Source organism: Leiobunum rupestre, chromosome 6 (genome assembly GCF_980474605.1).
Source record: "Leiobunum rupestre chromosome 6, qqLeiRupe1.1.hap1, whole genome shotgun sequence".
NCBI classification, from domain to species: Eukaryota; Metazoa; Arthropoda; class Arachnida; order Opiliones; family Sclerosomatidae; genus Leiobunum; species Leiobunum rupestre.
In genome coordinates, this window is record NC_143389.1 from 44,553,757 (window position 1) to 44,842,114 (window position 288,358).

General features: G+C 37.0%; 8 protein-coding genes and 1 long non-coding RNA gene across 19 annotated transcripts in view; 6 read left to right on the forward strand and 3 right to left on the reverse strand.

The window, feature by feature from the left end:
- The window catches only part of mei-9 (DNA repair endonuclease XPF mei-9), a 4,891-nt gene extending 361 nt beyond the window's left edge, over positions 1 to 4,530 (reverse strand). The window contains exons 1-15 of one of the 2 annotated variants that reach the window (XM_090177958.1): positions 4,353 to 4,530; positions 4,116 to 4,295; positions 3,924 to 4,046; positions 3,651 to 3,861; positions 3,481 to 3,594; positions 3,272 to 3,420; positions 3,092 to 3,215; positions 2,827 to 3,024; positions 2,582 to 2,767; positions 1,840 to 2,049; positions 1,631 to 1,768; positions 1,152 to 1,379; positions 919 to 1,092; positions 249 to 488; positions 1 to 171 (exon numbers count right to left, since the gene is read on the reverse strand). The exon at positions 1 to 171 is cut by the window's left edge and continues 361 nt beyond it. In XM_090177958.1, coding sequence (XP_090034084.1) covers positions 1 to 171; positions 249 to 488; positions 919 to 1,092; positions 1,152 to 1,379; positions 1,631 to 1,768; positions 1,840 to 2,049; positions 2,582 to 2,767; positions 2,827 to 3,024; positions 3,092 to 3,215; positions 3,272 to 3,420; positions 3,481 to 3,594; positions 3,651 to 3,861; positions 3,924 to 4,046; positions 4,116 to 4,295; positions 4,353 to 4,426 — 2,520 coding nt within the window. In that variant the 5' untranslated portion in view covers positions 4,427 to 4,530. Of the gene's footprint in view, positions 172 to 248; positions 489 to 918; positions 1,093 to 1,151; positions 1,380 to 1,630; positions 1,769 to 1,839; positions 2,050 to 2,581; positions 2,768 to 2,826; positions 3,025 to 3,091; positions 3,216 to 3,271; positions 3,421 to 3,480; positions 3,595 to 3,650; positions 3,862 to 3,923; positions 4,047 to 4,115; positions 4,296 to 4,352 lie in introns of those variants that run through there. The other variant, XM_090177959.1, reaches the window with a different exon arrangement.
- Positions 4,531 to 25,651: 21,121 nt separating this feature from the next.
- Positions 25,652 to 28,094, forward strand: LOC149941116 (uncharacterized). The gene is made up of 4 exons (XM_090179418.1): positions 25,652 to 25,733; positions 26,126 to 26,400; positions 26,480 to 27,368; positions 28,072 to 28,094. The coding sequence occupies exons 1-4, from the start codon at positions 25,652 to 25,654 to the stop codon at positions 28,092 to 28,094; spliced, it is 1,269 nt and encodes a 422-aa protein (XP_090035544.1).
- A 5,239-nt stretch (positions 28,095 to 33,333) lies between these two features.
- Positions 33,334 to 36,135, reverse strand: LOC149941117 (uncharacterized). Of its 4 annotated transcripts, none has more exons than XR_016481250.1 (10): positions 36,089 to 36,135; positions 35,923 to 35,984; positions 35,617 to 35,830; positions 35,279 to 35,555; positions 34,782 to 35,208; positions 34,527 to 34,689; positions 34,330 to 34,451; positions 34,138 to 34,240; positions 33,957 to 34,064; positions 33,334 to 33,896 (listed from the first exon to the last, which is right to left on the reverse strand). It is a non-coding gene; the product is annotated as an uncharacterized LOC149941117 (long non-coding RNA). The 4 variants fall into 4 exon arrangements; XR_016481251.1 differs by having other exon boundaries at positions 34,527 to 34,704; XR_016481249.1 differs by having other exon boundaries at positions 34,527 to 34,596; positions 34,671 to 35,208.
- A 19,986-nt stretch (positions 36,136 to 56,121) lies between these two features.
- On the forward strand, positions 56,122 to 56,679 carry LOC149941118 (uncharacterized). Its single transcript, XM_090179419.1, has one exon. The coding sequence runs from the start codon at positions 56,122 to 56,124 to the stop codon at positions 56,677 to 56,679; it is 558 nt and encodes a 185-aa protein (XP_090035545.1).
- A 13,892-nt stretch (positions 56,680 to 70,571) lies between these two features.
- Stacl (SH3 and cysteine-rich domain-containing protein) lies at positions 70,572 to 222,614 on the forward strand. Of its 6 annotated transcripts, none has more exons than XM_090180018.1 (20): positions 70,572 to 71,014; positions 156,732 to 156,840; positions 162,732 to 162,801; positions 182,582 to 182,734; positions 187,343 to 187,507; positions 188,815 to 188,895; positions 192,420 to 192,593; positions 198,456 to 198,616; positions 199,931 to 200,042; positions 201,358 to 201,524; positions 202,516 to 202,661; positions 204,160 to 204,242; positions 206,276 to 206,357; positions 207,556 to 207,828; positions 211,904 to 212,044; positions 213,768 to 213,901; positions 217,281 to 217,363; positions 217,487 to 217,538; positions 218,373 to 218,510; positions 219,241 to 222,614. In XM_090180018.1, the coding sequence occupies exons 1-20, from the start codon at positions 70,696 to 70,698 to the stop codon at positions 219,343 to 219,345; spliced, it is 2,748 nt and encodes a 915-aa protein (XP_090036144.1). In that variant the 5' UTR covers positions 70,572 to 70,695; the 3' UTR covers positions 219,346 to 222,614. The 6 variants fall into 6 exon arrangements, with proteins under 6 accessions (XP_090036144.1, XP_090036145.1, XP_090036146.1 ...); XM_090180019.1 differs by having other exon boundaries at positions 217,284 to 217,363; XM_090180020.1 differs by lacking the exon at positions 211,904 to 212,044.
- A 10,428-nt stretch (positions 222,615 to 233,042) lies between these two features.
- Positions 233,043 to 251,690, forward strand: Kif19A (Kinesin family member 19A). The gene is made up of 20 exons (XM_090179421.1): positions 233,043 to 233,100; positions 234,926 to 235,003; positions 246,030 to 246,143; positions 246,307 to 246,531; positions 246,589 to 246,984; positions 247,043 to 247,121; positions 247,180 to 247,361; positions 247,563 to 247,595; positions 247,705 to 247,873; positions 247,948 to 248,032; positions 248,101 to 248,178; positions 248,259 to 248,299; positions 248,363 to 248,502; positions 249,817 to 249,898; positions 249,961 to 250,092; positions 250,164 to 250,387; positions 250,457 to 250,560; positions 250,619 to 250,813; positions 250,881 to 251,032; positions 251,244 to 251,690. The coding sequence occupies exons 1-20, from the start codon at positions 233,050 to 233,052 to the stop codon at positions 251,273 to 251,275; spliced, it is 2,592 nt and encodes an 863-aa protein (XP_090035547.1). The 5' UTR covers positions 233,043 to 233,049; the 3' UTR covers positions 251,276 to 251,690.
- Positions 251,691 to 262,423: 10,733 nt separating this feature from the next.
- On the forward strand, positions 262,424 to 264,800 carry eIF2D (eukaryotic translation initiation factor 2D). The gene is made up of 7 exons (XM_090179674.1): positions 262,424 to 262,586; positions 262,740 to 263,873; positions 263,942 to 264,031; positions 264,090 to 264,179; positions 264,245 to 264,365; positions 264,436 to 264,607; positions 264,674 to 264,800. Exons 1-7 carry the CDS (start codon positions 262,531 to 262,533, stop codon positions 264,739 to 264,741), a joined length of 1,731 nt encoding a protein of 576 aa, XP_090035800.1. The 5' UTR covers positions 262,424 to 262,530; the 3' UTR covers positions 264,742 to 264,800.
- Positions 264,801 to 265,889: 1,089 nt separating this feature from the next.
- Positions 265,890 to 271,466, forward strand: jumu (Forkhead box protein N4 jumeau). Of its 2 annotated transcripts, none has more exons than XM_090179676.1 (5): positions 265,890 to 266,853; positions 268,049 to 268,091; positions 268,165 to 268,360; positions 268,424 to 268,671; positions 268,784 to 271,466. In XM_090179676.1, exons 1-5 carry the CDS (start codon positions 265,994 to 265,996, stop codon positions 269,021 to 269,023), a joined length of 1,587 nt encoding a protein of 528 aa, XP_090035802.1. In that variant the 5' UTR covers positions 265,890 to 265,993; the 3' UTR covers positions 269,024 to 271,466. The 2 variants fall into 2 exon arrangements, with proteins under 2 accessions (XP_090035802.1, XP_090035801.1); XM_090179675.1 differs by having other exon boundaries at positions 265,894 to 266,853; positions 268,781 to 271,464.
- Positions 271,213 to 274,440, reverse strand: gwl (serine/threonine-protein kinase greatwall). The gene is made up of 11 exons (XM_090179673.1): positions 274,259 to 274,440; positions 274,145 to 274,200; positions 273,978 to 274,078; positions 273,822 to 273,913; positions 273,524 to 273,752; positions 273,341 to 273,453; positions 272,363 to 273,280; positions 272,142 to 272,298; positions 271,948 to 272,061; positions 271,784 to 271,885; positions 271,213 to 271,713 (listed from the first exon to the last, which is right to left on the reverse strand). The coding sequence occupies exons 1-11, from the start codon at positions 274,349 to 274,351 to the stop codon at positions 271,556 to 271,558; spliced, it is 2,133 nt and encodes a 710-aa protein (XP_090035799.1). The 5' UTR covers positions 274,352 to 274,440; the 3' UTR covers positions 271,213 to 271,555.
- Positions 274,441 to 288,358: the final 13,918 nt, after the last annotated feature.

A 288,358-nucleotide genomic window follows, 5' to 3' on the forward strand; every position in this document is an offset into this window, starting at 1 on the left:
AACAGATTTTTTGTGTAATGCTTCCCATAAAATGTTAGCATTTTTGGAATTTTCCAAAATTTCCGCTAGAGATTCTTCGGACAATGTCAGTAATTCATACAGACTTTTCACACTGTTCATAATCCTTCTTATGTTTTTGGTATTTACCCCAGGTAATTTAGACAAAAAATCCTGAAAAATAATTTTATATGCTTTAAACTATTCAAATTAGTAATTACCTTAAGAAGCGCTCCAAGTAATATTCATACTTGGGGGCCTGGATTGTATTTGTCTGTCACAAGGGCGCCTTGCGTGGCTTGGGCAGTCACTTTTAGCGCTTGCTCCGCAGTTGGCTGTTCTTTGTTCATCTTGAGCATTTCAAACATTTCAGCTGTAGCATAAGGTGAAGGGCTCCAGAGCATCCGTAGTCTTGAGAAATGCAAAAACAACAAAATAAGCTTTGACATCAGTGAGGTGGATGATTCTTTGGTAGATGAGAAATATTTCCCCTGAAATACGAAATTTTTGTATTTCAAAATTTAGTGTTATAGAAGTAGAGACAGTCGATATATCGGCCGATATTAAGAAAGTTATCTATCATAACAGTAGTATATATGCTAAAATCATTGTAAAAGATGGTTCAGTACACTGTCATACCATTTTATCCTAATTTTTCAAGAAAAAAAGTTGGCAAGAGCATATCCGAATACGTTTCTTTTCATTTTAAGTGTTACATATTTTCTATCACAAATCAAATATCGTTGTTTTTTATTTGTTTATCATTACTCTGATAATTACTTAGTTAATCGATAATTTTCTTATTTTCTAATATCAGTATCGGTCAATATCAGCTTCCCTTAAGCCAAAAATGGCCGATACCGATATTAGAAAAATAGGCCGATATATCGGTGCATCCCTATATAGAAGTAGATTACTAACTTGCAATGAAAATGACTTGTTTTGATCAAATTCTATAAGCAAAACTGGCCGTTTATAATATCTACACATGGAAGTGGCTTGATTATACAATCTCCCATTATTGAGAGAGCCAATCAAATCACTCAAACTCTTTCTTTCAACACACAAATCAGGAGTAAGAATGTAATCTCCAACCTAAAAAAAGCAATGTATTAAAAACAAGGTATCTTTAAGGCAATGAAAAAACAGAATACTTCTATGGTAACGGGTTCAATATCGATCCCTCTCCTATGAATTAAAGCCGGCAGTTCACTACGAAATTCACGAGCATCCACAATAACTAACTGCCGGGTATTCGAATTTTCACTGTTTGAACCACCAGCTTTACGGGTACTAATAGTTTCATTGGCTTTTGAAGAACCTCTTTCTAAATCTGGATGATCTCCAGTTTTGCCATCTCCACCTTCAGGAATGACCATGCTCTATTCAATATTAATTTAAGATATAAAATTTTAGTATCGTATTAATGTAAGGTATAAAATTTAAGTATCGTATTAATGTAAGGTATATAATTTTAGTATCGTATTAATGTAAGGTATAAAATTTTAGTATTGTATTAATGTAAGGTATAAAATTTTAGCATCATATAAGCCACACCTACAATTTAAAATTTTAGTATCATAAAAGTCAGAGCGCATCTACCAGAATTTAGAGTAAAAAAAAATATTCTTACTGATTTTTCTCTGATTAGATATTCAAATGCTTCTTTTTCTTTTCTTAGAGATGTCAAATATCGTTGCTCTTCAGTAGATCCACCATAGACAATAAAGTAGATTTTTAATTGGCACTCAAGATTTAAAGATTGATAAACCTTAGCAAAAATAATTACCAAATCTATACAAAATTACACAAACCCACCAGTCTAAACCAATCGCTACATACTTCTAATTGTCTGACAACTCCAATATCTACATCGTACACAATGAAGTACTTGGGTTTCAAATCATCTAGCTTTTCTTTGAAACCAAATGGACGATTTGTACCTCTCAAAACAAAGAAGTTTATTTTTAGTAGCTCTTCATTGTACGTTTTGTTTAATATTTCTTCTTCTTCAAAATCATCTTCATCTAATTCTTGGGTTGAGCCATCTTTCTGGAAATGCATTAATACTATTTAAATTATTAACAATCCATGGATTATATTTGCTAGGGCTGTGCGAGTCCTCTTTTTTGGATTTCAAGTCGAGTCAGAGTCCCAAAAAATTGGATTCACCAATTCTTGAGTCTTCGAGTCTTTAAGAATTAGCCACAAGTCCTATACGAGTCTTAAATTTTCATTCAGTTCCCGAAATTTTCCGAGTCCAATTCGAGTTTAAATTAATTCAGAGTCTAATCTGAGCGTTTTATTGGTAATGAATATTTAAAATTAGTACCAATCACTGCAGCGCCAATACGAGACTTTTAATAAAAAAAAATAAACAAATAAAATAAAAAAATATTAAAAAAAAAAGAAGTCTGTGGACTCCTTGGAAAATAATGAACTTGTCAAAAAAAATTGGACTCCTGAGTAATGTTTAGGCCCTCGCAAGTCCATTCCAGCAATAAAATAACAATATTAGAGTCAGAGTACTCACAATTTTCGAGTACTCACACAGCCCTGATATTTGCATGGTTTATTGACTTACACTATCTTTATCAGAGTCATCAGCTTCTTCAGTTTTCCTTTTACGACTAAGTTTCCCTCTCTTTGGAGGCTCTGGATTTTGAGGTTTCTTATCATACTTTTTACCCAAAATTGGTAAGAAACCAGCCCCTCTGGCATTTCTATTGAACAGCTTGCGTAGCAATGGACCTGGTCCCATAGCTAAAAGCTAAAAAATTTAAACAATTTAAGTATAAACTCACAAATTGCTAAAAAGAAAACCCTAACTTCTTGAAGCTGCGAAGAGGTTCTTTCATCCTCAACAATTATCAAAACAGTCTGGGGTGTCAGGAATTCTTTTTCCAGATCAGAGATTACTTCAGTTAGAGCTATCCATTTTGGATTCACTTCAACATCAGCAGCTTTGGGCCTCATTTTGGCTTTACTGCTTTTCGTTTCCGGCCCAAAAATTCTTTCTTTAGCACACTAAAGAAGACTTAAACTTAATATAGAGAATTAAATTAAATTGATATCCTTGTAGAAAAAAACCTACAATGAACACTATATCGGCAGCATTTAAAAAAAGCCAGTCTGAAATTTGAGTATTAACTTCAACATTGTCTCTAATGGATTTCACCAGAAAGTAGAAAGTAACGGCATCATACTGAGTTAGGTAGCTACGGAAAGGAACCTTTGATTTTCAAGCCATTAATAATATATCTATTAATATAACCTTAAAAGAACCCGGAGTGTTTTTAAATCTGAGATCAAGCGTTTAGTTTTATTTCCCAATTGATGCCAAACTGGGTCCAATTGATATTTAATAACTTTATCAAATGACTTTGAAATAGAATTTTCAACTGTTATTTCTTCCGTATCAATCTATTGACCAATAAAATTATTAAAATCAACTACTTCCATAATCAAATAAATACATTTTACACTTGGGTTAATCTTCTTTATTTCTTTAACAGTCACTCCCATTATGTCAAGGATAGCTAGTTGTATTTTTTGCATTGTCGGAGTCAGTGACACATGAATTTCAACTACATTTGACTAAAATTAAATTAAGATCAAATTTTATTTTGTCAAGGATGCGGGTAATATACTACCTGATGTTTTTCCAGACTGGCAGTAACTACAGCATGAAATCTTGGCCAAAGATAAAGTTTCTTTACAAATAAGTTTCGCATAATCCTCTGAACTTGGCAGAAGCCTTGAGTGAATGAATATGGGCTGCCTGATAAGGCCTTCACAAACCCTTTCTTATTTTTCTGCCTAAAGAGGCGCAAAATGAATGCCTCTTGACATGATTCAATTATTCTGAAAATAAAACTCAAATTTAAATCACATTTGAAGTTTTTTTCTTATTTTAGGATACATACTTATGCGCTTTGTACACAATAATTCCAGTAACCAATTCAAAGGGAACCCGATCCATAAGCATGTCAACAACAAGAATTCGTGATGTAACAAACAAAACGCCTCCTTCCATATACACAGAATGCCTTTATAGGTGTAAAGGACAGTTTCATAAAGATTGTCAACGTTATTTTATAAATCGAAAGCCACCATACCGCTCGTTAGTTCCATATTCATTTGTAACAACCTTAGGTAGAGGTGAAATTTCATCCAGTGTAAGCTGTTCCAGAAAATATTCCTCTTCTTGAGTATAGGTTCCTATTATTAGTACCAAATTACCTGGATCATTGTAAATTTTAATTAAACTCAGTAGTAGTCTTTCTATTCCCAGACCTCTACAACATAAAAAACTAAATGAGTTTTAAACTTTTTTTTAAAGAATTGAAAATTACTTTGCTAAAATAACAAGACCATCTTCATGAAAAAGATCTAAAAACAATTGATTTTCGTACTCCAAAAGTTGCATGGTTATTTTATTTTGTTCAGTACGACTTTACCTCCTTCCCTTCACAGTAATAGAACCAGAGATACTGGCAATTTGATGAAACTGCCAGGAGTAGTGGGGTACTCCTGTAATCCCAAGCGTCTGGGAGTGCTGGGAGGCAGAGATTGTGGATGGCCGTGTGAGAACGACGACCAATCCCCCAAACGGGTGGTCGGAATACTTAATATAATTTATAAATATTTAATTACATATAAGATTAATATAATTTATAAATATTTAATTACATATAAGATTAATATAATTTATAAATATTTAATTACATATAAGATTAATATAATTTATAAATATTTAATTACATATAAGATTAATATAATTTATAAATATTTAATTACATATAAGATTAATATAATTTATAAATATTTAATTACATATAAGATTAATATAATTTATAAATATTTAATTACATATAAGATTAATATAATTTATAAATATTTAATTACATATAAGATTAATATAATTTATAAATATTTAATTACATATAAGATTAATATAATTTATAAATATTTAATTACATATAAGATTAATATAATTTATAAATATTTAATTACATATAAGATTAATATAATTTATAAATATTTAATTACATATAAGATTAATATAATATATAAATATTTAATTACATATAAGATTAATATAATTTATAAATATTTAATTAAATATAAGATTAATATAATTTATAAATATTTAATTAAATATAAGATTAATATAATTTATAAATATTTAATTAAATATAAGATTAATATAATTTATAAATATTTAATTAAATATGATATTAATATAATTTATAAATATTTAATTAAATGTAAGATTAATATAATTTATAAATATTTAATTACATATAAGATTAATATAATTTATAAATATTTATTTAAATATAAGATTAATATAATTTATAAATATTTATTTAAATATAAAATTAATATAATTTATAAATATTTAATTAAATATAAGATTAATATAATTTATAAATATTTAATTAAATATAAGATTAATATAATTTATAAATATTTAATTAAATATAAGATTAATATAATTTATAAATATTTAATTAAATATAAGATTAATATAATTTATAAATATTTAATTAAATATAAGATTAATATAATTTATAAATATTTAATTAAATATAAGATTAATATAATTTATAAATATTTAATTAAATATAAGATTAATATAATTTATAAATATTTAATTAAATATAAGATTAATATAATTTATAAATATTTAATTAAATATAAGATTAATATAATTTATAAATATTTAATTAAATATAAGATTAATATAATTTATAAATATTTAATTAAATATAAGATTAATATAATTTATACATATTTAATTAAATATAAGATTAATATAATTTATAAATTTTTAATTAAATATAAGATTAATATAATTTATAAATATTTAATTAAATATAAGATTAATATATTATATATAAATATTTAATTACATATAAGATTAATATAATTTATAAATATTTAATTAAATATAAGATTAATATAATTTATAAATATTTAATTAAATATAAGATTAATATAATTTATAAATATTTAATTAAATATAAGATTAATATAATTTATAAATATTTAATTAAATATAAGATTAATATAATTTATAAATATTTAATTAAATATAAGATTAATATAATTTATAAATATTTAATTAAATATAAGATTAATATAATTTATAAATATTTAATTAAATATAAGATTAATATAATTTATAAATATTTAATTAAATATAAGATTAATATAATTTATAAATATTTAATTAAATATAAGATTAATATAATTTATAAATATTTAATTAAATATAAGATTAATATATTATATATAAATATTTAATTACATATAAGATTAATATAATTTATAAATATTTAATTAAATATAAGATTAATATAATTTATAAATATTTAATTAAATATAAGATTAATATAATTTATAAATATTTAATTAAATATAAGATTAATATAATTTATAAATATTTAATTAAATATAAGATTAATATAATTTATAAATATTTAATTAAATATAAGATTAATATAATTTATAAATATTTAATTAAATATAAGATTAATATAATTTATAAATATTTAATTAAATATAAGATTAATATAATTTATAAATATTTAATTAAATATAAGATTAATATAATTTATAAATATTTAATTAAATATAAGATTAATGTAATTTATAAATATTTAAAATGATGTAGAATAAATCATAGTACCTAACGTTATAACTTCGTAAAGGACAGACACGGTGATTGTATAACCCCTCCTAGGGAACTTTGTCCCCTCAGAGAGGTAAAAAGGGTGGGGAGAGTAGAGCCTTTTGCTCAAAATCCTTTCACTTAACTTTCTCACACATGATCTCATCATCCTGCCCCCACCCGCTTACGCCTTCTTCATATCGACCCTGTCCACCACTCCAACTTCGTCATCGCGTTCACAACCTCCGCTTACTCTACGATTTTTGCCATAACAATTTAACCCTTACCTTTTCCGATTTTTTCTCCATCAATAACTCCTCTACTCGTGGTCACTCCCTAAAATTAGCTAAACCTAGAGTCTCATCTGCCCAGCGCCAAAACCACTTTACTTCCGGCCTTCCGGCCCACAGTACATAGTTTCAATTCCCAATCACCACACATTTCGCCGTCATATATCGAATTATCTACGTAGAAAATGTCCCCCTTAATTTGCTTTTCACTTATTTTTTCTCTCTCCCCAAGTCATAAGATTTATTTCCTCAAATTATTCTTAATCATAATACTCGCATTCTATTCTTTATTCTCTCATTGTATTAAAAACATAACCAATCGCTCACACATATATAGGGCACTCTAAATGTTTATTAGTTTTACTGATATCGGCAGATTTCCGAGGATAGCCAGAGTTCCTACACAATACTGATTGGAATCTCTGGCCTAAATTTTGACTTTTGATAACCAATCGCCACACACCTCACCGTCATGTCTCGGAATATTTACCATTTATTTTATCATTGTCATTAAAACAGATCTCTTTCTCCCAGTATTTTAGAATTTTTTTTATACTGCTCTGTTTTTTACGCATTTCCTCGATGCTCCAAGAGAAGCCCATTATGTGGCTTAGGGAGCCTTTTGTATAAATAAATAACTTACAAAAAAAGACGTAACAGACCAAATATTCACCACCGTTCTACATTCGTTAGAAAAACTACTTTCGATTTTTAAACTGCGGTCATGCTGCGCTAACAAGACGATAACTCGCCATCAACCATCACTGAACCCAGTATCAGAACACCTTGCCGTCACCGCCAGCAACTTTTCCGAGCCTCAAAGAATAGTTTCGTACATGATAGGCGAAGCGCTAGACATACCTTCGGTGTGTACCTCCGGGTACCCGCGGCGATGCCACGTTAGAGTCGCGAATGAAAGTCAGAAAAAAATGCGACGAAAGGGGCTTAGAGTACATTGCATGTCGGACTTGGTGATATAAATTTAAATTTTTAGAGACTTTCAGGCGGACCCACTTGGGCCGTTTTCTAGTTGAATTGTTAATTGCTTAAATGATTATTATCCTCGTTACGAATGTGGATCGGTTGATGCCCTTAAAGTATATTGATACTTGTTTTCATTAGTGTGCACACCACCGAGTGTGGTTAAAATTAATTTCCATTTAGGTTTAAGTATAATTTTATGTCGGAATTATTTCTAAATTTATATTCTTATTAAATGTTTCATTTCTTGGCAACCCTATAAAATTGGTTTTCATAATTATTATCTCTATATTAAAATCCCATAGACAACTTTTTACTTTAACTACCGCTAACTCCGAAACGTTTAAATTTATGAAAAAGTAAATCAAACACTTTTCCGAAATATGTTCACTTGTAGAACGAGTGTGTTTGTCAATCACAGCCTCATTCAACATTTAAACCTGTATTTCTGCAGCGACAGAACTACTAAAAATAGTGGAAGAAAGAAAATTAAGAAAACCGATTCGGTTCTTATGTTCCATATTAAAAACCGTTGCTCCGGAGTACAAAAAACCGATTCTCTGTTTAACCGGAAGGTTTTTCACATCGCTATCTCAAATGGAGAAACCCCCTAACTTGGAAGCTCCAGATTATAATTTTATTGTAAATAGAATTAGTTTATTATATTTCATTTAATCAATTAGTCTCATTTTCTATCGATAATTAATCAAGTAAAAAGACTCACTAGTTTTTCAGTCGGCTAATGGTGTTCTTAGCTGCTCTCCTAAACTAACATAGTTCAACCGGACCCTTCTAAGTGAAGTACACATTATTCTACAGCTGTAACTCCTCTTCCGCATCCTACACTTGCCGATATTAAGAGTGTATGCGGTCGGGAGATCAGATCGGCTTGAACTAGGTCATGGCAGTCGTTACCTAACTACTGACCTTTACGGCATGCTGCTTTCTCGAATTGGGTGCGACAGGCTGCCCACTAACTCACGTCGTCAGTGTTACATGGGCTTCGCCGGTGCACCACTGACTCCTGTTCTCTTCCCCGCTTATCTCGGGCCTCGGCGACTACTAACCAGTTCTTTGCGGAAGCGAGCTTTGCCGTACAATATAGTTGGATACATTCGGAACTCCAGGACGTAATAACCGCAACTTGTGGTATTTTGGAAACTGCTATTAGGAATTGACTTCCTTGTTTTTGGTGTCTTCTCATCCCTTGCTCCATAGCGAACATTTAACGACAAAATGGGAAACACACAAAAAACACGCTTGGTACTCCGACATCTTTTCCCCTTATTATAACCCCCTGACTCGAAGTATTGGTGAAATTAGTGTGATGGCCATGTTGCCATAGGTACCAACAAAAGCGACGTAAGACCCAAAAGAGTGTCAGCATGGTATAATGTTAAGTGAGAGCTTGTCGCGAAGTAAAAAGAGGGAGTGATAGAGAGGGTTAAAATACGTCATAAAAATTATAAATTTTCACCACTTCAGCGCTGCCTACATTGCCGAGTGAGGCGTTGTAGTACGTATATGTCTATGAGCGAGTAAATCAAAGAGAGAAAATCGCACCAGACTATAGACTAAATATAGCGTTGCTAGTACTATTCCTACTAGTAGGTTATGTAGTCTATTGTGAGACTAGCTCTTAGTAAATATTTTTAAGGACGCAAAGGTAGGGTGGACAGACTTTTTGTTTTTGAAAAAAAAAAACATATCCCTCATTATGGATGATGAACGGGTGGGCGAAGAAGGTATACGTATATCTTCGAACCGGACTAAATGGACGAATACACACGAGTACTTTGAACAGAGGAATCTAAAACTAGTTTTCAAGTGTTGGTTGCCTGGATACTGTATTATTAATATTGAAAGGGGTGGAAAACCGTGCACTTCGACCTTAGGTCCATTGTGCAAACCCCAGCCTGTGACTTTAGTTAAAAACTCCTTTTTCCGACACAAAGTTAATAATCTGTTTGGCTGGGATGTTGAAGAAGTCATGCATCTCCAACCGGTACATACCAAGATGCTCAAACCCTTGAGCCGCATAATAGTCACAGCTACAAAGAATGCGAGAGGCAGTTTCCTCCTCGGTTAGACAAGCCCTACAAATTGGGTCATCACTGACACCAATAAGGTTTAGGTGTCTGTTAAGTTGGCAATGGCCTGTAAGTAGGCCAGTTACCAAACTTATATTCGTCTTAGAGAGCGAGAGTAGCTCTTTTGCTCTCTGCCTAGAAGGGCCAGGGATAAACTCCTTGGCCTGCCCTTGACCATCCATCTCAAGCCAAAGCTTGAGTTGACGATCCGACATATAGTTGGAAACCAGGCTGCGTACCAGACCACGGGGGATGGGTAGAGCAGGTTCAGGCCCACTAAACCCAGCTCTTGCACCCTCCCGGGCCAAGGCGTCAGCCTTTTCGTTCCCGTGATGCCCTTTATGACCAGGAATCCAATAAAGTTGAACTTCATAATTATGTGTCCCAAGATCAGAAAGAAGACCTAAGCAGCTAGAAACAGGTTTAGAAGTGATACTATACTGGTTAAGAGCGTTAAGAACGGCCTGACTATCCGTGTAGATTTGGATAACCGTCCCACGATGCTTATTTTCCAGACAATAGTCAGCACCGAAGCAGATAGCAGAAATTTCTGCTTGGAAAACGGTAGCGTATTCCCCCAGGCTTTCGTAAAAGCCATAGTTATTATTAAAGCAGTACATCCCCGCGCCTGTACCAGAATTGGTCTTAGACCCGTTGGTAAACCAGACCACCTCACCTCTGTTACCGGGTTTAGTATTAGCCCAATCCGTGCGGCTTGGGAAGCTAGGCTAACTAAAGTGTAATTTAGCAGCCGAGATGTCGGAACACATCTTAAGTAAATGACTAGAAATATCATGATAGAGTTTGGTGTGACTGTTTACTCAATTATTAGCCTTCCACCATCCACTTTGGTTAAGCCTATAGGCACCAAAAGTAGCAGCTTCTTCTATAAGAAGATGCAGAGGAAGAATGTTCAGGAGAACTTCTAGAGAAGCACTTGGGGCTGTTCTCATAGCTCCAGTAATGCCAATACAGGCTAACCTTTGCAGGGTGTGCAGTTCAGACTGCACTGTTTTTAAACTAACCCTTGGCCACCAGACCACAGCTGCGTAAGACAGAATGGGTCTGATGATCATAGTATACAGCCAGTATACAACTCTGGGACTAAGTTCCCAGGATTTACTGACTGTACTCCTAATCCTCCCAAATAACATATTGCCTTTCTTGATAATATAATCCAGATGTGGTTTCCATGTTCATTTTCTGTCAAGGATGACACCTCGGTACTTCACCTCGGTGCTTCCCACTAGGTTAGTTCCAAATAAGGAAATACCATTGAACGATCCCTGGATCCTTTTACGAGTAAATGGGACCAGGACCGTCTTGCTAGGATTAACTGTGAGGTTGACCTCCTTACACCAGCACTCGACTGATGCCAGAGCCCTACTCATTACATATCCTTCTGGATACTGTAAATTGGGCTTAGCCTGGTGGGGAATTTGTCGTGCGTCTGTCCAGGTGCGCCGTTCCCCGTTTGACCATGGTGCTCTCCGAGTTAAACTCGCTTTCTCTAATTTCTTAGTTGTCCCATTATTTGTTTTAGAATTAACCCAAATGTTTTCCAACACCAGTCTGGCCCTGTAATCGGTTGCTATATAGAGCTGTGCAAAGTATTCGTCCCTATTTAATTATTTGACAATGTTTGATTAAAAATCTGTTTAACTTTACAAACCGACGAATGACATTCATATTTTCATCCCCAAAGTTCCAGCCTACGTCAATATATAATTAAACAAAAATCGAAGCCATTATCACATTTATACTTATAATTTACGCTGCTAGCGCTTCATTTGTTGTGTGGATTTCTATGCTTAGTGAAACCACTGGTAAATAGAGGGAGTTGGCATATGTGTCATTTTTGGGTGGCGGCACTTTTCAAGAATTTCTCCCGGAAACATAACGATTTAATTTAGGCCGGCGGCGGCGTGTGGTGAAAAACACCCGGCGGCGCTGGCGTGAAGGGGAAAAAATATCTCCCCTCTTTTGAAAATTTCCAAAAAATAATTAAAATTGTTTTTGAAAGAAGATAATAAAGTTACGTAGGAAAACTCAAAAAATTTCGGCGGCGGGAACAAAATTTATCGGCGGCCGAAAAGTTAATCACTCAGCGGTGGCGGTTCGGCGCCAGAGAAAATATCGGCGACGGCAGCATTGAATCGGCGACGCTAAGCTCTATGTATAGAGACGTCTCTCTTTCAAAAAGCCGTAATAATGTTTTTGGTGGGAAAGTGCCCATAGGATCCGGATAAGAGATGGCGCCACCGGTATCGCCAGCTAGTAGCGCACGTTTCAACACAGGACGACGCAAAAACTAACCAGTTTGCATTTCATATTGACAATTTGGTTAATTTGTAAAATTGTTTAAATATGCTTGGATCGTTTTGTTCAGCCAGATATGGTTCTGCATATAAAAAACAAATATATCGGTTTTTTTTTTCAAGTTTTATTATTGAGACCTATATTAACTTTCTTACTAAACATTTTTATTCCCATTTTGTGGCTGGAAATCGACAAACTTGAAAATAAATCAACAGAATACTTACATGTCAATCATAGAATTTACTCTATTTATTTCACCAATGAATGTATTATGAAACTTAAAACTAAAAATAAGCTAACAACATATTCAGCTATGCCAACAATTTTTTACGTTAATGAAGTTGAAAAAAAAAACACTTAAAATTCCTTGTTAATATTTACTGGAAATTTATAAATACAAAATATAGTTATCAGGATATCTAATCCAGAAGCTCTTTTTAAACAATAAATGTTATTTTATTAGTCAAATCAAATAGGAAAAATCACTTATTGACCCTACGAACGTGCTTAATTACTTTAAAGGTCTAAAACAGCGATTCTTTCTTGAAATTCATAACATTAATGAATCAGGTTTTTGACACAAGTTTTAGTTTGTTCTCTTATTGATGAATTGTTGCAATTCCCTTTAATGTTTGTCACAAACATTAAAGGGAATTGCAACAATTCATCTATCGGCTAATTGATAAGGGCTCTGGTTTCATGATTCTGAAACTGTCTTTGAAAACATGATACATTTCTTTACTGGGTTTTGCATACAAAGTTGCCGTCAAAAATCAAGATAGAGACCACGATTCTACATTAAATCACAGAAAAGATTAGACAGAAAACTGTTAAAAATACAAATACAATTGATCTGAAACTTTTTTTTTTTAATATTCATACATTTGATATTTATATTGCGTAATTAAATGTATTCCCCTCCAAATTGAATTTTTAATTAACCTTCTCTAAGTCTACATCTGGTCTCTTGGGCTTTTAGGCTGTTCTCCATAAATTTCTTGAATTAATGAAAAAAATATTTTAAATATTGAAATATTAAACTTTGCTGTACTTACTTCTTATATTCCCAATGAAATTTTACGTTTAATTATTATATTAACAAAATAATTCAACATCCTAAAATGATAGGAAAAAATTTCCAGACGTTCAATACTATAAAAAGCTACTACTAGCGACATCGCGTATAGAGATCCTGATTTTCCCTTCAATTCGCGTCAACGGCGAATTTTCAGCCATTCTCCCAGTCCGGAGAGGATTTCCTCAGGGCAGCACCATTAGCCCTATTCTATTCAGTGTTATGGGATTCCTCCGCTCTGCCCCATGGCGGTCGATCACGGGAGCACGTGGATGTCATTGGCGCCTGGATCAGCGGCTTTGACTGGGCGAGTCTTTTCAGGACTATGCAAGTCACTCTTTCAACCTCTCAAGTGCAATTTTATGACCTTCTCTCGAGACACCGACTTTCCAGCGCCCCTCACTCTCACACTGGGACATCAGCCACTCATTAAGGTATCCACCTACAGGTGTCCACCTACAGGTGTCCACCTACAGGTATCCACCTACAGGTATCTAGGTAGTCTTTTCGATGGCCGTCTCTCTTCGCTTCCCCATATCGAGGTCCTTTCCTCCTTTTCGATTAAAAACTAAAGCTCCTGCTATAGCGGCTTCGGGTACCCAGTGAATGAATGAATGAATGAATGAATTTTATTTACCCATAAGATCCCTTTTAAATCAGGGAGGAGCAAAGGCTCTCATGTACATAGTAATACAGAAACAACAATAAGACACTTTGATATAATAGGTTTCGAGTTAATATAAAAAAAGGAATAAAAAAGTTAAATTAAGTTAAATGAACAAGTGCTATATACAAATATATACAAATTGGTGAAATGATAAAATGAAATGATACGTATAACACGTATAACACGGTCAGAGGGGGCAGACACTAGGGCGTAGGCTTTCGTTTTTCACCGCGGACGGTCCACCAAAGCTTCAGAAGCGTTTTAGTATCTTCAATCAGCCGGATATCGGGCTCATTATCAAACGCGAGGAGATATTTAAGCGTTTACCGTCGATGGGCTTCCACTCTGGCGCGATCCAATTCTGGGCAATCTCGGATAATGTGGAGGAGATCTTCATTTGGCGCCCCACAAAGAAGGCAAGCCGGGTCTTCTTGGAATATTTCCTGAAATCGTCGGCCAGTGGTGAGGGCTCCACAGCGGGCCTGGAAAAAACAGACGACCTCCTAGGCCATTGGAATAGAACGCTTCAGTGGCCGGAGATTCTTTGCAATAATACAGGGCTAGGCTGGGGTGTTTCTTCACCTCGGACACCCAGTTAGCTTGGGCCTTCTCTAGTACACCCTTGCCAACTTTGGCGCGCCACTCTCTCTCATTCGTCGCCGCTCCTCTGTTAGTGCCCTGTCCGTATAACTGATCAAGATACGTTATTCTCTTGAGCCATTTGGTGTGGGTGCCGGTGAGGCGAATGTAGTCGAAGACTTGTTTTGCCAGTCGATCTTGCGACATGTAACGAAGGCGGCCCAAATAGTTCAATTTACTCTTTTCCTCACGTTCCTGAAACGAGGACCAGGACAGTTCGCCTTTTACGCAAGCCTTCGGTGTTATAAAGTTACCACCAACGGCAGTTAGACCAACTCGATGTTGGGTCCGGTCAAGGTGTTTTTGGACCTCGGGGTCAATCTTGATAACTTCATTCTCATATGTCAGGGCTGGTACGCCAACGGCCTTCCAAATTGTTCAAGTAGTGGAGTGAATATGATACGAGTGATAACCCACATGGCGCAATACTCCTGATAACTTGCTCGCTTTCTTCAGGAGCGAATGTTCGTGAAACTTGAGATATTGAGAGCCGGTAGAGAAATTGATCCCTAGGTAGGTTGCGCTGTCTTGATACTCGATCTTGAAGTTCTGAATGACCAGGTCTGGATAGGTAAATGGTATGTTCGGGTTCATGACTAGAACGCAGCATTTAGACGGGCTAAACGTCAAACCATAGTCCGTCGCGTAGTCGCCACAGGTGTTTAATATTTCTTGCAATATAGCCGCTGAACTCGCAACCCCCGCGATATCGTCCGCGAAGAATAGTACCCAGTGGGGTACAGGTCGTAAGGTTCTGCGGCTTCTTTATACCCAACTGGTACGCTCTAGACTGGATTACTCTAGTCCCCTTTACGCGTCAGCACCAGCTCGTACCCTCAACAAACTGGATAAAGTTCAAAATGTGGCCCTTAAAGTCCAGGAGCTTTGCAATAAGTACCCGTATTTGGTTTCTCTAATCTGGTGTCCAGCACACGTGTGAGTTCCAGAAAACGAGACGGCCGATCGTCTCGCCTCGGTCACTGTGTTCCAGCGCCCCTCTAGAGTGGACTTCCTCCTCCCGCCTACTTTTGCAGAAATAAAGAGTGAGTGTCGTCGGGAGTCGAGTACGGAATGACAGGTCAGTACGGGAGTGCGGCCTCTTCGTGAGGCAAAACCTTTTCCCGGCTCTAGTGCTATGCTCCATTTGAAACTCTCGCGCAAGGATGATACTCTTCTATCGCGATTAGGTGGTGGTCGGCTTCCCACAAATTCGACCCTACACCGGTTCATCCACAGTGTGATGGCCGCTTGCACTCGCTGTGGTGATATCGGCGATGCGCACCACGTCTTATTCTCCTGCCCCTATCACACTGGGCGTCGACCAGCACTCGTTTCAGCGCTCCAGAAGCGAAATCTTCCGAACACTCGTGGGGGTACATGATGGTCATATGGCCACATCATTAAAGCCCCCCCTCCGAAATTCGCAGCTGCAAGAGAGAAAATTTTCGGGTGTATTGCGTGTTGGGACAAACACGGCCCAACTCTCAGGGGCGACAAATTTTGAGCAACCAACAGCTTTTTACACACAATCCTTAGGGATTTGTGTGTATTACGATCACCTACTGTGTAGCCGCCGCCGCCGCTGCCGTACACACGATTGCTCGCGGTACGTTAGTGGTACAAAGGCGATTGATATCTCAATCGATAGGCACTATTATAGCCTCGACGGGATTTTCGTAATTTTGGGATCGGAGCCCGAGAATATGGGCAAATGCCCAATTTACTATTTTTTGTGGTTTCGCTTTGTGTGGTTGATATTTTATTTAAAATTAAGTCCGATAACGTTAAAAAAAATATTTTTGGTTAGGTTAGGATTCAGCGGATATACAACTTCAGTTATATCAGTAAATATTAAATTTAAGTATAGTTTCCTGGTTAATTTACGGGACCCCAATTTTCGCGGTTTTATATTTTCGCCTAAAAGTCTACATAACGTTCTTTAATTTAAGTCCGATTTTCATGAGAGTTATATTTTTGAATAGCTGTGGTTTCCCTTAAACCTAGATTTGCAATTACGTTGCTTAATTTTAATTCTAAGTGAGGTTTTTTGGACAGCGTATACGGACCCCCGCAACTTCCGACATGGTAAATCCGCGTGTCTATAGAGTTCTAAACGCCAGTTTCCCTCTCGCATTTTTCAAGGCCGTTCGCGCCGAGCTTTCAACGTGTTCCCAGAAGTAACAATAAGTGTGACCCCCAACGTTTTACGCACGTTTAACGCCCTTTTTACGCACGTCGTACGACAGGAAGTAGGTAAGTAAGATTTGATCAAAAATCACCAGTTTTGTTACTTCTAGGCCTATTCCAGCTTAGGTTGCAGCCGCGTTGGAAAAAGTTAATTTTAAGTGAGTTAATTAGCCATTTCGCGTCATACCTGAATTCTTTACGCGCTGAAGCTATATTCGCATTCCATTGAAAGCCTGCCTGCAATAAGAATAACGTATGAACAGGCGCGTAAAAATAAGTGTGACCCTAAATATTTGTTATCCCCAGAAGTTAAGCATAAGTGTGCTACTAAATATTTTTTTGACCAGCTGCCGTACACACGATTGCTCGCGGTACGTTAGTGGTACAAAGGCGATTGATATCTCAATCGGTAGGCACTATTATAGCCTCGACGGGATTTTCGTAATTTTTGGGGTCGGAGCCCAAGAAGTGGGGCATTTGCCCACTTTAGTGTTTTTGGTCGATTGTCATATTTGAATTTCGTGCCAATTGATACAGGTGCCATCTAACTCGTTCGCGTTTCGCTACCTTATTTCCAAAACCAGGTAACTCGAAAAACTAGGTTTTTATAAAAATGAATTTAAATGAACGTGTTCGCGTTTCGCCACCTTATTTCCAAAACCAGGTAACTCGAAAAACTTGTTTTTTATAAAAATTAATTTAAATGAACGTGTTCGCGTTTCGCCACCTTATTTCCAAAACCAGGTAATTCGAAAAACTTGTTCGCTACCTTATTCCCAAAACCAGGTAACTCGAAAAACTTGGTTTTTTTTTAAAATAAATATACATTAAAGTGTTCGCGTTTCGCCACCTTATTTTCAAAACCAGGTAACTCGAATAATTCTTTTCCGATAACAATCCTCTTGGGTTTATTAAGTTAATACATCAGTAAGATTGTGTGTACTTAAATGTCCGTGACATCTTGTTATTATATAGAATATAATGACGTTCTCTCGCTGTCGCGTCATGGATGATGGCTCGGATAAATTAGACCAATTCCTAACTTATTTAAATTATCTAGATAAGGCCATTCAATTTACTTATGAAATTGAATCTAACAATTCAATCCCATTCTTAGATGTTCTTAAGCCCAGTTCACACTATACAATTAATTGGGCCACTTAATTGAAACCAACTAATTGTAAGCAAGAAAATTGTACAGTGTGAACAGAAAAAGTTGGAACAATGGTTACAATTTTTCTATTCACACTATTCAATTTTCTTGCTTAAAATTATTTGGTTTCAATTAAGTGGTCCATTTAATTGTATAGTGTGAACGGGGCTTTATAAAAAAAAAGAACTCAATAATTCCATAAGCACTCAAATTTATTGAAAAACTTTATCGGTAGCCATGCCGCCACACACGAAATCACAACACCCTAGTAATAAAAATTCATTTCTTTATTGCAGTGCATTGTTGTCTCCAGGATTTCAAAATTGGTACTTAAGCCATAAGCCCTGGTCAGGGGCGTTCCATTGAGGGAGAAGGGGGAGAGTCACCCTCCAAAAAAGGTTTGAAAAGTTGTAACATCGAGGCCGACTAGGAAAAATGAACTTTTTGATGCCCTTTTTTATAAAGCATTTTTAATAAAAAAAATCGAAGAAACTTTTCTTCAAATGAATCGGAAAAATTCAGAAATTTTAGGTGGTGCTTCAGAAATGTTTCAGGTGCCTCAAACGCCGCCTAAAACACCCTAGTGACGCCACGGCTTAACTGATCTGACCAATAAATTAGGTTCTAACGAAAATATGTAACAGGTGAGTGGTTCTCGCCCGGGGTTTGACTAGTTTGAGGGAGTGACCCCTGGTTCGAGAACCGGAGTCAAGGGAATAATAGTCCGAAAAGCCCACAACCAGATTCTTATGAAAAAATTTGTGAAGTAAGCATAAATTGTTGAATTTATGTCGAATCATGACTGGTTGAATATTTTGAGCCTTTGCTCGAGCGGGGGCGGAGCGGGCCGAGACTTTGTTGGTTCTGGGCTTTTTGGAGCGAATGTTGGTCAATCTCCAAGTATGGAGACCATACTGGAGAACAATAATCGAAAATGGGAAGTGCTAGGGAGTTGTAAAGGGATTTGACCAACACAGGAGAGCGGAAGCACAAATTACGGCGGACCAGCCCTGCCACAGCTCGGACACGTTTGGCAACCTTGTTAGTGTGTATGAAAAATTTCAATGAGGGGTCAACTTGAATACCTAGGTCCCGTTCAGACAGAGTGGTATTGAGGGGTGTGCCATTGATATGGTAAACAAAGTGGGGGTTCTCATGCCCTAGGTGGAGGACAGAGCATTTAGTCTCATTGAAGGCAAGTCCACGTGATTTTTCTCAGTGGTAAGCCCTGTCCAAATCAGCCTGGAGCTCCTGACAGTGGGACACGTCCCGAAGTTTATGGAAGAGTTTGGAGTCGTCCGCAAAAAGGAGTATGAGAGCAATGGTAATTGCATCAGGCAGAGAATTAAGGAAGACATTGAAGGGTAGGGGACCCTGGACTGACCCTTGGGGAAACCCTTTTCCCACATCACGCCATGCAGATGAGACCCCATTAAGGACGACCCGTTGCCGCCGGCCACTTAAGTAATCCGCTAACCAAGCCAGGGCATCATCAGTAATTCCCGCAGCATGAAGGGATTCAAGGAGACGCGCATGAGGAATCGAGTCAAAGGCTTTTGAAAAGTCCAAGTAGATAACATCTACGCTATAACCCTCATCGAGCCACATAGACCACTAGTTAGTGGCCTCCAGGAGATTGGTAAGACATGACCGCTTGGGCAGAAAACCGTGCTGGCGCCGAGAGAAGAAGTTGATTTTAGCCAAGTGGCTAGCAACCTGATCGTACACAAGTCGTTCACTCAATTTGGGGGTATGATTAAGGTTGCTAATCGGACGGTTTTTAGTACGGTCCATACGGGAGCCGGCCTTGTGAATTGGCGTGATGTTCGTTTCCTTCCAGGAGGTTGGTAGTTTACAATGGGAGAAAGAGCGAGAAATTATTAGGTAAAAGGGAAAGGCAAGAACATCCACAAGCGATTTTATTAAGAAAGGGTGAAAGCCATTCGGACCAGGTGACTTAGTAACTTTTGAAGTAGTGAGGAGTTTGTATAAGTCCCAAGGTTCACAGGAGAATCGAGTTAGTCTCGCTTGAGAAGCAGGGAGGGGTGGAAGTTCAGCTGTAGTGATACGGCATGCGGGTAAAATACCAGAGCCCGGGGTAGTGATGGTAGTTTTAAAGTTAGTAATAATAGCATCTTTGTCTTCAAGATCCATCTTGAGTTTGGCAATGCACTCACCCTTTTCTGTCTGTAATTTGGTAAGATCAGAGACTTGGGTTCTGAGCAGTTTAACAGTGGCAGGTACATCCATGCCAGGTCGTGTAGAGGCCCCTGAAGGAGTGAGTGGTTTTCCGGAGGTTGCTGTTTTAGGGGTTTTGGTCATCACTGGAGAGTTGGATTGGGGAAGAGAAGTGATGGGAGAAGCCACACTCTGGGAGGGAATTGAACAAAGCTGACAATACCAGCTCAGTTTAAGTTTATGCAGATCTGGTAGTGGGATTCCAACACAGTCAATGTGAAACCACCGTTCTGGTTTGCAAAAAGTACAGGAGATCTAGTGAGTTAATTTTCCAGATGCTATAGATTTAGGTGGATCACGATGGAAGCAGTGTACACACTTTCCCTCATCACGGCCAGCGGGCATCACATAGAGTAGAAGGGCAATGCATCTATCGCCTAAAACGTGAAGGCTTGGTTATAGGGAGGAGTTCACGCCGTTCGAAACACGTGGACGAAAGGCTAAGCAAGAATGTGGCAGAACAGGACTCACAAATATTCGATTTAAACTGTAGCAAGAATACTTAAACGCTAGAGAAACTGACAAATTTGAAAATAGTTACTAAATAATCCTTGAAAGTATTAGAAAAGGTCCAAATCAGACGGAGCAAAAAAAAACAGACGTCCACTTACAGGGCTATCAACTTCTAATATCAAAAATTAGCGCTTGTACTTTTAAATTAACGCGCAATCTGGGCTGATAATTGATAATGTATTGCGGACGTCGTACCTAGTGTCTTTCCCTTATACGACTATATTAAAATTGTTAAAAAATGTCGACCCACCACGAAATTTGAATTTATATGGAGATGAATTTCCTGTCTTGCGTAGTTCCTGTTTTTGGTTTAAAATCGTCTGCGTTTCAGACGATTTGTAACGAAATAGTAGTTTCTTATTGGTCTTTCATATAAATAAAAATTTTGCTGGGTGGGTCGCCATTTTTACCCACCTTTTAATATGGCCGTATTGAAATACTTCTAAGTGACTTCAAGTTTATTTCTAGTTCAACCAGGTATGTTTCAGATTGAAGGGTGAGGCTAAGTCAGAAAGCGACTTATTCCCCAGGAGTATAAATGAAAAAACAGAGTAACGAAAATAAACATTTACATAAACAAAATTAAATAAAAACCAAGTATACAATAGAGGTAAAATTTGTAAAGCACGCATTTGCACCATTAATTAAGTATTTTCATGACGATGCGCTTGCCGGCCACCAGGGGGTTTACAAGACGTTTAAACGTTTGAAAATCAGAGTGACGTGGTCGGGGACGAAGCGGGACGTTATTAAGTATGTGAGGGGTTGCGGGGTGTGCCAGAAAAGTAAGCCATCCCAGCAGTTAAAACCCCGGGTTACTCTCTGGCGTCCCCAGTGAAAGGCCTTTTGAATTGGTAAACGCTGATTTAATGGGTCCCTACACTCGAAGCGCCAAGGGAAATTAGTGCCTACTCGTCATAGTAGATCATTTTGCAAAGTGGGCAGAACTCTACCCGCTTAGGAAAATGACTACTGAGAAAATATGGGAGAAAATGTACGAAGTTTTCTGTCGATAAGGATTCCCACGACAGGTTATAACTGATAATGCATCCAGTAGCGGCGCTAAGGGTGGGCTGAAGTGGGCTTTAGCCCCCCCTGCATTTCTGAGAGGGGCCACATATTTATATTAAAAGGGCCACATATTCATAATTAAGAGGCCACATATTTTAATTTATGAATTTTCATTATCTCTAGAAATTTGTTTTATTGCCAAGAAACCTTTTTTCTGGAAAAAATCTTTCCAAATCAATTTGTTTACTCAAAAAGGTAGTAGACCATAAACATATGGATTCGGGAGGAAGGTAGCGGAAATTGAGATAAAGTTGAAAAGAAAGGGGCTTATGGGAATTTAGGGAAATATCCCAGGCATGCACGTGTCCCCTCCAGGTCAGATACAAGGTCAGTAGGGGGTCCACAAAACGCGACGAGAGCCGCAACAATAAAACGACCTTGCTCTTCTCGCTTCCTGGAAAATTTTGGGTTTTTTTCGATTTCACCACTTTTCCGAAATATGGTCAATCCAAGGTTCCCGCTAAGGGCCACAAAATTCTTAGGGGCCACAAAATAATTAGCCCACCTGTGAAAAAACCTTAGCGCCGCTACTGAATGCATCCGTATTTTCTAGTAAAAAGTTCAAAAGGGCCTGTTCGGATTTCGGCATACGCCCTAAGACGACGGCCCCTTATCACGCTCAGGCAAATCTGACTGAGCGGATGAATAGGGACGCCCGTCTCCCAGAATTAGGCTTTGCTTTGCGTTCAGGCGAGATATTCGCCCGCTGCTTTGAACTTCGCGCACCCCTGGATTGGGAGTTGATACCAGGAAATACTTCCGGTAATCGAAGCGCAGGCACGTACGCCGAGAAATTGAAAATTAGGCTGCATGATGCAATCGACCATGCACGCTTGAATTTACAGGATTTTAAGCTCACGCAAAAACTGCACTACGACAAGCGTCATCGAGCTGTTTTCTACAAACGTGGAGACCTCGTATTGCGCAAAACTCATCTTCTTTCCGACGTGAGTCGTGGTATCATGGCTTCGTTGGGAGATAAGTTTGAGGGGCCGTTTGTAGTGCAGGAAAGGACGACTCCTTTGACATATCGGCTGGGGGACCCGAACTCCGGTGATTTCATCGGAGTAACGCACGTGTCCCAGCTGAAGACTTTCACCCCGCCGTGGCAAGGAGATGACCCTCCGTGTGACGAAACCGGGAGGGGGCGGAAACGCCGGACGAGAAGAAGGAAACCCTCTCTCGTCCCAAGAGGAAGAGACGGCGTAGAAGGGGTGAGAGCGCTGTAGACCCCCCTAAGCATCACTACAATCTGCGTTCAAAGGCAAACGCCTAGTAACACTTTTTGGGTGGGGTCTAACTTATTGCGAGGAATTTGAGATACCTTGAATTGTACGTAATTTTGGCGGAAGATTGTTGCGCATTCGCACCATCTTTTAGCAATTGTAACCAGGATCGGGGAGGTCGATCCCGATCTCGCCGGTCGGTACGGGGAGCAGCCGCCTCCACCAGAGGCCTTGCTACCCGGGGACGCCAGAATGGGCAGACGGCCCAAGGAACACCGGGACAGACCGCCCTGTCGAGAGGAGGGCAACCAGCCCAAACCACAAGGCAGACGGCCTTAGGAGGACCCTTAAGGCATACCGCCCAAGGATCAAGGGGGCAGGCCGCCCACTCCGCCCACTCCGCAACAGCATCACCGGCGTCCACTGAGGCCAGACATACGCCCCCTCAACGGATGTCGAGGACCGTGGCTACTTGGGTGGCACCGATGGACGTTGGCCTGTTGACCTATTTCAGTGCCGCCCGGTGGCCCAAGCAGCAGATGCTTGGGGTAGTGGGAAGCCCCACTCCCAATGTATTCCAGGGATGTACTGTGGGGAAAGTAGCTCCGAGGGTGTATCCTTCGGTAGCTGTCCCTATGGTGCAGGGGGCTCCCGCTGCCAAGTCAGTCGAGCCGATTCCGGTCGCTGAGCTTGGCGCCACCCCTGCCCCAGTCTTACCCCCCCGAGTGTCAGGATCCGTCGTCACGATGGATCTGGACACTTTGTTTTTGGGAGATAACGACGTCTCTTCCCTCGATAGCGGCGACTAGCACTTTCTCGACGCTATGGACCGCCTTGAACTCACACCCAACGCCTAATTTTTGGGTGGGGGTGTGTAAAGCCCGCATTTGCATCCGCAAATGCGGGCTTTGTCCCTAACAGCCTTTCCCTTTACTTCAGAGAGTTATCTCGTTGTTTTGGGCCATCGCTGCTGGGGAAGGTAGGGATGACTCATCCTAACTCGCGTCGTCCACCTTCGGAATTCTCCGAAAGTGGCGACCCCTGACCCGAAGGGTTAAGAGCGGGGTAAAGTTACAGGTGACGCTTACTATTGCAACACAGTGAGTCCGCAACGATTTCTTGGCGGGCTTTCTTCTCCAGCCAATTAGGCTGGAGACCGGTAGCGTCATCCGAGGGACCCGCTATATAAGGGAAGTCGGGACACTGGACTAACTCCCTCGGTTACGGACACCGACCTAACCAGTCGAATCTTCTCTATTCTCTCTTCTAGAGAAAGTTTAGTTGCCATGATTTGTTATCGTTGGTAAATATATATTATTATTAATAAAGGGTATTTTACAGTTTGACTCTCGTACATGGTTTAGACATAAGCCGACAATTTCCAGGCTTCACAAATTTTAAAAACACGAGGTATAAGATCAAATAATTTGAGAAATAATTATAAATATCTCATTAAGGAAATTTTAAACGTAGCGTTTATAGGGGCCGAGATTGCCCGAAACTGGCATATTAGCGTCTATATAATTTCGCCAGCTAGTAGAAAATGTAGGTTATTTTTTTGTGTTTTTTTTTTGGCAAAACCGGACTACGATAAAAATTTTCTGGCGAGTTGCAGATATCAGAGCTCATAAAATATAACCATTTAACAATCAAAATCAATCATTTTAAAAATAGACAAAATACAGTTTTTAGAAAAATAATCCTTGGTTGGGGTCAAATAATGCAAGTTGAAAATATATTTTTGAAGGAGGTGAAAGATTATAGTTAGCGGTATTGAGCTAAACCGCGATTCCATATTGTTAAGAAATTACGAGACTGGTTCTAACAGCCTTTCCCTTTACTTCAAAGATTTATCTCGTTGTTTTGGGCCATCGCTGCTGGGGAAGGTTGAGATGACTCATCCTCGCTCGCGTCGTCCACCTTCGGAATTCCGAATAAGAGATAAAGAATTCCAAATACTCTGGCTAATTTTTGAAGACTATTTTGGAATGTTTATTGAACGTTAGTTGGCTATCGAGCCAGACCCCAAGGGACTTATAATTATTGACTCTATTAAGCTCTATATTATGGATAATTATCTTGGATGAAGAAAAGTCAATGAACTTACCACGATTAGAAAAAAACTAAATACTCCGATTTTTTCGATATTAAGGGTGAGCCAATTTAGAGTGAACCAATTAGCGATATTTTTAAGATAATTATTGATTTTCGAGATCATACCTAGTAACACCCCCCTTAGTGAAATTTTACCTAGGATGTACCGAGTGACACCGCTCTTACAAGGAGACGACCCGAGGTGATAATCACTGATTTTGTTCAAACTCGGGTATAGTTTACACCTCCATGAACCTTAAAAAACTTGCAAGGGAAAAATTGCAACGTTCTTTCGTTTTGCCATGGCAACCGAAAACGTTTTTGACATCATGATTTGGGATTTTTCCATTGAAAATAACATGGGAACCTTTCAACCTCATAATCATTAACCCTATGGTGGCGCAATCTAGTGGCGACATTTTCACATTAGAGATGACTAATGCTCCTTTTATTAAGTGCGGGACTTGTCAAGCAGAATTTCAGCTGACAGGGTGTGATGAATTAGCTTCCCCAAGTAAATTACCCAGAACATAGGCCTTAGTGGTCACTAAATGAAACTTGTAAATATGTATAGTATTTTTAAACTTTAACCTTAATTAAATACAATAATAAACCAGTTTAAGTAAATCATGTTTGATTTATCCACCTACTTTCCAACATGGTAGCAGAGCGTGGTTAAAAGCAAAGAAGATTAAAGGAAAGTACATAGAATATTTTGTTTTTGGAATTTTGACATTAAGGCCAAGGCTTAAAAAATAGACGAAAAATCTAATATGGTGGAGGGCAGACATTAGTCATCTTTGGCAACTAGTTTCACTTTTGACAAGCTTAATGATGAGAATTATAGTCAATGGAAGGCAGATATGAAGATGGTGTTATGTGAATATAGTCTATGGGGAATTATAGATGGATCAGACATTGAACCAACTGGTGAAGGAGTTAAACCCGAAGAGAAGGCAAGATCCATAGATAGGAAACAGAAAGCCCTTTCTAGAATTTATTTAGCTGTTGATAATCAACATAAGAAAATTATTGGAAATTGTGACACTGCCAAAGAAGCTTGGGATATCTTATCTGATACCCACGAACCCAAGTCAAGCGCACGCATTGCGGCATTGCGGTCAGAATTTCTTAGTTTGAAATATAGCCCTCCAGAATCAATGTCTGCGTACCTAGCCAGAGTCATTAGTACTGCCGACCAATTGGAAAAGGCTGGAAAAAATTAGGCAATGATGAAATTGCATATCAACTAATTCACAGGTTACCACCACAGTACGAAAATACTGTAGTACGAGCATATGCATTGCACCATTGGACGATAAAGAATTCACACCAAAGAATGTTAAACTACTATTAATCTCAGAATATGAGCGACATAAACAGGTTTCTTTGGAAGAGTCTGTTGAGTTACATAATCATTCTAGTTTCTCATCAAGAGCAAGATCTAACAAAAGAAATTTTAAAAGAGGTCCATCCCAACCGAGGGGACCTGAATGTTTTACTTGCCATAGGATGGGTCATATTTCTCGTGAATGCCCAGTTAACCGTGAGGGAGTAACTTGCTCAAATTGTAATGGACGGGGACATAAGGCACAAGATTGCCGACTTGATCAAAGAAGTAATTCTAACCGTAGAGTTTATACCCAACAGACTAAAGGTCGTGATACCCGGAATAGAAGAAGCGTAGCCCAATCCTTTTTTGCGTCTGCAACATGTATGGTGGCAATCAGCGAGAGAGACACGTTTGCATATGATTCTGCAGCAACGCACCATTTCTGCAACCGAAAAGAATGGTTTTATAACTATACTGAAATGGATTCACCGATTGACATTGCGCAGGGAACTGCAAAAGCTTTCGGAACAGGAGATATTGCAATAATGGTGAAATGTCTCGGCACTGAGAATCTAGTTTACCTGAGGAATGTTATATATGTACCAAAGTATACCAGAAATCTACTGTCTGCAAGGAAAGTAGATGAGTCGGGTTTTTCAACAGTCATTGAGAAAAAGCGTATAACCGTATATGATAAACAAGATAAAGAATATATGTCAGCACACTTATCTAATAGTAACCCGTATATCCGGGATGGCTACGTGGTAACTGACCTAGAAGAAATCCCACCACTGGAAGAAAAGATAAGTTTCATAAGTAATGCAGGGGAGACAGAGTTGTGGGTATCAACAAACGACATTCTTGACAACACGGTAGATTTCGGACGAACAGGTGTCAGGTGCGGGGCCTCCTTTCTCGATTTGCTTTTTTTGGGGGGAGGGTGGCATTTTGCTCTTTGAACTTGCCACGAGGTGGAGGGGTGCTAAGGTCCGAGGTAATTTTTATGTTTTACGATACCGTGTGCGGCTTATGGAAGCAGCTGTTTTTCCCCCGAATTACAATGATTCCCCTTTACAAATAAACTAGGAATGTTAACACCGCTTTACCTACCCTTTTTAGGCTAGAGGGTGCCCCTGAGGGGGCTTGTTTTCTAAAGTGGAAAGCAAAGATTACCGGCCGTTCAGGAATAAAAAAAACTGGTAGTCAACTATAGTCATCTTTCAATGAATTTTAGGGCCCAAGAAGGCACCTTTTTCGTAAATTGGAGGCCTAAAGTAGGCCTATAGTTCTTAAAATGGAAGCCCCCTAAGTAGGCCCAAAATTTTTCAACGTAGGCACTAAGGCACGTGCCTACTTGTGCCTACCGCTGGCGGCGCCACTGTGCGTATGACTGCGAGAAGGGGCTTATGATCAGTATGTACAATGATTGATGTTCCCCTGATGTAATATTTTAAATGTTCTAACACATGAACAATTTCGAGTAGTTCCTTTTCTATTTGTGCATATTGTTGTTGTGTAGCATTCAGTGATGTTGATATGTAATGTACAGGATGGCCATCTTGCAATAACACAACACCCAATCCTTTCTGGCTTGCATCAGCTGTCACGACATTGATATGTTGATCATAAAATGATTATACTGCAGCTTTGTTAATTTCTTGTTTCAATGTTTGGAAACAGCGTTGAGCATTATCGTCCGAAACAAATTCTAGTGTCTTCTTCAAGATACTTCTTAAATTTGACGTTTTATCTGAATGTTGCGGTATGAATTTGCTTAAGTAATTTACGACTCCAAGAAAACTTTGTAATTCCTTCTTAGTAGATGGCGGTAGCATTGCTTGTATTGCTTTTATTCTAGTTTCATTAATTTTGATAACCTTCTCTGATACATGATGTCCCAGAAATTTAACGTTAGTTTGGGCTAGTTGCATTTTCTTCTTTCCAAAAGTGATGCCCTTTTGTCTTGGTCTTGTTAAAAATGCTCGTAAAAGGGCATTATGATTAATTTTACTTTCAGTTGACATGAGCATGTCATCAGTGGATATGTCTAAGTTGGGTATGCCTTCAAAGGCTTGTTGCATATGTGTCTTTGAAATATTTCAGAGGCAATCCCATATGGCAAACGTAGGAAGCAATAGCGTCCATATGGTGTAGAGAAAGTGCATAATTTAGAGCTTGCTTCATTTAATTTGATTTGCCAAAATGCAGATGTAACATCAAGTACAGTAAATATTTTACGTCCATGTAAAATACTGAAGATTTCTTGACACGTGGGAATTTTGGTATGTTCTCTTTTCAATGCTTGATTCAACTTTCTAGGATCCAAACAGAGTCGGATGGACCCATCAGGTTTAGGAACAATTACTATGGGATGAACCCATTCCGTTGGTTCTGTGATGGGTTTAATTATATTTAACTTTACCATCCTTTCCAGTTCGTGTTTTAATGGTTGTCTAAAGGCCTGAGGGATAGATCTTGGTGCCGCTATTTTCGGGATTGAATAAGCTTTCAATTTTAATTCATGATAACCTGGAAGGCATCCAGCCGCTCCAAAGCAGTCTTTGAATTCCTCTATTAAAGTACTTGGTGTGTTAGTTGACTTGTAAAATCCCTTCAACTCTTTGAGTTCCATACTGTGAACTGTATGTGCCATATTCGGCTGCTTACAGGTATTTAGTCTAGGTATTTCTTCCGAGATATCAAGATTTAGTCGAACAGAATATTTCGCACTAATGATAGCAACTGTCTTGAGCGTTGTCACGTAGAATTGTAAAACCATCGACACTTTTGTAGACTTACATAAGATGTTGTCAATGCCCAACATTGGCACTTGAATCTGGTTATAAGCCATCACTCGACGTTGTGGTCGTATTAATTTAGGTGGGTTTTTCAGTTGTCGATACGTGGATGCTGGGATGACATTGATCTGTGACCCTGTGTCGATCTTGAAAGTGGTACGCAGTTGTCGTAGATGCAATGGGGTCAGCCATACATCCTGTGTTGTACCTTTATTGGCTTGAAGTGTTAATAGAATTATGTAAAATGGGTCCATATCGTAATGGTTGTCAGCACCATGTTCATCATATTGTTCCTCTTGCAAGTTATACAATGGCTGATCTTCATCACTGGTATTAACATCTTGATGCATTAAGTCTTCCTCTTCGTACATCATATAAACGGATTGGCAACGCTGTGTAAAATGATTACGTCCTTTGCATCTTGGATAGGTAGCTGGACAAGTGCGATAAGGATGTGTAGTACCGCATCGATTACATACTGGAGTCTAGTCGTTATTCCGTTGTCCGTATCTTGTAGCGTTAAAAATATTCAGGGAATAGTTAATTACTGCTACAATTAAATTAATTTGCCCGGGTACTCGCGTAATTTCTATGATGGGGTTAGCGAGGGTCCTGAAAATATTAATAAGGTGTCTAGGGGTTTGTTTATAATAAATTATCATTAAATTGTCTAGGGGTTTTATTCAAAGGGTGTAAGAAATAACCAAACGGATTAGAGATTACTAAAGACACTAAATTATTTATTAATATGATTAAACAACTGAATCCTAACCAACATACTGTTAAGCTAACTTAAAATTAATCCTGAAAAAAACAGAGAAGCTAACTTAAAATTAAAATAATACAATCTTGCATTCTGGCCAGTGCATTCTAAAACTTTTGCGCAATAAAGAAATTAATTAGCCTGAAGGGCCGACACGAAGTTAAGCACCACAAGGTGTGTTTAGGGCACATTTACGGTTGCCGTATTGGCGAAGTTTGAAACGATACTTAGGATTTTATCAATAGGTCCATCTGATCTCGGCGTTCGTCCATACGTGGCTGCGTTGAACATCAAGACGTGGGTCGTACGCGTACACTCATTGATACGGAGACCGTGGCGCGTGGAAAGCGAATTAACTGCGACATTATCACTTCGTCCTTTTACCGCGTTAACCCTTTTCGGTGCCGAAACTAACGTGTATAAATAAAACTTTTCTCGTTCACTTGGAGAATGGTGGTCACGAACTATCCCATATCTCGCTATGTCGATATCTCTCTGAGTCTGTTTTTTTTTGGCGGGAACCAGGTCTTTTTATCACCTTCCCTTGGACCTCGTGACGTCCTTCGCGCCCAAAACGTTTCAAAAAGTTTCCCAAGTATCTACGACTCGCGCCCGTGTTTCTCGTGTTGGGGAAAACCCCGGGCCACAAACATTTTAACATTTACAATAACGGAATGGAAAATTACACTTTTTAAATCCCTATACAACTGCGCCTATCAACCTCTCACCCGTTTGGACACTTCGGAGTTAAGAGTAAAAAGGGGGGGGGATAATTGTAAGCGACAGGACTACTGGCTAAACCCATCGCAGGAAACGAAAGAAACGGAAACTATAGAAAACCCGCGATGAAGGGACGGGCCCTTCCCCTCATCGGGAAATTCCTGGAAGCAAACTAACAATACTGTAGGCCTAATACTCGACCAGCGAATATTTCCAAAGAAAAGGCTTTAATTTGGTTAAAGTTTAAATTGGGTGTTTTGTCTAAATTTGAATTAAGTTAATTTTGTCTGAATTTGAATTAAGTTAATTTTGTCTGAATTTAAATTAAGTTAATTTTGTCTGAATTTGAATTAAGTTAATTTTGTCTGCTATTGAATTATTTTAATGTTCAGCTAAATTGAAATAACTAATATATTTCGCATTACAATCTTGAAGCTGACGCTGATCATGTATGTTGTTGATGATGTTGATATTGTCTATTATTGTTACGTATTGGTGATGCCGAATGATGAGTCCTCCATTGGCTGCCTCTTCCAGTGGTATTTCTTTGTTGTAGTCTCCTGGATTTTTTACGTAATACATCAACTGAAATAGGTTCTTGCCTTTCAGTATAGTAGCATTAGTAGTCGTATGTGTACTTGTGTGATTACTTGTATGGTTCCATCTGGTTCTGGCACTGTTACTAAAGCATGAAACAACTGGTTAGGTTCAATTACTGGCTTAATGATCTACAAAAATAAATTTTGTCCGTGATTCAATTCGAGGACAGTTTTTAAAGTCGTGATGTAGAATGAGCAACGGTGAGTTCTACTAACAATTTGTAAGTTATTGGCACAACAATTTCGTTATTATCAACCTGCTCTCCTGTGTATGCCAGAACACGGTTTTGTGTTCGCATGGGTGGGGGTGGTTGCTAAATTGTTGATAAAAGGATGCTGGATTAAAAACATCAATTTTTAAGGAAATGTGATTTTTTTTATTATAATCGGTGTGATCCATTCTCCCCGGGGGTGTAGTTGTTATTGAATTGACCGTCAATTATGCGGTGAAAAGAGTCCATGTCGTGATAAGGATCGTTTGAAACTGGAGATTCCGTAGACCAGCAGGTAAATTCTTGAGGTAATTTTTATTGATGATAGTCTTTAGGCGAGTAAAGAAAGCGCTGAGACGAGTCACCGTTAAAGGGGAATTTTCACCAAAACCAAAATTTACGAGGTTTTTAGAAAATATATTAATGATTATGTCCCTGAAATTTTATAGTTATTGGAAAAGTATTTAAAAAGTTACGCTACTTTTTCCGCAACCTATATCAAACGGCTCCAAAAATTTCAGAAATCGCGGTTGAATCTACGTACAGCGCCAAAAGAATGAAGCGGCAAAAATTTGAGAAAGGGCGGCGTGTAAGGCATTTTAAAAAACACGATAAACTACAATCTACGAATATAACTCGGTTAAAAAGCCAAGGAGAAAGGAGAATGTCGTGGCAGACGACAGTTCCGACCGAAAAATGATAAAACCGGGGAAAATAATATTTCGTTCACGAGATGGCGCTGCAGTTAGGTTTGACCAAGCGGTTCTGAGATTCTCGAGTCGGGGGGATAAAACACGAAATTTGATTGCTAATAATAAATCAAATACTGGAAATATTAACATGAAATTTTTTGTATAACCCCTAATGGTTTTTAACCAATTTTAGGGTGGTGACAATTCCCCTTTAAGAATACATATCACCAGATGTGTATTAATAATGAAAGAGGTGGTGAAGAGTGTAATGGGCATAAGTGTCCGAACCATAGACATAATAAATAGGATAGACCCACGGCGAATAGTCTAAGCCTAACGAAAATAACTGGATTGACACCTAGCAGAAGCTCGATTTTTTTCTGCAGTTCAGTTCAGTTCACTTTTCCACTCCGAATTTGGTCCCTTTTAAATCAGGGAGGCTCACTTAAACTTTCGGATAAGGCGCCCTCTGTCGGTGAGTTATTGCATTTTTATCCAAAAAAACCGCTCGATATTCAAGTTAGGGCTAAAGATGCGTTTTTGAAAAAATGTTTTAAACCTTCAAAATGTTATATTATTAGTATAATTTTGATAATTTTCATTTAAAAGGGTGGGAGTTTACTGTGTTATTAAACATTGCAAAAACAATGTAAAAAATGCAAAAAATGTTTCGTCTCATAGGTATAAGCAAATTATTTTTTTTTGGTATAAGCCTGTAATTCTACAACCTTTATCTAACTTTTTATAGGTTTCCGTTTTCAAAACCAAAAACCCTTTCGAAGTGGATAAATGCCATTAACCGCGAAAACTGGAACCCATCTAAATCTGATTATGTTTGTAGTGACCATTTCTTGGCAAGTAACATACAAATTCAAAATGGCAAACGGTGCCTTTTAAAAGACAGCATTCCAACTGAGGTTTATAAAGAATAATAAAAAAAATTGGTATCAAAGTAACAATTTTTATTTTACCTAAAGAAATTATTTGAAACACCAAGTACGAATTTTGATCACACTGCTTTACGCGTAAGTTCGAATAGTACCGAAAAGTCTAATTATCTACATGTTTATTGCAGAAATGTTTCGGTAGTATCGATTGTGTAATGAACGATGATCAAAACAGAGATTCAGTTGAGTTACACTTCACTGGCGCATCGGTTTCGGAGTCTTGCGGTACAATTAACGTACAGTTTTACCAAGAACACCACGGAATGACAGAATAGCCTCCTAGTTTTAGTGACCAACTGGTTAATCTAAACTTCCACAGTTTAGAAGATTCATTTTCTGACCCTTCTTCGGTTTATAAAGACTCTTCTATTGACTTGGATGACGAACAGAACTCGGTTTCGATATATTTTGTGTAAATTTTTTTAATAACAAAACTAGCGGAGAAAAATAAAGGTGTTATTAGGTTTCCGTACACAATGATGAACTGCTTCACTCCTCTGGCTTGACATCAGACTCAAGTCTTGAAAAGAGTACAATTACCAATACTTCAGGTGAAATTGAGGACATTTTGGTAAGTTCTATATTACATTGATGAAAGTTTTCTTTTACTGATCTACGGATAGAGTGATACTTTAATATTTATAATTTATTACTTTAGTTGAATCATAATTACCATAGTGAGGACCCTGAAACGTTGATTAGATCAATGAAAAGGAAGATTGAAGAGTTGGAAGAAAAACAAGACACTATGTCAAAAAAGCTCAGAAGTGCCACAGAAAAGCTTGCCAGAAGAGATGAAAAAATCACAAATTTACAAGAGTTACTTAAAGGTCTTGAAGATAATAATTTATTACTAAAAGAACATCTTGTAGTCATCAATGACAACTTTTCCTCAACATCGAAAGCCTTGTTGAAAGAGCTTAGCGAACTTGGTTCAAATAAACAGAAAAAGAAACCCTACTCTGATGAAATTAGGCAATTTGCATTAACCTTACATTTTTATTATCCGAAAGCTTACGTATTTTTACGTAAACATTTTTGTTTACCCCATGAAAATACCATCAGAGAGTGGTCAAATCAGGTTGATGGTGGAGCACGGTTCACTTGTCAGAGTTTTGAGTTTTTGAGACAAGAGGCTCAGAAACATGATTATCCAGTATTTGCAGCACTAGATATAGACGAAATGTCTATTAGGAAGCATGTTGCCTGGAGTGGGGATAAATTTACTGGTTTCGTAAATTACGGAAAAGTATCCGATAATGCCCAAGAGGAAAAAACCATAGCTTCTTCTGCACTTGTTTTTATGTTGGTAGCTGTCAATGGAAGTTGGAAAATATCATTAGGCTATTTCTTCGTACATGGTACTCCAGGCTGGTTATTGACAAACTTAGTCTAGGAATGTTTTTCTAGAATTCATGAAACTGGTGTGAAATGCATTGCTTTAGTGTGCGATGGTTTAAGCAGCAACTTGACTATGGCAAAAATGTTAGGTGCAAACCTGGATCCTGAAGCTCTTGAAGTTTTCCTAACCCTGGAAATCCCGATGATATAGTTTTCCTTATCCTCGACGTATGTCACATGATAAAACTTCTCCGTAACCTTTTCTCAGATTTCATAAGGATATACGATGGCTTGAGAGACGAGGTAAAGTTGATCTGTTTAAATAATTAAAATTAATTTATGATAAAATTTCTATTTCCACTTATTATTATAGGAAATGGACTGGAAGTTTGTCAAATCTCTTGAAAGAATTCAAACCAAGGAAGGTTTAACTCTTGGAAACAAATTAACAAAATTTCTCATCTATTGGAAAACCCAAAAGATGAAAGTAAAGCTGGCTGTACAAGTGCTCAGTAGTTCTGTCGCCAAAGCATTGACATTTTTGTTGGATACTGGTGAACCAGCTTTCCAAGGTTGCCTTCCAACTGTCAAATTCATAGAATCAATTGATAGGTACTCTGATAACTTGTGTTATTTCTCTGAATTGTTACTTACTTTTATTTTCCTTAGGTGTTTTGACATCCTAAATTCCAGATCTCCTTTTCCTAAAGGATATAAATCTCCAATTAGAAAGGACAAATTTCGACTTACATCCATGTCTTTGGAAAAAACAAAAGAGATGCTTTTAAACTTGAAGGACATAGAAGGGAATCTTCTAGTGAAAGGTAAACGAAAAACGGGTCCCTTAGGGTTGGCAATTTCTATCACCAGTATATTGGAGATTTCTAAGAAATATATTATGTCACCAAACCTTCAACTGAAGTAATATTTCCTGAAAAAAAAAGATAAATACTAACTCTAATTTTAAATTCCTTCCATAGTTATTTACTTACCTACAAATTATCCCAAGACCACTTGGAATTATTTTTAATACCATGCGTGGAAAAGGGGGTTGGAATAATAACCCAACAACAAAGCAGTTTGAGGGTGCTTACAAAAGATCTTTAGCAACCTGCCTTACTCCAACTCTGACTGGAAATGGCACAACCCTTGACGAAACTGAAATTCCCAATCTTTGTAGTACGCAGCGTTATGTAGAAGATATTTCTGAAATACAATTAACATCAGTGAAAGAGGTCCAAGATCAAGAAGAAGAAATAAACGAATTTCATATAAATCGGGAGAATTCCAATATTTACAGAGATAATGCAGTTTTTTAAATGGCTGGCTTCGTTGTTTCTCGTCTTATGAAAACCATTAGCTGTATAATTTGTTTACAAGCTCTTGAAGATACACCAAACAAACACAATTACGCCTACAATAGGCATTCAAGATTTACACAAATGAAAGACAATGGCGGCTTACATTCTCCTTCAAGAAGCGTACATGAAATATGCCGTTTAACAGAATCTTGCATTCGTCAAAACGTCACAGCAACAATGGCATGCAATAAAATATCTCTAGCCATTGAGCTTTCTGATCTGTGAAAGATTGTAGGTATGGATATTTTTCCAGACCTCCATGAACATATGTTTGATGCTGAAGTAAGCATCGAACATCATAGAATAAGTCTAATCTAGAAAGTTGTTAACTTGTATACTAAAGTCAGACTTCACAAATTAGCAAAAAATAAGAATTTGGAATTGAAGGGGAAAGCGATTAGGCACAAGTTTTCAAAACTCATCTTATTTCAAGGCCAGTAATAACCGAATTTTTTACTGCAGTGCTACTAGAATTATTTCTTTAAAACTTAAAAAACAAAGTTTACTATACCTTGGCTTAATTAATTTGCATATATTAAAACCTCATATATTTACCTTTCAAATTTCTGTTCTTTCTTTAAATATTCGAAAAACTTTAAATTTATATTAAACTTACAGAGAAAAAACTTGTGATAAACAAATATCCTAGCCTAGGAATTATTAATCGCAATACCATCATTTTTATTTTTTAACTTTACACTTCACCGACCGAAGGCGCCTTAGTATATCGACACGCAGAAATTGAGGTTTTCTGCTAGGTGTCACCTCCGTATTCACCTCAGTTCAAATTTTTTATTTAGACCTTTATATACATTTCTTATATCTATAGTCCGAACTGGTATTGTCATTGAAGTAATCCAGATTTATATATAAACTGCAAGCAACATATCTTGTTATGCGCGGGGCAAGTGCGAAAGGGATGACATCTACCACAAACAAAAGGTACAGCGGGGGAGAGCTTCTACCACGAGAAAAATGTGATAGTCGATGTGGTAGAGATGAGTAGGCATTGTGAGGTGGAGGCAGTGACGTTTATGTAGGGGAATATCGACGAGTCAGTGGCAATGATGGACGAGCTCGACAGCCAGATAATAATAATAATAATAATAAAAAGCTTTAATACAGGATATTCTCGATCAGTCATAATGACTGTTTAAAAAAAAATAAATTACAGGTGTAAAACCACATTGAATATAAATACTTTAAATAAAATAATTTATAAAGTTAAAATATATTTTTTTGGGTCAGCTTTAAAGATATTAAATGACTTCTGGGTTTTTAATCTAATGTCCATAGCATTCCATAAGTTAGTAGCGACAGTTTTTATACTTTTATCGCTCAGAGAGGTAGTCCTTTTATGACTGTTGAAGTTTGTTTCACTTCCTCTGGTTCCATAAGAATGTTTTGGATTTATTAATGGTTCAAATAGTTCCCAGATATATTCCGGGCATTTTTTGTTATATATGTTAAACATTAGTATTAGCGTGTGATACTTCGCCCTTTGTTGGAGGTTCATCCACCCTAATTCCTTTCTTGCTACAGTTGCTGAGGAATGCATTGGTTTTCCGAGGATTGATCTCACACTATTGTTTTGTAGAGTTTGAAGTTTTTTCAGTGAGGTGATGGAGGCGTTATTATAAAATATGTCACCATAGTCGAAGACGGATTGGACAAGAGCGTCGTATAAAATATTTAGTGTATGTTTATTCAAACTATTTAGAAATGCTTTATAGATCCATTGTTTTTGTTTCACTTTGGTGAATGTATATTCAATATGATTAATCCAGTTAAATCGGTCATCAAGGTATATACCCAAGTATTTAAAAGTGGCGACTCTTTTAATTCCTATATTCGGTAACTGTTATATTGATTGCTGCTTCTCTTTTCTTTTTATTTGGGGAAAATATCATAAGGGCAGATTTCTTTGTATTAAGCATTAATCCTTTAGATTCCAAAATATCCTTTAATTTTATAATGTCCATCTCTAAATCGTTCATAGCTTGATAAAGGTGCTCATTGGCATTTATTAGTGCGTCATCATCTGCATATTCAATTAGCGTGGATGTATTGAGAACTTTAGGATTGTCGCCGTTCTTCTCTAATAATTAGAGCAGTAGATCGTGATTGACGCTGTCAAAAGCTTTAGACATGTCTAGAAAAGCAACCGCAACATATTTTCCGGTCTCCAGAAATTGTATTATCCTATAGTGTAGATTTAATATGCTTCATTGCGTTGAATGTCCTGGTAGGAACCCAGATTGCATTTTATAGAACATGTTATTCACAATACCATAATCCATGAGTTGCTCATAGGCGCTTCTCTCTAGGGTTTTGGATAGTGATTGAAGGATCGAGATTCCTCTATAGTTGCTTAGATTGTTATGGTCACCTGCTTTGTATATTGGTATAACTTTGGCATCTTTCCATCTTGATGGAAAATGTCCAGTTTGGAGTGAGTTGTTTATAATACGAGTCAGTGCTGGGGTAATTATGATTGCTATGCCTTTAATAAGTGAAACTGGTAGCCCATCTGTGCCTGTGGCTTTACTTGATGGTAGAGTTTTGAGCATTTTAAATACTGTATCTTCACTGACGTCTTTAAATGAGAATTTATTGTTATTATTCGCAGTTAGGATTAATGGATTAATATTAGAAGTTTGTGGGTTAGTTGCTTGATTATTTATAAAATGTTCATTAAAGTGCATTGCTATATCCTTTGGATTGCTAATTATAGTGCTGTTGATTTGCAGTGAGGTTACTTGGGAGATTCTTGGTTTGAGATAAGGTTTGAGTACTTTTCAGATTTTTGTGGTACTTCCGGTATTCTTTAGTTGCTTTTTGAAGTAATTATTTTTATCCTGTTCTATCAAATTATTTATTCGGTTGCGTAGTGATTTGTATTGCTCATAGAGTCCTGAGTTCCTATGGCATTTTCTTTTTAAAACATCCCATGTGCATCAGGTGTTTGATTGCATTTGTCAGCCATGGGGGTGTTTTTGCGGTTTTCCAAATATTTTTCATTGGTGCAAAAATATCAAGCTGTTTTCGTATGTTCACTTCCAGTTCTTCGACTCCATGGTCGGTATTTTCCACTTCAAACTTGTCCAGTGAGTTTCTTAGAGATTCTACAAACTGATCTATGTTCATGCCTCTTATTTTTTCCTTAGGCAATATATTATATCGTGATCTGAGCCTCCACAGGGTATAATACCACTTTCTATTATTCTATGTGGGTGTGATATATATATATGATCTATTAATGTTTCTGTTTGAAATTCAACTGTTAACACCTCAGAAAGATGAATATGTAGCTCGAATAGAATCAACTGGTAATGGTGGTTCTACTAGTGTAGTTAAAGATAAAATTCCATTAGAGGGTAAGGTCAAGGCAGAGGCATGCATATCAAAGCTTTCTTCCGCTCGGCTTATATATATGGCAACAATGATCGTTAGATTACTCTTGTAAAAGACTTTCTAGCGAAGACCGTTCTTTTTAATTCCCACCGTCGCTATGGTGCATTATAAAGTTGCGTGGTAATGTAAGAGCCATGGATCGGTCATAATATAAATACGATGTTTATTATTGTTGCAAAATATATAGTACAGAAAATAACAGCGCGTGATGTAGTCGGGTGGATAGACGGATAACTGTGGTGAGCGGCTTGGTCACCGTCTGGGGAAAAGGAGGCTTTTCACACAGGGCCGGACTTTTGCAGTCTCGGTCCACGGGCATATCACCTAGACGACCGACTCGAGCTTTTGCAGACGGACTCCGATTTTATAGGGTTGAACGACCTTTTGTTCTAGCTCCCTCCATCTTATTTGGTTGTTGGGTGGTCCGTCTGTACATCCTCTAGCGCGACCATATCAACGAGCCACGAAGCTTTCCAAAATCACAAAGATTAGCTTTTGTCTTGATTTCCTGTAGAAAAAGAATCAGGGACGTCATTTTAGGATTTTTCAAGAAGGGGTAGAACTTGACTGTCCGGGGAAAACAGGTTTTTTTTAAAGGGCAAAAGCGCGTCAAATTTAATATTTTTTTTGCATTTTTAATCGAAATAGTTAATTGCTAGTGATTTTCGGGATAATAGATAGAACAAAACCAATCACTAGCAATTGTCACATATCCTTTGAGCGTGCTTTCAACAGTAGTGTCCTAAAAAGGGTTAACACTCGTGGTGAGATGTTAATCGACAGGTCCAAGCCCCATTTTGGTTAATATATCAGTTTAAGTTTAATTAAACTATCGAGGGAACACCAAAGATTTCGGTCATAAATCCACACAAAGGTTTTCAATTAAATTAATATAAATTATAAATTAAGTGTTGAAAAGATTAACTATTTATTTACACAATAAACATAAAATTTTCAAAGCTAAAACATATGGCCAAAATCACTAATTACTGCGTCAATGTTAACATTTTTGGCGTCTTCTTGGAGGCATGCAATGACCAGCCGATCAATGAGACGTTGCTCTCCACATCGGTTTTGGAGGTAAGTTTATGCTCGTTTCATGCTACTAAAAAATCGCTCGTTCTCAACTGAGGTTACCGGGAATTTCAGAACTAGGTCAATTGCTTTTAAAAGCTCCCTGAAACCAAGTGGATTATGACTCAAGCATGTTCGAACTTCGTAAATGGTCAACGACGTATCTTTATCTTTATACAATGATTGGATAAAAGACTATGCTGAAATCAGTTGTGTGTGAAGCACTATTGTATCGATACCGCAAGTGGGATATAGTTTCACAAGTTCGTTGAAAAATTATTTGCACTTGGATTGAACGCCGAAACACTCTTTAGAACTGTGGTATCGTAGTCTTCCACCCTAGCCAAGGCAGCTTCTTTAATAGCGTATCATTGCCGAGATAAATAATGAACACGACTCAGTGATTGTGAGTAAACGAGTGCTTAGTTTATGTAATAAAAACAGGTTATACATGAATAGGTATAGATAAAAACAATCTATGTATAAAAACCATAATTGATAACAGATTACATCAAGAACACTACAGTTAATTATGAATCGTGCCTCGATTTCAGATAGAAAAATGTCTACACACTCCAAAAGGACTCAGGCACGCTTTGAATTTGCATCATCGGTATATTGGGCCTTCCCTGCAACCTTCAAGTTCTTCTTACCAATTACTGACATAAAATAATAATCAGATAATTTCTTCGACACCAATTGAGCCCGCTGTGGCCTATAGTGGGAGTCGTTCAGTGAAATTATAAATTGGAGCTCCAATTTCATTAGTTTCTTTTACAATTGCATTCCAAGAGTAATTGTTTCAAAATGCCATCAGATCGTTTTTGGTGGATTGTAGGAGATGAATGGCAGATAAGTAATCAACAAATGAATTTTGTAATTCTTGCGATAGTGAATAGCCTGCCCAAAGTAACTTTTCAGTGAGCAGTAAAACGAAGGAATGAGATTGAATGCATTCGTTTTCACAAACCTTGAGCTTCTGCAGCTGCTAACCTCTCCACATTCTGTTTAGCAATGGTTTCAATTCGAAGCCAAACTTTGCCGAGCTAGATATGAAGCCGCTAAAATTATATACTTGAGATGGTTCCTATTTTCCAAAACATCCGACTTTCTCCGAACTTTTATGAGATTAGCTACAGATTGGGTCCTTCCAGCTGACACAATCTTTGTATTCGTCCACAGGACTGTGCTATTTTTGTGCTTGCTACTGGATACATGCTGTATCAGCCATTTTTTCACGTCTTTCCATTTTTACCTCTCCGAGGGGACAAAGTCCCCTAGGAGGGGTTATACAACGACCGTGTCTGTCTGTGGGTGGGTCTGTGGGTGGGTCTGTGGGTGTGTCTGTCTGTCAGGACTGCGAACGCGTTCGCATTTTCGGTGCAAAGTGTAATCACTGCGTACGCAGTTTCTCAAAGGGTTGGCAAAACCACCGTGTGACGGTGAGCGTTAACGGATGCATTTGCGGTTTGGTTTGGATGGTGTTTTTTCGCTCACCGTCGTGACGGTTTGGTGTATTACGGTTTTTGTAATGTTTATGCGTAGGTTGTGAGTGTTGAATTTGTTGTGTTTGTGTTCTGATGGATGTGCATGTTGAGTCTGTTGTGTTTATATGGGCGTTTTCTCTCCAACTTCTTCTTAATGACTTTGGGACGGACCGAGTGCTGAGTGTAATGCTACCTCTCAACGTCCAATGGCAGGGTTTCCACCAGTTGTACACGGTATTCGTCTTAGTATCAATTTGCGATCGCATCGGGCGGGATTTGAACCCGAGACCTCCTGATTGACAGGCGGACGTTCTACCACAGAACCACCGACACTTGTTACGCCTTATTGAAAATTAGACCTTCAGCTTTATCGGAAGCGTATTTAATAGAGTACGAAATTTTGGTTTAATTGAAATAGAATTGAAATTGAAATTATTGCATCGAAGAAATTCTAATTTAGCGTTTCTCTATTGATTAAAAACAAATGCGCCACCCAGGTTTCGAACCCAGACCATTCGGCTTGGCAGTCAAGCGCTCTACCACAGAACCACCGATAGCTGCTTAGATTCACTGAAATTAAGACAGGCATCGAAAGCATAATAGGTAATAAAGTCTTTTTTTATTAATGAATTTATGAAGGCCTAATCTGGTATTTTTTAAAGGTTAAATCTTGTTTTAGCGCAGTCAGCCGAGATTAGAGGGTTAAAGGGTAGACCCTGTGGGTGGTCCACTTTCTTAACGACCTATATATAGTTCTGTTAATTCAAAGGAGATAATTTAACGTTAATTGCTTTAAAAGCTGGCGGTTAGTCAAGTGGCTCTCTGTGCTTTGTTGATGGTAAGGTTTTTGCTTCTTGTAAATACATTTGGTGTGGATATTTGGATATCTACGATTTCTAACGCAGTCAATGATTTCTTGGGTGTGCGAGTCATTATATGATATTGGAAATTGGACGGCATTGGTCTTTTTCATGTGGTATGCGTCACAACGTCAACAGGAAGTGAACGAGTCGTCCACTACCAGATATCTACGGTATCTTCATCAAGGGCGAGTGTTGAAATAAAATGAGCGTTAAAGATGCGGCAAGTATTTCGTAAGCGAGTAATTCCAAAAAGCCTCTGTAGATATTTCATTAAAATTTGCTTCGTATTATATTTAACTGATAAACTTGTTCTGTAAAAGGGTTTAATTCAATTGTGCATTGTTATAGTCTAACTTACTGTTGTAACTACTTAACTTATGATATTCTGAATAAATTAAAATTGGTCGTTTCGTCTCAATTATTTTAATTATAATTAAAATTTTATACCGGGCGGGATAGAAATGGGTTAATATTTTTAACAAATAACTCTAAATTGCGGAGATATATCTTTAAGGGTTATCTCGAGAAATTAATACCACTAGGGACAATTCTTCCGAGGAGAGGTATATTTTGGCTTGCCAACTTGTTACCTCTCCGAGGGTACTATGTAACCTAGGAGGGGTTTTACAATCACCGTGTCTGTGTGTCTGTGTGTGTTTCCTGCGAACGCGTACGCATTTGTGAAGCAAAGTGTAATCATTGCGTACGCATTATCTCAAAATAATGTGTTTGTGGTGTTTGTGTTTTGTACGTATGTATGTATGCGCGTTTTTTCTCCAACTTCTTCTTATTCTTGACTTTTGGGACGGATCGAGTGCTGAGTGTTATGGCAACCTCTCAACATCCAATTGCAGGGTTTCCACCAGCTGTGCACGATATTCGTCTTCGTGTCAATTTGCGATCATATCGAGCTGGATTTGAACCCGAGACCTCCTGCTTGACAGGCGGACGCTCTACCACAGAACCACCGATACTTGTTACGCTTCATTGAGAATTAGACCTTCAGCTCTATCGGAAGCGTATTTAATAGAGTACGAAATTTTGGTTTAATTGAAATAGAATTGAAATTGAAATTATTGCATCGAAGAAATTCTAATTTAGCGTTTTCTCTAAACAAAAGCGCCATCCAGGTTCCGAACCCAGGTCATTCGGCTTGGCAGTCGAGCGCTCTATCACAGAACCACCGATAGCTGCTTAGCTTCACTGAAAATAAGACACTCATCGTAAGCATAATAGGTAATAAAGTCTTGAATTTTTTTATGAATGAATTTATGAAGGCCTAATCTGGTTTTTTTTACGAATTAAATTATGTTGATTTAATCTTGTTTGTCCAATCTATGGTATTGTTGGTTTTTTCTGTCTTATATTTGTATCTACTATTTTTTAAGTTTATTTCCTTTTACCCGCAAAATCGTCCAGTCTTAGAGGAACCTTTCAGAGCGTAAGTCATGCCCAAAAGCTTATCCGGTTTCATTATAATAACGTGAAAAATCGTATTTGTGAATGGTAAGGTGTTGCGCTTTTTGATATTATATTTTCTATTGCTTGATTTCTAAGTATTTGAACTAATTTATTGCTTGACTGCGTTATAATATATCTATTTTTATCGAGTTGTATACATCGTGCGCTTACACTTATGTTGGTCTGGTCGTCATTACTTCGTAATTTATTTTAAACGTTTTCTCGACTGATTAAGATGTTTAATTTGAAATAAAATTAGCGTTAAAGATGCGGCAAGTATTTCGTAAGCGCGAAAAATACCAATACCCGCTGTAGATATTTCTTTCATTAAAATTGGCTTCGTATTATATTTAACTGATAAACGTGTACCGTAAATAGGGTTAAATTCAATTTTGCATTGTTTTAGTGCATCTAACTCACTGTTGTAACTACTTAATTTATAATATTCTGAATAAATTATACTCGGTTGTTTCGTCTCAATTTTTTTAATTATAATTAAAATTTTATACCGGGCGGGATTGAACCTGGATTACGTTTTTAGTAAATAACTCTGAATTGCGGAGATCTATCTTTAAGGGTCATCTCGAGAAATTAATACCGCTAGGGACAATTCTTCCGAGGAGAGGTATATTTTGGCTTGCCAACTTGTTTAAATTCCTGGTCGACAAGCGTTATATTCCCACAAGTTTCACCACGACGGACAATATTGGAAATAAAATGTGGACAACTGAAACAAAAGTCAGGATCCTCATTAATGGAGTCCATGGAAATTGTTTGAAATATCCGGAGTTGAAACGACACTTGGACGTTTGAGGATATTCTTGTAATATTGGTTGAACTGGAACGTCGGGGTGAGAACGTGATAAATCGAAAATAAACACTTTGTTTTCTGTCAATGCTGATAATTCCAGTAAATCTACTGTTTCTCCACTGAGTCAACTTGTAGAGGTTACTAGATGATCAACTGATTGGTGAGATACGAGTTTCTGGTTTTTACTCGTTGTATTTGTAGACTCTGTAACCGACTCAAAATCCCGCGTTGCTTTCTTGGCCATTATGATTCTGAATTGAATCGTGTTTTACTGAATATTCTTCAACAGTCAACGAAATAAATAAAGAAAGACACGTTTCTTTTTGGGTATCGCCCGACTACTTAAGAACGAAATAAATAATATCATTCAAGACAAAACAATGAGTACATGAAAATAAACATAATGTTTCTAATGTAGTTAAATGCAACTTTATTCGTGAATTTTTTTTACTCATAAAAATTTAGGGGGGGGGGGTTAATTTTCCCCGTCCCCGCTTGCCCCACCCAAATGATATCCCTGAAAAGAATCAAAGGTTTAAACAGGTAGCGAAATATTTAACATTAAACTCACCTATTTTTGACGGTATATGGGAATCAAGATGAGCTTCACGCTGTGGGGAAAAAGTCGACTATCATTCTATAGAAAGGTTCGTTTGATAATCTTTAAATCTTCTTTGAAAGTTATTTAATCGCTTTTGTTAATTTAATGCATTAAAAATCAAATTTAAGGGTGTAAAATTAATTTGAAAAATCATTATTGTACAAAAATTGCGCCAGTTGTCGATGGCTGCCGCTCTACCTTATCCAAAAGGTATCGTGAACTTGCCTTTTATTTCACTTTTTCCATAACAAGCTTTCAGGTTTATTTAGGCGTAGAGATACTACATTCTTTTGTAACAGAGCGGCTCCTCGCGGAGCTCAGCATACATTAAAAATAAACTAATCATGATAATAACCCCAGGCGGTTGTGGTTTGGGTGGCTAGTTATAGTTATACGCACTATGCTTCATTTATACGTTATTCGGACGTTGTTATAACCAAGGAAGAGTCCTGGTCTCTTTAGTTTTACATTTATAACTAATTAAGTTACATAAAAACCCTAAATCAACTGTAGGTATAGTTGATTTAGGGTTTTTATGTAACTTAATTAGTTATAAATGTAAAACTAAACAGACGTTCAGCATTTAATTTTACTTGTCAGTTAATTTTGTAATTAACAGTCTATATAGCTAATTAAACTTTTAACATTGAAACCGAGGTAATAAAGCTATTTACCGGCCTTTTATATGGTTTTTTTTTCATCGAGACATAACATAATCTTGAAATTTTACAGGTATTTACTTTATGGAATTATCTAACCTGTAAGTACATTTCTAATTATTTGGATTTTCATTAAAATTAAGAGTTGTATGTAAAATGAATTTTGAAGATTATTATTGGGCATAAATGGCACATCTATGGCTAGAGTTGGTTCTTTAGTCTGTTCCCGATTTACAGCCAATGCAATGCGTTAAGCCACTCCCATTTTGTTTTATTTTGAAATTAACATAATCATAAAATTTAAGTTAGGTGATTTCGCGGTTTGGTCTAAATGGCACTATAGGTACGATGTCACTAACACTTGTAAGAGCGGTGTCTAAAAGGGGGTTGTGACATCCTAGGTAAAATTTCAATAAGAGGGTTGTCACTAGGTACGATCACGAAAATCAATAATCATCTTAAAAATCTCGCTAATTGGTTCACTCTAAATTGGCTCACCCTTAATATCGAAAAAAACGGAGTATTTAGTTTTTCTAATCGTGGTAAGTTCATTGACTTTTCTTCATCGAAGATAATTATAAATAATAGAGAACTTAATAGAGTCCATAATTATAAGTACCTTGGGGTCTGCCTCGATAGCCAACTAACGTTCAATAAACATTCCAAAATAGTCTGCAAAAATTAGCCAGAGTATGCGGAATTCTTTATTTCTTATAGAACTGATATCCTGTGCCATATTTCCATAGAAATTTATAACGTTTTATTTCATTCGAACCCTTTTATATGGAATCGCGGTTTAGCTCAACACCGCCAACTATAATCTTACTCGTATTCACCTCCTTTAAAAATATATTTTCAACTTTCATTATTTGACCCCAACCAAGGATTATTATTCTAAAAGCTGTATTTAGTCTATTTATAAAATGTTTGATTTTGATTGTTTAATGGTTATATTTAAAGAGCTGTGATATCTGCAACTATTACTAGGTCTTTACTATTTCAAAAACTCGACAGAAATTTTTTATCGTAGTCCCGTTTGCAAAACCTTCAAAAAAATAACATATATTTTTTACTAGCGGGCGAAATTATTTAATTATATAGACGCTAATATGCAGGTTTCGGGTAATCTTGGCTCCTTTAACGCCAAGTTAAAAATTTTCACAAGTCTTCAATAAAATATTGAATCTTGATATCTCTTAATGAGATTCGTAATGAATTATATTTATATTTATTTATCAAATGTATTTTGATCTTATACTTCTTGTTTTTAAAATTTTATCTCTATTGTATACTTGGTTTTTATTTAATTTGTTTATGTAAATGTTTATTTTCCTTACTCTGTTTTTTCATCTATACTCCTGGAGCAGAAATCGCTTGCTGACTTGGCCTCAGCCTTCAATATGTAACATATTGAACTACAAATAAACTTGAACTTGATGCCACTTAGAAGTATTTAAAAAGGTATTTATTAAAAGGTGGATAAAAATTAGAACATTGTTTACTAGACCATGTTTTTAAATTACAATTTTATAATTTTTACATTGTTTTACCCATTTATGCGCTATGTAACCCCCGGGGCCGTTCTCTCTAGTCAATGCGTTATTAGGGTTATTATTGCGTTTTAATTTCAATTGACTGTCAAATTTACTTATGGTTCTTACGTCATCGATACGTATTTTTTGTTTCACGTGTTCGGCTAAGGCTGATAAATGAATTTTATTATTTCTAACAGATCCTTTGTGGTTATTAAGTCTATAGTTTTAACGGTACGTTTAGTTTGACCTATATATACTCTATCACAGCTGCATGGAATTTGATACACACGGCAATTTTGTAATTAATTAATTAATTAATTAAGGGATTTCCAAATGATTGGATGCATTGCGGAGATTAAACGATTTTAAATTAACCTTTCTGGATAGAAAAGAATGGGTAGGATACCCATAGGAAATGAACTAGAAACAAACTGGATTACTGGACGCTAATGAACGTCTTCGAATGAGAACGAAGACTGCAAGGATAGATTGCAAAAATATGTCCGGCAATTTTTGTCTTAACAATTCTTGGAAATATTTCAGGGGAGCGGCTAATAACGACGAATTTTATAAATAATGAAAACTATAGAAAACTTGAAATAAAATGCATCAAATGGTTTATTTATCACTTAATTATTTGGGAGCGAAACGTCCACCCCAGCGAAAGCGCCGGTTTCGAAATATATAATTAAATAGCTTATAGCGGTAGCTAGGGAGATTGATTTGATGAAAACATTCACGACTTCAGATCAATGTTTTCAATCGGGCGATAAAATAACTTGGCTTTCTTGTTTAAATGTTTCTTTTGCGCCACTGTCACTTACTTTTACAACTCTATAAGGAGCGCGTGATAGTGTCGCGAGGAATTTCCAGCGCGCGTGCAAATCGTTCGCGCTCAGATTATACTACGGGGGAAGGGGGTGCAGTCTCCCGACTTTTAAGTAAAAACAATTATCAGGGTTTTACATATTTTGGAGTCGTTGCAAGTTGGGCTAATTGGGCTAATTTTTTAAGCACTACGCGGGAATAAATGGCTTGGGTGGGAGGCGGATGTTTGGTCTTGTTTTCATGGTTTCGACCCTTTCCACGAAATAGCGGCAGCGCAGCGGTCCAGGGGGTAATTATATCAAAGAATGTTTAAAATGACGGGAAATTTGAATCGAAAACGAAGCGAAAGCGGCATCACAGAAGTGATAGAAGTCTAGGCCCTTCAGGGGATAAAAATCATGTGTGACTAAAACCAGGGAGTAGTAGGGGAGTAGAAATGTGGGGGAACTCGACGTTCTAGCCCATGGTCAGAGAAAGGCGCGCTCCAGGCTTGGAAAAATACGGGCCAGTATGACTATTTTATCGCCATCTATTGGGGAAAAAAAGGTTTTGAAACAGAGCGGTTCTATACAACGCTCACGATACCACGTGGTCTGTTCAGCGCGACAAACAAAACCAGTTAAAGATGGAACATCATAACTATGCTAAGGTATCGATCAAAACTAAAAGAAAGAAGAAAAATAATGGTAATTAGTGTATTTTGTAAATATTATCACATGTTGACGCGAGTTTATTTTGTTAGAAATGGTTTTCGACCGTGAAACTTAACAAAAGAAAATAAAGGAGATTTTACTAAAAGCTTCAGATTTAAATTCTTTAATGATGACTGGAAGAACTGTAAACGTTAAAGTAAGAGTTTATTTTATAATAATAAGTATATTTATATATCTCTCATATGTTACCATTTAATACTAGAATTGCTTCGAAGATATTAAAAAAATAAAAATTTTCACCATATCAGAAGTTACATTTAATTTTCTCGGCCAATTCTGCGAAGTAGATCAACCTTGTTTTGACAGAAATAACTTTTTAAGAAACAAGATAGAACTTAGCTATAACACAGATTTTCTGGATTCATTGAGTGGATCATTTAATTTGTTAGATTCATTTGTGAGTCTTAACACTCAAGAGAAAAACACTGTTCTTCAAGTATTTATTACAAGAATGTTCACTGAGATTTTTAAGGAATTAATATTGAAAGAAAGAGAAATTCAGCCTGATTATAAAATTTTAAAGCAAGACACGAAAATTATCCATCAAGTGGCTGGCTACACAATAAATCAGCTAGTTAGGTTTTATGGTCCCCACGCTTAACATTTTTAGAACAAAAAAAAGAACAAAGAAAAAATTTCAAAAATGGTCTGAGAAAAAAGATCGAGGTGGTTTAATATTTTTAAATGAAAAGGGAATGGAATTTTTCCTCCAAATAGACAAGACATTAGCACCCCATTACCGAGTGGGAAAAATTTTAGCTGAAAACAACAACAGAAATGAGGTAATTTTAAAGGAACTGTATTCTAATATTGAAATTATTACGAAGTGGAGAGAATTGTGGAGTAATGAAATTCATTCAAAAGAAGCATTAGCTAACTGAGCTTTTCTTTTCTTTTTGGTATCACTTATACAGTTTCCGTTCTTTGCACTTAGAGCTACTGAACCCATAAGTTCTATTCGTTTTTCATTGTGGTGATATTTCTCAATCGTAGGATTTTCTCCAGAGCCTGATGCAGCTCTTTGCTTACCGAAATAATGCTCTAGAGGCTCTTGATTGACCTTGTACGTGAATACCGATGGAGCCCCTTTGGATATCAAAAACTTAATAGCTGATATGGTTGAATACACTAAAAATTAAACCCATTTTAGATTCAAGGAAATTATATTTTTGCACTGGTCAATCTCGGGTGCTCCTGAATCGCTAGATTTTTGTATTTTAAACTATGATGTTGCAGAATTAGGAAAAGAAACCCTTTTGGAAGTTCCGAGATTGACCAGTTTGATGCGATATAGCATTCTATTTACCAGTGATGTGAATTCCACCTAGAGTGCCTTTACTGAGGAGCCTTTTAGATTTTTCCAAATCATCTTTCTCCTCCATTGAATTCACCTCTTGTGTAACGAATTGTTGACTGCCTATGGTCAAGACCCCTATTGCACCCAACTCTCTCAAACTCGTTGACGAAACAATTAAATCAATTATGAAAACTCTGGTTATGGTTATGCTTACTTGGTAAAAATTAGGACGAAGGATTTCGAATTTGAATTTAACAATGGTTTACTCATCGGAATTAAAATTAAAACATACAACGCGACACTCAAATAAAATAAACGCGAACACTAGAACGATAACAATCATGGTACCATGTTAATAAAGAAAATAAACAAAGTCTAGCTAGTGCACTGCTTTACAATTAAAGTTACCCTAATGGCGATCTGACACTAATATTAACCATTAACGGATTTTCCGCATTTAAACTCTAACTACCACAATTGATATTTTCGAATATTAGAGTTTACACAGCTAAAACCAAGGAATTGGAATTATATAACTTTAATATTTTCGACGGATCGAATTTATTTATACTGGCGGATAGTTAAGCTGATTGAACTGACATAAACTGATTTTAGTGCTTAGTGGAACGACTAACACAGAACGACTCTGCGGCAAACTTAGTGGGACGAACCCTTTTGCTCGTTCCGTACTGCTACGATTGTTTTTGAGTTTAGTACTTAGCTCATTATCCCGCTCCGTCGTCTGGGCTTCTGCGGTGATCGGATCGGTGGCTTACGGCATTAGTAAATAACTGGCGTCACATTGTCTCAATCACTTTTAGTCCGTACTGAACCCGACATAAAGCCGAAAAGCGTTATTTACACCATAAACTAAATTAACATCCAAAAGTTGGTGACTGAACACCTTCTTGTTAAAAGCTCCACTGCCTGACCTCCTCGTTGTTTCTTTCGGTGTTCTCGTCCCTATTTTCCCGCGCACAGCACTCACGTGACACGCGCTTGCACCATTCTTTGTATTTGGGTAAAACCCCACTTAGTTAACGGTACAACGGAAAAATACACGCGGACCCGCGAATACCAATATACACATATAAAAGGAATCAGAGATATAGGCTTATATTTAACAATACACTTATGTTTCGAAATCCTCAGTTGCCATGTCACTCAATTGAGTTTTTAACAAAAGGGGAATGAGTATGAGTGAGCAGGAATGCAAGGCAGGGCCCTTCCCGCAATACCCTATTCGGCGAAATAGGCCTAAACCCTCGCAACGACTTTATAATTTTGAAGAAACTTTTGGTAACAAAGTAAATTAACATAAGTACCAAAATGTTGGTTACACTTGTTCCCATTCATCTAAGTATTTAAGAAATTCTTTTTCCAGCCACTACAAGAAAAATATAAATTAGATAATTACCCTTCGTTTACCTTGTTTACTACATACTTCAAATCTTATATCACTGCTACTTTGAAAAGGTTCTAATGCAGGCTTCCGTAATCTAACTCTGTCAGTTGAATTTGAAATGTTCAGGATGTCAAAGAATTTATCAAAAAATCTTATAAATTTTACAGTTTCTTCAGCACGTTCCCCAACTATATCTTCCATGGCATTGGCCACGGAGGAACTTAATGCTTGAGTGGCAAGCTTTACTCTCATGAGAGAGAATGGAGTTAAATGAATGTGGTTATAGGAAAGTTTTGGTACCTTTCGTAAAATTGCCTTATTGTCTGCTTGGAAAGTTTTGTTAAAATGATCCCATAAAATAAGTTAACAATTTTTTTTCAATTGTCTTATTAATTTAAAAGAACCATCTTTCTGCTTACATAACGTTCAACTATTTTCCAAGCAATTACGAGCCGTTTTGATCAAATGGCATATATCAGATGTTAACTGTTCGGTAACCAATTTCATCACCATAAAGTTCCTTGTGATATGCTGTGCTGTCTCGAATTAGTTTTTGATTGACAGAGGCCTTATCGCATACTACTACTAATATTTTGAAACCCGCTCCAGATAGATGCTCTATTGCTTCCCATATGATGGAACAAATGTTATCGGAATTCAATTTTGAACATGGAAAAAAGGCGTACGGAAACTTTAAATCTGTTGTAATTCCACGTACCATTAGCTGTAGGACATGGTCAGCTAATGGTAAGCCTGGTAAAGCATCGTTTTTTCACTAAATTCTGCTTCAGCTGCTTTAATGTGGTTACTGAAATCATTAAGATTTACGAAACCAACTAATTCACCTGTGTGACTATGAAACACTATGTCATCCTTAATCATAATTTCATCAATTATCAACGTGAAATACTACTCCCTGCTAAAACCTCAACTCCGTCAAAAACAGAGTAAGAGTTAAAAGGGTGACTAGGGGATGAAGTTGAAAACGGAAAATTTCTCGGAAAGCCCAGGAATGCCTTTATCGTCGAGCTATCATTTCCGCTTTCTCTTTAGTGCCATAAACCCTAATAAGTAACAATCCATTGACCACTTAAGGGGAAAACAGTTTCTTTGAAAAATATGGAGTTTTGAGTCAAAATATTATAAGTCTACAATATAAAAATATTAAATAACTTATGAAAATACTTGTTCCGGTGTTGTTATTATTTATATACGGGGATTATTTGAACAAACTTCGCGCTACTAGATCAAATTTGTCTATAAATTATTGGCGAGAAGTTGGGCTCTATTTTGAAAAACATTTTCAACGGTGGGCGGTTTTTTGGGCTTGTTTTATTTCCATTTCCAAAGCAGTCGAACTTAGGGCGTGTTGCGAAAGTCTGCTTTGCTAGAATCACACATTTTAAATTCAATGGGCTAGCACTTTGGCTAGGGCTTTTGCAACAGGCCCTTAAGCTGCAAAGTATGGGACCATGGGGACAGAATCTCCGTCTTGCCATATTCTTAGTTCATAAATACATTCTTGCAATAATATTATTCATGCAGTTGTTAATAATCCATGTTAAATATCTGCTCTAAGAAAATACCAATTTAATCACCGAAATAATATAAAATCACATGGCCTCAACAGCTTTTTTATTGGTTTGCCCACCCGGGTATCCTGAGGGTGGGCGGTGGCCACTCTTTAACTCAGGGTGGCAATTTATGTATCAAACGATAAGAAATCACGTAGCCTCAACAGCTTTTGTATTAGTTTGCCGACCTGTGTCTACTAAGGGTGTATGGGTTTGCCCACCCGAATACACCGATGTGGAACTAATATTACGGCGTGGGCCGACTTGTTCCTTAATATAGTACCGTTGTTTTCGTTGTAATTCGATACTGCTGTTTTTCCTGGCATTGCTGTCCTCTTTGAATTCTTAAAAGAGTTTAAAGTGGTTAAGAAGTGCAATGTCGAAATACGATAGAAAAAAACGCAAAGTGCAACTACTATAGACATCTCATCGCAGAGACCGTCGAAGCGATTGAAACAGTTCTCAGCAGCGATCCGATAAATATCAGTACATTAGAGGAGCTTATTAACCAAATCGAGCCAAGAGAAAACGTTCTTAAGAAACTGGACGATACGATAGAAGACATTGTGAATTTGGACCAATTAGGAGCCGAACTTCAAGAAGTAGAGAAAATGCGTGAAGAAATTATTACTGTGAAGACAAAAGCTCAGATAGCGATCGAAAACTTTAAAGCATCGACACAGCGAAAGGCAAGGTCAAACCTAATTGCCATTAAACTCCCTACAATACAAATAAAGACGTTTGAAGGAGACGAATGCCATTGGCTAAAGTTTTGGAGCATTATGAAGCTACCGTTAACCAAGATTTAAACGATTTGGACCGTTTTTATTACTTATTATCGCATTTAGGCGGCAAAGCAGCTAACATAATCGATGGCCTACCAGTTAACGCAGTTAATTACAAGGTAGTGATAAAACTATTACATGATCGATACGAAGGTGAAAAAACCTTGATAGACGCTCACACTGAAAATATGTTAGAATTACAAGCAATTACTGAAGTGAACGATTTGGTAGGTTTAAGAAAACTTTATGATAGCTGTATGGTTTACATTCGAAGCTTAGAATCAATAGGGACCTCACCAGAAAGCTTTGCAAGTTTTCTTTGTCCTATGCTAGTAAGATTAATTCCACAAGAGATAGCGCTTGCCTTCAATAAAACTCTACAATCAAAGGGAAAATGGAAAGTCAAAGAATTTGTGGAATACGTAAAGGAAGGCTTAGAAAGCTTAGAGCTCCTAAAGGGGAACGGCGAGCACACAGCAGTCCACATAACCCGGCACAGCTGGCACCGGAGATCCCGGTGGGAGTCCAAAAGGCCAGGAAACAGGACCGCCGTACCCTCATACGGAGGACCGCAGCCCCACAGCAGGCTACCCAATCCGCCGAGGCGGCCAGTTTGCACGGACCCTCTCCGTTAGCCTGGGCCGAAACCCAGTTTCCAGCCCCTACCTGACCGAAGTCGGAGGTGGAGATAGGACCATTTGACCAGAGCTAACATCTCCCAGTGCGCCACCGCCCGTATGGGTTACAAGAGCCGGACCCCGACTCCCCGGTAAAGCCACCAGTTATTGCACACCCTGACCCATTAAGGGCCATTTGCCACGAAGACAGTCGCCAGGTGTTTGCTGGACGGAGGAAGTCAAAGGACATTCGTGTCATCGAATGTTTCTCGAGAATTAGGTTTAAAATTGATTGGCGAAGAGACCTTAAAGGTTTGCACTTTCGGTTCTTCAAACCCGAGCGTCACGACTTTTAGAAGAGTAGAATCGGAACTTAACAGCGTCGTAGATGATAAGCGTATAACGATTCAGGCTCTAGAAACACCACGAATAAGTACAGCCTTGATCTCAGTTCCCAATGACGACATTAAAGAACATCTTAAATATAAAAGACTAAAATTAGCCGATGATTGCAGCCACAGCTACAACGGAAAAGAGGCCATAGATATCCTAATAGGAGCTGAATACTATTGGCAAATTGTCAACATTGATATCGTTAGATTAACTCCATCGCTAGTAGCTATGAAGACTATATTTGGAGGGGTAGTACAGGGTCCTTCGCGGATAACCTCTTCTAATTGTGTCACTGAAAACGGATTGCCGAGACCAGTTTTGGCTATGAAAATTATAACTCATGAACAGGTCATATACGACACGGAATCGCTACGTATTTTGCAAAATGAGCCCACAGCGAAATCTCAAGCCGACGTAACTGCTATTAAAATGTTTAAAGATTCAGTACAGTTCGGTGATGGAAGATATGAAGTTAACCTTCCTTTCGTCAGTGAAAATCCGAATTTGTCGGATAATTACAAAACGGCTTTGAATCGATTTTTGAGTCTTAACAGAAGGTTCTCGCGGGATATGGCTTTATTCTTAATTGAAGTACAAGGATTACGAAGATAGAGGAATAATGCAGCGTGTAACCCCTGAACATGAAAATGAAGGAACATTGGTCTACTACCTTCCACACAGTCCTGTTATAAAGGAAGATCGCTCGACAACTAAAGTTAGAATTGTCTTTGACGCGTCCTCGCACGAACGAAATGAAAAGTCTCTAAATGACAATCTTCTTGCGGGACCTAATTTAAACCCGGACGTATTTGTCGTACTTTTAAGATTTCGGATGAAACCCGTAGCGCTAGTAGCAGACATAGAACAAGCGTTTCTTCAAATTCGTATAGCTAAAGAAAATAGAAACGCAATAAGATTTCTGTGGTTAGAATATCTATCAAAGATGGAAGCGTCACAAAATATAGCCAAATTTCGGTTTAATAGAGTACCTTTTGGAGTCACTTCCAGCCCATTTCTATTGTCAGCTACAATCAAACATCACGTAGAGAAATATCAGGATACTTATCCACAAACATGTCAAATTCTATCAGAGGACTTATATGTGGAAGACTTAATATCTGGTTCCAAAAATGAAGATTCTGCCTATAAAAGGGCCAGGGAAGTAAAGTCCATTTGAGAAAATGGGAAACAAATTCCGCTAGTTTGAGAGCGAAATTTATACACGAAGGTTTTACAGAGGGAGACTCGCATTCATTGGAGTTAAACGAAAAAACTCTTCCGTTGTTAAGCTCAATTTACTCGACGAAGGTTTTGGGAATGACATGGAAACCAACAACAGATAACTTTCGGTATGAAGTGGATTCTTTAATTCAACAAATGTGGGACATTTCTAACACCAAACGAAGTGTTCTCAAGTTTTCAGCTAGAATTTTCGATCCAATTGGCTTTATAACTCCATACACAATTCAAGCCAAAATAATATTTAAGAAAACTTGGGTAGCAAATTTAGATTGGGACGATGACTTACCCACAGATATCGCGAAGGAATGGAAAAACTGGTATACGGAACTCGCAGATCTGCGATTGTTTTCTATTCCACGTCTCGCTTTTCCAATTAATTAAATAAAATTCTCAATTTGTGGGTAGTTTGTTGCTCTAACAAATAATGGTTCTTCCACATTATCCATATTTGGTTTAGAAGGTGCGGTTGGTAGTTCCATCTAGATATTGCTGGTTTTCTGGAAGCCAGCTGTGATTGTTCAAGTTTTCCGTTTGGTGGTAAAGCGGGTAACCTCTTTCCGCTAAGAAAATGTGCTGGGGTCAAAGCTTCAGGTTCTCCTGCTACGTCGCTTTGATAAGTTAATGGTCAAGAGTTTATAACTGCTTCTACTTCACAAAGAACGGTGTTCATTTCTTCAAATTTCAAGAATGCATTCTTCAGATTTTTCTTTAGAGTTGTTTTAATAGTTTTTACGATTCTCTTATAAAAGCCGCCAAATCATGGGGCCCTTTCGACTATAAATTTCCATTTGATACCGGTTCGACCGAAGTAATTCAACACTTCTTCAGTTTTTACGCTATTCCAAATAGCGGTCAAGTCTCTATCGGCTCGTAGAAAACTCTTTGCGTTATCAGAATAAATTGTTGCGCAAAAATCTCGTCTAGAGATAAATCGTCTTAGAGCCAATAAAAAATATTCTGTGCTCATATCTGTTACAAGTTCCAAGTAGACCGTTCTTGTAACGGCACACGTAAACAAACAGATGTACGACTTCTTCGCTTTGTTGTTTTCATCTCTTACGTAGATCGGTGCTGCAAAATCTAGACCTGTTACTTGGAATGGAAGCGTCTCGGAAATTCTGTCTCTAGGCAACGGGCCGTCATTTCTTCTGAATGTTTAACTCGCCATTTTCTACAGATCAAGCACACATTTATTCGCTTTTTGACCAATTGTCTGGCTTTTATAATCCAATAAGTTTCTCTAAGTTTTGCTAACGTACTAATCACGCCCATATGGCAGACTTTAAAATGGTCGTCGTCTACTACGAGCTCAGAAAATCGGTGATTATTCGGTAATATAATTGGATGCTTTACATTAAAAGTCAAGTTGGCTTCTTGTAAACGTCCACCCACTCTTAATAAACCGTTCTCGTCGAGGAATGGGTGAAGTTGTTTTATTACGGAAGTTGTAGAAATTTCTCTTCTGAATTTCAAGTCAGTTTCTTCGGACTGGAACGCTTCTCTTTGAACTTGTCGTATCCAAGTTATTTTTGCCTCTTCTAATTCATCTGTAGTTATAGTAGAATTTGGCTGTTTGATGAGCCTTCTACTGAGTTTGATAAATCTCATTACCAGCGCTGTAATGCGATAAACCGTGTATATTGAACTGTAGTTTGATAAGTTTAAAACGATTCGTTTGGTTCATTCGCGTGACATATCGCCGTCTTCCAAGAAAAGCCAGCTTGGACCGTAATTTAATTCGCGCAACGATTTTCCGCGGGCTGGTAAGTCAGCTGGGTTTTCTTTGCCTGGACAGTGGTACCAAGGCGAAGGCTGTGTTAAACGTTGAATCTCATCAACTCAATTTGCTACGAATGGGAGCAATTCTCTCGGATGTTCACGTCGAGTCCATTCGTTGGTGATGCGAGAGTCAGACCACAAGAAGATGTTGGTCTTAAGTATATTGACACTTTGACTGATCCGACTTGTTAAACGTCCACCAATCAGGGCACCCATGAGTTCCAACCGTGAGAGGGTCAATTTTTTTCTCATATGGCGCTACTCTGGATTTTGATGAGAGTAAGCGACTTGTAATTTCTCCACTTTCAAATTGTGTTCGAAGGTAAATGACGGCGCTGTATGCTAGTTCACTCGCGTCGCAAAAGCCGTGAAGTTATTGATTTAAGATTGAGTCTTCAATTTTAATTGGAAAAGCGAGACGTGGAATAGAAAACAATCGCAGATCTGCGAGATCCGTATACCAGTTTTTCCATTCCTTCGCGATATCTGTGGGTAAGTCATCGTCCAACTCTAAATATGCTACCCAAGTTTTCAGAAATATTCTTCCGTCTCGACCTTCAAAGACATCTACTATTCTTGCTATCCTCCAAAGTTGACGTTGTTGGTTGTCGCCTTGTAATAGTACAATGTCTCCCTGTTTGATCGGTGACTTTGGCGTGATGGACTTCAATTTGTTTGCAGTTTGTAGCTCTAACAAATAATGGTTCTTCCACATCTTCTGGGATAATCTTGTATTTAAGAATTAAATCGCATTTTAATTACGTAACAAAGCGTATCTTTACTTCAAATTCGAAGGTGAAATCTTGTTTTCATTTCGTCTTGAGAAAACACTGAATAGTAAAGCCAGTGAAATGTTCTTCGCGGATCTACCAGCCATGGTTGATACAAGATTGCAGAAATTAACGAGTATTTTAAATTTGTAGATAAAAGAGTATCATTATCGTTTCAAGGCATCGACTTACTCACTCCAATGATTATAAGGACACCCCCGTATGATTAAATCACGATTAATATAGATTGAAATTAAATCTGTAGCTTTGGCTGTACAAAGATTTAAAATGATAAAATTTTTAATCGTGACACCCTGTAACAAAGTGGAGGTTCAGTTCGGGACTCGTCTTTATTGAAGAAACCCGATGACGGACTATGTACCTTCATTATTCACCGTTGTATTATCGCACGCAGCTTTGTTTTTTTAATAATATGTATATAAACCCTCGGAATACCCTTATTATTGGTTCAGTTCTCAATTGTAAACTTTAATGTTTGTATCTCTTAGTTCTAATACGTCTGGTTCTTGTCATCTCATTCGTCCACGCTTGCTGCTGATGTTGGAAAAACTTCAACACTCCTCCATTTTTTATTTTAGCACTTTGTGTTCTTATCTTGAAAGTACCGTGCCGATGGTTAAGTCGTTAAAAGGTCGTAAAAAGACCTGGATTGCTATTTTAGAGATATTTCGTTTATTGTTTAATAGAATATGTGACCTTGTTTCAAACTTTTTAGTGGGGAATATTTTTGGGGCATCATTGTATTTTGGTGGGTTAGGGAATAATTAGGGTATAGTCGCAAAGTCAAGTGTCAAGCCATGAAATATAAGCCATAAAAGCCATAAAGCTATTTCCATGAGAGACTTTCAAAAAATTCCAGTAATATTTGGATTTGCTTATGCATAAAAATAAGCAAGCAGAGGTTAAATTAACGCTAAGCCAAAACACGGAGCCTATGTTGTACATTACCAAACCATACCACTGAAACTCCAATTTCACAACCGTTTGGTAAAATAAAAATCTTAGTCCAAAAAGGAGAATTAAATGAATGATTAAGTCGTTCCTATAGTAAAAGTGTGCAATTGAAAGTTTATTTTAGCTTGAACAGCTTGTCAGTTTTTCTAGTCGTTTTTTATAGTTAAAAATTGTCCTTTTTTCATCGGACCAACGATATTCTTAAGTTTTCGATGATTCTCCACAACTTTATCCTTAACATTATTGATCTAGCACCTAGTGGTGAAAAATGGGTTTTACAGATTTCAACGAAATTTAACGGAGAAGTGTCTCCAAATATTAAATTTTTAAATAAATTCTAAAGTATTGTAAATTAACGTCTTACGTCTCAGTACTAATTTTGTTTAATTCTCACTTGATCTGAAAAATTAACATGGGGAAACGTTAGTTATTTTCTATTAAAATTTCCTGAAGTATTATATTCAACGATTAATTTGAAATAATTTATGTTAGACCTACTGTAAATTATAGTGAAGATGCCGCTTTAGGTTTGATGCTTAAATGTGGATCAATCAATCAATAAATCCAGCAGGTGCGCAAAACGTTTAGTTTGTTTAAAAGAAGTGGAAAGTGGGTGTCTATGGTCAAACGAGTAAATCGATGCCTTAAACCGATAATGGTACTCTTTCATCTACAAATTTAAAATACTCGTTAATTTCTGCAATCTTGTATCAACCATGGCTGGTAGATCTGCGAAGAACATTTCACTGGCTTTACTATTCAGTGTTTTCTCAAGACGAAATGAAAACAAGATTTCACCTTAGAAATTGAAGTAAAGATACGCTTTGTTACGTAATTAAAATGCGATTTAAATCTTAAATACAAGATTAATCCAGAAGAAGAGTAATGGCTTACGAACTAGGAAACGTTAAAAAAAGAATTCAAAGAGGACAGCAATGCCAGGAAAAACAGCAGTATCGAATTAAAACGAAAACAACGGTACTATATTAAGGAAAAACCGAAAGCGGCAGGTTAAAGGGCTACGACTCCAAAATATGTAAAACCTTGATAATATTTTTCTACTTTATTAAAGTCGGGAGACTGCGCCCCCTCCCCCCGTAGTATAATCTTAAGCTTGTTTTCCACTGGCGCGCGCAACGACGCGTTTCTCAGCTTTGAAACGTTCAAACGTTTTTACGCGCGTAAAGAAAATAACATTATGACGCGCGCTAGTGGAAAACAAGCTTTAGGGCGAACGATTTGCACGCGCGCTGGAAATTCCTCGCGACACTATCACGCGCTCCTTGAGTTGTAAAAATAAGTGACAGTGGCGCAAAAGAAACATTTAAACATGAAAGCCAAGTTATTTTACCGCCCGATTGAAAACATTGATCTGAAGTCGTGAATGGTTTCATCGACAGATTTAGCTTCAAATCAATCTCCCTAGTTACCGCTATAAGCTATTTATTATATTTAATTATATATTTCGAAACCGGCGCTTTCGCTGGGGTGGACGTTTCTCTCCCAAATAATTATGTGATAAATAAACCATTTGATGCATTTAATTTCCAGTTTTCTATAGTTTTCATTTTTTATAAAATTCGTCGTTATTAGCCGCTCCCCTGAAATATTTTCAAGAATTGTTAAGACAAAAATTGCCGGACATATTTTGGCAATCTATCCTTGCAGTCTTCTTTTTACATTTAGAGACGATCATTAGCGTGCAGTAATCCAGTTTGTTTCTAATTCATTTCCTATGGGTATCCTACCCATTCTTTTCTATGCAGAAGGGTTAATTTAAAATCGTTTAATCTCCGCATCCAATCATTTGGAAATCCCTTAAGGTATTACAGCAAGAAGAGATCTTTGTGCCAATGAAAATAGAGAAACCAAATGATGGTGAAAATACTTCCACGTATTGTTTCAGAGAATTATTCTCTCATTTATTTCACTTAAAAGATTCGCCACCACAGCGCCTAATCGTCCAGTAGCAAAAGGTCCACACCGAAAGTACCACTATCAAAATGTCCTAGACCCGAGTAACGTTAATTTGGAAAATTAAACGTAATTCATATTTTGGGTTAAAGACAGTATTCCGTACATTTTAGTCTTTATTTATAACTTGAGCATCGTGGTAGATCAGTTATTCAGATCTTAATTCTCAGATATCTGAAAACAATTCCTCTCAGCCAGCCATCTGATTCATAATCCCAAATAACCGATCTGATTTGATCTGCTATAATTCTGCTAATCGGATTCAGTAATCCGAACAGATATCTGAAATATACGTTTCCATATATAATATTGTGGAAAGCAAATCAAAATAAATAGTTATTAAAATTTCGAAAAGAAACAACCGGGTGATATGTAAATTCGATAACTGCGAAGTATCTGAAATCTTGTAACCGCCTGTCTTTCGGTTTACAGTGAATTCAGATTAGTTTCGTGTTTAAACTATTTGGTTTGTAGTTCGACCGTATCTTATAATATCTGAACGTAAATGCGGATAATCTGATATCATCTGATTTATGATAATTTGGAAGCCCTAGGTGGAAAGAACCAAGGTACGGCATGTTTTCATAGAGAAACGATAATAAAACATTATCTTTACAATTTGTTTGATATCCAGATGTATCTCAACTGTACGCTACAACTGTACATTTTAGCGTTTACATTAATCTTAAGTATCACGTTATCAAGGCCCAACGAAGAAAGTGTCAAACAAGGTATTCAACGAACATCATCAATAGATATCAACTATGACGCCAATAAAATAGGCATCACCAGTCACACTAGGACGTCATCAGAGGGATCAATAACCTTGGAAAAAGAGCTGCGGAACATGGACTTTCAAGGTCGCGTTTATCAGGTAGGTTGTAAGTTCAATTCCTGGCCGAGGTGATATGATTTTTCTCAGGCACTCTGGTATGGAAACTTGCGCGGAAGTATTTCTTGGTAAAAAGAAACTTATAAAAATGTAAGTTTTATCAATCTGACAGGATCCACCTCTATGCCCCAGCTTTCAGACCGGATGAAATAAGGGGAAACCCATAGACATAATAAAGATCAAAGATTCTCCGGGTGGTTAATACGGAGGCGACGCCAAGCAGACAACCGGTAGTTGTTCCCTATTCCGGTGGTACTACGTTTAAGCGACGCCTGTCGATTAGGTGAGAAAATAAAAATCATCAAGTGCTCGTGTTTGTAATCTTTTAGGTACTCTGACGTGATTCGCGAATATTTCGGCTGTGATAATTTAATTTTAATTTATAATTTGTAAATAAGTCAATTAATTCTTTCAAAACCCAAATAAAAAGCAGCAGATGATCTTTTAATTGAAAATAAAAAAATCTAATTGACGAAATGATATTTTGTCAAAGGCTTAAGTACTATACAGGTGTTGTGGTTTTGGCTTGTTATGGGAATATTCTGAGATTCTAAATTGTAAACAAAAGTAAATGGAATTTTGATGAAATGGATGATTCTTCAAAAGGTACGTACCTATTTTCCTTGAAATAAAATGAGCTTTTGACAATTTAAGTCTGATGGCTTGACCCTTCTTTTCTAGATTTTGGTCCTTCGCTAATTTGTGGAGTCTGAGCTTGCAATATAAATTAATAACTTTCTTAATCAAACTGATGCGATGATGTTCGATTCCAACTTCAGCATCAAACATGATCGTGGAGATCTGGGAAGATGTCCATGCCAACAATATTTCGTAATACAGCAAGTTCTAGTTCTTAAACTAAATTTTTTTTATAGAGAGAGGAATATCTCTTCATAACAACTTAACAAAATTGGCTAAAAACCAAGGAGATATCGCTCAAATTATAATAACATAATTAAACCTACACGAAATGATCGTTGGTCAAAATTTAAAGGTGAGAGGTTAGCATCACCGGTTTTTTCTATTTCACTTTCAAGGGGATGTAATTTTTTTACAAAAAATAATTTAGACTATTTTTACTTGTTTTAATTCTATTGAAACAAAACGGGAGTAGAAATGGCTTTTGGCGTGAGCCACCTTTTGCCATTTACAATTTGTACATCCCGTTCTAAAAAGTGATCATTACAAATTTAATAATGATTTGAAGGTGTCCAATTGTCGCGATTTACAGCAATTATCCATTGAGAAAGTATTGTAGGTTCAGATAAGGGAACCCTATATTTAAATAAAGATTTTAAACAAGAATTAATATTTATCTAAATAATATTATAATTTAATCCCACTTATGGAATGAAACCTTTTCCGGTATTTTTTTACTTGTTGAAAAGTTATTGCAATGCACAAATATTAACCATATTTACGAAATAACAACAGATTTTCAGTAGAAAACACTTTTACTACTTCGTTTTTAATAAAAAAATCACAAAAACTTGGGTATTTAATTATACAACATGTTAGCTAACATAAACGTACTACCCGTTTTTCAAATTCACCGCTTAAGTTTTTGCGTCTGATTTTAAACCTGATAAATATTATTAAGCGTTAGGTACTACGTGTAAGGCCAGGCGCTCACTGCTCTTCATAACGTCTCCATCCTACCTTTCACAAGCCTTTGCTTCGTAATGGAGGCAATGCCTCGTGGAAGGCCGGACGGATACGAAACGGAGAGCCAGTGGGCGCCTAGCCTAAAACGCCACCCAGCTTAAGTGGCGCTTTACACGTAGTACCCCAGGAATACGGAACAACTGCCGGTTGCCTGCTAGTTATCGCTCCCGTATATTTTGGCAGATCAAACTCCGCGTAAGTTGTCTATTTCTTTATTATGTCTATGGGGAAACGGGGAAACCCGTTGAAATTACCGGGGCCAGTATATCCTGGGGGAGGGACAAATTTGCACCCTTTTCAAGAAAAACTGATTGTTAACTCCAGTAATAACGGCACACTTGGGGCCTGAAATTATTGGCCCAGGCTCGCTCTCGGCGGCCCTGGACACTATTTTCATCTATGCGCTTTACCTTCCTCTATTTACACATTAGTCTATATCCGCCACTATCTCCCTATTTGACTGCAGTGACTGCTACCTAATTATTGCTATAACTGCACCTGTTTGCGTATCAATTTTTTAAAGCCATGTTTTAGCAAATACTGTAACGAATTTTTATATTGAATTTGAATAGTAGCGCAATTTTCAATATCAATCTTACAATTTAGGCCTAAAATAGCCACATAGTTGGAAATTAAACCTTTTCCTTGTTTCGCCGTAGAAAATAGCTATTGTCCCAGAATCGGACGGGGAGGTTAATAGGTCCCTAAGTCCCAGCAGGCTGCACTCTGACCCATTTTTAAACCCTTATTTCCACGTTCCCACGTTTGAGTTTTGTTTGAAGCGCCGCTATTTTTGTTGTATTTCTGTCATTCGGTATTTTTACGCGTGTGTGATTTATGTACGTGGTATTGGGAAAAGCCAATTTAGGGATGCCAGAGTATAGTTAATAGCCAGAAGTCAGATTTATAGATGCCATCTCTGCTAAACCCCATTCGTAAAAAATGTCATAAACCCATTTTGGGATCTTGCCACCCTGACAGTGATATATAGCTTTTAGGGCCCCCATTTTGGGGTAAACCCAATTAAACTGATATTTTACCATTGGGCGGATTAACTACACCCCTGGTCACTCATTGGGGCGACGGAAAGTACCGGGATTGAACTCTTGGTTAAAACGAGGAACTTTTCGAGAAAATAAAGAAGAACTTAGCCGATGACCGGCTCAGTAGTTGATTCTAATGCTGCCTAAAAATTAACTTTAAAGTTGAAATAAAAAAACATAGCAATCGTACCGGTACCTCATCGAAATCTTCACCATGCCAACACGGAACCACTCATCTCACCTCTAATTCTTCCTCTTTGGCGCCAATCAACTATTCATCAACTCTACGTTCATCCTTCTTCACCGAGACGTGTGTCGTGAGTCATGTGCGGAATAAACGATAAGTACTTAAACTATAAGGGTGGCAAATGGCATCATATTTTAAAATAGTAAAATAGTAATGTTATTGACTCTTAGTAGTAATCTACTCTGGCATCCAATCTGGCTTTATCTCATTTAATTATTTAATTTAGTCGTAGCATATTCATTCTGTTATAGTAGCGCGTGTGCATGTCTATTTTGTGGGTTGTTGTTTTATGTTGTATAAGTGTCGGGGTTATTATTCAAATATTGTTTTATAGTGTCGGGGTTATTAGAGGGTCCTGATTTTTAAATAAACGTAGAACTCAAACATGGAAACCTAGGTTTTATTCACTCCACCTGATTTACAGTAGAAATAAGTCGTAGTTAGTAGTAATAGTAGTAGTCACCATAGTGGTAGTCCGTAATGATAGCAATTGGCATAGATAGTAGGCCCACCAGGGTATAGTAGTCGTCCTGGTGTCTTAGGAAAAATTGTTACAATACCTTCATAAACTTAATATTTAATATCAGTTATGTAATAGCTGTCTTTACATCTTTTATCATCAAGATTGCTACGATCCGCCTCTATCTGCTTACCTGCCTATTTTCTTACCGTCTAGCTAGCATCCATTATCAGCTAGAATCCGATATCAGCTAGTATTCGATATCAACTACATGCGTGTTTGCATCTTAGTCTATTTGAATATCTTTCTCTATTTACCCATCTTTCTCTATTGGCCGTTTTTCTTTATTTTCCCATCTTTATGTATTTACCTAGCCCATATTTCTAAATTGCCCATTTCCCTATATAGGACTATTTGTCTCTATTTGCCCATTATCCGCTATTGAATCTATGCCTATCAAACGCAATTAGGGTAAAATGATTTTTTTACAATATATTTTCGTTCATCTTTATTACCATGTATTTTTAGTAGCCTTGTCGGTAATTTAACTGTAAATGACTCTTTTTCCTAATCAATTACAAATTTATACCTGGAATTTTAATAGTATTTGTTTAATGTTTGTATTTGAAAATTCTTTGTGTTTCTCTTTTTTGCGAAACAAGTATAATATAAATCCACCTATATATTTGGGGTTTTTGCTGGCTTTTGTCCACTGGGAGCTTTACTCGTAAGAGCGAGGGGCTACCCACTTCCCGTAATCGGTGTACACCCTAACTGTAATGATTACGTAATCTTCTGTAATTTTTTCTACTCATTCGTAATGCCGTAATCATTTGTAATCTTCGTACTCATCTGTAATCACGTGTAATAATTTGTAATAGCGCGTAATCATCTGTAATCACGCGTATTCATTTTAATTATCCCGCACTCAATTACTCATCTTTAACAATTTTTGGGTTGCCTGAGTACTCATCGTTATCATTCTGTACTCATCGTTATCATTCTGTACTCATCGTAATCATTCTGTACTCATCGTAATCATTCTGTACTCATCGTAATCATTCAGTACTCATCGTAATCATCTGTACTCATTGCGTAATCATGTGTACTCATCTGTACTTATTATTGATTACGTAATCGGTGTACAGGCAAATTCTTACTGGTTAGCCCCTCGCGTAAGAGTCACTTCGTTGGTATGCTGACTTCCAACTAGCCCATTTCCTCAACATGGTTCAGCTCTATCTTCTCCACTCTCTCGCGGTTATTAAAAATCACGTTATGACCTGGACAAAAGGGCAGTAAAAACCTCTAACCCCAAAAACCTCCGTGCTCTTCGAACTCGAGGGCATTAACAAATTTTCCTTTCCGCGTTCGGGAAGCTTCTCCATCCTTTCCTCGGGACCCATTCAGGTAGACGAACAAAGTTGGATTTTGGTTTTTCATCTTTCATAATTGTCGCTTTAATGTATCAGTTTTTTGTTCTTATTTAAATTTAGTATTAAATTAACTGAGCTTTCTAACGTTTCTAATCGAACTTTACTCTTTTATTAATTCGCGCTCGAATTAATTAGCCCCAAAATCTTTTTCAGTAGGTGTTTTAGTAACACTATAGTTCTCCCACTGTGAGCAAAGACTACCCAAAATTTCCCACCACAATTAGTGTTCTCGCTTATTTAATGTCAAAATTCGGAGTTGAAAATGATTTCAACCATTCGCGGAACTGTTCTATAACCCTAATTCTGAAAATACACTTTAATAATAAGATACACTCTTAAAAATATTGGGTTGTTTTTGACCCTAATTGGGTTGTTGGTTGTACCCATTGTTGGGTCAGTATTTAACCAAACAAAATATTGGGTTGTTTTAGTTTTCACCCGAAACGGGTTATTTTCATAACGCTATTTTGGGTTAAATTTATAAGTTACTCAAAATATGGTTAATATATGACTCAATTTTGGGTTATAAATTAACAATTAATTTGGTTTATAAATTTTATCACACTGGAAAGAATATCGTAGGGCCTTGGCAATTTGCAATAAATTTAAACAAGGGAGCTCATAACGTTCTTCCGCTGAAATATCAACACAACGTAATAAATAGTAAATTAAATTAAAAATATTCTATACCTTTAGAATCAAAAATTAAGAATCCTTTCAAGCAGTCATGGAAACGATGCAAGAATGGCGCAAAATTTTTAATTTCCAGTCTTCCAAAGACTACAAGTTCGATGGACACATTTCCGATGCTAATATCGTCTTTGGCAGGTGGGAACTTTAAATTTGATAGTATGACCCAATTTTGGGTTGCTATTATATTATCTTAAAAACAACCTAATCGTGTTTAACCCAAATTTTGCGTTTCAAGATTTTCAACTACATTTGGGTTACTTTTGACTCAAAAAGTAGTTAAAAATGAAATAACCAAAATCATTTAACCCAACGTTTTTAGGAGTGTACACTCCACCGCTTCCTTCATTAGACCAATAGTGTGACTTTGGTTCCTCTTTTACTTCGTACTTTCCCACTATCTTTTGGTCTAAGCCTTCATTGTGGCCTATAAATTTCCAGGTCGAAGCAATTGAAGTGTGAAAAGTAGCTTTAACGAGCGGAACGCGGCCGCTTGATCCGACAGGTGCAGAGTGCTACTAACCAGAGACGGAAAATACTGGGTCGGTCGAGCTGTCCATTTCGGAAGCATTTCGCATCGAAGAACCGACCGAGAGAGACACCTCATCGCGATGATCACGAAAGAAAGTTAAACGTGGACAGTTAAGTCTGCACATTGTAGGACGTTCGAAAGGAGGGGAGGGGGGGGGGAACAATTTATCAATCCCCATAGGCTTTTCTATAAAATAAGCTACGCTTGCTGATCTTGTTTTTATGTAGCTCATTCCTCGCGAAATACGTAGAAGTTCAGTTCAGTTTATGCCTAAAAACAGGGTGCCTCGTCGAATTTACTCTTTTGTCCAGGGTTTTTCATAGTAAAACGTCATCGATACGTCACCCGTGACGCAGCAGCAACATCAAAACCAGAAAGCCAATGTTACTTTATAGAAAGACCTATTCCGAATATGAACGGAGTGATTTTCCACTTTTAACGATATTTCATATTTCGTCATAAACATGCCAAACGATTCCTAGCGTAATGTTTATTTTGTTGGGTCGTTGAACTTTTCGAACTTAAATCACGATTGTGAAAGAAGTCAAAAATTTCGATTAAAGTAGTAGGTGAAAATTAGACCTTCGCCTGTAGAAGTGTTAAAACACGCCAACACCCGAGTTCAGAGAGAAGTTAACATCTAGGAGAGCGCAATTTCGGATAGAGGCGTAAATCGTATTGACGGGGAAAGCGTATTTAAACGAACCACTTAATCAATACGAATGTACGACATAATTTAGTTTCTCGTGAGCGCGGTTTGGTCATTCTCCGAGGACAAATAGTATTTTTCTCTTTTTGAAATCGATGAAAGGGGTTCGTCAACAGGTGCGGCTATGAAAGGGAGAGTCAGTTTGCGTCGGAGAGGGTGGAGTTTGAAAATGGAGAGATGAATCGAAGATCCTTTCCAAACTGGTTAATTGCGTTCAAATCCCTTTGTCTTTTATTACCAATGGAAAAGGTCAAAGATGGACTCCATTATCATCTATTCCTTTCTCGTGTTAAATGTAAAAAAAAAAACGCAAACGTTTGGTTATGCCGGAAAACTGTCACGAATTTGGAAACCCATTAAGGTTTCGTAATGTTCTTAAGAAACGAGCGAAATTGTCCCTTCTTAACTGTACCTTTTCCTCGCAATATGACGTCAGTGAACACGTCGCGTGTTTAGCGTGTTACAGGTTGGTCGACGCATGCTCCCTGCCGCTAGAATTTCACTCCTTTAGGCCATTTTTCCGCTCTCCCGCTCTTGGCGCGGTTTTGATTTGGAAGTAAAGAACAGGAGGGGGCTCGCATGGGGGGGCGAGAGAGCGGGGAAGCCTTGTGAAGAGAGAGAGAGAGAGAGAGGCGCTGTGTCGGGCGCGTGCGAGCTTGGAGCGCCAGAAGAGAACGAAAGTTCAGTCGAGCGCGTGGTAGCGCGAAAGACGCATCGTGAAAACACCAATTTGGGAGTAGAAGCAGCGTGGACCCGAGGATGGTCTGGCCGTTCAGGAAATGTTTGTGGTTTACCCGGCGGACAGTGTAGTTGACGCTTTGTGGGAGGTGCAGGCACCCCGTCAACACCCTCCAAGTGCCCTTGCCAACCAGATCTTGCCCCATTCTTCGGCGGTCGTGGCCGCTTCTTCGAGTCCCCGCGCCTCTCCGTCAACATCGGCGGCAAAGAGGTCCTTAACTCCCGTAGGAACCAAGGGAGCTTCGGCTAAAGGCTACGCCATGGCCGCCGGTGACCTTAACTTCCGGGACCTAGGGTCACCGCATATCAACCAATACCTGCAGGACCATAACTCCCTCACATTCAAACTCATCAAAACCGGTGAGTACCCGTAATGTCTTTCGGGCTAACCACGACAGCTAAATTCGACTTAATAACGTATAACGATAACATCCTGTCTCGAAAAGTGAGCTTGAATTAGAAATCGTGGGGCTGTTGGGAACTATCTTAAAGTCGTTTCATAAGTAAAAGTATTTATTCATATTCCAGTTAGTTTTGACCTGAGCCTCAACTTAAGACCGCCTAAGCTGAATATTTTATCATCGGTGAGAGATTCCTATAACTTTTAACGCCGTAGCGATTAGTGACTAATTATTTGTGAGCGAATTCGTAATTTTCAAAAACACGCGGGCTCAAACCATTCTCATCGTATTGTATGAAATGAGTTGGCCGTAGCGAGCGTGTTCCATACACCGTTAGTGAATAGAAAATAGCAGTGCCGTAAAATGGAGCAAAAAAAACCCCGCGAAAGATAGGTATAAACGTTTTACAGGCTAAAGTTTTTTTCGCGTCTATTAGGACTAAATGCTCCGTAGACAAAAAAAACCCGTCTTTTATCTTCCATTTGAAAGGAAAAACAAGGAGAATCTGGGAGAGTTATTCGGATAATAGCGACAGTCTTTTTCTCGGCTGAAATATAAAAGGACGTCGTTCTAGCGTGAGTAATAAAGGCGGAAGGTTAAGCGATTTTCCCTGTTCAATTTAACCCTACAATGGGCGCGAGTTTGGCTGTCCCTTTATTTTACATCGCTTCAAAGGGTTCTTTGTAGATAGCACCCATACCTACGAGCCCCCGCTCCTTTATAACCCAGCGGACGAAACGGGGTTTATTCCGTTAGAGGTTACGATCCGCTACCTTTTCTCTTCATTATCCGAGCTCTTTTACAAATTTTTCGGGGATCCTAACGGATAATAATAATAATAACAAAAGTAATAACAAAAATAGCGGTTTGGATTTGTGCCAAAGAGCGAGAAACGTCTCGTCCTATCAAAAAGTGGGAACGTTTAATTCCCGGAGGGTACGAGTCGGGCTCGATGTTACTTGATAGTAAGTAAGAAAGCGCGCGGTAATGGTTGAAAGTGAAAAGGGAATTTAGTTCCCTTTGCGCCTTCGACTCCGAAGTACGCGATGAGTTTCGCGGACGAGACCATAGTTGCCAAACACATTCCAAACATACTTTCTTTCGAATTTCGAAGACGCGCTTCTCGAGAAACGTTTGGTAAAGAAAAAATCGAGGTGCGATCCGGAGAAAATAGAAAACACGGATAGAACACGAAGAGAAAACGATCGAAAGACACATTTTACAATTTATTAGGTATATATAGCCAAACATTTTTCAACTTTCAACCGTACAAAGTTTAAGATTTAACCACTAAAAATTACAAGCCTTTGACGTTTTACCAGTAGAAAATATAAAGTTTTATACTTCAACTTTTAAAATCTCAAGTGTATGGCAACAGGAAACGTTTTACCAGTACAAAAGTATATCGATTGACATTTCAAACTCAAAATCTCAAGTGTACGGCAGCTGGAAAAGTTTTACCAGTTCAAAAGTATATGGTTTGAAATTTCAACATCAAAATCTCAAGTGTATGGCAGCGGAAAACGTTTTACCAGTACAAAACTTTAACGTTTGAGACTTCAACCTTTAAAATATTAATTCTATGACTGAGAAAAACGTTTTACCAGCACAAAAGTATATGGTTTGACATTTCAAGCTTTAAAATCTCAAGTCTATGACACTGAGAAACGTTTTTACCGTATGATTTCAACCGCCGCGCCGGAATTAACATTATCAGACTATGACAAAATAAGACTGAGTAAATCTTGTTTTAAGCCTATCGCGAGTTAATTTTTTTAATTACCTAAAATCCAGTTCCCAGACTAAAGAAATCCCTCGGTCTAATTAGCGAAAGATTATTACGGAGAGAAGAAAGTCCACATCGCTACACTACTTAAGATCTTGATTAAGGGGTGCTTCATTTGTAAGCGAGTTCTACTACTGCCGGTAGGAAGGAAGTAGGAAAAATTGTCGCCGTACAGTTCGACAAAGATCGCGTGCGCTTTCATTTTCCCAGCGGAAGAGATTATACTGTTCTAACATTTAATAACGATACGTCATTTATGGAGATCTAAACAATCAGATTTGTGATAATTTCCTCGAGAGAAACCAGATTGAACCCTCCAAAATCATTCTCTATTCCGCGTTCCACGAATGTTCGTGTTCGCGCAGGTTCGGAGTATGTTGAAGGCAGATAAGGTCCGTCGTGAAAACGAAATAATAATATAATTATACATCGACAGTTGATAAATACCTTCAAAATATCTGACAAATAAGCCCCGTTGAATAATCATATCTATTCCAACAGAAGCATCGGGCTAAGGAAGCAATTTCGACGGCCGCTACCCCACGGAAAATTAGCAGAAAGCTTCGAAACAAAGCTGATTAACCAAAAAGGCTTAACGAGCCGGGTTGGAGATTAATAGGCTAGTGCCGAGGTGGCACTAGGGGCCCTATACATTTCTACCAAATTACTCTGTATTGGAGCGAATATTCGCGATTGAGGCCATCCACTATAATAAGGGCTTTTGAAAATATGATCTTCCAAGTTAATGAAGCTCCGTGGATTCGTACAAAAGGTTAATTTTAATTGAGTAGCAGCGGGTATCATCCCTATCATCCGCGCGATATGCCAGTTAGCTTACCTTAGAATACAAATAACTATTAGAATTTAGAGGGAGTTGTTCAAGGCGCCTCGCCGTATCGTCATTAACATAAGTTCAGCGGGGAATATTCGACCAAGCATTTCCGGAACAAATATTTCTCTTCTCTCGAATCGTTTGTTCACTCGCTGGTCGTCAAATACGTTATTACCGCGGTAAATAAAATGGAATTGTTATTTGGGAAATAGTGCCTCGTATATAGTTGTACTAAAGTTTTATCGATGGTTGGAATTAATGGTAAAAGATCCTAAAATATCACGGTGAACGTGGTCGAAAATCGAAATGCCGTACAACGAGGGACTATGTAATGTTCCCAAGAAACGTATCTTTTTACAGTTCAATAGTCCGTATCGGGTAAACATCCTCCCCGCTTAAAAGGCTTTTCAGTTTTGTATCATTTTCTTTCTTCGGGAAACGTACATTTCGCTCCGCCCTCTATTGGTCAATCTGTAAAAATGCAACGAAACCCGCGAAAACAACGGCCCCTTTCTTCATCAATATTTACAAATTCGAGTCTGCACTATGTCGAAATAAACCGCGAACACGCCCCGACTACCGGTAAGTAATACCATTCGCGTGAATAAATAATTTAAGACCGTAAAAGTATTCGAGTACGTATAAGCTTTTTCCTCAACTTCGGGAAACAATAAAACTAGCGAGAAAATAATTTCATTTTCCGAGTCTCGGATTTTCGTACCTTTACCCGGATTTTCCGACTAATTTTCGGAATTGATCAAACCGATACTCGAGAAAGAGCGAATTTAATCAAAAAGTAGGAGCGGCGTTTTTCAAAGAAGCTAGTAGGCGTGGTGGGCCCATATCCTAGAGTATCGGAGCGTGTAGTAAAGAGCTAAAGAAAGGCGAAACCATTTTTGATTGCGTTTCTAATTAATATTCGTGAAATGGTTCGAGCTCTGGGCGTGGATGGTTTTATTAGTGGCGTCGTTGCTGGATGAAAATGGTAGGCCTCGGCTGCTTATGTCTATAAATTGGGGGATTACACCGTTACAGTTCGCGGAAGCGCCTTCGGGGTTTCAACAGTGCCACGAGGGGACACTGCATGCGCTTCGATAATAATCATTGTAGTGGAGAGGGTCGCTATGGAAACCGCGGCGTCAGAGTATACGCCGATTGCTTTCCGAGTTTTAGCTAAAACTTCCGCGACTCTAATACTATAGTAAAAGAAAAGCTGATATCGAAGCTTCGGCGAAAGACGAGGGAGAGGTAAAGTCGGCGTCCGCTTAAATTACCAGTAACTGTCCGTAGTTAACTCTATCACCGCGCTCTATAATAAAAATCTGATAAATAATTCGAACGTGAAAAGTCTGTTGCTCTCCGCGGGTCGTGTACGCTTGAGGAGATTTCATATTTCGAAAACCATTATTTAATTGTGGGTGCCCACGTCTACGGAATCATATATCACTTCAATGTAGCGGAATAGACCATTGTTTCCTCGACAACGTCCCCGCCCAAATATTTATGTTACGCGCATAGCTCAGGATATAATCAATCTTTGTAATTTCCTATAATAAATTTCCATATATTTCCATTGTCTTAAGGTTATTTTGCATTATTTAACGTTAATAAATAGTTGATTGTACATGTGTAAGAAAGCTCTTATTTAACACACCGAAAAACAATAGGCAGTTCTATAAAGTAACATGTTGCTGTGTCGATGACGTTTTACTACGAAAAGCCTGGGACATGAGAATAAATTCGACGAGTAACCCTGTTTTTAAGCGTAAACTGAACTGAACTTCTACGTATTTCGTGACGAATGAGCAACATTATTTCAAGGGTCAGAATTTGACGCTTTATCCATGATTAAGTATATATATTACCATGGGAACGAAATCCTTATTTTATAGAAAGGTCTATTACTCCGAGTAACATGTCCACCTAAACTTAGAAAGAGAAATATCTCAGTATTTGAGGGCTTCTATTTCGTAAATATTTCAACTATATTAAAAATGTAAATATGCAGAAGCTTTTGTATAATAAGAATAAGCCTCATTTTGGCTGCACGCGTACCCGATTCCATTACCATCGTGTTATTTCAAGTCCGTATCTTAAGGCTAGTCTTCACTGCCGAAAAATACGAAAATCGCCTCGTGGTTGCGATATACGTTGCGGAATCATCGGGGACGGTTTCCATTTTTTCCGCGTCATGAACACGCAGACATTCCTATTTTTCCGCATCTCTCTACGGAATTTTGAAGTTCTCGAAAAATGGATCCGGCAACATAGGCGCCAATGAAAACTTCACTTCGCGCGTACCATTTTTTCGAAGTAGGCGTTAAAAAAAGCGTTACCTCATTTTTCACAAAATGAAAAAATGTTCTCGCGCCTCGGTATAAAATTTCGTGTTAAAATTTAATTAAGTATCGCGCGAGTTAATATTAATGTTCGTAGAAGGCAATCGCTCTTCGCATTGCTCAAAGGCCCGCCTCGGTTGCGGCAAGGGTATTCCATCCCATCCACAGTGTATAGAAAGAAAATGTAAACTAGCATACATTTCGTACGGGGCGTGTGAAGACAAAGATTAGGTTTTGTTCCAAAGGAGAAAACTAGAGACCGAGACAGAGAGAGAAAGAAGTAATAGAAGTGTTTTGGGGAAGGAGAGAGAGAGAGCGCTGCGGGGAATAAAGAGAGCCAGCTGCGACTTTATTTCATACACTCGCAGTGTACCCCGCCACCATCCTAGGATCCCCGTGGTTCTGGATACTGGATGGGGTCTATAGGTTTGCTTTTTCGAAGCTCTCTAAAGTCTTTCCCTCGAAACTCTCTCGCAGCTTTATCCACTGGCATCCTCCTCCCTATTTATTCAATAAAGCGTCTATCCCTTCTTCGAGTCATCGTAGAGAAACTTCGCAGGACGTGGATTGAGAGCCAGCCACAAATATTATAAACACCCCAACACAGATATGATGGGTGTCATTGAAAAGCAAAAGGTGCGAACAATCAAGAATAGTGTCATCTTTAAACTAGCCTAAGAAGGAATTTATCACTCACGCTATATTTGTCGAAGAATTTCCAAAACAATAATATCTTTATTTCTTTGTTTTGTATTGGTAAAAAGAGCGCTAATTTCCTTGTCCCTGCCTTATCTACTTCGCCCTCTGTCATCTCCTTTGTTCGGTTCGCTCTTGGACGACCTCAAACCTTTTTTTATGCCGTAGTCGATGTGACGTGTATTTGTTGAAAAGTTACACGCAGGACGTGCTTTATGCCGATACTAGTTTTGGTCTTGCCTGGCCACCCAAGAAATGTGAACACTTCAAAAATTTTGTATACGGGGTTCTATTTCTGAAATATTTCGCTGGTTCTGAGATTTTAGAAAAAGACTTTCGTGTTTATTCCCGGATTTGTAATTACTGATTTCCAGAATCTTTCTCCTACGAATGTGAAGTGATGAATAGGGCTCCTTCAAGCTTAAAACCCCATTCGGTTTCGCTATTGAACGCTAGTTTCTTGGTCTTGCCAAGCAGAAGCGGAAAATATCTGTGTGAAACAGTTTGTTTCAGAAAATAACAATTCTGCCAATGGAAGCGAATTTAAGTATCTTTACGCGCTTGTTCAAAAGATGTAAACTAAAATTACGCGTTAACGTGAATTTACTCTGCAAACCAATTAATTAATTTAATAACAACCTTATCAATTATAATCAGCTTTGCTAATACCCAAGGCACCACCCTAAACTCAAGTCATCTAGCGACTTTTATTGCCATTAATTCGGGTGGCCGGGTTATAATAAATCTAGAGCTGGATGATTCCTCAAAACACACCAATTAGCTAGAGCAGGGAATGTTGTTGAATTTAAATAAATTGTTGTTAAGAATTCTCGAATTTTTTTCCACCAACCACCTATACCAATTCCCAAGAGCCATAACTTATCTCTTGTTTCAGTCCAAAATTAGCTTTCCCAAAGTACAATACCGCTATAAAGCCCCATTTTCATGCTCGCTGGTAGCGGGTAAAAATCGACAAAATCCGCTTCCGCTATACACTTTTTCACTTTCCGCGTTGATCTGATTCAAACAGATATTTTAGCTTTATTTTCACGCTTGCGAGTGGCGGAAGCGAATTTTGACGATTTTTATCCGCTACCAGCGAGCATGAAAATTGGGCTTAAAAAAATAACTTGATGACGCTCGCTAGTGGAAACTAACTTTAATAATTAATTTACTTCTGGTTGAAGTGTATTTGCCACCGAAATCTTTCGGCGTGCCTTTGACAGGTGACACTTTGGCAGAATTTAAGGCAGAAGGTTGAGCATTGTGGCCCAAATCTGACTCGTTTCGGTGTCGAATAACAAGGGCTAAAACCGAGACGACAAAAATGCTAAGAGCATTTCTCGGACCCACCAAATAGCAAAATCCTCGATGTCTAATTCGAGCTAAGTCGACAACATCAGCCTAGGGAATTTTAACCGGGAGCCGAAAATATATAAGTATTCCTCGCGCCAGGCTGTTATTCGAGAAGAGATCGCTTTCAAACAGGTGTTTCGCTGTAATTTGCTTCCAAACCTTTTTGGATTTAGGCGCTACCCCCTCCCCCCGTAAAGCGAATTTTTTAGGTAGAAAGAAAACTAACGGGAAGTACCCCTTCCGAATCATTTAGGAACTAGGAGTGTAGTTTTTCCTCCCAAAAGTACTAGCCCAAAATGGATCTAGCGAGCAAAAGTTCAACAGGAGGCAACGCTCGAAAAAGAGCGGCAAAGAAATCAATAAGGAAGCCGGGATCTGGCGAAATTGCTCCATTATGTTCGCTTATTTCTCGTCTACGGTTGTTAGTCTGGTTTTCTCGGTAGACGGATTATTTAGACGAAATTTTACCCGGATTCCAAATGAAGCGTCGAAAAACGTTGGTGGTTTGAACCTAGTATATAAAGCGGTGCCCCGACACGCGTCATTGGCTCGTTTTCGCGGCTGTATTTCGTCAATCTCTCATCACACTCTTTACTTCCGAATGGCCCGAGATTTTCTAAATTTAGGCGCCACTCACTGGAAAAATCACTGACGCTTTCTACTTCCTCTTACCCTTAATTCTTTATTTACACAAATATTCGAAACCCGGCGCTCCTAATCTCCACGCGTAAACTTTATTTTGAATGAAGGTTACACCTTTAGATTCGTATACATTCGCGAATTCCGTCATATTTGAGACCACACATCGATCCGACTAGCTTTGAAATTGCCGAAACTAAACGCTAGAAAAATAAGTTGACAGGTGGGAAACAAGTGACGTTGAACACCGGGAGACGAATGGTCTCGCTTATAGAGCTTAACGGACTTTAGCCTATAAACGGGTCGCTTTTAAAGCAATGTGTTGTTTACCAAATCCACCAATACACCTTTAATTTAATTAAAACCGACGTGTAAACTAATACGCAACGCCCGTACGAACTGTCCGTCTAATCGAGCAGAAATTTACAAAGAGTCTTATTTACCTTACTCATATCACGCCGTTATATCAATAACGTACGATTCCAGAATATTCGGCTTCGCGATCTTCTTCCGTTGACAGCGTGGCATCTTCGCGAAATACCACTCAATGCGGAATATGGAGAAAGGGTGCCATGGACAACGAAAAGCGCTCGCTTCTCGGTGTGTTTAAGCTTCGCGTTAGAACGTTGCGTCAATAAAGAGGCACTCCCCCCCCCTCTGGCATTAGATCTTAAGCGCCGACCAATAGACACGTTTCAGAGTGTAGGATTACGCGATATCGGGGAATCGGGCTTCTGCTGGCCGACGTACGACCTCATAGATAACATAACTTCGTATATAGATAGGAAACTTCATGTTGTAGAAGTGACGCCAGAATTCTGGCCGACATCTGGTGGCGGCACCCGAATAATATTATTTGGTGAAGTTCGCACTACTCGAAGTACGTACTAGAACCTTGGTGTAACACAATGCCAATTGCAAAGGCTTAAGCGAGCTATATGTATTAAAAGTACTTTTTCTTGAACTGAGAGCAAATTTAAAAAATAGCACTAAAGAAATAGCATTCAGTAAAGATTTCAAGTTTGTTTTAAACACTATTTCTGGTATATTTGAAGACATTTACCTTGCAAAATACGTTTATTCCCAAAACTCCGACCTGAAATTTCTCAATACGTTCTACGCTCTTGAGAACATATCCAACTGGCGCAGTCACTAGATGTCAGGGCAATCTCGTGAGAGTCAGTTTCCCCCATTGACGTTTTCTATCTATATACGAAGTTATTTTATCTATGTACGACCTTTAACGCCCAAGGGCAACTACTTTAAGCCCTCCCTCCCGTCAGGTCTTCTTCTAAAGTGATTGTAAATTGACACTACCACTCGGTAATTTGAACCTAAAACAATCGACCACTTTCATTTTTATTTTATATCGATTTTTTTTATAAAGCAGGTAATTTAATACCAAGTAGAACGAGGAGCTGATCACTTACGTTTTGCCAGTACACCAGTTACGTAATCAGGGAGTACACCAATAATACGCGCAGTTCTCTTAGATTACTTGGAGTACGCCAAGAACACGCGCAGCTCTCTTAGATTACTTGAAATACGCCCAGCTTCCTTAGATTACTTGGAGTACACCATGAATACGGGCTGTACGCCAAGTACACGCGCAGCTCTCTTAGATTACTTGAAATACGCCCAGCTCTCTTAGATTACTTGAAATACGCCCAGCTCTCTAAGATTACTTGGAGTACGCCAAGAATACGCGCAGCTCTCCTCTCTTAGATTACTGAAATACGCCCAGCTTTCTTAGATTACTTGGAGTACGCCAAGAATACGCGCAGCTCTCTTAGATTACTTGAAAAACGCCCAGCTTTCTTAGATTATTTGGAGTACGCCAAGAATACGCGCAGCTCTCTTAGATTACTTGAAATACGCCCAGCTCTCTAAGATTACTTGGAGTACGCCATGACTACGGGATGTACGTCAAGAATACGCGCAATTCGCTTAGAATACTTAGAGTACGCCATGACTACGGGCTGTACGCCAAGAATACTCTCAGTATACTCTAATATTACGTAAAGTACGTCAAGAATACGCGCAGTACTCTAAAATTACGTTAAATATGTCAAGAATTCACGAAGTATTCCAAGAATAATAGCAATACTCTAAGATTACGTGGAGTACGCCAAGAGTACGCGTAGTTCTCTAAAATTACACGGAGTATGCCACAATACGTGTAGCTCTCTAAGATTACGTGAAGTACGGCAAGATCAAGCGAAGATTTCGTGGAGTACGATGACATTACTTGAAGAGAACGCCGGGTTATGCGGAATATTTCGAGAGTACCTAAGTAAATCCGAGTACAGATTATGTGGATAATGCTCATTTATTCCATATAGATTCTACTTTTAGACATATATACTCGGCAAATTAATTTTCCCGCGTAAATTACACTCTTATCCAGTTCATCTTAAAATAGTTTTAAAACTGGAGAGTTCCAACCTTGGTTTTATATCGTTTAAAATAGTTTCGGTATTTTTAAATCACCAAAAATTAAATTTTATTTTGTTTAAATTTTTTCAATACGAACATAATTATATTATACACAATTTTTCGAGTGTGGCTCCTCCTAACCCGGAGGGGGGGGGGATTTTATTAAAGATTATAAATTTTTTGGAAGGGATGCAACGTAGAACGGTCGAATATTTATCAACACTTAATTTTCCAGTTCAGTTTCACCAGCTAATTTAAAAAAAATAATTGATTTACTTATGGAATGTTTTAAATGGTTTAACTGTTCTATATGAACATTTAGATTAGTATATAATTTAGTACCGATGTATTTTGCGTTTTTTTTTTTGATTCGCAGATTTTTTACAAAGAGGTAATATCATTTTCTGGTCTATTTTTTCACCTATTCCCGACCGAAAACTATCGCTACGTCCCCTTTGGTTCGCCATTGAAACCTTGATAGATAGCGGTTAAAAGAGACGCTATTAGTTTTTCCTCATCGTTATTGGAAATTTGACTTTGTAAATAATGATACTTGCATTTTAGTTTATTAAGAAAAAACGTTCTTAAAGGGGAACGGCCAAGCTTTTCCAAATATGGCCTTATTTCCGTATCAAAAGATTAACAAGACGTTCAATATACTAACGCGTACCTTTTTTTGTCTTGAAAAAATAGCTTTTGGCCCAAAAAAGTTGAAACGAAAAATAACGCCAGGTGTTTGGGTTTGAATTTTCGCCGCCATCTTAGGGGCTGCCGCCAGCCCCCCTAACCCCGTACGAGCGATTTGCGAACTATAATAATAATAATCAGCTAGGCTAATACCCAAGGCACCACCGAAACGAGTCTAGGTGGCGTAACGGCACTAGTTTCTCAGAGGTAGCGCCTATGATCTAGCGTCTGCTACAGATAAATTAAAAAGTCGTAAGAACGTTTTTTCTTAAATAAACTTATCAAAATATAAGCAAACGATGCAAAAAAATCATATTAAAATGCAAGTATCATTTTTTGTGAACTAAAAATTACGAATAACGATGAGGAAAAACTAATATCGTCTGCTTTAGCCGCTACCTATCTAGGTTTCAATGGCGAACCAAAGGGGGCGTAGCGATAGTTTTCGGTCGCGAATCCTATTCTTTTAAAATCGCGCAATTTAGGCTTAAGTCTCTTATAACTGGAACGCGCCGCGCGTGCGAAACAAATTTTTTGCGTCTTCAGCACGCCCTTTTACGTTGTTTTTCTGTCTCACCTACTTCTCACCAGGTGTCGCGGCGGACGCGCACTTTTCGATTTCCCGAAATTTCTTTATTTTATTAAAAATTAACCACTCAATATTGTTTGACGCGGTTTTCGCCATAAATTTTAGTTTTTAATGGGCTATAGCGCTATCTAACTGGTTAAAGCTTGACCGTTCACCTTTAAGACTTTTTTATTTGTTTGTAGCCGTTACGCCACCTAGACTCGTTTCGGTCGCGAATAGTTATCATGTATAGTATGTGTGTTATTTATATGAAGTTTATCCCCCGTACTTTTTATTTTTTTCCATTTCAAAGACCAAACACGCAATTTGGTAAAACACGGAACCTTTTACCCCTTTAGTTGTGGAAATATATGAATCGCGATCCGACAGTTATAATTGAATTGGTTTTCTTCCGGATCTGACAGTGACGCTCGACCCTCCGTCGATTTATTCTCTCGGCCATACGTAATCAAGGCCTTAAAGCGGTTCGCTGACTATTGGAATGGGTCGCTGTGACGGCTTAATAGTCGTATTTTGTACCGAGGATAAACACGAAAAATATAATAAAGCTGGCAAAGGTGGGCTTTACTGGCCACCAGCCAGTCCGAATCGATCGCTATACACGGCCCGAGGTCCCGGGATTTTGGCTGACTCCGACTACGCGGGATTGAATGTTTTCGGGAAGGATAACGCCTCGTCGCGTTCCACGCTATTTAACGACTTCCCGGTTCCCCCAACCTTCGCGTTAACCAACTGCCCAGTCAAAAGGTTGTACCGAACTCGAGGCTTAGGTGAGACAACCAAGTGGCGCGGGGCGACGAGGCCGTAAAGTTCGCCGAAGCTTTATGCAAATTGCAGGATGGAAATTCGGAGGAAAAGGTATATAGAAATAATGGACAAATCGAAAGAGGTGTACGAGAAACTGTTGCTCGATAGATCCGCTGTCCAAGAATGCCTATTTTCCGGTGCTCTAGTCCAACCAACTCATTTGTCCGACGTTGTAGGCCTAACTAGAAAGGAACGCTTTGAAAGGTGAGATCGTATACGGCGTGAATTAATATAGGAAAGTAAGGTACAGGGCGGATCAATGAAATTTTTAAATAAAAAAGTAGTTTTCGCGGAAATTTATGAAACGGATTTAGGAGAATCAACGGGGGAAATGTTACCCGTTTCTTTCAAAGAAATACCCCAGTCCCTCGGACACTTTGAACGACGATTTCCCTTTCGGGTTTGAAAATGTATTCGTCGAAACCGATAAGGAGCGCGCTTTTCATTCGGGCTATCGATGGACGAAAGCGCGCAAATGGGAAAGAAAGGGAAAAATGACGAAAGTGTGTCATACAAACGGTAAATCATTTCGCGTTCATTCTAGCGAAAGTAAAGAAAAAAATGTCGTCATCTGATTCAATTGAAAATAAAAAAATTCAAGGTGAAAGGAAAATGAGTGTTTTTTTATTTATTGAAATAAAGGGAAACTAAGTTTAGAAAGAGAAGGATACATTTAAACGAACAGTAGCGAGAGTTTTGGTAAGTCAGTCTCGTTCCAAGTTTATTTTAATGGCTTCGGAATGGAGGCTAATGAAGCGGGAAAAAAACCCAGCCTGGCTCATAATACCCGAGGGAATATAAAATGCGAAGGGTGAGGAAGGCAATATATTTATAACACGTTTTCTTATTCACGGGTGAATCTCCGTCTAAAATTAGAGCGCTTCGTGGGTTTCCGTTCGCTCTGAGTAATAAGTAGCCAACACGACTGGATGACACTTGTAAACCGGAAGCGTTTCCTTCCGGTGACTATTTACGGTTACGTTACTTAGCCGTCGCTTTCAATTTACTTTATTAATAATTTAACCCTAAAAATATTGGTAGATCAAAAGTAGACCATCTACCTCGAGTAATTTCGCTTAATGGGAATAGATCTATATTTTACGAGGAGATCTTGACAAATGGCAAAGAGTTGAGGGACCGGCCACTCGACGGGTCAGCCGACTCGAACCGCGTCTCGAGATCTGAAGGCATTAAAGACTTAATATACCGTCCGTTCCAAACATTCTAGGCTAGCTTGTAAATATTGATCGCCATTTTCCGTCCGGTACGAGCTCGTCCCTAACTCCCTACACGTCGCGGGCGGCGAAAAAGGGACCAAATGTAGACGTAAAAGCTACGAAAACGCTCCAATCTCGGGGCCCGTCAAAAAAACAAGAGCGATACTGTTATTAAGGTAAATTCTATTCATTAGCGAACTATAGCTAGGAAAAATTCCGACCTCTATCCTAGCGTTCTTCCCCCGCAGCGAGGACGTGGCTCTTGGCGTTCTTATCGGGCGCGCGAGGCCGGGATGGAGAAACCGCCAGATATACTCCCATTCAAAGCGCTGGTGGTCACGCTACGCTGAACGCGGATGGGAAGAGAACGAACTCGCTTACGCTTATTACCGGAGATTCCGCCCAAATTCGAAGACGGGCCATCCCGCCCTTAAACTATAAAGTCAGGTAACGCGCGGCCAATTGCGCCGTGAGAGGATGAAAGCCAGTTTCGGATGGGAGGACGAAGAGGAACGCTAAGAGTCGCGGAGGCTAACTTCGCGCCGAAAAAATTAGACAGAAAAAAAGGAAATTCCAAGACAGCAGCGAAAGACATTTTTTCATCTTGCGGCGCGTCCCCCCCCCCCCCCCTCTATCTCTATTTTTTCGCTATGTGACCTTCTACAAAAGATATTCCAAAGCCGCATTGTCGTTACTTTTATGTCGTTTCCTAAGACTTTAAGTCGTTAAGACACAATTTTTTTTCTCATCTCTTTCCTCTCATTTGGGCCTTAAAACCGTACGCTATCACTCTTTCGACCCTGTATTTTTAAAGAGCGAAAAATAACATTTTAATACCGACCCTCGATTTAAAACGTTAAGGCAGTATTAACCGGAAACCCGTAACGAGTTACTTTCCCTTTAAGGACAAATCAAAGAAGCGGACAATTTTCCAGCGTACGCGATCCTTAGGTCAAATTATTTAACGCGAAGAATTTATTCTTTAACGGTACAGTTTAAAGCTCATAAAATGTAAAGAGTTCTGGCAGTCATATTATTGGTGGAGAACTGTGGTATAGAAAAAAAAAATGTTTTTATCGGTTGGCATGACAACGTTTCTTATAAAACTGACGGTTTTAATCGCTTTCCGTCGAGGTATGAAGGGAGGAGTGAACGGGGTGGAGATAGAGGAAACTTCGATGCTATTTTATACATTATATATTTTTTTCTCCGTCGTCACGAAAGAAACCAGAATTTTTTTATCGGTTTTTTCGTCGGCCGAAAATTTTATATAAGAAAGATATTACGCTCCGTCGGTAAAGAGAAAATGGTACAAAGGCTAAAACCCCAAAATGACGGCTAAATGAAAAAAGGAAGAGCGTTTTTCTTCACTCAATAAGGTATTATCCATTCTTTGGCAGAGGAAATATAATTAATTTTCCCTCTATTTATCGCCCTCCCGTTTCAAACATAAGCTGGCAATTACAGTAAAAAAGGAAGGAACACTATCGAGGCAGTTGACGTGTGCAACTGAGGAAATGAGGAAAAAAGTTTCAATAGAAAATGGACGCTTAGGAGTAGTTAATTAAATACAATTGAATTTATAAGATAATTAACGTATTTCTTTTAAACAAGAATGTATTGAGATTAAAGCCTAGTTCCCAATCAGAAAACGCGTTCCCTCGATCTATTCCGCTCCCGTCCGTCACTTATTAAGCCTAGGTCTATAGAAAAGCAGCTCGGCCAACTTGACCAAGATACTGAAGTAAAGGTAATTATCTCACGAATAGAATCGTTTATTTATTGAAATTATCAACAGGAACTGATGTTTTATGTTAGGCCTAAAACAATACTAAAAACCCGCACGAGTTGTTTTCAGCGTTTTTAAATTTTCGCGCTAAAGTGAGAACCGCTTCCCCAGCGACCGAAAAACGCGTCTATTTTCGTTGTGCGAAACTTTTATTCGTCTCGAAAATTCGCCAAGTGGGAACTAGCCTTTACAGAGTATATTTTTTCATGACTTTTGGAGGATATTCAATCTCCGCCTACACGAAGATTTAGATTAACAGATAATATGTTTTCATGACTTTCGGAAGATATTCTCCGCCTACACGAAGATTTAGATTAACATATAATATGTTTTCATGACTATCGGTAGATATTCTCCGCCTACACGAAGAGAGAGTCTACGGTCGTACCGGATTGTATTCCCCCCAGGGTTGGCCAAAAACCGGCTTTTTTTTAAATTGAAAAATCCAGTATGGTTAAATCCGGCTGTAACCGGTGGTTTAAACCGGTTAAATCATTAATAAAAATGATAATAATAATAAGCTAGGCTAATACCCAAGACACCACCTTAGGCCTAAGTCATCAAGCGACTTTTGAAGCCATTAGTTCAGGTGGCCGGGTCAAATTGCTTATATCAAGCCCTCATTGCTCAAATTTCTCGATTTAAAAATTACGTTTTTGAGCGTGACAGTACCTTTACATTGTGAGGTATAGCAGACTTATTTACCCGCTTTTATACCCTAACATGGCAGCGTATTTTCACGCGCAAAATTAATTTTAAGATACCCTAATTGCTTATATGTTAGCACTCATTACTCGCGACAAAAAGTGAAGGTTAAGTTTTGTCAATGTTTCTAATTAATTTCTCAATATTTTTTTAATAAAAAAAAGTGGTTTTAACCATGGATTTTATTTGGTGGTTAAATCCGGCTTAAACCAGGGTGGTTTAATCCAGTCTGGCTGGCTCTTGCCAACCCTGATTCCCCCTTTTCCAGAGAAAGAGGGAAAGACGAAGGGGTGTAGTTTTTCTTCCGGAAATGATGAGCCGAACAAGAATATATTATGGTTTTAAAGGGTACTTAAATCCATTCAAATTTGGTGGGACTTTAGAGTTGACGAACGTGGAAATCCGCTTAAAAAATTTGGAAATGAAGAATTTTTTTCAATACAGTATAAAAAACGTACATTATAGAAATAAATTTGGAGCCAGAAGCTAAATCAAATTTGTTCAAGCGTGCGCGCAACAAATACATTACAATTTGACAAAGACTTGTTCGGGAAAAAAATTTACCGCGAAATTCGTTATAGAGTAGACGGTTTACACTTTGGACAATGGCGCGAGCGAGAAGAGCGCAACAAGAACGAACGTCCTCGGGGGAAACGTGGCCGGGTTGACTCCGCACTTTTCCCTATATCGAAAACCAACAAGGAGCCGTTCCACCTTATTAAACTAACGGTATAAGCTTAAGGGTCGAACTGGTACGCGCGCTCGTCCCTTCCAAGACGGAAAGGGGGGGGGGGGGACACACGCGAAGGAAGCGTCCAATCAAACGGCAAAGCTCTCGAGAAATTCCTCCTTCGACGGTCTATTTCCGAATCGAATAGACTGGGATAACAAGACTGGCGCGCTCAGAATTCGCCGCTATAGAGACCGAAATAGGCTAAATATCTTCACGGGCGCTGCTAGAGAGATTCCATCAAAGGAAGCGGAGGGAAAAAATATCACCTTTAAAAAGAGAGTCTCGAAAACGAACGATGAGCCGCGCTCCCGCCCGACTTAAGGAAGCTAAACAGACTCGACGAGATGGAGAGAGGGACGGGGAGCTTTTTATATTAAGATCCAGTGGGAGGGCAGAGCGGGAGCCACCCGGTGGGCGCGCCGTCTTTGATATATTGCGGATAAAAGCTAGATGGAAAGTTCCATCTTGCCGCTCGCACTCTCGACCCAAAAATAAACTTTTCAGCCGTTACTCCGAAGCTTGAGAGGCTACCCGCGTGACGTCCCTGTTTCAACCAAGCCGGTAAAACGCGACTTGTTGGCAAACCGAAAAGTTTTGTTTCGCATAATGGCGAAGATCGTAAATACCGGCGGCGTATACAGTTATAACTTCCTCGTTTTTTTCCCTCGTCATCTTTTCACGAGTGAAAAAAAATACCCACCCTCGAAAATTTTCCACTTTCACGACGATAGTTCGCCGGCCGCTATGTTCCGATATTTTAAAAAACCTACACAGAGGCGATATAACCAGATATATAACGTCAAAACCGTCGGAGAGAAAAATGCGCGGGCCTCTTAAAAATTGATTGAAACAGATCGATTCGAGCGCGAGGAGAGTCCACCTCCCAGTTGGTTTCAAAATGTTTACGTTGCTATTTGACAGCGTCGGGAATCTACAACGTACGTTTGTTTACCAACTCTCGTTTTGGTCGATTTTATCAAGTCCGAAAAAGACGCCGCGCTTGTAAACTACTGTTTTCGTACGTTGCTCGAACGGGTGTTCCTGATTTTAATTGAACTGTCATGTTATACGCGTAAAGCTGGTTTCACACTCGACGGAAAATATGCCGGAAAGACGATAATAAACGCCGAGCTGAAAATTTATTCTTATTCGATATACCGCTAACGTTCAACTTTACGCTGCTAATTTTCCGTCGAGTGTGAAACCAGCTTAACGCTTCAACTGGTTTGAAGTTGGTAAAAATGTAGCTTTTGGTCAGCTACAAGCGTAAATAATTCCGAATAAAAAATCAAAAATATAGCTAAAAGGGTCATTTTGAAATCATTGTTATTGGAGATTAAGTAAGGCGACGTAATTCGTACAAATATTTAGGTAACCTAAATTCCGCAAATTCCGACTACGCCACGCCAAATATGTAAACATAAACGAGGTTACATCAACGGTTATAAATTAGAGTATACATCATCTTTGAACGTGTTTTTCAACGACCGAACCGAAGCAAATTAGTCGCCGAAAACGTCTGTTCCAAAATTTCTCTTATTTATCATCTCGTGGAGTTTAAAACCTCCGCGATGAAAGATTCTCGAAAAACGGTACCTGTCATAACAGATCTCGGTGCCTTTTTTCGTCATTTATCCTTTTAACAACTCTGTACCGTACGGCATCGCCGCCTTCCATTGTAGCGAGCCTTCGACAGATCCGAAACGAAAGGGAATCGCGAAAAAGGACGAGCTCATAAAACGAGACGTTTACGAGGCAAAAAGTTAAATGTTAGAAGCGTCGTTTCTCAAAAAAAAAATCTCTTTACAGTAGTGCCATCATTCAGAAGGATTGCGAAGGATAAAGAGAACTTAAATAAGATTTCCGTCAAACCATTCTTTCTGGGTTACGGAGAATATTTTAAGGGTTATGGCGGCGCGAAAATATTTACACTTCAAAAGTGGGTAGATAAGAGGATAAATTTCGAAGTTAACGATGCTGATTTCGGCCCGCAAAGTCCTACGCCTTTCCGTCCCGGCCATAATAAAACAATTTAAAATAGTTTTTGTTTACTTTGCAATTTAAAAGGCCATTTCATTGAAAGAATAAACAAAAGGACTATTTGTAGGCAACACGGTAGCTTCTCTGTTTATCTTATACGAGTTTTAAATTAAAATACTCACCCCCAATCAATCCCCCCCCCCCCAGCGTACTTTTAAAATCTCCAGGGCTTTGGCTTTTTATCTTCCGACCAGGTACTTTTTTTGGTATTTAGTTTTAAATTGAAACGAGAGTTTCCGCTTTAAGGCAAGGTCATCGAGGTGAAATTTTAGATCAAAGTCGGTCCTCATTTTGCTTATAAGCCAGAAGCAAAGCGGTTTCGAGTGGCTGGGGGCGCTTTAGGTACTACGAGCCTTTATCGTAAATTAGAAATTCTCGAAAGTTCTCATCGTTAAAACTTTGAAAGGATTTAGGGACGTCACGCGGAACGTTATTGACAATATATTCTCGGAAGATATTGAACATTAAGATTTACTTTACAGACTAAGATTGCTAATTCCTTACGCTTCCACAAACGTAATATTTTTGTGGGCGATTAAATTTGAGATTAACGTTTTATTGAACGCGCGTGACCTAAATGAAATGGAATTTACGACAGGGACCTCGCGAATCCAACGTTAACAAAGATACTTTTTTTATGAACCGTATCAAACCACGCATTTCGATATAAAAACTTTATTGGAAATTTAAAATTGTTTTTATGGGTGGTAAAATAACGCTTTTATTATACTAATAAAATTGCGCGGTTTATTAAGAGAAAATAACTTCGCTTGGTCAAAGAAGATACCCCGAGACTTTAAGAGATTCGGTATATTAAATATAAACATCAATAGAAACGTAAAAGAAATTAAGATTTTTCTTAAAAGTTTAGGGAAGTTTGCGCGCGGAGTTGGTTAGAACACGTTTCCTTCAAAGTTCGTCTGAGAGCGTTGATCACGTAATGTAGTTCGCTAACAAATTGAAAAGGAACGAAAACGAGACCAGAGATTCTGTACACTGTATAATATAGGGGGTAGTGATAAAAGGGGGGCTGCTGGTGGGGAACGAGATTTCCGTATTATCGTCTAACATTTCTAGCGGGGAGAAAATAAGTCTGGAAAAGCCCAGCGTATAATCTTCGGCTCGAAGGAAAGAAGAGAAATATTTCGCGTGCTGGAAGATGATGGAGGGGCTGGAGAGCGGAGACAGCGGCGGAGGAACGAGACTCGGATCTGTTTCTGGGATGCTCGCGCTGGGTGCGCCGATTATTTTTAGAAATCCGAGCTGGCGAAATAAACGGTTGGTCTCTCTCTCTCTTTCGCATTGTTTGGCGTTGTCTCCTAGAGGTTCTCGCTTAGCTCCCATTCTCATTCTCGAATCCCTCAACGGGAAATTTTCGTTAGCCCAGAATGAGAGCTCAAACTCAGCCAAGGCTAGATTCACAATTAATCACCGGGTTTCTTTTTCGTTCACTCATAGTCGCGGCCATACGCTCTTTTCTTGAAGTTTTGTACCGCTGTAAGAGTTCTTTCTTACATTCTTACAATTTAATGATCTAGATTACTACAACGTAATGGAAGAAACGAATAATTCACTAATTTACTCGTTATTTATACGTACAGTCGTCAAAGTCCGTACACTTTCCAGAAAATATTTTTACTAAACCTTGAAATCAAAGTAAATATACTGAAATTGATACAAAATCTGTACACGTTTCGTTGTAAAATGCGATGAGAGTCGACGGCACAATCCTTTAAAGAATAATAAACCAAAGTATGAAATAAACCAGCCTGTCTGCCTCTTTTTATTTATGTTTGGAATCTTTGTCGTATCTCTTTCGAGTCCAATTCCGAAATCAAAAGACGGGCTGGGCTGGCTCTCGAATGTTTGGGCAGCCTTCTTATTTGTGTAAGCGCGTATATCTCGGATTGTTTCGATATAGTTACGATCTCAACGCCAGAAAAGGAAACCGGCTTTAAAAGAGGCCTCTGAGGTAGAAACTCCTCCTAGAAAAGGTCCCGAATAACAGACGACCTTTCCAATTCTTTCAATCGATCTTTTCAAACGTTTTTTGGAGTGCTTATTGTCTTATTTACGCGCGTGCTGTTTCTCCAGCCCGGAGACGGTTACTTTATTTTCTTGACAGATCGCGATTTGTTCAGAAATAAGGGTCTTTCCACTTTTCCAATATTGAGACTATTGTAAGACGGAAGAACCTTTCCCAAGCCCACCCACCCCGGCTGCGGCCATTGCAATCTGAATAGTATTTGACGAACTATATGTTATACGTTTGGAAATCAATAGGAACTGCTATCACGGTTGTGCAGTTTTTTTACTACGGCATTTGATCACCAGATTCCGCCAGCCAAAAATTCCAGGATTTTCGATAATAAAATGATCAGCAAGGCATCTAGCGACTTTTAATGCCTATAATTGAGATGGCCAGGTTATAATGCGTAGGAGGGTGGTGTTAAGCTCTTCATGCCACGTGAGCCAACAGCTCCCTACACTAACTGTTACCGTTAACCTCAACAAGTTTTTATAGAAAAGGAATCCGTAGAACTCGGGGGAAAACCTCTTAATTAGAGATTGCAAACTCAAAGCGAAAGAAGTTGTTGATAGTGGGCGGTAGCCTCGTAAGTAGCGTATAGACTCAACTTTTTGAAAACCAGAATTTTTTCTTAGAAGGAATAATGTGATGCACTTTTTTAAACAGAGGGAAAGTAAAACTTCACCTAGTTCTATTGAGGTTTCAGGTTCCAAAGGATCCGGGTTCAATCCCAGCTTGTGGCACTGGGTGAAAACTCGGAACAGCTCCTTCTGCGTTAAGTTTCACCCCGGAGCTCTTTGGTTTCCCCTTCCATAAAAACTTGTTGAGGCTATGTAATAGTTAGTGTAGGGAGCTGTTGGCTTGAGTGGCATGAAAGGCTTGCCACCACCCTCCTACGCATTGTAACCCGGCCACCTGAATTAATGGCTTTAAAAGTCGCTTGATGACTTAGGCTGAAGGTGGTGCCTTGGATATTAGTCTAGCTGATGACTATTATTATTATTAACTAAAGCTTAGCCTAGGGGTTCGGTTTTTAGGACGGGGAGGAGCAAAACACAGCGAAGGAAGTGTGTCTTTTCCTGGAAGAACAGTTAGCAGACAGAAGATGGCGGCTGGTGGTGGAAAAATGGGGGTACACACTATGGCTGCAACCGGCAAATTTTTATCAAAATAATCTATAAGTGTGACGAAAAATGACGTGGATAGGCTAAGAGGGAGGCGGGAATACGATATCCAATATACACTTGAATTATCAGGTATCGCTAAGAATAGATCCTTTTGAGCCTTGAAGGGAAAGAGAGAACAAATTTAAGTATTAGGAAGATAATAAAAAACTAGATAAAAATAACGCTATGGAAAGTAAAGTCCCGTTGCTATGACAACGGTGAATACAAAATCCGGAGATAAAATCCCATTTTCCGGCAGACACAGTCAAAGGAATAACTTAAATTGATCCAGTTCTAAATCCGAGGCCAAGTTTCAGAGCTTTTGCCAGTGAATAGTTTAACACTTTCTTTTTTATTCGTTCGCTTTTAATAAGTAGGACCCAAGATAATTAAAGAAGGCCTCGTAAAGACTAATCGGTGACGAAAAAACAAACAAAAAACAGGGCCGAGTGGTTGGCCGTTGACGAGATTAGTTCCGAAGAACCCTTAATTCGGTTACTTTTCAGGAAATCCTTTGATGAGATTATCAAATTAAAACAGCGGGTTGTTAAATCAGGGGGTATGTATTAATTAAATTAAATTAATTCATTCTAAATAGGAATCAATCAGCAAAGAATCGTTTATTCTGTTAGATTTATTTCGGTGAAAAATATCTGGACTAAGGTAGCTATTAAAGATCGGGTAAACATTGTTAATGGGAGCCCCATTTCATCTATTTACGAAGCTTGTAAAGCGCGGAAAATAAACAAAGATGCTCGTATAAATATATCGACAAGCTTTAATTAATTTTAATAGGAGTTTATCTGGATACTGAAACGGGAGTCTCTTTATCGCTTTGAGGTATCTAAAAGCTTCTGTTGCAATATTCATATTATATCGCTAATATAATTCGTTGATGAAATAAGTCGTTCTTTGGGTCGGAATAAATATATATCTCACGTTTGTTCGTACTTAGATCGTATTTTTATTTCGGACAGTAACGAAGATTATATAAATATTTAATGAAAACGAATGAACGTATTTCTTTCGTAATACGTTCGAAACCACCACGAAAGAGAGCAAATATCCGATATTAAAAGAACGTCCGTTCTCGCTAATGATATCCGAATGTAAATTTCATAAAAATCCAATATACGAATTCATTCGTAGCTCCTCCTTTTTCAGTCAAATCATTAATGATAGAAGCGTTTCTATGGAAACTAAGACATAAACCGGTAACCAAAGCGGATCTTCCTTTATTTTTCAAATAAAATCGCGAAATAAAATGTCAAATAAATTTAAAAACAAGTGAGAGAGAACGAGCGCGGTTTGCCAATAAATACAGCGTGTGGGCAGTGCCGTTTATCAATGTAGGTCAATCTCTTTTCACTAACCGAGGCTTAAGTAAATTTAACAAATTTTGAGGTTCTGGTTCAAATCATCTAGCTGCTTTTGCGCCTAAGGGCAAGATGGGGAATTCGCTCAGCTTGCCAGTCATCTCCCATTAAAGATACGCTTGACGAGACCGGTTCTGGCGTTAAAGAGATGGGAGGGTGGAAATGTCTGGATTGACAGCCCTAATTCGTTTACTATCATGGCCCCGAAATTTAATGACTGAGAAGTCGAGGGAGAGCCGTTCCTTCAAACGAGTGGGGTCTTGTCACAGTCGGAAGCCCGATTGACGACGCAAACTTGACCTTCTCTTTGGCCCGGAATTGTAGTGTTCTTCACGATATCCCGGAATATAGTTATTTACGAGGAGATGGCGCTTTCGCGATATTAGGCAGCGCGCGAAATCCCTGAGGCTGCTGAATAAGATGAGGCTCATTGGATTAGAAATGGGCAGGTAGAGAGAAATCGATTACGCGGTGGGAGTTACCGTCAGGTTCTCGGAGCCAAAGACAAAGCCACTTAACCGGTAACTATCAACTTCGCAATGTCTGAGATGGTACGACACCGCTACACTAACCCCTTCTTCGGCTTTTAACGGATCTTCTATTTGGCCTCCCAAACCTAGTGATCCTCTTTTTCTCTCGGATCCAAGATAAAAGGGATTATCGCTAAGGTGGATCTTCCCAGATGGGAAATAATGGCTCTCGTTGTCTATTTTTAGACCAAATCCTTTCCATCTCTCTCTCGTCTTCCAAGATATAACGTATCGCTGGTAGAGAAACATCCATATTTCGTTAACGATAATCAGAATTTTTTAATTGACAACGACTCTTCGTCTTCTTATCGGCTTAAACGTTCGCGAAATAAAACACGAAGTAGAATCTGCTCAACTTCAATTTTCTTTAGAATATGAACTAAGCGAAGGAAGCTTTGGTTTTAATACGCATTTGACCTATAAAGAAAAGTTTCGGTCGATGTCAGAGACAGAGAAATCGAATCGATAACCAATCTCCAAATAATATCTCCCGTGAAATGATAAAAAATGAAACTAGCTAAAGAGAGAGAGAGAGAGAGAGAGAGAGAGATAAGTAAAAACTTCGTGACTTATGCTAATTAATCAAAACGGGTAAAAGATCCGGTTCGCCGATAAAAGCTAGAGTCTTCGTGGTTACGAGTCTTTAGAAATACGGTAGCCGAGAAACTTGCAGCCGAGATCCAAAAAGCAGAAGAGGTCCTCTCACTTATCCGCTGAAAGTCTGAAACTCGGAAACGCCTGACTGGAGCTGATTTCCGAGCCAGATGAAAAAGTTCGTGGACGCCAAGAGATGAGTAGAAAGTTAAGCGCGGATGGGGCGTGATACCGTGAAAAGAAAAGACGCGTTCGCTATTAAAAGGAAATCCAGCGGGAGGGTGCACGCTTCCGTTTTACGCCACCCCCCCCCCCCTTAGAGCAAGTTCGTGCCCAACTCAAAAACGTCGCCCAGTCAGTTCATTATATCGAGTGCTTATAAGTACAAGTGCCATTTTTCGTATATCGAAAGTGGTGGCTCAGGGTTAGACCAATGCGAAAATAAAGACGATGGCTTCAATCGCATTCAATTGCAGTTTACTAAGCCAAAGACGGGGATGTTCTAAATTCACTAACTAGTTTAACTGACTCCAAGAATTCTACTTTCATCCACTCGGCAAAAATTACGAACCAAATAGACTTGACAATTTCGAATTAAAGTTACTATGTGCCATCTAGGAGCAACAAACACAAGGAGAACGCAGCTAGCCTTTAAACACGCTAACGAAGGGTTGTGTATGAATTTCATTGGACGAGCGTCACGAGCCTTTACGATGAACGTTTTACGGGCGGGGGGGAGACAATTTCCGAATTTTCCCCTTCCGACGGCAGCAGGCGCTAAAGCGTCTAGCCAATGAAAAACGTACACAAGAAAATCCACGACTTTTGACGGGTTGCGTTCTCCTTGTGTGGGGTGTTGTGTTTGTTGCTCCTAGGTGCCATCACGAAACTATATACGTATACACTTGCAATGTCTAAAGCTTGTTTTCCACTGGCGCGCGCAACGACGCGTTTCTCAGCTTTGAAACGTTCAAACGTTTTTACGCGCGTAAAGAAAATAACATTATGACGCGCGCTAGTGGAAAACAAGCTTAAGGATCCATTGACACCGTTCTGCGAAAGATGTTCGAAACACGCGTGGGTCTTAAACTTCGTCGAATGGAAGACGTTTTGCTTATTTTCAAATTAATTGGCTGGATGCCGTCGCTAAGAAGCCGCGAGAAAGAAAATGAGACGTACTCACTGGGAGAATAGATTTAACAGAAATTGAATTTAAGAAACCACGATTAGTTCGCACACTGAAGATCTTGGAAAATTTGTCCAGAATTTAGATGTTTAAAAAAGAGCAAAGGAGACAAGTGAACTTCAAATCGAGACAAGGTGTAATGTCGACTAGAAGCAGAGTCTAGCTTAGCACACCGTGTTAAATTTTGAAAATATTGTATATGTATATTTAGATTTCATAATTACTATAAATAATTTTGTGTATTTTGTCTTGTTGTACTTTTTGTATTGAGCTTTCGCGCGTGATAGAAATCGAGAAATGTTGTGAAATATGGAAAAGCCCAAACTGGGGCTAGCAAAGAAAATTTCCTTTCTCTACCCAACAATGAGCGGGAATCTGGCCTACCCTATAATGGCCAAATAGTGGTCAGGCGCGGAATGTTAGGAGGGGGTAGAGAGACGAGAGGGCAATCATGGAAAGTTTTGGGCTTAGAAGAAAGAGAGGTCACTAGTTAGACTTCAGTTGAAGAAAGCAGCTTTAACTGAGAGGAGTGATAATTTATAAATGTGCCGAGTAAAAATAATTTTAAGTTGCGCTTTTGTAAATAAAATTGAGCTGGTGCTAGTTGTACTAAGGAAAATTATGGTTGTCCATTTTTTCATGAGAAGACACGTACCCAAATCATAAGCAAATAAAAAAAGCGCAAAACTTCGGTGTTTCAGTCCGCTGGAAGTTTTTAGAAGGTGAGTTCTCCCAGAGGTTATTATCCGCATCACACCGAGAGGGAAAATCTCGGCTGTAAACAGCGAATATTTCCACGAGAATCATCAGGTCCACCATCCTTAGATATATATATAGTTTTCTAGCCAGACATATTTCATTTACTGGTTTAACGTGAACTTTTATTGCTTTTTTCTGCGCACTTAAGAGTTGTGGCTCGGTTAAATATGGCAACCCAGCCTTCAGCGCCTCCTCGAACGTGGAAAATTCTTCGTTTATTTTTCTCGATATAAAAGAGTCTCCAAAAAGTCGGGACAAAAGGATGGTGGTAGGTCGAAGAGGGGGTTGTTGCGAAGAATGAGGGGGAAACGGAGGAGAGCTAATTAACCTTCGAAACCTGGGAAATTTCAATTAAAAGTTGCCACGAACAATCAGCCACTTCACTCTCAACAATATTTAATGTCCGCTGTTGCCATGTATTAGAGTGGTTCCTTGGTTTGCTCTTTTTAAACTGCGCGGGAAAACTTCTCAGTCTAATCCATTAACTTAATTTTCTAACGACACGCCCCGAAAGGGAATTGGCTTTTTCATTTAACTCTTTCTACGCCTTTTAAAAGATTCTCAAATTAAAATAAATGAAAAGTAACTTTTACAGTGCGCGCGACTTTAGTATATAGATTACCGTTAAAATGTCTTTAGACCGCAGGGACCACTAAGGCACGGGGAAAGAGAGAAAATAAATATTACCAATGCTAATCAGTTAATATTAGCGATTAGGTAACAAGTGATATAAATTGCGAAGGAAAGATAGTTTATTGGCTTCTGGAATCGTATAATTAAATAGAGAAGCTCCATTTTATCTGCATTTCGACTTTCTAATCTATGTACGAAATTTAATTCAAATTGGTTATCATTTATCGCGAGTCACAAATCAAAGTTTAAAAAAAGGAAAATTTGAAATTTATCAAATATTAGGGTTAACATAGACAACCATAATCTGGGGAGAGTTACAATTTATAAATATCTGGGTATATGGTTCGATGAACTTTTAACCTGATCTAAACATGTATTTCGCCAAAATCTGAAGTAGCATATATGCCATCTCACGAAATCGATTAATACTTCATAAGAAACATATGCTAAACTTGTACTTCACCCAAATCTATCCACATTACTGCACCTTTATATGGGGAAATACGACTCAGAAACATATCAATCGATTGCTGTACGAATTATTGATAATAAGAGCTATTACGAGCAAATTGTAAATTTTAGCTCCTTAGTATTGATATCTAAATCTACCAACAACGAACTACATAATGAATTTAAAATAAATGAAGACAACACCTATGATCTACGAAATAAAAATAAAGTTACAATTATACAATCCAAAACCAGTCGCAGACTAAACTCTGTTTTCCACAAAGGGCAGGGACCCTCGAGTGACCTTAAGTACCGTTAACGAAGGTATCAATCTTAATTAAAAATTTAGAAATTGCTAGGTTGAACTGCGTTGAAGATTTTATTTTACAATTACCAAAATTTACTATATTTCTAAAAAGGGGCACTGACAAAGGGCCAAATTTGTTCAACTCTCTTAAGATAGATGATATTAAAACCTATACGGCCATGAAGAAACGCGCACGTGAATATTTTCTCAATTTCACATAATCATTGTACATAACTAAATAACAAATAGGTAACCTACTGATCTTTTTGTTTGCATGTTAGTCCTAGTTTTAATTTTTCGTTGCTGTAAAGTGTAAACCTTGTTTTTGGTAGAATTGCTTAATACGGGCTTAAAAGTCTAAGAAGACTTAGCCCACTCTATCTTGTAATGTACAGATTTCCAGTTGAAATAAATTATTATTTTTATTATTATTTTTATTATTAGTTAAAGTAACGATTTATTTTTGGTTGATATATTTGTTTGATTTCTTCTTTCTTTAGTAATGTAATCTAATTGGTTTTCTTTTTAACTTGGTAACGCTATGTCTGAGCTTGCGGCAAAAGTCACAAATGACTTAGCCGAAATGTTTCAATGGAATTATATTATTATTATATTATTACAAATAACAGTTCAAAATTTCAGTTAAATAGTTAGTTAAAAATTTCTTTTGAAGCGATTAAGAATTTCCGGTTCTTAACAGCACCTCGTTTGTGACCTCAAATATTGCGGGTAACGGGTGAAATTTAGGCTAAGCTATAAAACTTAATTTTTACCTCTCCGAGGGTACTTTGTACCCTGGAGGGGTTATACAATCACCGTGTCTGTGGGTGTGTGTGTCCTGCGAACGCGTTCGCATTTTCCGTGCAAAGGTTAATCTCTGCGTTCGCAGTTTTTCGAAGTGTTGGCAAAACCACCGTGTGACGGTGAGCGTTAACGGATTATTTTGCGGATGGATTTGGTTTGGGTGGTGTTTTTTCGTTAACGCGAATGTCATTTACAAAGTTATAACGTTAGGTACTATAATTTATTCTACATCATTTTAAATATTTATAAATTATATTAATCTTATATTTAATTAAATATTTATAAATTATATTAATCTTATATTTAATTAAATATTTATAAATTATATTAATCTTATATTTAATTAAATATTTATAAATTATATTAATCTTATATTTAATTAAATATTTATAAATTATATTAATCTTATATTTAATTAAATATCTGAGTATTTCTATTTATTTGGTCGTGTTCAGGAATTGAACTCAGTTCGCATCGTTACAATGCAGATAGTTTACCGCCGAGCCATTGACTTTCTTTAAGAAAATAGAAAGAAAAGAAACCATTATGATAAGGCGGGTTTTTTAGCTTTTAATAACGCTTAGAAAAAGGATAATTATTCAAAACTCCCGCGGAAACTATATCAAAGTAATAATATAGCGGGTAAAAAATATAACCTTTTCAATTTTTCGAACTTTAGTCAAATCTTGACAGGTCTAAAAAACACCAAATAGAAGTATATAAAGCCGTTGCCGTCAATTTAGAAGATTTAGTCTTTCTTAGTTCTTGGCTGTCAGACGAACTACTACAGGACGGGGTCCTGGTGCCGATCAAAAGTTATGAGGTAACTTTGTTGTTTTAATTAGTATGTTCGGTCTTCGGTCAAGAAAAGAGTTAAATTGTGTTTCGCGTTTGGAACGTGAGTGAATGGACTTAAGTGTATGAACAGTGCGTGTTTAAGACTGAAAGTGTTAAAGTAATTTATTTTTTTAATTGGAATAACCTAATTATACCCTTCAAATTATCAACTCAACCTGTGAGGCTAATTAAGTAGATTGGAAGTAATTAGTAGCGAACAGCTCTCAGCTGTTAATTAAGACAAGAGTTTATAGTAAGGTAGTTTGAATTTAGTTCAAATTACTCAGTATAATTTATGATATTTACTTAAGTGTAAGTGTGTTTTGGTTTATTTTTCAATCACGATGAACTAAGACACATCTAGTCTTAGACACTTGAGTACCAGTTCTGTACAATTACGTAGGAGGGATATATATTGTTGGGTTATTGATGAAAGTTAAATCTAGAACGTTCCATAGACTGTTCTGAATAAAAATAAACATTTATAATTTGGCATAATTCTGGTTGCCATTTTATTTTCTAATCACTCGCCCACAACATTAAAGTTCTGGCAATCCCGAATCAACTAAATTTTCGATATAACGGCGACGGGAAATTAGGGAATATTCTTTTAACAAAATTTCGATAAACTATCCTTTAATTCGAATCGGCGCGATTCCGTTAAAATTATAAACCAAAAAGCGAACGGTCGTTATAATACCCTCTGTAGATATTTCTTTCATTAAAATTTGCTTTGTATTATATTCAACTGACAAACTTGTACAGTAAAAAGGGTTTAATTCAATTGTACATTGTTATACTACGTCTAACTCACTGTTGTAACTACTTAATTTATGATATTCTGAATAAATTAAAATTGGTCGTTTCGTCTCAATTATTTTAATTATAATTAAAATTTTATACCGGGCGTGATAGAACTGGGATAACATTTTTAACAAATAACTCTAAATTGCGGAGATATATCTTAATAATTTTAAATTTAGAATTTTCCATTTCTCATTTTGTTGCTTTGTTAATTATACTCCGCTGCCGGAGTATATTTAGAGCTCATCTTTTTCCCCCATTTCCACCTCTGCTGCGCGTATATTGGCAATTTACCGGTTTGGTCGTGGAAGACGTCAACTCAGCTTGAGTGACTTTTAGGCCTTTTTGGGTCGCGCTCTAGCCTCAACCACTTCTCATATTTAAATTCTGTAAACGGATTTAAAATCAGCGTGTTTCACTTCATAGGCCCGTCTTTTCACGATTTATAATTTAATCAATAACGCCGAGAAAATGTAAGTTTTTGAAGCCAGGAAATTACGGTTTCGAGGCATCCATTTTCCCTATTAAGTTTCAGATTGGCGCGCATGCGCACCGGGAACGGGTGGAAGTCGGAAAAAAGTTGCCAACTTGCCGACACGGCTTCGTTTTCACGGCGGGTTTCAGGGCTGCCAGTTGGGCGGTTTTCCAGCCCAATTGGGCTACTTTCGACAGTCATTCACGAGAAATTTATCGTTGGGCTATTGGGCGATTTTTTGGGCTAGTCGATAGACTCCTCACTTTGACCTTCGGGATAGAATTTATTTTTAGCAATTGATGGAACTTATTCTTCTTTATTATTTCTTTCTGAAAAACTATCGTCTGCAATTATGTTTTTACTCTAGCTAGACGGCTCTCCATGGGGTCTATACATATAATACATTTTTTATAGTGCCATTTTTCTGTGCAGGTGCGTGTTTAGTTTTACCCTTAACTGCCTTCCTTATTGCTTATTTCTACATACAAAGACCCTAATATAGTTATATAGCCTAGGGTGCTGGTAAATAGGGGAGGGGATAAAGAAAGACCCGAATACGGTTTTAGGTCATTTTCATATTTGCGATTGGAACTTAAGAGTCATCATCTCTTCGGTATTCGACTTACCTCGTTTTTATTTTTAGTTTAGGAATTAGAAAGCATTTTATACGTCGGGTTTGGATTATCAAGACTTGTTATAAAAAATTCGCAATTTATCCCTCCACCAAGTCTATTAAAATTTAATAGTTCCATTTACGAATGATGAATCTGGTATTTTCGTCCATCAATAACAGGGTTGCCCCGAAATTTTTAGATTCGTATTCCCTGACCATTTTAAGAGATTTTTCCTGACTTTTTAAGGCAAAAATTTTTCAGTGAAAAGGTTATTACAATGTTTAAAAATTAGCCAAACTTTCAAGAAAATAAATGATAATCATAAAATTTGTCATAGATCTAGAGTAAAATTACTTTAAAAAATGCCAAGATAAAATTGAATTCCCTGATTTTTCCTCGATTTTTTATAAATTCTTAAAATTCCGTGACTTTTCTCTGATTTCTCTAACGTGTGGCAAACCTGAATAAACAAAACTCCCTAAAATAGTTACTTCGTAATTGAACGAAGCTCTCACTGTGGATGGAGAGTTACGTTTGGCCGACCACAAAATACACGTTACGCCGACTGTCCATTTGGCCGACTACTCATTTTGCCGACTTCTCATTTGGCCGACCTCTCATTTGGCCGAATGCTCATTTGGCATTTGGACGATACTAGGTGCGTTTGGCTAGGTACTGTGCTCTAGGTCGCGTTTTAGAAGGCCCAGATTGGTTATGAAGAACGGGGCTCGAGCGAAGTAAGTGCGTGGCGCCGTCAGGCGCCAATACTTAGAATACATTGCTCGTTCTATAAGTCAACCTAACACTAAAGACATATATAATGACAGGCTAGAGTATAAGAGTCGTTGAAATGAGCAGTCGGCCAAACGAGTAGTTGGTCAAATGGGCTGCTCATTTGGCCGACCAGAATTTCGGCTAAAAGAATAGTCGGCCATATGGTCTGCTCATTTGGCCGACCGAAAACTCAACCAAATGAGTTGTTGGCCATATGGGCTTTCGGACATATGAGCAGTCGGCCAAATGAAAAGTCGGTCAACTGAGGAGTCGGCCAAATGCACCCCACCCACTGTGGAAACTTGCCAGGAAAGTTACTGTTGGCTGTCCATCGCGCATTGGGGGAAAGGAAAAAGGGAGCTTCGGAAAGCGACTCTAGAGAAAATATTGCTGTCCGTCGGAAGCCAAAGGAGTTGGGGGAAAAGGGGAGCTTGCCCTTGGAATGACGTATGTGGCCGTGTCACGAGTTAAATCATTAGATGGTATAATATTTGACCCGGGTTTAAATATTGCGCGCCTTTTAAAAATTAACAATAAGAGTGGATTATCTGCTAAAAAACAGAACTTAAAAGGCTTAAGATCCATTGCGGTATTACCACATAGGGCAAGTTTCAAAAAAGATAAGCATTAGCTGTATATTTTATCTTTACCAAATAAACAGTAATCTTTGGTAAACTAAATTATTTATCTCGCTTTTCTTTCTCTACTTGGGTATAATTAATCTAAGCCTAATTAACCACTGGATTTGTAGCTCGCTCTGCTCAAGTCTTTGTTGAAAATGAATGTTTTATAATATTTTCTATTAAATCTAAATATTCATTAAATTTTAAACGAAAATTTTAAACTTTAGCTTTTTCTTAAAATATTTACGTTTTTGGGCGGTAAATTGGGCTACTTCCCAAAATTATTTGGGCTGAATTTTGGGCTAGTTTGAAACTCGTTGTTTTATAGTTGGGCTAGAAATTGGGCGATTTTTTGAACAATTTGGGCGTCATACCAAAAAGATTTTCTGGCAGCCCTGGCGGGTTTAATGCCGCCGCTGCCGCATGCCCGCGTGCCGTGAAATGTTAATTTTCATATTCTAACATGTTTAAACATAATGATTTAAAACGAACAAATCTTCGATGATAAAAGGTAAATAATATAGTTGGCTTTCATTTCAACCTACGTTTTGTCACTTTACGGTATTTGGTAATTCTAAATCGATTTAAATAAAAGTTAGGTTAAAATTTTGGGCCTTGGGTATTATCACTGCCATAATTCAGCAGCCCGACTTTTCGGAATTTCGCTTGGAATTCGGTAACAGCTTCATGGCGTATAGTCAATGTAAAAGCACCGAGATATCGAATACAGGATACGTATTATCTTTTGAACTAAACTATCAGTATTTTTGAATGTTTAATTTTTTGACGGCTGTTAAGTTTGACAACTAATAATTTTCGAGCTTTAAAATTAGAAATGCCAAGGAGGCAAAACGACGGGCTGAGTATTTGCGCAGCAAAGGTAATAAGGTTTATGTGGTTGAACTAATATAACAATATTTTCTGAGTTTTTAATTATTTTTCTATGCAGGCCTTAGTTCGGCACTTTTATTAGAGACACTACAAACATTTAATTTTTAATTTTAGAAAGCACTAATTTTTTAACAAATTATAAAATTGGGATGTAATTCTTGTAAAGCACCACGTCTCATAAATGGGCATATATTATAACAAAAACAGTTCTTCGAACTGAAAAAACAGTTTAGAGCTCGTTAAATGTGCAGCCTTAAAGGGACATATATTATTTTTATTGTTGATTAATATGTCAAATTAATTTAAAGTATTAAAAAATATTCCTGTGAACAACAGAATGACGTCATTCCGCCTTTCAAATCACAGTCCACTGCTCCTCCAATTTTTAACACAAAATCTTTGATCCAATTTTGCCCACAAAGGTATCCCTATTTATATTTATTTTCTTCCCTACACATTTAACATAAAAATTTTAAAATTTATTATTATTTATTATTTATTTATTGCAATAATCTGCAACAAAAATAAAATAATAATAAGAATAAATTTTTAAATTTTTATGTTAAATGTGTAGGGAAGAAAATAAATATAAATAGGGATACCTTTGTGGGCAAAATTGGATCAAAGATTTTGTGTTAAAAATTGGAGGAGCAGTGGACTGTGATTTGAAAGGCGGAATGACGTCATTCTGTTGTTCACAGGAATACTTTTTAATACTTTAAATGAATTTGACATATTAATCAACAATAAAAATAATATATGTCCCTTTAAGGCTGCACATTTAACGTGCTCTAAACTGTTTTTTCAGTTCGAAGAACTGTTTTTGTTCTAATTTAATAACGTTTTGAGTGTAAAGTTGGTTTTTTGTTCTACGATATTGGAAATTTGTAAAAGGCAATAATATTTGTAATATTTATTATAATTATAATAAAAAATATTCTACTGGTTCGGATAGAACCGGGTCTACGTTTTTAGGCGGATGCCTTGAATATTGCGAAATATCGTTGAGTGCCGAGTCCAGTAGTTAATACGCCCAAGGACAAATTCTTCCTAGGAGAGGTATATTTTGGCAAGCTTGCCAACTTTGTTTTTTAATAAATTCGATCAATACACCAAATTTCAAATAAAACAATCAAGAAATAAATATCGTACACAACACGAACTCCAGCGAGATTTTCCGAGTTCACTCGAAGGAACAAAAATTCATTCAATCATGGATTTTTGCACACGCTATCATATTTGAAACGCTTGATATGTTTCCGTCGCGTGCCTAACTAAAATTAAATTAAATTGAACTAAGACGTGCTCATTTTTTAGTTTCATTTCACTGTTAAAATTCAAATTGAACTTAAGGACTATTGTCACTAGACAATGTTTTCGTAAACCATTGTTGACCAACACGAGTTGCCATGGAAACACATTTCACGATGTGTTTGGAACATAATCGCTTCGGTTGGAAACTTTTTGATTGAACAAAACTCATTAAAAATATTAATACCTCCCCTTCTTTATGAATTTAAATATTTTGTAGTAGTAATGGAATTTGTATTAGAATTACGTGTAATAGTTGATTTTATAAAATGTCTTTACGCTTGCCCAACTTGTTGAAATGTTGCCCGGGAATAGTTCAGCCAATGCCTAAGAATGAGTTCATAAACTCTTTAGTGGGAGAGAAAACGAATCCACAACTGAAGCGGGGAGGCAACATTTCAACAAGATGGCCAAGGTTATTTTATAAAAAGAACTATTGTTTTCGCCGGTTAACGCGACAAAAATGTTGGCTCGTGGGAATATAGTTGAGTCTCCCGGTTGTACGTAAACTCTAGTTAGCAATAACCATCAAGCTAATATATTTACAAACTACGTCTAACTAAATCGATTTTCAGTAAATATATCGTGTTTCTCATTAATTGACTTATTTACATTGGTGCAAAAGAGCTGGTTCAGTACATAAACTCAATATTTAAATCAGATGGTCTCTGCGAGCGAGTCGAGTTCCCGTTGACAAATTTTAGTTACCTCAGTGGTCGACTTGTGGCGTTGTTCCGCCAAAAAGCGCCCCCAGTTATATATTTCAAAGTAGCCTATGATTGGCTAAATCCAAATATTATCGGTTTTTCTCGTCTTGAGGAAGTGGGTCACATCTGTAAAAGTAACAAATGGCCCTATATTTTCTCCTGGTAATAGATAACAGAGTAAACGAAACATGAGTGGGTTGGAGTGCCTTCACTATATATATTTATCAATCGCGTGGTATTTTTAGGAAAGGATTAATGTTTGCATCTTGGCGTTACTTCTGTCCAAAATTAATTATACAGACAATTCAGTTGGTTATGATTAAATTATTTAAATGTCAAGAAATTTAATATGTTAATATTAACGACGGCTTTCGTAATATTTTACAACCACTTCGCGTATCGTAGCGGTCGTTAATTAGGGTAATTTAAATATACACCTCCTAAACGGTCCTAAGCTCAATCAATCTTCTAATCAGTTACACCCTCTTTAAAAGTGAAAGGTAGAGCCTGTTTTAACGCCACACGAATAACGTGCTTCTAAAGCCGATAAGAACGTATTCGAAAATGATGACATTTTTAGAGTTCTCTGGATTTCAGGAGTAGAAAATGTCGGCGCTTAAAATACTTTTAGCAACGCTACCACTCTCTTTTAATAGTCAATCAAAAGCTAGATTGTCATGGGTTTTTAGGATATTAATAGGCCGAGGCACGAGGCTTCATAAATAATATAAAATAAATAATAAATTTAATTTATAAATTAAATAAGTACACGGAGGTCTATGTTTAATAACGTTAATTCGAAGCGAAGAAGGCGATCAAGCCCCCCTAAACGAGCCTGGGAAATTTTAATTTAAATCGTAAAAGAGGGGTGTGGGAGAACATTTAAATTACAAAAAGCGACGTTTTCCAGTATGATTCTATGGCTTCAAAGAAAGCAGCCTCGAGGCACGTTTATTTCTAAAAATACCAAAACTTTTAGCGTATAAAATGGGGAGAATATACCTTTACCAGGGTTTCCTTTCACGCGTACAAACGCGAAGCTTACACCTTTTTTTTTCTCCTCGCAGCTTTATATATTGGCCCTTAGAGGCGTATATTCCGGAGATGCCTTATAGATTCACAACCCCCAAAAATTCATTTCTATTTCTACGCGCGATAGTCCGGGGAATTGGGGATATATATTTTTTCTCTTCTTGGAAACTTCGAGCGTAGGCTGTTTGCGAGAGACTTATCTCGTAGTGTTGTAATGGTACGTTGGGGCGTAACGCACCGATGTCCGTACTGTCAGGTGGATTAAAATTTTATACAAACCTATTTCTAGAGTTCTTTGCGTGGTCCATTTTTATTCTATACTAAAAAAAAATAAATCCTACTAGACTTTCCCATTGTCGGTACATCTCAAAACGTCTACTTAGCGAAAGTGAATTTTGAGGTATATAGTTAAATACTATTTTTGTCCGTTTTAAATATTTTTTAGTTCTTTTTATACGACCAGTAAATAAAAATCTATTAAATTTTGAATAAATGTAACGTTTAACTTTTACAATGCCATTACATTCGAAAATAAATTTGCCCTTCGCTTTATAATCTGACCAATTTTTGATCTAAAACGCCTGTAGAAGTGTTCAAGTAGCGGCACACCGATGTCCAGCTGCAAGTCAACATTTAGGCGTATAGATATAAAACTTAGAAAAAAACGTCAAGTTCAAGGGACTTACTGATGCCATTTTTTTAGACACGGTAGTCGTGATTTAAATAAGTGAACACGCTTTATGAATTTCGTTCAAGCATTCAATAACCCGCGGCGACCAAAAATCGACTGCTAAATCACCGTGCTTTTTTGAGCTAAAGAAGCGAGTCCCTCTAGATTCTTGGTCCCCGGAACAGGGCTGTCCTTGAAGCGCTTGGGTAAAACCGCAAAGTACTATTTATGTTTAGTGTGTATACAATGTAAGACCATTAAAACGGCTGGGGTAATTACAAACGAGGAAATAATAAGCCCTCGGACGCGGCAAAATGTGTAATTTTCCAGATTTATTACATTCCGGTCATTGACGCGCGAGGGTAAGGAAAAGTGTTTGGATGTAATAAGGGAAAATTCGCTTCTTTTAAAGGCAAACGGGCCTAAACGATCGTGGCGCCACATAGTGGTGAAAAAGCTCTTTTTTTATAAACTCCGAGATAAAAAGGTTCTTAGCTCGGGTAATAACGCGTGGCGCATTAAGCTCGCGAGTTAAATGAATTTTTTGAGCTACCGTCTCGCTAGAATCACTATGGCATACGAACTTTTACTACCGCTTCTATGGCAGCAGAAGTCATTTTTATCACTTTACTCTTCGCGGCCTAGTTCAAATCGAAATTGATTCCTGCAAAATTGTATCCTTTAAAATGCCGAAAGAACAGCTAATACCCTGTACTGTATATTTTCGTAATACTACGAAGTTAATTTAGTTTGTGGATCGATACGACTAATTTTCGCTCATACTTTCTTTATTAAAATAGGTTTCCTTTTATAAGTCACTAATGCCTGAAAAGTTTTTGGTTAAATTTTGAACGTAAATAATGTAAAGAAGGGTTATTAGTGTCACAAAATGAGACAAGATAATTCGTGACTTTAGTTATTTTAATGGAAATGGCCAATTCTTATTTTAATTAGTTAATTAATTTATATTAATATTCAAACCATGTCAAATAACTACACTGAGATTTTTGTATGAATCACAGAGTAGTTATTAGGCGTGGCTTGAAAAGGTTCTTAGGTACGAAAGCTCGCAAAAAGTAGTAAAAGTATTATAAATATTACTCGTTTTAATTTAAATGTCTACAGTCATGAAGTATCTTGTCTCTCCTTAAAATATATGATATGTTCTAGTGAAACAATGACTTTTAAATTTCTTAATGAGAGTTAATTGAATTATAAAATTAATATTAATTTTTAGTACTAGGTATAATATAAATATACGCAATAAACCTATGGACGTACCTTTTCTTTAACAGAAAACCAGAAAAAAGTTTTCCGAGAAAGGGAGTCCGTTCTTAACTCCCGATCCTAAAATAGACGCGATATCAGCGTAAGCATTATCAGGTTCTTTACGACGAGTCATTCTTACTTTTATGTCCACCTTTTCTTTTACCTATATATATATATATATATATATATTCCCGTTCGTATAAGGCTGTCACCAGTTTCTCGGAATTATTAACGCCGGAAGCTATAGCGCGCCATACACACACACACACACACACACACAAAACAGATAAGCTGACGTAGTTCCATTAACTTTGACCCCACACTCTGTATTTATGGCCGCCTTCGAGCGAGCTGTCAAAGATACATACCGGTATGGAGAGGAGAAGGCTCAGGGAAGAAAAAGGGGAAGGAATAGTTGGTTACCAAGCAACAGTTTCGAGTTGTAATTGCGGTGTCTAGGAAGTCTATATTTCTTTTTACGTTTTTACTTTGTGTTAGAGGGCAGCGCTTTTGTTTCCGGGCCTTAACTCAGGCCGTATGGAAGAAGCAGAAACGTAATTGAAGCGGATGAGACCATTTGTCAAAAGGGCGAGAGAGAAGCGGCCTTTTCCCCTAAACTACTAGGTACCTATGTCGCACCCTCATTCCGAAAATATCGCGGGTTTCGTATCAACGTTTATTCCGAGTAGATATCCCACCTCCCTCCCACGGTAGCTTTGTACACATGTGCACGCGCTACAACAGAGAAAAGATTACTCGAGCTAACATTTTCAAATTTAGATTTACGACCGTGGTTCTTTTCGTTTGGGTCCTTTTACGCGCGTCAGGGAATTTTATTGCGAAAGACGATTGGTCGGGCTCGTTGCTATACTACTGTACTGGTAGCGAGTACTTTTGTAGGCTTTTTTAATTACATATTTACGGAACTATATTTTAAACCGTATTCAATTACACGCAATTCCTAAGGGATTTGTGTGTACTAAGATCACGTACAGTGTAGCCGCCGCCGCAGAATCTTACATAACTGCTCAACGATTAGGTTTAGAATGGTCAGTGATACGTCAATCGAAAGCATTTATCATGCCTTCGGTAGCCCATTAAAAAAATTTGAAATTGGGGCCGAAGAAGTTAGTAATTTTACCAGGGAGTACAGAACGGGAGTCGTTTTGACAGATCTTTTAGGGTTCTCAACCAAGAAGCCAGAGAATCGAGGTGGGGTGGGTTGAAAGTGGGTGGAAAGGTTGGCAAAATACGGGACAAATTACGGCTTTTTGCGCCTTCTACCTAATTTTTGTGGCTTTGTTGTTTATGGAGGAAGTCGATGCTGCCGTTTTTCATTAGATAACGTAGATCCTAATTGTAAATATTTAAATTATCTTACGACCGGCAATATTTCAAGTTTCTTGAGTAAAGCGTATCATTTTTAGGATATAATACACCTGAAATCATAGTACTAAATCAATGTAAATATAATTTTGTATCATATTTCAAACCTTAAGCCTTTGCAATGATTGGCTAATATATTTCCCATTTTTGCCTTTAACATGTCCTTTTTAAACACATTCCCTAAAATAGAAAAATAAATTGTATAAAATTATATAAAATAATTATAAGATCTGTTAAAATAATTACAATTTTTTTTCTTTTGACTTTTGAAAGTCCATTTATGTAACAATGGTCCATGCTTATGTTCACCACGTGTGTAAAATTTGAATTTCTTAACAAAAACCACATGGCCGCTGATAATAGATGGCGTTATTTAGTCGAGGTGTCCCGTATTTTGCAGAGGCGCCGGCTGAAGTGTAGCTCATTGCAGCAGAACCAAAAAAACCCCCTCTTTTCATCTCCCGTTCTGTACTCCCTGATTTTACCATTTTAGTGGTTTTTCGCAATTTTCTCCTTAAAATCTACATACTTTTTTTTAAATGAAGACCGATTTGGTTGATAATTATATTTTTAGTCAGTGCTGATCATTTCTGAACTACGTTTTCAGTTGCATTAAGAAATTTTAATTGAAAGTCATAATTCTGGCTAATTCGGGGGATCACACAACACGCGTATGCACTATTGTCATATTTGAATTTCGTACCAATTCAAGATTTAGAATACAAGCGCCATCTGTCTCTAAATATTTGATCTTCGACCTTGGAAACGTCCACGAACTGTGTCCATTGTCTTTTACAGAGCGTTGCATATTTTCGGCGTTATTTTAGGGCATCCAAAACGAGGTAACTCGAAAACAGTAACTCGGAAAATTCGGTTTGTCTAAAAATTAATGTCTAAATTTAATTGAAATTATCGTGGTCGCATTTCGCTTCTTTATTTTCAAAACCAGGTTACTTGAGAAATTAAGTTTCGTTCATATTCCTCTTGGGTTTATTAAGTTAATGTACAAGATGATTGCCAATTTGTTAAAATTTTAATTTAATAATTAAAATATAGTAATATATAATAATAAACATCGGGGGGATTGTGTGTACTTAAATTTCCGTGACATCTTGTTATAGTTTACAAAGAATCAAGTTTGAAATGAGAAAAAGGATACCTATTACACCGAATCACTGATTCTACCGAACACTTATCCTTTCTAAATATTACCTCAATCATTGATTGATTCACATTTGTCGACAGCGAAAATTCATTTACAGGGTTAACGCATTTATATTTCGATTTTTTAATACCTGAATTTTTCGCAGATGGCGCCAACACATTGAAACGTAGACATGTTAAATTATCTAGGAAACTCCTAAAAATATTACTTTTTTTCGTTTCTTGCATGTACTTCGAATTTTTCTCGTGTTGAACTTTTGTCTACAGTTACCCAATATAATATTAAAAGTTTTACTTTTGCAATAAATCTGTAAGTATTTATTACATTATCATAAAAAAATTAAATCAGCAAATCAGCGCCATCTATTGTAAATAAAAGCACATTACCTAAATATATGTATTGATTAACGTATCGACAAACGTGTGAAAACCGTGCTACACATGTCTGTTACACGTATCCCTATTCCCTAACTATTAATTAAAGGGTTTTCCCCCGAGTTCTTCGGTTTCCAATTCCATAAAAACTTGTTGAGGTTAATGTTAATAGTTAGTGTATTGAGCTGTTGGCTCGCATGGTATGAAGGGCTTGCCACCACCCTCCTACGCATTGTAAGCCGGCCACCTGAACTAATGGCTTTAAAAGTCGCTCAATGACTTTTAATGACACCATATGTAACATAATTCCTCATAAGTATGCCCCTGTATAACATTTCCATTGAAAAAAATTCAATGAGACCTTGTTTCACGCGGAACATACATTAAGCGGACCCAAAAATGCAAAAATGCTTATAATCCTTGCGCTATTGAAAAGGTTACCAAGGAAACAAAATCTCGTGATCGTGAGACACGAGCTAAACTTGACATGGGCAAAGCCAGAAACGCGCGAGGAATTCTCACTAATTTCCGTTTCCAATCAGTAAAGTTGATGACACGTATTTCGTCACGGAATTGTAAGTGACGTAATTTACGTCATATCCCGTGAACAAGGTTTCATTAACGAAAATACTTTTATGGCATACTTATGAGTGATTATGTTACATATGATGACACCTAAAGGACCTTTAGGAACATTTGAATATAGAAAACGTACATATATATAGTTGGAATAATTTTGGGACTTTTGGCGCCCCCGCAGAAGTTCTCTAGAGCGGCGCCCGGTTCAACCTGCCCCCTCTGGCCCCCTATCGGTACGCCTCTGCTCCACCGTATCCCCATACATTATTTACTGTATATAATTATATATACGGATAAAAACGTCAATTAATTAAGTTCTTTCGTAACAAATACAAAATCGAAACTTATACGAGACTTAACTGTCGAATTTTCCGGAGTTTCCATATATCTCTAAATTCCTATGTAGAGTCTGATTTTAAATGAGCGCTTTGCATATGGAAAGCAATATCGAACCAGGATGTAGTCTCCTGTTTACAATAGAGACTAAATTGGGCTGAATATATCAGGAAATCAATGCAAAGCTATTTTTTAAATTGTAAATTTAAACACTTAGCTCTGACCTATCTGGATACTTCTCTCATATGAGGTATTTTATAAACTTATGACGCCCAAAAAAAGCTACGCGTAGTGCAATTTCTATTATGACATTATTCGTATTTTGTCCTTCCGCTATTGTTTTCGTTTCGGGACCCTCATATAAGATTATTTCTTTCTATATTTCCGACTGACTGTGACATTCGTGACGGGCCCTCATACCCACGACGATCCAATAACGCCGTCCTCGAATGCCATATTGCCAACCGATTGTTAAATAAGGGCACTGTATATGAAGACCATTTCCAACGCGAAACTACCGGGTGAGCCCGGTTATAAGAATGATTAAAATAAGAACGAACCCGAAAGGATGAATCCTCGGGAGGAATGGTTGTCAAAGTTCTCAGTTAGATAGGGATCTAATAATAAGATGAAAGACTGGCGACAAATATCAGTTTCGAAGCGCTTAGAAATCCCAAAAAGGAGCGTGCACCAGGATCTGATTCCATTGTGTTCCGAACTTTTCTCGATTTACGGCGTATTTGCTTTGGATAGATTCGAGAGCACGCGAAACCCCACTTGGCCTGACGAAGAGAAGGAAAATTGGACCCTAGAACTAAAAATGCATTCATTGAAACTAAAGCCCGCGGTGAAATATTCACTCCGATATAGGACTGATACTTTAGCCACGGCCGCATTAGACCTTAAAACCCAGATTAGGTCGGTTTGATAGCCAATTTTGAGCAATAAATTTGAGAAAAGCTCTTCGTGGAAACTGGTTTCAAGCGATAGTGTGACCGTGGCTTTTGACCTTTCTCTAAGTCTTTGTTTGCTAAGGATGGAACTTTGGCGGAAAAATTATTTTCACCGAGCAGTGTCTAATTAAAAAGTCTTAAATGGGGATGGTATCGCCCCCCCCTCCAACGGCACTCTCGCTTCCGGCTCGTTTTAAGCTGCTGCCCTGTACTTCCTCGCCTCTCCTTAGCCACTCGGGCACGGTGGCTCGAAAGGCGCGAGGTATAAGCGCTCAGGAAGTGCCTAGAGAGGATACGAGGAAGTCGCCACTTCCTTCTCTTCCGCGTGACGACCCCTTTCACATCGATTTCTGATTGGAACCGAGTACTTTTATGAATAAGGAATTCCCTCTTAAAGACGTTAATTACGTTCTTCAAAAACCTAAGCGGCAAAATGCAATGTTCTTGAATTTTTGTATTAAGCAAGTTGAAAATAAAATTAATAATTTCGAGTTTCTAATAGCTCTAGTTTCAGATATATTTTTCATTTACAATGTATTTCTTTTGTGCCTTTTTCTCTCCTACAGTTTTTGTTGTTGCCATTCATACGATTACAATATTTTGTAATTACGTTCTTCAAAAACCTAAGCGGCAAAATGCAATGTTCTTGAATTTTTGTATAAAGCAAGTTGAAAATAAAATTATTTTTAATAAAATCTTTTTTACTTTCTTGAAAAGATAATTTCGAGTTTCTAATAGCTCTAGTTTCAGATATATCTTTCATTTACAATGTATTTCTTTTATGACTTTTTATCTCTTACAGTTTTTGTTGTTGCCATTCATACGATTACAATATTTTGTATTTTATCGGTATTTTTTCCTCTTGATTGGCTCGAGGAGGAATAGCATAATGCTCTAGTTTTGCCCATTTAGACCATTATTACACGAGGATATTATGTATGTATACACTTGGAATGTCTAAGAAATACTAATAATAATAATAATAACAATAATCAGCTAGGCTAAAACCCAAGGCACCACCTTAGGCCCAAGTCATCAAGCGACTTTTGAAGCCATTAATTCAGGTGGCCGGGTTACAATGCGTTGGAGGGTGGTGGCAAGCCCTTCATGCCACGTGAGCCAACAGCTCCCTACACTAACTATTACCGTTAACCTCTATGATTCTCATAGAAATGGGTGTGGATTATAGTTACATTAAAATTTGTGCCGATTGGATATTATAGGTGTTAGGTCTAATAGCATTCACAATACCTAATTGTCTTTTTTAAACTAACTAAAACGTGAATGTATAGTCATTTTTCGCATCGAAACGTGGACATTCAAAAATTGATCTTTTGAATGGCCATTTAGAAAATGCCAAATTAAAATAGTACTTTTCATGCTGAAAATACAAGCAAAGAAAATGTACTGCCTACCTAAAAAACCCCATGATAGTTGAACGCTAGACAAAGTCTAAAAGGAAATAGACTAATTTTGCGAAGAGCATTATAAATTTTCCAAGATCTTCCGAGTGAGAACGAATGGGGTATCTTAAATCCATTTTCTGGTAAGTCTATTTTCCGAGTATCTTCTATTACCGACAATGGCCAGCCAATAAATTTGAAAATAAGCTCTTAGACATTCCTAGTACACATAAATAATTTCCTGACTACCCTAATAAAAATAGCTTTGTACAACAATTGTAAAACGTAATTTTTTCTGTGTTAATTTTGTAACTTAATTACGGTCACGAATATGTCCATTTATAATGTATAAGTCGCAGTAGCAGAGTAGCTAACTGGGTCTGACATAATTATTGAATTTATGAATAGTTAAAAATTATACGTCATGACGGATTCCATTTTAGGGCCGACACGAGCCATCACACGCAACGAAATCGCGCCGAGGATCCCCACCCAGCCACCCTTCGACGAAAAGAATAAAGGATCCACCCAGATTCCCGTTGATTTTGAACACGAAACATGTTGACTGTGACTAATATACCTATTTAAAAATACATAATAAAAGAAATATACAAAGGAAATATTTGAAAGCTAATATATAAAATTCAGTTGTAAGACATTGTAAAAGAATTACTATATTTTTAAGCTGTAATGAATAGTTTTATACATGTATCGCGTGCTAATATATTTTGTATCGTATATTTTTGATTAGGAATGTATTTAGAAAATTGCCCGAGTTTGTGCGTAAAACATTTAACTTGACGCGCAAAAAAGGGTTTTTAAAAAAAGGTTTTGTCAGATGAGAATTGTTTTCGAAGGAGTGAGACGGTCGATAAAATTGAGTTGATTTAATGTATTGAGAGTGAAATTTTGAAGTTCATTAGACGAGATTAAACTGACAAGGAGACTACCCGAGGTGATTATCACGGATTTTCTTAAAACTCGAGGGTTCGGTAGACTTTATGGTAGTATGAAAATTGCCAAAGGGAAAAGTTGCAATGGGCTTTAGTTTTCCTATGACAACCGAAAATGTTTTTGACCTCTCCATTTAAAAAAGATTGATAATAATAATAGTAGATAATAATATTATAGATTGATATTTTCTCGGTTACCCATATTTTGTTAAAATTTAACCAAAATTTATCAATTTTACCCAAAATAGGTCAAATACATCTTTTTGGGTAATTTTGAAAATTTAATTTTTTCAAATTTTTTAAGTAAGTAAATACCCTGTGAAACCGAGAAAATTCCATGCTTTTTTTAATGGAGATTTTTCGTTTTGAGAGATCAAAAACATTTTCGATTGCTATGGGAAAATTAAAGCCCATTGCAACTTTTCCCTTTGGTAATTTTCATACTATAGGGTCTACTTAACAACTTAGTTTCAACAAAATCGGTGATAATCACCTCGGGTAGTCTCCTTGTGAGTGCCATTTATTAAATTAAAACTAGGAAACGCGGTTTTTCAGTCGGCCGCGATTCACAAAAATAAAAAGACTCTTTCAAACACCGAAACATAGAGTTGTTACATTTTTGTATACGTAATATATTTTTAATATATCTCTTAGAGAAAAGTTTTCATCTTGCTACACTGCTAATGCTGTTCGCTTGAACCCTCTCAAGCTCTCACTGATTTTTCGCAAGACCTTTCGCAGCTCTCGCTTTACGTTACGACTTTTTTCAGCTAAGGTAACGATACAATGATTTTAAAAATGCTTTATAAATAAGTTACCATCCACCCATGCATTTTACGTCATCAGGCGGAATTATACGCAGAATTTGTTCATTTAACATACTCAGGCAGAGCAGTATGCTTCCGTGGTTGAGCGAGAAAATCGCATCCTTTAAAAATTGTCTCAGATCTGTGAAGGTACGTGTTTAATTTTTACATCCATTATGGATACTTCTCCCGTAAGACACGCATTATATACTTCTGATAGTACCTCAATTCAAGGTTACATTGACCGGCCTTAAAAATTACGACGTCTGGAATCTAAAGGTAATATACACATTTCTAAACGTAGCGTAGAAATTTCAACAGAATAAATTCACTGGCCTACTCCCAACTCCAATTAAATTAAGAGTCGGTCTAAAACTTTCAAAGGAAGTAATGTACCAGTACTCTAAACCGTAAGTCGAGGAATATTTTATCCAGTTTGGAAAGGTTACCTGGTAGTGAAGGTAATTACTGACGAGCGAGTGAAGTATACGGCGAAGTAAGGCGAAACCCGCATCCAGATTCAGTTATATTCTCCGGTCAGTAATATTTGACGCGTAAAGGACGCGCAATCGAAACGTGTGGGTGGGCACGAAGTTTAGATACCTATACGATTTCGCTTAAAGCGGAAGATTTGGGGGGGAGGGAAGGGGAGAGGTATCAACTCGGAGGCAAAATTAATCCTCGTAATCCCCCTTCAAATGGCCGGCGAGTGATGGCTGTTTTATTCGGACGAATTTAATTCGTAGGCTGGCGGCTCTTATCCGGTTTCACTTCGAGTTCTTCGCCCTTTTACAGCCTAATTATTACGTTGGGAGAGGAAATAGGCGTTTGGCGCTAGATCGCTAGTTGAACTTGGCAGCTTCGAAATTCTCCCCTTTCGGCCCGTTCGCTTATTACGAGAGGCGTCTTAAACCTAATGAACGCTCCAGGACAGACTTAAGGCTGGCGGACCCTTTAGATTTTCACGCCATCTAACGGGTTAATTTATATCCTATAGCTATACGGCTCGCGAATGCCCTATAGGATAATATTATTTCATTAAAATGTGACACGAAATGTTACTTACAAGTCGCCTACCTTATCATTGGTAGGCCGAAGTGTAGTCGGATCATAGCAGGCCTTCAAATGCTTAAAATTAAATTCATTTCATTATTTTTGTATCGAAGGAATAGCCTCGAGTGACTACGAGAAAATGAAGGGGAAATCTTTGGATGGTAACTTCATTTTCGCGGGAAAATATAGAAGATTCGTTCCGAATAGTTTTGCCCCGCACTCCAGCTTCCGCATTTTAAATTAAGGCCAATTTCAAAATGGGCTTTTGGTGGAACTGACAAGGAGACGACCCGAGGTGATAATCCCCGATTTTGTTCAAACTCAGGTATAGTGTACACCTCCATGTACCTTAAAAAACCTGCAAGGGAAAAGTTGCGACGGGCTTTCGTTTTGCCATGGCAACCGAAAACGTTTCTGACAACATGATTTGGAATTATTTCCATTGAAAATAACATAGGAATCTGAAGGATTTTAAGGGTCCCCCAATTGACGAAATTGCATTTAAACTTGATTAAATTAAATTTTTAAAATCATTTAAAATTTTTTTTAACGTTTGTTGCGCTGTTGCTCTGAGCAGCTTAGCGATACAGAATAGTTTTCACTTACAAATTAGTGAGAGTAGACTAACTTTGGAAAGCGGACAAATTTTCTGCACACCAGAGAATCTTCTAACTTTTTCCGGCAAAACACCGCCACCTTGCAAATTATCGATCAGGTCAACCTATCATTGCCGTTCCTCTTATAGTATACTTCAAAAGAATTTCTTACCTTGTCGACCTCAATTTGGGTGGCGGATTTATCTACATATAGTTCCCCTACAGTCATATAACTCAAAACAGTGGCGTTGCCATATTTACGACGTCTACTTTCCTAGAAAAGGTTAATCGTTGCATCTATTTTTCCCCTTTCGCGCGTATAGGGGAGACAAATCGTATATGGTACAGGTCACCGGTGTTTCTATATACTTATTTCCATAAAATTCTCCCAGACTGCCGAACATTGCTGCCAGAACAGCTTTGGCAGTATAATGAAAAATCGGTCTTATGGAAACATCTCTATTGAAAATTCGTTATTATAAATACCTCTGGAATCATTCAGGTGATAAATGTAAATGTACCTAAATACCAAGGGTTGTTCAAAATGTATTTTGAGTTAGAAAAAGTAATTTGCATTTTACATTTGGCATTTTGAGTTTCTAGGAAACTATTTGGCATTTTACATTTTGCATTTTGTGGGTTTTGATATGTGGAAAAACATTTTCAAAATGCCATCATTGTTCGTCTGCTATTTATTCCCAAGTAATCATAGATGGCGATACTCAGTTACTCACTTACTCAGAAGCAGACGAACATTGTAAATGTATGCGACTAATAAAAAGCTAGCAGATTGCACTTGTAAAAACATTTTGCATTTAGAAAAACCATTTTCAAAATACATTTTGTATTTTTATTTTGAGCTGCAAAAACCATTTTACATTTAACATTTTGCATTTAGAAAAACCAATTATCAAAATGCATTTTGTATTTTGCATTGTATTTTACATTTTGCATTAAAAAAACCAAACATTTTGAATAACCCTGTAAATACATCGGGTTAATTCGGGTTATTGATGAGTCTGAACCAATTGCTAAAAAGATTCGATGTGAAACTCATATTTCAACTGGCCCGCCTTGTTTAGTTGCTCTACAGTTTAATCCTTTTGGGTTATATTAGAAGTTATAAATTTTCTATAATTATAAATTAAACTTTCGAACTGACGTAACCAAAAAAGAACATAATAAATTTTATGCATTTTCAAATTGGAAATAATTGTTTTAGAAATTTTGATAATTTTAATTGTGGTTTTTGTATCTAAGAAATAATTTTTTTTACATGATGTTTTAAATTACAATCATTTATTAATGTAACTGATGTAATAATGTTTGTCATTGATGTAACCCCAACGATTTGAATTCATTGTTATTTATAAAAGTTGGTGGTTCTGAAGTTTTTAATTATCGTCTGCTAAGCTGAAGATTTCCTTTTTTTTATAGTAACAAATCGTCTAGTTAGTAGACCACAATGCAGCTGTTTGCGTAGTTCTCACGTTGGCCGCAACGTGGTTCTATGTAAACATAAAGGGTTAATTAATTTTAAAATATATCATCTACCGAGCGGTTTTGGCCAGAGCCAAGCCCTTCAGAATGTGATAATTGGCACATTCTGCTGCTGAAGATAAGGTCTTTAAAAATGTCTAATTTTAGATGAAAATGTTTGCGGAAAATATATTAGTTGAAATTGCCACCACTGATATCAACACAACAAACCCGGGTTGTTTGATTTAAATCAGATTTAAATCGCAATTTTAATCAAATAATTTTTTTTTAAATCGTTGATTTAAATCTGTTCCTATAAAAGATGGTTTAAAAGGTATTAAATTTCCATAAATGAGAGATTTACTATTGAATTATTATATTTTACACCAATTTTGTCATTATATTACACTATTACCTATCACACCGATAATACTCTTCTACCACGATCCCTTCCCCACCTCATTTTTGGTTTTTTGAAAATAATGGACTCTCCCAGGCTGAGAAATAAAGAATTGTTTTAAACTGGACCTGTGGCCAGTAGAGCCTAGGTAGTTTAATTAAAAAACTGGCCACTGGCCACTTACCATTTTTAACCTTCAAAATCAGGCTTCCATAATTTATGGTCAAATTATCTACTCTTGACAATATGTGCTAGGGCATAGGCTTAGTAGGTTAGTTATTATGGGTATTTCAAAATTTTGGAGTGTTAAATAAAGAACTATAAATCTCGGAAGGGAAAAACTTTGAATTAATTAAGTGGTCACCAGGGCCACTAACACCCCAGGCATTTAATTTTTAAACTGGCCCAGCTAATTTTTAAACTGGCGATTGGCCTGTGATAGTGCCTTATTTTTCACAAGTGCTGTTTAGTTTTACTTTTTAAGGTTACTCCTGTGATACAAATATACTTATTTCTTGGAATAAATATTTTTTGACATGATAAAACTGTCTACTATTGAATATTATTTATACAAAAATAATAATTATATCAATAAGCTTATATACTGCTTTTAAAAAGTGACCAAAACCTAAAAATTAATAAAAAATAAAAAAAAACGATTAAAATAAAAATAATCAGATTTTAATTTAAAAAAAATCAATAACCCTGCAACAAACTAGAGTGCACAGGCAGCATTCTGTTGCCGCATTGATGTGTGTCATCTGTTGGAAGTGGCGAATACTTTTCAAGCGTACTACCTTATATAACATAATCATCAACAAGTATGTCATAAAGATATTTTTCAATGGAACCTTGTTCCAGATTTGTGACGTCAGTTCCAATGAGTCATCAACCTTTTATATTGGAAACGAAAGTTACGAAAGGGCCACATCAGAGCTGCATCTGAATGCACGCATACTTCCATAGTGGCTTTGACTAAACATGTTCATCTCGCGATAGTGAGATTCCGTTAACCTTTGACGTTTTTAATTTGATTTTTTTAATGGTTGATTGATTATTATTTTTATACAAAAACAGTTATCCGAACTGAAAAAACCGTGTTTATTCTTGTTAATACTACGGCTAAGAAGGGACAGATATTAAAGGTCCACAACAGCGAGTGACGTGGTTTTCGCTCTAAATATCGAGTAACGGGGTCTAGTAGTAATTTAATCGCACGTTCTTACGTGGGTTTCGCTCTAACTGAAGGAGTTACGTGGGTTTCGCTCTAAATATCGAGTGACGTGGGTTTCGCTCTAAATCTCGAGTTACGTGGTTTTCGCTCTAAATATCGAGTTACGTGGTCTAGTAGTAACTTTTGCATTTTCCAATGCCCTTCATCAGTTTTCAAAATCGACCGCTTGGAGGAGACAGGAATAGCTTTCATTAAGGGAAATGCATGTTATTTTCAAAATTAAAAAAAAAATACTTAGACGGAAGCAAGTGTTTATTGGGGGTACGCCAAAGCGCAATCCTATTTACACTATTTAATATACCTGAATTTATGTAGCCCAACTGATACCAACCGTTAATTTGTATTGTTGTATCAGGGTGTGTGACACACCGACCAAAGGTTTTCAATGGCGCCCTTTTTGTCTGTAAAATGATAACTCACATTAGTAATTTTTTTCCGTCGACAAAAAGGTCGCCAAACAGATTTGGCGGCCCTACCTCCTGTCGGTACGCCACAGTTTTGAATAACTCCCGAATTTGGAACGAAGTGTTGGTTTGTTAACCCTGCCGCCGTTCGCAAAGTGTTAACAAACCAACATTTTGTTCCCCACATAACTGCAAATACGATCGTATCAAAACTGCCCCTCTAAATTAAGAAACTATAGCTAAATTTACTTTGTGTTAAAACGTAAAACAGATCTGCCGCTACTCTTGTAAAGTTTGTTTAGATAAATAAATGTACTTACCAAAAACACAGGCCTAGAATTCGCGTCTAACAACAAAACGCGGGTCACGTGGGTTCAAAGGTCACATGACTCGCATCAATCCAATAGAATTTGGTTCAGTCATTTTCCTCTCTCTGGATTTACACTACCCCGGCTGTCTTTCCCCCAAACGGCCTTCCCGAGATTCGCTTAGAGCTTTTTCATCGACGTAAAAATTACGTAGCCCATTTAAAACAATGATTTGGCAACAGGGCCGTAGCTAGAGAAAATGGCGCCAGGGGCGAGCTGCAATTTTGGCGCCCCTTAATATAATAATATGGACCAATTTTGGAGCCCCTATACCCTATCGCGCGCACGGCGCCCGGGGCGGCCGCCCCGCCCGCCCAGCCCTAGCTACGGCCCTGTATTGGCAATTAAAATTAATGGGAGTTAACTTAAAACGTTTCGAAGGGAGTAGTTTGAAACGTCAGGAACCCAGTGGTCGTCTCAGAATTAGTCTGCGACGACTGGTTTTCTTGCTGCAACTGCGCAATTGATTTCTCGGTTCTCGGGCAAAAAACATCCCATTTTCGGTTTAATATAATTATGATTCGCAAAGCCACCAGACATGCGCGGTTCTAGGGGTTGGCCCAATGGGCCCGTGCCCACCCAAAAATGTATGATTTATATGAACTTCCATACTATTTTCTCCCCACCCCTATTATTTCCTGAAGTATGGGCCCACCTTAGCCACCTAAGAACGTCACTTTTGCTAAGAATCATTTTCTAGAACCCCGCCTGCCACCAGATGAGGCACGGCCTGCTCTCGAAAGCCATAAAAAACAGTTTAGAGCTCGTTATAGGTGCAGCCTTAAAGGGACATATATTATTTTTATTGTTGATTAATATGTCAAATTCATTGAAAGTATTAAAAAATATTCCTGTGAACAACAGAATGACGTCATTCAGACTTTCAAATCACAGTAAACTGCTCCTCCAATTTTTAACACAAAATCTTTGATCCAATTTTGCCCACAAAGGTATTCATAATTATTTTTATTTTCTTCCCTACACATTGAAGATTAAAATTTTAAAATTTATTATTATTATTATGTACTATTTATTTATTGCAGTAATCTGCAACAAAAAATAAAATAATAACTAAGAAAATACAAAACACACACTCAAAATCTAAGAAAATACAATACTACTCTCAAATGTGTTTTAAAGAAATAAATACAATTTTTAAGAATAATACCAACGTAAAAAAAATTAATTCCGAAACCCCTAGTAGAGGGCGCATTAACCGTCAATTTTCGAAATTGTACTGCACCGTGTCGAAGCGAAGGTCAAAACTATATGAAAAATGTTTTCTAAAAGAAATACATACTTTCAATTGTGTTTTAAATAAATATATAACATTTAAAGGTTAGTGCTATCGCAAAAAAAAGTAAAACAACCTTCTCGGTCAAGCGGTCAAGGGTGCCTACCTTTTCAACCCGTGCCCGAAGAGACGGAGAGAAACGCGGCCGCTAGCCGGTTACCTAGCGGCTCCCGCTCTCTTCGTAATTTTCGATGTTTCAAATATTTCATTTATTGGCGGTATTAACTAATTAATTAGTAAAAAGTGTATACCAAAGGAGATGCTCCGAAATGCAAGGAATCCAAATCTTGTCTCAAAAGTAAAATCGGGCGAGTGGTTGATTTTATAATCACCGGCAAAAATAAAAGAGTTTCAATTCGAGAATCCGTCCCGATTGTCCTCACGTTAAGTTGACGTGTCGCGGATTCCCCCGATTCGGGCAGCATAGAAGAGCATCCTCTACAATTCAACGGGTTTTTCAGGCGGAGGGAAAAGTGAGCTCTAAAAAGCGCTTAATCGTTTCCTGTTCATTTATTATATGTTTTTGCCTGTGGAGATGTTATCCAGTGGTTATGTTACTGTATAAATTCCCTATGAATTATTAGTTTGAATTTCAAAGTAATTGCCATTTCATTTGGAAAACCCATTTCTTTTACATTTTGATTTCGTATTTGATTTCCTGATTTCTATTTTATAATTTTTCGGCTTGGAGCCCAGTATCGCCGGAACCACAATACTTGTTGTTAACGCCTGTTGCGCTAAAATAGAATGGTTCGAGATCGTCGACCAGTCTCCCACTATCCTCGCCATTCTTCACTATCAAATATAGACAAAATCGTAATTTTTTGTTTCGTAAGCGTTTAATCTTCTAATCCGTAGCCTTTTCGCGAAGCATTTCCGATCGGCCTCCCGCCTGATCCGACGGATGAATGCCTTTCGAAGTGAGCCCTCCATTCTAGCCTATCACGGGGGCTTTTAAGAGAAAAATGGAGAGACGTTTCTTCCTGGCTATAGTGTTAGAACGATAGTGGATCTCTGGCCGCTCGATAGACTATGTCAGAGGCCTAGAAATTACGTGCCTGGTCGTGGCCACCCGCTGGAAGGAATATAAGGGTTAAAAGGAACTGAACCCTTTTTTCCCGCTGATGTTGACTGATGGAGTCCACTCAACGGGAGTCCTCCACCCACTGCCGTTATAAACGCCTGCCGGCTCGGTTACCATTCCTGGGAGGATACTTTATACGTCCCAAATAGCTCAATTTCTCCGGGCTTTCAACGCCATATTGACCTCTGTTTCTCCCTTTGGAAAAGAGACGAGCGAAAGATGGGTTAGGGGCCAGAAGAAAGGAAGCGGATAATTATTTTTCCTTTGTCCTTTCTAGCAGCGCTGTCATTTCGTACTATTTTCTTTCTCGGTATTCTTTTCATAACGTTCGCGTGTTTCCTTCATATTGCGAATTGATGTTGAACTTTATTCGTGATCGTAGTGAAATAATAGACCTAATAGTGGTGATGGAGAATGACCGCTCTTTTCGTTACGAGGCGAGTTTATTTTGAAGTTCTGTTCTATTGATGAATACCACTTCGTGTTTTCGTGGATCCTGCTAATGCCACGGGCTCACCTCTCAAGGACTGACTGATCATCCACGCGGCGAGAATCGCTGCTTTGTCCCGTACAGGTGTAATATAGAAAATTGAAAAATGTTCTTCTCTAACTCTAAGAATATATATATTTTAAATTCAATAATACGTGCCCTGCGGGAAAATGCCACGTTGGAAACGCGCCTTTGGAATGGTAAGCGTGAATTCCATAATGAAATTTCAAACTTTCTTTTCCGCCCATTTTAAAAGGAAGAAGGAATTTCGGCTATAGGTATAGCTAAAAATATTTCGTTGACGTATAATAACGTTTTAAGAAAGCGAGACGGAGAAGATATTCTTCGAAAGTATTGGAACCCCAGCGTGGTATTTTGAAAAGGAGCGAGGCGGAAAACGAAACGGAGAGACATTTTATAATTGCTTTCTTAAAACTCTTTACGCCCAACATCCCGAGTGAGGAGCCAGTTTCGTGTATAAAACACAAGTCTGATTTCATTTTCTTATTTTTTATAAAATCAATTTAAAATAGAGACCGAGAAGGTGCAAATTTCCAACTTATAATACCATCATTTAGAAGGTAGATAACACCATTTTCAAGATCGAAATCGTCCAGTTTATAGTAGTTATTTTTATTAAAAGTTTTTAATATTCTTTCGAGATAAACATTTTGAAGGAATAAATCACCTTCATCGCCCAGTTGAACAAAACTAATATAGACGAATTGTAATTTTATATAATATTTAATGAATCGTAAGGTTTTTAAACGTATTCTATCTGTTATAATTCTGGGGGGGGGGGGGAATTACATTATAGTTTAACGCTTACACTTTCGAATTGCATTTATTTTAAAGTCGGATTGAAACAAGAGAAGAAGACCAGTTACCGTTTTTACACACAATCCATGGGATTTGTGTGTATTGGTTTCACGTACAGTGTAGCCGATGCCACCGGTTAAAATTTTCTAAAAATTAATTTAAATTAAAGTGTTTGCGTTACGTTAGCTTATTTCCAAACCCAGGTAACTCAAAACATTCTTTTTCGATAAAATTCCTCCTGGTTTTTTTACCAAAAAAGTTGATGTACAAGATGATTGGAAATTTAAATTTAATATTTAAAATATAGTTAGTACATCGGGAGGATTGTGTGTATACTTAGATGTCCATGACATATTGTTAATATTTTATTTTATTTTGTATTTATTTTAAAAGTTATCTTTAATCAACTCCACGAACGCGTTGAAGTGTTTGGCTTACCAATTTGTTTTTCAATCTTTAACAAAAAATATGTATATATTATTCCAAATGACCATATCCAAGAAAATGGCCATTACAATAGAAAGGAGTTGGGGGAGCGATGGTCAATATTCGTTTCCGGTGTTGACTAAGATGAGACCCCAGTGATGGAAAATGTTGTAAGGTACCAAAGTCTTTCGATGATATTCAGATTCGTGACAAATCAGTTTCAAGTTTTTAGTCAATTAGTTACCAAATTTCGAAGACTATTCAAGTTCACAATATAATAAAATTTACCTTTCGAGGGGCGTTTATCAAGTCAACGTAAGGGAGTGTGACAAACCTACGACCACCTTCGTCTGTCATCGGGGGCTTTTTCAATTCAAAAAGATGCCTTTTGGAATGAAAAACGCACCGAGCACGTTCATGCGTCTGGTGGATACCGTTTTAGCTCCTTACAAATGGAAATTTTCTTTGGGATTATACGACGATTTCGTCGTCGAATCGTTTGAGGATCATTTGATTCACATTCGAAACGTTTTAGAACGTATAGCCGAAGCGGGATTAACAGTTAACCCGGACAAGGTGGAACTCTGCGCCCACGAGGTGTCGCTTCTGAGCTTTAAGGTCGGACCGGGGTACCGAAAGCCAAATCCCAAGAATGTAACGGAGTTGCAACGATTCCTCAAAATGATCGGGTATTATCGTCAGCTCATCCCGAATATGGCGGGAACTGCCAGGCCGTTGTATAACTTGCTACTACTAATGCTATGCAGGAACTAAGTAGGTAGGTTAAAAACACGGCGGATTTGGCGCTCCCGGACTTGGATGGGAATTTTCTCATTAAATGCGATGCGTGTTTAAATGGCTTAGGCGCTGTGTTAGAGCAGAAAGGCGAGAAGGGGATGACCCCTATAGCCTTTGTAAACCGGAGACTCACACCGGCGGAGTGCAACTACTCGACGACGGAATTGGAGTGTCTTGCTGTGGTATACGCCCAAAAGAAATTCCGAATGTACGTCGGGGGTACTGACTTTGTGATCGAAACCGGTCACAAAGTGTTGAAGTATTTACGAAACCTAATTATAAGGAGCCAGTGGGTCCTTGGAGCTACAGCCGTATAATTTCGAGGTGCGATACCACACCGGCCAGGGGCGGATTAACACTTTCAGCGCCTCTAGGCACATAAACATTTGCCGCCCCTGGGCATTATCTAACGGGTTGGTTAGCTAAGTAGGGGCAAGCCAAGTACTTCGACAGTGGGGCTTTATCAGAGTTTTGGCACCCCTAGAAAAATGGCGCCCTAGGCACGTGCCTACTCTGCCTAATGGTTAATACGCCCTGACCCCGGAAAATTAAATGTCGTAGCGGACGCTTTATCCAGGGCCCCTCTCGATTCCGAGAATGTCCAGGTAGAAGCGGTGGTGATGTTAGCGGTTTTAGAGGAAAACTCTTCTGACCCCGCGGAGGGAGAAAACTCTTCCAAGGAGTGGGGGCTTCCTTTCGACAGGAAAGCCATCATAAGTTCGCAAGTTACTGATATAGGGCTAGCGAGGATCTTCGTTGAGTTAGAGAGGGTTATAAGTTCTGTAAGTCCGAATACGGGGTTGGAAGCCGGGACAGTACTAGATCAGTATATAATGGACAAAGATGGCCTATTGTTTAGGTACTTTGCTCCTTGGGACGAGGAGAATGAAGACGGGCTTGAAAATGCTTGGAAAGTGGTGGTATACCTAAGAGACTTAGAGTACCATTCATTAAGTATTTTCATAACGATGCGCTTGCCGGCCACCAGGGGGTTTAAACGTTTAAAAATCTGAGTCATGTGGTCGGGGGTGACGCGAGATGTTATCAGTATGTGAGGGGTTGCGGGGTGTGCTAGAAAAGTAAGCCATCCCAGCTGTTAACACCCGGGTTACTTTCTAGCGTCCCCAGTGAAAGGCCTTTTGAATTGGTAACCGCTGATTTAATGGGTCCCTACACTCGAAGCGCCAAGGGAAATTAGTGCCTACTCGTCATAGTAGATCATTTTGCAAAGTGGGCAGAACTCTATCCGCTTAGGAAAATGACTACCGAGATAATGTACGAAGTTTTCTGTCGGTATCGATTTCCACGACTGGTGATAACTGATGCGTATTTTTTAGTAAAAAGTTCTAACTTTAGGGCCTGTTCGGATTTCGGCATACGCTCTAAGATAACGGCCCCTTATTACGCTTAGGCAAATCGGACTGAGCGGATGAATCGAACTAATAAGCCGATGATAATTTTTTGAACTTAGGCCGAGAGCTTCGCGCACCCCTGGATTGGGATTTGAGACCAGGAAATACTTCCGGTAATATAAGCACAGGCACGTACGCCGAGAAACTGAAAATTAGGCTGCATGATGCAATCGATCATGCAGGCTTGAATTTACAGAATTAAAAGCTCACGTAAAAACTGCACTACGACCAGCGTAATCGAGCTGTTATCTACAAACGAGCTAGAGACCTCGTATTGCGCCAAACTCATCTTCTTTCCGCCAACGAATCGTGGTATCACGGCTTCGTTGGCAGATAAGTTTGAGGGGCCGTTTGTAGTGCAGGAAAGGACGACTCCTTCGACATATCTGCTGGGGGACCCGAATTCCGGTGATTACATAGGAGTAACGCACGTGTCCCAGCTGAAATCATTCACCCCGCCGTTTCAAGGAGATGACCCTCCTTGTGCCGAAACCGGTAGGGGTGGAAACTCGGGAAAATAAAAAGAAGCCCTCTGTCATCCCAAGTGGAAGAGACGACATAGACCCCCCCTAAGCATAACCACAATTGGCGTTCAAAGTCCAATGCCTAGTAACACTTTTTGGGTGGGGGTCTAACTTATTGCGTAGAGCTTGAGATACCTTGAATTTTACGTAATTTTGACTGAAGATTGTTGCGCATTCACGCCATCTTTCAGCACTTTTAACCGAGATCGCTTTTTTGCGCGTAGGGCAACTAGTTCGAAAACGTTAGGGTAGACCGCCCCAGTGATGACAAAGAGAAGTGGTCAGACGGTCCAAGGCTCGTGTCGCCAAGCGAGCCACCGAGATAAGGCGCGGGCCGCCCACTCAGCTGAGTCGTTCCCATCGGCCTATGGATCAGCTCAAGAAACCACTTAGGCGAGGCATACTCCCCCTCAACGGGTGTCCCATTCAGTGGCTACTTGGGTGGCACCGATGGACCGCGGCCTGCTGACATATTTCAGCGCCACCAGGTGGCCCAAGTGGCGGATTCTTGGGGTAGTCGGACACCCTACTCCCCGTGTCTTCCATGGGTGGGAACAGTGGTGCCGAGAGAGTCTCCTTCGGTAGTTGTCGTTATGATGCAACTTGCAAGGGGTTTCCGATGCCAAGTCAGTCAAGCCGATTCCAGTCTTCCGACCAGGAGTGTCAGGAACCGTCGTTACGATGGATCTGGAAGCTCTGTTATTGGGGGATAACGACGTTTCTCCCCTCGATAGCGGCGACGAGCACTTTCTCGACGCTATGGACCACCTTGACCTCGCAACTCCTAATTTTGGGGAGTGGGGTGTGTAAAGCCCGCATTTGCACGCGCAACTGAAGCCTTTGACCTTAACAGCTTTTCCCTTTAATTCAGAGAGTTATCGCGTTGTTTTGGGCCATCGCTGCTGGGGAAGGTAGGGATGACTCATTCTCGCTTGCGTCGTTCACCTTCGGAATTCTCCGAATTTTTAGGAGCGGAGTAAAGTCACCGGTGACGCTTACTATTTCACCACAGTGAGTCCGCTAAGATTACTTGGCGAGTAAATATTAATTGTTAGAAAAAAAATGAAAGTAAATATTAATTATAAGAAAAAATATGAAGGTAAATATTAATTGTAAGAAAAAATATTAAGGTAAATATTAATTGTAAGAAAAAATATGAAGGTAAATATTAATTGTAAGAAAAATTACGAAGGTAAATATTAATTGTAACAAAAATATGAAGGTAAATATTAATTGTAAGAAAAAATATTAAGGTAAATATTAATTGTAAGAAAAATATTAATGTAAATATTAATTGTAAGAAAAATATTAATGTAAATATTAATTGTAAGAAAAAGTATTGGGGTATATATTAATTGTAAGAAAAAATATTAAGGTAAATATTAATTGTAAGAAAAATATGAAGGTAAATATTAATTGTAAGAAAAAGTATTTAGGTAAATATTAATTGTAAGAAAAAGTATTAAGGTATATATTAATTGTAAGAAAAAATATTAAGGTAAATATTAATTGTAAGAAAAATATGAAGGTAAATATTAATTGTAAGAAAAAATATTAAGGTAAATATTAATTGTAAGAAAAATATTAATGTAAATATTAATTGTAAGAAAAAGTATTAAGGTAAATATTAATTGTAAGAAAAAGTATTAAGGTAAATATTAATTGTAAGAAAAATATTAAAGTTAATATTATTTTTTAAAGAAATATTTAAGTAAATATTATTTTTGAGGAAAAATATTTAGGAAAATATTATTTTTGAGAAAAAACATTTAGGAAAATATTATTTTTTAGAAAACTTCTTTAGGAAAATAATATTTTTTAGAAAACTTATTTAGGAAAAAATTACTTTAGAAAAAAAATTAGGAAAATATTATTTATTATTTTAAAAGGGTATTTTAGACAATCCGGCTCCATACGCCGGATTACAGTTTGCTTATTTCCGTTGCTATATGCAACGCGTTTTGAAATTTTTATGGTTTAGGCTTAGTTTCTCCTTTAGATTTAACAGTAAGAGTATGGTTGGGACAAGGAGATAGTTTTGGTTCTATTTCTAAAGAGTTATAATAAATAAAAATATGATTCCTTATAAATCAATTTGAAGCTTAGAAATAAAAGATGGGGTTCCCCAAAGGAGCATAAACGGATGAATATGCATTAAGAAATTTAAATAAAAATAAAAATAAAAATAAAAATAAAAATAATGAATAAATTAAACTTTACGATCCTCATCAGCTATGCGGAAGTAGTTTTGACTGTACAAAAATTTTACCCTCTTTTACAACCACTTATGTAATATCAAACAGTTTGAATCCTTTTTAAGACGAAATTCATCCAAGAATGGGAGAAAATACAACGTTGACTTTATTTTGAGGTATTAAATTTATACGCATTTTGAAAGCGGTCCATCCTATAATTTTCTGTTACATCTGTAAGAGATTCGCTCGCAAATTTCTTAAATCTTTATTTTAATACATAATTAATAAATTTTAATATTATATATTCTACGTTAAACTGAATAAATACTTGCTATGAGGATTCAGGGCTACGGGTGGGCATATTAGGGGATCTTTAATGCAAACCCCCTGGATGGTTTTACGTATTACACCAAAAAGACCCAGCGAAAATTATTCTAATATTATCACCCATCGAGCAGCTCCCACGATTTCTTAGTCATTTTTTAAAGGGGAACGGTCAAGCTTTAACCAGTTAGATAGCCCTATAGCCCGTTAAAAACTAAAATTTATGGTGAAAACCGCATAAAAAATATTAAGTGGTTAATTTTTAATAAAATAAAGAAATTTCGGGAAATTGAAAAGCGCGCGTCCGCCGCGACACTTGGTGAGAAATCTGTGAGACCGAAAAACAACATAAAAGCGCGTGCTGCTGAAGACGCGAAAAATTTGCTCCAGATATACGAGACCTAAGCCTAAATTGCGCGTTTTTAAAAGCTAGGATAGTTTGCAAATCGCTCACTAAGGTGCTGCTGGCACTGGCAATACACTTTAAGAAGGCGGCGAAAATTCAAACCCAAATACTTGGCGTTATTTTGCATTTCAACTTTTTAGGCCAAAAACTATTTTTTCAAGACAAAATAAGGTACGTGTAAGTATATTGAACGTCTTGTTGATCTTTTGATATGCAAATCAGGCGATATTTGGAAAAGCTTGGCCGTTCCCCTTTAAAATAAACTTAATTTATTACAAATAATGTTAATAAACGTAATAGGGGAGTAAAATAGATCATACTATACCTTCATTTTGTTAAATCGAATAGATGTTTATTAAAATTTACGAAATAACATTTGGCGCTAAGCCCAGGTCATAAGACGACGAAAGTGTTAAATACGAGAGCTAAACACTAGAATAGCACATCCCCCATGCAAATATACCGCAGTTACGTAAGCTTTGTTAATTAAGTCGGACTCACCCGCCGACAAAGCCATCTATTGAGCCATAGAGGTACTACACCATAGAGCCGCCATTTTCTTTAATATAACATTGATTACGTCCTAGGCGGTCTTTCAATTTTATTTTAAAAGAATCTATTTGAATATTTCATTCGTCTTATTACAGTTCCGGTATTAGAGTCGGTAGAAAAATCGTAAAGGTTTAAATTCCAAATCCCCAGAACGGGCGAAGTTTCAATTTCATATAAATCGTGCACGAGCGGTATAAATTAGGTCTGCTGAAACTTGCGAGGCTTCGAAGCCGCCCGGTTCCGCAACCGCCCTTTTAAACATACTCAATATTATAGTATCGGGTTTATTAAATACCCAGAAGTATTATTTTCCCGATACAACGTCGATTCGACCTTTACAACCAGCCCGCCTACAATCGACGAGAGCTAGTGTTACGGTCCTACGCAACTTTGATGAATTTATCCAGAGCGCCCAGTGCCAATATCGGTTGTCAGGGGACTTGGAAGGAGACAATATACGATTCTTCTCTCGGGAGCGCGTGCGGATTGGCGGATAAAACGTGCTGTTTTGAAAAGAGCGCCAAAAGGATATAAATGAAGAAAGGAGATCCTGCTAGAATTAGAGGCGCGCGTAGGATTGGGAAAGTGTATACAAAACGGGTATTTTTTTAACATCTAGTAGTGGCAAAACGCGAAAAGTCCCTCCCGTCTGTCCCTGTCCTCCGTCCCTTGGCGCTGGTTTCCATCAGCTTCCATTCGGGTCTCTCGTATTCATTAATCAAAGAAGCCAGAAAATCTCCGCGCTTACTCGCCAGCTCCCTCTGGCGTGACTCGACCGAAAAATCCTCCCCGAACGAAATAAACGCGAGCGGCATCATTCTCCGCTTTCGATGATAGAGGGCACCACCAGCCGCGTTTATTTCGTCCCCAGATTCTACCAAATCCCATTAGCCAAGAAGAGGACCTCTCGCGGATTGTGATTCTCGATATTTGGCCCTCTTTGATGGGGTTATTACTATTTAGGGAAAACGAAAGATACCGGGCATTTACTTAGAAGGCGAAGAGAAAGGTAAAGTTTGCGTTCCACGATTCACTCTAGAGTATATCCGACGTTGTACCGTACGCGAAGAAAAATAGATTTTCTCCACTTCGTTTGACGCTAATTTGAAAAGCGAGCTACTATACTTGTTCGGGGGGTTTCTCGGCTCGACTCTAATACGACGGGATTTCCCCATTTTTTATTATCTCCTTCGCTATTATTAATCCCGCCCGCGCGATTCTTCTCATTATGAATGAAAAAAACGACGAAAGGGCCGTCCTAATTGGAACAAAATTGCTCCGACGAAGAAAGTTCAAATAATTAGGGAAAGAAAATGTTTACTCGGAAAAAAAGGAGTAACGACTTGCCTCGAAGTTCATTTTCCTGTTTTTTTTCCAAGACCCTCAACAAATTGGTCAAAATTATGATTTTTCGGTGGAGGATTTGTACCGCTTTAGCATTGGCCTTCACGGTTTTACGCCACAGGTTAAATAACAAAACCAAAATGTGATTTGACGATATTACAGCGAATGTTAAAAGCCTACTAACATTGAAATTTTTTCAAAAGTTTACAAATTCAGAATTAAAACATTTTAGACTGTCATGTACCCTAGACCTCACTGACAAGTGACTACACATTGATTCCCCACTGAGGACACACTGTCTACACATTGAGTTCACATTGATTCCCCACTGAGGACACGCTGTCTACACATTGAGTTCACATTGATTCCCAACTGAGGACACATTGTCTACACATTGAGTTCACATTGATTCCTCACTGAGGACACACTGTCTACACCATAGATATAAGAAATGTATATAAAGGTCTAGATAAATTTCGGGGCGTCTAAGCCTAACATAAAATACGGAATTGACACCTAGCAGACACCGAGGAAGGCACGTGACCTAGAGCGCGAGCTCTCTTAGCATTTTAGTACTAAGTGCTTGACCTTTCCGTAGGCCGTAGTCTTTAGACACCATCTGATGGTGACTTTTAGTATAATTTTTAAGCAGGAGACAATGGCTCTCGCGACGATAGCACGAGCTTTCTTACCGATAGATAGCGTCTTATAAGGATAGCCTGCAGAAATTACGCGTTTCTGCTAGCTGTCACCTCCGTATTCACTCCCTTTGAAATATTTTATCTAGACCTTTATATACGTTTCCTATATCTATGGTCTACACATTGAGTTCACATTAATTCCCCATTGAGGACGCACTGTCTACACATTGATTACACATTGATTCCCCACTGAGAACGCACTGTCTACACATTGATTCCAAATTGACTCACCATCAAGTATTGGACTACACTGGAAACTACTATAAGGAGTGATTTTGAACCTTTCAAAATACAAGATCGTAATTTAAGTCAAACTAACAAATGTAAGTGAACTAGTTTCATATAAATCATTGCAAAAACTATAGAAAATTGTCTCATTATCTAAACAACAGCTGGAAAATTTTCTAGACTCTTAACTCCAAAAAAACTTAAGCGAAACTAATTTACTTCAGAGAAAAAACAAAAGAAATAAATCGAAATAAGCAAGTGCCACGGGACACGCCACATTCACCGACAAAACCTTCAAATCGCCACTGCTTGCTAAACACCTACTTCGGAAGCGAGGGCAAAAAGAAACCGTCCTTTTTTACGAGCGATGGGACATGGGTCTTTTTACTTTCCAAACTGTCAAGTAGGGGCGCTCCATTCTAAAACGTCTTGATCGGAAATACGCCGTGACAGTCACTCTCTTATCTTAAGTATTTAGTATTCTTCTCCTGTCCCGTCTCATTTTTTCTCGCAACTTCCGCTTTGCTGGAACATCAAATATTCATCGAGTTTCCCCCGAAAAGCTCGAAGCCATTAGAAGGTTTTTTTCTTTTTCTATAGTGGTACCTTCCAAAACAGTTACTAGTAGAGAATAACTAAATATGAACATGTAAATCCAAGATGGCCGCCAAGATGGCCGACAAAACAACCCCCCCACCCCCCAAAAATATTTTCCAAAAAATTTTTGTCCTTGGAAAAATCGAAAATATTTTTGTTTTCAAATTTCACCTTGAAGATAATCTTTGACCTCGACGCCTGACACCTGTCCACAACCACTAAGCCTCGGTCTATCAAATCAACAAGTTTGGTCACGATCGGACAAGGTCGAACCGAGATATCGGCGGTAATATGTAACCCCACCAAATACTTATGTTAATTTACTTTTGGTGTTACTTTTTTATTTTTTTCGTTTTTTCGCCGTTTAAAATGCTAATTAGTTATTTGCGAGATGGGGAAACGAATTCGCGACCTTCGCTTTATACCCTTGGCAACTTTTGGCCACAGCCAATCACGTGATATCCTACTTACCCCTGTTGAAAATTAAACTTTATTTACTTTTTGGAAATAAATAAATAAACAATACATAGTTTGCATCCCTACGTCATCAATGACGCAGTTCCAAGTATAGATATAAGAACCAAGAATAAATATTTAATTTGAGCTAGAATGAACTATGCCTCCATTTTGCCGGTGTAGATTTCTTAGTAAAACGGGAGGGTTAACAGTTTCAATCGTCTGTTTGCGGATTTTAATTATTTTCAAATGATTAAGAAATTAGTTTCACGTTAAAAATAGTTATCTGCCTGGTTAAAAATTGTTCGAGTAGTTCAATTACCAAGGGAGAGCGAAAATTGTTTATTCGATAGCGAAGGTAATTGTAAAAAGGATGACCGCAAAGGCCTAACTTTGATAAGCTTTGTCAACTTCTTTTCGTAGATATTTCTGTCGTAATTTGATATTTTATTTAAATAACCCGGCCTTAGAATCTTATCTGACTTTGTTTAGGGCCCATTTAAAATTTGAAAGCATAAATCTAATTAGTTTTGTCGCTTTGACGAGATTACCAACAAAATGGCTACCTATTTAGTAGCTACGCGCGAAATGGTTTGAATTTTTGATCGCCCTCCCAGTTTCCTTGGAGACCATAGGCCCCTCCCTTCGGTGCAAACTATGTATACACATTTTAAAACAAATTACAATGGAGCTGGTCAATATCCGCCCAATAACTTATGTATAACCCCGGTCGAAATAAAATACAATTTAGCTTACCCCTGTCGAAATAAAATACATATTTTAAAACACAACAAATAGGTCTGATTGGTCAATATCCAACCAATAACTTTTACCCCTGTTGAAATGAAACTTTATTTACTTTTGGAGATAAATAAATAATACAATAACGACATAATAAACAATCAATACATATTTTAAAAACACAACAAATTACAATGAATAAAAGCGGTATTTATTTAAGTAATTGTTTGTTTTTATTTAAATAATAGGCTTATTCACTTTCAATTATTTAAACATTTTGCAATTTTTATTAAACTATTAGTTATTTAAATAAATATTGAAATATAGCCGAGCTTATTTTATTCATGGATTAATCTACTGCCGAGCACTAACTTTTGCAACTCGAAAGGCTATAATTTTACCCAAATAGATGTCTGGTTAATTTTTAATAGTAAAATAATATATTCTAAAGTTGGAAAAACATTTTTAAGTTACATAATCAATAAAAATTCCAAAACCATTTATTGAAAATAAATAAAAAATAATTAACTTTTTAAATTAAAAATAGCAACATTGTAGATAGAATTTTCTCTGACTATACACAGTAAACGAACGGCTGATTATTGGTGACTATATTAAAACAAAATTAAATTTATTAATTTGAATTATTTTCAAAATGAAACATTACTTACTTTGATTTATAAGTTTATTTTTCTGCTGAACAGCGTTACCAGAAACATGCTCTATGAAACTCTGCCGCATTGTGAACTATAAAAAATATCTATATATCTTTAAATTCATAAATTAAAAAATTACCTCTAGGATAGAACAGGTAATTTGATACCCACCCTTAATTATCGTCACGTGTAAACGTTATCAACTACAGTTACAGCCTTGGAAAACTAGTTTGGATTTTTCAACAATTGACTAATTATATCAATTAAACGCAAAAATGTTTATTAACATCTGGTATTATTGATCCTACTCTATTTTTTCTCAACTTTCGCATTTCCGCGCCAGATTGAATTAATCAATAAAATTATAAACGCAGATCACGTTTTGCCAGGAGACATTCAACAGAGCCAGTGAGAAGAAAAAACTGGTTTTTACAAACAACCGCTAGATATTAATAAAATATCAATTAATAAATCCTCTAATTTGAAAAAAATTGTAAATAAAAATGAATGTTTTTAAAACAAAGCTTATTGACAATTTACTTTTTGAAGATAATTGTTTATAATACTTAACAACTATTAATAATAATAGTAATAATAATAATAATACTTCTTTCGCCAAACACTAAATGTATTGGCTACCCGGATATTGCAATAAATAAGATAAAAAAATTTACACCAATAAAATTATTTTTTAAACAATTGCAAATTAAATTATATAAACAATAAAGATTAACAAAACAATCTCAAAATATGTACAAAATAGCCTATTTACTTAAGAGATAATTAGTAATATGAAAAAATTAAAGGTTGTAAAAATAGAACATTAAAGAAATTATATATATTATAAGGATACAATTAATAATAGTTATATTTACCTTAATTCGTAGAAGATATTTCTTTACTACGAAATTAGGTATCAGGTTTGAAATTCGAGCTAAATCTTGTAATTGTTAATTAGTATAATTAAATAAATATAATGATAAATATTAACTAACAAATTATTTGATATTATGATGTTGTAATGTGTTTACGTTGTTAAAAGAGCGGTTTTTATGCTGAATTTCCCTACACATTTGAACAACAGCATCATTGCTAATAATGGAATGGATTTGGTTTTGAATATAAAAATGTTTTTAAATTTAATTGTTTTCTTAATTTTACATTAACTGTGGAATTCAAAATAGAAATATTAATTGCAGAAGCATGTTCCTTAAAAAAGAGGATATTTAAATCTATTTTTTTAATTTTAAACCTTAATTAACGTGTCATTATTAATTCTGTTTAATTCACAATGCGCTTCTGATTTGATCTGTCTGTTTTAAAATTTAAATATTCAGTTTTTCATGTTTGCAGATTGAATTTCGTCAAATAAAATTAAAAAAATACTGGTAGAGATAAAAATATTAAATTAAAATTGATAAAAAGTAAATTAAATCTTATAAAGAATCTGGAGACTTTAGTTGATTGAAGAGTAGGTTGGTTTCTTCGTAGTACACCTCTGACAGGTGGCTCAAAAGTTCTTCCTCTTCTAGCAAAACGTATTCAATTAATATTTCACACATGTTTTCAATATTAATATAAAATTACTCTTTCGTGTTTATAATTTCAATTCTTAAATTACACAACTTAACAATAAAGAACCGATATCATATTAGTGTTCTTTTCGGAAATGTGGTACTGTAGAACTCAGGATTAAACTTTTTAAAGGCTTAGACTACACTACAGTAAAACCCAAAATTTATTAATAGGGCGTGAATCACCAGATATTACCTATCACACAGATAACACTTCTATTTTTTCGAGTTAAAAGTATAAGAAATAAAAGGTAATTGCCATGGTACATACATACGTCTTATTTTATTTATTATTTATTTATTTATGGTTATTTACTGTTTATTGCTTTGAAAAGCAAGTTTTCTAAAACCACCTCAATTTGTCAACCATTGGATAAAATATTTATTTGAACCGTGTTGTATTTAATAACATTTTTACATAATTTCACCGCTAGGTTTAATTATGGATTCATATTGTACCCGATTAATGTTTTTATTGCATTTATCAGAATTACGTTAACATAACATGAAATATTTGACTTGATTTCATATTGTCTCGGATATATTTTAGAATAAAATGTTTTAATTTTTATTAATTTTGTGTAAAACATTATGGATTCATATTTTACCCGATTAATGTTTTATTGCATTTATAACATGAAATATTTGACTTTATTCCATATTGTCTTCACGCGTACGGATATTTTTTTAGTATAACAAATTTGTATTTGTATTATTTTTGTTTAAAACATTTGCAGTTAAGGATATAAAAACAGATATAATTGGATTGAAAATATTGCAAGATAGTTGGAAGAGAGCAGAAAACTAGAAAGCGTGTTTACAAAAGGTTCTTTTAAACGTAACTTAGTGCATTAATTAAGTATTTTTTTAAATTTGAATATCAGAATTTTTTTATTTTAAAGTGTAATACCTAGAAGGATGTAAGACAATTTTTCCGAAAAAATAATAACAATTTTACAAGTATATTTAATTTCAGCTTCCGAGTTGAAAATTATCTTATAACATTGTATTATTCATTTTGAATTTTTGTTTAAAAACAAAATTTGGAAAAAAGTTATGTTATCAATTTTATTCAAATAAGCAACACTCGTTAGTTGTAAACTAGATTAAGTGTTAAAAACTAAAACCCAAAATTTGTTAGTAAACCATGATTTCCAAAAATTTACATATCAACCTCACAGAATGCTAAGCTTATCAGACAGTAAAGAGAGTCATAAAATCGATTGATTTAAAAGTTATTATAAATCCTACAAAATAAAGGTGTTTCGGATAGTTAAATTGTTCTCTTGGTAATTTGTATGATCGCTTACATGTATCGACTCCATTTTTTAAATTTCAATTAATTTAGTTTTTCATGATATTTATTATAAAGAAAAAATATCCAAAATAATGCAATAAAACCTTTAAATAATATTTTACCTCCGCTAATCTCGTAATGAGATTTTATCAAACCGCAAAATCTTCGTCACGAAATTTAAAAAAATATATAAAATATTAAGAAATGAAACATCTACATTTTAAGCAAAAAAATAAAATATTGTATCTATCTTCGGGGCAAACGTTTCTAATATTACGCAAACATTTAAAAAATTTCTTGTGGTTTCGGGCTACTATTTTTTGCATTGTAACACATTTTTCGTATACAGTACCTGTTTATTTATTTGATCTGCTTTAAAATACTAATTGTCTGATTATTATAGGACAAGAAAATTTACACTTATACGAAATGTTTATTATATTTTCTACAAAAGCATGTTTGGATGTATTATGTAATAATCGTATGATTAAATCTTATAAGAATTATCGCGATGTTTAGTGTTATTTAAAACTTTGAATGCTTGAATTAGTAAAATATTTCAAACCAGGCAAGAATAAGTTCCACTTAACCGAGCGAAGAGTATATGAATCGCAAAACACATTCTAGCCGGGGGCCACACTATTAATGGATAGGTAATTAACTTCTAGTAGTTTTACCTGTGGGTAAAAGTGATGAAAATGTAGTCAATCGAACCTGTGGTAAAACTGGGGTGTTATCATGTTGCCGAGCTTGTTCACCTTGGTATTAGGTATTATTTTTACGGTCTGTTATTGAACGTTCACAATTCACTTCTCTGTGATTCAATAGGATTTATTGACCATCACCTTGATTAATGTGTTACAATTATTACAATCAGTTTAATTTATTCCGATAGTTGGATTTACCACATACTATACAAATAATCCTTTAAAGTTGATCATAGCAAATTTAACATATTAATAATGGTGTCCTAGGTAAAATATTTACATGCCAAAAGAACATTATTAGATAAATAGACCGAGCTTAAAGACCATTTTCAATATAATAATATATCAAATGGGCTTTGAATTTTAAAATGTAAAATATATTATAACAGATTTGACATACTATGAATTACATTATTTTTGCGGTATTTATGAAGATTATAGTAGAATATCGCATTAGGAAACATTTCCATAATTTTAGTTTTAATGTAGTATGCAATTGTCAATTTAAAAGTAACAGTCCATCAGTTTGATATTTAAGAACATTTTGCAAATTATGTGATTATTAAATTTTAGAATCATTCCAGGTGAGATAATATTAAATTATTTTAGAATAAAGTCTTTATCTTTCAAGATTTACTGGTTCTATTAAATAACATGGAACAATGACAACATTTTTATCATCAGAGTAAATGAATCCTATTTCTTTTGAACGAAATTGTGCACCGTTTTTGCAAAATAGCGCAAATTAATGTATCTTTTGTTGCGATAAATTCTATATTATTAGTGATTTGAAGAAAAAACCCATGGACAATTTCATATAAAATGGGTAAATTTGAATACATTTCGGCTAAATCATATTAAATTGGGTAAGTTCTTATATTATTGGATTAACTTAATTTATTATGATTGACTTGATAATAAATTGAAAACATACATTTTGGTAAATGCTTGTATCTTGGGTTAATTGAAATAAATAAATTTAGTAGAAACAACATTGTCTACATTTATATAAATTTTAAGAAATTCAAATGTTATTTTTTATTTGAATAATTTTTGGTAAATTCCAATGATATTGCGTAATTAATATCATTTTGTTTAGTTTTTTAATTTTGACTAAGTTCAATTTACTAAGTGTAAGTTCATTTATCATTGGGTGGTGCCTCAGGTATTAACTTAGGTGATTATTATTATTAATGGGAATAATATCGATACATTTATTATCTAATTAAAATAAATATTGGGTAAATTTATGTAATGTTTTTGTAAATAGATGATTGCTTGCAACGAACAAATAGACCGAATTATTGAAGAATAACTACGGATTTTATCGGAACATGAGGTATTTGGTGGCAGGTGTTTTGAAAACAAATGGCATTAACTAGCTCAAAAACAGGTAGCTGATTTAAACAGCCCTATAATATTACAAATCTTTGTAAAACTTTAGTTTTGGGAAATACCGCTAGAAGACGCCAGTCACATTTAACCATCATGTGACTACAGCAACTTTTTCTTGATTTTTATAATCATCCAGCATTCATCAACGAATCTTTTCCGATGACTGACAGTCAGTAAAATACGTAAAAAATACATTTTGAAAGTAAAAGGATAAAGAGTTTCAACTCAAATTTTAAGGCAACCCTTTTTAAATGTAAACGAGTTGGCAGTTGTAGAAAGGGTGATCATCCTTTACTAATTCATATACAGCGGTATCCGAATTGCAAATTTGTTCAGGATGAATCTACAGAAAATGTTCCCGTGCTACGCATAACGAACAATCCTTGGGAATTTAAGCCCAATGCGATCTGAATTCGTACGAATACAATCGTTTAAAAATTTCCCGCAAAATATTACCCGAGATGTAAATTTGTTTTAAAGCAGAACTGTGGTAATATACCGGGCGAGTATCGTTCAAATCAAAAACCCTATTCTAGCTTAAACGAGAAGGTTTTGGTCTATTGTTTAATTAATAATTTAATTAACAGTCTAGATCGAAGGAAATCTAAACCATTTTGTAGCATTTTATAATGAATTTTTTAGCAAAATATCGGTCGATCGAGTACTATAAAAAATATTATTTAGTTAACATTTAAATTAAAACAAAAGATAAAATAAATATTAAATTGTTTGTAATTTAGACTAAAAATATTACGTTGAATAATAAAAAAAAGGTAGTATGAGTTTGAAAGACTTTTATTTTTGAACATGTTTTCAATACTTATAATTGTTTCTAAAACACTTTTTAAATATTGTACGTCATTTAAACAATGATCCATTAATTCCCTTACGTCAAATGGGCAATAACCTATAAATTGATCCAAAAAATCTTCTTCCTCTTGATAATCCTGTGAAATACGAAAGGCAGCGTAGATTTCTACGAAATCACAGAGTGCTTCTCGCTAATATAAATCAAAACAAATTAACGATGTTTCGTGTAATGAAATTGATTTCTTACTATTTTGTATGATCGCTTAAATGTATCGGCTCTTTCCGAAAAAATTGATACTGTTACAACTAGTCGACTGTCCGACCTAAATTTTAAAGATACTACAACAACAAAAAAAACAATTTTAAAACAATATAAGTTATTTTAAAAATACACAATTTTTGCCGAGTTAATTAGCAATTCAACGTAACGGCTATAAAACACAGTAAATTTAGTTCTAGCTAGATCGAATAAAACGTGTAGGAATGTTTTAATAGAGAGCGTTTCTCACCGTTCTTCCTTATCGTAAGGTTTTTTCTCCCGGTATACCCTGGAGTTGGTGCGCGTAACGTTTTCCCTCACGCTAAGATAGCCCGCCGGCTAAGACAGTTTGGGGAAACTCCGCCTTGATGAGGGTTGTTTTATCTGATTGTTTAGTATGTAATAGTATTATGTAAATTTATAACATAAAACTCAAAAATGAATAATACAATGTTATAAAATAATTTTCAACTCTGAACCTGAAATTAAATATGTTTGTAAAAAATTGTTATAATTTGTTTTTAAATTATCTTACATCCTTCTAGCTGTCACACTCTAAAATAAAAACTCTGATTTAAAATTAAAAACTTTTATTAATATTTTACAACATTTTTTGTTGACACAAAGGAACTATCGTTAACAACATTTAACACGCTATCTATAAAAACCACTAAATCGTCTATCACCTTTAAGAACCCAGTTTTTGGGGCTCCTTCCAAAAGCATTTCGTGAGAATTATGCTCTTTTTGAAAATATATCATTCTTTGTGCAATTAAATCCATTTCAAGATTTCGATTTAGATTTTTCAATTCTTTATTTAAATGTTTAATCAGTTCATAATCCTTAAACGGTTCCTTATTTTCTTTATAAGTCATTATTCGCCAACAAAAATCAAAGCGAAACTAGTTTGTATAGAAAGCGATGTGGTTTGTTTTTTCTAACAGACCACGTAATATAAACTACATTAACAACCCCGATTTTAAACAGGTTACACAAAAATATTTTATCGTTACACCTTGAAATAAAAATTATAAATAAAAAATTTTTTAACTTTTTTTTGTGATATTATTTTACATTTCCAATTTGGCAAGAATAAATGGACACAAATGAATCTGATTACCGCGAACTATTAACGGTACATCACAATCTTTCCGTCTTTCAACAATTAAACCGTAGAAAGGGCGAAAAAGCTCCAGGTGGATAATTCATCTTAACTCAATAATCTTTTTCTTCCGAAATCCTTTGCAAATATTCGTTAGGTTCCTTTCGTATGAAAGGTAACAAACTTTCAAGGAGTATTCTCTCTGCTATATATTCCGCTTGAAGTTTTCGTTTCTGTTTTTTCAATTCTATAATTGTATGCTGTAGTGACAACAATTCATTCTCCTTACACAATTCCTTATTTTGTTCAGCACTCATTTTTTTCGACTGTCGTCAACAGATTTTATTCTGTTATGTGTCAAAAGTAATGAAATAGGCAAAATCCATAAAAATCAAAATTCTTGGTATTTGTTCATAGAGTGCCGGTTTTAAATAAAATTCTTTTTTTAATCATCACACTAACATCATTATGGAAAGCACGTGCCAGTTCTATTATTCCCGCCCATTATTTCGTTTTCCATGAAACCTAACGATCGTTTTGTCGTTATAAAATACCAACGAGCTTGTGAAAATGATAATTTGACTAATCTAAGTTATATATATATTATATTTGCTGTTGCCAATAACTAAATCTTTAAACCGATCTTGTGACGTATACGCTAAAATATAAAATAATAATAGATGTCTGTATGTATTAAAAATGCAATATACATACATGTTTGTAACGAAATTTTCCATTATTTAATATTTGTACCCAATTAAATTAATTATAAATATAATTAAAATGAAGCATAAGCAAGCGACAATAAAAACCATTGACTGTACGCTTAATAAAGAAACCATTCAAATTAAAAATACAGCCCTCTAGAAATTATAATAGTGGTAATAATAAATGTAATTATAAATGTATTTCATAGTTTACACATAATATAGGTTGTTTACATTAAAAGACGGGAGATAAATAACTCCATATGTCATCTTCAAAACTTATTGTAGCCTATTGAACCAGAAAACGTACAAATACAATAAACAGACTAAGATACGATAAGAACGATTTATTCTTAATTTGTTACGTTTATTCAATACACGAAGATAAACGTTCACGAATGCAAATTTTTTCACGCGGACAAATACATGAAATTAAGTTTTAATACGCTTATAGTAGTTAAGATACCTAAAAATTCCAGATAATAAGACGTACGTAAATTCTGGTACCTTTTAATATTCATTTACCTAATTTTAAGTTTAATTTACGCTTAGATTTATCTTTGTTGTCAACTTATTTCAGAAAATTCAAACTGATCCCAGTTTTTTACAAACTCAGTTAAATATTTCATGCTTCACATTTATAATTTTTAAAGCTTTTAAATAATTTTGTGTGGCAATATAAATTTAGTTTGAGGTCGATGCTATCAATTGTTAATAAAAATTATACGTTATTGAGTTTTTATTACTAAACTTGGAGATACTTATTTTATCAATAATTATATTCATCAAACAATCATAGTAGGGATGATCTGATTTAGAAAGAATTGGTCATATATACCCAGTTAATTTTTTAATCGGAATTGTATTTATACATTGTTGTTTTCTTGTAATAAAATTATATTAACTCTATCTTAACAAATTCTATATATAATCATATATACCAATATTTGTTTATATAAAAAATTAAATAAAACATTTTTTAACTGTTGGTTAAATATTTATTTAATTATTTTACATAAATTAAATTATAAACATTAAGTTGTGTTAGTTGGTTGAACCGAACCCATGACATCCTCTTTCCGTTTCTTTAAATTTCTGTTTAATAACAAGAAATAGTATATTATGTCTAAACTTTAGGTAAAGTCTTGGTTAAACATACTTCACACTCTACTACTGATGGATAAAATATTCTCTCACAAATCAATTGCGCTATTTTATCACCTCTTAAAATTTTATAATCAACTTTCCCATGATTGATTAAAACAATACCAATTGGTCCAGTATAGTCTATGTCAATAACTCCGGCTAAAACATCAATTCCGTAATGAAGGGCCAAACCACTGCGAGGAGCTTTTTAAACATGGTAAATTAAGAACTCATTTCTTAAATTTTTACAACATTTTGAAAAATTTTACCAATACGACCATAGGTGTTTTCGGGAAGTAAAATTTTTAAATCTGTTTCTATTAACATCCTGTTTCCAGAAACCAATATATAATCATATGCAGATTTTAAATCTAAGCCTGCTGAAAATTTGGTTGCGCGAACTGGATCGAAAGCATTCTTTGATATTTTTACAAATTTTATTTCCATTTAAATCTAGTTCACTTTTATGTAAGAAAAATGTTCAAACACTTGTCTTATTTGAACTACGTCCCCGGAACGAAACAAATTTGTCAGTCAGTGTGCTTTCCTACCATGGAAAATGTCACCTTTTTATACAGAATGTGACTGTATGTGTAATACTATTAACCGTAATTTTTTTAATCTGACAACGCCCTATTTTTATAGAAAAGAATACGCATATCTAAAAAAGATAATTAACATTTAACTATACTTAATGTATAATATATCCAAGGTAAGTTTTATAATTTAAAAAATAAGTATAGTTCATTTTTGTTTTAAATTTGAAATCACCCTTTTAATATGTTTAAAGGATATGTATTTACGAGAATGATGAATTATAATTTACGTTTGATATTAAGTTAGAAGGTTACACCTATTATTTATAATTACAATTAATTATTTTTGAGACATAGATATTTGATTAATCATTTCTAGAAATGTTTTTTAAATATGTTACAGTATTAAAAAACTGCACCTTGACACAAATTAGATCAATATTTTTATCTCTCAGCATTCTAATTTAAATTCTTTACTAATTTATATATTTATATTTATCTCACAAAATAAATAAAAACTTGAGAATTTATCTTCAATTAGTTAATAGCAAGATATTTTTGGTTAAAACAGTTATAAGTAAATAGATATATTACCTCATTTTTTAGTTAAGAAGAAAAACTTCTACGAAATAATGTAATTATAAATATTTTTAATTATATCGTTTTTTCTAGTTTTTTACAACCATTATTTTTTTCATATTCCTAATAATTGGATGGTTTATTTTGTACAGATTTTTGGAATTGAATTATTATTAAAATCTTTATAAATTGTATAATTTATTTTGTAATTCTTCGCAAAAAATGATTTTATTCGAGTAAAATTTTATTTATTTTAATCTAATTAAGTGGTTTGTACTAGGATGGTATTCGTTACATATAGACTTTCTGTGGTCGCCTACAAATTTTGTCTTTGGCAAAATAAATATTATTAAATATTATAAAAAATTGTATCTTCAAAAGTAAATTGTTATTGAATTTTGTTTGAAAGAAATCTTACGTAGGAAAATAATAACAGTGGATTTTATAGAAAACGATTTATTTACATGTTTTAAATCATTTTACAAGTTTTTCAAGATTTTGCAATATTTCAATAGAAGTTTCCGCATTGTTGGGAATTAAAATTTGATTATTTTTACAATATTCTTCAAAATAAATAAGTGCTTCCAACTGATTATCGCTCGGCATTTTCAAATCGTTTGTAAGTACAGGATTAGACTCCATTAAAGAATCCAATGTTTCTTCAGCCATGTTAAGAATATTAGAATCTATACTTTCTTCTTTACTAGTTGGTTCAACATTTGAGTTCAAAGGTTGAATCTTACCGTAGATTACTAATTCATCGTACCATTCTTGATTTTTTACGTTAAACTCGTTCAAATAATCAATAATTTGGTCGTCTAATATTTCTTCTTCGCTTGTGTATTTCGGTTGATTTGAATGAAGACAATCGCAAACATCAATATTAAGAAGTGTTTTATTAGAATAACTAGATGTCAAATGGTTCATCAGATGCATCTTAAAAACTCTTCGTTCCAGAAATAAAGCTTGACAAACCCAGCATTTAACACTAAATTTAAAACTATCTATAAAATCAAACGCGTGTTTTCGACATGGCTGGTCAAAATAACATTCATTATCAACTAGTGAATCGCATTTAAATTCTGGTTTCCCCATAAATAACTTCATTTTTTTAACTTTTAAAGAGGGCGATTTTTGAGACATCTCGCGTTTTCCCATTTCAACTGTGATATAATAAAAAAAATTTACTCGCAATTAGGTTTTACATTGATATTATACAACTCAACAAATAACTTATATTTTGAAAAATATTAAATTCCTCAAGGTTAGCAGGTTTGTGTATTGATGTGGGGAAAGCACATTCCAACGATACAAACACCCTTTTAATATATAAAAAGTACATGTATTTACGATAAATTTGTATTATAATTATCGTTTAATAAGGTTGAAAATAATTACAAAATATAAATTATTTTTGAAACATAATTATTTGATTAATTATTTCTAAAGGTGATTTTAAATATACTATATTATGAAAAAAGATTTTACCTTGACTTATTTTTATATAACCTGAAATCTTCGGGGTTTTTAATTTATGATAATATTAATATCTACACATACATAATTTGTATAAAAACTTGAATTATACCTTTAATCATTAGAAATATATTCGCCGTGTAAACGAGAGAGTTGAATATTAAGAAATACAGTTTTTCTTCAATTTTGGAAATAAAAGTATGTTATTTAGTAATTTTAATATTCTTTAATTATATTTTTTAATTATTTCTTCATTTTATATAGTGGACGAGAGTTCTTGCAAAAATTTGTTAGAAAGAGGTTCTGTTAAAGTACAAAAAGATGGTTTTATTTGTTGTCCTTATTGTTTTGGATATACTGAGTCGTTAGAAACATATGGTGGACTCCTGTATTATTGTTGTAGTAAACAATGTCGATTTTACTACCAACCTGTTGTTTTTAGACAAGGCAATTGTTTATCAATGAGAATTCCATCGGATGCATTATTAATCTTTCCTCAACATTTAATTTGTATAATATGTGGTGTAAGAGGAAATAGAAGACGTTCGAGAGATACAGATTGTATAGAATCCGAATATAGTTCGGTATGTATTTATCCTCGATCTAAAAAAAACACTGTGTATAAAATGAAATAAATCTTTTTTTTATAAATATTTCTTGTATTATATAGAGAAAAGTTATATAAACAACAGAGCAATACAAAATAAAATTTAATTTTTTGAAAAAAACCGTTTTTTAATTCACATTAAATATATACAACGTTTGTTAGAGCAACCAGTTTTTTTTTCTCACTGGCTCTGTGGAATGTCTCCTGGCAAAACGTGATCTGCGTTTATAATTTTATTGATTAATTCAATCTGGCGCGGAAATGCGAAAGTTGGGAAAAAATAGAGTAGGATCAATAATACCAGATGTTAATAAACATTTTTGCGTTTAATTGATATAATTAGTCAATTGTTGAAAAATCCAAACTAGTTTTAGAAGGCTGTAACTGTAGTTGATAACGTTTACACGTGACGATAATTAAGGGTGGGTATCAAATCAGTTTTACAAGGTTACATTAGAATGTTGAACCAGTTATAGCTCGCAATCCGGCAGAATTTCATATACCGTGTCTTGTACGATGGCTTTGCGTGTTTCTGGTAACTTTGTTCATCAGAAAAATAAACTTATAAATCAAAGTAAGTAATGTTTCATTTTGAAAATAATTAAAATTATTAAACTTAATGTTGTTTTAATTTAGCCACCGTTAAACACCCGTTCGTTTACTGTGTATAGTCAGAGAAAATTCTATTTACAATGTTGCTATTTTTAATTTAATTATTATTATTTTTTATTTATTTTCAATAAATGGTTTTTGGAATTCTTATTGATTATGTAACTTAAAAATGTTTTTCCAACTTTAGAATATATTATTTTACTATTAAAAATTAACCAGCCATCCATTTGTGTAAAATTATAGCCTTTCGAGTTGCAAAAGTTAGTGCTCGGCAGTAGATTAATCCATGAATAAAATAAGCTCGGCTATATTTCAATATTTATTTAAATAACTAATAGTTTAATAAAAATTGCAAAATGTTTAAATAATTGAAAGTGAATAAGACTATTATTTAAATAAAAACAAACAATTACTTAAAAAAATACCGCTTTTATTCATTGTAATTTGTTGTGTTTTTAAAATATGTATTGATTGTTTATTATGTCGTTATTGTATTATTTATTTATCTCCAAAAGTAAATAAAGTTTCATTTCAACAGGGGTAAAAGTTATTGGGTGGATATTGACCAATCAGACCTATTTGTTGTGTTTTAAAATATGTATTTTATTTCGACAGGGGTAAGCTAAATTGTATTTTATTTCGACCGGGGTTATACATAAGTTATTGGGCGGATATTGACCAGCTCCATTGTAATTTGTTTTAAAATGTGTATACATAGTTTGCACCGAAGGGAGGGGCCTATGGTCTCCAAGGAAACTGGGAGGGTGATCAAAAATTCAAACCATTTCGCGCGTAGCTACTAAATAGGTAGCCATTTTGTTGGTAATCTCGTCAAAGCGACAAAACTAATTAGATTTATGCTTTAAAATTTTAAATGGGCCCTAAACAAAGTCAGATAAGATTCTAAGGCCGGGTTATTTAAATAAAATATCAAATTACGACAGAAATATCTACGAAAAGAAGTTGACAAAGCTTATCAAAGTTAGGCCTTTGCGGTCATCCTTTTTACAATTACCTTCGCTATCGAATAAACAATTTTCGCTCTCCCTTGGTAATTGAACTACTCGAACAATTTTTAACCAGGCAGATAACTATTTTTAACGTGAAACTAATTTCTTAATCATTTGAAAATAATTAAAATCCGCAAACAGACGATTGAAACTGTTAACCCTCCCGTTTTACTAAGAAATCTACACCGGCAAAATGGAGGCATAGTTCATTCTAGCTCAAATTAAATATTTATTCTTGGTTCTTATATCTATACTTGGAACTGCGTCATTGATGACGTAGGGATGCAAACTATGTATTGATTGTTTATTTATTTATTTCCAAAAAGTAAATAAAGTTTAATTTTCAACAGGGGTAAGTAGGATATCACGTGATTGGCTGTGGCCAAAAGTTGCCAAGGGTATAAAGCGAAGGTCGCGAATTCGTTTCCCCATCTCGCAAATAACTAATTAGCATTTTAAACGGCGAAAAAACGAAAAAAATAAAAAAGTAACACCAAAAGTAAATTAACATAAGTATTTGGTGGGGTTACATATTACCGCCGATATCTCGGTTCGACCTTGTCCGATCGTGACCAAACTTGTTGATTTGATAGACCGAGGCTTAGTGGTTGTGGACAGGTGTCAGGCGTCGAGGTCAAAGATTATCTTCAAGGTGAAATTTGAAAACAAAAATATTTTCGATTTTTCCAAGGACAAAAATTTTTTGGAAAATATTTTTGGGGGGTGGGGGGGTTGTTTTGGCGGCCATCTTGGCGGCCATCTTGGATTTACATGTTCATATTTAGTTATTCTCTACTGTTACTTTTATTTCTAGAGAATCTGGTTAAATATTCTATTGAAATTAAATATTTAGCATATGGGGGAATATTATCGTACCTTCGGGGTTTTTATGGTAGGAAACGTTTAGTTCAAAAAATTCTACATTCTTTACCCGTTAAAAGCCTACCGTAAAACTTGTTTAAGCAATTTAAATGGGAATCTCTTTAGCGTAATGTTTGAATGTACATTTTTTCAAAGGTAAAGTACGCCTTCAAGTATGTTACTCCATTTACTTTTTAAATCTTACCCTATGTCTTAGCAAATAGAAGACGGGCTAAGCCATCCCTCGAAAACGTAACCGGGGGAACTTTTAGGAGTGTAGATCGTACACTCTAAAGCAGCGGTTCTCAAAAGGTGTTCCGCGGAACCCTGGGGCTCCGTCGAAGGGTCACAGGGGTTCCGGGAATTCACAGCGCGGCCATCTTTGTTTGTGTCAAGAGTCTTTTAAGATAAGTTAAAAAATTAGTTGGGGTTCCGATAGAATTAGGTGGATAATTTAGGGTTCCATAGCAAAAACAAATTGGGAACCGCTGCTCTAAAGCTACGTCAAGACTCTTACAAGTTTCCATTACACGTTTTTAAGGGGTGGCTTAAACTCTCTATTATGGCCAGCAGTTCTTTAGGTCGGCGAGTATCTGCTAAATTAAATTTCCACGGTGACTTTCCTTGTCAAACTCACCACTTCAAAGACTTCGGCGATAAAGAAATATCTTCATATATGAATAGATATTATACGCTTTGCTCCGTAAGATTAGAGAGGTTAAGCCAGAGCCCGAAAACGTGTAAGGGGAACTTGAAGAAATATAGACGTACCTTTGTGTGTATAGCCTGTACCTGCTAAAAGTTCCCCTACACATTTTCTGGTGCTAGCTTAACCGGTCTACTTTCTGATTTTGTATCGTGATTAGGGAAAATATAATCATATACTTCGATTATATAACTCTAATAATAATAATAATAACCAGCTAGGCTTTTAATCGCTAATTGAGAGCCAAAGTAACAGTTGTCTAAAAACTGCTATATGATAAAAACGTTTTATTTGGTTTTAAATCCGTTAATATAGATATAGTAAAAAAGGTTTAAAAGTATAAGAAACGAAATAATGAGTCAATCTAATGTCGAAACATGCGAGGTTTCTTATTTCGAATATCTTTCAAAAGCCACGTATCTCGACTGGTTTGATTTTTCCTCTCACGTAGCGAAATATAAATTTTTAAAAAACATGCATATTTATCAATCCTGTATTCAATCTATGATATATATTTAGTGGTCTCACAGCGTTTTTTCGAATTTAATCTGAAGCTTAAAATAACATTGGTAAAGGTCACGTACGGGGTGGGAGAGGGCACTATATAAAAAGGACTCGAGGAGATACGTAAAAAAATGGGAAAATCCATGGGAACCTTAGTTCTCCATCTACGTACAGTTCTGGATAGATGATGTATATTGTATAAGCATACCCGAGAGGAAAGCCGAGTTATATTTTTAATGCTGCGCGAAAGCCAGATCTTTTTATTACGCTCGTTTCTCCGTCGTTGTCATAGCGACGGCTGCGCGCTTTATCAGCTTTCAAGAGATTCTTCGTTTAGATAAGGCTAGAAAATATATATTTTAGCGGTAAAAATCAAAGACCAATAGTTGGCTTTCTCTGTAGATAAAGGTTTTTATCGATCTCATTATAAAAAGAATTCAAAGATAATAAAGTTAGCTACTCTCGATCCCGACCATAGAAAGGGAAAAATTCATATCGTAATTAGAGTAATTTGGTTTCAATAATACTTTTACCCAAATCGAGAGGCCACGAGCAGGACTTCAATAATACTTTATTGTCCTTTTTACCCAAATCGAGAGGCCACGAGCAGCTACGTTGCTAAGCGGGAACTTACATCAGTTAAATTTGAAATTGCGCAAACCAGGATTACCAGGAATTACCATTTCTAAGGTTACAACTGGGTATAGTATCCGAATGACTTTCACAATGGCCGCGTAGTTTTGGTTTTGCAATTCAAATTTATAACGCATTCCACTCGAACTTAATCTCGACCGACACGATTAATTACCGGATACTTTTAATTAGTGTTTTATTAAAATTAACTTAATTTCCTTTTTTTAAAGGCTGTAAAATTAATTAATAAGCTTTGTAATTAAATTCAACACCGTGAAATAAAATTTTTAATCCGATGATTTTTTAGTTCGTATAAATAATAAATTGATTACTTTGTAATACTGTGTTACGTTAAATGTTTCACAAACTGAAAATAATCCTATTAGGAAAGATAGTGACAATTTTCGCGGAATTTGGAAAATCAATATTTAAATTATTTAATCACCTCGTTTTAGGTGTCAAAGTATGCGCGATTAAAATTTACATTCGTCCAAAGTCCTTACTTCCGAATTTCATTCAATTTTGTAACGAGACAATTTCATCTATTTTTGACTTACCTCCTCCTGTAGAAATGTTCCAACCGCGGAGCTTCGGGTCACACCGCGTTGGCTAACATTTAGGGGTAATAATCCGGACGCACTCGACAAAATTGAATACGTAACATTAAAAATAATGAATATTAATAAAACGTAGCGCGACGTATGATTATACTAAAAGTGCTAATATATACGACGTGCCTTAGAGATATAGGCCTAGTTATTAAAAATTATCAATTTAATTACGGGAACGAGGAGAGAGCGGACAAAGCCTATACAGGGTGGAAGCCTCAGCCGTGGTCCAGTCTCGGTACTTCTCCTAGTACACCCGAGTGCTGTGGGTGGAACACTTCTACAGGCGCTGGTAGGTCAAAAATAGACCAATGGGAGAATTGGATGCCTCAGTCGTGGTCCAGCCTCGGTACTTTTCCTAGTCTAAAAATATACCAATGGAAGAATTAGAAACGCATCCTCCAAATGCTTTTTCGGGCGATTGAATAAAGATGCGCTTCTAATTATGCCATTGGTCTATTTGTGGAATACCAGCTCCTGTAGAAGTGTTCGACCCGCAGCACTCTGGTGTACTAGGCGAAGTAGCGAGGCTGGACCAGGGCTGAGGCTTCCACCCTGTATAGAGTGACGTCGTGGAAGCCGGCGAAGGAATTGGCGCGGGCAAAATAAGGCCGCGTTCATTTCTCTTTCTCGGCGTCGAGATGAGGCGCTGCAATTTCTATTAGGTAATTGACCAAGCGGACAGAGAACTCGCGAATTACGGAAAAGGCAAACGCGGATCCTTCACAAGCCCTGTTGGAGTTTCCGAGCACCGAGAATGCCGCTGTAGAGAAATAGAGAGATAATGAGGGGAAATACGCCCAGGATGACCTATAATAATTCAAACTTTGTTGTTGCTTCGCAAACGCCTAATGCCCCGACCCTTTTACGGCGAAATATAAGGCACTTTGGAGTTATTTAGACGGTACAATCCTGATGGTATATTCCAATGTCAAATAAAACGCGTTTGATGAACCATTTTCGTAAGGAATTTTAAATAATTTCTATATCGTTGCTATAGAGTTCTTTCAATTTGAATCTCATGACGTCACCAATGTTATTCGCCTATTGAGAATAACCTGTAACTGTCATGGCGGCCACGGTGAACACTACAGCTCTGACGTCACTTGTTTTTCATAAAACTTATCAAACGAAAGCGCTCTATAGACGACAAGCAATTTTTGATATAATTTTGGAATCAAATTTAATCCACAAATTTTCTTAAGGGATAACGCCTATAGTTTCATTAAAATCGCGAAATATTTAACTAAACATTTACAATCAATAGTAATTATTTCGTAATAGTATATAGAAGTCTCTTATTTGCTAATATAATCAACCAATGTCTTTTTAATTAAATTATTCAATATCGCGGATTCACGCGTCCCAATTTCCGATGAGTCGTTTTAATCATTAACTTTCTCTCGCGTCTTCAGGCCCTCTTTCACCTTCTCGCTGTTTCCGGTGAGAGGGGGGTGTCTAGTATAATTTGCTTTATTAACATAATTATTCTTATACTTAATTTCGTTTTCCTTTTCAGCCGCTGATTTTACGCAGAAATTATCTTCTATTCACGAACAACATGCCGAACAATTACAACTTTTGGTGGAGAATTTCCGCAAGAGAAACGCCGAACTTCGTCGAGAACGGTAAGCGCGCAGAGATTATAATTGCATTATCTAATAACGAAGGAAACCCGGGATGAGAGAATACAATTTAAATTCAATTTTAAGGGAAACTTGTAATTTTCTTATTATCTTAGTATTCTTCTAATTCAAGAAGAACTATTTAGGTTACTGAGAACGTATTTCGGTTACTGATAACGTATTTCAATTATAGAGAACGTATTTAAGCTACTGAGAACCAATTTCGGTTACTGAGAACGTATTTAGGTTACTGAGAATGTATTTAAGCTATTGAGGGCGTATTTCTATTACTGATAACGTATTTAGGTTACTGAAAACGTATTTAAGCTACTGCTAACATATTTAGGTTACTCAGAACGTATTTAAGCTATTGAGAGCGTATTTCTATTACTGTTAACGTATTTAGGTTACTGATAACGTATTTTGATTATAGAGAACGTATTTATGTTACTGAGAACGCATTTAAGCTACTGAGAACGTTTTTAGGTTTCTGATAATGTATTTAGGTTACTGAGAACCAATTTCGGTTGCTGATAACGTATTTAGGTTACTGAGAACGTATTTAAGCTACTGATAACGAACGTATTTAAGCTATTGAGAGCGTATTTATATTACTGTTAACGTATTTAGGTTACTGATAACGCATTTTGATTATAGAGAACGTATTTATGTTACTGAGAACGTATTTAAGCTACTGAGAACGTTTTTAGGTTTCTGATAACGTATTTAGGTTACTGAGAACCAATTTCGGTTACTGATAACGTATTTAGGTTACTGAGAAAGTATTTAAGCTGCTGAGAATGTTTTTAGGTTTCTGAGAACGTATTTCGGTTACTTCGAACGTATTTAGGTTGCTGAGAACAAATTTCGGTTACTGAGAATGTATTTAGGTTACTAAGAATGTATTTAGGTTACTGAGAATGTATTTAATCTATTGAGAGCGTATTTATATTACTGATAACGTAGTTAGGTTACTGTGAACGTATTTAGGTTACTGAGAACGAATTTATGTTACGGGGAACGTACGAGAAGTACTGCCTGGAGCAGACTGAAAATCGTGAAAGGACTAAAAAATAAATTATATATGTATGCACTTGGAATGACTAATACCATTTGTATCGTTCTGCGAAAGCGGCTGGAAAAACGAACGGGGCCTAAACTACATAGAATGTAAGACGTAACGCGTAATTTTAAATTCATTGACTGTCTGTCGATGTTAAAAAACCACGAAGCTGGAAAGAAACTGAAGCGCACTCACTCGGAAAATAGACTTATATCAGAAAATGAATTTAAGAAACCCCGATTTGTTCTCACACTGAAGATCTCAAGTGGAGAATTTGTCACGTTCTTCGGAGAAATGGTCATATTCAGCGTAAAATCACGTATTCAGATACTTTAAAAAAGAGCAAAGAGGGCAAGGCTTAAAGTCGTCTAGGAGATGAGACTAGCTTAGCACGTCGCGGCGTAAACCACGCCCGTTTCTATGAGAATCATAAGGGCCACTATAGTCTTCCTTAGACATTCCAAGTGTAAATAGTTTTCTGTTGGAACTTTCACAAAAAACCTTTCTAAGCAGTTGTATCTCTTTGAGAGGGTTTCCTTACACGCTGCTGCTCGTGTCCCGAACCTCTTACAGCGCTCGGCACGCCATCTGCTGTTAATTTTAGCAACCACGGGGAATATTTTGTAAGATATGATGACTAGGGTTTGTTTGAAAGAGAAGAGCTTCCCTGGTATAACAACAATTACAGTTTTAAGGCAAATTAAATTTATAGGTTTTTTTTAATTATATTACTCGTGTTTAAGTTGTTTCATAAATAAAAAGAGGTTTGGAAAATCAGATATAGGCAAGTGGCATGTACGAAGGTACAGTCCCGGACAAAAGTTTCTGGACACTTTGTTTTTCAAATATTTTTAAGACTGCTTATAGTAGAAAGTCGAATGATACCTTTTTGGAAAGCTTATACGATTTTTTTGAGTTTTTGACGGTTTTGTACGATATTTCTTCGTAGTTTTTTCGGAATTTTAGGATATTGAAATCATATTTTATAGCTTTTTCAATATCCTAAAATTCCGAGAAAAAAAACTACGAAGAAACATCGTAAAACACCGGGACGTTGTGCGATTCCTCGCTGCCAACTAAAACTGACTTTAATATGAAATGAATTTCGATTAGGCTTAAAAAACTTGATTTTTGGTTTTTGGTTTTTCTTCAATATTTCCGGAACCACTTGTCCAATTTTGAAACCAAAACCGGTTATGGAAAGGGAACAATTCCGCGTGTTGATTGGTGTTAGTCACGTGCACGAATTTCTCAAATTTTTAATGGTTGAAAAGGCGATGTTTTAGTTTTTTAAGCCTTGGTCAAATATTTCTTCACATTGTAAAACATTAAAATAGCCGAATTATTCTCCGTTTTTTAACCTTTCCAAAAAGGTATAATTCGACTTTCTACTATAAGTAGTCTTAAATATATTTGAAAAACAAAGTGTCCAGAAACTTTTGTCCGGGACTGTACAATAGCTTTAACCTGTGGAGAGCGTCGTGTTTTTCTAAGCCGTAATATGTGAAAAAAAGTTACCTGGTTAAAAGGCAACACTTGTTGCATACCGTACAGGTGAAAAGTTTCCATTATTTAAACAAGCACTATATAAACACTAACTTGCAGGTCCTGGCTCTCCGGTTTATTACTTCTGGGCGATTTCCTTTGAAGATATTTTATTTAAGCGACTATTATATACGCATTTTCTCGAAAAATAAATAAATCGTTCGTAGGACTAGATGGCGCTATGGAATTGGGAAAAATGGAGGGTTTTCGTTTTAGAAAGGAGTTCGTGTGGAAGATAATATTAGTGGACCTGTAAGATAGATGTTCTCTTACGTTCTCAGTAGCATAAATATGCTGATTCCACTTACACAATGAAAAAGAGCGCTCTTCTCAATTTCAAAGTTTGGCAAACTAATTTTCAATATCTATACGTAATATTAGATATTTATTGAATGAGTCTAGGTGGGGGCGCTGCGGCGTCGAAGGTTTCTTACCACTCTTTATTTGTCGCCCTCGGTGTATTGTCTGCTATAGCCGAAATAGAGAAAAACAATATGGGAGTCGATGCTGCTTTGTGTTTCATAGTAATAAGAAAACCATTAAATGCAAAGAAAAATAAATATATTTTCACACGTTGTCGTCTTTATGACCTAGTTTTAGAAATTTGGTCGTCGGTGATTTGGTCCAATTCTAGAGTTTGCATTACAATTTAATATAATTAAATATAATATAAGATAATTTTTAAATGTAAATTAACCTATTATAAATATGAACCTTTTGTAGCTGTAGATTCCTCCATTCACTTCAATCTTAACCCTAAATTTATTAGCTTCTACTAACATAAATTCTGCCGGTACGCTACTTTTCAGTGTTTTACCCGCCACCGAAAGAGGGCGTAGTGATAGATTTCGATCGCGAATAGACAAAGGAGAACTGTAACTGTATACGTTCAAAGCGTGCGAAATAAAATATCGCGTTAGTTTAGATGAATTTAGACGCTTTGACGTGATCGATCAAAGAGAGTAAAGTGTTGAGTTTTTGCGTCGAGGAAAGAGCAAAACGTCACGCAGCGTGTCGGGCAGAGAAGGCTCTCTGCCATTCTTTTCATTCTTCTCCGTAATCCTTCTTTGCGAAGAAAATCTGCTTGGCTTCCAATTATATTAGGGACACGGAATCTATTCGCGCGAGGTTTCGTAGAAAGCGGTAAAGCAGACGAAAGACTCCTTTATATTTTCTTCCGGGGAATAGTCCGGAGACGCTCCGAACGGAGGGATTGACAGGGGTGCCGCGTCTTTCGCGTCGTATTCCTCTCACGCGCCTTTATCCGAGAGAAGAGAAGGGAAGCTGTTTCTCTATCTTTTATTATCAGGCGGATTGACTGCCTCCGTTCTTTCCAGGTATTTTAAATGCGCCCCTCGGAAGGCCAGTTTTTTTAAACAAGGTGAGACGAGACCTCCAACGAAATTGCTTCAAGCTCAAATAAAAATGTTCCCCTCCAAGTTTATCATAATAAATTGTACGCTTTTACTTCGGGACATGACTTGGATAAATATTTTCGTGTTTATATCCGTACTTTCTTAACCTTAATTCATTTTGCCGGCCTCAGTAACAACCAACCCGTATTCCGGGAACGTCAAACAGACATTGTCAGAAGAAGAAAAAAAATTCAGATTAAGTTTGTTTACGCGCGTCGTCTAATATTTAAATATGTCAATTCCTCAATTTTTATCTAAAGCAGAAACTGCTTTCTTCGACATTTTTCAATACATAATATTTTGTTAGCTATAGTCTCCGAGTGTTATAGCGTACCGGTCCCGTCATTTCAGGGAACTTTAATTAAAAGAGGGACATATAGAAGCGTCTAGAGATAAATTGAACCCGAGGCTTCCAATGAAATTAAATTTTATATTTAGATTTTGGATCCACGTACGCGACCACCAGGAAATTATTTAACCAAATTGAATTACAGCTCAGTGAATAAATAACTAATCAAATTAATATCACGCGGCATATCCCTTTAATCCGAACGATCTATAAACGGATAAAATTAAAATTAAATAATACACTGTGAAGCTCCCTAACAATATTAATTCTTTGACGTGTGGGAACAGTGTGTTCTACACGTAGTCTGTTCGAAAATATGATTTGATCAAATGTCCAGATCCAACTTAAATCAAGACAAATCCAGTTTCAATCCATTTCTGATCTAATGATATATATATATATATATATATATATATATATATATATATATATATACATGTTTTTGGAATCAAATTTGATGAAGGATTTTCGAAAGGGATAGGCAAAGGCTATATTTTGACATCGTTGCTATAGATAATAAGCAATATTCCCACACGTTTAATAATTTGACATCACACTTATCCCCACACCTATACCAATATCCCTACGTATCCCACATAATCAATTAGGATGGAAAATTACTCTTTCATTTATGCTTTTTCCCAAACCCTCAATATCCCCTTTGATTTATATCTGTTCGAAAATCAAATCCAAGTTCATGAAACCATTCATTTCTCCATCCGAAACCATATAGCCCAAATGGACCATGTTAATTTGCACAATTGAATTGGAACGCGGATAGGCTTTCACGTTATAGACGACGCCTGCAATTCTTAGACAAAAGTAAGCGTCATTCTATACTGAAGCCTAGTTAAGAAGGCGCAACGCGAACCTGGCTTTCGAGGGTTCGTGGTGCTCGCTCACTAAAACAGCTAGCAATTCCGAAGCATTCCAAGGCTCTAATGAGTCCTTAATTCGAAATATTGGAAATATATGATTGATTTTGCCTAGCGGCCGTTAATTCCATTCCGGAGATGCCAGTAAAAGGTGGCGTTAAGCTAGGTGCCCACTGGCTCTCGGTTTCGTATCCGTCCTGCCTTCCACGAGGCATTGTCTCCGTTACGAAGCAAAGGCTTGTAAAAGGTAGGACGGAGACGTTACGAAGAGCAGTGAGCGCCTAGCCTTACTACGCATTTTCGTAACGCGTAGAAATGGGACGACAGTCGAGCCGGGTGAAAGGCGGGATTGATACGTTCCTAAGACGCGGAGCAATTTCCCGGTTAAGCCCTTTCCCCAATGAGAGGATAAATAGAGCGTGTTCGAAGTATACAATCCCGTATTTTCGCTACTTAACTTTGTACGTTGCTCCAACAGGTTCGTTCAGTAAAGCTTACCGAGTGTGTTATTTCCGATATCTAATCTATCGTTAATTAAGCCACGGCCCTTCTTGTAATCCCGTTGGCGGATCTCTTCGGACCAAACGCTGTACATTCGCGTTTCTGGTTCCTTTTTTTCAATCATCTGTCTTTCCGTTTCTTTGCAGACCGCCTTATCCAAACAGTCTGTTTACAACATGGGAGGTGCTGTTGCAAGAGATCGAAGTTGATTCTCAGGTAAATATCAGAGATTTCTAGCGCAATACGGTTTAGTTTCCCATCATCCGTTTTTCCAGACGATACCATATAGCCAAGCCCGAGGAGATAAAAAAAGGTTAAGCCGGTAAGAATTCCAGGGGCCCGTGAAGCTTGGAGGGCCTGGTTTTGAACAAGCGAGGTACCCTCCTCATAGGTTTCTATAAGCAAATTGTCGTGAACAGCGAAATAAAAGACGCGAACTTTTCCGACATAAAAACCGGTAAACCTTTTTCCTCTTATTTCGAAACAGAACTGGCCGTTAATTTATTTTTACACGCGCAAAAATAACACCTTTTTTAACAGCAACCAAAAACTCACTTTCACGCGCGCGTGTGCTATATAAACATTTGAAAACGAATATAGGTAGATGTACTATACAAAATTACGATGTGTACAACCGAACATTCCGCCCGCCTTGAAATAACGAATTTCAAATGAGATAGTAAAAGTCCGAAAAGTTACATTTGCATACATAAATAACCCTTAGTAAACAGTTTGAATACAATTAAAATCAGTCTAGTGGTAACTGGCATAATTTAACTACGGGTCTTTTCAGTGATTTGTCAGAGGTTCTGACAGTTACGACGCGAACTTGATTGTCTTGTCCTGGATGAAGTTCAGTGATTCTTGCCATTCTCCACTTGGTTGGAGGTAAATCTTCATCTTTGAGCAAGACCAAGTCGCCGACTCGTAGATTCGGTTTTGGTGTAGTCCACTTTGGACGTTGTTGAAGGCGAGAGAGGAATTCATTTCGCCAACGGTTCCAAAAGTGCTGCAGTACTTGTTGGCCCAATTGCCAACGTGACAGGCGGTTGACGTTTTCAGAAGTGAGATCGGGTTCGGGTATTGCGGTGAGCGCATCTCCGATTAGGAAATGTCCAGGTGTCAACGCATTGAAGTCGTTTGGATCCGAGCTTAACGCCGTTAAAGGACGTGAATTTAAGCAAGCTTCGATTTGGCAAAGAAGCGTTTGCATTTCTTCAAAGTTTAGAACCATGGTGCCAAGAACTCGTTTCAGATGATACTTGACGGACTTCACCCCGGCTTCCCAGAGGCCTCCAAAATGTGGTGCTGCAGGCGGGTTGAAGTGCCAATTAATTCCTTCGTCTGCGAGCCATCGTGATACTTGATCGTTGTTGTTTGTAGAGACTATGAATTTGATGAATGTTTTCATCTCTCGATCGGCTCCTGTAAAGTTGGTTCCACAGTCGCTGTAAATGTCGGCGCATTTTCCTCGTCGAGCAACAAAGCGTTTCAATGCTGCCAGAAATGCTTCGGTGGTCATGTCACTGAAAAGTTCAAGATGAATTGATCTTGTGGTAAAGCAAGCGAAGACGGCAATGTATCCCTTAAACCTGAAGTGACTTCGTCCCTTCATTAGTTTAAGGGTAAATGGTCCTGCGTAGTCGACTCCACACTTCAAAAATGGCCGAGCAGGATTTACTCTCGCTGGTGGTAAATCGCCCATAAGTTGCTTTACAGTGACTGCCTGCTGTCGTACACATGAAACACATCTTCTGATATGGAAACGTATGGCATCACGAAGACCGACGATCCAATAACGTTTCTGTAAGACAGAAGTTAGTAGTTGAGCACCTCCGTGAAAATGTTTCTCGTGCTCGTGTTGTATTAGAAGTTCTGTTAATTTGCTCTGTCTCGGTAACAGTGCCGGATGCCTTTGTTCGTATGGTAAGTTGGAGTGGCAAAGTCTGCCACCAACTCTAAGAATCCCATCTTGATCGATGTACGGACGCATCGAAAGGATTTTACTTTTCCGTGGTAATTCCTTGTTTTGTTTAAGGCAAGCTATCTCTTCGTTAAAACTGTTGCTTTGGACGACCCGAATCCAATGGGATAGTGCCTTTTCGTTCTCTTCCTTCGATAAAGGTCCAGTAATCCTCAATTCTGTCGCATTTCGCGAATTGAAGACAAAACGTAGAATGTAGGCGGTGATATGAATGAGTTTTTTAAGCGCTGAAAATTTGGAAAGGAGCGTGAAATCCATTTGATGATGTGTTACTAAAGAAATACTTCATCTTTCCTCGGATAAACATTCATTTGGCTCTGAGAGTTCATGTAGTTCTTGCGTTGTTGCGGCGAAAATAAGGCACTGCGGTCCATGCCACCAGAGACCATGATTTCCCAGTTCGCTAGCGGATATTCCTCGAGAAGCGCAATCTGCAGGGTTGATATCTCCTGAAATGTGATGCCATTGCGCTCTCGGTAGTTTCTCGTGGATTTCTGACACTCGATTGGCTACGAACGTTTTCCAACGTTGCGGTGGAGCTTTCAACCAAGCTAGGACGATTGTTGAGTCCGACCAGCAATGAACATCAGCTATATCCAATCTCAATGACTCCCTGATCAGTTGAATCAGAGAAGCCAAAAGTAATGCACCAGATAATTCCAGTCTCGGAAGTGTGATTTGTTTGAGCGGAGCGACTCTTGTTTTCGCAGCGATCAGTTGTATTTTGATTTGTCCGTTGTTATTCACCGTCTTCAGGTATACGGCAGCTGCGTACGCTTTCTCCGATGCGTCACAAAATCCATGCAGGCTAATGTCTGTAGCATTAGCTTGCGAAATGTGCCGTTGAACCGTAATGTTTTCAATTTCTGGTAAATCGGTTCGAAACGACCTCCATTTAGCTTGAAGTGGTTGGGGAAGTTGCTCATCCCAATTCAATTTTAGCTGCCACATTTCCTGTAACATCAGTTTCGCTCGAACGGTTACTGGTGCCAACAGTCCCAGAGGATCGAATATCCTTGCTGTATCCGAAAGAATCGTACGTTTAGTGATTGAACTTCTTGACGCTGGAGAAGTAACCATAAACGAGAAATTATCAGCCGAAGGAGTCCAATATAGGCCGAGAGTCTTGACTGATTCGTCGTTCTCGATGCATAGTGGCTTTTGTAAATCCTTCATGTTGGCTGGTAGTGTATCCAATAATGCAGCTTCATTCGACGCCCATTTCCTTATTTCAAATCCTGCTTGAGATGTAGCTTGAATGATTTCTGACTGAAGTCTTAAAACGTTCTCAATCGTTTCGTCGCCTGTCATTAGATCGTCCATGTAGAAGTCATTTTGTAAAGCCGAAGATGCCAACGGAAGTGTCTCTTTCACGTCATGGCCGAGTTGCTTCAAGACTTTAGTTGCTAGGTATGGCGCTGATGCGGTTCCATATGTAACCGTTAGCAAACGGTATTCGAGCAAGGGTTCGTGTGAGTTGTTTCGCCAAACAATTCTTTGAAGATCGGAGTCGTCTGGATGTACTCTAATTTGACGAAACATTTTGGCAAGGTCTGCTTTCATTACAATGCGATGTTGACGAAAGCGAATAAGGAGGTTGACCAAATCATCTTGAAGTTTTGGCCCCACTAGCAGATGATCGTTTAGGGAAACTCCAGTTGTAGATTTGGCAGAGGCGTCGAACACCACACGAACTCTCGTGGTGGTACTGTCTTCTTTGAATACCGCATGATGAGGCACGTAGTAAGATGGATTGGTTTCGATTTTTATTTCATTCGAGGGAATGAGTTCCATATGTCCAAGGGCAATGTATTCCCCCATGAACTTGCGGTACTCCTCATAGAGATTCGGGTTAACACGTAGACGTCGTTCTAAGTGAGAGAATCGACGGATTGCCATTTGTTTAGAATCTCCAAGTTTTGGTGCATCGTTTATCTTTGGTAATCGTACAGTGAATCTTCCTGTAGAGTCACGTGTATGTGATTCTTCAAAGTTCTTTTCACATTGAATTTCTGTTGGAGATAGTATTCTTCGAGGCTGGATGTCTTCTAGCTCCCAAAGATGTTTCAAATCTGCTTCCAATGTACAATGGTGGACCTTTATTTTCGAACTTCTTCCGGACATCAGCAATGGACCGGAAACTGCCCATCCGAAAAGAGTATTAAAGGCACCTGGAAGACCTTCTTTCCCCTTGCAAATGCCATCTTGTAAGAGCTCTAGATACACGTCAGCACCTAGTAAAATATCCACTTGTCCAGGGCTATGAAAAGTTGGATCAGCAAGTGTTAAGCCTTTCAAGTGTAGACAATTTCCAGGATCGAACGGACTGTTAGGTAAATAATCCGTGACCTTTTTCAGGACGATTGCCTCGACGATGACCTCCGACGTGTTAATGATATTTGACTGAATATTCACCATGACACTGCCTTGAGAGGTGTTCATTCCGGTTGCTCCAATTCCGTCAACTGAGACGTTGAAACGTGTTCGCTTCAATCTTAGTTTCCTCGTGAATTGTTCCGTGATGAAACTGGCTTGAGAACCCGAGTCCAGAAGCGCTCGGGCTGGATAAAGTTGCTCGTCAAGTCCCTTGACTTGAACCATTGCGGTTGCCAAGATAACTTGGGTTGATCCAATTATTTCACGAGATGGACATGAAACTACACCGGAGGTTGCCTTCGTCTTCGTTAATTCCTTCTCTTGATGTAGAAGTGTGTTATGTCGTGCGTTGCATTTCCTACAATGACCAGATTTGCAGTCATTGCTTTGATGACCGGTTCGTAAGCAATTGAAACACATGGCACTCCTCTTGACCATGTTCCAACGCTCGTCCGAAAATGCATTCAGAAAATTGGTACATTTGTATACAGAGTGTGTTTCGTTGCAAAAGTGACACGTCTCACTCAGAGCACCATGATGAGCCTTTGTACTCGGTCTCTGATGTAATGGAGGCTTCGACTTGATTGCAGTAGTTGTAGGCGGAGCTGCTGCTAAGGCTCTGGCCCGTTGTTCAAGAAATGTAACGAGATCCTCGAAAGTTGGTCTTTCGGTCCCCCTCAGGGAAAGTTCCCATTGTCGGCGAGATTCTGAATCCAGTTTTTCCTTTACAAGATGAAGTAGTATGGAGTCCCAATGTTGTACTGGTTCTTTGAGAACCTTGAGCGCCCTTATGCATTCGGCGGTGGTATCGATGAGCGTTCGTAAAGCGGATGAAGATTCTTGGATGACGTTAGTTTGACTGAAGAGACGTTTTACGTGTGCATCGATGATTTCCCGGGTATTGTTGAACCGATTGTTTAAGATATCCCAAGCCTCCAGATAGTTAGCGTCAGTTACCGGAATAGATTGAACGAGGAGCGCTGCTTCGTTTCGTAATGATGACTTCAAATACTGAAACTTCTGAGCTCCGGTGAGCGATTCGTTGTTGTGTACGGTGCCCGTGAAGAGATCGTGAAATGGAAGCCAATCGACGTAACCACCGCTGAATGATGGAAGTTCCAGCTTCGGTAAACGTACATCACTAGCTGGTCTGACTTGTCTCACTGGAATGTTTGCTGCTCTTTCATTCGATTCAGTGACGAGTAGGATTGTCAGATCTTCGAGTCGAGCGATTAGGGGGTTGTATTCATCTTCGTGATCCGCGAAATCGTCGTCGTCGGGATCGATATTTGCAACTACGGCATCGTGAACCTCATCCAAGTCTTTCGAAAGTTTTTCCACCTTGTCTACATACAGCTTCAAGGCGACGTCAGATAGATTCGTTGCTGTTTGACCCACCGCATTTTCAATCCTGGTGATCTGTCCCTTGATAGCTGCTCTTCTCCTCACCAGAACATCCATGATGACTTATGTTGATTCGTTTACGATCGGGATATGATCGATGGTTTAAACGGTTTCCAACGGAGAATCCACGCTAATTTTCACTGTCTCTCACGGAAAGATAGCTGATTCGATGATTAGTTGAGGAACATAATCAAGTTGACGAATGTATCCGGCTCGACGGACCAAAAAATGTCGTGAACAGCGAAATAAAAGACGCGAACTTTTCCGACATAAAAACCGGTAAACCTTTTTCCTCTTATTTCAAAACAGAACTGGCCGTTAATTTATTTTTACACGCGCAAAAATAACACCTTTTTTAACAGCAACCAAAAACTCACTTTCACGCGCGCGTGCGCTATATAAACATTTGAAAACGAATATAGGTAGATGTACTATACAAAATTACGATGTGTACAACCGAACACAAATGTACAGTAATTACTAGTAATAACGGCTGTCTTGGGGCCTGAAATTATTGTTTAAACCCGGGCCCGCCCTCAGTGAATCCGCATACAGCTACCTTAGCCTATAATTTGGAGATCGTTTACTTATTTACCTAATTCATTTATAGTATTAAGGGGAGAATAGACGACATTCTAAATGAACGCTTTTGTTTTTATTAAAAAGGTTAGCTTCGGCTACGCTTCTGCTGGCAAAGGGGGAATTTAAAGGGTGGTTTGGGGGGTTCAAACCCCCGAATTGGATCAACAGGGGTGAAACACTTACACCTTTGCTATCGACCCTCCTACTATATACCTTATGAATTCATCCATATGCTTTATCAAAATACAAAAATAAACTAGTTAAATGTCAAAGAAAATAGTTTAGCTCCGAGTCATCTGCGGGAGAAAGCATTATACCACACAGGTCAAAGTCAACTATTACCAGTTACCGGGTTAAATAGCTTGGGAGGGTGGTAGCAATCCCTTAAACACGCGAACAAACAGCTCCCTACACTTCCTATTACCGTTAAACTCAGCAATTGTTTATGGAAGCAGTGGCGTAGCTGATGGTCCGCAGGGCCCACGGTGCGGGGGGCCCCGCTAACCATAAAAAAATTAAAAAGGGGGGCCTCATAGAGATTTTTGCGGGGGGGCCTCGAGCTTCGGGTGGGCCCCACTAACCATAAAAAAATTAAAAAGGGGGGCCTCATAGAGATTTTTGCGGGGGGGGGCCTCTGAGTTCCCAGCTATGCCACTGTATGGAAGGCGAGAGTGCTAACCACTTCGCAACCCATCTCAGATATTGGTTGGGGTTTGGAAGGTGACTTTGTAATTTTTTTTTATTCGGGATTGTAACGTGTGTTACAATTCAGTCCGATCGTTGGTGGATTGGTAGTCGTCCTCACACGGCCATCCACAAACTCTGCCTCCCAGACGCTTGGGATTATAGGAGTACGCCACTACTCCCGGCGTGAGAAAAGGCAGAATAACACCTTTAAGAGCATATTAGCCGTGGGAAGCAATCCGAAGCAGACGATTTTTTATCTTTTCCCGCCAAAATGACGTCACCTAAAGTGCAGGTTTTCCGGTATTTATATGGCCTGAAGACGCGAACGGCGATGAACAAAACTATCTCGTATAATAATAAAGTGGACAAACATAGTTGACACTTTATGCTCTTGAAAGTGTAACATAACGTCACCAGAGGGCCTTAATGTTAAATAAGCGGTAATTTAACGGCAGATGCTTCGATATAGACTATCGCCATCTACCGCGTAATGTCTTTCTCTTAATTTTTCTTTCCGGCCAATCAACAGTCAATTCGCCGTATTAGTCTAGCTCTTATTCTCGTCACACAGGCTGCCAAGATACTTTAAGGTGTAAGCGGATTTGGCGAGTATTCTCTCTCGAAAAATGAAAGTATCAAGGGTGTTAAGACCACCCCGTTACTTAATTCTAAGGCGCCGCCCATAATGAGGATTATAATTTAGGAGAGTCAGCACTCTTCCTTTGATCTAACCTCGGGACAAGGTACAGGCCCGCAAAGTATCGACTTAAAGTAAGCCGCCAAATAATGCTGATAGAAGCATTTTTTCCCCTTTCCTTTCAATAACTAAGGCTTGTATATTTGATCCTTTATATTTCTTGCGGTGGCATTACGTTTTACGGGATACTTTTCAAAAAATCTCCCGATTCTATCTGGAAAATAAATAATTCGTAATATTAAAATCGTTTTAACCGCTTTCTGCGTCATACGTTTACATTTCGAAATTGAAAATAAAATCTTTTGTTTATAATACAATCCTATTATCCTATACATTGTATAGGCGGATAAAGCAGGATGAAATAAGCTATTTTCTTCCTGCGAGAAATTATTCAGCGTCTCTCATTCTCTGGCGTGTATTATATTCGTTCCGTAATCCTGTTTTTCAAGTTTGCGAGGCCTTAGGCCTGTTTGGAGAAATGTAAAATGCGAAGCCCTGTTGCTGAATTTCTGAATAAATAATACAGCGCTTCTGGAATCATTTCGAAATAATATTATAGCAGTGTATTCTAATTTATCCATGAACATTTAATTAGATTTTCCAAATATATAGTAATAATTAAGAAAATTGGTGATTTAATAATCATGTTTACAAATAAATCAAATTAATAATTTAGTATAAAGTGATATTTATTAATTATTCTAACTGATAATTTAGTATTTGTGAAATATACTATTTACTCAAACTCTGATTTTAGTATTTATTAAATTTATTATTTATTTAAACTGATTTAATAATTAATCAAATTACTTCATTGAGTAATTACCAAAATACTAATTAAGCAAATTTATAATTATGTAATTACCAAAATACTAATTAAGCAAATTTATAATTATGTAATTTACAAATAAGGAAATTTATAATTATGTAATTTAAAAATAAGGAAATTCATAATTATGTAATTTACAAATAAGCAAATTTATAATTATGTAATTTACAAATAAGCAAATTTATAATTATGTAATTTACAAATAAGCAAATTTATAATTATGTAATTTACAAATAAGCAAATTTATAATTATGTAATTTACAAATAAGCAAATTTATAATTATGTAATTTACAAATAAGCAAATTTATAATTATGTAATTTACAAATAAGCAAATTTATAATTATGTAATTTACAAATAAGGAAATTTATAATTAAAGTATTTACAAATAAGGAAATTTATAATTAAGTTATTTACAAATAAGCAAATTTATAATTATGTTAGTTACAAATAAGCAAATTTATAATTATGTTAGTTACAAATAAGCAAATTTATAATTATGTTAGTTACAAATAAGCAAATTTATAATTATGTTAGTTACAAATAAGCAAATTTATAATTATGTTAGTTACAAATAAGCAAATTTAAAATTATGTAATAAATATAAATAAATTACCAATAAGTTAACTAAATAAGCAAATTTGTAATATATACAAATAAATTACCAATACGTTAACTAAATAAGCAAATTTGTAATATATACAAATAAATTACCAAAACGTTAACTAAATTAGCAAATTTGTAATATATACAAATAAATTACCAATAAGTTAACTAAATAAGCAAATTTGTAATATATACAAATAAATTACCAATAAGTTAACTAAATAAGCGAATTTATAATTACGTAATTTATACAAAGAAATTATAAGCAAATTATTAATTAACTGATTTAGTTAATGCTATTTTTTCATTTTTAAGTAAATCACTAATTTATATTTTTTTTCAAAAAATAATTCTTTCAGATGACTAATTTATTCATTTTAAAAAACTAAATTACTGCTATTTTTAATAAGAATTTTAATAAATTACTAAATTAATTTTAGTGATTTTAATAATTTAGTATATTATAAAGTTTAAAAAATATAAATTTTAATAAATTATAACATTTTTATAATACCAATTTTCTGTTAATTCATTTAGAAATTTTTAATATTAATTTATTTATTATGATATCTTGAAAAATACGTATTTTAGTATTTTTGTAAATAATTGTTCCAATTGCAGCGTGAAAATTTGAGGGCCTGAATTTGCGTATAACAAATTGAAAAAGATTCGTCCAACAACAGCTGAGCTTCCAAAAAAACCTGATGCAATAGATAACCTTTGTAGACCATTTAAAAAAAATTATTTCAATATTGATTCCTTAAAATTCCAAACCAAAATTTCGAAAAGCCTATTTTTTTCTGCAAAATTTAATAGTTTTGAAATGAAAGATGGAATTCTTTCTCTCTTCAAATGCAACTGGTGAAAGAGATAAGGGGGTGCGTATGCCGATAAGGGGGCCCCTGCGGGCGGGTGAAACGGGGGTGAAACGGGCCCCTGTAGTGGCCCCCATTTTGCGTACATTTTCGGCGGGTCAAAAGGTTAGGTCAATAGGTTAGATGATTTACGATGTTATACCACCTCATAAAACCTAGGTGGTAACCCCCCATTGTGGGTCAATAGGTTATCTGCCCCTATTCGACAGGAGGTGTGGACAACGATGTTATGCAAACAGCTATAAACCGTTAAATAGGGTGAAAAGTGTTTTGGAAAAAAAGAGCAGAGTGTATACAAATTATAAGGTTTTATTTATATATTTTGCGAGTACGGGCTGTATAATACGATTTACATTGAAAATACGTCTTTGGAAATGTATTGTATTTATATCATGGTAATTACGTAGATCTTCGTAGGGTATATACCAAAGTTCACTCAAAGGGTTGAAACGAACCATCTGAAATTAGCGTTTTTACGAGCATTTTCATTAAATGTTCTACCTCGAGGCGTTTGATGGTAAGAGTTACGATTATGTCGTCGCCGTGTCCCTCGGGGGTGCTTGTGGGTCCGCCGGATGTGTATTTTTCGGATGGAGGGATATCTTGCCCCTCCAAAGCGGCGGGTGACGGACAGTTGGGATAAAATTTGTCGTGTTCCGTTTGGGGTACGTCGCCGGTTTCCCAACTGCCTAACTGTCCGTGGCAGCGGTAGCATTCGACTATGCCGTCCGAGTCTACGGCGAAAAGTCCTGCGTGGGCCAAGTCTTCCTTGTTCACGTGTACGTTGTCCCATTGCTTGAACGTTTCTAGCCGACCGGTTACGGTGCTGAGATCCTCGTGACTAGCCATCCCGATTCTCTTTGAGCTACGGAATAATATTTCTGGGTCTAAGCCACCAAAATGACGTAATCTATAAAAATGACGTAATCTATAAAAATGACGTAATCTATAAAAATGACGTAATCTATAAAAATGACGTAATTTAAAAATGACTCACTAAAGATGACGTAATCTACACCATGAAACGTAAAGATTACGTAGATGCGTTGTGGTTTTCATAAGCCAGCCGCTATGGGAAAGAGGAAGATGTCTCCGCTTAGGGTACCCAAGAAATGCTGGATATGCGCGGAAATATACCGGTCCGTGAGAGGTTTCAAACAACATTTAATGACTCATTTATCGTGTAATTCAATGAAAGAAGATTCGGATCTAGCGTGTGATTGTGATGCGAGTGAATCTCTCCATTACACGGAGGCCGAGGAAATGTCAGATGATAAAATTATCGATTATCTTAACGAACTTATTGGGACATGTAAAAAGCGCGGTGCCACAATGGAATCAACCGAGTCAACTACATCTAACCTGCCAGCCGAATTAAAAATGCCGACTGAAAAGGAAATGGCTGCTCTGATTTATTTTCAAGAATATTGTAAAACTAATCAAATTCATAATATTAAAACCGCTGTAAAGAAAATGTGAATAAACGTTTTTATATTGAATACATTGTTATTTTTAAAGGTGACCGTATAAAGTAAATTTTACATTGGTAAATTGACACTTAAAATTCTAAAATACGTTTATAATATTTTTCCAACGTGGGCGAATGAATGGACACAATGAACTATTAATTACGTAATCTAAAAAATGACGCGAGCAATGAGAAATAACGAGTCGGATTTATAAGATAATAACAAAATATTTATTTTTACAAAAAAATTTTATAAGATGATATATTACAAAAATTATTTTTCTTTTACGAGTCAAAAAAAATATTATAGTGTGATACAAAAAAAATTAAAATGGACATCGTATTTGGCTGTCTATTTCAGCGCGGTTCTGGGTAATCCAGTCGGCGAAAAGTAGACTTCGTTCCAAAGAACACGGTTGTCGGGTGTTTAGAGTTTGATGTCGGAATAGACATTTTACTGGCGGGGGCGTATCAAAAGTCGCAGCTCGGGGACAGTCAAAAGTTTCCAAATCGTATATGGCGGTCTCAGTATAATCGGCTAAAAATTTACACTTTACGTCTCCTTTTGTAAAAATCATATCGGCACTCGATACAGCTGATATAAGGCAGGCGGGTAGTTTATAATAGGGGAGATACCCCGCGGTCCAGCAAATACCGTGAAGGTTCCTAGACACCCAGCCGTTTTGTCTTTTAATGGCGTTCGGAAGTTGTTGTACTGGATAGGGTTGTTCGAAAGTCCAAGCTTGAACGGCGGGAGGGGTCGATACTGTTGATATAGCTAGTTCCTTCACGACAATGTCGGGGGGCTCTCCGCCGGAGCGCGAGGCGGATTTTCCTAGTAGAAAGTCAAATTCGACAATGGCCATTCTCGCCATGCCACCGACACGATACTGAGGGTTTAGTTATGAATAAAACGGGGTATAGTCGCGCGACGGGAATTTATACTCCGTTTATGATGACGTAACAGGTTGTTAAATTTTCTCGTGGCCATTATATCATTTTTGACGTGTCTTCGTGAAAAACCCTTAAAGAAGCTTTGGTGACTTCTACGTTTTGATCGGTGACGTATATAAATCACGCAATAATGTCCGCAAATGACGCTCGTTGTCGATTGAAGTCGCCGCTTGGTGGGCGTGATTTTTCTCGAATTTTGTTTTAAAAAAAGTTTAATGGCGGGCAAAATGGGCCGTAGCGCCAAAGAGTCAAAATACCAATAACGTTGATAAATATTTATTGGTTCAGTTATTTGTAGGGAAGCTTGTTTGAAGATAAGTTTAAAATTAATTTGGAAAAAAACTTGAGCTTTTTAAATATATGATACAGGGTGGATACCAAAATTTCAAAATAAAATTTAATAAAAAGCTTGCTAAATGAAATTTTTTCACTTCCTAACAAATTCAATAGGTGAACACAGACTTAAAAAGATAATTTTCAACTATAGTTAACGGTAACTTCCCTTAAATTTCACCTTGAAAACACTAAAGTTTCATGCAATCCAATAACTTTGACTTTTGAAGATTTTTCACTCAGAACCATCACATTAAATGTGATCCACTCTGTATCGTAAATTTAAAAGCTCAAGCAATTTTTTTTTACAAATTCATTTTTAACTTAGCTTAAAACAAGCTTCCCTAAGTCTGACTAGCTCTGTAGGTTAATAATAGAATAGCTAAATATTTTTTGGATTCAATAATTTTGATTCCGAGTGAAATATTTGCATATATTACAGTATTAGTTGAAAAAATTTCATTTATGTCCATTTTAAATTTTTTGTTGTATCGCATTATAATATTTTTTGGCTCGTAAAAGAAAAATAATTTTTGTAATATATCATCTTATAAAAATGTTTTGTAAAAATAAATATTTTTATTATCTTATAAATCCGACTCGTTATTTCTCATTGCTCGCGTCATTTTTTAGATTACGTAATTAATAGTTCATTGTGTCCATTCATTCGCCCACGTTGGAAAAATATTATAAACGTATTTTAGAATTTTAAGTGTCAATTTACCAATGTAAAATTTACTTTATACGGTCACCTTTAAAAATAACAATGTATTCAATATAAAAACGTTTATTCACATTTTCTTTACAGCGGTTTTAATATTATGAATTTGATTAGTTTTACAATATTCTTGAAAATAAATCAGAGCAGCCTTTTCCTTTTCAGTCGGCATTTTTAATTCGGCTGGCAGGTTAGATGTAGTTGATTCGGTTGATTCCATTACATGTCCCAATAAGTTCGTTAAGATAATCGATAATTTTATCATCTGACATTTCCTCGGCCTCCGTGTAATGGAGAGATTCACTCGCATCACAATCACACGCTAGATCCGAATCTTCTTTCATTGTATTACACGATAAATGAGTCATTAAATGTTGTTTGAAACCTCTCACGGACCGGTATATTTCCGCGCATATCCAGCATTTCTTGGGTACCCTAAGCGGAGACATCTTCCTCTTTCCCATAGCGGCTGGCTTATGAAAACCACAACGCATCTACGTAATCTTTACGTTTCATGGTGTAGATTACGTCATCTTTAGTGAGTCATTTTTAAATTACGTCATTTTTAAATTACGTCATTTTTAAATTACGTCATTTTTATAGATTACGTCATTTTTATAGATTACGTCATTTTTATAGATTACGTCATTTTGGTGGCTTAGACCCAGAAATATTATTCCGTAGCTCAAAGAGAATCGGGATGGCTAGTCACGAGGATCTCAGCACCGTAACCGGTCGGCTAGAAACGTTCAAGCAATGGGACAACGTACACGTGAACAAGGAAGACTTGGCCCACGCAGGACTTTTCGCCGTAGACTCGGACGGCATAGTCGAATGCTACCGCTGCCACGGACAGTTAGGCAGTTGGGAAACCGGCGACGTACCCCAAACGGAACACGACAAATTTTATCCCAACTGTCCGTCACCCGCCGCTTTGGAGGGGCAAGATATCCCGCCATCCGAAAAATACATCTCCGGCGGACCCACAACCACCCCCGAGGGACACGGCGACGACGTAATCGTAACTCTTACCATCAAACGCCTCGAGGTAGAACATTTAATGAAAATGCTCGTAAAAACGCTAATTTCAGATGGTTCGTTTCAACCCTTTGAGTGAACTTTGGTATATACCCTACGAAGATCTACGTAATTACCATGATATAAATAAAATACATCTCCAAAGACGTATTTTCAATGTAAATCGTATTATACATGAAGTTATGTATTTGTACCCCGCCGTTCCGCTAGGCACTACGGCGGCCCACAACACTCAACCAGGTCCGGACAAAAATGCGCTTTGCGAAACAACGTTCGGCAGCTATAAAAACTGGCTCACATATGGCAAACAAACGCCCCCATCACGGCCCAACAAAAGGCGACACCATGGGCCTGCCCGAGAACCCATCCTCGCACAGCTGAGGGCTAGAGAGACTTTCTCATTCACTGCAATTACCATCCCCGATAAGGTTATCAAATGACAGGTATGGAGCGAACCATCGCGCGAACCCAAAGTCCGAGCCCAGCAACCACGAACACACCCGTCCCCCCTCCGGCTGGCGGCGAAGGGGGCGATGCGAACTGGCGCGCAAGCCCAGAAATCAGGCCCGGCAGCCGCGAACGACACCATACAGCCCGTACTCGCAAAATATATAAATAAACCTTATAATTTGTATACACTCTGCTCTTTTTTTCCAAAACACTTTTACCGATGACCGCCCGCTATTTTACGGTACCCTTTTACAACCCTTAGGGGCCCGAAAGTGTTTGTCGGCGAAAACCAACCAACTCGAATTGTGCCCTAGGCCTGACATTCACTATGACGGGTAGGCTGTTTGCATAACATCGTGTCAGTCCACACCCGTCATAGGGGCAGATAACCTATTGACCTATAATGGGTTAACACCTGTGTTTTATGGGTTATAACATCGTAAATCATCTAACCTCGTAAATCATCTAACCTTTTGACCTGCCGAAAATGTACGCAAAATGGGGGCCCCTACAGGGGCCCGTTTCACCCTATTTAACGGTTTATAGCTGTTTGCATAACATCGTTGTCCACACCTCCTGTCGAATAGGGGCAGATAACCTATTGACCCACAATGGGGGGTTACCACCTAGGTTTTATGAGGTGGTATAACATCGTAAATCATCTAACCTATTGACCTAACCTTTTGACCCGCCGAAAATGTACGCAAAATGGGGGCCACTACAGGGGCCCGTTTCACCCCCGTTTCCCCCGCCCGCAGGGGCCCCCTTATCGGCATACGCACCCCCTTATCTCTGGTGAATATTATAAAGTGTGAAGTGGTATACGCAAACGACAATGACAGCGGCTAAAATACTACGCGCTTTGTCAATGAATTAGGAAAACCAAAAATAGAAGAATGGTTTTCATTATTTGAATAATTAATTCCCATATTAAAAATGATAATATAAATTAAATTACATTTTAAATGATCATTTTTCAACCCTTTTCTTTGCGTTATTTTCCCTTTAATAAAAAACTGTTTTTTTGTGTCGATTGAAATATCACTAAATGTCCAGGTGGCGCCACTGACTGTAGATTCTAAATTCCAAGTAAACAGATAAGTTAACTGTTCTCGGTTTTTTTTTGTAATGCCGTTTCGACGTAGGTTGGATATGATAGTAATGTACATAAAAAAATTTATAAAATAAAAATATGGTTGGTGGCATTTCACTATGAGACCGCCCGGGTGTAGAGCTAATCTATTGATCCATTACGGTTTTCTCTCATTTCTTTTATAAGAGGTAAATATTGAGCGGGAAACGTTTTTACAGCCAAAATTAAAATTAATATATGGAAATAACCGTACTGGTATTAATTTGCGCAAATAATTATGTGGTGAATACTAAGCTTTTCTTCACCTTTACAATTATCGACCGTTTTCATCGCATTCGCTAATCGTAGATGGCGTGGCGAAGCTCCAACAAAGGATCGATACCAAGTTTTCACTTTAATCTTTTAAATTCTACCAATTTTTTTTGGAATAACAATCACGTTTATTCCAGATTTTCATTTGAGACCTAATTTCAGTTTATATTATATAATATTAAAATATAGAAATTTGAATAAAATTTAATATTTTTAATTAATTGTGGAAGTTTAATCGGTGATTAATGATTTGTATTCGATCGAGAATAATGAGAACCTTCGCGAGACTTCGAGAAAGTAATTAGCCAATTAATATTCATACGCGGTTGGATGGTCCTATATTTTGTTCGCTTTTATTTCACTTGTTGCGTCGACGGTTTGAAATCTCGTTTGATTTCCTTTGACAACCATTCACTCACCTCAAAGGTTAAAGCTTTATCTGTTCAAGTGAAAATTTTCAATAATTTATTTCGACAAAAGATGACGTAGCTATCTGTTTAAAAAACGTTACGCGATAATTTTGTACGATGAACTATAACATAATAATAATACGGAAATGGGGGATAAAAATTGGATCAAATGTTGATATAACTTAAGTTAGAAGAAACCACATATGGACTGTGAGAAGGATGATAAAATACGCGAAAAAGTAGATTAGTCCATAATTCTCCACCACACTCCCCCCTTTTCGGCTTTCCGCAACGCGTTTTGAAATTTTTAGTGTTTAGGCTTAGTTTCTCTTTTAGATTTAACAGCCTAGATTTCCCGCACGGTACTGATGAGTTCCAAATAGAACGAAACCGGTCTCCCGTTGGAATTTCTGGCTATTTTATTTATTGTTAATTTAGTTTATTACTCGAAGATCTATTTGATCCGAGTTTCGCGTTTTTTGTTTGCTCGAAGACCTATTGGTACGAGTTATTAGTAAGTTTTTTAATTTCATCAAATTTGTTTAGGATTTAGCTATATTATTCCTTTTAATTATGGACTAATCAACTTTTTCGCGTATTTTATCATTGATATAACTTAATCGATCGAAATTGGATCAAAATTTGGACAGATCAAACGGGGATCAAATTTTTACTAGATCCAAATTGGATCGAAAGTTGGACAGATCAAATGGTGATCAAATTATTACTTGATCCAAATTGGATCGAATGTTGATCAAATTATTACTTGATCCAAACTGGATCGAATGTTGATATAAATTATTTGATCCACATTGAATCAAACGGGGATCAAATTATTACTTAAATATAATAATTATAATTGCTTTATTTATATTAATAAATATAATATTGAGCAATGCCAGGTTTGATTCAAAAATGATTTAAATTTTAGTGTTTATTAAGATTTAATTCAAATAAAATTCTTTGTATTAAAATCTTAATAGCCTTAAGTGTATTTATAATTAAAAATAAATAATGTTATAAAAAGTGTTAAATGTTTCCTTTGATATTATTGAGATCTAATCTTGATCAGGAATTATTGAATCCAAAAATATTTCATCCCTTCTTGATATAACTTGAGACAATCTTAGTCAAGATTTATTTGATCCCAAAATCTTGGATCGTTTCTGGATATGACTTCTTGATCAAGATTATTTAATCCAAAACTATTTATTCCTTTCTGGATATCGTCATGAATGTATTCATTACAACCATGAATATTGAACTATATCATTACCGTTTCTACCATCTGGGGCTAAGATGGGCAGTGCCTTTTAAAGTTTTACGTAATCACTTAAGCCAATCAGAAGACTGGCGTTTGTCGTTAACTCGATCCACAAAACGTATCCGGGATTGCGCGATTTAACCGGCGAAGAAAATTACTCCGGATTCTTAGAAAAATACCTGTATTCTAACCAAATTACTTGATAATAAAAAATAAACGAATTTATTATTAATATTCTTACCTATTTTCGTTCAATCAGAAAGATGTGTATTAAAATTTTAGAAACTAAATTTTGCGCTTAGCCTTCGCACTCAAAGCTATTCAAGTTTCAAAACGTTGCCCTTCAATACAATTTTTGAGGGGTGGCCCGTGACCGACGTCATACTAACTAAGCCCCTCCCATCCAAATGACTGAGGCCAGACTACCTAATGCAGTTCGATATTCATGGTTGTAATGAATACATTCCTGATGTAACTTGATCCAATCTTGATCAAAATTATTTGATCTTCTCTTGATATGACTTGATCCAATTTTGATCCAATATCCGAAATTTTATCCAATATCCAAAATTTTATGAAGTGATATTCGTAAGGGTTGGTTAGCTAGCGACTTTTAATGCATTTAAATAAGATGACCTCGTTAAACTGCGTAGAAGAGTGGTGGCAAGCCCTTCATTCCACATCAGCTATTACCGTTAATCTTTCCGCCACCCCACCTTTAAAGTTTCCGTTTGAAACTTGCAAACCGACACCGCCAATCATATTTAGTCACAATATCCGCAATAACAATTATTATCTGATAAATAGGGGCATAATTCTACGAGTGGTTTATTTCATTAAAGTTTGGCATCGACTGGCCTAATCGAGGACGACATAGCGTGCACCTTTTTGGGAACCCCTGTAATCGGTTAACAGAGGTTCAATCCTCTGGTTTATCAAATGCCCTCGAAAAAAGGAGAACAAGGTCCTAACACGTTAGAGACGTTAAGCCCCGGAGGCCGGAGTTTATAACGGATCTTCTAGGTTTCGACCGCGCGTTGCTGGCGTTTCGTCAAGATAACTTACCAACGTTGTCAAAGCGGAATAAAATGTCGGTAAAAATTCCTCCGGGGGGTTTGCTTACTACTCTATACTAGCGTGTTAAATAACTACAGCGACTCACGTCATCTAGCAATGTATGTAACAAAGAACATACATTGCTCAACCCTACATCTCCCCCCGCACGATCGCCCTTCTATACACGGAGCCAGACTTCCATAGTCCCTCGCAGCGCATTAGCTTCGTTCCTATGACGTTCAGTTTAACTTTGACAAGTTCGATTAATAATTCGTCAAAGGGATTTTTCTATTTTTTTCGAAGGCCGCCTATCGATCGAGCATTTTTTAAAATAGCCACGGTTGCGCGTATAGCCAGACTGGCATCTGTGGTCCATGGTTTTGATATTACGTTGAGGAATTAATTGAAAAACGCTAATGACCCGTGAAGGGAGTTTAAAAGGACAAGCCGCTGAGACATCCCTTTCTTAGAATGATTGGGGTTCCAACCGCGAAAAATAATAAACTGTCACTACTATCGTAGGATGTTGAAAATAAATGGTATTCAATCAGAAAAATATCGGAACGGTATCAAAACCAAAATTGATGTTTGGCATTTAACTTTTAAGTCTTTATACAGTAAGTAATATTGCAATAAAAGACCCAGAATTGGTTTTACGAGTTGGTTAACACATTTGAAGCGCTTAACGATTATAAAATTAAATATCGATCCCTAATACATCGAACTACGGGGTATATGGGGAAAGGTGAAGCTTTGTGATAACTATAGCCAGAAGCCCTTTTGAGTCCGTGAAATGTTCGATTTATATTTGATACATTCGACTGATATTCGTGTTTTTTTTTCTCCCTTTCGACGTATAGGTGCACGGTGACATCGCTCGCTCAATGGGCCGAACTGTCGGGGTGATGCTTTTGGAGAAGACCTTCCATCGAAAGATACAATCGAGAAAAATATTCTTGCAGCGCGAAAGCTTCGAAAAAATACTTGGCAAAGCGGAAGAACTTCTCACTAAGGTCAGTCTTCCAAAAGATTGATTTACCGCTTCAAATATTTCGCAACTTCTTTCAGGGACAGACAGACACAGCGCGCGACGTAACATTGAAAAAGAGAAACATATTTCTAAAGTTAACCTTTTCTCTTTTTGGCGCACTCAGACATACCTATAAAAGCGGCTGTATTCCTTTCATTAATCCATTACGAGATCGAGAATTATTTCGGGATAAAATAATATAATTACTACCGAGAAACATCTACGAGTTTCTACTTTGGAACTCTTTGAAAATTGTCGCGGCCCAGACCTTAAACTTGGCTCTCATACCCTTATTTCGAAGCCAGCCATCTGGCATTGGAATCTAAAGTACCGAAGGCAGAAAAGACTATAGTATATTATCCGCTTACGAGAGTACGCGAAGTGCATGGAATCTATAGCTATCTACCGTATAGGCTTCGGTATCAGATGAGCTCGAAACTGCGAGTCTTTTACATAATCAAATTGCTAATGGGCTCGGGGTCCTTGTTTAAAGAAATACTCATTTTTTTTTCGCCCGGTACATTCAACGTACTTAACGTCAAACGAAAGAGCAAATGTCCCATCGAGTTTTCCATTACATCCCTCTCCTTCCGACTCAATAACAAAATAGGCTGGTAGAAGTGTACCTAGAAAACCACGACGTATCTCAGTAGGGGGTCTCTCCCTACGCTATAGTCCGACACATCTTCAACACGATAGAGTTCAGACAAAGTGAAATGAGAGATAAATATACGCTCGCCGACTTTCCAGGGTCCAGACCTTCCAGCGCGCTGTCGAGTCGGAGTAGAATCGGCGACATTAATGAGATCCGAGTGCCAAAGCTCAGGCAACTCACCCAGAATTCCTTTATAGCCTTGATGTCCTCTCCTTTAGCTACAATCCTTTGTACTCTCGTCGTCAGCGCCTTTTAACACGCGCTACTTTCATCCGCGTAAGGAAACAAACGATCCGAATGGCCGCGATACGTAAACTAGTAATGCCAAGAGAAGGTGACCTAGACTCGAAGTAACCATTCTAGCTCGCTCATTATGCACTCTTTCGCTATTGTCCTTTTTTCACTCCATCCGCGTTTATCTCTCTACAAACGAACGAGAGAGAAAAAAATCTCTCACCATCCTCCCTCATCTTCTCCCTCTGGCTCTCTCTCCCCCGCTAAATAAGAAGGGTACAAAAACGGCTGACATTTACCAACCATTACCTTGGTTCTTTTTTATCTTGTCCTTTTCTCTTTTTTTTTTGTTACCATAAGTTCGCCAGTTATTCCGGTAGTAGGAAATGTTTCAACCCTTTGCTTCCACCCCTCCTTTGGTAATGACGGAGAGGTGGAAAAAAATTATATTTTTATAATCGTTAAGGATCGATTTTTCGGATGATAATTGGCGTGGAAGTAATAATGCTTAGAATTTGGAAAGGAGAATGTTATTTTTATTGCTAGTTTTGGAACTACGGAACGAAAATTATTAGTAATGAAGACTAATGATTTAAACTTTTAAATTGTCGTAATTCTAACTTTGTTGCAACTCGAATGTACGTATTGAACATATTCTATTGTACTTCCAAGAATATACACATTTTAATTTCAAAGATATTGGATATTGCGGTAAAACATTTAATCAAAATGTGGTTCCAATATTTCCTTAAATATTTAAAACTTTGAATAAAACATATTTTTGATAAGTGTTGTACTTTTCCCCCGTTTGATTATTCTTAATAGGTATATTATATTAACCTATTATTATTAATTACCAATGTAAACCTTAGCGTCGTATTTGAAGCTACTTATTTTGAGATTTTAAAACGTTTTTTGTTAATCTGCAGTAATTATTCTTCCAACAAAGAGGTAATGTTTATAGCGTTTTCTCATCTAAGTAGATGAAGTTTCAACTTAGTCGCTAGCAGAATTAAACACTAATTTCAATAAAAATCGAGTACTGTTCAGAGAGTGATTTCATTTTGTTGCATCATAAGCCTATATGGTCTGGCATAGGGCCTCGTGTTAACAGCATTGTCCTTGTGAGAAGAAAATTAACGTACGATGATAGGGCAGTAGCGCCATCTTCGTCTTCCAAATTTCTAAATCTAACATATTATTTTACTTGGTAGAGCAACCACACTCGGGCTAATAAATGACACACAAAACGCGTCTAAATCTCAAATTTTGGAAAACAAATACCTTCAGAAACATAACTCATATTTCTAATAGCTATGTTTACGTTCCGATGAATTATTTTGCCAAGATAAGTGTTAATTTTAACTTTGAAAGCGATAAAATTTTGAATAAGCCTTAGCTACGATGCTAAGGTCTGGTCATAGATATAGGAAACGTAAAGGTCTAAATAAAATATTTCAAAGGGAGTGAATACGGAGGTGACAGCTAGCAGAAAGGCGTAATTTCTGCAGGCTATCCTTATAAGGCGCTATCTATCGGTAAGAAAGCTCATGCAATCGTCGCATCGTCGCGAGAGCCATTGTCTCCTGCTTAAAAATTATACTAAAAGTCACCAACAGATGGTGTCTAAAGACTACGGCCTGCGGAAAGGTCAAACACTTAGTACTAAAATGCTAAGAGAGCTCGCGCTCTTGGTCACGTGCCTTCCTCTGTGTCTGCTAGGTTTCAATTCCGTATTTTATGTTAGGCTTAGACGCCCCGAAATTTATCTAGATCTTTAGATACATTTCTTATATCTATGGGTCTGGTGGTGGAGATTTCTCCCGCATGGTTCTAAGTTTAAAAACGCTCGCGCACGCCTTTGGCGCATTCATCATGCAACGCACGAAATTAATTTGGGGAAATGATTAGTTGAGAACATAACCACTAGGAAGTGCAGATTTTGAATACCTACCTCCTAATAACGGGTAGGGCTCGGCGTTCGGTTAGGAAGTTTTCCGTTCATTTCTTTTATATCCATATCCTAAAATTATCCGAATGAAAACTTATTTGTTGCGTATGAAATTGTATAATAGTCGTGAATAATATTCATAAATAAACAGTTAATCGGATTTTTTATGATTAATTTAAATTTTGGCTGTTAATTTATCCGTTTCCCCGAGCTCTAATAACGAGTATGAGATCGTCAAAAATTTGGTCAGGACCTTTGCTTATGATAGGCTTATGGTTGCATCAATGTTAAGCAACACCTTCTTCATTCTTTTTTGAAAACGTAAAGCTTCCAATAGTCTCTTCTGTTAAAATAAGATAAAATACCTGTTTTAAAATATCGGAGTAATTGATTTCTTTTTTGTCCCTTTTCATTATGGACTATGATACCTTATATCACTCTTTGTAATGCAGTCCATAGGTGGTTCTTATTAACTTAACATTTTGTATATATTATATTATTCTCCACAACTATCCCTCTATTCGGCTCTCCGTTGCTTCGCAACGCGTTTTAAAATTTTTAATGTTTAGGCTTGGTTTCTCTTTTCGGTGCGATAATAGCAAACTATATTTTCCACACGGTAAATAGGACGAAACCGGTCTATCATTGGAATTTCTGGCTATTTTATTTAGTTTTATTTAGTTTTTTACTCGAAAATCTATTTGGTTCGAGAATCGCGTCTTTATGTTTGCTCGAAAATCTATTGTTATGAGTTATTAGTAAGTTTTTTAATTTCTTCAAATTTTTTAGGGCTAAGCTATTCTACCAGGAATTCATACCTCTAACTTGGAATGGTTATCCGGCCGTATTCCCTATGGTAAGATCTCGGGGACCGTTTTCAGTGACGTGTATGAGAAAAAAAATCGCCCCCTCGCACGCGTCTCCCCTCTTTAGGAGTTTTTACCCCGCGCAACCTCCCGTTTTTACAACTGTAGTTTTTTGTTGTTCGACTCCCCGGCCATTTCGAAATTTAGGGTTTGAAACTCCACCATTGATAACGACGGGTCAGCTCGCTCTCCCGACCTCCGGCATTGTTAGCGTTGTCAAAATTGTCAGCAGTGACAATGCCCTTGAGAAGCGCGAAGTCCGAATGACGAGGTGACCGTCGCTATCAATAGAGCGATAGCGAAGGGAAAAGCAAAAAGATGTTTGAACCCTTTTGCGACACTGGGGGATGAAATTATCTGAAACTAGGATTTAATACCATTGAAAATCGTATGAGAAAACACGTATGCTCTGACGTCAAAATGATGGAAAAAAAACGGTCCCCTAGATAGAGACGGAAATCGGGCGAGATAATTACCATTCCAAGTTAGAGGTATGAATTCCTGATTCTACCTATTCGCGTATTTTATACTTTTTGCAATGCAGTCCATAGATGGTTCTTATTACATTAAAATATTATTTTAAATAAATTGCATATCTTATAATATTGTTCTATTTTAAATAAAATAGACTGCATTTTTCACTTGTTTAGTGTTCAAAAAATAAACTTATAATTGAAGTATAATTAAATTTCCATTAATTTGATTATAATTAAATTTACCGTTTAAATAGCAATAAATTACTTATCGCTTAAATAATAGTAATTAAAAATGTCTAGAACATTAATGAATGATTGTTAATTCTGGTAACCGTTTTTAAATTTACGTCTAATAGATTACGTAAAAATCATGCCTGAATATTTTTTAAATGAGTATTTTTAATTTCAGTGTCACCAAGACTACACGGAGGCGTATCATAGGTTGATGACGTTGCGTAACCATCAGCAGTTGGCGGAGTACTACGACATGCACAACGCTTACGTACAACAACTGCACGCCACCAACGGAATGCTGGAGCACTACTATTCCCTCACGCTGCCAAAACTATTAGAGGTGGGCCTGCCTAATTAGTTCGTCTTCACGCTATAATAACGAATAACTCTTACGAAGACGCGGATAGCTCTCGCCCCTTTTTTTAACTCCCGCTGCACCTCTTCCCTTCTCCCAGCGATACGACATTGCCAGTATCAGGCTGTTTTCCCTAAACATTCAACTCGCAATTGAATCGAATTCTTTCTCGCTTCTATTTTAAGCCCAACGCCTCGCTATTTCGGAATATTCCGACTCCTTGGAAATTCCACGCGATGGCCAAATTTAAAGAAAAACGTATTCTTTTCCCCTCACATTTTCGTCACGGTCGATATAGAATGAAACAAACCCAACTCGTTTACGGTATAATAGTTAAATTGACGGGGGAAAAACTACTCTGAATTTTAACCGTGAAAATGAAAGGTGTATAAAAATAAAACGTCTTGGTAATGAAGCCTATTTTTGATCGAATAGCGCCTGTATAAATGTTCTAGCCGCGGCACACTGGTGTATTGCGAGTAGTCGCCTACCAGGGACGAGATCACTTTAAACTTAAGTAATATTGAAAATCAATTTTTACACAATCCCTAGGGATTGGTGTGTATTAGTTTCACGTACTGTGTCCGCCGCCGACGACGACGGTTTTCGCACGATTTATCGCGGTACAAAGACGCATTATACTCAATCGATGGAAAATATCATGTCCTCGCTGGCATTGTTAACATTTGTGAGATCGGAACCCCGGAACTTCCGGAAGTGGTATATTGGCCAATTTTATTGATTTTGGGAAATTTAAATGTGCATAATTTATTTTTTAATTATAACCGACTTGGTTGAATATTATATTTTTAGTTAGTACTGATCATTTCTGAACTTTTTTTCGGTTGTATTAAGAAATTTTAATGTCAAGTATTATTATTATTAGTGAAAGGGGTGAAGGGCTAAGGACCCATTCGCGCACTTCGACCAGAGGTCCATTGTGCAACCCCGACCCTTAAGACTTAAAAAGCCCGATTTCCGACACAAAACGGAGAATCCTTTTGTAAAGTAAGATTTCGGGCCAATTCGCGGAGCCCCACAACCCGCGTATGCACCATTGTCATATTTGAATTTCGTGCCAATTGATACAGGCGCCAACTACTCGTTAGCGGTTCGCTACCTTATTTCTAAAACCATTTAACTTGAAAAATTCGTGGTTTTGTTAAGTTAATGTACAAGATGATTGTAAATTTGTTCAAATTTAAATTAAATATTTAAAGTATAGTGAATACATCGGGGGGGGGGATTGTGTGTACTTAAATGTCGGTGACATCTTGATCTTGTATTTACAGGAACTGGAAGAGGTCTATATGGATTTGAGCGACGTTATGACCAGTTCTGTACTAAGCACGGCCGAATTACTCAGCGCTAAGGTAAGCCCGCGACCAAATTCTATTTCCCATCAACATCGTAAGCCTTGGGATAAATCTCTCTTTCTTTCGACCTCCAAGCGCTTAAAGCCGTTTAAAAACGATTTCAATGTCATTTTCCCAACCGCATTGTTGATATATCGACGTAAAGAGTGAGACTCGAAGCCATAAGAGTGGGAGAGTTTTGACGGGAAAGAAATCTCTTCCGAGCAATGGTGCCCATCGGCTTGCCACAAACCCTCTTGTAAAAGTCTTCCCACCAAAAGAACCCTTTAAAACCTTTTATTCTCTGGCAAGTTTCTAACCAAAGAGAGTCGATATAAAAAGTTAAAGTGTTCGCGACGGAGGTTGGACAGCTTTCAAAAACATAAGCGACTTTATAAACCGAAGAGCCATAACATTTACTCAAAAAGAGGAGATATCGCTTCAATAAAGATTTTCGGGCCCCTCTAACCTCTATAATCCTAGATTAAATGAATACATCAAAAGTGGTCCCACTCTCACCGTGATAGGATGGGACGTTGAACGCGAAATGGGTACGCGTAATCAGCTCCTACCACCATTTTTAGTATTTGATATCTGAAAACCATCGCTCAACCCCACTGGCGTATCTCGCGCAAACCCTTTCCACCGGCAATAACGATAAACAACCGGCCAAAAGCGGCACTTTTTGACACTTTCTTTAGAATCGGATAAAAACGGCGATTTCAGACTCGAGTTAAAATAAAAATGGTGCTGGAGCCGTTTTTAAAACAATATTTGATATCTTTTCGTAAAACAACACTCGAAGTGGGGCTGAAATTGACGCGAGATAAATTAGATATCTGTTGTTAAATATAAACTTTTTAACATTTTCGCGTCACATTGGGCCTCTGGTATCTCCAGGGATAAGGTCCAACGTTTTATCCTGGCAGTACGCTGAAGAGCCGATTTCCCAACACGAAACTACAAGCCGAGGGTCGACTGTTATACGTCTTATCTCGAAAGGGTTGTGTCTCGTCAGAAACTAGGAGTGTACCTATTTTTTTCTGGGTTGAGGGTTTTCTTCTATAAAGCAGCGAGTGTGGCCCGCGGCTCTCAGCTCGTATTTTAGCGGATGAAGCTTGACGCGCCCGGTCAGAGGGCTTTAATGGAAAGCTTTTAACGTATCTTAACTTCTCTTTCCCCGCAGCTCTCGCAGACACCCACTAAAACCTAATCCCCCTCCACCAAAAAAAAATCCAAGCAACCTATAGTCGAAATAAGGGTAACTACTTACGCGGGTCAAAGGTAAACGGGAGTACAGTCTGCTCCTCGTATATCGCGATCTTTACTCCGCGGTACTAAATATTTCTCACAAACGTCTTGTCTCATAGGGAGTCTGACCTATTTTGAGACCTTTCTTGTTGTCTTACGGCCAAAATAGCGTAACTGTTAGGAATTGTTTTTTATTGGAGAATCGTATACTTCACAAAAATGCGACTAAATGACTTTGCGTAAATTCTAAGTTCCTTATTGATAAACAAATTGAGAAATTCAGACTAAATTAAATAAAGTTACGCAATAACTTAGTTAGCATTAGCTTAAATGGAGTTATTATATTTCCTGGAAATAATAAATATAGTTATTAAAAGTATGAAAAATTCAAAATATTCAATTAAACACTAACCATATATCTCGAGTTACGTCATATAGTTTCTTTCGTGTGACGTAATATAGAGTATCTACGAACTCGATACTAGCTGTACTGTAGGTGGCAGACTTGCGTGTGGGGGGGACTAAATGATAGTAACCAAAGTATTTTTAGCCTGCATCGGGGGGGGGGGGGGATCCTTTTATATCGGTTCTGGCGGTTTTAAGGTAATTTTCTCTTCCTTTCACTCTTGCAGCCACGGCATCCCACTCTCTCTATTGATTTCGTTTATGCTTCACCGAGATTGCTTTTAGCTATCCGAGGAATTTCGGGATATTCCCCCCGTTTTTCTATACCTTTATTTCCTCGCTCTGACTCTCTTGACCTAAAAAACCAGCCCCCCCCCCCTCACTTGGCGATCCCACATTTTTACAATAGAAACAGTTCGGGAAGCCTCTACTTAAAAAAGGTTGGTTTGGGGGATATCCTGATCTCTAGATCAAAATGGAACGATGGATAAAAACAATACCAGACTACGTTTCTTTTTGTTGTTGCAAAGTTGTTAACTTCTTTGTGCCATAATTGACCTAGTTTACGTGATTGTCGGTAAGGGTTAAAAGATTGGTGAATTTAACCTCGGTTTTGTGATAAATCCAAAAAAATCAGACGATTTTTTAGTCGATTATAGAAGGTGACTCCAACTAAAAAACGATCAATGAATTTTTAATTAAATGGTTTTTTTATCTGATGGCGCTGATTAGAATAATAAATTATTTTTTTTAATAAAAGAATTTGAAACTCATTAGGCTCATCAACTAAAATTAAATTAAAAACCACGAAATTATTGCTTAAGTAAACATTTAATTAAAAATGTATTTATTCAAATTTTGGTTAGTCAATTCTCCTTTTATTTTAATTGGCATTTGAACTTTGTTCGCAGCCGTTAGAGACAATTAATGTAATGAAAACCTTATGACCGGAAACCAAATTTCCCTATTCTACATTTTATCTTTTTCACATTTTTGGAATGTAGCCTGTTATTCTAAACACAAGATGACACCCCCCCCCCTCCTTGTTCTAATGTAAGGCGGGAGGATGGCCAAATAGTTCGCAGACACTCCGAAAACTGTCTTGGAAACCCCCTCGGCCTTCCCCAAATGTTGTTGGCTCCGAGTTTAGGCTTCAGCCATGTTTTGCCATCGCCTCCTCGCCATCTCAGTATCTTTGCGTTTCAAGAGTGCGAGTGTGAGAAGGAAGAGAAAGAGATCCCTAAAAGATATTTTCGGATCCCAGTTTTCAGAAAGTGATAAAAAGAAACCTCCTCTGTCTCTCTCTTTACTTCTCCGCGCGTCCCATTCTCTTCCCTTTTGGAATCTTGTTTTTACGAGCGGCCGGGTGATGAAGACTTTTAGGCCGATAGACCCCAAATTTATCTCTCCCGTTTTCCTCCCACAATCCCAGTGTGAAAAATATTACCACGTCAACCCACGAGAGAGAGAAAGATAGAAATTGCGGGGCTTGCCCTCGCGTTACGTTGAAGATATATTTTTTAGAGCGCTTTCACGACCTTGTCGCGAACGATATAGCTATTGAACGAAACTAAACCTTACGGCGAAAGACGGGAAATGTAAACGTTACGAAGTAGCGATGGACTCGGGAGTTTCTTTAAAGAAAAACGGGAGGGGTCGTACGCGGAACACCGAGAGTAACGGTTTATCAATTGATCGGCAAATTTGCGAGAACCGTCGGGCTGACCTTCATCCCAGCGCGCGGCATTGTTGACTTTCTGTTGTTATACGATCACGCTAAGAATTTTTTCTCTTCGTTTTCTTTTCTCTTCGGTGGGCACGCCTCTTCTCTATTATTCGTCGGTCATCTTCCTTAATGGGTGATGGCGTGGTCGATTCCAACGCAGGCGAAAGAGCAGGCCGAGCACTACGATTACATCGCCAGCACCTGCCAAGCGTCTAACAGCCGAGTGGATTTGAACCATTTTCTCAAATCGTTACCCGTCGATCGACTGGCCATACCTACCACCAAGCACTTCTTCACCCTGCCCCAAACGGACGCCGAATACGAATACCAAGCGGTAAGCCAAAAGTATCTTTATCTGTCTCCCTCCAAACTCATTCGATTACGGTACTCGCGGTCGGGGTCGCCAATCTCATTTTCCCAGCGCGACACGACGCTCGTGACAACAATTATTCGGATCCACGGGCCGCACGCGCCGCGGGGGATCGAGTCCGCTGACCTCTTTCTCTCGTTGTTTTTCCGATAATTCGGGATGACAGGCGCTGCAGCCCCGGGGTTCGTCGAGATACACTACCAATCTCGACCTTATCACGAACAGATGGCCGATGCCGAGAAGATTCCCCCGGAACAAAAAACCGTCGTATCCAAATAGAGGTTCGCCGCGTGTGGGCTTCTTCCTTTCACAAAAAAAAACGCGCTGTATCCCAGAAGGAATTAGCTATACATTTGCGGGTGTATGACGGTGACATAAGGTATCTCTATTTGACCGAAATCCGGCTAATTGGAATGACACTTCGGTCGGCATTTGAAATGAAAACAATCACGTCGTACCTGGAAATACGTTATAAATGACAGCGCCGGTGTTCCTTTCGGGGCTTTCGAAATAAAGCTGAAGGGTTAATGAGCCCCTTAATGGAATGGAAAGGACGCGAATGTAAGACTCATTAGGGCCCGCGGATGGCAAAATGGAAAACTAGTGACGCGATGAGAAATAAAGGGAACCCATATAGTCGGGCTGGCGCGTCAAGACAAGCGAGAGGCTATTTTTAGTCGAACTCCCTTCTCGCTTTGTCTGTTTGCGACATTATTCCGTCGGTATAATCTCGATACCGACACTGTAACGCGAAGGAAGGCGATGCATTCATCTCTTCCGCGCTTGCTTTATAAAAGCGATCGATTCTCTGCACCGGGGACTCCACGCCGTAAATTATCATTTTCTCAAAAGAGAGATACCTTAGCGCGCAACTTGGCATCGTTCGTATCGAGAAAGGGAAAAGACAGTTATACTCACCGAATGAGGCCAAAGCAAATTTAAACGTCACGGATAAAAACATTATAATTCCCCGAACGCGTATCGTCATGTTGCAGCCAAATGTTTCTGCTAATAAGTATCCCTTTTGCTATAGGACTGGGATTTCGCAATAAGTATCCCTTTTGTTATAGGACTGGGATTTCGCAATAAGTATCCCTTGGTTATAGGACTGGGATTTCGCAATAAGTATCCCTTGGTTATAGGACTGGGATTTCGCAATAAGAACCCCTTGTATATAGGACTGGGAGTTAGCAATAAGTTTCCCTTTTGTTATAGGACTGGGATTTCGCAATAAGTATCCCTTGGTTATAGGACTGGGATTTCGCAATAAGTATCCCTTGGTTATAGGACTGGGATTTCGCAATAAGAACCCCTTGTATATAGTACTGGGAGTTAGCAATAAGTTTCCCTTTTGTTATAGGACTGGGATTTCGCCATAAGGACCCCTTGTATATAGGACTGGGAGTTAGCAATAAGTTTCCCTTTTGTTATAGGACTGGGAGTTAGCAATAAGTTTCCCTTTTGTTATAGGACTGGGATTTCGCAATAAGTATCCCTTGGTTATAGGACTGGGATTTCGCAATAAGAACCCCTTGTATATAGTACTGGGAGTTAGCAATAAGTTTCCCTTTTGTTATAGGACTGGGATTTCGCAATAAGTATCCCTTGGTTATAGGACTGGGATTTCGCAATAAGGACCCCTTGTATATAGAACTGGGATTTTGCAATAAGTATCCCTTTTGTTATAGGACTGGGATTTCGCAATAAGTATCCCTTGGTTATAGGACTGGGATTTCGCAATAAGTATCCCTTTTGTTATAGGACTGGGATTTCGCAATAAGTATCCCTTGGTTATAGGACTGGGATTTCGCAATAAGTATCCCTTTTGTTATAGGACTGGGATTTCGCAATAAGTAACCCTTGGTTATAGGACTGGGATTTCGCAATAAGTATCCCTTTTGTTATAGGACTGGGATTTCGCCATAAGGACCCCTTGTATATAGGACTGGGAGTTAGCAATAAGTTTCCCTTTTGTTATAGGACTGGGAGTTAGCAATAAGTTTCCCTTTTGTTATAGGACTGGGATTTCGCAATAAGAACCCCTTGTATATAGGACTGGGAGTTAGCAATAAGTTTCCCTTTTGTTATAGGACTGGGATTTCGCAATAAGTATCCCTTGGTTATAGGACTGGGATTTCGCAATAAGTATCCCTTGGTTATAGGACTGGGATTTCGCAATAAGAACCCCTTTTGTTATAGGACTGGGAGTTAGCAATAAGTTTCCCTTTTGTTATAGGACTGGGATTTCGCAATAAGTATCCCTTGGTTATAGGACTGGGATTTCGCAATAAGTATCCCTTGGTTATAGGACTGGGATTTCGCAATAAGAACCCCTTGTATATAGTACTGGGAGTTAGCAATAAGTTTCCCTTGGTTATAGGACTGGGATTTCGCAATAAGGACCCCTTGTATATAGAACTGGGATTTTGCAATAAGTATCCCTTTTGTTATAGGACTGGGATTTCGCAATAAGTATCCCTTGGTTATAGGACTGGGATTTCGCAATAAGTATCCCTTTTGTTATAGGACTGGGATTTCGCAATAAGTAACCCTTGGTTATAGGACTGGGATTTCGCAATAAGTATCCCTTTTGTTATAGGACTGGGAGTTAGCAATAAGTTTCCCTTTTGTTATAGGACTGGGAGTTAGCAATAAGTTTCCCTTTTGTTATAGGACTGGGATTTCGCAATAAGAACCCCTTGTATATAGGACTGGGAGTTAGCAATAAGTTTCCCTTTTGTTATAGGACTGGGAGTTAGCAATAAGTTTCCCTTTTGTTATAGGACTGGGATTTCGCAATAAGTATCCCTTGGTTATAGGACTGGGATTTCGCAATAAGTATCCCTTGGTTATAGGACTGGGATTTCGCAATAAGAACCCCTTGTATATAGGACTGGGAGTTAGCAATAAGTTTCCCTTTTGTTATAGGACTGGGATTTCGCAATAAGTATCCCTTGGTTATAGGACTGGGATTTCGCAATAAGAACCCCTTGTATATAGGACTGGGAGTTAGCAATAAGTTTCCCTTTTGTTATAGGACTGGGATTTCGCAATAAGTATCCCTTGGTTATAGGACTGGGATTTCGCAATAAGTATCCCTTGGTTATAGGACTGGGATTTCGCAATAAGGACCCCTTGTATATAGAACTGGGATTTCGCAATAAGTATACCTTGGTTATAGGACTGGGATTTCGCAATAAGGATCCCTTGGTTATAGGACTGGGATTTCGCAATAAGGATCCCTTGGTTATAGGACTGGGATTTCGCAATAAGTATCCCTTTTGTTAGAGGACTGGGATTTCGCAATAAGGATCCCTTGGTTATAGAATTTTGATTTCCCAATAAGTATCCCTTGGTTATAGAATTTTGATTTCCCAATAAGTATCCCTTGGTTATAGAACTGGTATTTCGCAATAATAATACCTTTGTTATTTCGAAATAACTCAAAATTCAGTAAATTATAATTATAATATACTATAATTATATCATTTAATTTATATATATTACATTTATCCGAGCGCTTTTTCTTAATCACAATTTTCGTATATTCCACGTAGCAGGGTTACCCAAATGAAAACTTCAACCTTCAAAATGTTTTTATTGAAAACAAGAATTCATAATAAAACATTCGTTTTACTACGTAGTCGATTCTTAGGTTAAATTTAAGCGAAGTACCGAATGTTCGCCAAAACCAACAAATTATCCCTTATCGGTTACATTTATAAAACAAACAGGAAGTAATTTTACAGCATTTACTATTTAACCGGTCATTTAATTGAAGTCTTTCCTTCCGCGGCGTATTTTTAAACCGGATGCGCAACGACTATAACCCATCCGCGCCACAGACAGATCTTCAATTTAGTAACATTAAATTTCGAGTAAAAGAAATCTTTATACGACTTTTATCTCTCCCTTTTTTTGTAACCAAGCCATTCTTTCGACCGATTCTCGAGACAGTTATTTCCTCCGCATCCTCTTTCTCTCTCTCTCTCTCTCTCTCTCTCTCTCTCTCTCTCTCTCTTTCTCTCTCTCTCTCTCTCTCTCTCACTTCCCCCATCATCCCAGTTAGAGTATTTTTCCTCTGTAAAAATGACGGGTGCTAAAAACGAGAGGAGAGAGAAGAAGGCTAAAAAATATATAAAAAAGGAGGGCTTGAAAACGTCATTTGCCATAAACGTCCTCTTACGTACACCTCGGGAATACAGTATACCGCACGCTGGGCTCCCTTCTTCTCCAAAGAAGCCATTTAGGATTTTTTCTTTCTCGTACGCGGACTGAGTGCGCTGCGGCCCAATTATTCGACTCTTTGGCCTCCCTCTCCGCAGACACCCGACCATTTAATAGTGGGCCAAACGGCTGCCGCGATGGTTAACCGAAAGGGCTAACTAGACAGGGAGGAAAGATAAAATATATACGCTCGTACTCCGTTTCCCCGATATTTGAGGGTGGCAATATTAAAACTTATACAACTGGCTGTCCCAATGTCCGTCTCCCTTTTGAAGGCTAATAACGCCCACGGATAAATGGCCGAGATACTGGATTCGGGCCTCGCCAATGTCAAATTTTATAGGTCGTTTCTATGTGGATATGGGGAGAGGTAGCGTCAAAGATACTGTATACCCTCTTATCGAACTGCGCCGGAAAATTGATCCATATTATCGTACTCAATCGATGGACTATAGCTCGGAACGTATATGAGATACGTTATCTTATTCTCTATATTATTTGACAAACACTGTATCGTTGCCCGATGTTCTGACCAGAGAAGCGTACTCTAAAGTATCGGTTGTTCGCGAGCCCTGCGTCTTTTAGTCCCAAAGTGATCGCTGTAATTCACAAATTTTCAAATAATTTTGCCTTTTTTCCATTTTTTTGGTTCTGTCTCCTTATACCATGTAATATTTTATTTCAAAAACTACTCCGAAAATATCTCTATAAAAATGTCAGCCGAAAAGAATACATCAATGCAAATTAATTAACGGAGAAAATATGTAGATATTTTTACGGTTTAAAACTATGCGTTTAAAAAATTAAGCCTATAAAAGAGTTGGATAACAATGTTAAGGATCACGCTAAAGTTTTCTTTACGGGCTTAAACAAATCACAGAAAGCTCTACGTTTTTGCTTAACGTGTAGGGCTTAATCTCGTTAACGCGTCCTTCGTGGAGAAGAAGTTTGGAACATTTTTAAGTCGCGGGTGGTTATGACTAAAAGAGCCCGAGAAAATGCGTTTCGAGGGACATTCGAGCGCTAAATATTTTTCGTAATAGGCTTATCTCTCGAACGCGATACAAACCGCAACGCGAATAGAAAAAACCATCCTAAATAGTTTCCTCGAATACGTTTAAACCGTTATCCGAAAATCGTAAAGTAGCTACGAACGAATAAGAAAAAAATTCCATTATCAGGAAAAATGGCTAGTTGTGCCGGAGGGAAATGAATTTAAATCTGAGAAAATGGTTTCATAAACCAGATTTGGAAAAAAAGGGGGGGGGGAACTCGTTCAATATTTTTGTAATATTTTTTTCTATATTTCTCTTTTCCCCCATTTCCTATCTTTATTTTTAAACACCCGTGTTTTTTCCTCATCGCACATCCTCTCTCTCTCTCCTCTTCCTCTCCCCCATTCTTCGTCGGCGGCGGAACCGGACTCATTGCTGGCTGGATTTTTGGCGGCGCGCGCCTGTAACACGTTCTTTCGCTCCTCTTCACTTCTCTCGACTGCACCGCTGTGGATTTCCGTTCGGCGGGCATTCCGCGCGATCCCTTCGTTCGAAATCCCGGCGTCGCGTTCGCCGTCGCCCTGCCGCCGCTTTCGCCGAGAAGGAGTCCGCGCATTCGCTAAAGGACGAATTGGTGATCGACCGGCTGTCCCAGCTCTCGTTGCCTTCCAAGTCGGATAGTTTGAGACAAGACGTGGTAAACCTCGAGTCGCAAATCCGGCAACTGCACGAAGCTCTCGACGCTCTGCTTAGGTTGCAGCAAAGGTAACTAATCTCTTCCGTCCGAACCAGATCTTTATCGACGAATACGCGTATATCGTCTACCGACGGCTAGGCTTAGCTATTTCGGGGCTATCTTGACGGTATGGTCATGTAAATAATTTGGAAATTGCGAGGCTGACGCGTTCGGGGAAGAAACTCCGAAACGCTTCGGCGCGGACGTAAGCCGCTTCTCGAATCCCGGGGATGCTCCTCCGGGGTTGTTATTTTACGTTATTTTTTATGGGCACGTGCTTTTAGCTATGATTAAAAACCCCCTCAAAGTTTATAGGTACTGTACGAGAGTGCGGGGGGAAGAGAGGAGTAGTATCCCCAGATTTATATTCTAAATATTCAAGCGCGGGCCTTTGAAGAAAACGCGACTGTTGGGCTCTCGGGATCTCTAATACACGGCACCGCGCGACTTACAACTCCGGACGTAATTGATTTTGGAAAAGGAAATTTCGGAAATAGAGTCGGGGTCGTAGCCGTCGGGCCACGTCGCGTTTCCGGCGACTGTTGCCCATAAATTCTATTCAGACACGAAACGAAGCGAAACCGCGAAGACGCGAGCGGAATTATATCGAGCGGACATTAATTTCGCCTTTTTTAAATCGCCTTGAGATTATTTTTCTTTTTCAGAGTCAAAGAGCTTCGCTTAACTTTGTCCTTCCACGATCATCTTCGATTGCTCAGGGTTGAGATAAGAAACGCGTTATATTCGCGAAAGCGATACTTTGTCACCTATTTTAACGACATTTAGCCGTTATTTTTTGGCCAGGGCCTAGAGTGACGTAAATCCTGGGATCCTCACTTTTTTTGGTCGCTTTCTCCATTAAAAAATTTAATGATTAACGAGTTTTGGATGTCATCCAATAGGGGGAGCGGCGTTCGTGTTATCTTTTGTCCGTGACTATGGTTGCCCTCCCTCCCCCCGCGGTATTTTCCCAGTTTACTTTTTGTTAGTTATTTATAGAAGAGAGAGGCTAGAAAGTCCCTTATTTTTTCGCTCGTTCTCACTCGACCAATTTTCCTTTATCCAACGATTACGTCGTTTCTCGTATTATTTCTCCGCCAGTCGATATAATCCGTTGACGCCTAGCATTGAAAAATTAAGCGATAACGAGCGTCCTTCTATAAATAGCTCTCCTTTCTAATGGGTCTCCATGGAGATTATCCCTTCTTCAATCCGCGTACGTTGGAAAAGGAAGGGTGGATGGAAAACCTACCATTTCTATTCGTTCTCTATATTTCATATTTTTTCAATTTAATATATTTATATTAACCTCGTTCGTGTTCGTTTCGTTTATCCGCCACCAGGAGTCTCGAGTCGTCCCTCTACAACAAATCCAATGAACTCCAGGAGGATATTTCTATGAAAAGATTCGATCTGCAGGTCGCCCACATACATTTGGCCGCAGTTCGAGCTCAGGTAACGTAAATCGCCAATAACGAGAGAAGCGAGCGCCGCGGATGAGTTCCGAAATGGATATTTGACTAAGCACCTTTTCTCGGCGAGTCTAATACGCGATAGGCTTAGACACCAGTCGACCGTATATCGCGCGAGAAGGGATGCCACGTGCCTTTCACCGTAGCGTAAACCATCGATTCCTCGCTATATATATCACCTATAACCTTTGCCGTGGCTACCCACACGCGATTTTATCGAGGTTGTTGTCCCTGGGAGCTCTTACGACTCTAGTAAAGATTCGACGCTGGTATATATGAACTCCGTCTCTCTCGTCTTGTATTTCTGGGCTCCAACATAAAGGCGGAACCGGTGGCTTTTATGTCGATAAGGCCATATATTTCTAAAGGCACAAATAGAGTTCAGCCGAGGCACGTTCCGAGCGGGTCTTTGAATAAAGTCTTTTGAGTTCCCGAGACGTCTCAAACCCCGGGCGAACGACGCCGCCTAAAAAGAGATTATATTGTCCTACCGGGAGGAATTGATCTTGACCGCTCTCGTGGCTTCCTACGCGCTGCCCGTAATTGGGTGAAAGCGAAAACGTGTTTAACACCGCAGTTTGAATTTAAATGGCAAACGAATCGAGAATTGTTAGAAGCCACCCCCTACCCCTCTTTTAAACGGGCACCAAAGGCGATTTTCCTTTTGCCTATTCCGTAAGCTACTCCAAGGAGCGAGGATAAGCCCCCCCCCCCCCCCCCCCGAAGTAGCGGTTCACGTGCGCTTTTTTCGTCCTATATTCGATCTCTGATATACTGAGACTCTGAGCGGTGTACTTTTATTCCCCCCCCCCCAGCGCCGATCTATTATTGGCGGATAAGAGCACGAAACCTGAAATTTCTCAGTCGACGCGAGTGTATACTTTATGGATTACCGACTGACTGGGATCTAGCTCTTCGATTGAGACTCCGACGTCGAGTCTGTTACGGGTCGTGGATGACTTCTTCGAAGCAAAAATTGATGACTCGGAATGACGGATTAATTATTACCGACGTCTAAAGGATCGTTCATCGGTACGTCGATTAAATTGTTAGTCGATCTCGATAATGGGTTAAATTTTCGCGGAACGTTGATTAGGGTTCGTCTAGTTAACGCGCTTCGCGTAGGCTGCATTTGCCGTAAGAATAACGATGACATTGTATCGATAACGTTCTCGGAATGTCGTGGTTTGATCGGTTGCTTTCGCGGTTTAGAAAGATGTTCGGGTTTGACAAGGTATATTTCGCGGGCACCCAAAGTAATAAATACGCAATAAGAGCGCCTGGTCGGTTCGTTTCAGTTGGAATTGTTCGAGGGACGAGAAGCGGGCAACGGCGAAGAAGGCAGTGTTCATTCCCGAGAGAGGAAACCTTCTACGGCCAGTACGAGTAGCATCAAGAGCAAATGGCTCAAGGCCTTTCGGAGTCTCAAGACTCCGGGCGAGAGCACTTCCAAAGGATCCGACAAGTAAGCCGACTTCACCTATTTTTCCTACTTTCGCTCTTTAAAGACGCCAAACTTTACCCTTACTTTCACCTCGAATTCAGCTTTCGAGTTAAATTTAATCCGATAACGTTTAACCTTCCCGTATACCGAGTGAGGTCCCGAAGTAAGGTCCTTTCTAGCAAATTGAATTAAAACTTCCCCGAAGGAGCTTAAATCGAATCATCCCGCGAAATGTATATAAAAGGCCCGAAATAGCGCCGTATAGGCGAAACACCGTGGCGAATTTTTTGCGCTATTGAAATTGAAAAGCGTTAATTTTCCCACATCATCCCCCCAACACTACCCGAAAAGCTAATCCAATTTGCACCTCCCGAACATCGGTGGCTTCCTTCGAAAATGAAAGGAAGGGTGCGGGAGAGTGAAATGTCTCGGACATTTTCCGCGAATTTCTTTTCTGGTTTACGGGCGACTGAAATTAAGTTTACTGGATTTTAAAAATTTAAAAACTTCTCCGTGAAAAACGTTTCGAAGCATTTTTCCCACTCAATATTTGGGAGATGTTTTTGCGGATACGGAAATATGACGCGAAAACTCGTCAAGGTAAATACCCGAGCCTAGTTCTGGGTTGCGTAGTTATTTATAAATATGGGTCAAATTTTGAAGTTTTCGGGAGTCTTAGAGTAAAAGAATTTTCAGTTGATGTAAAATGAATAGGCTGAAAGTTAGCGAAATCTAACAGCGAATGAACTTATCCTTCTTCTTAATTGAGCGTGAAATCGCGCCCTACAAAACGTCTATTTATCTACTTATCAGACGAATTCACGCTCTTCTAATTTTTTTCCCGAGTGAATTCGTTTCGGGCGTCAATTGAAATCGCGCGCTTGGGGCACCATATCATCACTTGTCAGTCACGATCAAAGCAGGCTTATCGCTCGCGTTCGTCTCGAGCGCGTCTTTCATTTACATGTTTTTTTTCTTATTTTTCACAACTTCGCGTGTATTCGCGATAAAGGTCGGACAACGGAGACAAAAAAAGTCAGAAGAGCAAATCAGATTCAAACCCGAGTACCCCGTCCTTGGAGATGGGCCAACACATCTTCCAGGAGTACACCTACAAGAAAGTGACAGCGTGCGACGCGTGTCGGGAGATACTGCGAGGTAAGACTGGGTACCGATTCGTCCATCCATACGCGCGCCGGAGTCGCCGAACCGACAGAGAAAGTCGACCTCAAAAACCTACGTATTAATCTCTGTCTAGGCGCTTCAGCGAGTTCAGTCGGGGTGCGCTCGAGGCGGCTTACCCTCGTCGGCTGAACTTCTTTCGCGCGCCGAGAAAACAACCATTTGCCGTTCTTCTACTTCTTCTTTTACAAATTTCAGGGTTCCGAAATTCGGTAGTGGGAGAAAGCGAGCTATTTCACCCAACCCGCCCGCTCGACTTCGTCATTTATTAAGCGCGGATTTCGCGCCAACATGTCGGCCGCGGATTCCTTTAGATACAAACGTATATAGTCAGATCTAACCGAATTGATTGGATGTTCTTTCGGGAAACGGACAGGGGTCGCCGTTCGCTCCTTTTCAAATCCAAATGAACTATAGGATCGGAATTTCCCCCGAGCGATTACTCTCTTTCAACGAATGTATTGCTTATTCCCCACGTCCGTCCGAATATAAATTATCAGACAACAAATTCCTTTGACGGTTACAGTACGGCCAAAAAAGGAAGCTAATTTCCAGGCTTTTATACGCTTATCTATAAAACTTTTATCCACTTAAAGGCTATATAGCAGTTTCGCCTATTAGAACATTCTAGGGTGTTGGATGTTAAATAATTCAATAGGTTTGCCCCGAACACTTTTAGCTAATTTCTCACCGGTGAAAAAGAGCCCTCGACCCCCCCCCCCCGTCCTATTTGTTAGATTGACCTATACAGAAATGTTTTTAACAAGATTGTTTCTACGTGTTTTATCTCCTTTTTCTTTTCTTCCCGAACTCTCAGCGAGGCAGTTTGTTAAAAAGGCGGGGATAGGGTACAATCCGCGAACAGGGCGCCTACCGCGGTATACAGTCCCGCGTAGCGTCTTCTATGATACGGATCATTTTTGTAAAAGCCGTCACGCGCACCAGCTCGACGGTTTTTTTAGGGTTTGTGTACCGCGGCGAAACTTCCAGTAACCTCGCTCAGCGCGGTAACCATCGATATAATTCCATGTACTTTACTGACTAGCCGGGTCTCCCTATCAACTGACCGGTGACATTCTTTTTCCGCGTACGTTCCGAATAGCGTTCCGTATCTTATCCTGTCAGCGAAGATAGAGACGGACGCGCCAACGTCTTCGTTACAGTCCCCGGGTGTTCGGGAATTACAAACGCGAGCCTTCTGAATAGTTAGGGCAAATTCAGGGCCATAAAAAATACGGAAGACGAAGAGAGTGAGGTGTGTATACGAGGTGAGGGATGTCTCAGTCAAAGGATGGGAAGACTGGCCAGTGACGGCCAAAGAGGGCTGATCCACGAAGCGCGCAATATCCAATAGAGAAATAATTGCCTCTTTTCTTTTCTCGCGTGTCTTCTTCTTCTTCTCCTTTCTTTGGCATCTTCTTCGGAAACGTCTCGTACCTGCTCACGACGCGGCCTTCTTCACCTCGAACGCTAGGTCACGTACGGCAGGGGCTAAAGTGCAAGATGTGCAAACTCAACGTTCACACTGACTGCCAGGAAAAAGTTGGGAAATGTCAGGTAAGAAAACACGTAAATCTTCTATCGATACTTTTTCTTACACCCGTATTTATTACGAGTATTCTTTTTTTTTACGTTTTTTTCCCCTAATGAAAACCAAAACCATTAGTACCATACCAGTTAGTCGGTCGGCGGTGTGTTTGAAACACGAATCTGAATTTTGGCCATGTATTTACGTTTTCCCATTTAAAGACGCCGATCACGTCCGCTCGTTACTTTGTTGCCGCTATCGAGTAGTCTTTGGATCCGCGCTTCCCCCGCTCGCCGTGCTGTAAGAGATCGAGATGCGTTTTCTTAATTAAAGTAAATACTCGTATATATAAGACAATGTTTTGACGTAGAGCGTCCTAGTTTAAAAGTTTTACTTCGATATAAAAGCCATCAGCTTATTTAATATTTATGACGGCTGTTTTATTAGAAGTGTGAGTATATAGGAAGGGTTGGTTAGCCGCTGTGGCGGAGGCGTCGTTTTATTTTGAGTTAGACCGGTGTAGAGAAAGGAAAGGGAGCGGGAAAATTACTTTATAACTTCACCGGGAAAGAAACGAAAGAGTCGTTCCGAAAAATGCGCCATTTTTTTTTACAATTTTTTCGTTTTATTTATTCTACTCGGCGTTCCTTGGTTTTAAAATTCAGTCTCTTTGCAAGGCGGGTATCTATCGCGTCTATTCCATTTGACACCTACTATTTCCCCTTTAATATTAAGTCTTACGAGCCGAGTTACACCCTCCCATAACTTCAACGGTGTTAAGGTACACCCGCTCGTATTAAATTCGTACGAAACCGAGGGATAAGAGACGTATAGTTTCGCCTTAAAAAGGCAACGAATTTACAGGCACTACGCCATTCGAATTTACTGACAAGTAGTATCGCGTTAAAGTATAGTTTATATCGCGTTAAAGTATAATTTATAAGGCTTGAAATCCCCGCTACTCTTGTCAGTAGATGACTATCTTACGCTCAATATCTGGAGCTGAAACAAAGACTCTGTATCTTTGGCAAAATTCCGGTCTCGCGCGACGGGAGAAATATTCCAAAAGCCGACGGGGATTAAGGGACCCTGGCGAGAGATAGAATGGTAATATGTCCCAATTTGTTTGGCAACGGGGGGGGGGGAGATCGGCTGTTGACGTCAGAGGAATAATTTATTACCCTTTAAATTTTACGACCTTTTTACGGAGAGGGAATCACGCGCTAGGAAAGTCTTACATAACTCGACCCTTCCGATTTGCAGCGTTGTAATACAGAAACCCCTTTTTATTACGTATTCGGCGGTGTCCTCGATGTACTCTGTACGCTTCACAATGTTCAGTCGATAAATTTAAAAGTGATGAGCGATAGAAAAGAACCAAAGCGTAGATAAATCACATCGTAATCTATACGAACTGCTGATTGGAAAAACGCTAATGCGAGAGATATGAGGGGGATGCGACCGGAAGGAAGCGGACCAGGACTCTGTTTCCGCTGGGATAATAACAATGCAGCCGCGTTATAACTGAGGGGTGTGGACTCTTCGTTACGTGTGGACAAATCGATGATGTCCATCCGTAATATTCCGGCCGTTCCTTGTTTTGACTATAAACGAATGTCTATAGTCGGTTCAGCTCGAAAAAAACGCTTAAGCGACAGCGGGCAATTATGTCTAATGACCGGCTAACATTCTATTTTTGTTACAACTATATGACATACCCCCCTTTTCCTCCACCCGTCGTCGCGGTGGTCAATCGGACATGGTACAGCGTTGCCATTTGTTAGTCGCGGCGTCCTTGGCTACGGTCGCCCAATAACCGATTTCAAAACTCAATATTCTGAGTGGATTTGTAATATTGAACGCGCTTTGAAGAGAAAAATATAAGCGAGATTTCGTAAAGTCGGCTTATGGGCATAGCTTTGGTGCGAAACTGTTGGAACACTTCTACAGGCGGAAATAGGCCAAAACAAGTTGATTAAGATCACATAATTTCGATTTCGAAACTATTTTCAGTAACGATTTGTTTTTTTTATATTTTTGTTTTTACCCGTTCATTCTGTAGCCTAAGCCACGTTTACTTCGTCGCCAAAAATCGACATCGGAGATCGAAGCGAAATACACGGTGCCCGAAACGGAGGAAGAGCGTAAGTAGTTCTCATTTTTATTATTTTTCGAATTTAATATTTCTTTTTTTTTAAATAATCTAAAAAAACCTATAACATTTTAACGCATTCGCCAAATCTTCACCCTCACCCGACTTTTTTTATTTTTCTTTTATTATACCAAAAAGTTAAAATTCCTCGAATTCAATTGCTTGTTAGATTGAACCGTAGAATTCCTAAAATACCTCTTTTAAAGGATTGTCAGACGATTACGCCTCGGTACTTTATTTTTTACCGAGGCTTAGGAAACGTTTGGTCATTCTTCGAAGGAGTAAAATTGGTCGCATCGTTTTTACCCATATCTGACCCCTGACCCCCCCCCCCCTCGGTTTAGTTTTTACGCGCATAACTCCCGTCAGGTTTTTATTTATTTATTATGGGATTTATATAGTTCATTACGATTTCATGGCGAGTGAGTTTTGCAGTGGATTATATAATCATTTGAAATTGTCGTTAAAGCATGGTGTGTTTTTTTTTGCATCTCATTTGCTGTTTGTCCTGATATCGTAACACTGTATGACGAAACAGTCGTGTGTATTAATATCGTAATTGTCTCGTCCTTTTAAAGTGGCGAATTTCCCTCGTTTTTACAAATATTTCGCGTTATTCATTTTTTAGAACGATTACGTTCCGATAAACTAATTGCTTAAAACTATGGTATTTTTTCACAACGAATGGAAAATACAAATAATATTGATTTTAAAACGCGTAAGGTTAAACGATTCGGAGGGTTTTGAAACGCATGCGTTTACTTCTACAGCAACTTTAAAAACACACTTCCTTTTTACATCTTTATATTTTTTGCACTATAGCTCGCTTCGAATGAGTGGGAAAACTTCGATTCAAAGTAGATTATTTCCCAACAAGTTCGAAGTGTTTTAATTTTATAAATACCGTAGCATTAGCGATAATTTTTGAAATACCCCACGAATACGATATTTCAATCAAAATAGCGCCGTTAATTTGATAAGGCTTTTAAAGCTATTTTCTTTTTGAAATCGTTCGATTCTTGGCGTTTTGTAATTTGAATATTATCGGTTTTGAGCCTCTTTATTTTTGGGTGCGCGAAAATTGTTTTGTTATTTTTTTTTCTCTGCTTGAAAAATTAGTCACTATTTATTTTGAATTATAAAAAAAACTACACATTGGCGAATAACGATAACCGCGTATGCACCTCAAGGAGGCCGGGAAGTGGACCCGATCTACCAATTGCTCAAGCAAGCCGGTGACCTGGGAGGTCGGTCTCAACGCGGCGGCGGCGAGAGAGAGTCCAGAGGGCTGGCCAGGGCGGAGGCGGCGGAGCGCAATGAGCGGGAGACCAGCATCAGCTCTAGCGTGTCCTCTCTACAGCTACAGTCTCGCCGGCCGAGATCCAACGCATCCTCTTCCACATCCTCCGTTTCGTCACACACATTAACTGTTTCCGCCTACCCGCATCACTCTTCGTCCTCCGGTAAGGCTTCTTAGCAAACACACCGCAAATTTCAATCTCGACACTCGAGAGACGATTTTCTTTTCTATACCACCACTGAAAAAAAATATTCTGTTACGTATAAATGATAACGAATTATGTTCATTAAATATTTGGAGGGGATTTTTTATATAATGACCGTTACCTTATTGGTACGCAACGTCGAACTCATTTTTTGACATTTTTTCTACACACGAGAGCGGTCATCATTCTCAATATTAACTTAGCGAATTACGTGGATTATTCGTTAATTTAAATAATAACCTTCGAATAAATTCAAATTCGATTCGGAACTATTTGCGAGGATAAAAACGTGAATATTTGAATAATCCATTTAATTTACGAAAAAACGTTCTATGGGTATCTGATATTTGAATTCAGCGAAATGCAATTAACAATGAATGATATTCTATTTTGAAGGAAAAAAAAGAATCTTGCCTTATCTTTAAAACAGAAATACAGGCTTAAATCGATCTTTTTTTTAACCTTTAGCTATATTAAAATAAGCCTATAGGTATTTTGTGGTGTTCGAATTTTTGTTAATTTTATTTTGTAAACTTGATGAATTATTCTTTTTTTTGTGGAAATTCGCAATCGCGAAAATGGGCGTATTACGTGAATTAGTGGCTGGATATGTCAAAGAGGATAATACAGACTTTTCTCATTTCTTCTCATTTCTATTAAAGGGCTCAGACCTCTGGCTCTCCTCCTCCCTATTAAAGAAGTCAGTGAGAGACGTGGAGTTAGTAAAGTTAAGGAAAATAAGGCTAGGCCTAAGAAAAAAAATATACACGATCCAACCAACGATATGACGAAGTTTCATTAATTTTTACGAAAATTAAAATATATATATATGTATATATATATATATATATATCTGTGTACCTTATAAAAATATTTATATATCGAGACAAACACAGTATTTCGAAAACGCTATAGTTTTTCGCTCAGTAGTTTTAATTAGATCATCGGTTAATTAATAGGTTAATAAGTTAAATAATTAAATAATAACGACTATAATAATTTCCGTCCACAGAAAAGTAATAATAAACAATCATATCCAATATTTTTGATGTGATATTTTCATAAGAGTTAGGTTTAGTAAATTTTTCGATAAAGATTAAAAAGAGAAGGCCTATATAAATATGTACGATTTTCTTAATAAATTGCTCAATTTATTAAAGATTAGATTTATAAAGAAAAAAACCGTATTTGTCTCGACTTAAATAAAGTGTATTAAAGAGAATATTTTACCCATCAATGGTGTAGTAGAAAAATTATTTATCTATAAACCGGTATTCAAACTATACTGACAGAATAAAAACTTTATTACAGAGGTTCACCGGTCGACGTTTATATAGTTTGTTAGATTTACCGAACATAGAATTTTACTACTATTAAATACTACCAAAATAGTGGGAAATATTCTCTTTAACCTATTAAATAAAAAAAAAGAATTATTCGTCAATTTTACTTTAAAGGGAATATAACCTGCAAAGCAATCTTTATCGAAGACCCCTTAAATTTTTCAAATTTCCCTGTACAGTGGCGCCAAACATTTTTAAAGTCAAAGGCAAGAGCGGCCAAAGCTGCAAATGTTGGTGTTCCACACCAAATACCTGAGGTTATATTCCCTTTAAGCTTTTATAATTTATGAAAGATCAAAAGTGAACACCCAAATTTAAAGTTAATTAGCTCTGTTATATATTAATGGTAAATAATCATACAACGACGTAAAATATAGTGAACGAAAAAAACTATAGTAACAAAACAAAGTCGCCCATTCCATACATTTTCTTTCTATCATTTCTTTTATATATATTGGATAATCATTTATGTTTTATTATTATTACTACGATCTATAGATATTTTTAAATGTCTCTGTTGCACACAAACACGCATCACACGTGCACTGTTTAGTTTTCACGTTCATTTTAATTTTATTATTATCTTTGAAAGGGGCTAATAAAAGGACTTTTGTCGATTTTAACGAAAAGATAACTAAATTAAATAAACAAAAAAAAGCACTGTTGTAATAAATTCAGGTTTCTCACACGCAAACTGTCGAATCATCTAAAAGGTATAAATGTTTCACACTTGGCTGTCAATGTGATTGTATATAATCTGATCAATATAAAGTTTTAACGAGAGTATATAAGTTCCTTGTACAAAAGAAAAATTGAGAGAAATACAAATGATGAAGAAGAAAAAAAAGAAATATATTATGTTGCTTGTTTGGGGTTATTTGTCATCAATTAAAAAGAAAAACATAAAAAATTGCCTGGCACTCGTCTTTTAAGTTATTTTTATCAACAGAAGAACACTTTTTTATTTATCCGCTTTATTATTTTTTTTTTATTTGAAGCTCCACACTTTGGTTTGACACTCGCGATTTCGTAATCCCTCGCTACTTTTAAGCCTCCTGCTCTTCAAATAAGTCAAGTAAAAATATCGCTACTGAAATACATTTCGACTTCCTGACGATTTAAAAAAAGAACGGAAGTATAACGCGATTCACCTGTTCTTTTGGGTTACGACTGTCAATTTACAATAAACATGACGATAATATACACTTGACAGAATCGTATAACGCGAAATAAGCCAAAAGTTCAAAGAGCCTAACTAAAAACATCTGGAAGAAGTATTTTCAAAATAGGTTTCATTTAAATAATTGAAAAATATTTTGATCAAATCGAAATAAGATAGAAAAATATTTCATTGGCTTAATTAACAACTTAATATATACTTAAAAAATCACAGTTGAAAGTAGCGTATAGATTACGGATTCGTAAAAGCGCTTTTTAATGTTTGCGATTATTCTTATAAAGTACACGCTTTTGATATTTGTCTTTAGAAAACGCTTATTTTCACCGCTATATTTGTTTTTGGTCTCTTTTTCATTTGGAATTCTCGCGAGTGTCGCACAGTGTCGCTTGCGTCGAAGCTCATTAGTGGCCAGCACTCTAGAAATAGACGATATCCGCATAAAGCAGCACTCGTACAAATCTCCCAATCTTGTCCTCTTCACCGTTGTTCGTTGTTATAATGGCGAATCCTTGTGAAAGAACCTTGGAAACTAATCCGACTTTTAAATGAATATTCCGTCACTTTATCTTTCCCGTGTCTTTCCTCGCATTTTCTTGGCTATTGTCCTTTCTTTGTACTCTCTATCGTGTCCCCGATATAATGAATGTTTTGTTTTTGTGCCGCACTGTTCTCATTGGCCATACACGAAGGAGGGAGGCGTCAGATTGTTTCAGGTATAAGATTCGGTTGAGAAAACAAAAGCATTATCCCTTCTGTCATTCATCCAGTTTGAATGTTGGATTGCCTTTCATTTATTTATTCATTTGCCGGGTATTCGTTAAGTAGTTTCACGAGGCTTGAGAATCGCTTACATCACGCTTTCCGTGTTTACGTTTGTCGATGTGAATTTGTTACGTCCTTTTTCGTTTATTATAATTATTGAATATAATTATATTTGGTTATTATATTAAGAATTTCATTAGGTTTTAATTTGTAATAGACCTAATCACGTGTACACCGATTCTAAGAAACTTTATAATTTTTCGTAAACAAAATAATAAGTTAATCAAGCATATATACGGAAACGGTCGCTTCAAACCACGCAATTATACACGTATTAAATAACCAATTCCTCGACTTATACGATTAAAAAAACGGTATTCTAATTTTAATTAATAAACTAATTGTATGGCCTGAAACGACCGTCAACCCCTTTAGAATCCATTTAAATAACATCATAATGTATAGAGTTATCGATATATTTATTTTAAAAATTTGAGAATTTTATTCATTATCCTCCATTAATCCCATTTTTTGAAATTTTTGACAATCTATTTTTTATTCCTTTATTTTTCTAATATATAAAGAACGCCTTTTAACGCATTAAATTTTTGAACATTATTTTTTTATTTTTCTCTCTTTATTTTTGTCTCCGCTCCTGAATGTGATCACCTTCCGTATCTCCATCACCACCATCCTCAAACAAAAAAATCCAAAAAAAAACAAAAATATTTTATTCATCGGCAATCAGCTCCGCATAGTCCGCAGCGCAAAAAACTGTCTCTTCGGATGAAAAGTTTTTCTCTGGATAGCCCAGAAAGTAGCGAACACGTTCACCGGCGACGTCACCAACAGCAACAGGGCCATCCCCATTCCAGTTCACACAACCAATGTAATTTTTCTTTTAACGAAACGAAACTACGTTTTTCGCTTCTCAGTTTCGATTTTTCCCCTTTTCTCTTCTCTCTCTTTCACTTTTTATTTTTATTAACTCTTTTTTATCGATTTTATTTTTCTTATTACATCTTTCCGTCACTTCGTTTGGTCTTTCTTTTTCGGGTTTCATTTCTTTCCGTTCTTTGACAGCATTCTAATAACAATAATTTCTTGACACGTATTTATTTCTTCTTCCGTGCATTGTCTCTTTTCTCTCTCTTCTATTTCGTACATTTTACATGTACCTATAAATCTATATAGATATATATATAGTTACATGTATATGTATATACGAGTGTTTTCGACGTCTTTTTCTTCCTCTTCTACTTGCTGTGGTTTATCCGTTGTTTTGGTAGATTTATTTTACTTTTACGACAAAAATCTTTCGTCTTATAATTTTCCGCTTTTTTAATGTTGTTGGAACCGATTTAAACCTATTTTATCGTGATATTTTTGTTCTAACGTAGACTGAAGGGGCCAAGGCTTATTTGACTGTCATTTAAGCCTCGTTTTCATTCGAAGGCTTAACGAGATTATATTCTTATTCTATATTCGATCTAATCATGTCGGACGTTTGACAGCTTCTTTAACCTAACTTAATTGATATGAATTCGAGTCATATCTTTTAACGGCGTCGTAGAGACGGATAAATTTCTTCTAAAATTCCGTTATTTCTTTTGCTTTTTTTTTGCTTTTTCTGATATTTACGATAGCCACTTTTTGCAATTCGAAAATATATATTTTTAAAAAAGAGATGTATTGAGCCGCTGCCCTGGCGCGTTGATCGCTCGACAGTAACGGAGTTTTGGGAAGAATATTATCATTTGTCTAGACTGGAGACGAGCTAGAAAGTTTTTGGAGAGCGAAATCGTTTTTTTTAGATTTCTCCGTGTGTTAAATTACGCGGAATGTTACGAAAAACGCTTAAATATTTTTTATATATATCAAAAGTGTATTCGCAAATATTTCGAAACCAACGCTATAGTACAGCGGAAAATAAAAAATACAGGATCTTCTACGGCATTTTTTAATAGTATCTAGGTTAAACAGTTAGTCATGATAAATGTTCCAGCAAATTTCTAGGTTTAATACCAAAAGGCCAAAATAATAAAAAAAAGCATGCGTTGTATTCTTCGTTTTTGAATATTAACATTGTAAGTGCATGGGCATGCGTATTAACTTTCGATTAGTTAGTATTAGTTACGTTTGCTATTTATATTAGAAAATTCGATTAAATAGTTTCCCACGAGCATATGGGATAAATGGATGAACGCTAAATTATAATCATAGAAACGCCTTAATTATTTATAAACTAAAAGCGCTAAAAATTCGACCCCTTTTGAAAAGTTAACGATCACTCGCAAAAATTTCGTTTAAACTTAAACTCGAAAATATATTTTAAAATAAACGCATCCGAAACGCTCGTTTATAAAAGTAAATTGAAATTTCTAAACGTACGTTACGGTATACAATCCTAGTCTGTCTTTCTCCCTCTTTCCGCTCGTACTAATTAAGAAATCCAATCTGTTTCTCTCTCTCTCTTTGGGCGAACTACGCGGCTAAGCCTAACATCGTGTCCCGACGAAGGGTCGCTCTCTGCCAATTAACGGGAAAGGAGGCGATTATGGCGCTGGCGCGTTTAATATTATTTTCGAATATATTTTTCCGCCTCTTTGCAGCTCCCCAGAGTCCTGTCCAGAGCCGAAGACAGTTTCTCAGTACGACGAAAGCGGTGCGCATGAGCAGCGTCGATTTGCCAGACGAAAATGAGAAATCGCTGAGTAGCGCTTCCACGTCGCCTTGCCCGTCCCCTGTGAGTTTCTATCTTTTGTTACGTCATCATCATCTTTTCCAGCCCCCCCCCCCCTCCCCGCCAGTTACCGGAGGTGGATTATCCCTCGCTCTCCATCCTCCGCGCTTAGAGTGTATAAAAGCACGCGCGGTTCACTTAGAAATCTTCAGATTCTTAGGCGATAATGTTGTAAGCGTGGATGGTGTAAAAAGGGGTCATTTGGTTTTTTTATTCGGCGTTGGTCTCAGGGATGGATATCTGTCCTAATGACTCTTTTCCAGCTCTAAAATAGAGATCGCGCGAGTGCATTCTCAGCCATTGTTTTCTTCTAACATTAGTTTCTTTGTCGTTTTCGTTCGCGGCGATGTGGCCGACTTAGAATAAACATTCCGCGCGACGAGGAGAATCTAAATTTGCTTACGATAAATATACGCGCAGTCTCATTATTAACTTGGGCACATTTTCATTTCCGGATTTCATTAGATTAAAATTATTTTAGATTCGTGTTAGTACGTAATATACCTAATTAGAAAGGTATATTTTTAAAATGTCACTGCTAATATAGCTCTCAATGAAATCCCAAAAAAACACATGCCATAAAAAATTACAGAACTCTTATTCGAACGCTTGAAAAATGCAATGACGCTTTTAAAGTTGCAATAGTGTTGAAATAGGCCGATAAAAATATTAAGGGGAAGTAAGTCTGTGACGTATGTTCAACAGCAGCGCCATCCATGTACAGATATCAAAACTATAAAAACGTTTAAAACAAATTTCGTCTGCTGCAGTATTTTTGTGGGAAACATAAGCCTTAGCAAGAATCGTGGCCTTACGCGAACGTTTCTTATGATTAACACGTAAATTATAAGTTAAAAATATAAAATGAATCGTCTAATTAGAATTGGGGGATCTGTTTGCTTTTTTATTTAAATGCTATTTAATTTACATTTACAAACCTTTTCTTTGGAGAATCCATCGCTTCAAACTTGCCGATTCGCGAATTGCGAATTCGTTAGACTGCAACAACAAATCGTCGAAGTTGGCCGTAAATTCCGACCAATCAGAGAAATCCTCTTTTTCGCAGGTTTACGCGGGGGAAGTACTGATGGGAAGTCTCCTCGTAGGATAATATTTTTATCGGCCTATTATTTTAAAATAATGTAATATTTAGGTATTGTAACCCGGCCATTTTATTTAAATTCATTAAAATTCGCTAGATGACTCGGGTTTAAGGTGGTGCCTTGGTTATTAGCCTATAGCTAATTAATATATTTTTTAAATTCCTCGATCAGAATGATGTATCCATTGAGGTACAACTAAAAATATAAAAATAATAAATTTATAAATTAAATCTTATAATTTCACGAAGTAATTGATTTTATAACGATATCACTTAACACTAATCACGAATTAATTAAATAACCACACTGGTGTTGGAAGTTCGGTCTTTTCCCACACGAACTTCCGAAATATGGCGGTATAAATCCAACTAAATGTTTTTACTGGATTTGCTATCCCAAATATTTTAAACGAAATGTTCGAGATTCATCGCGGGAAATTTCGCTAAATGAGGCCCCGTCTACGCGTTCTTGTTACGCGTTTTCTGGTACGAGCTGAATCTCTCGTTTCATTTTGACCTCCGACATTAACGGTGGTATTAGCCCCGAGACATAGGTAAGCCGGTTTGTTATCCTATACGCCCAGCGCAGACAGTCCGAAACTCCGGCAGATGGGAGAACAGAGACCGAGAGAGACATACCAAATGGGAGTGTCCCTCTATAACCTATAGCTAGACGTTATTTATTTAGCAAGGACGAAATTTGAAAAGATTGCCCACGCCCGGGTGCGCCTTCTATCGACTCTTTTATTATTAGTCTTCCGGGCTGCGGAATATAATATAAAGTACCCGCTTTTATAATCGCGAATCTCTCGAAAGCTCGTCATTTGACGGAAAAGATTAAAGAGTACTCTTCTTAACGGTCGCGCGACCCTCCACAGTCACCGGACACTACAGTCCGAAGACGAGAAAGTATCTTTCTATCTTTGACTAAAGTTCGGGATGACGTTAAGGCGGCAACCGCGTAGAAATAATATAGAGGGCTTTTGTCTTGATTAAAATCTCGTATAAGGCAGCCAGGCCAGATGAGAGAGAACGCGTAAGACGGAACGGAAACTGGGGTCATCTTCTCTCTTTACCCTTCGCGACCTACAGTTCTCCTCCGGGTTGACTTTAAAGCAGACCTCGAGGCGCGAAAGGGTTCAGTCTACGTTGTAAGCCTTTGGTTAGCGACGGTATATTAAGTTGCGCTATTTAAGCTTTATTCGGTCATCAAGTCGAAACGTTGTTCTCTATTAGCGGTCGTTAGGTCTAACGATCTCCTTTTCTTGATAGAATTGCTTTTTTTTAACCCTCTCTCTGGGCTCTTCTGGGAAACTAATAACGGATCAGCGAGAAAGGACCCTGGACTTCGGAGGTGTCTCTCGCGGGGTGGGTGGAGGGTCAGCCACTTATTACAACGCCCGTTTTTAGCAGGGCCACCTGTTGAACCTCCAATGGGTTTTAATTTTCTCTTTCTCTCCGCTATATCTTCTTCGCGCTTCCCTGACCGACTAAAAACCGTATAATTATCTTTTCTTGACCGCTTTAGTGACAATTATTAATCTATACATAGACCACCCTAAAGCGCATCAAACCGAATCGTTTATTTACGGTAATGCCATTTGTTGGATCTGCTATCACTGGGTACGAAAGGGAAAGAGCTTATACATCTGAAATTCAAATAATGCTGTGCCCCTTTAAGGGATAAACTTATAAGGTGGGTTTCCAAAGGCGCTTGAAACGCGTTAACTCGGGGGATTGGTAGACGTTCATGAATCATGAAAAATCCTAAAGGGAATTTATTCAATGGGCAACCGTTTTACCATGGCAACGAAAAATGTTTTTGATAATACAAAATATTAAATTTTCCCATTGAAAATAACATGGGATTTTGACCTCAAATTGATCAAAAGTTGATCAATTTTGATGTTTTTATTGTCAAGTTTTATTTATTTTTTCTTTTTTTGGCATTTTCAAAATTTGGAAATTTGTTTCAACATTTTTCGTTGCCCATTGAATAAATTCCTTTTAGGATTTTTCATCATACATGAACGTCTACCAGTCCCCCGAGTTTGAACAAAATCGGTGGGTTACACTTCGGGATGTCTCCTTGTAAGCACATTCATCTTCATATAGTTAAGATAATTTGATAGAAATACCAATTTAGAAACAAAATTTCGATAAATGAGGCATTTTCCATTCACGTAATATTATACGAACTGAATATTTTTATTAATAACATTTTATAACGTTATTCAAAGAGTAGCGAGCAAAGCTTTCAATATTTGTCGTTTGTTCCAGAAGCCTCATAGACTTCTACCGACGAATTTGTATGTCGTTTTATATAACTTTCGGAATCGACACCAGGACGAGCTAGATTTAAAGTGAGTATCATCAAGAATATTAGAGTCACAATTTGTCCTTTCTTGGTCCGTGTTATAATCAAAGTAAACCTATGAAATTAATACGAGCTAGGTTAATTACGCAACTTTTACTTATATTTTCAGAGCTGGTTATACGGTGACTGTTATCGATACGAGTGATCCTGATTGGTGGCAGGTATGTTACTTTCAATCCTTAAACAAAATAGAATACAATCGCTATAACCCTAGCCGAGAAAACCGTATTAGAAATATTAAAGGAGAACTGTCACCAAAACCAAAATTTACGAGGTTTTTTTTAAAGAAAGATAGAAAATATATTAATAATTATGTCCCTGAAATTTTATAGTTATTTGAAAAGTATTTAAACAGTTACGCTACTTTTTCCGCAACCTACATCAAACGGCTCCAAAAATTTCAGAAATCGCGGTTTAACCTACGTGCAGCGCCAAAAGAATGAAGCGGCGAAAATTTGAGAAAGGGCGGCGTGTAAGGCGTATTAAAAACATGATTAACTACAATCTACCAATATAACTAGGTTAAAAAGCCAAGAAGAATGTCGTAGCAGACGACAGTTCCGACCGAAAAACGATAAAACCGGGGGGGGGGAATATTTCGTTCACGAGATGGCGCTGCAGGTAGGTTCAACACCAAGCGGTTCTGAGATTCTCGATTCGGGTTGATAAAACACGAAATTTGGTTGCTTACTGTCAATATTAACATTAATTATAAATGTTAAAATTAATTAACATTAAATTTTTTGTATAACCATTTTCGGACGTCCTCTATCCATTGAAATGGTTTTTAACCAATTTTAGAGTGGTGACAGTTCTCCTTTAAAGCTTTATACGAAAACCACTTATAGTCGAAATATTAAAGCAGTTTGACACCGGCTTATTATCTCGCATCTTTGGTTATATCATATTCGCGAGAGATAACGTTATTTTTCCACTAACTACGATTACGTAAAATTTCTTTCTTTCTTTTCTCTCTCCGCTCTCTACTGTCGCAGGGCAAATGTTTGGGTAAAATAGGATTTTTCCCTTCCAAATACGTCACGAAACTCCATCCGGGAGAGAGGCCTTTGCAGGTGACGCACACGATCCAAGTTAGCGATGGAGAAAATGGCGTGAAACTCCTTCGGGACCAGGTATACATTTATTTCGTATAAAGTAAAATACCGCCCAATTTTATATCGGTAAAGGAAGAGCGCTTCCTTTAAGAAACAGAGCGCGAAAGAATAACCGCTTCGGACTCTTTCCGTTACGAGTTACTACAATTTCACCCGCCGCTTTTTACGATTATCGATTGATACGGATCGCCGAGTGGCCCAGGTCAAAGTTACCTTTTTACTCGAAGCGAAAATATAGCAATTCGTAATTATCCTTTGGACCTTGATTCCGACCCGTATAAAATTCAATAAAGCTACTATAGATAATACCGCGATTCACGTAGACTGTAGCGCCATCTTTAAAATTGGAAAACAATAGAAAACACGTTCGATAACAGTTCCTTTAAACGGCTCAAAGAAGGTCTTTTAGTATAAAGCCTGTCAATATATTATAGACTAGATCTTTATTTGTTTATCAAGGATCCAAATCGTCCATAAAGGGGGTTCCAGGTGTAGAAAATGACCTTTAATCTTTCATGGGCGCTATCATTATACGAGGAAAGTCGGATCCCCGAACGTGAAGCCCATACGCGTTCCCTTTAAGCAGATATTTCTTTATATATATATATATATATAAAAAAAATGCGTTTAAAGTCGTCCCATCTGTTATGATTCATGAATAAGAAAATGACATCGATCTTTTCTTCCCCGGGGCTATCGTCGTCCGCATCGTCGGAAGTTTATTCTAACGCTTTGTTTTTACCTATAGATTGTCATCCAGGTAGGCGAGGAGAACGAAGGCATGGTGACCGTGCGAACAGGAACAAGCGATAAGAGATTCAGTTGTCCCTTAAAGTACCTACAGGAGGTCTGAACACTTTTTACAATATTTTCGCTTTTCTATTCAAAAAGGGAAATACAAAAGAACGTTTCGTCTGCAAAATACTTGGAGAAATAAAAAATAAAGTAAAGGAGACCCAAATAGAGATGTATCTTGCGCGATGGTTCGACGGTCTTTTTTAGCTTTCTTTGGATAAAGCGCGGAGCCAAGAGCTAAAGACACCCGAGTCTTACTGCTGGCTATTATTTTTCAAATTACGCCACAAAAAATATCAAAGGCCCAAAGGCACGGAATTTCGTATCAAGTACCGATTCGAGGGAGTTATTTCTGGTCGGCTGTTTTGACCAAAATATCGTACTTTTTCTTTTACTTTGTTGGAAACCACGAAATTGACGTATTTCGACGCTTTCGAAAGGAGGCTCGTTTAAAGACGGACAATTTATAAACCGACGACGTATTACTTATAAATGAAACATTTTCGTTGGTTTATAGGACGATAAATGTTTTTAAATCTATGTTGGGAGTGGGGTTGTTTACTTTCAGTTACTATAGTTACGTAATCTTATAGTGGCTGTAAAATATTAATTTTATTTTTGTTTCTAATTTTACGAGAGTTTTTCTGGAAATGGAAATCAATTGGCGATTTGGTTTTTGGTTTTAATTTATTTTTCGTTTCTTTTTACTAAATAATATAAATAGGTGAAAATTAATAAATTTTTGTAGCCCCGAAATAATATAAATAATATATTTAAAAGATAAATGTTCCTGCTAGCTTTCTTATAGAAACAAGAATTGCATTAGACAATGATAAAGAAAAAACACTTAACAAATAATATTTAGCATCTCATATTTAATTTCATTACGGATACGTTATATCAATACGCTAAATATTTACGTATATTTCACTATTATCTCGCGTACTTTTTGGCCAGCTTTTAAATCGTATATTTACTATATTATTATTTTAACTATTTTCACGAAATCTTCCAAAAACAACAAACCTTTAACTATATATCGACGTGTGTTGAGCCCGTGATTTGTTTTACGTAACGTGTTAATTCTCTATAAGGAGGAAGGTGTAATATTAAAGTATATCTAGAACAAATTAAATTCGAAGATCTGATATTTCTCATCCTTCCCTCACTACCACAAATTAAAAGCGGCCTTGTAAATAAAATTAAATGATAAACAATTCGATTATTATACGTGGAATTATATAATTGTACATGAAAAAATATTTTATTAAATATTGCCTAAAAGTGTAGACTGAACGATTGAAGCCTTTACTCCCGATGTATTCAATTCAAAACGCTAATTTTCACGATCAAGTTTGAACAGTTGTTTCTATAAAATAAAATGAATAAATAAAAAGAAAAAATATAATATGTTGGTCTTACGTCACAAGGCGCAGCTTTGTTAGTATATTCTAGCTGGAAAAATCAATATTCCTCTCGCGACTGTAGCGCGCGCTCTAGACTTGTAAAAGTAAGGGACTGTGACGTAAGAGCCACATTTAAACCAGAAGGCCACGTTACTTTATAAAAAGAACTAATAGATAACTAAATTTTAATTCATTAAATAGAATGTTTCCCCAATTTATGAATGTTTACGATGTTGTTAAGTTTACGCACTTTAGGGTAAAATGCATTTGATAAAGTATAAATCACCAAGTTTTTGTAGTTACGTTTTATTCGTTTTTTAAACGTATTATTAATTTTTAAACTATTGTAATCCGCGTTTCCCAAAGGAAAAAATGAGCAAATATAGAGCAAAACGAGAACTGATTGGTTAAATGGCATTGCGCGTTGTATGAAATATAAACGAAAATTTGAAGTGCGAAATCAGGTTTAGGAAATTTTTCGATTCATATTGAATTGTGCTAAAGAGAAATATAAAAAGAAAAGAAAATTATTAAAATAAAAAATACGATTAAAATATAGATTAGTAGAAAACCTACTACTAATAGTAGGGAATCTTTTGCGAATAGAAATAAGAGTCATACTATGAAATTTTTGGGCCATAATTTAGAGTTTTATGAAATAATATACGGCGTATAAGAAAAAAAAACACATACACAAAGCCTGTGATCTTTTTCACAATTCGTATAAACTATATAATAGCATTTAACGACCTAAACAAACAGTTTATGGAAAAGATTTTTTCAACAACTTGTAGGTTTAGGTTAAAAAGGTATATTAGAGAAGTTTATACTAACAAAAAAAATCAAATAGATTAGACAATTACGATAGAATCATGAACAAACAAAACTTTATAATTCACACGAAATAATGTTGTTACCGTACGTCCCCGTTTATAAATATATTTACCAGTATGTTGTTTTACGAACCCCGTTAAACGTAGTAGGTTAGTCAATTTCATTTTGAAAATGATCGAAATTAACCCCATTGGGACACGATAGTCTTTAATAGAAAACATATCTCCTAAAGCAAAAACATATATAATAAATAAATCTTCCGTGGCCTTTGCATATATTTCTCTCGAGTAAAAAAAAATATTCTTTCGAAAAAAACACTCGTTATTATCACATTATTATAAAGAAAATGTAAAAAAACACACTCGCTGCCTCTTATGACGAACACTGTTTTTTGCACAAAATTTAACGCGTCATTCGCAAAATTGTAAAATAAAAAAAATCATGAAAATTTCAAAAAAAAATAACACAGTGCCATTTTACATAAAATTCTATAAAACTGCGAGTTGAGAAAATAAACGTATTTTATTAAATAATAAACGAAGAAAATAAGTAAAAGGATCTAGATACGAAAACGTATAGCTTCGATTTAGTGGTAGTTTATCGAAATCAATCTAGCCACAAAAGTATTTTCCCATTTAAAAACAATAATAATAATAATAAATGGGATAATAAAAAATAATAAACTCGCTTATTTGCCTCGGTGTATAGAGTTTCCGGCGATGTTTTGGTTTATTGTTAATTAAATGATTCGGTAATTGTTGTGTTCACGAGAAATCGGTCTCTAACCTTAATATAGTTTCTTATATGATTATGATTGTATTGTATCGGCAGAAATATTGTCGAAAAAAAGAGATACGTAAATATTGTCGACAAGAAACGTTGTTATATTCTTTGTACGATCTAGTAGAAACGGTAATTGAGTTTCTCAGTTCAAGTTATCGGTATATTGCTTTGTATTCAAAAAGATGGTTTAAAGAAAAATAATAATTCACGTTGATCATCTATACTTTAAAGGAACTATAAAACTAGAAAGAAATTATGTAGATGCTATTATATATATATACATATATATAAAAATAAAGAGAAATGCACCGTGGTTAGTGTTGGAATTCAGAGTTTGTTTCTTCACTAACTTGCCATTTACATTTTGACAGCATTCCAGATTGTTGGAGTCGGAGTGGTCTTACTGTCGAGAGTATATTTGAAGCGCCTCTTGTCTCGCTCAGGGATGTCCAAATTTGCGATCTTTAATAATTAGCAATCTTGACCTTCAAAATGGATGTATTTGAATTTGGAAAATGTAAGCACCCCTTATCTAGGCAACTGAACATTTAAGCGACCTGGATAGTAAAAATTTTATGGTATTTAAATTTATTGTATACCTCTATACTTATAAGTCATTGGTCTTGTTTTTCCTTTTTTAAGGGCTTAGAGTAAACCGTTTCTGTCCACGCATAATTAATAAAAATAATATTTAATAATCAGCTAAGCCCAAGTCATCTAGCGACTTTAATTTCCTTTATTTCAGGTGGCCTGGTTAAATTGTGTAGGAGGGTGGTAGCAAACCTTTCATGTCACGTGAGCCAACAGCCTCCTACACTCACTATTACCGTTAAAATCCAGTTTACTCAACACCAATGACCAGTTAATTAAATTTAATCTGACCGGTATACTCGAGGGGTAAGACACTCTGTGAACTCGGTGTACACTGCCGTACCTTTGACAGTGCTAAATGGAACTCGTGAACTCTTGAAAATATGTACCTTTAACAGTGCTAAATGCACGAACTCGGTGTACAGATTATCTGAGACTGTCTTACCCCTCGGGTATACTGAACATATAGACTAGTTTAATAGGGTAGAGTTTTCCTGCTTTGTTCGTTACCAAACTAGTGGTCCTCTCAGCAGACGACTCGTTGGGAAAGTCTTACCTTTAATCACCATTGAAAGTCCAATATAATTAACTCCAAGAGATGAAATTTTAAATAATTAACTCTAATTAAACTGGCCCAAAGTCGAGATAAATTACCCTATCATATCGTGATTTTCCAAAACAACTGGCTTATTGAAATTCCTAAACCTGAAAGTCTCATCTGACATCTGTCAGTATTAAAAACAGTGCGCGTGTTCGTGACCAGTTAATTGGTTTTACACGGGGTGGTCACTTTGACCAGTTTTGGGAAAAATCTTATATCTGAGGCAGCACCTAAGAAATGGGAGGCGTGGGTACAGAGTTTCGTTTGGAACGTTGACAATAAGTAGCACCCAGCGAGATCGTTCCCTGAGAAACCGGCTGGGGAATCGCTTCTTTGCCTTCATCTCACGTTGTCCGCCGCCTCTTTTCCTTTTTTGGTCCCGCTCTGAGCGCCATCTGGGAGTGGCGCTGGATAACTAAATGAGGACCAAAAAGAGTGATTTTAACGCTTGCTTGAACCCTCGTATTTCTAATCCGCACGACTCCTGATTGACGAAGAGAAAGGCGTATAGAGGAACGAAAGTCGCGAAAAGAATCTCAACGCCTCGAGGCGAAACTCTTCGTCCATCCGTTTTTAATTCGACCAAGTTTTTCTTTCTCCTCAATCGGATCTTCAGTGCCCATCTGGAGTGGATTCGCCGTCCGGAATATACAAAATGAGAGAGCGGCACTCTTCGAGCTGTTCTCTGGCATTTTCAAACATACCCTTAACGACCCTTATTAGGGGCGCTCTCAAACCAAACCAGTGATTTGAGATAACGAGACACGCTCTTAACGCGAATAATTTGAAAGTGTCAAATAACTTATTTCCTATTTTAAACGATTTTTAATCACGCATTGTATCGTTTTAAGCCGTACACGTAATTATAACTAGCATAATCCCAATTTTCGGAGCCGTACACGTACTTATAACTAGCATAATCCCAATTTTCAGATCCGTACACATAATTTTAACTAGCTTAATCCCAATTTTCGGAGCCGTACACTTAATTATAACTATAGCATAATCCCAATTTTCAGAGCCGTACACTTAATTATAACTAGCATAATCCCAATTTTCAAAGCCGTACACTTAATTATAACTATAGCATAATCCCAATTTTCAGAGCCGTACACTTAATTATAACTAGCATAATCCCAATTTTCAGAGCCGTACACTTAATTATAACTACAGCATAATCCCAATTTTCAGAGCCGTACACTTAATTATAACTAGCATAATCCCAATTTTCAGAGCCGTACACTTAATTATAACTAGCATAATCCCAATTTTCAGAGCCGTACACTTAATTATAACTATAGCATAATCCCAATTTTCAGAGCCGTACACTTAATTATAACTAGCATAATCCCAATTTTCAGAGCCGTACACTTAATTATAACTACAGCATAATCCCAATTTTCAGAGCCGTACACTTAATTATAACTAGCATAATCCCAATTTTCGGCGCCGGACTTGTTATCTCTAGTTGTTATCTCTAACTGCGTTGTTTCTTCTATTTTTGATTGGCTGCTTTTCGTCACTATAGTTTCCCTTCATCCTCACCGGCGTCTTCGTGATTTTCCGCTCCCTCGACGAGTTTCTGGAGCACCGTGAACCCCTACTTTCCCGGCTTCTTAATGTCCATTCCCGGCCATTCCGAGATTTCCAGTTTCCGGCGAAGCACTTTCCAGGAGAGCGTCTTCCCTCTGCTCATTCCTATCTTCTCTATCAGTCTTCATTACTTCCCGAACCTCCGCTCTCTGGCTCCCCTTCGCTGGCGTCTCCTTAATTTTCTCGTTTCCACTTTCCTCTGTCACTCTTTCACCTTACGACCTCCCTCTTTCTCAGCCACCTTTCTTTCTTTCCTCCGCCTCGTCTTCGACTAGGTTTGCGCCTTCGACGCTAGCTTCTGTCTGATTCCCATACGCCATTGTTACAACATACGCTGGGGTTCTTAGTTTGACGTTGCACTAAGAAAGGTATATTTTAAATAAACTCTTTCTATATTTTCTACAATTTTTTCAGGCCACTGTTCTTGGAAAGGGCGGATCCAGGATTTCATTTAGGGGGTTGAACTGTGCACCCCCCTTTTACACCTTATAAGTCACTTTATTTTGGCACCCCTCACTTTTAGGGACATTTTTGAAACCCCAAGCCCCCACTTAAATACGCCCTTGGTTGGTGCTCATTAATGGAGCTCCGTGAAAATTTTAGTTTAAAAATAAACTTAAGATGCCATACACTCGATAAGCGTATAGGACTAAATTTGAAATTAAATTCAAACTTGAATTGGCTTTGGCTCAGATATTTGAAGGTTCAAACACGTTACCCAAAGACAATTTTCTTTTGAGTAAATCTGAAATTATCAAAACGGGTTGGAGCTATAGTGAGTCGACAAACCAAATACAATTCCCGGTTTTTAGTTCCACATCGATACATATATATCGAAGTGGGACTATTGCTATGGACGGAATGTCGTTAAGTGTTGTTTGTTTGTTGTTGGTTAGTTTGGCGTCGTGGAAAGCGACTACACGGTAGATGTTATTAGCGACACCGGGATTCGAACCCAGATTTCTGGCCGCGTAATCTCCAAAACCGACGCTTTTACCAAGTAAGCCACGCCGTCCGCTTCAAATTTCATGCTTGAACTTTTGGCTTTGAACACTTTTATAGTTTGTATTTGGCTACATGTGTCAGATTTATAACCCGGTGTACCCGGTAAGATTGAAACCACACCACCGGAGGTCTGTCATCATGATGCCCTACGCCAGCGTCCACAGACCCGGACAGGCGGTTTGTATTTGGCTAGTCAAGTTGTCGCAATTGTCATTCCTTTTTCCGCGTTATTTTACGTATATTTACGGCGTTTAAGGTCAAGTGAACCTCAAACTTCGCCTCCCCCCCCCCCCAGTGGATTTTTCACGAAGGGTGACACGGGCGTGGCGGGAAGTTTGAATTACAGTGTGGGGCTACACAACTTTTACCGATGGCCAGTTTCAGGTCTGTCAGGTAAACAGGGGGCACAATTTCGACCCCCCCCCTTTAATAACAATACGTTAAAGTCAACTCTTTAACTTAGGATGGTACTTTTTATATCAAACGATAGAACGCGCAGGGCCGTTAATTTCCGCCCCCTTCGACCAACCCCCTTAAAGGGAGAGTGACCGAAAAAAACAAGTTGGTCTCATTCGATAGAACTTTTTGACGCGCAGGCAGTGCCGTTAATTTCCACCCCCTCCGACTAACCCCCTTAAAGGGAGAGTGACCGAAAAAACAAGTTGGTCTCATTCGATAGAACTCTTTGCCACGCACGCAGTGCCGTTAATTTCCGCCCCCTCCAACCAACCACCGTAAAGGGAGAGTCACCAAATGGTACGATATCGTACGCCACGAAAATTGTAATACACCCTAAAAATTGCGATGAAATCATCGCACTGACGCGTCTTCAACTGATTTACAATTTTCCGCAGAATAAATTAATGGGTATTTTTTTTATGAATTTGCGAATTTACATGACTTTTAGTGCCTAAACTACCCAAATGTTTGATATAAATTTCCTAAAATAAACAAATTTGAATCCCAGTTTAAGAATTTCTATAAATCATATTTCCACTAATTTCAATAATTTAAAAGAATTATGTTCGTCGTGTTTTCCTTACCTATTTCACCTTTGATACTTTCCGTCTATCTAACGATAGGAAATCACATGGCCTCAACAGCTTTTGTATTGGTTGGCCCACCCGGGTATCCTGAAGGTGGGTGATGGCCACTCTTTAACATATGGTAAATTATATATCAAACGATAGGAAATCACATGGCCTCAACAGCTTTTGTATTGCTTTGCCCACCCGCGTACCCTGAGGGTGGGTGGCGCCCAAGTTTTAATCCTTCAACTTCGGATGGTATTTTATATATCTAACGATAGGTAATCACATGGCCTCAACAGCTTTTGTATTGGTTTGCCCACCCGCGTATCCTGAGGGTGGGCGCGGTGCCCACTCTTTGACATAGGACGGTAAATTATATATCAAACAATAGGAAATCACATGGCCTCAACAGCTTTTGTATTGCTTTGCTCACCCGCGTACCCTGAGGGTGAGTGGCGCCCAAGTTTTAATCCTTCAACTTAGGATGGTATTTTATATATCTAACGATATGTAATCACATGGCCTCAACAGCTTTTGTATTGGTTTGCCCACCCGCGTATCCTGAAGGTGGGCGGCATCCACTCTTTAACTTAGGATGGCAATTTATATATCAAACGATAGGAAATCACATGGCCTCATCAGCTTTTGTATTAGTTTGCCTACCTGTGTCTACTAAAGGTGTATGGGTTTGCCCACCCGAATACGCCGATGTGGAACTAATATTACGGTCTGGGCCGACTTGTTCTTATTTGCGTATATCCAACAACGGTTTCTCGTTTCTCCGAACCGGTATTAGCCAAAATCATATACCTTCTAAATTAAGCAATGCATATAACGGACACTACAAAAAATTATATATAAATTTTTTTAAATCTGAACGAAAATCAGTCATAAAAGTAATCTTAAAATATCGGAAATTAGCACGAAAATTTTACAATAAAGAGCCCCAAAATTGTTTTAATTTTGTCGTAATACACAATCACGTGTTTTTTGAAACAGGAAGAAATACCTGAGTCACGTGACGAAAAAGGAGGAATTTCTTGAAATTCTGCCAAAAATTTTAAAACGATTCTGTGGAGGCTCAAAAATCTCATAGTTAGTTCTTATGGTTAGATTTACGAAATCACCATAAGATTTAAAATGTCGTATATAATATTTGTAAATGGCCGAAAAATGAGTAAAATCTACATTTATTCGTGGAAAGTTAGAAAACGGTTCTACCTAAGTTCAGTACCAGAGAACCGCTTCTTCGAATGCTCAACACAAGTTCTATCATTCTAAGGAACCCGTACTGAACTCACTAAAGCCAGGTTCACACTTTTAAAAATTCTGGTCATAATTTACAATTATGTTAAGCCTTGGTTATAAGCGAACCGGGGTGAAGAGATTTCGCACGTGTAAACCAAGAATTACCCTCAGCGGTCAAAACTGGCATTCAAACCGACCTAACTGGGTTTTAAGCTCAAGTGTGACCGATAGAATAACGTGTATCGTTCCGAAAGCAGTCTAGAGAGAGCAGATAGGCTCTCCTAAAAAGAGTCCTTCGGGGAAAAAACGGCTCGTTCCCCATTAGAATGATCACTCAGCAAACCGAAGTGTATCTTTTCGTAATAAGAAGCTAACTCGATTAAGCGACGGCGGTGCTAGGATATTTTCTTTTTTACGCCTAGGATAAATCCAAAAAGCAATATTGCGGAAGAACAAGACGGCGACGTAGTACGAGGGGGAAAATATCAAGTTTAGTTACGCAAAGATAACAGACTGTAGGTCGAACAGAAGGAAAGAAGGCACTATGGTTTTATTTAATAAGAGACTCGGCGATGCGCCGGCGTGAAACCCCGAAGAGAGCCAACGAGGAGATTCCAGCTGCTTCTCATCATATCATTTATAAGCTCTGGGCGCTCTCGAATGCGTTCAGTTTATTTCATAAATCCAGTATCCTCTACTATTTTCGTATATCCGAAATTAGCTTTCACGAAACGGAAACAGTAGAACAATCAAATTACAGAAAACAGAAAGGGTTTTGACGGTTTAATTCGTTTATCCTTATCACCAACTTTAATTACCCCAGTTTCAATAATGTAAAGGTATTTTCAAATACCACAATCAGAGCAAACTTAAATAGTTATGGCACTCGCTTTGGTGGTATTTTGCGTGAGACCAATTTTAAGAACGCGCTGCGTTAATCAGTGCAAATTTATTTAAACCGATAGATGGCGGTAATTTTCTTGAAACTGGCAAATTGCAAGAGCATTGTTGAAATAAACTAAAAACTTTTAAATTGCGTAAAATTATTTTAATAAAAACATTTCCAAACCGTCATAGTTTCATATTGAACTACATTTGTCCGGTATAGATCGATAATTTTCTACCTTCTTTTTTATATGTTAAAGAAGATTAAATTAGATCTACTAAATAATATACGACCAGTTATTTTTTAATAAACGCCTTGATTTAAATTGAGCTGTGGTTTTTATTATTTTATTTATTGATCCTTAACATTAAAATTATTTGGTAATCGTTGCACTTAATAAAAGTTTAATTATTTGGTTCGGGACATGTCTCATGTTGAAACCATTGATTAACTTTTAACTTACGCTACCAACCAAATAGCTAATTGTAGTAATTATGTTAAATATAACCTAAGTCATTTGAAAACTAATAATATTCAATAATTAGTAATACAATTAATAAAACAATTTTTTTAATCAAAAATTAAAACCAAAACAAAAGTTGAAAGTTATATATTAATTACATTTTTAAAAGATGTTACGGATGAATTAAAAATTGAACAGGCACCCTTAGCCAAAATTATAATATTTACGGTATAAAAATAGTAATGTAATTTATAGTATTGAATGTAAATGTGGTGTGGAACATGAACATAAGCGAGAAATTGGTCGTGACCTAAATATTAGGCTAAATGAGCACCAACCATGTGTAAAAATTCGTGACCAAAATAACGGAATAGAGGTCCACGTAATGAACATTGGACTAGCTATAAGCTGAGATTCCGTCACTATAATATAAAAACGTGAAATAAATTAATGTAAAAGAATATACATGTATATAAATGAAAAATTAAACCGAAAGTTAAATTTATATCAAGGCGTTCAATTAAAAAATAAATGTTAATCTATTATTTAGTATCTAATTTTATCTTAAAAAAATATATTAAAAATTAAATTTTAGATCTAAGTCTTCTTGAAATGTAGTTCGATTGTAAACTGCTAATGACACATTTCAGATTCTAATTTTGGAGCAAATATAACACATTTAGTATTCAAATTTTGGATCAAATATAACGCATTTAGTATTCTAATTTTGGATCAAATATAACACATTTTGTATTCTAATTTCGGATAAAATATAACACATTTTGCATTCTAATTTTGGATCAAATATAACACATTTTGGATTCTAATTTTGGATCAAATATAACGCATTTAGTATTCTAATTTTGGATCATATATAACGCATTTCGTATTCTAATTTTGGATCAAATATAACGCATTTAGTATTCTCATTTTGGATAAAATATATCGCATTTAATATTCTAATTTTGGATAAAATATAACACATTTTGGATTGTAATTTTCAAGGAAAGTAGTAAAAAAAATTCCAGCATTTTTCGAAAGGTAGATTAATAAATTAATTTTCAATAATCGAGCGAGATAATCTGGTCGGAGTTTCTAAATGGATATTTTAGGTTAGCTTTGACTTCTTTCCTTCGGGAGGATGAAGTGGCTGAGTCGCTCTTTACCCGGCTGTCAAAGCAAATTGCATTCCATTCAAGCCGCCATCGTCCACGATAAAACCCTTCTCCAATCTCAACACCCGTCTTCTTCATCCCCACCAACTCGACACTGAAGTAGAAAGTATCCCCCGAATGGAGGCGTCGGACGAGCGAAAAAGAAATAACGAGATTAGCCGAGAGAAGATGACATTTTATTCCTCCGAAGTAATTAATTTCAGCGGTAACTCTCACCAAACTCCTTCTTTCTTTTTTCAACCGTTTTGCTCTCCTTCCTCCCTCTCGGTTCGTACTTTTTTCTTTCTCTCTTCCTTTTCATTATTACTTTCCTATTTCATTTCCCTATTCATTTGCTCGATGAAGGAATTCAAAAATTAATCATCTAACGGATTTATGACTAACAAAGCCTTCAATTAAATTTATTGACGCATTCTTTTAAAACCTACAGCGCAATCAACACGAACAACATTGAATCGAATAAACAAAATTATTAATTAGCCGTTTCAGCTTACACAAAGCCGCGTAGCGGCCAACTCGAGAAGTTCTCAAACTGCTGAATTTTCGTCTGCTATAAGCGGATGATTTGATATTATGGAACACAAAGCGTCTGCTGTACATTCAGCGGCTTCTGAGCTTCTCGAGTTGGCCGTTACGTGACTCTATTTTAACTAAAAAGGCTAATTTATTTTCCAGTGTATTCCGTGGAGTAGACAGAGAGGATTACCGTGTTAATCCGCCTTGGGAGTAGGTTCGATTCTAAAAACCTCGATTTTAGTCTAACCCCCTTTGACGAATCTCAAGCTACTCTACAGTGTGTATTGAAATATTTCATTTACGTAATGGATTGCTATAGCAGTCATATTTTTAGCTATCCATTTTTATTCAAGTTTCCCTTAAATGCGCAAATAAAACAATTGAAGATAGATGTCTCTGGTAGCGTATAAAATCGTCCACCCGATCGATACCACTTTATTCAAATAAACAAATCTTCGCTAACGCGTAGTCAAACAAAGCTTTTATTAGAGAAAGGCTTCGTTATACGTGATCTGTTCCACACTTTCTACGTGTGAAAGTGGGTGATAACGTATTTAAGGCAAAAGCAAAACTCTCAATCCGACCGTGTGGTCCCCCGCCCGGGTTAAAGCGCGCTAACACGGTCGCCATGGAAACCAAAAAGTGATTAACTCTGTCGTATCGGGACAATTTAGTACTTCACCCGAAATTGAGAAACGCCGTAATCTATATTTTTGTTCGTCGAAACATTAAAATTACGGCACGGTTTCAATGCCACAGAACAACAGTTTCCAAACACGACAGCGTACGCGTACGAAGCAACAAGTCTCGGAAAGGATCGAAGTTTAAACCGATTTTCCAATAAAACCCACTAAACTAAAAATAGTCTCTTTTAAAGCGGTTTTTGTCACTCAACTACATACCAGGAGAAGGGAATCAACTCCTTCAAATCACGCTTTGTCTAGAAATCGCCTGTTGAGTTTCGGTTAAAATTCACGCGCTACCATAGCCGCGAGAAGGTTGTTTAAATTCGGGGTTAATACTATCCAGTCCGTAAGAGTTAAATCTTTTCAGTATCATAATGGAACGCGATACGTTAAGTTAGCGGTAATTCAAGCAATCCACTGAAAATCGTGTTCTCATCCCCAAAAAAGGTACGCAGAGTTTAGGTAGACGCGTTCCAAGCACGAAAGGGAAGCCCGCTTCCTTTATTTTACCTCGCTCTCAATTTTTTTGCTATCTGAGCGGATATCCTAGGGTCGAGGAGAACAGTTGGCAGTTCAAACGGGGACGAAGGGTGGGGTAAAGTCTGTCCGCAATTAGCTCGAGGCGAAACGACGGTTAACTCCGTAGCTAAGTTGAGACTAAACGTGCAATTTACGAAGCGACTGACCAATAAGAATGATCGTCTAGTTTCACGCTCTCGAGACTACCTAGAGAAGGAGTTAGCTCGGTGGGAGGGCCATAGACCGGAGAATAGTCAGTGGAGGGAAAGCGTTTTGAGTCGGGAAATTCGCAGTTCGGACGTCGGTCGAAGCCAGCTTGGCTCCGCGAGTCGCGGCCGAAGCTCATCCGACAACTATCGTTGCGGTGTCAATAATGTAAATGGCTGTTGACTCGTTCGGGCTCTTCGCAAAAGATCGGCGAAGAAATGATGACCGTCAAAGAGGGCTCCGCTAACGAAAGCCCACATACTTTATCGGTAAGTAATAAGACTACTTCGTCTAAGTGGAATTAACACGCGCTCGAAAGCGAAGACTTAGCAAATTATTCGGCATTAATCGAGCACTATATTTGAAATTGCAGCGTTGTAGTAGGCTTTCAATTAGTAATATTTGCCTAATTCAAGGAGATTAAATCAGTTTCGACGCTAGAATTTTTTTCAAATATTGTTTTATGAACCTTTTAAAAATTATCAAACCCTTTTAGAATTCCACGAATGCAATAGGCTAATCCCTCTCTACATTATCGCCACTACAAGACTAAATAATAAATTGTTTTGAACTGTATAATTAAAATTACCTGATACCGGTTATCTTCGTTAATAAAATCCGATAGAGAAATATCATAGAAACGAGATCCAGAACGATAAAATTATTGAGGAATTTTCAAAAGGTGAAATTATATAAATCGGTAAATAATCATTTAGAATTTATCTTATGAAATGCGTAAATTTTATATAATTAATATAATAATATATAATATTTAATTATAATAATAATATATAATGTATATTATACGCGTTAAAAATAACGCAAAGAAAGTACATTTTGTAATAAACATTTCCAGACAACTATGACGTTCCGATCCCGCATTACTGGCATCAGACACTATTCGATCGTCGAATACCGGCATGGCTGAGTCGTAAAACAGGCCCGAATGAAAAAACCCTTATATCCGTTTAATATTACTAATAAACAATCGAGCTCTGGCCGTAACAAAGCGTGCGTATTTAAGTTGGAAACGAAATGGATCGACGCCCCAACAAGCGCCTATCGGTAGGAAAACCTTTAAATACGATATCAAGGTGGCGAGATAGCTATATCTAAACCGTGCGTATATTATAGAACCCTTCCTTATCGACCGCGCCACCTGGTCCTGGTTTTATCTAATTAAGTACTATGGGTCCCGAAGAGGGAACACGGCGTCGCATTTTCTCTATTAAATTAGTATCAGGGGTTCGTTTATATTACTGGTTTATGCCTAATGGAAAAGTAAGCGGGAATTCATTAAACCCGTAATTATAAAGACAACGGTTAATTTGTAATCTAGATAGCTACGACACCGGTAAACTTTACCCCTTTCCCAGCCCGCTTTCCGTGGCCTTCGATGTACGGAGCGAAGTTTGTTTTGTTCGGCTATATAGAAATTAGATGTAAACGATATATTTCTAGTTTATTTTTAGCAACACAAACTAAATTATCCCCGTTTCGTTAATTACGCGTGTTTTATTTGGGTTCGGCCATTTCAAATTCAATGTATAGCCGCTCTCTTTAAAAGTCAATCAATGAATCCGAATTCAAGCGCTCTCGGGTGTTACATTTCAGCAAAGACAGTTTCAATTTTCAGTTGAACGATAAGGAAATGTACGTTTATACGCCCGTATTGGCTACGTAATAAATTCGATTTCTCGAACTACCAGCGCGAAATGTTGGGAGGGTAAAAATCTACGCGGGCGTTTCCCAGATAGTTTTTTTTACCTCCTAAGTGCCTTATCGAATCTGAAGGGTCAAACGCGCGTTGTATAGTAAAGGGAGGTTAAACGCGTTAAAAACCACAGAGCGGTCACTGATCGCCGGCTGTGTGTCCGACAATTTCATTACGATTAGACCAATGCTGTAGGAACCGCCCCCTACCTCCACCGCGAATTGACGTCATATATTTCGGCCGATCTTTTACTCGGACCACAAAAAAAAAGTTATTTAAATGTACGTTTGTTTTTATTGAATTGTAATCGCGTACTTTCGTGATAGAATAAAATATTTCGTACACATTATATGGATACGTATCGGTTGTTCAAATTACAGGTTGTGCTAAGAATCCGACCCCTGATGCCTCACGAGAATACCAAGGGATCTAAAGTGGCCTATACTGAAAAAGAGAAGGTAAATATTTATATTGTATTAAGGGGTTATAATCAGGGTTGGCACGATTTTGCCAAGGGTGGAAAAACCGTGTTTTTGTTTTCAGGAAAAAACCACCTATTGTTTCCTGTTAAAAACCGTGTGGAAAATCTTATTTCCATGGTTTTTCCACCTCAAAATTCAATAAAAATAAATAATAAAAGCAGTATATTCTTCTATTCTATTTACTCCTCTTCTGGCTTGTCTTCATCTCTCCTATTTGCAATGACCAAATTAGTCACTTCATAGATATATCAATGATTAATTTAGCCTAAAAAGAGTTTTTTCCACTTTTTTCCGGTTTTTGTAAAATTTTTACCACATGTCCCGGCAAAAACCTGGCTATAATCATCAGAGATATTAAGCAAAACAATTTAGCAATTTCTAAATTATAGAAATTGTTGCTTAGATAACGAGCAAGATACTAGTTTGAACCATACTAAATCGCGCCTTTCCGACATTCGTACTATACTGCGACCATTGTCTAGACACACATTTTGGTTTCGAGTACCGGCGTGTTCGCAGAAAAATCCTTCCATTTTAAACTTGTATCGATTTCGTCTTAGTTGTACAGTGCGCGTTTCAAATTAAACACCTTCGTACGCGTTTGATCATACATTCAGTGGCGTAGTCAGGGGAACCTCCCAAGGGATGTGTGTCCCTCCCCTAAACTGGTGGGAAATTATCTCTATATTCGTTCCTCTTAATAATGGTAGTATTACGTATTTTATTTCACCCATGAATATTCAACTCTGTCGTTACCATTTGGTCCTCCACTTTAAAAGCGAAAAGCTAATCCTATTTTCCAAGGTTTCTTGTCTATTTTCGCCACCAAAGAAATGACGCTTCTCCAAATGTATTCTATCCGTGACTTGGAGGTAGCATGCTCGAATGTCACGCGTGAGACCGCGGCTCAATACTTTGTGTTTATTTACAGTCAACATTTTCATTACCACTTTTTCTGAAAGGATAAACTGTTATTAAATTTTATTTTTACTCTTTTATAGAACAAATAAACAAATTTTAGTATTTTACCAAACATTATAATATTGGCTACCATCTAGCCACGCACAAAATGCACGAATGAATGGATCCTTTTTGCGTTGTTATTTAGCAAACAATATTACCAAGATCTGTTTTTCTCGAACTTTTAATTAATTTAAAATTTGAATTTCATTGATAAAAATATTTTAAGTATCATTTTGGTTCCAATTTTTAAATAATAATTCGATATAATTAGGTTCTAAAGGTTTTTTTTTATTATTCCTTAACAACAACTCAGTGAGGTGTGGCAGAGACGAGTCGGGTACACGGTTTAGTCGGGCTTTTTAGGCCCGACACGACCCGAACCCGTTTCGGGCCGGGCCGGGCCCAAAAAGATTTAATTTTTTGCGGGTCGGATTGGGCCGGTATTTTATTTCGTTGAAAGAAATCGGAACCGGGTCGGGCCGTGATCATTTTAAATAGGGTCGGGCAGGAAGTTTCGGCCCTACCCGACCCTATTCGATTAAAGTTTGCGTTAAGAAAACCGTGGAGAGGTAAAAGTTTCTACATTTTGTGTAATTGACTATCAAAAACGTCTGATTCGCCGGACATCGTCACTCTGAGATTGCTTATTTTAGTTTTATTTCGATATTCAATGGTTACCTCTCATTAACCACGCAATCACCCCTATTTTGGCGCTCCGTAGTGCCCAATAGTTGGACCCGTGGAGTCCAAATTGATACTGGTTGTTTAAGTGCCGTGAGATTAATTGTAGATATTTCCGTTGAAGATTTCAAGGTAGTATATAAGAATGTGGATTTCAATAGCTCTAAATTATTAAAATAGAATTGGTACTAATTCAAACATCATAACAATGCGTAGGCCGATTGTTAAGTCCCTCGAATTAGCTTAAATCCTACTTAAAAATTCTTAATGGGCTACAGATGGAATATTATTTTCTGTTGATTGACCTTATGGATATATCTATTTTTAACAATAGGTACTTTTGTTTTTGTTTATTTTTTGGTTTATTATTTGTCAAGGATTACAGTAATTCAAAAAGTTTTAACCGCAATTAATTATTTAGAAAGATATGATAAATATAAAATTGTTACTTGCCAGCAATTTTTACCTCGGAAAATACCACATATTTCGATATTTTATGTGGAAATACAGCATATTTCGAGAATTGTGTACGTGTTGGATGAGGTAGGACTGATGCCGAATTAGATTTAACGACAAGATATTACTAAATTTTTAAAAAGTGTGCAAACCGAAAATGCGTTTTTTTTACGGCGAATTCAATCCGCTAGATACTATAGGTATGATTTCACTGAATACGACGTCCGTATGTGGGGTTAATATATATGCACCTAGGAGGAGGGAAAATTCCTTCGTGTGGGATCGATTCATCTCTCAGTCGCTCTCCCTTGTTTAATTCGCACCACAAGAGACTATACTAGGTACTATCCTCTAGGCAGGGCCGGATTAACCAATAGGCCGAATAGGCCTGGGCTTAGGGCACCAAGCCTACAAGGGGCACCAAGAGGGTTCGAAAAAAATAAAAGTACAAAACTTTAATCATTTGCTTTTCACAAAATATTTTCCGGAGTTATTTTAGTAAATGCGTCCACCCCTATGAACCAAAAACGTTTGATTGTCACATTCTCTGACGGACTGCCGTCTAGCCCCTGACGACATACTAAATCTGGCAGCAAAATGAATTTTCCTTCCATTTCTCAATTATAAATTGAGGAAGCGCCTAGCTCGCTTCGCTCGCTATTGAAAGGGGGGCACCAAAATTAACTTTGGCCTAGGGCCCCATGAAGTCTTAATCCGGCCCTGCCTCTAGGTCGCGTTATAGATGGCACAGCTTGATTAGCAAGAACGGGGCTGGGGTGGCGCCGCGCGCCCCCAGCGCTCGAGCGAAGTGAGTGCGCGGCGCTGTGAGGCGCCAATACTTCGTTTACGAGTCCAGTTTTACTTTTAGTTTGGAACTTGCTTATCGGTTGTAGTTTTGCTTTAGACAGAGAAATTATGTGTTACTTTTGCTTTCGGTTGTTTTACCTAGTCAAAATTTCACTGGGGCTGTGTTGTTGTGCGTTCTTCTGGTTCTCTTTTACTCAATTTTTCTTATATTAACTTCAGTAATATCTTGCCGTGAAATATATTTCGTCATCAGTCCTACCTCATCCAGCACGTACCAAAATTTCGAAATATGTCGTATTTTCCGTTGTCAAAATTGCTGGCAAGTAACAGTTTAACATTGATCATATTTTTCTAAATAATAAATTACGGTTAAAAATTTTTGCTTTACTGTAATCCTTGACAAATAACAAACCAAAAAATACAAAAAACACACAAGAAAAAAACAAAAGTACCTATTGTTAAAAAATCCCATGCATAGAAAGTTTTGTAGAATGTAGCGGTGGCATCGGCATTGCCAACATTTACTGGTTCTATTATTTAAGTCGGGTCGGGCCGGGTTTATTCGGGTCGGATCGGGTCATGTAAAATGTATTTTTTTTTTTGGGTCGAGCAAAATTTATTTATTTTGATTTTTTTCGGGTCTGGTCGGATTGGGCAAAAACAAAATTTATTTATTTTCGGGCCCGACTTGTCCCTATAAGGTGTGGGGACCTAGGGCATTCCAAACAGATCCTTAATGAGACTGACTGAATGACGAGCCGCGGCTCGAAACGTCTTTCAAATGGTTTCAATAAAAATATTTATATTTTTACCGACATTTTTTAATCACGGGTATCCTTCTTTGCAAACTTCTACATTTTAGGTTTTATAGGGTATTCCAATTGATTATTCATGGGTTAAATAAATTCCTGGTATTGTAGAACTATGGCGTCGTCATGAAGTTCTGAAATATTCAACTCCGAAAGACAAACGCGGGGGAAACCAGAAAGCTTTGTATAAGATCTCTAATTATTATCACATCTCAAAGCATATAACCTTTACCCATAACGTATACAAGACATGAACGCCATATATAATAAATTTTCGTGAAATCGTTTTTAACCGTAAAAATATTAAGTGTTTTTCTTCTTACGTCGCGTCTCATTATAATAGGAATCCCCTAGGAAATTGAATAAATGATTACCCCATTATACGTGTATAACAGTTATTGGTACATTTCTGAGAAATGTAGCAGAGTTCTTCCCCTGTTCCGTTCAAAATTGAAATTCCACTCGACGAGTAACAGAGTTCACCGACGAATAACACGTGACAAAAAAATGAAACGAGTAACCGCTACTACAATACGTTTTCTTGGGAAAAACGTGAATTTTATATTCAAGGAGACGCTGGCTAGCGTGTTCCTCTTTCATTATAAAACATAATACTCGCTGAAAAACCGTTTTTAGCCTGTTTCTTCATTACCTATCGATTCTTCAAGACACAAAGCCAGAACCCCCGCGGGCTGGCTGGGAGACTGTGACACACGTAGAAAGAATGAGACTTGTGATCCACCCGAGCAACATATGTTTCGGTTTATAAGCAGGAGGTATTGTCATTGCCATGAATTTCTCTTGAATTTATATTGCGTTCTTGGTCCGCCTCTAGATGCGTGGGCGGTGAAGTAATTGATCCGTGTATTATAGTTCTTATTAGTGTTTCCGCTATCAAGGGCGGTGCGAGCGGTATTAATTACATTTTAGTATTGGGGTAAATTAAGCTTCTTTGATTAGAAAGGTTAAGCGAAAGCTTTGTTTGAGAATAAAAACTTGTTAAGGTTAACAGTAATAGTAAAGGTAGGGAGCTGTTGGCCCGCGTGGCATGAAGGGCTTGCCACCGCAATTTAACCAAACCATCTGAATTTAAGACCATAAAAGTCACTAGATGACTTGGGCCTAGGGTGGTGACTTGGGCCTAGGGTGGTGCCTTGGGTATTAGCCTAGCTGATTATTATTATTATTATTATTATTATTCAAAGCTTCTATAACACTGTGAACTGAAATTGACCAAACTCCCGCGAATTAAGTACTGTAGATAAAAATACTTACCTGGTCAAACCTCGCCCGCCTAATCACTCTAATTTCTCAAAAAGAACGTCTTCGGTGTGCTTCAATCGCGTCGGAAGAACCAATGAGATTTTTTTAGTGGAAAGGACCTTACAAGGACATTAGTAAAAGGTTCAAAGCTATAAAGATATATTTTAAACTTTGTACGTTTTAAAAGGATATTAGTTGAAATTCATAAAAGCCTGGCACTTCATGGAGACTTAAAACATTTACTTATTCCTCAGCCGATAGTTAATATAATAATAATTCATTATATATACACTCATATCCAAGTTAAACAATATTTCCCAAATATGTTTATCGATCCTTTATACATGTTTATTCTACTACTACCTTTAATATAAACCTCTGTCTTCAAAAATCTCCCGAACCAATCTATTTCATTATTTTTTTTTATTTTCACATCCCCTACGACAAACAATTATTTCGTTCCGTTTCGCGTTTCATTACCTTTTTCCAATATCTTTTTTATCATATTTGCATTTAATTTAATATTTAATTAATTCTGTCTTTACGGTCATTCTTACTAAAATGCCTTTTTTGAAATTTATTCTGTGTTTTTTCTGCTAACCCTTATACTCGGTTTTTTAAATTAATTAAAAACAAACTCAAGGTAGTATATGAAATTTAATGCAAATATGAAAATCAAAAATAAGTAGGACAAGTGCAGAGATAAATAAAAATCGCCAAAACGGAAAATACAAATTTTGTAAGAGAAGAGTTGTGTAAAAATGGATAAGCGGCACGAATAAACAAAAACAGGAAAAAATCATGAAATAGATTGGGAATCAAAGAGAGTTCTGTGCCAGGAAGGGGGTTGATACGGGAAATGTTTTAAGGAAGTTCTTTATATCAAAGATAAGGTAGAGTAGATAAAGGATCGATAACCATATGTGGGTGGTGAGGTTATTGGAGAAAAACTAGATTTTTTAAGGAAATCGGAATAAACAATAAATGGTGCGAAACTGTAAGACAACTGTAATTAAACAAATATTGTTTAGTACTTGGATAGGGGTGAATTAAATTTAGATAAAGGGAATATAAATTTAAAAGGGTGGGGGGAAATAAAATTAAAAAACTAAAAAATAAACCAGATTATGGGGTAATGCTGTTTAATGAAAAATTGTTGTAGAATTATGTTTTTTGGAATTTTTTAATTTTTAATGGTTTAATTGTATAATTTTTTATGTTTAAATTTGTAAAATGTTTATTAGTAATGAGTTAACGGCTGACGAAGGACCTCGGTCCGAAAGCTCCAAGAAAATAAATATTTTAAAACCATGAAGTATCAGTCCCTTTGGTATTTTATTTTGTAAATATGTATTTTTATATATTAATTAAATTAAATTAAAAATATATTAAAACTCATCGACTAAAGAAGGACAGCGGCCCTAAAGTTCCTGTAAAAATAAATATTTAGTTGTCAATTATTTAAATTTTCTTGAAGTTGACATCTTTTATAAGTTTAATCCTTTTATAAATATAGCGTTGATCACAATTTTAAAATTAAAAAAAAAAACATTATTTATTGTTGAAATCACGCAAACGGTCCTGTCGCTCTGACAGGAGAGTACCCGAGGTGTTTATTGCCGATTTTGTTCAAAGTCGGGCGTAATGTAGACCTATATGAGATATGAAATTTCCCAGAAGGAGATGTTGCACTACTCATTCGATTTGTCATGGCAACCGAAAATGTTTTGACCACTTAAAACAAAAAAAATCTCCATTTAAAAAAGCATGGGTTTTGAATTTTTTTTTTCAATTTGAAAATCACGAAATGGGTCACTTGGACCACATTTAAGTAACTTTCATCAAGTTTGGGTAAATTGGAACATTTTTTAGGTAAAATTGTAACAACTTTTTGGGTAAAATAAGGAAAAAATCGTATTTTTGTTTAAAGTGGTCAAAAACATTTCCGGTTGCCAAAATCGGCAATAAACGCCTCGGGTACTCTCCTTGTGAGTTGTAATTTTCTCAGTATTGAAGTATAACAAACACGTCACGGCGAAGCTAACTCTCGTCATATCATACAAATGAATACCACTCGTTTTCCCAATAGTCGTCTGACGTGTTTATTCCACAGTTTCAAATTTAGTACTTTAGTTGTAGAGTCCCACGTAACTAACAAGGAGACTCCCCGAGGTGTTACACACCGATTTTGTTCAAACTTGGGGCATTGGTAGACCTTCATGTAACTTGAAAAATCCTAAAGGGATTTTATTCAATGGGCAACAGATTTGCCATGGCAACGAAAAATGTTTTTGACAACTTAAAATGAAAATTTTCCCATTGAAATTAACATGGGATTTTGACCGATTCCAAGGCCCCCCCCCCCCTGTGAAACATTTTACAAAATTGGGAAAAAAATTAAAATACCAAAATTATAAAAAAATTGACGAAAAAAATCAAAATTGGTCACATTTTTATCAATTTTTTAAATTTTTTCACAGGAAATCGGTCAAAATCCCATGTTATTTTATGTTGTCAAAAACATTTTTCGTTGCCATGGCAAACCCGTTGCCCATTGAATAAAATCCCTTTAGGATTTTTCAAGTTACACGAAGGTCTACCAATCCCCCGAGTTTGAACAAAATCGGTATCTAACACCTCGGGTAGTCTCCTTGTAAGTTTTTGAACGCCAATAACGCGATAAAAATATGATCCGAGTGTGAAAATAGAACCGTCAAAAGCTGTCTTTTTGACCTTCTCGGACACGCCAAGTTGCCTCTTTGCGCGGGATACTCTCGGACGATATTTCTGGCGGCCTGGGGCGGCCGGACAATATAAACGGCCCTCGGAGAAAAGAGCCTCGCCGTAGAAAAATTAAACCAACAAAGTCCTTTGTGACCACGCGGCCAAACGACCATATATCCAAAAATCGATGGTATTTTCTTTTGGCAACGAAAGTATTATTAATGGCAAACTATTTCCATGAGCATTAACTCAGAAAGCCGACATTTATTTCTTCTTTTACGAAACACCAGGTGTTTGTAATCGAGGGACAGTAGCTAGAGCGCTCGATTCCGATCTTGGCGATAACGTGAAAAAATATATTCGCTAGAAAACGGATATTTTCACATTATAAACAAAATAAAGTCCATTTACGGTCTTAGAACTTTAAACCAAGATGATGGAAAAGGAAATTATTTGGTAAAATACATTAATTTCGCGACATTTTAAGCGTGACGCTTAAAGCGTCACACTAGCGATATAAATCAAAGTATATCTCTATATATAACTTATAAAAATAGAAACCGCGATTTGAACAACAATATCTTACAGACTTTGGACACTCTCCAAACTCTGCACCTTCTCTAAGAGACTCGGAATTCGTAAATCGTGCTTTGAAAAATAAATAGTTTGGGTGGGTCGAAAGGCCTTTCCGAAATGGGCGCGAGTCAAAACAGAGTCAAAACAGTGGGCGAACGTGACCCAGTCTGCTGTTGCCGGAGGAACCGGGATGGAAAAAGAAAGACATGAAAGTTGGCACGGCTGTCAATTCGGCCAACGTCCAGCTAAGCGTGTTTCAAAATGACCATGTCCCCCTTTATAATGGAAGATCGTGACCCATAAAAAGGACCTCTCCCTAAAAATACGCCGGTCTCTGCAGGGGGGTGGGGTGTTTTGAAGGTCGACATCAAACTGAAAAGTTTATGACGCGTATATTCAGACAATAGGCTACTCTCAGACTGTCTAATTATGTCTAATTAATAATGAAAGGTTGTATTACGAAGCCCAATAGAAACAATTTTCATTATTAAGTGTGCTATGGTCGCGTTTCTGGTTTCGGTTGGCTACTTTAACCAAACGAGACTAGTTATTTCGTTTAGATCACTTACGAAGATTCTTTATTGTCATTAAAATGTCAAGGCTGGACTCGTTAATTTATAAGCGCCTCCACATTTCCTTATTGTTGTCTCTTAGGTATAGTAGGTCATTATCTATATTAGCCCAAAAGATACGTACGCCATATGGTCAAATAGCGAAAAGGTCAGCTATTTTCAAAAGCTGATATTTTAACCGCGGCAAAGCGGACTCAATTATAATAAAAGGTTTTTTTTCCTTTTACGTCGTTTAATATGAGGGTAAGTGGTCAGATAGGGGACACGGCTAATTATCTAGGTGTTATTGGAGATTTTGGTACGCATCGAAGGATTTAAGGTCACTATCTCTTGACCACTTAAGCGTTTAGAGGTTACACCCTGCTGCGATAGAAATATTAAAAATTAAACTGTTGTGAATGAATATAAATTAACAATAAAAAGCGCCTATCACGAATATCCCAAACGAAAACGCATTTTAGCTGGATGTTTACGTTAGTTCTGAAAGTGCAATACGCAATGTTCACGCGAAATTATGACGGATAATGTTTTATTGACTAAAATAAAAATATATATAAAGTGCATTGTCGATTTAGAAGCCTGCGATATTAAAATAGTAAATACAGAACACATTTTTCATTTTTGGACATTAAATGAATGCGTAATGCTGCACTTGTTGACTATTCGTTCGATAAAGGTCGACATTTGTTGTTGTCCATGGAAACGGCTTCAAGAAATAGTATGAAAATATTGTTCGGATATTTAAATCCTATTTCATCTTAGCTTAAAATAATAGACGATATCAGGTATTCAACTTCGGTATAAATTCGAAACATTACCCTGTATCGGACTGATATTCAGTTAATTTTATCTGTTTAAATAAAAAAGATATGCTCCCTCTTAGAAAAAAAGAATTCATTGGTTAAATTTTATTCAAGGAAAAATTATTTCAATTTTTATTTTATCCAATAAAAGCTTTTATCCGTGGCTAATACAAGACGGAAATATTTATTTTCAAGTAAATTTATGAAGTTTTCAAAGTAAATTATGATTGCAATTGACAGTTAATAAGAGAAATATAAATTATAAGATATTGGAATTAATACGAATTTTACAAAAGTTAGTATAGACGATGGTTGAAATTTTATGATTAAACAATTTCAGATTACAATTTCACCTATTAAAATGTCTATTCTATAGTGTTAATAAAACATTCTTCGGTTTAGATAGTCGCAAGCCAGATTGCCTGCGCGGTACTGACGAGCTCCAACTATGGTGAAACCGGTCTACCATTGCAAATTCTGGCTATTTTAATTCCATTTTAATTTGTTTTTGACTCGAAGATCTATTTGGTTCGAGTTTCGCGTTTCAATTTTATCCTCAAAGACCTAGTGGTTCGAGAATTTCGTAAGTTTTATCATTACTTTAAATTTTTTAGGGTTTAGCTTTTTTTCCCCTTTTTTATTATGTACTTTTCTACTTTTTCGCGTAATTTAACTAGTCTATAGTTTAATTAGTTGAGATGTGGAATTATTTATATTGCATTTAAATAAATTAAAATGTACTGCCCACGGTTAAATTCAATTCAATTCAATTATCTGTAACCACCAATTTCATAGAAAATGAAAATGTAATGAATACCTCTATTCACCGACAGAATCGTTTGAATTTCGGCAATAGGGGTTGAAAAGTGCCAAATTATCATTCATCGTATCCGCTATAACGACGTACGGAAGCGGAGGAGTTACCTAAAATTCTGGACGAATTTTTCAAATGATTCAAGCCCTATAAGAGCTGTACTACATACAAAACAAATGTATAATTTTATGTGACCTCGGAAAAGTTCTATAAGCTCCCTTTTTGATTTCCCTTGGGTTACATAGTTTGGGCTAATCTACGTATTGAACACTACGTCGAACTTTTAATTAACTTTTCAAGAACTACAACTTGTATATAAAGCTTACTGCTAGATGCTTCAAACAAAGCTTCAGTCTCTAGCGCAAATGAAATATCAAAAAGCTATAAATTAAAACGAAACTTATTTGAAACCCGTCATTACTTAGCTTAATATTTTCATCTCAGAAATGTAATTAATATTTCCACGAATATCAATTGCCCAGTTTAATAAATGATGTATTTCACCGTTTCCCTTTCTATTTTTTGTCCACGCAGGTTGTGGTTCTGATCGACCCCAGCGTTGTTGATTCTTCCGACGTACTGCGTGCCAAACGGACGGTGGAGAGGCGGTACGAGTTTGACTGGGCGCTGGATAAAGATAGCACCCAAGTAATCAACTTGTCAACCCATTGAACGCGACCCTACTCCCAGGCGGCCTTGACTCGGGCCGTCTCCGAGATAGGTTATATCCGCTGTCATTTAGGACCCTCAAGAATGGAGAGCGACCTATTTTTATTCGCGTGATTCAAGGTCTCATTCGGTCTTTCAATAGGAAGACGTATACGATAAAACCACCCGCAGCCTAGTGGACGATGTTCTCAATGGCTTCAATGGCACTATCTTCGCCTACGGAGCCACCGGCTCGGGCAAGACCTACACGATGGCCGGTACCAACGACGAACCCGGTATCATGATCCGAGCTTTGAGTCACATTTTCCACGTGGCCGAGAAGAGGCACTCCGATACTGATTTCCAAATGTCACTTTCCTACGCCGAAGTACGTCAATTAAATCTTACCAATTACAACCTTATAAGAAACTCTCTACTGTCGTAGATCTACAACGACAACATACGAGACCTCTTAAACCCAACGTCCGGTTACTTGGAATTGAGAGAAGACGCCAAGGGAAATCACACCGTTGTGGGTTTAGCGGAAGTAGGAATCAGTTCCTCCGGTGAAGTGGTCAGGATCTTAAACAGGGCCAACCGACAACGGATGCAAGAACCGACTTCGGCTAATCGCACTTCTTCCCGGTCCCACGCCATGCTTCAAGTCACCATCAGACAGAGTGTCAAACGGAAAGGAGACCATTATCAGCAACACCCCCACCACCGAGACGAAGAAAAGGCTTCCCCCACCGAGAGGTACGACGTAGGAACGTACGAGGTAAAAACGGGTAGACTGTACATGGTCGATTTAGCCGGCTCAGAGAGAGCGTCCCAAACTCAAGTAAGACATCCATTCTCCGCGAGTATCTTACTATCTTAACTCTGAATACCGTCAACAGAACACGGGTAAAAGGCTGGTTGAAGGGGCCCACATCAACAAATCATTACTGGCTTTGGGGAATTGTATAAACGCTTTAGGTTAGGCTCTTTTACGGTATTTGCACGATTTTATTTGATAAAATACATTGTCCAATAGCGGACCGCAGTGCCAAATACGTCAACTTCCGAGATAGCAAACTGACCCGCCTGCTCAAAGTGCCTTTATCGGGTAACTGCAAAACCGTTATGATCTCGCATATCAGTCCCGCCGCCCATCATTACGAAGAAACGAGGAAGACCTTGTTGTACGCCAGTCGGGCCAAGAACATCAACAACAAAGTAAGTAAAGACTGCCGTGTCTTCTGCCAGTCCTCTTCACCCGCCTAGTTCGTCACTTTGAAAGCTTTCTCGGTAATTACCCTTTCGGGAATGGCTTCAAAACTGTACTTAAACCGTCCCCAAAACGCGAATTCCTTATCGACTTCCTATATTGATTTTCTCCCATTGTCTTCTTCGTCTATTAAATTTATCTTTCCTTAGACGTACCGAATTTTGAAGAATGAAGAAGATAGGGTAAGTTCTTTTTACTTACCTCTGGAACTTTTTTGTCGTTGTTTCTCTTTGTACTTGTCGAAACGTAAACTTAATTGTTACTATCGTTGTCTCTTTTTTTATTATACAGGTGAAAAACAACGTATCAAACGTAACTCATCATGTAGCTCAGTACCAGAATATAATCAGTGAACTAAAAATGGAAATCAACCGGCTTCAAGATAAAATTGAAGTTCAAGACAGGGAAAGTCGTTTGGCCGAAATTGAAAATCAAAAATTTCCAGTTGACGAAAATAAAGGCACGTATTCATTTTTGAACCGCAACCTATTAACTTTAGATAAAGGAAATCATTATCAATTTTTATTTTCTTAGTTTTTGAAAAACGTCTGGGGGATTCGGAAATGAAAAGGCTTAAGACAGAATTAATGTCTTGCTTCAACACCCAAATGGAATTAAGGCAATAAATCTCATTTCGCGTATTATTCTCGTCAATTCTCTTAAATGGAATTCCGCAACATTTTACAGGAGAAAACTAATGGACGCCGAGAATGCTTTGGTCGCTATTGATTGCGAATTCGAACGCCTGGGGTTCATGGTTAACGAGTAAGGGTACTTTTCGATTCGGAGATATTTTCAGATACATACTTGAACTAAAGAGTAACGGGCAATATTTTATTTCTAAGGTGGGAGGCGGAAGTGACCAGAAAAGGAAACTCTAAAAACAGTCAGTAGTAGAATTACACCTCTGTTCGTGCAGTTGGAGAAGATAAAATTATCACTCTTGCAGAAGAAGCGCCTCAATACATTCAACAAGCGTGGGAAGACGTACGGTATCTGGAAAACGAAGAGAAAAGGTACTTGAAAGAACGAGGCGAGATACAAAAAAACCTGGAGGACAGTCGCCAAAAAGCCCACGCCTTGATGGAGGTAACAGCCCACAGTGTTTTAAAGAGCCCAAATTTTGGCAAAAATTAAAAAGGGGTCTGTTACAAATAATGTTTACATTTTTCTAATAAGGAAATAATTGAGAGTGAAGTAGCACCAAACGTTTTTAGCGTCGAAGTTACCTTCCCTGAAGGAACGCAGAATTTTCATTGGTATCATTCGATAGGTATCTTTGTCAATTTAGAACGTAGAAAAAAATTCATAGTCATAAGCCAATTCAAACGTCAGTTACAAGAAGTTTAAGGATTGAAAAAGGCCATTTCAATTCTCAGATAAATACAGATACTATTTTTAAAAATATTTTCATTATGCTCAAATTGTAACAGAAATACCGTCTTTTAATTAAAATAAGCTTAAGACCTTTCGAACAAAAACCATTATTTCCCGACAAAGATAAATTCATAACAATTAAGATTATAAAATTAAGTTTCATCTTTTTATCTCCGTTTTCGTTTTTTAAGTCTTTCCTAAAAAGGTAAAATACTTTTAAACATATTGAAACCTTTCTCCGAAAAAAAAGTTTTTTTTTTCAGATAACTTTTTTACTTTTAATTTACATCCGTAAATTAGTTTTACGAAATTTATTAAACATTCCTTTCATTGCCGGCTTAGTTTTTCGACATTATTCTCCAAATTTTAAAATCCAACTTTCTCCAAATTTTAAAATCCAACTTTCTCCAAATTTTAAAATCTAACTTTCTCCAAATTTTAAAATCTAACTTTCTCCAAATTTTAAAATCCAACTTTCTCCAAATTTTAAAATTCAACATTCTCCAAATTTTAAAATCCAACTTTCTCCAAATTTTAAAATCCAACTTTCTCCAAATTTTAAAATCTAACTTTCTCCAAATTTTAAAATCCAACTTTCTTCAAAGTTTGCGAAGGGAAACTTAAGAAAAGTTTTTATGGATTAATTGTAATGTTTACTAATAAACGTTATGGTTATCCACATGCTTTAAAATGGCCTTTCCAACATTTAAACTAATTGTAACAGGTGTTTGAAATAACTTACGACTGTGAAATTTTTCCACGTTCTAAATTCACTAAGATCTATCGAATAGTACAAGCGAAATTCCTTCGTTACTTCGGGGAAGGTAACTTCGCCGCTAGGAGCCGCAGCTAAAATCGTTTTGTGCTACGTAACCCTCTATTATTTCCTTATTACAGAAATGTAATTATTTTTGTAACAGACCATTTTTAAGTTTTGGCCAAAATTTGAGCTCTGTGAAACACTGCGCCACGAAAACAGTCGGTGTTGATGATCGCGCATACTAACGCAATATATATTCCAAACAGTCACTGCCAAGTAAAGCCAGTTCCGACGAGCAACGAGAATTGCTGAGTTTGCTAACCCGGGTTCATCGCTTGGAAATTGAAAGTATCCTTTAAGAAAAGCGCGTCCATTACCTGAGAAATTTCTTTAACCGTTAATTTTTAAAGACATGGAGATGCAAGCCTCCCAGTTGATCCGCGAACAGGAGTTACGTCAACGCGAAGTGATGATTCTGCGATACGATCGTCAGCGGCAGCTTTGCGACGAAATCATCACCAAACAACGGATGCTCATAGACAGTAAATGTTTTGTTTATCCTGATTGAATTATCCAAAAACCCGATATTTATCAGCTTATTGTAATTGATTAGATATCCAAACGGGGAAGAAAGTGGCCAGTAAGTTTTTTAAATTGCCTTTTCGTGAATCGAAAGCGAGCTCAACTACCCCCGTTTCCCCACCAATCGGTGTTAACCCAGGGGAAATGGCCCACGAACTAGGCGAACTCTACCGTCTCTACCAACAAGAGATGCAGGAAATCCTCAACGGAAGAGACTCCGTCATCAAATACCTAAATACAGCTTCGAGTCAAAACGTTAGTCGAGCGAACCATTCTAAGGAAACAATGTGCCTTAAGTCTATAACGAATTAAACTTATTTTTAGAACGGATCTTTGGCGCCCAGGCCTTTGGGTTCTAGCGGTAGTTTATTGGATTTAAGTGGAACTAAATCAACTTCTCCGTTGTTCAAGTTACCGAGCATTAAAAGGTACTTTTATATCGAATTGCGGATTTGTCTGATAACTAACTACAACATCGAACTGCAGGGATGTAAGCGCCTCCAAAATAGAGGACAGTGGTAACGGTCGCTCTTTAGCCGTTAAAAACGACTGTGAAGTTTCCGTTTCGGAACCGTCGACTCCGATCGAGAGATCCAGAACTAGAACGCTGCCAAAAGTGCCCGAAGACCGTAAAAAGAAGGAAAGAAAACCACTTACCGTCGATAGGAATGTAACTAAAGGGTAATGAAATAAAACTGCTCATAAATCTCTCTTGGAAGTGCCCGCAAAATAATTTATACGGCCACAGGGCAGTCGGATGCTGTAGAGGCCCTACCTTCATTTCCCTCAAAGATAAACAAAAAGCGAACGACACGAATAATAATGAGGTGAAAACCGACGCCGTTAAAGACACTCTTCCAAAATTACAGCACTACGCGGAACGACGCCGAAAGAAATTGGGTTTGATATTCGACAGTAGATGGGGTTAAGAACTCTACACGCATCTTCCATGGTCGCGTTTTTTTAGTAGATCTTAAATCTTTGGCTCCGGAACAGAGCCTGTTAAGCTCTGCTTAATCCTGGACAATTATGGAGTACTTAACCCCAGCTAAACCTCTCTTTTCAAAATAAACGTTGTGGGATAATGATTTACCTCCATATTTCTCTATAGGACTAATACCCGACCCGGTCGAAAGCCTTTAATGATTCGCTTACTAAGTGATGAGATATGGTCCATATAAAAAAATAAACGGGCTTCCTTGAGTACAAAGAAAGTTCCACCGATAAAAGAAAGGCACATGTATTTGTGGATAGTTCACCAATTTGGAGGCTTGAAGCACCAAATATCGTCCTTGGCTGCGCAGAGGGGACGGAAAGCCTCCCCAAAAAATGCGAAATGATTTCCGTAAAATTGAAAACTTTTATATAAAACCAAAACTGAATGACTCGGCGGCGGATGGGCTCTGTCGCGTGATAAAGTAAACCGGCGTGTCAGCCAGAATGATAGGACAACTTTCAGCGTCATCAGAAACATTTTTAAGTGCAAATTTGTATATTGTAATTCAATTATTTTTAAACGTAAAATGGAAATGTAGATGTATGTACAGTAACGCTAATAAAAAAAGAAAAATATTTCGTTGGAAAAATACTAAAGACTTAATACCGGCGTGTTTCTTCTTGAATAATTTGACAAGATAGCTCCTTACATAGGGTAACCCATAAATTTAGTGGAGTAATCGCCGAAATCCTCCAATTTAACGGCGTGATTCCGAAATCCATAAATTTTGAGGATAAATTCCAAAATCCATAAAATTTGGAGGATGAATTCCTAAATCCATAAATTTGGAGGATGAACTCCTAAATCCATCAATTTGGAAGATTAATTCCTAAATCCATCAATTTACTGAAGGAATCGCCGGAATCCATCAATTTACTGAAGGAATCGCCGAAAACCATCAATTTCGCGAAGGAATCACCGAAATCTATCCATTAATAATTACTGAAAGAATCACCAAAATCCATCAATGTAGTGGAGGAATCCATAAATTCTGCTTTAACTTTTACAGGTAAAGTAGGAATTTACCATGTTCACTTACAAGGAGAGTATCCGAGGTGTTTACCCATTCGTTTTGCTATAGCAACCGAAAATGTTTTTGATCACTTAAAACCATAAAATCTCCATTTAAAAAAGCATGGGATTTTCTTGGTTTCACAGCTGCGAAAATTTTGAAAAATTTTGAAAATCACGAAATGTGTAATTTGGACCACATTTAGGTAAATTTCATCAAGTTTGGGTAAATTGAAACATTTTTAGGGTAAATTTGTAACAAAGTTTGGGTAAAATAAGGGAAAAATCTTATTTTGGTTGTAAGTGGTTAAAAACCTTTTCGGTTGCCATGGCAAATCGAATGGGTAGTGCAACGTCTCCTTTTGGGAAATTTCATATCTCATATAGGTCCACATTACGGCCGACTTTGAACTAAATCGGCAATAAACACCTCGGGTACTCTCCTTGTTAGAATCTGTATTAGATAGAAGGGTTTAAAAATTGCTGCCTGCACGCTTATAACCAGGTCTAACGGCACAATACCAGCGGTGATACGTCGAGTATCGTTTGAGACCTTACTACGAATAGCAGCTATTCTCTGAATAAAGCTTAGCTTTCTCACCATCACGTGGTTCTGCGTTTCCTTCCACCATGCTCCACATCCGTACTTGGCAATGTGCTCAATTTATATCTTTATAGATATACCTTAGCGCTTTACGTTCTAAATTCCACTCGACCTTCGCAAAACTTGAAAACTTTGGCACAAGCTTCCAAGCCTTAGCACTTTCTTCCTCCAAATGTGGAAGAAAATCAAGCTATATTGCACGTTGAGCTTGTCAAAGTTGTTGTCACCTCCCATCTTAAAGATAGGAAGGTGCTTTAGCACTTCCTTCACAGCAAATGTAATAGAGCGTTCTATAAAATCGGTGTGGTGTGCTTTCCCCCTTTTGAGTTCGGAGGAGGTGAAGGTTTGGCCGGGCTTTCGTGTGATAAAAAATATTTATCTGGCAAACCCGTAAGAAATTGAAAGCAGTTGATTTTTAGGAGTAGTGTAGTTACTAGCCTAGGCTTCACTAATTTCCGGCTTTCCGCGCCGCTTTTCTTATTTTAAATGATTTTTGTAATAACTGTATGATGTCAAATAAGCAAAATACTAGTCCCAAATTCACTGGTTTAAAAAGAAACATAGATCATGAAAATATTCTTAACCTCAAACATACTTCAACACCTAGGGTCCCTAGCTCCTACAACTCCTAAAAGGTTGGTCTCTATAATATTCATATAAAGACAGGACATAAGCCGAATTCACTTAAACCAAAGAATAACAAAAGTTGTTAGTCCTGCTGAACTAGCTTTATAGTCTGTATGAAAAGTTTGGCCGGTTTTGGGCCTATTTTATAGAACGATCTATTACCGCCGACTTCATAACTAAAAATTTCAGTTTTGTAAATAAAACGAGAAAAACGTAATAGGAGACCAACTCTTAAGGGAAACTAAGTTTTATTAGGAACATAAACGTGGTACTTCGGCCTATGAGCCTGCTGGGCGAATACAAAACTTAATTAAGACTAGCGACAAAAACAATTTAAAGTTTAACATTTTTAAATAAAAGCGCGAGACGCTAGACTTTAAAACACGACGGCAAAGAGAACTGTCATAAAGGGGGGGGGGAGTTTGCAATAAGTTTGACCAAGAACTAGAGAGAAAAAGACATCTTGAAGAACTTCTTTTCCGTGAAAATGTAATCTTGCAAGAGGTCTAGGTACAATTAAAACGTCGGATCGGAGGGTTTCGGGATCGAACGGACTGTTCTGAATTATTGCTTGCACCATCAACTCCAAAGTGTTATTAATACTTTGTCGGATTGTCAGCATAACACTGCCCCGAGAGGTGTTCAATCGGGATGCGTCAATTTCGCCAATTGAGCCGTTGAAGCGTGTTCATTTCAATCGTAGCCGCTGGACGAATTGTTGAGTTTGGAAGCTAGCTTGAGGTACAGAATCCTTAGAGTTGATTGTCTGTTCCTTAGAGTTGATTGTCTGTTCCTTAGAGTTGATTGTCTGTTCCTTAGAGTTGATTGTCTGTTCCTTAGAGTTGATTGTCTGTTCCTTAGAGTTGATTGTCTGTTCCTTAGAGTTGATTGTCTGTTCCTTAGAGTTGATTGTCTGTTCCTTAGAGTTGATTGTCTGTTCCTTAGAGTTGATTGTCTGTTCCTTAGAGTTGATTGTCTGTTCCTTAGAGTTGATTGTCTGTTCCTTAGAGTTGATTGTCTGTTCCTTAGAGTTGATTGTCTGTTCCTTAGAGTTGATTGTCTGTTCCTTAGAGTTGATTGTCTGTTCCTTAGAGTTGATTGTCTGTTCCTTAGAGTTGATTGTCTGTTCCTTAGAGTTGATTGTCTGTTCCTTAGAGTTGATTGTCTGTTCCTTAGAGTTGATTGTCTGTTCCTTAGAGTTGATTGTCTGTTCCTTAGAGTTGATTGTCTGTTCCTTAGAGTTGATTGTCTGTTCCTTAGAGTTGATTGTCTGTTCCTTAGAGTTGATTGTCTGTTCCTTAGAGTTGATTGTCTGTTCCTTAGAGTTGATTGTCTGTTCCTTAGGCTTGAACTGTTGCAGAATGAAAAATAACTTAAAATGTTCCATGGCTATCACGAGAGGGTCACGAAATAATTCCAGATATAACCTTGATCTTTCTCTTGTGAATCTGGATTGTAGAAGCGTGTTACTCCTTGAGTTGCACTTTCTACAGTGACTAGATTTGAATTGCTCTAATGTTGAGGTTGTAAGCAGTTGAAACACAAAGACCACTTCTTCACCATGTTCCAAAGCTCGTCTGAAGATGCGTTTATTAGCTGATTCTAGAGCTCTGGCCCGTTTCCCAAGGAATGTAAATAGTTCCTATTATTATTGATCTAACTTCTCTTGGACGAGATGCAGTAGATTGGCGTTCCAATGTTCCACTGGTTCGTTGAGAACCTTCAGCGCCCTTATGTATTCGGTGGTGGTATGTAGGAGCGTTCTCAAAGGTGGTGACGATTCCTGCGTCACGCAAGGCAGGTTTTTTTCAGATTTGGATGTGTTTTACAACAATTTCTCGGGTGTTATTGAAGCGATTTGTCAAGATCTCCCAAGCTTATATGTAGTAAACGGAATTTATTGTATAAATCGAGCAGCTTCGTCTCGTAATATTGTCTTCGAATACTTAAACTTCCGAGCTCCGATTAGCCACTCGTTGTTGGTAGTTCCTATTTGGGTAATCGGATTTTGCTGATGAGTCTGGCTGGTCTAGCTGGAACGTTTGTTGCTCATTTTTTCAACAAGTTTTTAACAACGGCTGCTGGCTCGTGTGAATATGCTTGTAAAAGTAAACGAAATGACATAAAATAAATAATAACAGAAGTTTGTAAAATATCCATTTTAGCGAGAAGAAGAAGCCACCAACGGCCATTGCATTATGAATAAAGTAAAACTGGTAAAACAAGGGTAATTGACCGATTTCAAAATAACGTTTTTGGGCGTAACAGTACCTTTACATGCTTATTTACCTACTTTTATACCCTAACAAAATTAATTTTAAGATCCGCCAATAGGACAGTTAATTTTTATAACAAAAACGCGGTACTTCGGCAGAATATGCCTTAGACGCGGTTACAAAATTAAGACTAAGAATAAGAAAAAATTTAACACCCGCAAAATGAGTCCGCTAAAAGCAACGAGACATTCAAACACAAAATAATTGGTCAAAATGGGAATAATAAACAAATAAGCTCTAAACAAATTATATATATACAAAATTAAATTACAGAACTATTACATAAAAAATATCCGTGAATCGAAAGTTTTTCGTTCATACCCAAAGGGTGTTCAGTCCCGAAATTAATAATTACTCAATTTTTTAATGGGAAAATGTTTATATTTTGTTGTCAAAAACCTGTTTCGTTGCCATAGCAAAACGGTTGCCCATTGAATAAATTCCCTTTAGGATTTTTACCTCTCCGAGGGTACTATGTAACCTAGGAGGGGTTTTACAATCACCGTGTCTGTGTGTGTGTCCTGCGAACGTGTACGCATTTGTGTAATCATTGCGTACGCATTAACTCGAAATCCGCGTTCGCAATTGCTTGGAATTAGGGAACGAAGTCGAAAGATTGGCAAAACCACCGTGTGATGGTGAGCGTTAACGGATAAATTTGCGGTTGGGTTGGGTTTGGTTATTGCTTTTCGTTAACGGTCAGTTTTAACTCAGTTTGATTGGATATTTTTTTGTAATGTTTAGGTGTTGGGTGGGAATGTTGAGTTTGTGTTATGACGGATGTGCTTGTTGTGTTTGTGGTTTTTTGTGTTTTGTATGTATGAGCGTTTTTTCTCCAACTCCTTCTTATTGACTTTTGGGACGGACCGAGTGCTGAGTGTTATGGCAACCTCTCAACTTCCAATGGCAGGGTTTCCATCAATTGTTTACGGTATTCGTCTTAGTATCAATTTGCGATCGAATCGGGCGGGATTTGAATCCGAGACCTCCTGCTTGACACCGACACTTGTTACGCTTCATTGAAAATTAGACCTTCAGCTTTATCGGAAGCGTATTTAATAGAGTACGAAATTTTGGTTTAATTGAAATAGAATTGAAATTGAAATTATTGCATCGAAGAAATTCTAATTTAGCGTTTTCTCTATTGATTAAAATCAAATGCGCCACCCAGGTTTCGAATCCAGGCCATTCGGCTTGGCAGTCGAGCGCTCTATCACAGAACCCCCGATAGCTGCTTAGCTTCACTGAAAATAAGACACTCATCGTAAGCATAATAGGTAATAAAGTCTTGAATTTTTTTAAGAATGAATTTATGAAGGCCTAATCTGGTTTTTTTACGAATGAAATTATGTTGATTTAATCTTGTTTGTTGTGTTTTTTAACTGATCGAGATTACGTTCTTTTTTGTCTAATCTTTGGTATTGTTTGTTTTTTCTGTCTTATATTTGTATATACTATTTTTTAAGTTTATTTCCTTTTTCCCGCAAAATCGTCCAGTCTTAGAGGAACCTTTAAGAGCGTAAGTCATGCCCAAAAGCTTATACGGTTTCATTATAATAACGTTAAAAATCGTATTTGTGAATGGTAAGGTGTTGCGCTTCTTGATATTATATTTTCTATGCTTGATTTCTAAGTATTTGAACTAATTTATTGCTTGACTGCGTTATAATATTTTTCTATGAATTATTTTGATTCTGAAGTCTGATTGCTTGACTCCGTTATAATATTTTTTTGTATTTTTCTATGAGTTTTGTTTCTGAAGTCTGATTGATTGGGTTGTTATTGTGTATTTTTCTATTCGTTATTTTTAGTTTTTGATACTCTAATACTTTAAACTGGATATAGTATAACGTTACTTTTGCGTATTTCGAATGTGCGTGACGTGGAGGGTATTTTCACGTTTTATTAGGATCAGTTTTTTTAATTTTAAATATCTTTCGTTTTATTTGTATTTTATTTCGTTTTTTCAGTCGTATATTTTTATCGAGTTGTATACATCGTGCGCTTACACTTATGTTGGTCTGGTTTTTAACTGGGTCGTCATTACTTCGTAATTTATTTTAAACGTTTTCTCGACTGATTAAGATGTTTAATTTGAAATAAAATGAGCGTAACTCGCTGTTGTAACTACTTAATTTATAATATTCTGAATAAATTATACTCGGTTGTTTCGTCTCAATTATTTTAATTATAATTAAAATTTTATACCGAGTGGGATTGAACCGGGATTACGTTTTTAGTAAATAACTTGGAATTGTTGAGATATATCTTTAAGAGTCATCTCGAAAAATTAATACCGCTAGGGACAATTCTTCCGAGGAGAGGTATATTTTGGCTTGCCAACTTGTTAATTTTTATTATTCTTGGTTTTATGTGTCGGGAATGAAACCGAGATCGTGGTACGTGGACTTTGATATTCTGCGGTCAAGGCGTTGTTTCTTGTGAGAGTACTGTATAAAAAAATCTCAATTATTTTAATAACTTTTTAATCATCAATATTTGAATTTGTTTTTCTAATACGCTAATGTTTAAGTTGTTTAATTCAGGCAAAGGAAGGGACTTTTTGTACTTTTGTTGACCTTTGTTTAATGATCGAGATAGCGATATGATTTATTTTCTATTCATGTTATTTGGTTTTGCACCCGTATATTTTGATCTATTAATTATTTTAATTTTGTTTCTTCCGCGAAATAGTTCATTTGTGAAGGCTGAAGGACCGGCTCATTTGTGTTCGTCTTTAATTACCGGTTTTTGGTTTTTACACACAATCCTTAGGGATTTGTGTGTATTACGATCACCTACTGTGTAGCCGCCGCCGCCGCCGCCGCCGTACACACGATTGCTCGCGGTACGTTAGTGGTACAAAGGCGATTGCTATCTCAATCGATAGGCACTATTATAGCCTCAACGGGATTTTCGTGATTTTGGGATCGGAGCCCGAGAAGTTGGGCAAATGCCCAATTTACTATTTTAGTGGTTTCGCTTTGTGTGGTTGATATTTTATTTAAAATTAAGTCCGAAAACGTTAAAAAAAATATTTTTGGTCAGGTTAGGATTCAGCGGATATACAACTTCAGTTATATCAGTAAATATTAAATTTAAGTATAGTTTCCTGGTTAATTTACGGGACCCCAATTTTCGCGGTTTTATATTTTTGCCTAAAAGTCTACATAACGTTCGTTAATTTAAGTCCGATTTTCATGAGAGTTATATTTTTGAATAGCTGTGGTTTCCCTTAAACCTAGATTTGCAATTACGTTGCTTAACTTTAATTCTAAGTGAGGTTTTTTGGACAGCGTATACGGACCCCCGCAACTTCCGACATGGTAAATCCGCGTGTCTATAGAGTTCTAAACACCAGTTTCCCTCTCGCATTTTTCAAGGCCGTTCGCGCCGAGCTTTCAACGTGTTTCCAGAAGTAACAATAAGTGTGACCCCCAACGTTTTACGCGCGTTTAACGCCCTTTTTACGCACGTCGTACGACAGGAAGTAGGTAAGTAAAATTTGATCAAAAATCACCAGTTTTGTTACTTCTAGGCCTATTCCAGCTTAGGTTGCAGCCGCGTTGGAAAAAGTTAATTTTAAGTGAGTTAATTAGCCATTTCGCGTCATACCTGAATTCTTTACGCGCTGAAGCTATATTCGCATTCCATTGAAAGCCTGCCTGCAATAAGAATAACGTATGAACAGGTGCGTAAAAAATAAGTGTGACCCTTAATATTTGTTATGCCCAGAAGTTAAGCATAAGTGTGCCACTAAATATTTTTTGACCAACTGCCGTACACACGATTGCTCGCGGTACGTTAGTGGTACAAAGGCGATTGATATCTCAATCGGTAGGCACTATTATAGCCTCGACGGGATTTTCGTAATTTTTGGGATCGGAGCCCGAGAAGTGGGGCATTTGCCCACTTTATTGTTTTTGGTCGATTTTCAATTAAATGTACCCCACCACCCACGTAGGCACTATTGTCATATTTGAATTTCGTGCCAATTGATACAGGTGCCATCTAACTCGTTCGCGTTTCGCTACCTTATTTCCAAAACCAGGTAACTCGAAAAACTTGGTTTTTATAAAAATTAATTTAAATGAACGTGTTCGCGTTTCGCCACCTTATTTCCAAAACCAGACAACTCGAAAAACTTGGTTTTTATAAAAATTAATTTAAATGAACGTGTTCGCGTTTCGCCACCTTATTTCCAAAACCAGGTAACTCGAAAAACTTGGTTTTTTAAAAAATTAATTTAAATGAACGTGTTCGCGTTTCGCCACCTTATTTCCAAAACCAGGTAATTCGAAACACTTGTTCGCTACCTTATTTACAAAACCAGGTAACTCGAAAAACTTGGTTTTTTTTAAATTAATTTACATTAAAGTGTTCGCGTTTCGCCACCTTATTTTCAAAACCAGGTAACTCGAATAATTCTTTTCCGATAACATTCCTCTTGGGTTTATTAAGTTAATACATCAGTGGGATTGTGTGTACTTAAATGTCCGTGACATCTTGTTTTTATCTATTGTTTCTTTAGCGCATTTACGTTTTAAGCGTAGTGGTTCAGTTATGAAGAAAATTTTGAGCTGTATACGTGTTTGTTGGTCTGCGTAATTTGTGTTAAACGTTTCCGTGACGGATTAAGATGTTTAATGCGGTTCATAAATTGGTTTGTTTGTTTTTATTTATGAAGAACCGTAACTATACCGTCTAGGGTCATTTATTGTACGTTGTAAGCCGTGTATTGCTAACGGTAAGGTGTTTTTCGATTTTCTTTTCACATAAATTTTTCAACGTTCGGTGTTTAGGTTTATTTATTTCTGATAACAAAGTATTTGAATTAATTTATTGCTTGACTGCTTAATAATATGTTTCAATGAGTTAATTTGATTGTGAAGTCTGATTGATTGGGAAAGTATTATATATTTTTCTAATCGTTATTTTTGCTTTGAAGCCTGATCGATTGCGTTATTATTATATATTTTTCTATTGGTTGTTTTTGCTCTGAAGCCTGATCGATTGGGTTATTATTATATATTTTTCTATTGGTTATTTTTGCTTTGAAGCCTGATCGATTGGGTTGTTATTATATATTTTTCTATTAATTATTTTTGCTCTGCTCTGCTCTGGTCTGATTGATTGGGTTGTTATTATATTTTTCTATTGGTCGTTTTGGCTCCAAAGTTTGGTCGATTAGGTTTTTGTATTTTAATTTTTTGATTGCGTTGAGCTTTTGGGCGGTATTGTTGGCTTTTAATTATCATTTTTTCGTGTGAAGTGGTTTAAAGAAAGTTTTTTGTGTTGTTATTTCGTAAGCGAGAAAAATACAAATACCCTCTGTAGATATTTCTTTCATTAAAATTTGCTTCGTATTACATTTAACTGATAAACTTGTTCTGCAGCCGGGAGTAGTGGCTCACTCCTGTAATCCCAGGCGTCCGGGAGGCAGAGTTTGTGGATGGCCGTGTGAGGACGACCACTAATGCCCCAACGGGTGGTTGTCATACTTCCGCCACGGGTGTCCCAACCCTATCCCTAAGTATCACCCCGTTGGCGTGGCCGTAACACAAATCTCGCACCTGATTAATCAAATGGACGAGCGGACTGAATTGTCCCACCCGTTACAATCGCTCATAACGAGCTTCTAAAAACTTGTTCTGCAGGGTTAAATGCAATTGTGCGTTGTTCTAGTTCGTCTAACTCACTGTTGTAATTACTTAATTTATAATATTCTGAATAAATTAAACTCGGTTGTTTAGTCTTAATTATTTTAATTATAATTAAATTGTATACCGTGCGGGATTACGTTTTTAGTAAATAACTCTGAATTGCGGAGATAAATCTTTAAGGGTTATCTCGAGAGATTAATACCACTAGGGACAATTCTTCCGAGGAGAGGTATATTTTGGCTTGCCAACTTGTTCAAGTTACATAAAGGTCTATTAATCCCCCGAGTTTGAACAAAATCGGGATGTCTCCTTATAAGTAAGTTTACGAACCTTTTATTTGTATAGATAAAATTAAAGATACAATTTGGATATATTAGCGCTAAAAATATAGAATTCTTGGTAATAGTTTTAGAAACGTAGTGTACAATGTATTTGGTACCGCATTTTTTTATCTTCTAAATTGTATTTTGAAAAATCATCGGGAGCATGGCGAAGATACATGTTTCCTGCATTAACATTATAAGCATTCTCGAAAGTTTTGGTTATATACTTTTGGTAATAGTAATTTCTTCCCGGAGTTCCCGATTGAAAAGTCAACAAAACAATCATGTGACCCTGGATGTCCAATCATTAAAGGGGCTCCAATGTTCGGTGGCAAAAGGTGCGTGAAGTCAGTAAAGTGCGAAATTTACGGTTGACTCTGCCAAAGATAATGCCAATGCCAAAGCCGAGTGAGGGGCTGGGGGGAATGAAACGCATGCTCAATTTTCTTTTTTTTTTTTTGCCACCGAACTTTGGAGCCCCTTTAACACCCTGCAGGCTGCAGATACCCGCAGAGCTGCAGCAGCTGCTGTTAACAACGTTCCAAAACCAAGTAAATCGGCTTACGCGAATTCCCTTTTTTTCGAAAGTCATTTCAATCTTAATTTCACAATGATAATTTTTTTAATTTAAAAGAAATTTCGTAACACTATTTTTTAATATTTTAATTATTTTCCTTAAAATAAAATTTTAGATATACCTAGTTTTGGAACTAAGTCAGCGAATGGCTGTCTGCAGCTGCACTCCACGGCCTTCTAATTTTTTATTAAAAAAAATATAGGCCGGCAGCCGGCAGTGCCGGCACTGTCTTTAAAGACGTAGAGAACTGACTCAACGCAGAGTGACGCGTCAAAGTTTTTTATCTTTCATAAATTATTTTTTCACGTTTATAGTTAAAAATGTTTCGGAAACCGTTTAGAGTTAAGTCTAATTCCATGATCAAAGGATCAGAGAGGTAAATATATTAATATGCCTAGATTAGAATTAGTAGAAAGTTTCAAATTTAAACTGAAAACCAATTTAACCAAGTACCAAAAACCATCCAAGTCCCAAGATAAATGAACTTAAGGAAGTACTAGGTCATTTAAAAAAATTATTATATTTTCAGAAAGAAATTAAGGACCTACTTGGGTAATCAGTTTCCCCAACTTTCTTCTGAAGAATTGTCAACCTTAGTATCAAATAAAGATGAAATGCAACAATCAAAGCTTTACACCCATAGCGGTGAATCGGTCATCTTATATATCAAAGACAACAACCCGGTTTTCTTTGAGCTAGAAAATGAAGTTTTCCCAACAGTTTACACTTTATGGACCTACAGTAACCTAATGGCTTCTCTTACTACTTGGCCTCCAGTTTTTGAGAAACTAGCCGGTGGTGCAGATCTAATGCTTCCTGGAGTGATTTTGAAAGAGGACAATAGTATTGATGAAAAACTAGCCAACCTAAGGAAAGGGCAGATATGCAGTATCAAATTGTTAGGCAACAAATCACCAGTTGGTATTGGAAAGTCACTGATTTCTGCAAAGGATTTATTTGGTGATGAGAGAAAAGGAAAGGCTGTCAATGTTCTTCACACCTATGGAGATTACCTCTGGGCAAGTGGTGACAAAAGTATTTTGCCTATAGTTGAAGAAACTTCAATTAGCTCTGAAGAAATGCCAGATTTAAGTGATCCTAATGATGATGCTTTGGTTGATGGTGTTAATCATCTAGAAATAGATATTGGCAGCATTGATAATGGTGAAGAACAAGGGGTTAGCAATGGCACTGAATCACCAAATAACCAGCCTTCCGAAAGTATCGATGATACGAGAAACCCATCTGATAATATGGATGAATTATTCCTAAATTGTCTCCTATCATCATTAAAAACTAGCATGAGGAAGGTCGAATTTCCCCTTCTGGTTAGCACATTTCACAAATCTCACTTACTACCTTGTTGTCCAGCCAGTCAAAGCTTGGATGTGAAAAAGAGTAGTTATAAAAAAATTTCAGTTTTTCTCAGGGAAATGCAAAAAATGGGACTCTTAGAAGTTAAAGAATTACAAAAGGGTGTGGAAAGTATAGTCTCCGTAAATTTAAATCACCAATTGCTTCACGGATTCAAGGTTGAGAAGGCCCCAATATCAAACATTGAAGAAGAAAAACCTGCCAAAGTGGAATATTCACCCCCACAAATTCAAGAATTATTTGTTGTTTCTGCAGCTGTTGTGCCTATCTTTGGTACTCGGAGAATTGGGTAAATATATCATTAATTTGTAATATATCATAATCTTATAATTTATTATATCCATTTGTATGTTTCAGTAAAGGAACAAGTATGTCTGCAACTGAAGTCCGGCAATTTCTATCAGATTATGTCAAAAATGAAGATATTCAAAAAAAGGATGATCCAAGGTAATTTGAAATGCAAATTTGATTTTGGATATTATATTAATATTTCTTTTCATTATAGTTTCGTTACATTGGATCCAATTTTAGCTCATGCTTTATTAAACAAATCAGAGTACATTGAACATTTTAAATGGGAAGAACTATACTCAAGGTTTAAGTACATTTTTTAATACTCAATTGTAAGTGTTAAATTAACAATTTTTTTTGTCTAAATAGGTGTTTTGCGAAAATGTCCACAGGGTATGAAGTTGTGTTATCCGATGGCAGAAGAGTAACTGGTAAAGGAAAAATCCCTTCTGTAGAAATCAATATTGCGCAGAGAAGTGGAAATAAAAAAGTAATTTCCTAAATTACAGTAAAATTTAAAATATGAAATAATATTAATTAGTAATATCAATTATTTCAAGGTAACTCTGATCTATAATCTTGAAACGTATGGAATTAATACTGAAATATTTGCCCATCAAGTACAACTTGGTGTTGCTGCTAGCACAAGCGTATCACATTGCGCCAACAAGAAGTGTATGCAAGTTCTCATTCAAGGAAATCAGACGAAATTTGTGGGAAAGTTGCTATTAGGTATATTTTTCAACATATTATTTAATGAATTTATCAAGATATTAAAAGACCTAATTTTAATTCTAGATGAATATAAAATTCCTAAGAAATTTATAATTGGGCTAGATAAACATGCGTCCTCAAAGAAAAAATAATATTCTTTAAATAATAAATTATGGTATTTTTAATACTGAAAAATTATAAGTTATAAAAACTTGTTTTATTAATTTCATAATTTAACATTTCGAGTCCACATTGAAGTTCTTTATTTAAAAGTATGGAAAAGTGATAAAATTTTAAAATGGCGGTTGAAGAAGCCATATAATTTGGACTTATTTTATATTTTTCATTGGTTACAAAGTCTGCAGTTTTAATAATATAACAACAGGGAAATGTACGGGTGTATTTATATATTTATCCATTGTTTATAGAATCGGTGAGTGGCTTCTCCAACGAATTCATTTTAACAAATCAAAACGCAACTAGCCACGTGATATATACGCACCAATAGGGAGCGCGAATTTTCAAAAATTCACTCTTTGTCTGAAATTTTCTTTACCGATCCCTAACGTGCGTAATGGAGGTGTGCTTTCTGTGTAAGGTTATTGATTTAACAAATATATTTCGGGCTAATTTTACAATTTAACATGAAAATCTGCTATCAAAGGTGCGAAATTTTTAAATGGTGAGTATCAATTTTTCTTTTTTCGGAGTGCAAAATGTCAAAAATTAGACTGATCTTCTAGTTGTACGGCGCTCCTGTTGCTCTCTCTTTTTCTCTCGAATCTCCCCCTCTCTTCCCGGCGGGAAGTTCCGACGGCCAGCCTCTCTAGGCCTACAAATTCATGTAGATCGTCGCTAAGCCTAAAAACCATATTCTATTGTTATGAAATTGGTCTATTCGATGCATTTTCACCTATTTAGTGTATCCCTTGAATATTGATATTCCTGCTTTCTGCGCACCTATTTGAATCGATTTCAAATCTGGGATAATTTTTAAAAAATATATGAAATGGGTTTTTGGGAAAATAACGACCGATTTGAATCAAAAGTAACTTAAAAAATATTCAATGGAGGACATTTATGTTTTTAACTTAATATAACACGAAGTGTACCTCCGTAGTCTTACATGAAAACGAAACGTTTTTTGAACATGTACATATTTGTTGTTGCATGACCTACATGTTAAGGATTGTGTCATATTGATTTTGGTAGTAATTTGTGAGTTGGCCAATAATTACTAGGAATCGAATATCACAACTTAATATATGTCGTTTCTTATTTTTATCCGACCAGATTTACGCGTAACTCGAGATGCATGTACGACAATGATTAGCTAAAGCGACCCTTTTTGATACTTTTATTATGAACTTGGTGGTTTTAAAACGCTGCTTAAAACTGTAAGAGATGGATTTGTACGGGGATTCGTTTAAACTCCAAGAAATGATAGATAACGACATGAGATCGGAGATAGACGAATTAATGCCTAGCCAAATCTTTTCGGACGGCGGTCAACAACAAAATTCTCCAACTTTGACCAGTCTCGTGCCAGCCACTTTGACGGAACCCATGGATGCTATGGATACCATAGCCATTGACGCTGATGGTGTAGGTGTCACTTGGATTAACGGAACGCCCTTGTACGGTTTCAACATGGACTTTGACACTATTGGCGGTCTGTTTGTGAACCCTCAAACCGGACTACCCATCTCCCTATCTATGCCAACTGCTCTTAGCCCCATGATCACCTCAACGGGAGGTTCGATCACCTTAAACGAGACCAACGTGACCTTGAACAGTCAAATAATGGGGCAAAATCCCGCCCTGTTCTCCGACGTGGACAACGCCGATAATATAACCTTACACCACTCGTCCCAAATGCCCGTAACCCCGTCGCCCAGTCCTCAAGGAATGACGGTACCCATATATCTGGTGCAAAATATTTCGGGACAGGAGCCACGTATTCAACAAACGCAGCTCGAATCTAACATGGAATCCAACCTAAACAACGGACAAAAAGAAGCCGAAAAACTGTCAGATACCCTTCAAAACCAGTCTCAGCTTCAACATCAAATGGTGGAAAACAAAAAGAAAATCAACGGCAAAGCCAACATTAACAACAAATCCTTTGACATAGTAACGACGTTGAACGAAAACGAAAAGAAATTCCCAAAACCAGCCTATTCCTACAGCTGTCTCATAGCCATGGCTTTAAAGAACAGCAAATCTGGCAGTTTGCCTGTCAACGAAATATACAACTTCATGACGTAAGTTAATTTTCGTACCGGACTTCGTGTCTCCATCGCACCATAAAAATCGATCGAGAGTCAGGTGGTCGTGTAAGGCTAACCCCTTTTATTAAAAAAAAAACCCCGCTATACCGTAGTTCATTCACCACACGCGGCACGATCACAACATTAGGCATATTTTTATTACTTGGTTTTATACTGTTTTTATTTGAGCCTGTTGTCTATTTGAACTTTAATGCTCATGTGTGGGAAGTACAATAATCAAACCTTAACGCCTACTTTTTGAGCATTTAACAATTTTTCGCTAAATTAGTCCAAAACTAAGATGATGAAAAAACATTATAGCCTTATCGTTCTAGATTGTTTAATAAATCAATATCCAAATGCGGGCGTAGGCGCGTCTTTTATAAAAAAAAAAAAATACCCAATTGGTCTGCCGCGGGAGACACAAATAGCGAAATTGCATACCTAAAGTAAAATTTTTATTCGACTATGATGACGTAATAGAGAGGGACTAACTACTTGCTAAAAATATATACACCGATTACAGGCGTATGCATCGCAGTATTGGCTATGGTAATGCTTTAGGTAATCAATCACGTAATCACTTTAGTAGAGTCAAAACTCCAGGCTTGTACATCGACTTCAGGGAGTAATCAGCCCCTCGCGTAATAGGCCGTGGTCTTAGGAAACGGAATCTACTCCCTCCACCCTTCTATATCAATGATCTTCATTTAGAAACGCTTATAGTATAGTTATTGTAAGGCCTTTGACCTCCAATTATCTGGTATTTCCATTCCTTTTTGTATTTAGTAAATATACCTCTAACAATAATGAAGTGTTATTTAGTGAGGCATTTTGCTTGAAAAATATTTAACTTTACCGAGGAAATTGTAATTATAGTCTTAAATTATTTAAGCCGATTTTGGCCGATACCGGTTAAATAAAATATTTTCAGGAAAAAATTAAAAATAAGAAAATTCTCGATTAACTAGCTATTCGCTAAAGTTGTGATAGAAAATATGTATCATGTAAAATGAAAAGAAACACATTAAGATATGCTCTTGCAAACTTTCTTAATGATATATCGGCTGTACCCATATCAGTGCATTCCTATTTGTTATGTCGGTTGAATAAGCAGAAAATATCCCAAAAACCTTCATTATAGTGTACTTCATTGTGACTCTTTATTAATGGAAATAATCATTTTTAGGGAGCATTTCCCATACTTCAAAACAGCTCCAGCTGGATGGAAAGTGCGTACCAGTACAAAAAAAAATAATTTTGCTCCCAGGAAACTAGCGAGTAACTTTTTTTTAATTATTGCAGAATTCTGTCAGACACAACTTATCGCTAAACAAATGCTTTGAGAAAGTAGACAAGCCAGTCCCTATTAACGCTGGAGGAACACGAAAGGGTTGTTTATGGGCTATGAACCCAGCTAAAGTAACTAAAATGGAAGAAGAATTAAGAAAGTGGAGAAGTAGAAATGCTGGTGAAATCCGAAGAAGCATGGCAGACCCTGGTAATGGATTTATTTTATTATTATTGTGGATGATTTATTTTCAATGTAATATTTATATTTCAGAAAAATTGGAAATGTTGGAAAAGGGAGAAATGAAGCCACTTTCAGATCCCACTTTAGATGAAGAAGATGCAGATTCGGATGATGCTCAACAACCAGTTGTCAGTTCAACTGAAGAGGAAATAGAACGGATTAAGAATAAAATAAAGATTGAACCTCCGTCTATTGTGGACAGTAGTGGCATGAATTCTCCAGAAGTGGGTCCCCTTTCACTCGAAAACAGCATTCAACTTGATGATTTAGAGCTACAGGTATGAAGAGGCTTTGAAATTGTTATATAACTTTGTGATTTGTTCGTGTTTGTATAATTGCAAATGTTAATTACATGTTTAATTGAAATGTCTGTTATGTGTTTTAAAGAAGGGGCTTTGGGACGATTTGGACCATGAGCGACTCGAGTTTCTAGGGGATACTTTATCAAACTCGTCACTGTTAAACACCCCAATAGGCAACTCACCCTCTCCCGTTCCAACGTCAAACGCAGTGTCTTTTATACACTGTAATTATGTCTATAGTCCTGTTGAAAATGAAAATGTATCGTCATCAACGTCTATGTTAAGTAATCAAGAAAGCATCGTAACAAGTACAGGACATGCAAGATGAATGCGAGTAATATGAGTATGAGTTAAAAATTGCCTACGCCAAAGACGCACAGCTTCTGAGGAAAAAATGTTTTCAAAAAAGTGATATTTTTTCTAATATCTAGTTAAACGAAGAACACTTTTTAGTACATGTATAAGATATCAAACCGTCCCCTCTTTTCTCTCTCCCCTTTTTTAGAAAAAATTGTAGAAAGTTTGTGCCTTAAGAAGTTTATTTTTTGTAAACTATTGAGGTTTAAAATGTGAAAAAAAAAGCTAGTCACTAAAAATTCATCTATTAATTGACAATCATATTTTACATGATAAACGAAATTGATAAATCAAAGTTTTTAATAAGGCCAATTATCATCATCATTGACTTTTAAAATGTTTCCATTTTTTTTAATGGAAAAAAGTTATATTTTCACACTTTTACCATGAGAGACATCTTTTTATACGCACTAGTCTTTTTTTACATTTCTCGTTTTATATGCTGAAAAGTGTACAAATCTTACGGGGCTTTTATCACATTTTGTAGTTTCACCTTGTTGTTTCATAGTCTTATCGTGGTTTATAGTTACGTATATCTAATAAGATATCACGAGACTAGTTGAGCTAGTTGGTAATAATTGTAATTAGGTTTTCTTAGAAGGGTTCAGTTGAACACCTTGTTACTGGCACTTGTTTGTACCATCTCTCGATAAAACAAAAATATTTATATTTTTTGTTGTAAATTTGTCTAAAAGTCATCTCATATTTATTGCACCGTTCACATCAATAAGTTGCAAACTTGAAACCATTGAATCAGCTAAGCTGTAATACCACTGTCAATACATTCCATATTATGTACTCTGGTGAAAGGCAGTGTTTCCTAGTTGTATTTAAAAGTAATCTTTTAAACATAAATGACCAAACAACTTGTTTGTGTAAACTAGCAAATTTTCACCAAATCACATCATTATATGATCTCAAAACATCATCATTACATGTGTCATAAATTATTTTAAAACTGATTCGAGACTCATTCAATGGTTTTGAGTTTGCTTTGATCGCAACACATTCATTAGGTAATTGCATTTGCAATGTTGTTTAAATAATATTCTTTTAAAAAGGAATTATTTAATTTACTCGTCAATCAATGTGTCTTTTTGTTGTGCAATAAATTGCAAAGAGAAATTTTCTACATCGTTGAGTTTTTAGAGCTTATTGAAAAAATTTGTTTATTGACGAGAGAGTTTTTGCTTTTGGTAAAAGCAGTGCCATTTTGTATCAAAAATGAAAGCATTGTCAATGTGATTTAGAACCTTTAGATAAACAAATTGTATTTTTGCAACGCTAGATTGTACATTGTATTATAGAGGGAAGCTTCATTGTTAAATTGGTGTGAAACAAAAAAAAAGTTAATGGTTGTAATGTTAAATATTTGATCTATTGTAAATAATTTTTTCTAGCATGAAGCATTTTTATAAGGTAATGTAATACACGCAATGAACGGGTTAGGTCAGGATTGAGGGTTGTATCTGTTATATTTTCTAGAATAAGCTTGTAATAACACTGGTAATTTGGAAATATATATTTCAATCAGCAAATAATTTCATTTGGCACAGGGTTTATGATTGTCCCCTTCTAAAGGGGATCCTGTTATTTTTTTAATGTTCAATGTAGGTGATAAGTTATCTCCCAAAATACTTAAAATTAATCTGTGCCTGCAAATAAGGAATAATTTGCATAAAATATGCAGTATTATAAAGCCTTAAAACAAGAAAAATAATTTGTATTTCTACCGGAAAGTTTTTTACTCAGATCATTGTCATATCACCCCCTTTCTCTGAATGTGCTCAATAATTGTTTGGAAATAATATTAAAACCAAAGGGATTTAAGTCAATAAGCAGCATTATCAAACACTGCCAAATATCTTTTGCCAATTTTTATGTTTTTTTTTCCTCTTCATATTTTACTGTAATATTTTTTTATCTTTTAACCAATATTTGATCTCAATTTAATACTTTGATACAAAACTATTGAACCAAGTTACGTTTTTTTTTATGAGCACCATTTTTATAAAATTAATTAGGTACTTAATACAGCTGAAATATTTACGTTAATTCATCTTATTAAATTAAAAATCTATTCTCCATCATGTTCAATATATTTATTGAAATTAATTTTTTGTACAATTTCATGCCAAAAGACAAAAATTCGGCATAATATTAAAAAAAAGCATTCAGAAAACCAGTATAATAATTTAGGAAAGAAATTATTTTACTGTACAATAGTTCGGCAAAAATTTGACTGGGTTCTTATTTTACTATGTATAAAAAACAATCATTTTTTAAAGAATAGAAAATGATTGTACAAAATATAAAATTGTCTTTATTTTTATATTATAAAAACTCAAATCTCACTATTTAAAACTTTTGAAAACTATCACAAAATAATAGGTTATGAACTTTTGTCATCTCACATTCAAAAATTTGTCACTTGTTTTATATTTAAAAAAAATTTTGGTTTCGCGTTAATATTACACAGTATTTAAAAATTTTCTGAAGGGATTTAAAATTCTATGTTGGAAACATTCAAACATTGCGCCTGGTTGCGGGCATCGAAATAAGTAGTATCTGTGTCATCATCCGGTTGAGGAATGAAGGGGGCTGGTTGCTCCAAAAGAGTTTCCCAAGGAATAGTTTCAAATAGTTCAAGCTCTTTTAACGCTGTTAAAAGTTGGGTTATTATCACCATATGTATTTTATATCACTTTTTCAGTTTTTCATTAATAAATACCTTTCGCATCTGGTCTTTTGGACGGATCTGGGGTAAGCAAACTTTGAATGGCTTCTTGGGCATTTGAGCTCAATTCCTCATCACCTTCGGGCCATGGTATATCTAAAATACAAAAGTTTTAATGTTTAGATTTTTACTAAATAGTAGTACTCCTAATTAATTACCCCTGTTTAGAATGTTGCTAAATACAGCATCTGTCGTTTGATCATTAAAAGGAGGAATTCCAGTTAAAAATTCAAATAAGCACACTCCTAAAGCCCACCAGTCAACTTTAGCATCTAAATAAAAGCACTTCCTCATTAAGTTATTACAACGCGGCTTATTTGGGAAAACTATATAAGGTATTAGTTGAACTTGCCATGTTCTTTATGAAGAAGGAGTTCTGGAGCTAAATAATCCGGGGTCCCAAGAATCTTATCATCACTCACTGGTTGTGGCCCCCGTCGAACACTTTTAGGTGTTCTGTATGGTGTGTTTACATGAACTTGAAAGGGTGTTTTTGGAGTATTTCCAATCTGAAGCATAAACCATGTTGCGTAAAGTATTATGTAAGTCCTACAAGTGCAATTTTGTAATTACAGTAATAACTCGGGGATTCCTCCAACGAACTTCTTTCGCATTTGGAAACTCAAATGATTCTTGCGTGCTAGCTATCGTAGAATCCGATGAAAAAACTCCGATAAACCGAGTGACTTTTTTTTCCGGATTCTCTGGACTATTGTAGTTGCGCTCTTTGGTGAATAAAATCTTTTCTTCAATGGGTGAAATAAGTATTTCATTGACCTCAGAAACCGGATGTTCATCGCAGGAAATGTTTATGAAAGGTGACAATGTTCTCATTGGAGAGTTCAACATGTTCTGATCAAAGCAAAGGCCATCGAAGAGACCTGTTAGTCCCGACGTAGCTGCTCTCTTTGTTTCAATGTCATCGGGACTTCCGATAGAGCTAACCCTTTTTCTTTTCAGGGAATTACTAAAATTAGGTTTTCTGAATATATTTTCATCACTGCTATGATTAGATTGCTTTTTTGGCACTGGAGAATCTTCAAACGTGTGGTCAAAACTATATTGCAGTTGTTTTATCTGATGATGGTTTCTGACTGTACTTGGTTGGCAAGAACGGTTCAACAGAGCTGCTCTCATTTGGTCTTCTCCTCTATTCAGGACAGGGGTTGAGGATATCTGGCCGATAGCATCTTCACATGGACTGTAGTTTGAATTCGTTGAAATAAATTCTTCACCGGAACTCCCAGTATGTCCTTCGCTTTTGGTAAAGGAACCATTTAAAGCATCATCTGATGTGCGTAGGTTTTTCATATTTATCTTAAATTCTGATACTCTGTCATTGGCGGAACAGGGTCTTTCTTTATCAAAGTTTAACATCTTAACCAAATCTCCAGGATATTTTGAGGCAAGGTTAAAACGAGGTAAAGTTTTGCTGTGTGTTTCTGATAAGCTTCTAAAGTCCTGCATTTCTCCGTGTAATGATGGTGAACTCTAGAGATATTGCAGTTAAAAAATGGTTTCTTCATAGACTAATAAAATTGATTAACTCACAAAAGCTAAGGAAGATGTTAATGAAAGCAACTGGCCAGGTGTTCTATTTGTTTGGTAAGAGCGACCATCAGATCCTGTAGAAGGGGTACCCAGTACATCCACTAATTGGATCTCTTCATTAATAAATGAAAGAAATTTGAAATTTTCATTACTTTAATCCTGTTTCATAAATTTACTGCTTACGTCTTTGCAAGGTAATTTTTGACAGTCCAAAATCAGTTAGTTTGATATGGCCTGTTGTTGAAATAAGCATATTATCCGGTTTTAAATCTCGATGGATAACACCATGGCTATGCAAGTATTCTAAGGCCAGTGCAGCTTCCGAGGCATAAAAAACTGCCATTGTTTCATCAAAATAACCATAAATATGTAACAATGATTTAACATCTCCACCAATCATATATTCCATAACCTACGACAAAAAATTAATAAAAAGAGTGATTGTGTAGATAGTCTATTATAAGTTCAGGGGGTTGCCTACCAAATAAATGTTTTGTTTTGACTGCATTGAATAGAACAGATTTACAATAAAAGGGCTATGACTGACTGCAAGCACATTCCTTTCCGCTAAAACTAATATCAAAAATACCATTAGACAGAACAAATTAAATTTATCTTGTTCAAAAGTGTCTATCACCTTGATTAACCATATTTTTGTTAATCATATCAGATTTTTTCATCACTTTGATAGCATATATGGATTTGTCATTGTGAAGTTTACGACCCAAAAACACTTTTCTGAAATATAATAAAATCATTAGTATTTTGTTCTTGTGATTATTGCAGGCCAGTTACAAATAATACCCAAATGCTCCACGGCTAATTGGTTTAATAATTTTGAAATCCTGAATACTTGGTAACTTTAAATGGAAAAAAAATATGTATTTAGGTCCGTAACACAGGAGATTCTTCATTTACCTTAATAACGCCTTGTGATTTTGATTCATTCCCTTGTTTTAAATTTGATGGTTCTACGTTTTCTTTACGTGCTTGATTCAATACGCTGTCCATTTTTAACGAAATCTCATAAATGCACGTCTTAATAATGGAAGAGTTTTAAAACAACCACGGAGCAGGTGCTATTCAGAAGATTTAAGATTATTTGAATCTCGTTATCTTTTTTTTTTTCCTAGTATTTGTAGATGCCGCCACCATACTGTTAAAACCTAAATAAAACTCCAGCGTTCAGATGGCGCTACTCTCCAATGAAATTTTTTTACGTGAAAAGTCGGTCTGTTTAAAAGGTGATATCGTACAACCTCTATTTTTTACTATTTTAAGTATTTTAAGTATCTTTTAATGGGATAAGTAATAGTTATCTTTGATCAATTCCGTGAGATATTCCCCTTCTGCATTCCTTTTGAACCCTCTGTTTTATGAAGACGTGTAATTACGCTAATGATAGCGACTACAAAACAAAAATTAATCAAACACTCTATTAATCTTGGATGTTGATTCCCCCCATCGTTTCCAGCTTTAGGGTGTAAGTCAAAATAAATTTTCTTTCCCCCTTTCTCTTGGAACCGTTTCCCAAAATCAATGTAAAAGTTGATCCATTAATATAATAGGCTCGATCTCGTTCCCAAAAGTCGTTTTTATAAGTATCGTTAATGTCAACCTTTTCTGGGCTTATCGTTTTCTTACTGTATGAAAAAGGTGAGATCCCTCAAAACCATATTCCTCGAAACTCGACTATCCCATTTTTAATGACAATTTTATAATCGCCAAAATTGAAATTGGATTGCGAAAAGCATTATTTTGTTACAGTGAGATTATTTGTGTAGCAGGTAAACAAATATTTAGGCGTATTCCTGAAACTTTATCCGTTTCGATACGACACAACAGAACAATATGTCACATAAGCCGTGTTCACACTAGACACTTTGGAACCGTTTTTAAACGGTTTCGAAAGCTAAAATTGAACATTTTCGGTGTCAACTGTATTAATAGCCATACGATAAATACATTCAACAGCAAATTTTACAATTTGTACTTTCGAAATCGTTTTAAAACGGTTCCAAAGTGTCTAGTGTGAACGCGGCTATTGTGTGTCAGTTAGTCGAATTATTTACCGATAGCCATATGTGGAGTGACGTAGAATTTTACGTCATACTAAAATATATGCGCCTCTAGTAGAAAAAGTTAGCAACTGCCCAAAGCCTCTGCACGCCGTCCTGCTCCAACTTGCTCCAAGGGAGTATAAGCAAGCAAGGTTGTACTCTTTTAAGAAGTCTGTGACGTAAGTTGTACCCAAAGCTCTGTTTTGTGACGTAACAGCAACATATGTTTTATTCCTTTCTTTGGTTCATGTTTTTATTTTATTTTATTTTATTTTATTTTATTTTATTTTATTTTATTTTATTTTATAGAAACATCTATTCTGCATTTGCAACATTTTTCAAAAGGTGGCAGTAGTTAAGTTGATAAGAGTCGTTTTGGAGAAGATAGCCGTCCTGGATAATTTTTCATTTGTCTATGGTAACACCAGGTAACACTGACTTTCCCTAGGAAGCGCGCAAACGCTAAAACGCTACCAGATAAATAAACGTAATGGCGACTACTTATATGCAAAGGTGTCAAAATGAACGCCCATGTTAAAAAAAAACAGTAGACGGTAATAGCATTTTCCATTTGACTGCTCGAGATTAGTTCCGAATATGTTCTCGGTGTCATTGATCTCACCCGAATCGAGAACATTGATCGAAAACTCAAGCGTTTTATTCCCGAGCTGAAAAGGACAGAGCGGGTTGGAACACTCAAAAAAACGTCAAAATCGGAGCAGTTCTGAACACGAAAATCGAAAATGAAATGTTGATCGGGACGATCTCGAGCGCTCGAGAGCAGTCTAATGGCAAGCGCTATAGCTAAAATGATCGCTCTAGTATGACATCGTTGTACATGGAAATATAAAGTTTAATAGCTATGCATTTTTTACCCATAGTTAGGAATTAGAGGATCCGAAATGTCCCTGTCGGTAAAACGTGCGGGGGGAGTGTAGAAAAGGCTGTCATTCAAATGTTAGAGAAAGGAAATGATCTAATAGTTATGTGTAACCAGGAAAAGATGTAGAATTCAACATAAATGGCGTTTTGCTTTTGCTTATTTCGAACCTGCTCGCACGGAACAACTACACGTACACATCGTTCTGTTCCTAAAAACGAATTCGCAGTTGTTTCGATTCGCCCAAGTTACCAACTATGTGCAATCCTGCGAGCGATTTCTCCAAAAACCTGCATAATGTTAAAAATATATACAAGAAATGTATAGTATACCAAATGAAGTAATAGATTAAAAAATCGTTAATATTATCAGGGTGACTATTCTTCCTTTATTTTATAATTTTTCCTATATTTCAATGCTTTCCTTAATTTCCTTTAATTTAACATATTTCCTATATTTTCCTTTAATTTAACCTATTTCCTATATTTTCCTTTAATTTAACCTATTTCCTATATTTTCCTTTAATTTAACCTATTTCCTACATTTTCCTTTAATTTAACCTATTTCCTATATTTTCCTTTAATTTAACCTATTTCCTATATTTTCCTTTAATTTAACCTATTTCCTATATTTTCCTTTAATTTAATCTATTTCCTATATTTTCCTTTAATTTGACCTATTTCCTATATTTTCCTATAATTTAACCTATTTCCTATATTTTCCTTTAATTTCACCTATTTCCTATATTTTCCTTTAATTTAACCTATTTCCTATATTTTCCTTTAATTTAACCTATTTCCTATATTTTCCTTTAATTTAACCTATTTCCTATATTTTCCTATATATTTAGATATTTTGTATATCAAACGGTTTTTTCGAATTTCCCGCGTACCTAGTTCGCTTTTTTTATTTAAATTTTCATGTGTTCCTATATTATCAAAGAAAATACTCCTATATTTTCCTATAAATCGACTGTTGAATTTTCTATATTTCTATAAATTTTTGGGGGTTTTTCAGTGGTCACCCTGTATTATAATTACATGAATATTATTTCGGAACTTTACCAATAATCTTCAAAGAAATACAATATTTCAATAGAATTTTGACATGAATGCAATCACTCTTTTTTTAGGGTCTAACTTGTTTTGTGGCAGCAGCTTCTGACAAGGAGACTACCCGAGGTGGTTATCACCGATTTTGTTGAAACTCGGGGGTTAGGTAGACCTTATGGTAGTATGAAAATTGCGAAAGGGAAAAGTTGCAATGGGCTTTTGTTTTCCTATGGCAACCGAAAATGTTTTGACCTCTCCATTTAAAAAAGCATGGGATTTTCTCGGTTACCCAAATTTTGTTAAAATTTAACCAAAATTGAGCAATTTCAATTTTACCCAAAATCCTTGATCAATTTTACCCAAAATAGGTCAAATTCATCTTTTTGGGTATGTTTTGAAAATTTAATTTTTTAAAATTTTTTAAACCGAGAAAATCCCATGCTTTTTTAAATGGAGATTTTTTTGTTTTGAGAGATCAAAAACATTTTCGGTTGCCATGGGAAAACTAAAGCCCATTGCAACTTTTCCCTTTGGCAATTTGCATACTACCATAAGGTCTACCTAACCCTCGAGCTTCAACAAAATCGGTGATAACCACCTCGGGTAGTCTCCTTGTGAGTGGATTGTAAACCAAACTGCGCCAGGTAGATGCATTTCGATGTTTCGTTGCGTGTCTTTTATCTCCTGATTGTAGTGGTCACTATGTAAATTTACTTCAGGTGGTGTATGAGCTTCAACTGTAGAGGGATCGTTTCTTTGACTCAGGTTCTGAGTGATCCGTCTAAAGAAAAAAGGTGATCTAAGTTGGAACATCATAATCCCTCCAATGTTTCAGCGTTATCTCAATATTCTATCTTCACTTACTCAGCTTCGGCAACAAATAATATTGACCCAATTCCGTTGGATATCGCTGAATGATTTCAATTTCCCAAAAATCCGCTGCAAATGTATGCACACCGATATTCACACTGAATTCTATCGGATATTTAAAAAGTACCGCGCATTCCTTGGTAGAGAGAAATGCCCGACCCGTCGGAAAAAACCATACCAATAATAGAAACTCACTCCTATAAATACCTCTGCCAAGGAGTGCGTAGTTAGTTGACGCATAGACAATATACTACCATAAGTAACAAAAAAAAACAATAAGTATGTCAATTAGGAAAAATTATCACCGAACTGATTTTCAGAGCTAATGCGCAATCTAGGTTTACTTCTCAACACAGAGCCTCCTAGTGTCTAAATATGCCTAAGGACGATACCATGCTACTCAGATCAAGTGCGAGTCCAATTCAGAGCTTGGCGAGAATGTCAGTGTCGAAAAAAGGTTCGGTCAGGATATTAGCATTAATTATTGTTATTATGTTACTTATGATACTACCAAGATTGAATTCAGATACCTAAGAATATGCAAAGGCGGTGATTCTAAACCCATCCTAGAATACTTTGTAGTTTCAATTTTTCGTGGCACTCTTTTGAGTAGACGATTGCCATCTGTGGATATGTTTTGTGGTTAAAAAGCAGACCAACTTACGCAACGAAGTATAAAGATAAGATAAAGATAAATAATCCGCTAGGCTAATACCCAAGGCACCACCTTAGGCCTAAGTCATCAAGCGACTTTTAAAGCCATTAATTCAGGTGGCCGGGTTACAATGCGTAGGAGGGTGGTGGCAAGCCCTTCAAGCCACGCAGGCCAACAGCTCCCTACACTAACTATTACCGTTAACCTCTTTAAAGTATGGTACCAAAGGCTAATGCTATACTTCCATATTCTTAGGTATATGAATACGTTATTCACGCTACTCTAGAGTGTCATACTTAATGAATTATGTTACTTATGATGTAACTAAATGTTATTAAAGTGTCCCAATCATTCAAACCGTGCAAGATGTATTAGGAATCGAATATTAGCCTTAAAATCAGAATTGTTTATACGGTACAGCGTCCATGGTATGTTTAAAAATCGCAAAAACAATTATGGCTAAAATAAAAACGAGTAAATTAAAAATGTATATTACGTATTTAAATTTTTTTTACAATTTTTGATACTCCAAGGAATTAATATTGACAGCTATTCCCTTGAAGTACTTTCCAAACTTTAAGTCCTCTTCTACCGTGTTCTGCTTACGGTTTCTTTGTACTTTCCCGAAGTTAACAGCGGTCAAATGTAACATAGTCAATTGTTTTGTTTGAATACCCTCGATAAATGTATAAAATGTCGGATGTCAAGCTCTAAGAATAGAAGCAAATTCCAGATGTTATCCCTCGGCGACTTGTGTCTTTCACTAAAGCGAAGAATAGGCAATCTTCGATTTTCTTTTTAAAACAATGCCAATATTTCCTTGCGATTTTTATAGAACTCCATTTTGTGCATTTTGAAGTAAAAGATATCGTAAAGTGTAGCGCAAATGGCCACAGCTTCATTTTTGGATGATACATTTTGTTCATGTTGAGGCTCGTGTTCGCTAGCTTGATAATAATCAGTGGCGTAAATAGCGGCCCCGCAGACCCCTCGGCGCGGGGGTGGCCCCCGAGAACTAGGGGGCCCCCAAACGTTTATGAGTAAAATCGGTGCTATTTAAAAAGGCCCCGAGTTGTTTTTCGCGGGGGGCCCCCGGAGTTTCTAGTTACGGCACTGCTTGATATGTGCAATAAACAACGCTCAATTTGCAGATTTAGCATTAGAACGAAAGCGGCACTTTCTATTATTGTTCGTCTTCTTTTGAGAAACGAAAGCGGCACTTTCTATTATTGTTCGTCATCTTTTGAGAAACGAAAGTGGCACTTTCTATTATTGTTCGTCTTCTTTTGAGAAACGAAAGCGGCACTTTCTATTATTGTTCGTCATCTTTTGAGAAACGAAAGTGCACTTTCTATTATTGTTCGTCTTCTTTTGAGAAACGAAAACGGCACTCTCTATTATTGTTCATCATCTTTTGAGAAATGAAAGCGGCACTTTCTATTATTGTTCGTCATCTTTTGAGAAACGAAAGTGCACTTTCTATTATTGTTCATCATCTTTTGAGAAATGAAAGCGGCACTTTCTATTATTGTTCGTCATCTTTTGAGAAACGAAATCGCACTTTCTATTATTGTTCATTATCTTTTGAGAAATGAAAGCGGCACTTTCTATTATTGTTCGTCATCTTTTGAGAAACGAAAGTGCACTTTCTATTATTGTTCATCATCTTTTGAGAAATGAAAGCGGCACTTTCTATTATTGTTCGTCATCTTTTGAGAAACGAAAGTGCACTTTCTATTATTGTTCGTCTTCTTTTGAGAAACGAAAACGGCACTCTCTATTATTGTTCGTCATCTTTTGAGAAACGAAAGTGGCACTTTCTATTATTGTTCGTCTTCTTTTGAGAAACGAAAGTGGCACTTTCTATTATTGTTCGTCATCTTTTGAGAAACGAAAGTGGCACTTTCTATTATTGTTCGTCTTCTTTTGAGAAACGAAAGTGGCACTTTCTATTATTGTTCGTCATCTTTTGAGAAACGAAAGTGCACTTTCTATTATTGTTCGTCTTCTTTTGAGAAACGAAAACGGCACTCTCTATTATTGTTCGTCATCTTTTGAGAAACGAAAGTGGCACTTTCTATTATTGTTCGTCTTCTTTTGAGAAACGAAAGCGGCACTTTCTATTATTGTTCGTCATCTTTTGAGAAACGAAATCGCACTTTCTATTATTGTTCATTATCTTTTGAGAAATGAAAGCGGCACTTTCTATTATTGTTCGTCATCTTTTGAGAAACGAAAGTGGCACTTTCTATTATTGTTCGTCTTCTTTTGAGAAACGAAAGCGGCACTTTCTATTATTGTTCGTCATCTTTTGAGAAACGAAAGTGCACTTTCTATTATTGTTCATCATCTTTTGAGAAATGAAAGCGGCACTTTCTATTATTGTTCGTCATCTTTTGAGAAACGAAAGTGCACTTTCTATTATTGTTCATCATCTTTTGAGAAATGAAAGCGGCACTTTCTATTATTGTTCGTCATCTTTTGAGAAACGAAAGTGCACTTTCTATTATTGTTCGTCTTCTTTTGAGAAACGAAAACGGCACTCTCTATTATTGTTCGTCATCTTTTGAGAAACGAAAGTGGCACTTTCTATTATTGTTCGTCTTCTTTTGAGAAACGAAAGCGGCACTTTCTATTATTGTTCGTCATCTTTTGAGAAACGAAATCGCACTTTCTATTATTGTTCATTATCTTTTGAGAAATGAAAGCGGCACTTTCTATTATTGTTCGTCTTCTTTTGAGAAACGAAAGTGGCACTTTCTATTATTGTTCGTCATCTTTTGAGAAACGAAAGTGGCACTTTCTATTATTGTTCGTCTTCTTTTGAGAAACGAAAGTGGCACTTTCTATTATTGTTCGTCATCTTTTGAGAAACGAAAGTGCACTTTCTATTATTGTTCGTCTTCTTTTGAGAAACGAAAACGGCACTCTCTATTATTGTTCGTCATCTTTTGAGAAACGAAAGTGGCACTTTCTATTATTGTTCGTCTTCTTTTGAGAAACGAAAGCGGCACTTTCTATTATTGTTCGTCATCTTTTGAGAAACGAAATCGCACTTTCTATTATTGTTCATTATCTTTTGAGAAATGAAAGCGGCACTTTCTATTATTGTTCGTCATCTTTTGAGAAACGAAAGTGGCACTTTCTATTATTGTTCGTCTTCTTTTGAGAAACGAAAGCGGCACTTTCTATTATTGTTCGTCATCTTTTGAGAAACGAAAGTGCACTTTCTATTATTGTTCATCATCTTTTGAGAAATGAAAGCGGCACTTTCTATTATTGTTCGTCATCTTTTGAGAAACGAAAGTGCACTTTCTATTATTGTTCATCATCTTTTGAGAAATGAAAGCGGCACTTTCTATTATTGTTCGTCATCTTTTGAGAAACGAAAGTGCACTTTCTATTATTGTTCGTCTTCTTTTGAGAAACGAAAACGGCACTCTCTATTATTGTTCGTCATCTTTTGAGAAACGAAAGTGGCACTTTCTATTATTGTTCGTCTTCTTTTGAGAAACGAAAGTGGCACTTTCTATTATTGTTCGTCATCTTTTGAGAAACGAAAGTGGCACTTTCTATTATTGTTCGTCTTCTTTTGAGAAACGAAAGTGGCACTTTCTATTATTGTTCGTCATCTTTTGAGAAACGAAAGTGCACTTTCTATTATTGTTCGTCTTCTTTTGAGAAACGAAAACGGCACTCTCTATTATTGTTCGTCATCTTTTGAGAAACGAAAGTGGCACTTTCTATTATTGTTCGTCTTCTTTTGAGAAACGAAAGCGGAACTTTCTATTATTGTTCGTCATCTTTTGAGAAACGAAATCGCACTTTCTATTATTGTTCATCATCTTTTGAGAAATGAAAGCGGCACTTTCTATTATTGTTCGTCATCGTTTGAGAAACGAAAGTGCACTTTCTATTATTGTTCGTCTTCTTTTGAGAAACGAAAGCGGAACTTTCTATTATTGTTCGTCATCTTTTGAGAAACGAAAGTGGCACTTTCTATTATTGTTCATCATCTTTTGAGAAATGAAAGCGGCACTTTCTATTATTGTTCGTCATCTTTTGAGAAACGAAAACGGAACTTTCTATTATTTTTCGTTTTATTTTGAGAAATGAAAGCGGCCCTTTCTATCGTATTCTGCCCTCTTTTGCAAATCAATATCGTCACTCCTCAAGTCCTTTGACCTCTCATTTGAATATAATTAGTTAAAATGAATATAACTTCGAGACTTTCTAACCCCCAAAAGGATTCCAATTTTGGCCGTTGCCTATTATGACTTTGGACATTTTCGGCTCGGCCTCGTGGTTTATAAACCTCACGAACTCTGAATGTTTGTTTAAAAATAATTTTTTTTTAGGAAGCCTAACGGAGATTTTCTGTTTGACTATGATTTACAATGAACTTGTATAATTCCAGTTTGTTTATAATTTAACTTTTAAATTAACTATTTCTATTCTTGAATATTCTAGAAGTAGGCAGGCATAACTAACATATTAGCTCCGACTTAGATTTGTAACAAAACTGAGCATTATGTTATCGTAATACGGTTATATTCAAATTTGGGTAAAAATACCGACCCACCCAGCAAAATTTTAATTTATATGAAATACCAATAAGAAACTGCTTTTTCGTTAGAAGTCGCCTGAAACATAGACGAATTTTAACCGAAAACACGAAACGGCGCAAGGTAGGAAATTCGTTTCCATATAAATTCAAATTTCGTACGGTGGGTCGACATTTCTCTACCCACCTTTTAATATAGGCGTATAGTATATTTAGACACTAGGATCTCTTGGCTGAACTAAACCTTGATTGCGCAATAGTTCTACAAATTAGTTCGGTGATAACTTTTGATAATTGTCATAATTGTTTTTATTATTTTAGTAATGGTATAGGTAGGCATAAAAATCTACCTAAGTTGCATACTTTTTCTGAGTTACCCAAATATGTTCAGAGCTAGCCCGCAAAACTGCCTTTGGGGAAATTGAGTTTTTTTTTAAACTTAATAGACTTAAAAGAATAGTTGAGAGAAACTGACTGAAGATGTTTCTTGATATCCCTCTTTTAAGTTTTTAATAAATTTCAAAATAATTTAAGGTATTCGAGTATTGGTGAAAAATGTTCCGAGTGGCCCCGCCGAGGGCCCCGCATTGAGACAACTCCAAATGAAATGTATTATTATTCAAATAAATAATCATTGTCAAGTTATCGCAATTTGCTTTAACGTACATTTTCGTGGGAAATATCGCGAGAAGAAATAAATTCTGAACGAATTAACAATAAGTAATAGTCAAGTGTAATTGAGTACACATTATCTTCCACATTTGAAGTGTTAAATATATCTCCCATATTATATAAAATTTTATAAATTTTCACTCACCCTGTACATTAACATAATTAGCGCACTAAACATCAACAACCTAAAAGCTATTTTTACCACAAGAAAATCCATTGCAACGCTTTCTCATTCAGGCCGTCCATTAAGACCACTAAGAGCACTAAACATTGACAAGCAACGCTTTCTGAATTACCTTGAAAACCTTTAAGCCACTGGAGAATATAATCCTCGAATATAATCTTTGTATACAGTACTTGAGCAATTCCGAGGGGCAGATCACTCGGTTACATTATGTCCTAATAATCAAAATTAAAAATTTAATCATGATTTAATCATTTTTATTCTTCATACAGCCGAAGCTACAGATTCGATTTTAATCATGTTTTAATCCTAATAATTAAGGGAGTGATCTTGCCTTCGAGCAATTCCCGATATACTGAAATTTCGTAAATGTATCGTTAAAACGGGCAGATTCCGTACTTCAATATCAAGAGCACCGTGTCAATAGCCGAGACTCAGTAGATCTTTATCTTTTAACGAAGCCATCGAAATAACGCGAGACCTAATTCAGCGAGAAAAGTGCCGTTCTAATATCGTGGTCTTCGACGGCGTAACTATTCTCCCCTAATCGCCGCTGGAGCCGGAAGCTAGTGTCCAATAAGGCTCTGGTTGATGGCGGCTCGTTAATTAGTTAGTGTGTCGGGACCCAATCGATCATCATTTGCCAGTATGGACCCGCGCTCACTGACAAAACGAAAGCCCCAAAGCTCTCGTCGTTCGAGACAAACGGATCCCATTCTACAATTGCTCCTTCACGTTACAGAGAACTGGCCTCTTTCATCATTTATTCGCTTTTCCTTCAAATGCCAAAAAAGAGCCTATCATTTTATTATTTAAAACGGTAAAAAAGAGCGACAACTTGTGGTTAACTAAGCTTTATTAGGGAATTAGCGTCACAGTAAGTTCTATAATTTCAAACATGTTTATTAGTTTTAAAGGGTATGGACCATAGATAAAATAACTTCGTATATAGATAGGAAACTTCAATGGGGCAAACTGACTCTCACGAGATTGCCCTGACATCTAGTGACTGCGCCAGTTGGCTGTGTTCTCAAGAGCGTAGAGCGTATTGATAAATTTGAGGTCGGAGTTTTGGGAATAAACGTATTTTGCAAGGTAAATGTCTTCAAATATACCAGAAATTGCGTTTAAAACAAACTTGAAATCTTTACTGAATGCTATTTCTTTAGTGTTATTTTTTTAAATTTGCTCTCAGTTCAAGAAACAGTACTTATAATACATATAGCTCGCTTAAGCCTTGGCAATTGGCATTTCGTTACACCAAGGATTTCGAATAGTGCGAACTTCACCAAATAATATTACTCGGGTGCCGCCACCAGATGTCGGCCAAAACTCTCGCGTAACTTCTACAACATGAAGTTTCCTATCTATATACGAAGTTATTTTATCTATGGTATGGACTATAAAAGTAAAATTTAGGGGCGTAATCCACATTAGATTTATTCGCTTCATCTAAAGGTGGTTTATTTTCGCTTGTTCCGGGATTTCGGAGTAGGATAAGAACAGTAAGGTTATGACGTCATTTTACTCCGATTCTGTGAATCTGTGGTGGCGAATAGTTTGAGTCGGAGTAAAAACTTTTTCCAAAATGGCTTCCTGTGACAATTTTTCAGCAGATAAATTCTGGCTAGCAGACGACAAAATCCGATTTACTCCTTTACACCTCCTTTTCAAAATGAGCAATAAGAGTAATCTAATACTCCGGAACAAGCGAATAGTTTCTGGAGCGGAGTAATTCTCATCCCGGGAACAGGCAAATAAAACGTTTTAGGGTAAAAAGAGTACACTTTTAGTCCGAGAACAGGCGAAAAGATACCACCTTAAGGGTTTAACTTTCGAGTTCTTCAGACTCCCCTTTACATAAAAACGTGTTAAACGGTAATAGTGTAGAAAGCTGTTGGCTTGCGTGGCACGAAGGGCTTGCCACCACCCTCCTACGCATTGTAACCCGGCCACCTGTTTAAGGCATAAAAAGTCGCAAGATGACTTGGGTATTAGCCTAGCTGATTATTATTATTATTATTATTATTATTATTATTATTAATGGTTCTCTTTAGGACAGAAATTTATATTTCGACAGCCCTGGAACTGTTGGCTCGAGTAGCAAAATAACCAAGCTGGAATAAGGGCCATAAAATTAACTCGATGATTGAAAGCCTATGTGAGTTCCCTTGGTATTAGCCGAGCTGGATATTTACACGGTGTAAAGATATTATAGTATATTCCTAGATTCCTTAAACAAAATTGAAACGAAAAATAAGAAACTCCGTGTTTCTTTGATCATTAAAAGTGACGAAATTGCGCCAACTCGTGGCATTACACGCAAGGTTGGATAAAATATTCATATTTGTAACTATTATAATGCCAATATCAGATAATTGGCCTCGCCTACGTTCGAAACATATCGCCCCACCTCATACTTCAGATCCGTTTTCTCGAATCAGTTCGTGTAAATATTGTTTAATTAACTCGAGTCAGTGGGTACGACCGCGTACATTTCGACAACGAATTGTTGAATGAATATCGTAGAGATTTAGTGTCTAGGATCTAATTCTAGGTAACCGGACAATTCGGCGAAAGGAAGTAGACACGGTACAATCTACGTCGTCACCCACTTTACCTTTGACACTTCAGCGAGAGGATGGCGGCAGGCAGTTGACCCGCGAAGAGAGTGAAGGTTCTTCGTAATTAGAGTCGTCTGCTCGGTCGTCTACACGCGCGGGCCCGATAATTCCTCTTTCTTTTACAGATATGGAGATGTTTTTTGTATGTGAACAAAATATACTTATATTTATCCGCGGCCTCCCCTTCTTCCGAACCCCCTGTAGACTGGCTAATGTCATAAATCATAACTTTTCGGTGCGTCGTTTTTTTTAACGTTTCGGCCCTGGTCCCCTGAACGAGGGCTAAATATTTGCAGGGAAATCTTCCACCACAAGCGAGAAGGGGCTTTACTTTATATACAGCTAATAATTTATGGAAATCCATAAATTTGTTTTAAAATTACAATTTTTTCGCTTATGAATATTATTCTTCGGTGAAACCATCCCGAATATTAAAGACTAGGGCATTTTTTTAAATCTTTTTTCGAGGTATACATCTAAATATCAGCCGACGTTCTTTTAATAGATTATCGATAATCGGTGGCTTTAAATAAAAGGCGTTGTACAAAGAATACGACGATACCTTTTCGTATTTGAAGAAATAAAAACCCCGCTTTTAAAATGCTATTGATATTCCGCGTATGACTCTCGGTTTCGTTTGGAAACTAGCAATTTATATCCTATTTGATATCATTTGTAATCGTCTTTTATTTTATCCTCGTCCCTTTTTTTGAACGCGAGTATTGAAGGAATGAGATTCATTTTATACGGGCGTATTATTTCGTATCTACGCTCGCTTCGAGATAATATCAAGTAACTTCGGAATCGGTTGTAGAAAATACAATCGGAAATACTTAATACCAAAACCTTGCAAAACGAAATACGTAGAACGGCTAAATAACCTTAGTATTCTTGATCATAAGCCACTCTGAGCGGTGAGCCGTGTGTTCCGAGATTCTATACGTAAGAATCCTTAACGCCACTATAACGTCAAAAACGACGTATTTTCGACTTACAAAGTAATTGGGCGTACAAGCAAAACGGTTTATACGAAACGACCATTTGATTCAAACTCGAATAGAACTTTTTAAAAAGTTTCTTACCGCGATTCAAGTTACAGAAGAAGATGGCCCATATACGATGTATGTATTAAGGGATATATCTAACCGCGAAATGTACTCTCGTCGCCTTCGCGTTGAGAATAATAAAATATCCATCGATAAAAATAATTCTAGCAGCGGACTACGTTCTTCGGGCACTTTTTGTCGAGTATAACTCTTTTTACCTCTCCGAGGGGACTTTGTACCCTAGGAGGGGTTATACAACCACCGTGTCTGTCTGTCTGTCTGTGGGTGGGTCTGTCTCTCAGGCCTGCGAACGCGTTCGCATTTTCGGGGCAAAGGGTAATCACTGCGTACCCAGTTTCTTAGAATCAGGGAAAAGGTTTTTCCAAAAGCGACCTCTTTTTGTCATTGGGT

Excerpts from the sequence above, each read along its gene's own strand:
- LOC149941116 (XM_090179418.1), top strand. The coding sequence starts at position 25,652 with ATGACTAATGCTCCTTTTATTAAGTGCGGGACTTGTCAAGCAGAATTT. Across the intron at positions 25,734-26,125 it reads TGATGAATTAGCTTCCCCAA|ATGGATCAGACATTGAACCA; the intron begins GTAAATTACCCA and ends GGGGAATTATAG. Across the intron at positions 27,369-28,071 it reads AGAAAAGATAAGTTTCATAA|CATTCAGTGATGTTGATATG; the intron begins GTAATGCAGGGG and ends GTTGTTGTGTAG.
- LOC149941118 (XM_090179419.1), top strand. The coding sequence starts at position 56,122 with ATGCAGCGTGTAACCCCTGAACATGAAAATGAAGGAACATTGGTCTAC.
- jumu (XM_090179675.1), top strand. The coding sequence starts at position 265,994 with ATGGATTTGTACGGGGATTCGTTTAAACTCCAAGAAATGATAGATAAC. Across the intron at positions 266,854-268,048 it reads GAAATATACAACTTCATGAC|GGAGCATTTCCCATACTTCA; the intron begins GTAAGTTAATTT and ends AATCATTTTTAG. Across the intron at positions 268,672-268,780 it reads TTGATGATTTAGAGCTACAG|AAGGGGCTTTGGGACGATTT; the intron begins GTATGAAGAGGC and ends TGTGTTTTAAAG.
- Kif19A (XM_090179421.1), top strand. The coding sequence starts at position 233,050 with ATGATGACCGTCAAAGAGGGCTCCGCTAACGAAAGCCCACATACTTTA. Across the intron at positions 235,004-246,029 it reads CCTATACTGAAAAAGAGAAG|GTTGTGGTTCTGATCGACCC; the intron begins GTAAATATTTAT and ends TTGTCCACGCAG. Across the intron at positions 247,596-247,704 it reads TGAAGAATGAAGAAGATAGG|GTGAAAAACAACGTATCAAA; the intron begins GTAAGTTCTTTT and ends TTTATTATACAG.
- gwl (XM_090179673.1), bottom strand. The coding sequence starts at position 274,351 with ATGGACAGCGTATTGAATCAAGCACGTAAAGAAAACGTAGAACCATCA. Across the intron at positions 274,201-274,258 it reads AATCACAAGGCGTTATTAAG|TTACCAAGTATTCAGGATTT; the intron begins GTAAATGAAGAA and ends TTCCATTTAAAG. Across the intron at positions 273,454-273,523 it reads AAAAATTACCTTGCAAAGAC|AGATCCAATTAGTGGATGTA; the intron begins GTAAGCAGTAAA and ends TTATTAATGAAG.
- eIF2D (XM_090179674.1), top strand. The coding sequence starts at position 262,531 with ATGTTTCGGAAACCGTTTAGAGTTAAGTCTAATTCCATGATCAAAGGA. Across the intron at positions 262,587-262,739 it reads ATGATCAAAGGATCAGAGAG|AAAGAAATTAAGGACCTACT; the intron begins GTAAATATATTA and ends TTATATTTTCAG. Across the intron at positions 264,180-264,244 it reads TGGGAAGAACTATACTCAAG|GTGTTTTGCGAAAATGTCCA; the intron begins GTTTAAGTACAT and ends TTGTCTAAATAG.
- Stacl (XM_090180018.1), top strand. The coding sequence starts at position 70,696 with ATGTTTGTGGTTTACCCGGCGGACAGTGTAGTTGACGCTTTGTGGGAG. Across the intron at positions 182,735-187,342 it reads CGGAAGAACTTCTCACTAAG|TGTCACCAAGACTACACGGA; the intron begins GTCAGTCTTCCA and ends TTTTAATTTCAG. Across the intron at positions 217,364-217,486 it reads CAGGACGAGCTAGATTTAAA|AGCTGGTTATACGGTGACTG; the intron begins GTGAGTATCATC and ends TTATATTTTCAG.